This window comes from Oryctolagus cuniculus, chromosome 11 (assembly GCF_051225735.1).
Source record: "Oryctolagus cuniculus isolate XC-2025 breed Fujian yellow rabbit chromosome 11, ASM5122573v1, whole genome shotgun sequence".
Lineage (NCBI taxonomy): Eukaryota > Metazoa > Chordata > Mammalia > Lagomorpha > Leporidae > Oryctolagus > Oryctolagus cuniculus.
The window spans coordinates 28,785,648-29,065,302 of NC_142877.1; the positions used below are offsets into that span (position 1 = coordinate 28,785,648).

The 279,655-nt window shown below is 49.5% G+C and overlaps 9 protein-coding genes and 1 long non-coding RNA gene across 67 annotated transcripts in view; 4 read left to right on the forward strand and 6 right to left on the reverse strand.

Annotated features, from left to right (window-relative positions):
- Window positions 1-660: 660 nt before the first annotated feature.
- Window positions 661-161,923, forward strand: ATRN (attractin). Its single transcript, XM_002710922.6, has 29 exons — window positions 661-1,199; window positions 57,748-57,831; window positions 59,440-59,553; window positions 63,406-63,534; window positions 64,332-64,537; window positions 65,453-65,621; window positions 81,773-81,863; window positions 82,454-82,697; window positions 83,434-83,617; window positions 84,769-84,923; window positions 88,247-88,331; window positions 94,820-95,040; window positions 97,243-97,364; window positions 98,561-98,699; window positions 100,246-100,436; window positions 104,416-104,635; window positions 105,248-105,433; window positions 105,968-106,201; window positions 117,394-117,531; window positions 118,180-118,273; window positions 120,620-120,672; window positions 123,815-123,909; window positions 126,233-126,311; window positions 127,763-127,920; window positions 137,040-137,101; window positions 144,345-144,423; window positions 148,616-148,723; window positions 155,349-155,463; window positions 157,611-161,923. The coding sequence occupies exons 1-29, from the start codon at window positions 799-801 to the stop codon at window positions 157,733-157,735; spliced, it is 4,281 nt and encodes a 1,426-aa protein (XP_002710968.1). The 5' UTR covers window positions 661-798; the 3' UTR covers window positions 157,736-161,923.
- A 5,621-nt stretch (window positions 161,924-167,544) lies between these two features.
- On the reverse strand, window positions 167,545-171,645 carry GFRA4 (GDNF family receptor alpha 4). Its single transcript, XM_089309036.1, has 7 exons — window positions 171,597-171,645; window positions 170,467-170,530; window positions 169,529-170,302; window positions 169,332-169,441; window positions 169,106-169,240; window positions 168,401-168,492; window positions 167,545-168,276 (listed from the first exon to the last, which is right to left on the reverse strand). Exons 1-7 carry the CDS (start codon window positions 171,643-171,645, stop codon window positions 168,196-168,198), a joined length of 1,305 nt encoding a protein of 434 aa, XP_089165162.1. The 3' UTR covers window positions 167,545-168,195.
- ADAM33 (ADAM metallopeptidase domain 33) lies at window positions 170,238-189,176 on the reverse strand. Of its 31 annotated transcripts, none has more exons than XM_051845241.3 (22): window positions 188,796-189,166; window positions 186,902-186,981; window positions 184,612-184,688; window positions 182,712-182,790; window positions 182,483-182,559; window positions 182,218-182,407; window positions 181,916-181,981; window positions 181,756-181,827; window positions 181,475-181,641; window positions 181,310-181,394; window positions 181,086-181,228; window positions 180,507-180,684; window positions 180,307-180,396; window positions 179,903-180,101; window positions 179,686-179,794; window positions 179,401-179,599; window positions 179,233-179,310; window positions 179,033-179,141; window positions 178,809-178,956; window positions 177,619-177,691; window positions 177,360-177,484; window positions 175,660-177,084 (listed from the first exon to the last, which is right to left on the reverse strand). In XM_051845241.3, exons 1-21 carry the CDS (start codon window positions 188,896-188,898, stop codon window positions 177,368-177,370), a joined length of 2,439 nt encoding a protein of 812 aa, XP_051701201.2. In that variant the 5' UTR covers window positions 188,899-189,166; the 3' UTR covers window positions 175,660-177,084; window positions 177,360-177,367. The 31 variants fall into 31 exon arrangements, 21 of the variants coding, with proteins under 21 accessions (XP_051701198.3, XP_069908131.2, XP_051701209.3 ...); XM_051845239.3 differs by having other exon boundaries at window positions 175,660-177,087; XM_051845244.3 differs by having other exon boundaries at window positions 177,360-177,433; window positions 188,796-189,164.
- Window positions 189,177-193,918: 4,742 nt separating this feature from the next.
- Window positions 193,919-229,015, reverse strand: SIGLEC1 (sialic acid binding Ig like lectin 1). 15 transcript variants are annotated; one of them, XM_070052025.2, is made up of 26 exons: window positions 228,666-228,803; window positions 218,482-218,574; window positions 217,355-217,485; window positions 216,415-216,509; window positions 210,416-210,561; window positions 209,950-210,309; window positions 209,368-209,664; window positions 208,011-208,277; window positions 207,402-207,656; window positions 206,291-206,590; window positions 205,498-205,755; window positions 203,199-203,525; window positions 202,465-202,722; window positions 201,979-202,281; window positions 200,470-200,730; window positions 200,034-200,345; window positions 198,933-199,184; window positions 198,393-198,662; window positions 198,053-198,304; window positions 197,448-197,750; window positions 196,647-196,907; window positions 195,660-195,962; window positions 195,346-195,448; window positions 195,075-195,138; window positions 194,906-194,978; window positions 193,919-194,401 (listed from the first exon to the last, which is right to left on the reverse strand). In XM_070052025.2, the coding sequence occupies exons 5-26, from the start codon at window positions 210,486-210,488 to the stop codon at window positions 194,394-194,396; spliced, it is 5,160 nt and encodes a 1,719-aa protein (XP_069908126.2). In that variant the 5' UTR covers window positions 210,489-210,561; window positions 216,415-216,509; window positions 217,355-217,485; window positions 218,482-218,574; window positions 228,666-228,803; the 3' UTR covers window positions 193,919-194,393. The 15 variants fall into 15 exon arrangements, 14 of the variants coding, with proteins under 14 accessions (XP_069908126.2, XP_017197233.4, XP_089164311.1 ...); XM_017341744.4 differs by lacking the exon at window positions 216,415-216,509; XM_089308185.1 differs by lacking the exon at window positions 216,415-216,509 and having other exon boundaries at window positions 210,416-210,564.
- Window positions 228,970-247,812, forward strand: HSPA12B (heat shock protein family A (Hsp70) member 12B). 2 transcript variants are annotated; one of them, XM_017341752.4, is made up of 14 exons: window positions 228,970-229,102; window positions 234,685-234,743; window positions 236,408-236,505; window positions 237,468-237,592; window positions 238,998-239,186; window positions 239,821-240,007; window positions 240,428-240,532; window positions 240,829-240,945; window positions 243,367-243,541; window positions 244,377-244,463; window positions 244,785-244,889; window positions 244,983-245,241; window positions 245,714-245,817; window positions 246,352-247,812. In XM_017341752.4, exons 2-14 carry the CDS (start codon window positions 234,701-234,703, stop codon window positions 246,999-247,001), a joined length of 2,244 nt encoding a protein of 747 aa, XP_017197241.2. In that variant the 5' UTR covers window positions 228,970-229,102; window positions 234,685-234,700; the 3' UTR covers window positions 247,002-247,812. The 2 variants fall into 2 exon arrangements, with proteins under 2 accessions (XP_017197241.2, XP_017197242.1); XM_017341753.4 differs by lacking the exon at window positions 238,998-239,186.
- Window positions 247,813-248,108: 296 nt separating this feature from the next.
- ADISSP (adipose secreted signaling protein) lies at window positions 248,109-260,509 on the reverse strand. Of its 2 annotated transcripts, none has more exons than XM_002710925.6 (6): window positions 260,386-260,509; window positions 254,377-254,493; window positions 253,104-253,246; window positions 249,911-250,049; window positions 248,982-249,104; window positions 248,109-248,747 (listed from the first exon to the last, which is right to left on the reverse strand). In XM_002710925.6, the coding sequence occupies exons 2-6, from the start codon at window positions 254,393-254,395 to the stop codon at window positions 248,647-248,649; spliced, it is 525 nt and encodes a 174-aa protein (XP_002710971.1). In that variant the 5' UTR covers window positions 254,396-254,493; window positions 260,386-260,509; the 3' UTR covers window positions 248,109-248,646. The 2 variants fall into 2 exon arrangements, with proteins under 2 accessions (XP_002710971.1, XP_051701222.1); XM_051845262.3 differs by lacking the exon at window positions 260,386-260,509 and adding an exon at window positions 254,692-254,951.
- Window positions 260,510-260,618: 109 nt separating this feature from the next.
- On the forward strand, window positions 260,619-271,721 carry LOC138844327 (uncharacterized). 8 transcript variants are annotated; one of them, XR_016216665.1, is made up of 4 exons: window positions 260,657-260,859; window positions 262,327-262,403; window positions 269,354-269,536; window positions 270,969-271,721. It is a non-coding gene; the product is annotated as an uncharacterized LOC138844327 (long non-coding RNA). The 8 variants fall into 8 exon arrangements; XR_016216663.1 differs by lacking the exon at window positions 269,354-269,536 and having other exon boundaries at window positions 260,619-260,756; XR_016216666.1 differs by lacking the exon at window positions 269,354-269,536 and having other exon boundaries at window positions 260,628-260,840.
- SPEF1 (sperm flagellar and cilia associated 1) lies at window positions 268,140-271,034 on the reverse strand. 3 transcript variants are annotated; one of them, XM_017341754.4, is made up of 8 exons: window positions 270,902-271,034; window positions 270,139-270,250; window positions 269,628-269,784; window positions 269,423-269,462; window positions 269,225-269,285; window positions 268,989-269,112; window positions 268,801-268,904; window positions 268,140-268,605 (listed from the first exon to the last, which is right to left on the reverse strand). In XM_017341754.4, the coding sequence occupies exons 1-8, from the start codon at window positions 271,008-271,010 to the stop codon at window positions 268,281-268,283; spliced, it is 1,032 nt and encodes a 343-aa protein (XP_017197243.4). In that variant the 5' UTR covers window positions 271,011-271,034; the 3' UTR covers window positions 268,140-268,280. The 3 variants fall into 3 exon arrangements, 2 of the variants coding, with proteins under 2 accessions (XP_017197243.4, XP_002710973.3); XM_002710927.6 differs by lacking the exon at window positions 268,140-268,605 and having other exon boundaries at window positions 268,731-268,904; XR_016216661.1 differs by lacking the exon at window positions 268,140-268,605 and having other exon boundaries at window positions 268,883-268,904; window positions 268,989-269,080.
- Window positions 271,722-273,724: 2,003 nt separating the features above from the next.
- Window positions 273,725-276,643, reverse strand: CENPB (centromere protein B). Its single transcript, XM_017341755.4, has one exon. The coding sequence runs from the start codon at window positions 276,378-276,380 to the stop codon at window positions 274,533-274,535; it is 1,848 nt and encodes a 615-aa protein (XP_017197244.3). The 5' UTR covers window positions 276,381-276,643; the 3' UTR covers window positions 273,725-274,532.
- Window positions 276,644-276,780: 137 nt separating this feature from the next.
- The window catches only part of CDC25B (cell division cycle 25B), a 21,282-nt gene continuing 18,407 nt past the window's right edge, over window positions 276,781-279,655 (forward strand). The window contains exon 1 of one of the 3 annotated variants that reach the window (XM_070052044.2): window positions 276,781-277,031. In XM_070052044.2, coding sequence (XP_069908145.1) covers window positions 277,024-277,031 — 8 coding nt within the window. In that variant the 5' untranslated portion in view covers window positions 276,781-277,023. The remainder of the gene's footprint in view (window positions 277,032-279,655) is intronic. The other 2 variants (XM_070052045.2, XM_051845261.3) reach the window with 2 other exon arrangements.

Sequence of the window (279,655 nt, forward strand, 5' to 3'; positions counted from 1 at the left end):
TATTACATCCTTCTACTGGTTTAACAGTCGCAGGCTCAGTCCAGATTCCAGAGTGGAAGACTGCATGGCGTGGTTACACTGCTTTGGGGGGGGGGGGGGTCACTGAAGTCTCAGAGTACCAGACACGACCCCTGAGTAGCTTGAGGGTGTGCCAGTTCCTGATTCTGTTGCTCTCTCTTCAGAGATGGTTGGAGGTCAGAGTGGAGAGTAAGGTAACCTCAAAGTTGTCCCACAGGCGCAGCCTACATGCCGGTTTCTTAACACACGTGTCACTTGGTCACCCTTATTTCAAAAGGGCTCGAAGGCACCACTCCTTCTTCCACAGGACTGCAGCCGACGGCACACTGCCTAAGGCCCCTCAGCCAGGCGAGCGCGCGGTCTCCAGTGAGCGCCACACGCAACACGACCGGCTTGGTCAAGAGGGCGGCCGGGGCGCCAGCGGCCCCGTGGAAAGGGAGACGCTTCGGGGCTGCTCCCCTGCCTGCCGTCCCGCGCAGAGGGCGAACATGAGAATCTCGCGCCAGCAGCAAACCCAAGCATCCTGCGCTCAAGGACCGGGATCTTCGCGCCGCGCCGCGCCCACGCACGCACGCGCGCGCGCTCCGGCCCCGCCCACGCGCAGCTCTGGCCCCGCCCTCAGGATTGACCGCACGAGCCACCGTCCACACAGCCCCGCCCCGCACGGCCAGGCGAAGCGAAGCCGGCCGTGTGGTGTGTGTGTGTGTGTGTGAGTGTGTGTGTGTGTGTGTGTGAGTGTGTGTGTATGTGTTCGCGGGGCGCCGTCTCAGCCCCGGGAAGATGGTGGCGGCGGCGGCGGCGACTGAGGCGAGGCTGAGGTGGAGGACGGCGGCGACGGCAGCGCCCGCGGGCAGGAACGGCGGGCGGCACCGGGGCTGGGACGTGACCGCGACTGGGAGGCCGGGGTTGGGGGCCGGGCTGCGCCTCCCGTGGTTGCTGTCGCCGTCGCTGCCGCCGCGGCTCCTGCTGCTGTTGCTGCTGCCGGTGCTGCTGCTGCTACTGCCTTCGGAGGCCGAGGCCGCGGCGGCGGCAGCGGCGGTGTCGGGCTCCGCTGCAGCCGAGGCCAAGGAATGTGACCGGCCCTGTGTCAACGGCGGCCGCTGCAACCCTGGCACCGGCCAGTGCGTCTGCCCCGCCGGCTGGGTGGGCGAGCAATGCCAGCACTGCGGGGGCCGCTTCAGGTGAGTAGGGGGTGGTGGTGGAGGGTCGGGCCCAGCCGGAGGCGGGAGCTGAGGGGCGCCGGTGACGGCCCCAGACCAGAGGCGCGTGCTGCAAAGAAAGTGGGGAGGGGAGGGCTGCCCCGCGATGTGGGAGGGCCATTTGTTTCCGGGGAGATCATCATCTCTGGCCTGGGGTCTTCCTGTTGTGTAGGGTGAAAGAGTACAGTTAGGAGTGGGGAGCTGCCCAGAGGTATTTGGGTGTTGTGGGCTAGATTGGAAGAATGTTTGGGTTCCCCAAGAGTATCAAAGCCCATCTCTGAAACTAGGTCTATTTCGGATAAATGAGATATCGGAAAAAAAGTGAGTGAACCTGTTTTACTTCAACACATTCTGTTAACATCCCCGTGTGCCCTACCTGATAGGTTCCCCAACTGATTGGAGATTTGGGTTTCTTAAGATACTGGACCCTTGAAACGATTTGTTGGCTGGATGGAGATGGAAGGGAGAGGATAGCAGTGTGAGATTTTGGGGATGGAAGAACTAGTGGCTGGTGGCTAAAGGAAAGTGAAGAAACCAACCCTTTGAAGCTCACTGGATGTAGCAGAGTAGAACAGGTTCTGTCAGGGAGTGAGGATGGAAGGAGATTCCTGTTCGCCCTGGTTTCTGGGCAATATGGAGTTCCAGTTTGGAGCAGAACCTCTTGGAGAGATCATTAATTAATTAATTAGCGGTTATCTGTTATTTGCTTCAGTTGTGCAAGGCTTTCTGGATAATACACTCAAACAAATAGATTAGCCAGACTTTGGCCTAGTCCACAAGGAGTTTGGAATATACCAGGAGAAAGATATGCACACAGATAACCCTAGTCATAAGGGTTACAGAGTCATTCATGCCTGTGGTGGTTACTTACTGCACTTTTTCCATGTCTGATCAGCAAGAGCGGGGAAATGTGGTGACCAAGACAGACAAGATCCCTGCTTTCATATTTTAGTGGGACTGACAGGCTGCTTACTAATAAATAAGTCAAAGAAATGAACAGAATAATTTTAGATATTGGTAAATGCTATGAAAATAAAAGTGGGGTGACCTGATAGAGAATTATAGCTGCCGGTGACTTTAGGAGGTCTCTCTGAAGTTAAAGTGACATTTGATCTGAGAACAGAAAGAGACAGTGAACCTGTAGGATTTAGTGTGGAGAGGTTGTAACTAGCTAGGGGGTGTGAGGGAGATTTGAGAAGGAGATAACCATGGATTTGAGTATTGGAGACTAAGGATTTGGGAATGTTACACAGGGGGAAAAATTCCAGATGGGAGGGAGGATGCAAACAAAATTTTGTTGCTACCTCTATGGAAGAGAGTTGTGAGAGAAGTTTGGAGTGGTAAAATTGTAGACTCCAGTAACGTCAGATCTTCCAGGGAACTCAGAGTATTGAGAAGTCGAGTTTTATGGATGGAGAAACCAAGTGACTTGAGGACCAGTCAAAGGTGGGGCTGGTTTTGTAACTTAATTAGGGTGTTCTGGTTTATGAATCACATTAATATGCACATATTTGTTGAGCACGCCTCTGAGAGTGGTAAGCAAGACAGACACAGTTCTAGGCTTGGGGATGGGTAGGATCATGGCAGGCTGGAGAGAGTGTGGGGTGGCTGAACAGGGAGAATGAAGGGGAACACGGCAGGACTGCAGAGATACGCAGGGGCAGGGCAAGTGGAGACCTGCCAGTCGGATTGAGGCTTTCAACCTTTAGTCCAAGAGCAGTGGAATGGCTTATGTAGTTTACTCTTATTTTCATGACATTGTGGGCTTTTACATTGGGGGTCAGAGCTGGAGTGGACTTTAAGGTGAGGCCAGAGCATTTTGAATGTAAGGAGCTTCCAAGATCAAGTGAGTGGGTGGTTGGCTCCAATGAGAGTTCATGTTCTGAAAATCCAGGACGATGTGGCAGGGCAGAGGGGCCATAGCAGGGTCAGTCTTGGGGTCTTACTGTAGTACTTTTTCACCTTACACAACAGGAAGACCCCAGCAAGATCAGTCTATCTGTGATATTCAGAGTAGGTAGGCTCACTTTGAGCATGAGAGGGGATGGGAAGCCAGGTGAGATCTGTTGGCCCGGGTTAGGACAGTGATAGTCAGAGCTGGAGATGGCAGAGGGTGTGAAGGCAGGGACGGATTGCTGCGTGGTGTTGTAGAGGTAAAATGAGCAGGCCTTTAAGAAACTGGTTTACTGTTGGGAAGAGAGAGTAGGATGATGAGGAAAATAAAACTAGATATTATTCTGGGTGATGGAGAGGACAACACTGCCATTAACAGTCACAGGGACACAGGAGGAATGGATCTGAGACGAGTTCAATCCTACACACACTGAGTTTGGGATGCTCTCAAGGTGTGCACCTGGCTGATGTCAGTGCTGACGCCATCTATGAGGGAGATCGCCATGGGGAGAGAGAGTTCTGAGTGTCCCCATGGGCAGTCCAGAGGATTGGAGAAGAGCCACTTATGGGGCACAGAGAGTCCTGAAACTGGTTGTCTCAAATGATGTCATATGTGAGGGAAGGGACTCCTCTAGTTATTGTGGTTATTCCTTTGAGTTTGTACCAGCTGTTATCCGTGCTGTTTCATGATTGAGCAATTATGACTGTGGTCTTGGTGATACCATTATATTTTGTGGGCTTCTGGAATGGAAGTAGGAGGAACTTATGTCTCTGGTCTTTTAAAAAGACTTGTATTAAATTTTAGTTGGAGGATTTTTTGGGCAAAGAATGAAATGTTGGTTTTGATCATAGTGGGGTGTGTGTGTGTGTGTATATATATATTTAAATACTTATTTGAAAGGCAGAGTTATAGAATGAGAGAGGGAGAGAGAGACAGAGAGATATCTTCCATCTGCTGGTTCACTACCCAAATGGCCACAATGGCTAGGGCTGAGCTAGGCTGGAGCCAGGACCCAGGAGTGGCATCTGGGTCTCCCAAATGGTTGCAGGGGCCCAAGTGCTTGGGCTGTCCACTGCTTTCCCAGGCACATTAGCGGGGAACTGCATGGGAAGTGGAGCAGCTGGAACTTGAAAAGCTGCCTGTATGAGATGTTGGTGTCACTTAACCCTCTAAGCCACAATGCTGGCCCCTGGTGGTATATATCTTGATGTGGTTTATACACCTCTTTGTCATTTAACTAAAAGGTATTAAATGAATTCCTTCCTGGTTTAGAATAGCATTAAGCTTGTGTATTTTTAAAGATTTTTAGATCTGTATGCCCTGTCTCATAATTGCCAGTATAGGTCTTTTTCATTAATTGAAAGGAATGTAGGATAGCAAGGGGATTGGGCTTCACTAAAGTCATCACTGCGTGCGTACTGTGTGCCAGGGACTTGGCCGGGCATGTTCATGTGTATCTTACTGTTTATTCCTCAGGACAACTTGAGGATATGATACAAAATTTGGCTTATTATATGGTTGTAAGTTAGCCAATTTTTTTCCTAATGAAAGTTGCTTCAGAAATGATTAATTACAGAGAGTAAGGTTAATGGTGTCAGTTCAGCAAAAATAACTATAAATCTTTGGTGTATTATTTGTAAGACAGAACCATTTTCATTCATTTTTATGTGAATCTTCATTACTCAGGGATCTTTTTTTTTTTTTCTACTTATGGCATCACCATTGAAGTTTTTCTTTGGAGCACAAATATATCCCACCAAGTTACAGATATTAAGCTCATTTATAAAATCAATATGTATTCAGTTTTATGAAGTTCTTGCTATGCAGAACTTCTGGGAGGATAGAATAGAATAACCTAGTGACTCGGAGCCTTATAGCTACCCAAGAAAAGCAGAGGAAATAACCATCTTTTGAGCTTCTGTTTTGTGCTATGTGCATGCTGTAATAGTAGTAGTAGTTGTCATAGCAGCAGCTGCAACCATTGCTCCATTTTTTCCAAGCATTGTGTCAAGCACCTTCTAGAAATGATCCCTTTTACTCCTTAGAGTGAAGTTATTACCATTTCATAGATCGGTAAACTGAAGGTTGGAGGTAATGAATAACTTGCTCAAGGTCACAAAATTTGTAAAGTTGGGATTTGAACTCAGGCCTTGTTTAATTTCCAACCTCTTCTCTTTTCATTGTACCATTTGGCCTCATTTTTCCTGAGCCTAGTCACCCTTTGTGATCATTTTGGAAGGGCTGACCCAATTCCAAAAAACACTTTGAGATAAAAAGGAAGGAAATAGATTTTTACAATAGGCAAGATAGTATGCAAAAAAACTGAATTTATCTGGTTGTTGGTAAGGACATAAATAGCTTTCTAACTAGTGAAATGAAAATTCTGGAAAATAAATTAGAAGAAAGAAAAAGGTAAAACTTTTTTTTTTGTATAGTACTTATTCTAAGGGGTATTAACCTCGAAAGCTCCAAATTTATTATGTTCGTGAGTCCAGTTTAGGCTTGTTTGCTTTCCCTAGTAGAATAAACTGCATGAGGACAGGATTTTTTTTTTTTAAAGATTTACTTATTTATTTGAAAGAGTTACACAGAGGAGAGGCAGAGAGAGAGATCTTCTATCTGATGGTTCACTCCCCAGTTGGCCATAATGGCCAGAGCTGCACTGATCCAAAGCCAGGAGCCTCCCCCGGGTTTCCCACATGGGTGCAGGGGCCCAAGGACTTGGGCCATCTTCCACTGCTTTCCCAGGCCACAACAGAGAGCTGGATCGGAAGTGGAGCAGCTGGGACTTGAACCAGCGCCCATATGGGATGCTGGCACTGCAGGTGGCGGCTTTACCCCCTACGCCACAGCACCAGCCCCAAGGACAGGATTTTAAAGTTTTGTTTTGTTCACTGTTATATTTCTGGACCCATAATTATTCCTAGAATGTAGTGCTCAATTTGTTTAAAGAAAAAATGCAGGGACAGATTTTGGTGCAGCAGAGTTGCCACTTGGGATGCCCACATCTCATTTTGGCAGAATTCTTGGTTTGAGTCCTGGCCACTCTGCTTCCCATCCAGCTTCTTGCTAATATTCGTATCCAGCATTCCTGCTAATGCGTTCCCTGGGAGGCAACAGATGATGACCTAAGTACTTGAGTCCCTGTCATCCATGTGAGAGACCCAAATTGACTTCCAGGTTCTTGGATTTGCCTTGTCCCAGCCCTGGATGTTGTGGGCATTTGGGGAATGAATCAACTTTTGGAATCTATCTCTGCTTTTCAAATAAAAAATGAAAATAAATAGGTTTAATAAAGAAGAAATGCAATTTTATGATATATTTTTATGACTCTTTAAAAGTCATTTTTACCCATGTCAAGTCATACATATTTTTAATTTTTATATTTTTCGTGAACTCTGACTTACCTATTGTTTGTTAGGCAATTTTGTTGGTATGTTTTACTGTCACCACATGTTGAATCATGTCTGATATCAAACTACTTATCATTATTGGAAAAAATAGGCTTTCCCTTTGTACTTTATTCTAGTTTCAAATCCTACTTCAGTTAACCAAAGATCAAAAGTTAGGAGTAGGGGCTAGAGCTGTGGCACAGCTGGTTAAGCCACCATCTGCAGTGCTGGCATTCCATTTTGACATCAGTTCAAGTCCTGACTGCTCTATTTCCAATCCAGCTCCCTGCTAATGGCAGTGGAAGATGGCCCAAGTCCTTGGGCCGCTGCACCCATATGGGAAACCTGGAAGAAGCTCCTGGCTCCTGACTTCGGCCTGGCCCAGCGCTGGCCATTGCGGCCATTTGGGGAGTGAGCCAGCAGATGGAAAATATCTTGTTCTGTCTCTCCTCTCTCTAACTCTGACTTTCAAATGAATGAATAAATCTTAAAAAAAAAAAATAATCTTTGAGCTCTTTCTACCTGCTTATTCTCTCTTCTGTAATGTAAATCTATCCCTTTCCATTTCTTCTGCCGCTGTCCTAGTGTACCTGGCCCTGGCCTAGTGCAACTGACCCTTCATTGCATTGCTGACTTGCCTCTGTTGCAACCTGACTGGTCTCTTAACCTGCAGAATCCATTCCCCACTGCCTTGCTCAGAAGCCTTTTTTCTTTTTTAAAGATTTATTCATTTATTTGAAAGTCAGAGTTACAGAGAAAGAGAAGCAGGGTTCTTCCATCCACTGGTTCACTCCCCAGGTGGCAGAGCCAGGCCAAAGCCAGGAGCCTGGAGCTTCATCCATGTCTCCCATGTGGATTGCAGGGGCCCAGACACTTAGGCCATCTTCAGCTGCTTTTCCCAGGACATTATCGGGGAGCTGGATCAGAAGTGCAGCAGCTGGAACTTGAATTGGCACCAGTGTGGGATGCCAGCATTGCAGGCAGTGGCTTTACCTGCTAGGCCACAACTCTGGCCCCACTAAGAATCTTTTTTTTTTTTTTTTCTTTTTTAAAAGATTTATTTATTTACTTGAGAGGTAGTGTTACAGAGAGAGGGAGAGACAGAGAGAAAGGTCTTCTATCCCCTGGTTCACTCCCCAAAATGGCTGCAACTGGGCCCATCCAAAGCCAGGAGCTTCTTCCGGATCTCCCATACAGGTGCAGGGGCCCAAGCACTTGGGCCATCTTCTGCTTTTCCAGGGCAGAGCGGAGAGCTAGATCAGAACAGGAGCAGTTGGGACTAAACACAGCACCCATTTAGGATGCTGGTGCCGCAGGCGGAGGCTTAGTCCACTACGCCACAGCACCGGCCCCTCAGAAGCTTTTTTAAAAATTCCTTTGCTGGGGCTGCCGCTGTGGCTTAGCAGGTTAAGCCACAACCTGTGGTGTCAGCATCTCCTGTGGATGCTGGTTTGAGTCCTGGCTGCTCCACTTCCAATCTAGCTCCCTGCTAATGCACTTGGGAAAGCAGCGGAGGATGGCCCACATCCTTGGGCCCCTGCACCCACATGGTAGACCTGGAAGAAGCTCTTGGCCCCTGGCTTCAGCCTGGCCCAACCCTGTCCATTGCAGCTATTTGGGGAGTGAACCAGCAGATAGAAGACCTCCATCTTTGTCTCTCCTGCTCTCTCTATGTAGCTCTGCCTTTCAAATAAATCATTTTTTTTTTTTTACAGGCAGAGTGGACAGTGAGAGAGAGAGAGACAGAGAGAAAGGTCTTCCTTTTGCCGTTGGTTCACCCTCCAATGGCCGCCATGGCCAGCGCACTGTGCTGATCCGAAGGCAGGAGCCAGGTACTTATCCTGGTCTCCCATGGGGTGCAGGGCCCAAGCACTTGGGCCATCCTCCACTGCACTCCCTGGCCACAGCAGAGAGCTGGACTGGAGGAGGGGAAACCGGGACAGAATCCGGCACGCCGACCGGGACTAGAACCTGGTGTGCCGGCGCCGCAAGGCATCAAATAAATAAATCTTAAAAATTCCTTTGCTCACCTATAAAATGACCCTCAGCAGAAGACTCCCCCTCCCTTATGCACATCCCTTTTTCCCTAACCAAATCCTGCTTTGTAGTTTCTCTGCATCTTTGCTAAGTTTAGCACCCTCGGGGGCTGGCGCCGTGGCTCACTTGGTTAATCCTCTGCCTTTGGTGCCGGCATCCCATATGGGCGCAGGGTTCTAGGTCTGGTTGCTCCTCTTCCAGTCCAGCTCTCTGCTGTGGTCTGGGAAGGCAGTGGAGGATGGCCCAAGTACCTGCACCTGCACCCGCGTTGGAAGGAGGAGCTCCTGGCTCCTGGCTTCGGATTGGCGCAGCACTGGCGGTGGCGGCCATTTGGGGGGTGAACCAATGGAAGGAAGACCTTTCTCTCTGTCTCTCTTTCTCACTATCTCTATCTGTCAAATAAATAAATAAATAAAATAAATTTAGCACCCTCCTTTCTCTTACCCCAGGTTCTTTTTTTCTTTACTTACTTGGGTTCTACTTTCCAAGGCCTATCTTCTGTTCTTTAAGATCTTTAATTGCCAATTCTCCTAATGCATGCCCTTTATCCTTTTTGGGATGAGTCATTAATCTGTTCTATTCATAAATGTAATTTTTAAAAAAAATATTTATTTATTTGAAAGGCAAAGCAACAGAGAGAGGCAGAAAGAGTGAGAGAAAGAGATGTTCCTTCCACTAGTTCACTCCCCAGGTTGCAGCGACAACCAGATCTGTGCCAGGCTGAAGCTAGGAGTCAGGAACTCCATGTGAGTCTCCTACATGGATGGCAGGAGCCCAAGTTATTTGATCCATCATCTGTTGTCTTCCCAGGCACCTTAACAAGAAACTCGATTGAAAGTAAAGCAGCTGGGACTCAAACAGGCACTCTAATATGGGTTGCCGGCGTTGCAAGCATTTGCCCAGCCCTCGGAGTCACAATGGCATAGATACCTTCTGATTACATGTTAAGTACTATGTTTGCCTTGAGGATGGGAAAGAATCAGACTTTGCTTTCCCCTCATTTCATAATTCTAAAGGAAGATAGCTATGTGTATAGGCAATTAGAACTTCGTAATAAAAATACAGGCAGTCTGTGCTGCTAGGCTAATATGTGATAGAGAGACTAATGCTTTTTGGGGCTCTGAGGGGGCATCATTGAGGAGAGAGAGGACTTGTGGGCAAGTGTGAGAAGTTCAGTGTAAAGAAACCATCTGGGAGAGAGGGACATTCCAGAAGGAATGAAGAGTTTGTGCAAGGGCAAAGAATCATAGGTTAACATGCTTAGGGTGTTGGTTTCCTAGTACTGGTATGCTGAGATATCACAACTTGAGGGCTTAAAGCAACAGAACTTTATTCTCTCATGGTTCTGAAGGCTCAAACTCTGACCCTGAGTTACTGGGAGTGTTATGCTCTCGCTTAAGACTCCCAGGGGAGAATCTCTTCCATGATTTGTTCTTGTCTTATTTGACATTTGTTGGCTTGCAGAGGCATCTCTTTCATCTGCCATGGTACTTTCCTTGTGTGTCTCTGTGTCCCTTCTCTTAAGGATACCATCACAATGGATGTGCAAGCATGAACACATCCTAACTTGATTACATTTGCAAAGACTCTTTATAGACTAGGTCATAGTCAGGGTACCCTGAATTAGAACTTCAGTGTATCTTTTGGGGGGATACAATCGACTCACTTCATTTAGAGTGATGAACATAGATGGATGCTGTTTTAGCAGAACTTGTGAGGGATGCGATGGAAGGGAATGAGCGTGGATGATGACCGTGGCCTTCCATCTTCCCTTCTTCACAATTTCCAGTTTCAGGGTGTGTCCTGCCCTGGGAGAACCCATCAAGGCATTGCAATTTCTTGCTGTAGTGATTGTTTTGAGATGGACGTGTGACTTAAGTTGACTCAGTGATCTGAGATGTTTTCTTGGACCTCTTTCCTCTCTAGGTATTCATGAAGGTGATGTTTTGTTTTTTTGTATTGTGAGGCTATAAAGCCTCCAATTCCTAACAGGGGGCTGGCTGACTAGGGTCTGTCAACTCAGGCTGCTTTAATAAATCTCATCAACTTTATCTCTGTGAAAAGTTCTCAAGATAGGCAAATGTTGTTATTTACTACGGGATATATGACAGTTAAACATGTAGCAGAAAGCAGAGGATGTTTGTGATCAAAACAGTTTTTGTTAAATATGATTAGTTAATTTTATACCTTTATAAGTTACCTTTATCTTGAGAATTGAATATACTGTGGCTGAACAAAAATATTACATTGGTTTTTTCTTTTTAACACAGTTTTGTTTCCAAAACTGAAAATGAAAAGAAGGATGTAGTTGTACCTTTTGAAATAGTTGTATGTAGAACTTTACCAGTCATTAACCTATGGTAAAACTTGTTTTCTAATTAAATAATTCTATGTCATTTTCATTGATTTTTCAGGCACATTTTGGCAAAAGTGATTTCTATCTAATATAATTCATTATTCTAACCTTCTTTTTGCTTCTTGATTCCTTTTATTGTCCTTTTTTTCTCCTAGCCCTTTATTATTAACCTTTTTCTGTTTTTTTCCTTCTTAGGATTGCTTTCTTAATATTGTCTTGCTTTTTCTTTCATCTGTTTTTATTTGTTATATCTCTTTAACTGCTTTTCTTTTAATATTTGAGGTCATGTGATTTTATGCTTCAATTTTTAAATTTTTCAGATTCCGTGTTCAGTGAACCTCAGTTCTAATTATTTATCTACATATTTAATTAATTACAATTCTCCATTTTTCACTTATAGAACTTAATTTTCTTTCCTTTTAAAAATTTGTTTATTTGAAAGGGGGGGGGTGGGAGGGAGAGAGAGAGAGAGAAAGAAAGAGAGAAAAATATGAGGGGAAGAGATCTTCCATTTGCTGCTTCACTCCCCAAGTAGCCATAACTGGAGCTGGGCCAAGCTAAAGCCAGGAACCCAGAGCTCCATCTGGGTCCCCTACATGGATGGCAGGGGCCCACATACTTAAGCCAGCTTTCGTTGCTTTCCCAGGTGTGTTAGCAGGGAGCTGATTAGGAAGTGGGGCAGCTGGGAATTAAATTGGCACTCATATGGGATGCCAGTGCTGCAGGTGGCAGCTTAGTTCACTGCATCACAAGGCTGGCTCCAGAAGTTAATTTTAGTTATGACTGAATCGCTTATTTTTACTATTGATTTTTAAAATTTGACATTAATAGTATTTAATTATTAAGTGAATGAATTTTCCAGTTAATTCTTAGTCCTTTTTGTATTTTAAGAATTTTCTAGTTTGTTTATTAGTAAGTTGATAAACTTGAGGGGTTGGAATTGAGTCAGGTGTTAAGAGTCAAAAAAGTAATCTCCCTTGATCTGTACTTCCTGAAATTTCTTTTTCTTTTCTTTCTTTTCTTTTCTTTTCTTTTCTTTTTTTTTTTTTTTTTTTTTTTTGACAGGCGGAGTGGACAGTGAGAGAGAGAGACAGAGAGAAAGGTCTTCCTTTGCCGTTGGTTCACCCTCCAATGGCCGCCTGGCCGGCACGCTGTGGCCGGCACACCGCGCTGATCCGATGGCAGGAGCCAGGTACTTATCCTGGTCTCCCATGGGGTGCAGGGCCCAAGCACTTGGGCCATCCTCCACTGCACTCCCTGGCCACAGCAGAGAGCTGGCCTGGAAGAGGGGCGACCGGGACAGAATCCGGCACCCCTACCGGGACTAGAACCCGGTGTGCCGGCGCCGCAAGGCAGAGGATTAGCCTAGTGAGCTGTGGCGCCGGCCCTTCCTGAAGTTTTCAATTCACAAAATGTATATGGACTGTCATAGTAATTAAATAATGTTGGTGTAAATGTTTGCCTAGTGGTTAAGATGTCTGTGTCCCACATTTGACTGCCTGTGTTCATTTCCTGGCTCTAACTCTTGTTTCTAGCTTTCTAGTATGCAGACCTTGGGAAGCAACAGCGATGGCTCTAGTAATTTGAGTTCCTGCCACTCCTTTGGGAGACCCAGTTTGAGTTCCCTGCCTCTGGCTCTGGCCCCAACACAGCCTTGGCTGTTGGGGTATTTAGGGAGTGAACCAGAGGACAGAGCATGCGTTTCCTCTGTCTGTGCATCTCTGTGTTTGGGCCCCTGCCACCCATGTGGGCCATCCAGATAGTACTCCTGGCTCCCGGCTTCAACCTGGCCCAGCCCCAGCTGTTGGTGCCGTATGGGGAATGAACCAGTGGATAGAAGATTTCTCTGTCTCTCCCTCTCTCTGTAACTCTGATTTTCAGTTAAATAAATAAGTCTTTTTTTTTTTTAAATTAAAGATTTGTTTATTTATTTGAAAGTTAGAGTTACACAGAGAGAAGGAGAGGCAGAGAGAGAGAGAGGTCTTCCATCTGCTGGTTCACTCCCCAATTGGCCACACAGCCGAAGCTGCGCTGATCTGAAGCCAGGAGCCAGGAGCTTCTTCTGGGTCTCCCATGTGAGTGCAGGACCCCAAAAGACTTGGGCCATCTTCCACTGCTTTCCCAGGACATAGCAGAGAGCTGGATTGGAAGTGGAGCAGCTGGGACTCAAACTGGTGCCCATATGGGATACTGGCACTGCAGGCAGCAGCTTTATCCGCTACACCAAAGTGCCAGCCCTAATAAATAAGTCTTTAATATTTAAAAAAAAAGTATTCCATTTTATAAGATGATTTTTAAAAGTAATTTTTATTTATTTATTTTTTATTTTTTGACAGGCAGAGTGGACAGTGAGAGAGAGAGACAGAGAGAAAGGTCTTCCTTTTGCCGTTGGTTCACCCTCCAGTGGCCGCCGCAGCCGGCACGCTGCGGCCGGCACACCGCGCTGATCCGATGGCAGGAGCCAGGAGCCAGGTGCTTTTCCTGGTCTCCCATGGGGTGCAGAGCCCAAGCACCTGGGCCATCCTCCACTGCACTCCCTGGCCACAGCAGAGAGTTGGCCTGGAAGAGGGGCAACCGGGACAGAATCCGGCACCCCAACCGGGACTAGAACCCGGTGTGCCGGCGCCGCTAGGCGGAGGATTAGCCTAGTGAGCCGCGGCGCCGGCCTAAAAGTAATTTTTAAATAAAGATTATAATATACAGTTTAAATGTAGTTTATAATGATTCACAGTAGAAAAAAACTCATATTTAGTCTTGTTTAAAATGTGGTGTATGTTATTTGATATATTTTAATTATGTAAGGAAAAACATAATTTGTAAACAAAAAATTGATTTAACTTTGGGATCAAATATATATTCAAGCAGAGATCAAAGTTGACAGTTTTATGCTACTAAAAATTTAATGTTCTTGTCCTAATGTTTGGTATTCATGTTTGTATGCTTTACAGTTTTTTTTTATTTTTAAGATTTACTTTAGGCCGGCGCCACGGCTCAATAGGCTAATCCTCTGCCTGCGGCGCCGGCACACCGGGTTCTTGTCCCGGTTGCCCCTCTTCCAGGCCAGCTCTCTGCTATGGCCTGGGAGTGCGGTGGAGGATGGCCCAAGTCCTTGGGCCCTGTACCCGCATTGGAGACCAGGAGAAGCACCTGGCGGCTCCTGGCTTTGGATCAGCGCGATGCGCCGGCCGCAGCAGCCATTGGAGGGTGAACCAACGGCAAAAAGGAAGACCTTTCTCTCTCTCTCTCTCTCTCTCTCTCTAACTCTGCCTGTCAAAATGAAAAAGTAAAAAAAGTTTTATTTTATTTATTTGTAAGACAAAATTACAGAGAGAGAGAGGTCTTCCATCCGCTGGTTTACTCCCCAAATGGCCGCAACGGCCGGAGCTGAGCTGATCTGAAGAAGCCAGGAGCTTCTTCCAGGTCTCCACGTGGATACAGGGGCCCAAAGACTTGGGCTATCCTCTACTGCTTTCCCGGGCTCATTAGCAGGGAGCTGGACTGGAAGTGGAACATTCAGGACTCAAGCTGGCACCCATATGGGATGCTGGTACAGCAGGCCAGGGCTTTAACTCTCTGTGCCACAGCATCAACCCCTACAGTTATTTTTTAAAGGTATTTTTTTGTTTTGATTCTAAATGATGAAATAGTTAATGGTTTCCAGCAATTTGTAAATATTTCTCTTTGAATAACACTTTTTTCTATATAGATCAATTTTTCAAAATTGAGTGAAAAGGCTAAGCTGACTATAATTGTCACTTAATTTTCTCTTTTAAACATTGATCTTTTTAAAGTACTAGAGATATCTTACAAAGCATTATGAGGATTTTGAATAGAAGATTTGGCAAAGGTGAACTTGAGGTAGATTTACAGAATTATATTAATTTTATGGGCTTCCATAATTTGTCTTGTGCTCTTGTGCTTCTCTTGCTTGCTCACTAGCTCTCCCCCCCCACCCTTTTTTTTGTTTGATGATTTATTTTACTTGAAAGAGCTACAGAAAAAGAGGGAGAGACACAGAGAGGTCTCTGGTCCACTGGTTCACTCCTCAGATGGCTGCAGTCATGGCTGGGCCAGGCCGAAGCCAGGAGGCAGGAGCTTCTTGCGGGTCTCCCATGTGGGTACAGTGGCCCAAACACTTGAACAGTCTTTCACTGCTTTTCCCAGACCATTAGCAGGGAACTGGATCTGAAGTGGAGCAACTGAGACAAGAACTGCCACCCGTATGGGTTATTGGCAGTGGCTTCACTTGCTATGCCACAAAGCTGGCCCCTCCATTAATTACTGTCTTTGAATTGTAAAAGTGTCTGGACCAGTGGTTGAGAAACATTGACCAATAATGACAAAAAGTAACTAGTTGCAGGGCATAGTTGCAGGTCAGGTGTTGTGCGACTCATCTCATATCCAGTGCTGGTTCAAGTCCTTGCTGCTGTGCCTCCGATCCAGCTCCCTGCACATGGCACCTGGCAAGGCAGTGGAAGATGACCTAATTGTTTAGACCCATGCCACCCACGTGGGGGACCCAGATGGAGTTCCTGGGTCTTGGCTTTGCCCTGGCCTGGTCTGGCCCTGGTCATTGTAGTAATTTGGGAAGTGAATCTCTCTCTCTAACTCCGCCTTTCAAATAAATAATTAATTTTTTTTTTAAAGTAACTAGCTGTGCTAAAGTGATCATTTGTTTGGTGCTGGTTCAATTCCTGTGCTGCTTTTTTTTTTTTAAAGATTTATTTTTATTTGAAAGGCAGAATGACAGAGATGAAGAGTTACGAAGGCAAAGCCAGGAGCCTGGAACTCTATCTGGGTATCCTACATGGGTGGCAGAGGCCCAAGTACCCAAGTACTTGGGCCATCCTCTGCTGTCTTCCCAGGTGCATTAGCAGGAAAGTGGATTGGAAGAGGGGCAGCCTGGTCTTGAACCAGGACTCAGAAACGGGATGCCAACATCCAGGTTGGTGACTTTAATCCAATATGTCACAACGCCAGCCCCATCTTTAACTTTTTTTTTTTTTAAAGATTTATTTACTTATTTGAAAGAGTTACACAGAGAGAAGAGAGGCAGAGAGAGAGAGAGAGGGAGGGAGAGGTCTTCCACCCGCTGGTTCACTCCCTAATTAGCCAGGAGCCAGGAGCCAGAAGCTTCTTCCAGGTCTCCCATGTGGGTGCAGGGGCTCAAGGACATGTGCCATCTTCTACTGCCTTCCCAGGCCATAACATAGAGCTGGATCGGAAGTGGAGCAGCCGGATCTTGAACAAGCACCCGTATGGGATACCTGCGCTTCAGGCCAGGGCGTTAACCCGCTGTGCCACAGTGCTGCCCCCCCCTCCCCATCTTTGACTTTTAGTGTGAAGTATTTCAAGCCCATGAAAGAGATATAAAAATAACATGAACATTTGTGTCCCTATCACTCAGCTTTGCTGAATTCTCTCATATTTGTATTATCCCAAGTAACAGAATGTGACAGATACTACCCAAGTTCTGTAACCCCTCCTTGAATCCTGTTTACCTAATTCTCTCCCCAGAACTCACTGGTTGGTTTTGTGGTTATTATATACCTTGCATGTTTCTACTTTCACTACATACATATCTATCTGTAAACAGTCTTGTTTCTAAAAACAAGATAGTGTTTTTTTTTTTTTTTTTTAAGATTTATTTATTTATTTGAAAGTCACGGGGAGAGAGAGAGAGAGAAAGTGAGTTCGAGAGAGAGTTCTTCCATCTGCTGTCTCATTCCCCAAATGGCCACAGTGGCCGGAGCGGCGCCAATCCAAAGCCAGGAGCTTCCTCAGGGTCTTCCACGTGGGTGCAGGGGCTCAAGCACTTGGGCCATCCTCTACTGCTTTCTCAGGCCATAGCAGAGAGCTGGATCAGAATTGGAGCAGCTGGGACTCAAACCGGTGCCCATATGAGATGCTGTTACTGCAGGCAGCAGCTTTACCCGCTACGCCACAGCACCGGCCCCAAGAGAGTGTTTTTGAACTTTATAGAAAATCACTCTGTAGCATATTCTTTTTTTTAACCTAGTAATATACTTGAGATTTGTCTGTGTTGATAAATGTAACTCTAGTAGAATCATAGTTAAATTCATTACAGAAGAATCTCAGCTTAAATGCTAGTGAACATTTAGAATTTCCAACTTTTGCTGTTTTATATAAAGTGCTCCAATTAATATTCTTTACAGATCTCTTTTTTCACCTATGTGTGGTTTTTCTGTAGAGTAATGATCTTCAGACTTTTGAAGTGCCTCCAGAATAGCTTGTAATTTATGCTTAGTTCCTTTCCTTTAGATTGGCGTGAAGTTTACTTGTGTCGTTCTTTAAAAACTGGATTTATGTAGTTGCAATGATATAATTTCTGGTATGTTATAAATAGAATTACTGAAAAAGACCCCCCTTAAATTACTTATAAGACATACATGGAGTAGAATTTAGATTGCATAGCAGTTTGATAATCATTTTTATTCATCAAAAAGGTACACAAGTAAAGGCTTAACAATTTTTCGTTATTTGTTTTTTTTTTTTTCTCCTTAAGTTTCTCTATTCATCGTAATTGCTGTACGTAATTTTTCTTCTGCATTATCATTTCCACCCTGCTGATCTGGATATCACATACCATATAATATCATCATTTAAAAATGTAAAAATTAGTGATTTGTATTATATTCATAATGTTGTAAAATTGTCATCAGTATCTAATTGCAGAATATTTTCATTATGTCAAAAAGACACCCTGTACTCATTATCAGTTACTCCACATTCCTTTCCACCTACCCTTTGACAACAAATCTGTTATATATCTAAGAGTTTGTTTAAATATTCATATAAATTTTATCATATAATGTGTTATGCAATTTGTAACTGAACTCTTTCACTTAACATGTTTTCACAGTTCATGTTGTGGTAGTACTTCCCCTGTTTTATTATATATCAATATCAGTATGTGTTCTTTTTTTGACATGCAGAGTGGACAGTGAGAGAGACAAAGGGAAAAGTCTTCCTTTTCCATTGGTTCACCCCACAATGACCTGAAGCCAGGAGCCAGGTGCTTCTCTTGGTCTCCCTTGTGGGTGCAGGGCCCAAGAACTTGGGCCATCCTCCACTGCCTTCCCAGGCCACAGCAGAGAGCTGGACTGGAGAGGAGCAACTGGGACAGAATCTGGGGCCTGACCGGGACTAGAACCCGGTGTGCCGGTGCTGCAGGCGGAGGATTAGCCTATTGAGCCGCAGCGCCGGCCAATGTGTTCTTGTTTTATGGCTGAATAGTATTCTTGTTTGGCTGTTCCACATCTTATCCATTGGTTAGGTGAGGGACATTTGAGTTGTCTCCACCTTTTGTCTATTACAAATAATGCTCCTGTGAAGATTTGTGTACAGGTTTTCATGTGGGAATATGATTATGTCTCACACATAGATAACCAAGGATTGGAATTGCTGGGCCATGTTACAACTTTGTTTTACTCTTTTTTAAAAGAATTTATTTATTTATTTGAAAGGCAGAGTTACAGAGAGAGAAGGAGAGGGAGGGAAGTTGTGGGAAGAGAGAGAGAGAGAGTGAGCGAGTGAGCGAGCCAGTCATTGGTTTACCATCCAAATGACTGCAACTGCCAGGCCAAGGCTAGAAGCCTGGATTTTGATCCTGGGCTCCCATATGGATAATAGGGGCCCAAGCACTTGGGCCATCCTCTGCTGCGTTCCCCAGGCACATTAGCAGGGAGCAGGATTGGAAGGGGAGTAGCTGGGGCTTGAACCAGCACTCCTATGAAATGCTGCATTGCAGGTTGTGGCTTAACTCATTGCTCCACAATGCCAGCCTCTGTGTTTTACTCTTTGAGGAATTGCCAACCAAAATGTTTTTCCTAGTGATTGTACTAGTTTACTTTCCTACTAGCAATGTGTGTGGGTTCCACTTCCTCCACATTTTTATAAATACATATTTTCCTCTTTTAAAAAAAATTACAGCCATTTTAGTGAGGCTATCTTGTGATTATGATTTTCATTTGTGTTTACCTAATGATTGTTAATTTTCCATATATTTTCATATGCTTGTTGGGCGTTTGTGTATATTAGACATGTCTACTTTAATCCTTTGCCCATTTTAAAAATTGGGTTCTGTTTTAATTTTTTTAAAGATTTTTTGAAGGTCATATTTAGAGAGAGGTAGAGACAGAGCTGGTTTATTGCTGTCTTTTAATTTTTAATTTTCTAATTTTTAAAAAGATTTATTTATGTATTTGGAAGGCAGAGTTACACAGAGAGCAGGAGAGACAGAGAGATCTTCATCTGCTGGTTCACTCCACAAATGGCCAACAACAACCCTCGGGGCTGGGCCAAAGCCAGGAACCCAGAGCTTCTTCCTAGTCTCTCATGTGGGCGCAGAGCCCAACACTTGGACCATCATCTTCCACTCCTTTCCCAGGTGCATTAGCAGGGAGCTGAATTGGAAGTGAAGCAGCACCCATATGGGTTGCCGGCATTGCAGGCAGCAGCTTTATCCACTACGCCACAGTGCTGGGCTCCTAATTAATTAATTTATTTTTATTTTTATTTATTTTTTGACAGGCAGAGTTAGAGAGAGAGAGAGAGAGAGAGAGAGAGAGAGAGAGAGAGAGAAAGGTCTTCCTTTTTCTCTTGGTTCACCCCCCAATGGCCGCTACAGCCAGTGCGCTGTGCTGATCTGAAGCCAGGAGCCAGGTGCTTCCTCCAGGTCACCCATGTGGGTGCAGAGCCCAAGCACTTGGGCCATCCTCCACTGCCTTCCTGGGCCACAGCAGAGAGCTGGACTGGAAGAGGAGCAACCGGGACAGAATCCGGTGCCCCAACTGGGACTAAAACCTGGGGTGCTGGCGCCGCAGGCGGAGGATTAGCCTAGTGAGCCATGTTGCCAGCCTCCTAATTAATTTATTTGAGGGGGAAATGTGGGAGAGGAGGGAGAAAGAGAAAGAAAGAAACAGGGAAACAGATAAAGAGAGCTCCCATCCTTTGATTCATTTCTTAAATACCTGCAGTGGCCAGACTGGGCTGAACCAAAGCCAGGAACTGGAGATTCAGTCGAAATCTCCCATTGGGTGGCAGGAGCTCAATTCCTTGAGCTGTCACTACTGCCTCCAAGGTCTACATTAGCATGAAGCTGGAATCAGAGCAGGGAATCAGACCCAGGAGCTCTGATGGGGAACATGGACACCTTAATCACCATAACTACTAGGTGAATACCTGCTCCTGTGGTGTCTTTTTATAATTGAGTTGTAAGAATTATTTATATGTTCTGAATATTAGACCTTACCAGATATGGTTTATACCTACTTTTCTTCTGTTTTGACAGTTATTTTTTCACATAAAATTATTTATTTATTTGAAAGACAGAGAGACAGAGGTAGACAGAATGGACTCCCATTACTAGTTCTTTCTCCAAATGTGTGCAACAGCATGGGAGCTGAAGCTGGGTTCTGGGAACACAATCCAGGTCTCTTACATGGGTGGTAGGAACCAAAGTACTTGAGCCATTACTGCTGCCTCCCAGGGTCTGCATCAGCAGGAAGCTGGATTCAGGAACCAGAACTGGGAACTAAACTTCAGTATTGCAGTATAAGATGAGGCATGTTAACTGATACTAAGCCAAACTCTTGTCCTCACTTTTTGATAGTGGCTTTGATCATACAAAAATTAATTAAATAATTTTGGTGAGGCTCCATTTTTATATATATATTTTTTTGGTTGCTTGTTCTTTTTCTTGTCATATCTAAGAAACCATGCTCTAGTGCAAGATCATGAACATTTACACCTTTTTTTTTGACAGGCAGAGTTAGAGAGAGACAGACAGAGAGAAAGGTCTTCCTTCTGTTGGTTCACCCCGCAAATGGCTGCTACGGCCGGTGCTGCACTGATCTAAAGCCAGGAGCCAGGAGCTTCTTCCTGTCTCCCATGCAGGTGCAGGGGCCCAAGTACTTGGGCCATCCTTCACTGCCCTCCTGGGCCACAGCAGAGAGCTGGACTGGAAGAGGAGCAATCGGGACAAGAACCCAGCGCCCATATGGGGCAGAGAGGAAGATCCTCCATCTGCTTCTTTACTCCCTAGGTGGCTGCAACAGCCAGTGCTGGGCAGCATTGAAGCTAGGAGCCAGGAACTTCATCCAGGTGTCCCATGTGGGACACTCAGGCCATCTTCTGCTGCTTTTCCCAGGCCATTGAGAATTGGATCAGGGCTGGCGCTGTAGCATAGTAGTGTAAGCCTCCATTTGCGGTGCTGGCATCCCATGTGAGTGCTGGTTCGTGTCCTAGCTGTTCCTCTTCCAATCCAGTTCTCTGCCATGGCCTGGGAAAGCAGTGGAAGATGGCCCAAGTGCTTGGGCCCCTGCACCCACACGGGAGACCCGAAAGAAGCTCCTGGCTCCTGGCTTTGGATCAGCCACAGCTCCTGCCAATGTGGCCATTTGGGGAGTGAACTGATTGATGGAAAACCTTTTTCTCTGTCTCTCCCTCTCTCTGTAACTGCCTCTCAAATAAATAAATAAAATCTATTTTTTAAAAAAGGAAATTAGATCAGGAGTAGCCAGGACATGAACCAGCATTCATATGGGATGCCTGCCTCGCAGGCAGCGGGATTACCCACTATGCCAAAACACAGACCTCGTGAGAAACCTTTTTAAAATAAGTAAAGGAAAGTGTTTGGCTTAGTGATTAAGATGCCATGTAAGATGCCCATGTCCCATATTTTAGCTCCCTGCCAATGCAGATTCTGGGAGGCAGCAAGTGATGGTTGGTTCCCTGTCACAGAGCAGACCCAAATTGAGTTCCTGGCTCCTGGTTTTGATCTGTTGTGGGCATTTGAGGAATGAAGCAGCAGATGCAAGATGTCTCTGTCTTTTAAATAAATAAATAAAATAAAAATAAGTATGCCTAGATGGAAGACATTTTGTCATGGTAGTATGTCTCTGGTATTTAAACTTCATTCCTTTGCTTTTGCTGCTGGGGAATTCTTCCATAAAAGTGTGAAGGGAGACTGGTAAGACCATATATTTTTCCTCAGGCAGATTAGTTTCAGCAAAGAGAGTGTTTAGAAGATATCGTTGCCGGCGCCGCGGCTCATTAGGCTAATCCTCCGCCTAGCGGCGCCGGCACACCGGGTTCTAGTCCCGGTCGGGGCGCCGGATTCTGTCCCGGTTGCCCCTCTTCCAGGCCAGCTCTCTGCTGTGGCCAGGGAGTGCAGTGGAGGATGGCCCAAGTGCTTGGGACCTGCACCCCATGGGAGCCCAGGATAAGTACCTGGCTCCTGACTTCGGATCAGCGCGCTGCGCCGGCTGCAGCGCGCCTGCCGTGGCGGCCATTGGAGGGTGAACCAATGGCAAAAAGGAAGACCTTTCTGTCTCTCTCACTGTCTACTCTGCCTGTCAAAAAATACAAAAAAGAAGAAGATATTGTTTAGGAGCCAGTGCTGTGGTATAGTAGCCTAAGCCTCTGCCTGCAGTGCTAGCATCCCATATGGACACCTGTTTGTGTCCCAGCTGCTTCTCTCCTGATCCAGCTCTCTGTGTATGGCCTGGGAAAGCAGTGGAAGATGGCCCAAGTGCTTGAGTCTCTGCACCCACATGGGAGACTCGGAAGCTCCCCGTTCCTGGCTTCAGTTTATCCCAGCCCTGACTATTGCGGCCAAATGGGGAGTGAACCAATGGATGGAAGACCTTTCTTTCTGTCTCTCCCTCTCTGTAATTCTGCCTCTCAAATAAAAAAATAAAATCTTTTTAAAAAGATATTATTTAAGACATTGATTACATTTGAATTTTCTAGACCCTTTATCTCTTGAAAAGTGTTTGCATACCAACTCATGTCAGTTGAAGGCTGTTCTCTGAAGTATGACCCTAGGACTAAAACTGTTGGATTGAAGCATTTCAATTTTAGATATTGCCAAATTACTCTGAAAAGGAATTGGTCCAAGGACTGGCATTGAGATTCAGTAGGTTAAGCTGCCACTTGAGACACTGGTGTCCCATATCAGAGTGCTGCTTAAAGTCCTAACTTCTCAGCTTCCTGCCTGTAATCCAGCTTCCTGCTAATGTGCCTGGGAAAGCAGTAGAAGATGGCCTAAGTAGTGATGGCCTCTTGCCACCATGTGGCAGACTGGAATAGAGCATATGACCTTGACCTGGCACAGACCTGGTTGTTGTGGCCATCTGGGGAGTGAACCAGTGGATGGAAGTTCCCTTTCTCTTTGTCTCTCCCTCTCTCTCTCATTCTTTCAAGTAAATGAAATTAATCTTAAAAAAAAAAAAAAAAGGAATTGGCCCAGATTTTTACTTCCATCATTCTTGTCTTAGTGTTCTAGTTATTTTTGTGCTTCAGTCTGATGGGTGTGGTATTGTATGTGGTGTTTCATTTTGCATTTCCTTGATTACTAGGGTGTGTATTTGGATTTGGATTACTAGAGAGGTTAGTATCTTTTCATATATTTAAAGCCATTGGGTTTTCTTTTTTTAAATTAGTTTTTCTTTTTCCTATTTGTGTATTTGGTTGCTTGTCTTTCTGAAATTGATTTATAGGAGTTTTTTTTTGTACATTTTTTAGATATTAATCTTGGGATTATTTATGCATCAGTGATTTTTTCTAGTGAATATCTTATTTCACAATTTAAGAATTTAACCTATAAAAACTGTTAAATACATGAATGGTGTTAAGGGACATGTCTTCCTTACAGAGTTCTGAATAATATGAGTGGATCCTGTACTTCTAGGAGAGTGGAGTTTTCTCTCCCTTACTTCTTGAATATAGGCCCTAGTTGATGACTTTTATCCAAGAAATAGAATATAAAAAGGGGTAAAGTAGTAATTTGAAAGTGGAACCACCTGGTAAACACTGCCTTACCAAATAATCAGGGTTAACATTGCAGTGATGACAAATTGCTACCATGTGCCCTGTGATGGGACATAACTAGGAGGGAATGTCACCTCTATGGTATTTTCCCCTCAACTCACAATCCCAGTCTAATCATGAGAAAAACATTAGATCTTTTTTTTTTTTTTTTTAATTTTTGACAGGCAGAGTGGACAGTGAGAGAGAGAGACAGAGAGAGAAAGGTCTTCCTTTGCCGTTGGTTCACCCTCCAATGGCCGCCGCTGCAGCCGGCGCACCGCGCTGATCCGATGGCAGGAGCCAGGATCCAGGTGCTTTTCCTGGTCTCCCATGGGGTGCAGGGCCCAAGCATTTGGGCCATCCTCCACTGCACTCCCTGGCCATAGCAGAGAGCTGGCCTGGAAGAGGGGCAACCGGGACAGAATCCGGCGCCCCGACTGGGACTAGAACCCGGTGTGCCGGCACCGCAAGGTGGAGGATTAGCCTATTGAGCCACGGCGCTGGCCCAAAAACATTAGATCTTAAACAACAGATCTCACATGTTGTTTTGTTGCACTCTGGTTTATTAAAAATACACTTGCTTGTACTTACGTTCTGTTTCTCTCTCATTTTTTCCTTTATAAACCTTTCTCTTTTGGTTACTGTTGTATAGTATTACTATGGTGTGCCCAAATGTAGATTTATTTCTTTTATTTTACTCAATTTATGTGCTACTTCATCTGAGGATACGTCTGTTATCATTCCTGAAAAATTCTCAGGTTTAATATTTTTAATGTTTCTTCTTTTTAAATTTTTTTTTTCTTATTTTTTAAAGATTTATTTATTTATTTGCAAGGCAGAGTTGCAGAGAGGGAGAGGCAGAGAGAGAGAGGTCTTCCATCCACTGGTTCACTTCCCAAATGACCATGATGACCAGAGCTGGGTTGGTCTGAAGCCAGGAGCCAGGAACTTCTTCTGGTCTCCCATATGGGTACAGGGGCCCAAGGACTTGGGCCATCTTCTGCAGCTTTCCCAGGCGCAGAAGCAGGGAGCTGGATCAGAAGTGGAGCAGCCAGGTCTCCAACTAGTACTCATTTGGGTTGCCAGTGCCATAGGTGGCAGCTTTATATACTATGCCACAGCTCCCGCCCCTTAATATTTCCTCTTGATTTTCTCTGTTTTCTCCTTTGGGTACTAATTGTAGTCACATGTTGCTCATTCTTTCCATTTTTTTGCTGTCTATGTCTCATAATCCCTGTTTCTTTATTTCCTTCTGTTGTATTCAGATAATTTCCTCAGATCTGTTTTCTAGGTCACAAATTTTCACTTTATCTTTGCTTAATTTGCTTTTTAAGTTTTCATTTCAGTGACTTTTTTTAAAAAAAGATTTTTATTTATGTATTTGAGAGATAAAGTTACAGAGAGAGGTAGAGAGAGAAAAAGGTATTCCATCCACTGGTTCACTCCCCAGATGGCTACAATGGCTGGAGCTGTGCCAATCCAAAGCCAGGAGTCAGGAGCTTCTTCCAGGTGTCCCACGTGGGTGCAAGGGCCCAAGGACTTGAGCCATCTTCCTCTGCTTTCCCAGGCTGTAGCAGAGAGCTGGATTGAAAGAGGAGTAGCTGGGACTTGAACCGAGGCCCATATGGGATCCTGGTGCCGCAGACAGAGGCTTAGCAACCACTCTGCCACAGAATCAGCCCTTCAGTGACATTTTTTAATTTCTAGAATTTTTATCTCTTTAAAAATGCCTAGTCATTTTTGCAGTGTCATTTTCTTTTTACATTCTTTTGACCCATTAAGCTTTTAAAATTGAGTTGGTGGGGGCCGGCGCTGTAGTACAGCAAGTTAAAGAGCTGGCCTGAAGTGCCAGCATCCCATATGGGTGCCAGTTCTAGTCCTGGCTGCTCCTCTTCCAGTCCAGCTCTCTGCTATGGCCCAGGAAAGCAGAAGATGGCCCAAGTCCTTGGGTCCCTGCATCCACGTGGGAGTGGGTGACCCAGCTCCTGGCTCCTGGCTTTGGATTGGCACAGCTTCGCTGTTGTGGCCGTCTGGGGAATGAACCAGCGGATGGAAGACCTCTCTCTTTCTTTCTACCTCTGTGACTTTGTCTTTCAAATAAATAAAATAAATCTTTAAAAAAATAAAATTGAGTTGATGTTCTTATCACATGGATGGGACCACTTGCACCTAAAATGCGGGTGTCTTCCTTCCTTCCCTTTATTTCCAACCTAACATCAAATCTTGTGTGTTTGACCTAAAAATTCATCTAAGAATCTCTTGGTATTATTTTCCCCCCATTTGTAGATAGAAGTCAGATTGTCTAGAGCTTTGTAGTCTTAAATGACTATAAAAATTTTGTGAAGTATTGGGTAGTATGCAAATTAAAGACATCAGAAGGCCAGAAAGAGTGGCTTAAGCTTTCGTTTCCTTAGCTTTGCTCATTGCGTTTTCTTTCCTCTTATTACTCTGTATTTACAGTGACTGTTAAAAGGGATTGTAATCTTAAAGAACTAACTGATAACCAGCAGATTTGGTAACCCTTATTTGTGCTTATTTTTGCCTAATGTTCAGGGCCTTGAGATTGTGGTTACTGGATACGTAAGATAGGCAGAGGGCATACTCTCTGTAGGGGAAAGTGTATGGGGTGACTAGATTCGTTTTCCAGGATAAGATAGGGAATATGGTAGGAGTAAAGCCACAGGAGAGGCAAGAACTGGGCAGACTATTTTAGGGTTAGTGAGGAGAACTGGCTCATCAGGGTGAGGGGAAGGTTGATTTCTTAGTAGTTAGATTGTTGGGATCAGGAATTTAGACTTCGTTCTGTAATGTGTGCATAGTTATAGTAAACATTGACAAGGGGTAACCTGGTGACATCAGTTCCTTAGGAATGTTGTTCTGGTTGTGAGGTACTTAGTAGATTTTGTGGGCAGGTCTCAGAAGCTGTAGCTGTGAAGATAGCCAAAGGCGTTGGCAGTTAAGACTACCGTGAATTGTTTTGAGCTTAGGTTAGAGGTAGTAGTGAGAAAGAAGATGAAAGGATAAATCTAAGGAAGCCTTTTATGACTACTGTGTCATAAATGGGTCTTGGGTGTTATGAAAGGGCTAAAGTAGAGGAAGAAACCAACAAACGTGACACCCACATTTTTAAAAAAAGATATATTATTTATTTGAAAGGCAGAGGTACAGAGAGAAAGGGAGGGAGGGAGAGAGGGAGAGAGAGCGCGCGCGCTTCTGTCTGCTGGTTCACTACTTAAATGGCCACAACAGGCTACCTCAGACCTGGCCGAATTCAGGAGAGAATCCAGGAGCCAGGAGCTTTATGTGGGTCTCCCATGTGGGTACAGGGGTCCAAGCACTTGTACCATCCTCCACTGCTTTCCTACATGCATTAACAGGGAGCTAGATAAAAAGTAGAGCAGCCATGGCTCACTGGGCTAATCTTCCTGCGGCGTAGGCACCCCGGGTTCTAGTCCTGGTTGGGGCACTGGATTCTGTCCCGGTTCCTCCTCTTCCAGTCCAGCTCTCTGCTGTGGCCCGGGAGGGCAGTGGAGGATGGCCCAAGTGCTTGGGCCCTGCACCCACGTGGGAGACCAGGAGGAAGCACCTGGCTCCTAGCTTCAGATCGGCGCAGTGCACTGGCCATAGCAGCCATTTGGGGGGTAAACCAACAGAAGGAAGACCTTTCTCTCTGTGTCTCTCTCTCTCACTAACTCTGCCTGTCACACACACACACACACACACACAAAGTAGAGCAGCCAGGACTTGAACTGGCACTCACATGGGATGCTGGTGCTGTGGGCAGTGGCTTAACCCACTATACCATAGTGGTGGCCATGACACCCACATTTTTAGCCTGGAGGATTGGGCTATTCTGGCATTACAAATGGACCATGGTAGAATGATAAGAGCTATTTATTCCATAAGATGAGGGCCAAGTTTTGTTTGTTTTGAAATTCTTTTTGCAGATGCACTTGCCCTTTTAGTTTGAGTTTCCCAACTAGAAAAATATAAAATACACAGCCTCCATGTATCTGTTAAAAGGATTAGTTTACATAAACCATTGGACTTTGTTGGTTATTGACACAAAGCAGCTACAAGGCACCTCTGCATCTGAAGGAATACGTTAGCATAAATGTTCAAATATCTTTGAACAAAAGCTCCACCTCCGGTTCTTTAGCTTCTAAAGTGCTCTTCTCCACATACTGTCATGGTTACATGTGAGAATTTGTCCTGTGCTTTCTTTGTAATAAACTTACTTTGCTCTTAGTAAGAGCTTAAGAATTTTTGTTGTAGGAAAATGTTTATAATTGATATTATTATTCATTAGAGGACAAGCATTACATGAATAATTGTTATATTTAAGGTGCTAAAGTAAAAGAAGTGGTATATATTCTTCAGAAAATAATGGTAGTTTAGAGGACAGAGATGGGCCTCTGAATCAGTCATCATCAGACCACATGTAAGTCTGACCACAGAGAAGGTATCGATTAGCTCAGCACATAAAGCTTTGGGCCCAGATTCCCAGAGCTCCAGAAGGAGAACAGAGATCTGAAGGGGTGGTTAGGAGTTTAGGTGGGAAGCAAGAAGGAGGGAAGGAGAGAAATCATTCTGGACAGAGAAGTTAGGAGTTACTGAGGCATGGGGATTTACAGACAGATGAGTTGACGAAGGAGCGTGACACCCAGTATATTGCAGTGTTGACTGCTTCGTTTAGGGAGTAGTAGCTACAGAGAGAATCTGAGAGGCAAGTTGGGGTTGGATTGGGATGGTCCTTGTATCTCTGCTAAGGGAAGCAAAGGATTTATCAGTAAAGAGGCTGTTGCAGAAGGCCAAGCCAGGATGAAGAGAATTTGAATTAGAGCATTGGCATTGACGATGGATAGAAGAGGGACAAAAAAATAGTGAGGTGAAGTAAAGAAAGAGTTGATACGTTTTGGAAGATAGGGTGGATAATGACAAACTGGCTAAAAAAATGGTAAAGGATGAAGAGGATTTAATCACTTTTTTTTTAAGAAATAAAAGAGTGTTTATTTTGGTGAAGTTTGGTGTTTTTTTTTTTTAGCTTTTTTTAAGTAGAAAACTTTTATTTAATAAATATAAATTTCAAAAGTACAACTTTTGAAGCCGGTGCCACGGCTCATTAGGCTAATCCTCTGCCTTGCGGTGCCGGCACACCGGGTTCTAGTCCCGGTTGGGGTGCCGGATTCTGTCCCGGTTGCCCCTCTTCCAGGCCAGCTCTTTGCTATGGCCAGGGATTGCAGTGGAGGATGACCCGAGTACTTGGGCCCTGCACCCCATGGGAGACCAGGAGAAGCACCTGGCTCCTGCCATCGGATCAGCGTGGTGCGCCGGCCGCAGCGCGGCGGCCAATGGAGGGTGAACCAACGGCAAAGGAAGACCTTTCTCTCTGTCTCTCTCTCGCTGTCCACTCTGCCTGTCAAAAAAAAAAAAAAAAAGTACAACTTTTGGATTACAGTGGTTCTTTCCCCCATGACCACTCTCCTACAAGCAAACCATCCCATCTCCTACTCCTCTCCCATCCCATTCTTCATTAAGATTCTTTCTTTCTTTCTTTCTTTCTTTTTTTGACAGGCAGAATTAGTGAGAGAGAGAGACAGACAGAAAGGTCTTCCTTTCCGTTGGTTCACCCCCCAAAATGGCCTCCGCGGCCAGCACGCTGCACCAATCCAAAGCCAGGAGCCAGGTGCTTCTCCTGGTCTCCCATGCGGGTGCAGGGCCCAAGCACTTGGGCCATCCTCCACTGCCCTCCCGGGCCACAGCAGAGAGCTGGACTGGAAGAGGAGTAACCGGGACAGAATCTGGTGCCCCAACTGGGACTAGAACCCAGGGTGCTGGCGCCGCAGGCGGAGGATTAGCCAAGTGAGCCGTGGTGCCGGCCTAAGATTCATTTTTAATTATCTTTATATATAGAAGATCAACTCTATACTGAGAAAAGATTTCAACAGTTTGCACCCACACAGACACACAAAGTATAAAGTACTGTTTGAAGTTTAGTTTTACCATTAATTCTTATAGTACAACACACTAAGGACAGAGGTCCTACATGGGGAGCAAGTGCACAGTGACTCCTGTTGTTGATTTAACAGTTGACACTCTTAATTATGACGTCAGTAATCACCCAAGGCTCTTGTCATGAGCTGCCAAGGCTATGGAAGCCTCTTGAGTTCACCAACCCCAATCTTATTTAGACAAGACCATAATCAAAGTGGAAGTTCTCTCCTCCCTTCAGAGAAAGATACCTCCTTTGATGGCCCCTTCCTTCCACCGAGATCTCACTCACAGAGATCTTTCATGTAGGTCATTTTTTGCCACAGTGTCTTGGCTTTCCATGCCTGAGATACTCTCATGGGCTTTTTAGCCAGATCCGAAAGCCTTAAGGGCTGATTCTGAGTAATCACTTATTTTTTTTAAAGATTTATTTATTTATTTGATAGGCAGAGGCAGAGAGAGAGACAGACAGACAGACAGGTTTTCCATCTCATTGCCTCCCCAGACGGCCGCAACAGCTGGAACTGTGCCGATCTGAAGCCAGGAGCCAGGAGCTTCTTCCTAGTCTCCCACGTGCATGCAGGGACCCAAGGACTTGGGCCATCCTCTACTGCTTTCCCAGGCCATACCAGAGAGCTGGATCGGAAGTGGAGCGGCCAAGACTCCAACCACTGCTCATATGGAATGCCAGCACTGCAGGCAGTGGCTTTACCCGCTTCACCACAGCACCTGCCCCCTAATCACTTACATTTTGACAGAGTAAATATGAATCTAAAACATGAATCTGGATTTGGACTGCAAATATAGCTCGGATAGTGAGCAACAAACATGGATGATAGATGAACCCATGAACGTAGATGGGATTATAGGGACTTTATGGGAGCTGGATCCAGGACCGTTCTAAAGACAGAGCCCAGGATTTGAGGGAAGGAATTGTCCATTGCTTTTGTTGAGTTTTTTAAGGTATAGGTGGTTAATTAGTTTTTAAAAATATGAAAAAGCCTTATTTTTTTGTGGTAGTTTTTGTTACCATTGTGGATGAGTATGGTAGAATGTGTTAAACATAAAGCATATAGCAGTTTTTACTGTTATATAACAAATAGTTGTGGATTTATTTTATTATTGTTAATAATTAGGACAAATGCTTAATCTGTTACATTTTAAACCCATTAGTATGAGTACATTTTCATGTTGAACCCTTTCCATTGTATTTCTGTTTTAAGGAATTGGATCAAAACTTTCTAATTAAAGCAGAAACTTTGGAATGTGGGAATAATTTCAGTATTAGTGCTAAAAATTTAGCCACCTAAAAATTTCAAGATTGTATGTGGAGTTTGTCTTTTTTTTTTTTTTTTTTGACAGGCAGAGTGGACAGCGAGAGAGAGAGAGAGAGAGAAAGGTCTTCCTTTGCCGTTGGTTCACCCTCCAATGGCCGCCGTGGCCAGCGCGCTGTGGCCGGCGCACCGCGCTGATCCGATGGCAGGAGCCAGGAGCCAGGTGCTTTTCCTGGTCTCCCATGGGGTGCAGGGCCCAAGCACCTGGGCCATCCTCCACTGCACTCCCTGGCCACAGCAGAGGGCTGGCCTGGAAGAGGGACAACCGGGACAGAATCCGGCACCCCGACCGGGACTAGAACCCGGTGTGCCAGCGCCGCTAGGCGGAGGATTAGCCTAGTGAGCTGCGGCACCGGCCGACATTTTTATTTCTGTCAGTGGTATAATAGCTTTTTCTAAGTCAGTGCTTCAACTTAGAACAACTAGAAAAGCTGGAAAATGTTTCTTTAAACATCTGGTTGAGAGCTTTGGAGAGCAAGCAAGGCAGAGAGAGACAGGACTTGAGAGACCAAAATTCTGGAGAGAAAATAAGCATTCAAGGGTGAGACCAGCTCTTGGTATAAGGGTTCCACTGGGGTGATTGGCTGATTTGGAGTATATCGCCAAGAGGTTGAGCAGAAAGTGGTGGCTAAAACTCTACAGAGTTCTTGAAGTCATGCAGGACTGGGGAGACAAAACTGGAGTCAAGACCTTGAGAGAAAGAGGGGCACTGGATTATTCTCCAGGCTTTTACTTGGGAACCCTGTTTGAAGAATAAACAGGCTATGCTATATACTTACCAGTGAACTCAAAATAGATCAGCTCTCTGAAATGCTGAAGCCTCGTCTTCAAATTATCTCAATCCCTGATTGGATTACGGAGATCTACTCCTAGCTTTACTGCTTGCTAGAAGCAGCTGTGAATCTTTTGTGGGGGATGACAGCATTAGGTATTGCCTCAAGTTATTTGTGCAGTTTCTGTATACTTGGTGACACTATATAATATATATGACTATGAAATGTTTTTATAATTAATGAATATTTATATAGTTAGACAACTCAGTCTGACACTCAGTAAAAATAACCAGATGTGAAAATAAAATTGTCTGAAAATCAAGAAAGAAAACAGAAAATTGAAACCGATTCATAAAGAGGCTTCCATTACAGATGAAACAGTATAAACCCATTTTCCCTTGCCCTTCCCTGTAAGTATAACTATAAATCTTTCTTTTTTTAAAGATATTATTTATTTACTTGAAAGTCAGAGTTACAGAGAGACAGAGGCAGAGGGAGGGGGGTCTTCCATCTGCTGGTTCACTCCCCAGATGGTCACAACAGTGGAGCTGCACCAATCCAAAGCCAGGAGCCAGGAGCTTCTTCTGGGTCTCCCACGCCGGTGCAGGCACCCAAGGACTTGGGCCATCTTCCACTGCTTTCCATAGCAGTGGCCATAGCAGAGAGCTGGCTCAAAAGTGGAGCAGCTGGGACTCGAACTGGCACCCATATGGAATGTTGGCACTGCAGGCGGCAGCTTTACCCACTGTGCTGTAGCCCCAGCCCCCAATAAATCTTATAATTGATGCAGAAAACAACAAAAGGAGACTTCGTGAAGGTTGAAAGAGGACAGTGATCTGGCTTGGAACCACGGAACTGAAAGAACAGTATATACACATTAGGAAAACACCAGACAGAGATATATAGTTCCAGTGTTTTCTCACCTACTCACCTAGCACAGAACATGGCCCAAGTAGGCTCATTCCTACTCTAAATCAAATGGGAGTCTCTCTGAAAATATCATGAAGACCCTAACTCTGTATATTTAAATGGTAAGAGGAAGCAATCACCTTCCCTTAGAATTCACTTTTCTACTGAGAGATACCAAGGGAGGTTGGCAGAGCTGCTAAAAGAGATTGGGGTGTGGTAAATTGTCCAGCCTGGAAAGCCTCTTGTGCGTGTGGACTTGAGACTCTCCTCAGCGCATTGTCACCACAGTGAGATCCACCTGCAGAAGGATACAGCCATAGCAAATGGCCTGGCCCAAGAAATCTCTTTGGTGATGTGGGCCTGAAATTTTTTTCCTACTAAGAGACATGAACAGGTAAGTGGAACTGAATAGAAAAACCTTCCTATAACAGGTGGCTCATTCTGGGAGGTTTCTTTGTCCCTGTGAACTGGAGATTTGCCCGTCCCACTGGAGAAGGTAGAGGATACGCAACCAAGGATGAGCACACTTCTCTCTAAGAGACACTTGGCAACTTGGTTGGGGAAACTCCTTTTTCCTCTTGGGCAGCTCCAGCTGGGACCAGTGGGATCCCAGTGGCACCAGATAAACAAAACAGGTCAAGTAATCCTGCAGAGGTTCTAAAACCAAATCTGTCACTGAAACAGTATCCCAGAAAAGTAAACCAGTACTCACATGCTAAAACTTTAGAAGGGTTACTGCCTGCTAAAATGAAAGGTTTAATAGGAGCCTGTGAGGAGATTTCTAACATAATAGGCAAAATGATCAAGATAAATAGGAAATTGCTTGTCATACCAACAACAGAAGAACCACACTTGAATTGGAAAAGACAATAAACAGACACCAACAAAAGATCAGATGTTGGAGTTTCCTGATAAGGATTTTAAAGTGGCTGTCAAAAATGCTTCAAAATCAATGACAAATTATCTTGAAGCAAATTTTAAAAATTCAAGAATCTCAGCAAAGAACCAAATGAAATTAATAAGAATCAAATTAGAAATGAAATTAAAAAGAACCAAAGGGAAATTTTAGAACTCAAAAACATAATAACAGGAAAACGAAAAGGCCTCATTGGATAGACTCAGTGGCAATGACTGAGGTTATAATCAGCCAGCTTGAATACAGAGCAATAGAATTCATGCAATCTGAACAGTAGAAAAAAAGAACCTGTGAAACAGTAGCAAGAGATCCAACATTTGTATAATTGGATTTTCAAAAGGAAAAGAGAAACAGTGGGGCTGAAAGAGTATTTAAAATAAATAGTGGCTGAAAACTTAACTAGATTTGGTGATAGAAATCTACAGACCTGGGTCCAGCACTGTGGTGTAGTAGGTAAAGCTGCAACTGCAGTGCCAGCGTTCCACATGGGCACGGGTTCAAGTCCTGACTGTTTTACTTCTGATCCAGCTCCATGCTATGATGAGCCTGGAAAAGCAGCGGAAGATAGCCCAAGTGCTTGGGCCCCTTGCACTTGTGTGGGAGACCCAGAAAAAGCTCCTGGCTCCTGGCTTTGGCCTGGCCCAGCCATGGCTGTTACTTCCACTTGAGAAGTGAACCAATGGATGGAAGATCTCTCTTTCTCTGCCACTCTGTAATTCTGCCTTTCAAATAAATAAGTAAATCATTAAAAAAATCTACAGACCCAATAAATTTCACAAACCCCATACAGGATAAGCCCAAAGAAATCCTCACCAAGATGCATCATAATTAAACTCTTGAAATCTAAAGAGAAAAAAAGCTAGAGAGAAATTGTTATCCTTAGGAAATACCAGTTCAGATGACAGTAGAAATTTCATCTGAACCACGTGGCCCAGAAGGAAGTGACACAATAATTTCCAAATGCTGAAATAAAAAACTGCCAGTCCTGGATTCTGTGTCTGTGAAACTGTTCCTCAGGAATTAAAGGGGAAGAAAAACATTTTCAAGCGATAGAAAACTAAATTAATTTGTTGCTAGCAGACCTACCCTTAATGATTGGCTAAAGGAAGTTCTGTAATCAGAAAGAAAATGAAGGAATCAGTAAGCATTAGGAGGGAAGAAGAAACACAATGGAAGGAACAACAGAAATATGGATGTAATAATAGACTCTTATTTTCTCCCAAGTTTTAGTCATTATGTTTGAAGATTGAATCAGAAATATGAAACCCTATGTTTTAGTGCTGTTTGTGCTATCTGCAGTAATACCTGGGACTGGGTGATTCAGAAACAATGAGAATTTATCTTGTCACAATTCTGGAGTCTGGAAAGACCAAGATCAAGGGACTAGCATCTGGCAAGGGGCTTTTTGCTGTGTCATCCCATGTTGAAAGGCAGGAGAGCAAGACAATGTGCACACACAAGAAATCCAAGAGCTTTTATAAGTTAAGTATTGCATCTAATTGTCATGTCATCTTAACCTGTTTTACTCTAGATTAGGGATCAACAAACTTTTTTTGTATAATGACCAAATAGTAAATATTGTTGGCTTTGTCTCCATTATGAGTCTCTGTCACAATTACTCACTTTTATTATAGTAAGAAGTAGCCGGGCCGGCGCTGTGGCGCAGTGGTTTAGAGCCCCAGCCTGAAGTGCCGGCATCCCATATGGGCGCCAGTTCTAGTCTCGGCAGCTTCTCTTCCAATCTAGTTCTCTGCTATGGCCTGGGATAGCAGTAGAAGATGGCCCAAGTCCTTGGCCCCTGCACCTGTGTGAGAGACCCGGAAGAAGCTCCTGGCTCCTGGCTTCAGATCGGCACAGCTCCGGCCATTGTGGCCATCTGGGGAGTGAACCAGCGGATAGAAGACCTCTCTCTCTCTCTCTCTCTCTCTTCCTCTCCTTCTCTCTCTGTGTAACTCTGTCTTTCAAATAAATAAAATAAATCTTTAAAAAAAAAAAGTAGCCATGAAAATAAGTAAGTAAGGGGGCCAGCGCTGTGGCTCAGCAGGTTAAAGCCCTGGCCTGAAGCACCAGCATGCATATGGGCGCCAGTTTGAGTCCCTGCTGCTCCACTTCTGGTCTAGCTCTCTTCTATGGCCTGGGAAAGCAGTAGAAGATGGCCCAAGTGCTTGGGACCCTGCACCCACATGGGAGACTCAGAAGAAGCTCTTGGCTCCTGGCTTCGAAGTGTCTCAGCTCCAGCCGTTGGCCATCTGGGGAGTGAACCAGCAGATGGAAGACCTCTCTGTCTCTACCTCTCTCTGTAACTCTGTCTTTCAAATAAATAAAATATTTAAAAAAAAAAATAAGTCAAAGGGAAAGACTGTGTTCCAGTGAAACTTATATATATATATGTATATATATATATAATTTTTTTTAAGATTTATTTATTTATTTGAAAGGCTGAGGCGGAGAGAGGTCTTTGATCCACTGGTTCACTCCCAAGATGGCCTCAATGGCCAGAGCTGGGCTGATCCGAAGTCAGGAGCAAGGAGCTTCTTCTGAGTCTCCCATACAGGTGCAGGAGTCTGAGGACTTGGGCTGTCTTCTGTTGCTTTCCTAGGCACATTAGCAGGGAGCTGGATTGGAAGTGGAGCAGCTGGGACTTGAACCGGCACCCATATGGGATGCTGGCACTGCAGGCAGTGGCTTTGCGTACTACGCCACAGCATTGGCCCCTGAAACTTTATTTATATAATCAAATGGCAAGCCTGATTTGGCCTGATAACTAGTTTGCCAACCCTTGATCTAGAACATTTCTACTGCTTTTCTTTGTTTTTTATGATGCTAATATTCTTTCACCAATACTTTAAGTAGAAAAAGCACTGCAGAATATACTCAAGGAAAGGAAGCAATAAAGATAAGAGATAAATTGAATATAAAACATATATAATAGAATATAAACAAAGACAAATGCTAGATTAGACCAATAAAATGATAAATAACTAGAGAGATTCTTCTAGGGCATAGGAGTAGATGGGAGAATCTTATTTGTATACAACCAGCATAATTTTGTTATTGAAATTTGAAAGAAAAGGAAAATAGCAGGTCAGTCTACTTATATGAACATAGATGAAAAAATATAAATAGAATATTCATTAATATTCATTTGCAGACAATATCTAGTGAAATATGAAAAGAATCATGACCAAGTGGGTTTATCTGAGAAATTTAAGTTGATCTAGTATGTGAAAATTAACATTCACTGTATTAACAAAATAAAAAACCAAATGATCATTTCAGTAGCTGCGTAAATCTTTTATTTAAATTGTATTCAACACCCATTAATGATATAAAAAGCTTTAACAAACTTGTGATAGAAAGATACTTTCTTATATGATAAGGGCTTTTTTTTTAAATAATGGAGTGTAAATATCATCCTGGATGGTAAAATACTGAATATTTTCCCTGAGATTAGGAACAGTATAGGATACTTCACCACCACCAGTACTTTTCAGAATCATAGTGGAGGTCTTAACTAGCTGAAATAAGGCAAGAGAATAAAGTGAGACATGTTAGAAAAGGAATAATCATTAAATTTTTATTCTATTTGAAAGGCAGACGTAGAGATTTCCATCCAACTGGTTCCACTTCCCAAATATATGGAACAGCCAGAGCTGGACCAGGCCAAAGCCATGAGCCTAGAAGTCAATCTGTGTTTCCCATGTGGGTGGCAGGGATTCAGGTACTTGAACCTTCACGTACACTTCCTATGGAACACATTAGCAGGAAGCTGGATCGGAAGGGGAGTGTAGCAGGTATCTGAACCAGGCGCTCTGATACGGATGTGGGTGTCTCAAGTGGCAGCTTAACCACTAGCCCAAATGCCCACCCCAGTAGCTGCTTTTTTTCTTTTAGGGCATGGCTTTCTTTGGAGAATATATTCATGTTAATTTTCTAAGTGACATTACTCTTTTTGAAATGATATGATTTAAATACCCAGATATGGACACCCTATTAAAATTTCTATGCCACATGTCTTAGGTTGTTTTATACAGTTCACAAATTTGATAGAAAAAAATACTGGTGGTTGAACAGCAACACCGGTGTGTACCTGTCTTTTTATCCTACTGTGCATATAATTATTTTTGAACTAGTTATTGACTTTGATGACTTCTTCAGACTTTGATGACTTCTTACTTTCTTTAATTCATTAAAAGCTTCTGGGATTTCATCAGTTGAAAGGAATGTCAGTGCAGACAAATGATTAAGTCCATTTTGTAAACTGAACTCTGAAGTTTTCATTATTGCCATATGTCAAGGCCAATCCTATCCCCAGGATTTGACTTAGCTCCTCTTATATAACTTTTTAAAAAACATGACATTTACATGGTTCAGGTGTTGTGGTACAGCAGGTTAAGCTGCCTGTGACACCAGCATCATATATCGGAGCACTGGTTGAGTCTCAGCTACTCCACTTCCTATCCAGTTTCCTGCTAATGCACCTGGAAAGGCAGCAGGAAATGATTCAGGTAATTGGGTCCCTGTCACCCATGTGGGAGACTTGGATGGAGTTCCTTTCTTTGGCCCAGCCCTTCCTGTTGTGACCATGTGAGAAGTGAACCAGCAGATGGAAGCTCTCATTCTCTCTGTTTTTCCTTCTCTCTTGGTCATTCTGCCTTTCAAATAAATACTTAATAAGTTTTAGAAAGTGATTCTCTTAAAAAAAAAAAAACAGGCAATAAGTTTTGGGGATTTTGGCTTTCAGGTTTTCAAAATTAAGGATTTTAATTTTCGGGTTGTGATTCTTTAGATAGTAGATTTTGATCTTTTGGAATTCTAATGTTTGGGTAGATGGCTTTCAGGATTGTGTCTTTCAGGAATATGACCAATACTCAAATCAGTCAAATATGGAAAAGTGATAAAGAATATCAATTAAAAGATTAAAGAATATCAATTAAAAGATTAAAAAATTGATAAACCTCTAGTTAAGACTAATAAAGTAAAAAAGAAATGCAAATTAGCAATACCAGGATTGAAAGAGGGATATTCACTCAGATACTGCACACATAAAAAAGAAATTAAGAATATTAAGAACACTGTGGCAATAAATTGACAACTTGGATGAAATAAAAAATTCCTTAAGGGACACAAATTGTCAAAAGTGATTTCAAAAGAAATAGAAAACCTTATTTTGGGGTAAATAGAAAACCAGAATAACCCTATATTTGGTAAATTGAATTCATAGCTTAAAACCTTTACAGAAAGAAATTCCACGCTTGGATAGCTTTACTGGTAAATTCCATCAGACATTAAAGAAGAAATAATTACAATACTACACAGACTCTTTCAGAAGGTAAAAGAAGACAGACTCTTCCCAACCTGTTTCATGAGGTCAGCATTAGCCTGTTACAAAAAAAAAAAAAAAAAAAAAAAAAAAAAAAAAAAAAAAAAGATGTAGAAGAAAACAAGACTACAAATGAGTGTCTGACAGGGGTATACATAACACAGATCTTTATTTAAGGGAATAATGCATGAAGTCCAAGTGAGGTTTATTCCAGGAGTGCAGAGTTGGCTTAATACTCAAAAACCAGTCAATTACTATATCAGTCATTGTAATTCACTACATTAATGGAATAGAGAAAAGTTCAGACATTCATGATAAAAATGCTTGGCAAACTAGGAACAGGAGAGAGCATCTTCAATAATGTAATAAAAGATATATACAAGCTTGCATCATACTTAATGGTGGAAATTTGAACTGAAATTTCTGGTATTCTATAATCTACAATATTTCCACTGTTAGCAGAAAAAAAATTGGGAAATAAAATCAAATTAAGATCAAATAACATTTGGAAAACATAAAATACTTAGGAATATATCTGATAAAGATATATGATGGGCCACTGCTGTGGCATAGTGGGTAAAAGCCACTGCCTGCAGTGCTGGCATCCATATGGGTGCTCCGCTTCTGATCCAGCTCTCTGCTGTTGCCTGGGAAAGCTGTAGAATTTGGTCCAACAGTGCTGTGGCTTATCAGGTAAAGCTGCTGCTTGCAGTGCTAGCATTCCACATGGGCGCTGATTTGAGTCCTGGATGCTCCACTTCTGATCCAGCTCTCTGCTATGGCCTGGAAAGGCAGTAGAAGATGGCCCAGGTCCTTGGGCCCCTGCACCTTTGTGGGAAACCCAGAAAAAGCTCCTGGCTCCTGGCTTCAAATCAGCCCACCTCTGGATGTTGCTGCCATTTGGAGAGCAAACCAGTGAATAGAAGACTCTCCCTCTCCCTTTCCCTCTTCCCTCTTCCCTCTTCCCTCTCCCCTCTCCCCCCTCTCCTCTCCTCCTTCTCCCTCTCCCCCACTCCTTTTCTCCTCTCACTCTCCCTCTCCCTCCCTCCTTCTTCTCTGTAGATCTGCCTTTCAAATAAATAAATAAATCTGAAAAAAAAATTTATTTATTTTTTTAAAAGATGACCTAAGTCCTTGGGCACCCACACCTGCGTGGGAGACCTGGAAGAAGCTCCTGGCTCTTGGCTTTGGATCAGCCAAGCTCTGGCTGTTAAGGCCATTTGGAGAGTGAACCAGCGGTTGGAAAACCTCTCTCACCTCCTCTCTTCCCCTCCCTCTGTCTCTCCCCCTCCCTCTGTCTCTCCCTCTCCCTCTGTCTCTCCTCCTCCCTCTCTCTGCCTCTCTCTAACTGCCTTTCAAATAAATAAATTAATAAACTTTTTTTTAAAAAAGAAGATACATGACTTGTACATTGAAAATAACAAAACATTGCTGAGATAATAAAGAAGTCCTATATAAATGGGGAAATATACTGTATTTATGGAATAGAATGATACTTATTTTCTCCATATTTATCCATTGTTTAAATACAGTTCCAATAAAAAAACACTTCAATCATGTGTATATGCGTGTGTTTTGACAAACTGATTCCAAAATGATATGGAAATTGCAAAGGGTCCCGAATCACCAAATAATGCAAATAAGATTGAAAAATAAGAATAGATTTGGAAGAATTACACTGTTTAGTTACAAGACTTTCTGTAAAACTGGAGCAATGAAGATGTCGTGATACTGGTATAAAATTACTACAGTGCATTCCCGGGTTTTGACACACACAAAAAAATATTACCACATACACTGAGCAAAAAGAATAGAGAGGGGCCAGTACTGTGGCGCCGTGGGTTACTGCCCTGGCCTGAAGTGCCGGCATCCCATATGGACACTGGTTCTAGTCCTGGCTGCTCCTCTTCCCATCTAGCTCTCTGCTATGGCTTGGGATAGCAGTAGAAGATGGCCCAAGTCCTTGGGCCCCTGCACCTGTGTAGGAGACCCAGAAGAAGCTCCTGGCTCCTGGCTTCAGATCAGCACAGCTCTGGCTGTTGTGGCCATCTGGGGAGTGAATCAGCGGATGGAAGACCTCTCTCTCTCTATCTGTTTCAACCTTTCTCTGTAACTCTTTGAAATAAAATAAAATAAATATTAAAACAAAAAAGAATAGAGAATCCAGAAATGATTTTGTACACTCATGGTTGGTTGATTTTTTCAAGAAAAGCAAAATGAAGACCCAGGCATTGTGGTGTAAAGGGTTAAGCCACTGCCTGTGATGCCAGCATCTCATATGGATACTGGTTCGAGTTCTGACTGCTCCACTTCTGCTCCAGCTCCGGCTCTGATCCAGCTTCCAATCCAACTAATGTGCCTGGAAAAAGCAGTGGATGATAGCCCAAATACTTGGGCCCCTGCACCCATGTGGGAGACCCTGATGAAACTTTTGGCTTCAGCCAGCTGTTGCAGCCATTTGGGAAGGAACCAGCGGATGGAAGATAGTCTCCCCTCCCTCTACCCTGTAACTCTGCCTTCCAAATAAATAAAACAAATCTTCAACGAAACTAAACAAACAAATGAACACTCAATGAAGAATGGATAGCCTTTTCAACAAATGAAGCTAAACATTTGGGTGCTCATATGATACATAAGTTAATCTTGATCCTGTCCCATATGACACAAAGTTGAACTGAACTAAAGATTTAAATGTAAAAGCTAAAGCTATGCAAATTCTAGAAGAAAATGTGAGAGAAAATCTACTTGGAATAGGCAAAGTATTTTTTAACCTCATCACTATCCATAAAAGGGGAAAATGGAAGACTTGAACTTCATTAAAATAAAAGCCATTTCCTCTTTGAAAGACATTATTAATAAAAAGTTAAGCATAAACTGTCTAAAATATTTGCAAAACATACCTGATAAAGGAGTTGTATGCAGAATATATGAAAATTTCATGTAACTTAATAAAAGATAAAACCTTACAAACTGAGCAAAAATGAGAACACAAATTATATATGCAAATGATCAATAACACCTATAAGATACTTAACACTTTTTAATTACCAGAGAAATACAAACTTTGTTTTTTCAGTATAAGCTTAATTTTATTTTGAAATTGAAGCAGTAGAATGAAGTGGTTTGTGGCTGAAACAGCCTTCATGGAGAAGAAAAGCAGAGTGCTTGTTGATCACAGAAGTAGCTTCTGAAGATCTGAGCCAGCTGCCCCATCCCCCAGACAAGTATAGAACAGACTCAAGACTGGGAAAAGGGGTATGATTATTTGGAGAGATTCAAACAAGCTTTTATTGAATGAGATACTTGATGGCAACAAGTTTGTATAATTGTTTAACTAAAAATTGTTTTCATAAAACCAGACATATGTTGTAGGCTACTAGGTATGAAAGAAAATAGTTAAGGATACTTGTTAGATATTTGTTAAGTATTTAGAATGGTTTCATGTTTATATTGGTTGAGGATGATTGAGAATACTTAGGGAAGTAACAAAGCAGAATTGTTCTTTAGTTAACAATAACAAGCCTGTTTGCTCAATCTATGTGTTATCTGTAAGATTAATAAATGTGTGTATTTAAATACATTAAAGAGACATTTAAAATAAAACTGACCTATTTTCTAAAAGTGATGCTGACTTGTAAACCTAAATATGTTTATGTCAAGTCCGCAGAAACTCTGAGAAGCAAAACAACCATAATAGAGAGGCATAAAAGTATCAAGCAAGCACACACTCATGCACAGTAAAGCATCTATTAAATAGTGGGAAATTTACTTACTCATAAAACTGAAAGTATGAAGTAGGGTAATTTATGTGGGTGGTTTGTACTGTTCTGGGACTTTCACACCCCTTTGATTTGTCATCTTTGGTGTTGACTTTGGGTTCAGGCTTGTAACATGACTACAATACTTCCAGCTATGAAATCTACCTATGGCAAATCCAGAGGGAGAAGTATGGCCTCTTCTTGGAAACCTATCATAGGTTGATTTTTTGCAAGCATTTACTTAAAAATATTTGGGGTGCAAGGTGATTATAACACTTGTGAGAGAGGGGCCGGCACCATGGCTCATTTGGCTAATCCTCTGCCTGTACTGCCGGCATCCCATATGGGCACCGGTTCTAGTCCTGGTTGCTCCTCTTCCACTCCAGCTCTCTGCTGTGGCCTGGGAGGGCAGTGGAGGGTGGCCCAAGTGTTTGGGCTCTTACACCGGCATGGGAGACCAGGAGGAGGCACCTGGCTCCTGGCTTTGGATAGGTGCAGCTCCGGCTGTAGCGGCCATTTGGGGAGTGAACCAATGGAAGGAAGACCTTTCTCTCTGTCTCTTTCACTGTCAAATAAATTAAAAACAAGCAAACAAACAAACAAACAAAAAACACTGGAAACAGAAGCAGGATTAGACAAAGGGAGAGGTTGAACTTCATTTTAGGCCTGACAAAGGGGAGTTCTGGATCATGTGATTCAGATTTGAAGTTCTTGACTCACTTACAACAGAAATGGACAAATGGTCAATGTTAGCCCAGACAAGGGTTTTTAGGGGCTTATGCTCAAGCACAAGGGAGGTGGCACACAGTTTCTACCAACTGGCTCCCTGAAGGGAGTAGAACAAAGGAATTTCATCAGATTGGAGAGGTGTGGCCATGCCTTCTTGGTCTCTGGCTTGTCCCCTTGACACTTGGCACTTTGGTTTGCACCCGGCTTTGTGTTCTGTGCAAGCCTTGGTGCTCATTTTGCACACAGAACAACACAAAATGATGGTATTGCTCACCATCACCTCCCCAGGAAGGTCCCATGTTGGTTGCATTGAGCTATTCTGGTCATACATGTGGGTTGTGAGAGTCCATAACAGGACAGTAGAGAGGGTGTTTCGGACTGAAGTTCTGGGTGCTGCTTGCTCCTGTTTGTTTTGGAGCTGGGTGGAGCAGCCTGTGGTTGGAGATGATTCTTTTGGGATGGGCTTGATATGGGGAGTCCTGTTTTCTTTCCTGTCTCATTCTCCCCTGAGAGATTTTGTTCTTATTCTTAAGGAGAATGGGCTGCAGATTACTGTAGCTGCTTCCTGCTGAGGAAGGACAGTTGAACTCTAAGTCTTGGACGCATAACAGTCTCTCACTATTCTAATAACTCATTGTAGGGAGTTGGCTCTTCTGGTGAAGAGTCGAATTGAAAGCCTCAGGCCAGTATCAGCCTGATGTGGAATTGTTGGAGACTACAAGATATGAGCTTTAGAGGCAAAGTTGTGTTGCAGCCCGTTAAACCGCTGCCTGTGATGCTGGCATCCCACTGGTTTCGGTCTTGGCTGCTCCAGTTCTGAGCTAGCTCTCTGCTGATATGCCTGGGAGGAAGCAGATACTTGGGTCCCTGTTACACATGTGGGAAATTCAGATGGAGTTCCTGGCTTCTGGCTTCAGGCTGGCCCAGTCCCTCTCTATTATGACCATTTGGGGACTGAACCAAAGGATGGAAGATCTCTCTCTATCTCTGTCTCTTTGTGTAGCTCTAAATAGCCTTTCAAATAAATAAAAGTAAATCTTAAAAAAAAAATACAAATTTTACCAAGAGATTAAAAAGACAGAGACTGAAAATTAGATATACCAGATAGCAATCAGGTGTCTAATAAAGTAAAAACCACTATCCTGTTTAACAAGTTCCCAAATAGTGGAGGGCACAATTTTTTGTTGTCCAAACTTGTGAAATCATCTTGCCTGTTTATACATTTATTTAATGTTCATCTCAACTTCCCCAGTGATATTTATCCATGCACAACAAGAAGTATTAGTCATGGCACGGACTCTACCCTATTCAGCAGATAAATAGTCCAGGGCTAGGTGATTGTCTAAAACTGTATTGGCCAAGGAGTTGAGTGATGGTTGGAAGTTTTTGAGGACACGACCGGTATTAGATGCTAGAATCTCTAAAAGACTGGTTAAATTTTGGATACTGGCCAGTGCCGCGGCTCACTAGGCTAATCCTCCGCCTGTGGCGCTGGCACCCCGGGTTCTAGTCCTGGTTGGGGTGCTGGATTCTGTCCCGGTTGCTCCTCTTCCAGTCCAGCTCTCTGCTGTGGCCCGGGAGTGCAGTGGAGGATGGCCCAAGTGCTTGGGCCCTGCACCCACATGGGAGACCAGGAGGAAGCACCTGGCTCCTGGCTTCGGATCGGCGCAGCGCGCTGGCTGCAGCGCACCAGCCGTAGCGGCCATTTGGGGGGTGAACCAGTGAAGGAAGACCTTTCTGTCTCTCTCTCTCACTAACTCTGCCTGTCAAAAAACAATTTTTTTTAGATACTTACTTGTTCGTAAGTGAAGTACCCCCATCTCTACCCTATTCCAGCCAGAATTGGCCAGTTGGTCCTTTTAATCCTTTCACTTGAAAATTGGGGTGTTATAGTAAATGGGTTGTGAATAGAGATTCCCTGAAGCCCTGTCATACCAACAGCACACTCTTCTATTTGTCAAGAATTGTTGAGGCGTTGATGGACAGATGCTAAGAGCAGGAAAGTATATGAGGGCTAAGCCTTTTATAATCTGGTAACTTTTTATGAGGGGACCCACAAACAAGACAGTGTTCGTTAGTATAGAAGAGGAAGAGCTTAGAGCCTGGCTTAACTGAGTTCTCTAATCCTCTGAGTTGCCCTCATGGTTATAATTACAGGAATGTGATAACTGACTCTCATAATGGTGAGGGCTCTTCCAACAAGTGTTCTCTCAGAAAGTTCAGTTGCTCTTTATATCATTTCCCAAAACCTCTCTGGCTTGTTTATTCCTGACTACATTTTATGTTGGTTAGTCCTAGACTTCCTGTCTTGGTATCATTCCTGGGGGAACCAATGAGTTTGGCCAGGGGAATATTGGGCTGAGGCATCTGGTTTTAAAAGATCCATCATTTCATTGTTATCTACATTACTGCCATGTGCAAGAGATGTGCATGTAGTTGCATGACCCCTGGGAGAGAGCTCTCATTGTATGGGAAGTGAGGTCTAAGCATAGGATGGAAGCACTATGGGTACTCAATTTAACAGCAGTAGCAAAATTGGGGTTAAAACCACTGGATCTCCACTCAACAGTGTTAAGATTATAGGTGAGGCTGTGGCAGCCGGGAGATGAAATGACCAGCTATGTCTTGATTGAGGATGGGCATGCTATATCCAACTGTTAGGTTGTTTCTCCTCAACTATTATCTGAGAAAAATTAACAAGAGGGTTGGTTTCCCAGGGGTTTCCCACAGCAGGACCAGGATAACAAACAGGCCAAAGTTACGACCATTGTAGACCCAGCAAGGGCAAAACAGGTACTTCCCAAGGAGTGCCAATTTAGAAAATCAACAGCAAGCAAGCACAGTATTGATCACCAGGAAGTTGAACAGGAGACCTATCCACCACATTACTTCTATGCTCTTGTTTTTTGAAGAGATGTGTCTGGCCCTCTAGCGGGTCATAGGAATAGGTGGGCTCCTGTGGGACTTTAGAAGAGACCTGCTATGGTCAGGACAGGTGGACCCATTTGGGGACCCTTTCAAGTTTTACTGTAGGGATGGCCAAAGTCACTTAGAAGCATCCTTTCTTGCCAAGTTTTAAGCAAAACTTACCCCTCTGGCTGAGTTGGGTATGAGAAGGTGTTTCCTTATAAGGTGTTGGCAAAACCGGATTTCCATATTCTAGTTCTTTGGAATCAACTTAGGTTGATTACATGGTTTGAGGTGAGGAAGTCAGTAGTAAGGAAGGGTCTTTTCAAAGGAGTTAAGTTCTAGCTTCTCTGGGGCAGTACAGATTCTGAGGTGTGCTGTGGGGAGCATTTTGGTCAATGGTTTGTGGATTTCTTGGCAGAGTTTAGCTATGGTTTTCCTTAGGATGTCACTCTTTTTTTTTTTCAGTCTTTCTGGAGCACTGGGTTTGCCAGATGTCCTGAAACTTATAGTGCCTTCCTAGGAAAGTCAAAAGGATCTGGGTAACATTGCTGGGGGGAAAAAAAGCTTGGTTAGTATGACTCAAGAAATTATCCCTGTTTAAAGGAGTTTATAGGGGGTTTGCATTGTGGTACAGCTGGTTAAGCCAGTAGCTTCAAATATCAGAGCGTTCCAGTCCTGGCTGCTCCACTTCTGACCCAACTTTCTGCTAATGTGTCTGGGAAGGCAGCAGAGGATGGCCCAAGTATTTTGGCCCCTGCTACCCATGTGAGAGACCAGACTGGAATTCCTGGCTGTTGCAGCCATTTGGGAAATGAACCAGTAGATGGAGGAGCTATCTGTCTCTCTGTTCTGCCTTTCAAATGAATGAATAAATAAGGAGTTTACAAACTTCTGTTGGATTTTCTATGGGAGGGGAAAGCTTTCACCACCTTGTGAAGGTTTTGATGAATACCAGGGGGTACTTGGTTGTTGATCTGTTGGACATCTGAATAACATCATCTGCCAATCTTCTACTAGATATGTCCTTGAGTGTTGGATTGGTTTTATCAATGAAGGTTTGATGGTGGATTATTATGGGCATACATTTCACAGACAGGGTTACCTGCTTTATGTCTTTCTGAGGCTTCTCTCTGCAAAGATCCTGTGGATCAGTTTCCACAGCTTCTCTTTCCCATAGTGGGGGATGTCATGGATGTGTTTAATGAGCTTCAGAGAAAAGGACATTACCATTTTTGATGAACCATCTGCTATTCTCCTCCCCAAATCCCAACCTTTTAGCTTCCTTGCATTCTTGTTGGGAGTGCCAGGGACAGTTAGGGAGCTTGGAAGGATCTATGGGGATGGCACCTAATAAGGCTCTTCAGATCAGGCCAACTCTTTAGTGGCTTTTGTCTGCCCTGTTGTTTCCTTGGTGACCGTTACATCCTTTTGGTGGATTCATCCTTTTTGTGACTGTTACAATGAATGACTGCCACCTGCTGAGGGAGGGAGTTGGGCTGCCTCTAAAAGAGGCAAGATCAAATGTTTACGTTTTAAAGGGAAGTATTTGGCTGTTAGCATTCTGCTTCTCTTTCATATAGTGGTATAGGCATGCAGTACCAAAAACCTGACTTTGAATCTGTACCTATTGATGATTTCGTCTTTTCCCAATCAGAAGGCCCAAATCAGGGCAGCCCCAATCTGTTTAGCTCTTTGGGGCTGAGGATTATCATGGGAACACCGCTGCTTCTGTGGTGTCACTTCAACTCACCACAGCATAGTCTATCCTCTGGACTTCTCCCTCAATAATTTGCTACCATTTCGCATCTGGATTCTCAAGGGGCTCATCCCAGAGGTCGGGTCTACTGGAGCAGGTGTATTCTCTAGTCCCAGCACACTGAGGTTGTAGGGCCTCTTTGTGTGTGGCCAGAGGAGGGTTGTCAGGTTTAGAGTTTGATAGCCTTTTTTTTTTTTTTTTTTTTTGACAGGCAGAGTGGACAGTGAGAGAGAGAGACAGAGAGAAAGGTCTTCCTTTTGCCGTTGGTTCACCACCCAATGGCCACTGCGTCTGCACATCACGCTGATCCGAAGCCAGGAGCCAGGTGCTTCTCCTGGTCTCCCATATGGGTGCAGGGCCAAAGCACTTGGGCCATCCTCCACTGCACTCCCGGGCTATAGCAGAGAGCTGGACTGCAAGAGGAGCAACCGGGACTAGAACCCGGTGTGCTGGCGCTGCAGGTGGAGGATTAGCCTAGTGAGCTGCGGCGCCGGCCTTGATAGCTTTTTAAGGTAATGTGGTATCCTAGAGAAGATCTAGTGTTAGTAAATAGTGTTTCTTATTTCTCCTGTTAGCCAATGATGTCCCTTGACCCTTTTTTTTTTTTTTTTTTTTTTGGACAGGCAGAGTGGACAGTGAGAGAGACAGAGAGAAAGGTCTTCCTTTTTGCTGTTGGTTCACCCTCCAATGGCCGCCGCGGCTGGTGCGCGGCGGCCGGCGCACCGCGCTGATCCAATGACAGGAGCCAGGTGCTTCTCCTGGTCTCCCATGGGGTGAAGGGCCCAAGCACTTGGGCCATCCTCCACTGCACTCCCTGGCCACAGCAGAGGGCTGGCCTGGAAGAGGGGCAACCGGGACAGAATCCGGCACCCCGACCGGGACTAGAACCCAGTGTGCCGGCACCGCAAGGCAGAGGATTAGCCTATTGAGCCACAGCGCCGGCATCCCTTGACCCTTAATATGCACCTCATGAGGTGTTTGTGTTTCCCAACAATACAAAGGCCTTGATCAACAAGGTTATGGCAGCTGCTGGTCTTAGGCAACTAGACCATCATTGAGTTTCTGGGCCCAAAGTATTTTTTTTTTTTAAGATTTATTTATTTATTAGAAAGGCAGAGGCAGGGAGAGAGAGAAAGAGATAGAGAGAGAGAACGAGGGAGGGAGGAGGGGGTCTTCCATCTGCTGGTTCACTTCCCGAATGGCTGCAGTGGCGAGGGGTGGGCTGATCTGAAGCCAGGAATTTCTTCCAGGTCTCCCACGTCGCAACAAGGTCCAAGAATTTAGGACATCTTCCTCTCTTTTCCAAGGCCATAACCAGAGAGCTGGATTGGAAGTGGAGCAGCCAGGACTCGAACCAGCGCCCATATGGGATACTGGCACTGCAGGCGGCAGGTTTGCCTGCTGTGCCACAGCACCAGCCCTGGGCCCAATGTTTTGAATAGTATGCTGCCAGTCTCTGGATAGGTCCTAGCTTTTGACTCAGAACTCCTAAGGCAAGTACAATCCTTTCACAGACATAGAGAGTGAATATTTTTTCTAAGTTTGAGATCCCAGAATCTGGGCTTCGCCTAGCTATGTCTTTTGTGTCTCCAGGGCCCACTGGAATTCTGGGTTTCAGTTGTTTCAATCTGTCCCTATTAAGATGACTCAAACCAATAACCAGGGGCTGGCAGAGAGGCACAACCTGCTGCCACCTGCTGAGATGGTCAGTCCAGGGACTCTTCAGTCCATCCCTCTAAGATGTCTATTGAGATGGCTCAAATCATTAAACCAAAACCGAAAACCTACACAAGAGAAATTAAAAAAATAAAAGGATAAAGAGAAGAAAGAGAAATGTCTGCATGGAGAGGAACAGGAGTTCTGGGAGGGTGAAGAGAACTCACCAGTTGTGAGACACTGAAGCAAAGGTTCAGGGCTACTGCTTGTCCACCGTGAGAGGGATTCTGCTTGTCAGTCCTGACGTTCCTCATTCTCCCCAAAGGAGAGATATCCCCTTTTGCAATTCCCTTCATGGTCATCAAGAATATATCAACTCAAGGTTCTTCACTCACTTGTTAACTTTAAACCCAGACAAGGTTTATTGGAGGATTATGCTTGAGCACAGGGAGACATGGTGGGGAGAGTTGAACAATTTTAAAAAATATTTATTTATTATTTATTTGACAAGCAGGGTGTGAGAGAGGGACACACACACACACACACACACACAGACAGATGCCATTTGCTGGTTGACTCTCCCAGAGCCTGCAACAGCCAGGGTAGTCCTAAACTAGGAGCGAAGAACTCCATCCAGTTCTCTTACATGGATGATGGCAAGGACCCAGGTCCTCCATCTTCTGCTGCTTCCCAGGTGCATTAGCAGGAAACTGGACTTGAAGCAGAGGAGCCAGGACTGTAATTGGCACTCTGACTTGGAAAGCAGGCATCCAAGCAAGGGCTTAACCTTCTGTGCTACAGCACCCACCCCAGAACAGGGGTTTTTGTCAGGTTGAGGAGACAGGCTGTAACCTCTCAGCACATAGCACTTTGGTTTGTAACTGACTTGGTGTTTTGCACAAGTGCTATTGCTCCTTTTATACATGACCTGCTCAAAATGACTGTTGTTGCTTACCACTACTTGCTCAGGAAGATCATACATTGGTCGTACTGGGCTGTTCTGAGCATGCATTACTGGGTTGGGAAAGTCCCTAATGGGACTGTAGGTGTGTCTTTTGTGATTAGGTCTAGATATTCTATGTTCCTGATTAGTTTGGAGCGGGTGGAGCCACCTGTGGTTGGAGATGGATATGTGGTTGGGTTGGGAGGGGCCTGAGTATTTGAGCCCTATTTTATCCTTTCTCACAAGGATTGTGTGTCAGAGATGTCCCATGTTGGATTGAAAAACCTGGGCTTTTATGTTCCTTGTGGTGTGGGCTGCTCTGGGAAGGGCATGATCTAGGACAAGGCTGTCGCTCCCCCTCTTCATGGAGGAACGACACTAAGCTCTGCCTAGGCTTCATATCCGAGTCACGGCACCATTATGTCGCTCCCCCTCTTCGTGGAGGAACGACACAGGACCCTGCGCTGTTCTTTCGTCTGCTCGGCCCTCCCCGGGTTTGCTGCTGGTTCTTCCCGGGTTGGCTACTATCCCTTCCACCTCCGTGGAAGGGCAGTTCCCCCTGGCCGCATTCCCCACTTCCGCAGGGGAGCGGCACACCGCCGGCCGGCTCTCTCGGGGGCTGCACGGGTTCCCTTAGATGTTCCCCATAGATGTTCCTGGTGCGTGCCGTCTCTCTCCTCCTTTATAGACCTCTTCCGCCAATCCCAACTCGGCTGAGTACGCTGCTCTCCAATCAGGAGCAAGTCCTACAGTTAATTGGTTGAACTGGAGGCAGCTGTGCGGAAGCTGTTTACTTCTCTCCCAGCGCCATATTGTGGGAGAGCAGATGCATAGAATAAGTCTTAATTCGAGTAACAGTCTAGTCCGGATTGCTCCCCACAGATCCCCCTTTCTTTTTATTTTTTAGCGTTGATACGCGCCTGTCTTCGGTGTCCCGCGGCACACACTCTGCTCTACTTGCTAGCGTTGCCACAGGCTCTTACAAGTCCTATCAATCAGGAAAACCGAATCCGGGTCCTCTCTTCGCCATTGTGAGGAGGTTTTTAGGCGCTGATGCGTGCCTGTGTTCGGTGCCCTGCAGCGCATGCTCTACTCTGCTAGAACTGCCTGCAGGTGTTTACAAAACCTATCAGGCAAACCGAATCCAAGCCTTCTCATTGCCGTATTGTGGGGGAGACTTATTAGTGTTGGTTCGTGCCTATCTTCGGTGACCTGCAGCTCATACTCTGGTCGAGCTTTGCTGGCGCTTACCGCCTTAAATCAGGCAGACCGAATCCAAGCCTCCTAATTGTTGCATTGTGGGGAAGCTTTACTGATGTTAATTCGTGCCTGTCTTCGGTGACCTGCGGCTAGCCGCCCAGGTACTCATCGCCTCACTAATCGGGCAGACCGAATCCAAGCCTTCTAATTGGCATGTTGAGGGGAGGCCTTATTTTTCTCTATTTCTCTATCTCCGGGCATTCCTATTTCTCCCATTTTACTTCTATCTTCCAGCATTCCTATTTTTCTTTTACTTCACTTCCAAACTTCTGTTTCTCTTATCCCCGCAGCTTCCCGGCACCTCGCCCCGCCGGCGGGTTCCCGGCTCTGCGCCGCTTCAGCCCGCGCGCCTCTCTCATCTGCGCAGCTTCCCGGCTTTGCGCGGCTCGGCTTTGCGCGCTCCGCGGTCTCCACGCTTAACCCTTTCGCGTCTGAACCACGGCCTACGCCAGCGTTCCCTATCTATTCACGCCCCGTGCTCTCTCTGCACGCGGCGGCTTCCGCGAGTAACACAGCGTAGCTTGCGTCTCCGCCACTAGGATTCAATCTAAGTTCCCCGGGCTAGCCTGGCGAATTCAACCCAGCGTACGTCTCCGCCCCACGGTTTGGCTTTCCGTCCTTTGCTCCCCGGGCTAATCAGACGGATCCCAATCTGGCTTGCGTCTCAGCTTCTGGTTTTAACTTTTCGCCCCCTATTCCCGGGCTAACTTGAGAACCCCAAAGTGGCTTCCGTTTCCGCCTCGGCCTGCCCCCCGTGGCTTCAATTTCCCTAACATTTTTCTCTACCCGGTATGTTTCCCCAAGCTTTCCTCCAACGATATTCCTCCCTCATTTCTCCTGGCCTCTCCCCACAGTCTGCGTCCGAGTCTGTTTGTTCTAGCTTTCACTTTCGCTTTCGACCTTAGAGATTCCTCCCAGCTTCCCCCCGTAGTCCGTATCCGAGTCTATGCCTAGGCTTTCAATAGCTTCTTCCGGCACCCTTTTTCGTCCGGCTTTTCCATAGGCTGTTTGCTAGTTTCTCTCTCCAATATTTTCCCAGTTCTTCCCGTTTCTTCCCTCCTAAGTTTGCTATCCGTTCTAGGTTTCCTAATCCGTCCTAGGTTTCCTATCCGAGTCACGGCACCATTATGTCGCTCCCCCTCTTCATGGAGGAACGACACTAAGCCCTGCCTAGGCTTCATATCCGAGTCACGGCACCATTATGTCGCTCCCCCTCTTCGTGGAGGAACGACACAGGACCCTGCGCTGTTCTTTCGTCTGCTCGGCCCTCCCCGGGTTTGCTGCTGGTTCTTCCCGGGTTGGCTACTATCCCTTCCACCTCCGTGGAAGGGCAGTTCCCCCTGGCCGCATTCCCCACTTCCGCAGGGGAGCGGCACACCGCCGGCCGGCTCTCTCGGGGGCTGCACGGGTTCCCTTAGATGTTCCCCATAGATGTTCCTGGTGCGTGCCGTCTCTCTCCTCCTTTATAGTCCTCTTCCGCCAATCCCAACTCGGCTGAGTACGCTGCTCTCCAATCAGGAGCAAGTCCTACAGTTAATTGGTTGAACTGGAGGCAGCTGTGCGGAAGCTGTTTACTTCTCTCCCAGCGCCATATTGTGGGAGAGCAGATGCATAGAATAAGTCTTAATTCGAGTAACAGTCTAGTCCGGATTGCTCCCCACACAAGGCAGCCCCTGAAGGAACTGACAGTTGTCTAATGGCCTCATTCCTTGCTACAGTTGGCAGTGAGTCCTTTGAAGGGACGTGTAGGTGGCATATCTCCCTGTCTACCATGCTGTCTTTCTTCAGAATGAGAAAGTATTTCCTAGAAGTTACCCATACGACTTCCAAGCATTCAGTTAGGTGCCATAATAAAGGTTAGTGATTGCCCTTCAGAGCCTTTCTACACTTCTCTTTACTAGAGGATCTGATTTTTCAGTGGATGTACGCAGGGCCTTCAGAGTGTTCATGAAATGTGTAATGTGAAAGAAACTATGGATTTCAAAATTATTTTATACAGTAATAAACTTATCTTTTAATTATATTTTCCATGAACTTTTTGAAGTCAGCTAGTATGGCATAATGGCCACATTTTTCAGCTTCCTTTTACCTACAGATATGTCCAGTTTTCAGTTAATGAGATGTAAGTTGAATTGTCATGTTTGACTTAGAGGGATAAGATATGCTCCTTATTTATTCATTTATTCATTTATTTATTTTTCTGCAGCCTCTTGCTGGGTAGAATGCGGGTATATTGATCAGAGCTTGAGTAGCCATCGTGGGTTATGAGGTAGAAGGCACATGTTGAGAATGGTAAAGCAACGTGGTAAAAGGAATTAACTGATCCTCATGGAAATGCTTTTGTTAGGATTTTGTAACCTGATTAAGCCATTACTTTTTTTATGATTTATTACTTTATTTATTTGAAAGGCAGAGTGACAGGGAAAATCTTCCATCTCTTGGTTCACTCCCCAAATGGCTGCAATGGTTGGGGCAGGGCCAAGCTGAAACCAGGAACCTGGAACGCCCTCTAGGTCTTTCATGTGAGTGGTGGTGGCCCAAGCTCTTAGGCATTTTTCACTAACTTCCCAGGCACATTAGCAGGGAGCTAGATCAAAAGAGGAGCAGCTAGGAACCAGTAATCTGATAAGAGATGCAGCAGCTTAACCCGGTATGCCACAGTGTCGCCCCCTGTTTTGTTTTGTTTTTCTGTCAGTTGCATTAAAACTTGATCTTAACTCTAAGAGCATGGGGAAAATGATTGGTTTAGACTAACATTTTTGTGATAGGATGGATAAGGCATGGAGACATTCATATCAGGCAAGTAGTATAGAAGAAGAAAAGATAAAGGATGTAGAAGGATTTGTATGGTGATCTTGCAATAGACCTTAGAATCATAACGAGGTAGTGAGGTACTGAACTGTGTGTGTGACGGATGTTGAACAGTAAATAAGTGATATAGTTCAGTGGATTGCTGATCTCTGTGGGGCTGAAGACTGATTAGAAAAGGGGAGGGAGCCATGCTAAAGTAACTGGAAAGATAAGAGATTGTAGTCAGGGAGTTGGATGCTTAAAGTAGAAAATTTGATGGTAGTGCTGTTCTTGGTAATGGCAGGACCCAGAGGAGTGGCAGCCAGAGCAGAGAGGGGAAAAGATTGTTGATGGTGAGCTTAAGAAATGGAGGGACTGGGTTTTGGATGGTGGATGCTGATGCAGATGGTTGGAAGTCAGTGAATGGTTTGATAACGTCTTCAGTGCATGAGGGGGTGGCACAGGGGTGTCAGTAGATGACTCAGAAAGTGAGGGAGGCAGATCCAGAAGAGAGCATCTGTTTCAGGGAGACTGACATTATTGATGGAAGAGGGAAGAAAATGATATGGAAACAGCAGTGAGGAAGGAAATAGCATGCGTCGTAAATATTAAACATTTCTATATAGCAAAAAATACTAGACAAAAGTATAAAGAAAAAAGTAAACTGGGAAACTGTATTTATAATACATTTAATATACAAATGGGAGATATACTTACTATAAAAAAAGCTCTTAAACATTAGTTTTTTAAAACTTACTATGATTTTATTTGAAAGGAAGAGAGGGAAGGAGAGGGAGAAGAAAAGGGGTAGGGTAGGGAGAGAGAAGCAGACATATAGAAATCTTCCATCTGTTGATTCACTCTCCTGAATGTCCATGTGGCTGGACCAGGATAAAGGCAGGAGCCCAGAATTCATTCTAGATCTCCCACGTAGGTGACAGAGACCCACGTCCTTGAGCCATCACATGCCGCTTCCCAGAGTGAATTGACAGGAAGCTGGAATTAGAAGTGGAACCAGGACTTGGACCTAGTAGATACTGTGTTATGGATGGAGGCATCCCAAGCAACATCTTACCTACTATACCAGATGCCTGCCCCTAAATAATAATTTGAAAAAGACAACTTGGTAGCAAAGTAGGCAAAGAATACTGAATCTTAATTTACAAGAGAGGAAATGCAAAAAGCCAAAATATATGGGAAGATATTCAACCATCAGTGTTAGTAACAATGACAACATTAATGAAATGCTGGGATATGCCTACCATATTGGCAAGACCTAACAGTATTATTAAACTTCAGGCTTGGCACAGATGTGGAAGACAGGTGCTGGCGTGCATGCTCTTGGCATGGTGGATGCTGCTTTGTAAGCAGCTACTACACAGCCATGAGGGCTCCATTGTGTGTGTGACTTGATGTGCTTGTTCATAGTCTGTCTTCAGTGTTCCTATTTTATTTTATTTATTTATTTTTGACAGGCAGATTTAGACAGTGAGAGAGAGAGACAGACAGAGAGAAACGTCTTCCTTTCCGTTGGTTCACCCCCCAAGTGGCTGCTGCGGCTGGCGCGCTGTGCCGATCTGAAGCCAGGAGCCAGGTGCTTCCTCCTAGTCTCCTGTGGGGAGCAACTCGGACTAGACTAAGTTACTGGAATTAAGACTTATTCTATGCATCTGCTCTCCCACAATATGGCGCTGGGAGAGAAGAAAACAGCTTCTACACAGCTGCCTCCAGTTCAGCCAATAAACTGTAGGACTTGCTCCTGATTGGAGGAGAGCAGCGAACTCGGCGTGTGGGCAGCCGAGTTGGGATTGGCAGAGGAGGATTATAAAGGAGGAGAGAGACGGCATGCACCAGGAACATCTAAGGGGAACATCTAAGGGGAACACCTGTGCAGCCCCCGAGAGATCCGGCCGGTGGTGTGCCACTCCCCTGCGGAAGTGGGGAAAGTGGCCAGGGGGAACCGCCCTTCCACGGAGGTGGAAGGGACAGTAGCTAACCCGGGAAGAACCAGCAGCAAACCCGGGGAGGGCTGAGCAGACGAAAGAACAGCGCAGGGTCCTGTGTCGTTCCTCCACGAAGAGGGGGAGCGACAGTCTCCCATGCGGATACAGGGCCCAAGCACTTGGGCCATCCTCCACTGCCTTCCCGGGCCACAGCAGAGAGCTGGACTGGAAGAGGAGCAACTGGGACAGAATCTGGCGCACCAATCGGGACTAGAACCTGGTGTGCTGGTGCCGCAGATGGAGGATTAGCCAAGTGAGCCGCAGCTCTGGCCCCCATTTTATTTTTAAAAAATATTTTTATTTATTTGAAAAACAGAGTTACAGAGAGAGGTAGAGGAAGAGAGATCTTCCATCTGCTGGTTCACTCCCCAAATGGCCACTACGGCCAGAAATGCGCCAGTCCAAAGCCAGGAGCCAAGAGCTTCCTCTGGGTCTCCCAGGCGGGTGCAGGGGCCCAAGAACTTGGACCATCTTCCACTGCTTTCCCAGGCCATAGCAGAGAGCTGGATTGGAAGAGGAGCAGCCAGGACTAGAACTGGCATCCATTTGTGATGCCAACGCTGCAGGTCATGACTTTAACCGCTGCACCACAGCGCCAGCCCCCAGTGTTCCTATTTTAAATGTGCTTTGCTTGAAGCTGTGACTCTGATTTTATTTTTCATAAATGCACTCATTTTATAAATAAATTCCTTTGGCTATTCTCAAGATATAAAGCAAGTCTTTCCCATCTCAGAAATATCTAGTAGGTATTTTGGTTCATACCCATTGGTTTTAATATTTTTATATACTCTTTGTTTCATCTAAATTGGTTCAACCTGAATATAACTACTCAGTCATTTTCCGCTGGTATTCTATACATTAATGTATCCACTGTTAATTATTGGGAATTGAAAAAGATTAATATATGATATTAATATATGAAATGCTGATGGGCTTAAGTTTTTTCTTTTTTCATTTAAATTACAGATTAACTGGATCTTCTGGGTTTGTAACAGATGGGCCTGGAAATTATAAATATAAAACGAAGTGCACGTGGCTCATTGAAGGACAGTAAGTAGTAATGACTGACTTACTATTTTTTTCATGCTGGAACTCAGTGTGGCATCAGTTTTCCTATAAGAAAAATTAGCATTCATAAAGTATTTAAAAATTTTTATTTTATAAGTTTTATGTGATAAATTATTTTGATTTTCTTACTTTTCATAGGCTTGTGAATTTTTTAAAAAACATTTCATGTTGAGTTAATGCTGAAAATAAATTGTATGTCATGGAAATTTTTATATTTTCTACTGTAATAGTTAGGAAACTTAAGTATTCTTAATGTTTTGCTTAAAGCATTGTATTATTTTTCTAAGTTCCTATTTTTATTGTGGACAGGAAAATCAAAGTAACTATTACTGCCTAAGTGGTTCCTGCCTGATCTGCAACCCCTGTGTGTCTCTAGCTGTTGCTTTCTTTTTCTGCTTCTATCCATGGCAGACCTTTAAAGCAGTAGTTCTTAAATTTTTTGGTCTCAGACTTTTTCATCGTCTTAAATTTTGAGGTTCCAAATAACTTTCTTTCATTTATGTGGTTTATATATATGTTTATAACATTAAAAATTAAGAACAAGAAATATTATTTATTAACTCATTTAATAACAGTAATTACAAGCCCTCTACACATTAGCACAAATGACATTTTATGACAAAACCCTTATATTTTTTTAAAACTTATCTTAATGATAAGAGTATTGTGGTTTTACATTTCGCAAATCTCTTCAGTGTGTGTCAGCACCAAAGTTTTTGTTTTCTTGTTTGGTAAAATATGTGAATCTTAAGCAGGTTTAAATGTGGACAGGAAAGTTCCAGATTAGAGGGAGATGTTAAATATTTAAGAGATTAAGGGACCCAAGTAGGTAGGTTTATCTATTTCATAAAATGGAAATTTCATAAGTTTTACCTAGGTGCTGAGCATAAGCAGGGAGGTAGGACTGGATAGTTTGAAATAGTCATTGAGATTTAGTAGCAATTATGGAGGGGGCTGGAGGAGAGGGAGAGGGAGGGAGGGAGAGAGAGAGAGAGAGAAAGAGAGAGAGAGAGAAAGCTAGCTAGCTAGTTAGTTAGCTAGTTAGTGATAGGACTGCTGGCAGAATGGAAGTGCCATTTGAAGTTGGTGAACAGAGACCAATACTGGGACCAGTGTGCTCAGTTGTATGACTCTAAAGTTTAGCTTAGTTTTCTTTGGATGTAATCTAAGTCACTGCAGATAAATGGTTTCCTCTAGACCAGGACTTTTTCAGACAGTGCCAAGAAAAGGCGGAGGTACATGCAAGTTTAAAGAATTGGCAGGTATGTCTGTGAAATGACGTGGTGTGGAATCTTAAATTGAAGAAGGAAGTGCAGAAGTAGAAGGGCTAAAGGGTTTTTTCAGAGACTGTTAGAGAATGACTGCTGAGTGGATGTAAAGTCTAGGAAGTCATGGACCACATCTGTTTTGCTTCCCATTGCTTGTTCAGTGGTCCCTTACACATAGTAAGAACTAAATAAGTCTTTGGCAAATGAAAAAATACTGTTTCTGTATTATTAGTGTCTTTTTTCCCTGTGAATTCTTAAAAAGATTCTTTTTTCTCAAATATTTAATCATTGTGATTAAGTTATCTTATTTTGTTCTTTTCAGGCCCAATAGAATAATGAGACTTCGTTTTAATCATTTTGCTACAGAGTGTAGTTGGGACCATTTGTATGTTTATGATGGAGACTCAATTTATGCACCACTAATTGCTGCCTTTAGGTAAGCTTAGTCATATAAGTACTGGTTAGTCATTATTTGATTTCTAGATTTAAATAGATCTTCTCAATTGCATTCTTACTGGATTCACCTTTATTATCACTTAACACATTTATTTCATGGAAAGAGTACTAGTTCTGGAGTCCTGTCACTTGGGTACTAATCCAGACATGGTTTTCATAGCTCCTGCATAAGTGTGCAGGCACAGTACTTGACCTCTCTTCTCAGTTTCCTGATCTATTAGTTTACCTGCTCCTCACTGTGGTGGTAAGTTTATATTTTCAAAATATTTTATTAATAATAAAATAATTTTTCTGTGAAAAATTTAAATCAGGAACCGTATCAGTCTTGTTCCTTGTGTATACCTCATTGCATAGGATTTTAAGAGGATTTTGTTGAATTCCAATATAGGGGTGAGTGTAGTGTGTGTGTTAGTGTGTTTCTATGTATATATTAGGAGTCATGGAAACCATTTGGAAGAATACTCATGAAATAAACAATAACTATTATCGATAGAGGATGAGGAACATACCGGTTGTGTATTATTATTTTTTTCAGCAAGTACATTTTGCAAAGTAATTTAATACCACATATACGGTATGCTCTGAATTGTTTCAGTATTTTAGTTTTTATTAACAGTAAGTAGTTGTTTTTATTATGTTTCTGGCCACAAGGGAATTCAGAATTATCTCAGTTTTTTTTTTTTTTTCCTTTTTGCGTGGTAGAAGATTTTAAAATATGTTTTTCAAAAATACTTTTACTCAGGGCTGGTGCTGTGGTATAGCCAGTAAAGCATATGGACTCATGTTTGAGTCCTAACTGCTCCACTTCCAATCCAGCTCCCTGCTAGTGTTCCTGGGAAAAGCAGGAATTTGGGATGGCCCCAGTGCTTGGACCCCAGTACCCAAGTGGGAGACCTGGAGAAAACTCCTGGCTCTTGGCTTCATTCTGGCCCAGTCCTGGCCTTTGTGGCCCTTTGAGGGGTGAACCAGCAGATAGAAGATCTCTGTCTCTCATTCTCTCATTCTGTAACTCTGCCTTTCAAATAAATAAATAAATATTTTAAAAAATACATGTATTCTTAGGGAACCATAGTTGTCAGTGCAACTGACTCTAAATTTCTTTCATCAAAAATTTTACATGCTTGATTTTAAAAAGAAATAAGTTCAACAAATACATTTTTAAAATTTTTATTTATTTGAGGCAAAGAGAGCCAGAGACTGATAAACAGAAAGAGATCTTCCAGCCGTTTCCAAAAAGCTCACAGCAGCTGGGGCTGGGCCCACCTGAAACCAGGAGCAAGAAACCCAACCCAGGTCTATCATACTGTAGGTAGCAGGGGCCCAGGTACTTTCCATCACCTGCTTCCTCCCACAGGTCACATTAGCAGGAAGCTGGATCTGGAAGCAAAGCCAGGTCTTGAACCCAAGTACTCTAATATTGATGCAGGTGTCCCAGGTGGCATTTTTTATCTGCTGTGCCACACACTTGCCCTGTTTAACAAATATTTTTTTGTGTTCTCATATGGAGCCAGTTTGATTGATGTTTCACGTGGGTCAGGGAAGTACAGGGAGTAAGCAATATGTGAGTAGTCGAAGGACAGGAGATTAGGGACTGATGTGCCCTTGTACTTCTCCAACGTGTCTTTGAACTGAAAACTACAGCTATTTTCTGCATTTTAAAGTTTCATGTACAGAGCCAAAGAGCAGGCTAATGGATGGATCGTGATAAGCATTTAAAATGGCTTGTTGGTTGTGCATATCTTCATGACAGCATTTGGAATGTATCTTATATTGTAACACAAAGCACTCCAAACTTTACACAAATACAAACACCAAGTATGATGTTAGCATGATAGTACAGGTTGGGTATTTACTTATTACTGTGTTTGTTAGTCGTAATTCATGGTGCCCCTGTTATGTGCCAGGCACTTTGAATTCTTCAGCTTGACAGTAGTTTCCCTTGTGGGAACAAGAGCCAAGCCCTTGTACCTAACTCTGTTTCACCTGGACTGTGTATTTGATGAGCAGACATGTGGATCAGCAGCAGCAACACAAGTAGAAGGCTCTAATTGTTCTAATCAGTGACTTTTAAGAAAAACCAAAGTCCAAAGGATCTTCAAAAAGTTTATGGGAAATATATATTGTGAAAAAACTGCATGATTTTTATCTTTTCATTCAGTTTTCTATGAACTTTTTTTTAAAGATTTACTTATTATTTATTTGAAGGGCAGAGTTACAGAGAAGAGGGGAGAGAGAGAGAGAGGGAGAAAGAGGAGAGGAGAGAGAGAGATCAAGAGATCCTTCATCCACTGGCCCATCCTCCACTGCCTTCCCAGGTGCACCAGCAGAAAGCTAAATCAAATGTGGAGCAATCAGGACTTGAACTGGCACCCATATGGGATATCAGTGCCCATATGTGATGGCAGTGTCACAGGTGGCAGCCTAACCTGCCATGCCACAATGCCAGCCCCTCCATGAACTTTTTTAAGTACTTATATATGTACATAGGCAAGCTCTTAGTTTTTTTTTAAAACTTGGTTAACTGATATTATAAATTAATGTGTTGGTTATATTAAAATTTAACTTATGATAAAATATTTGAATAGGCAAATGGCAAAATAAACATAGGAAAAATGATTAGCCTCAGGAGTATAAAAGAACTCAAAACCACAGTTTTTAAAAAATCGCTTTTTAAGTTAGGAAAACTAGGTTGGCAGGGTGAGATGGCATGGACCCCTTCATTCTGTACTGACAGGATTTCAGGTTGGCATTTTTCTTCTGGAAAGCACGTTAGTATGATGTATCAAGAGTCTCAAAGCCACCATTTAGACCCTCTGGCTCAGTAATTCCCTCACCAAGGATCCAACAACTACTTACTTAGAATCTCTTATGTGCTGGGCTCTGAGTGAAGTCCTAGGGAAAGCCTGGGTTGCTTTGAGTGACATAGGAAATGCTGTTGGTGTGTTATTTATAACATAGAAGATAAAATATAATTGGCAGGCCAGCGCCGTGGCTCACTTGGCTAATCCTCCATCTGCGGTGCCGGCACCCCAGGTTCTAGTCCTGGTTGGGGTGCCGGATTCTGTCCCGGTTGCTCCTCTTCCAGTCCAACTCTCTGCTGTGGCCTGGGAAGGCAGTGGAGGATGGCCCAAGTGCTTGGGCCTTGCACCTGCGTGGGAGACCAGGAGGAAGCACCTGAATCCTGGCTTTGGATCGGCACAGCGCACCAGCCGCAGCGTGCTGGCCGTAGCAGCCATTTGAGGGGTGACCCAACAGAAAAAGGAAGACCTTTCTCTCTGTCTCTCTCTCTCTCACTGTCTAACTCTGCCTGTCAAAAAAAAAAAAAAATAATTGGCAAATAAAATATATCACAGTGCTAACAATGTTGGAACCATGGGTGCTTGCTTAGCCTTGTTTGTATTTTTATATTAATGGATGTTTTATATTTTTATAAAAATTTCCATGTCTTTCAATACTGTATATCTGGTATTAATCAATTCATAAAGTTACTTTGTATGATTGTAGATGTTTACTAAGTTTACTGAGTTTTCCAGAGGAACATTCTAAGAAGTTTTATAAAATAAAGGAATAGAACCATTGATGTCAAGTCTCATGAAAAATACAACCCAGAATAATAATAGCAGAAGATTCGATCTGTTTCTCAGAGGATCCAGCACCAGCTGGATCCAGAACTAAGAGTAGCTGTGTGCATTTGGTCACAGGAATTTGCCCCTCTTCCTGGATGTGTTTTCTTAAGTGATAAGAATGGATTTCAGTGTTGAGTTTGCATCTGCCACAGTTAGACATGTGTGTGATTGTGCTTCCCCCTTTAAGAAATGTCTTTTCATTCCAGTGGCCTCATTGTTCCTGAGAGAGATGGCAATGAGACTGTCCCCGAGGTTGTTGCCACATCAGGTTTTGCCCTGCTGCATTTTTTTAGTGATGCTGCTTATAATTTGACTGGATTTAATATCACTTACAAGTAAGATATTTAAATCTAATATTGTGATTTTGTTTAAAAATATACATTTTGATTTAACAATAATAATAATTAACATATATTGAAGACTTACCATGTGCTAGGCATTGAACTAAACAATTTGCATGGATTTTTTTTTCATTTAAGTTTGCTTTAAAATTCAGAGATGTGTGAGTACTGTTTTTCTGCTCAAAAATTATGGCACAAAAAGGTTAATAAATAGTTCAAGTAAGTGGTGGGAATACAGTCTCAACCCAGTATTGCTGCAGTCGAGCTTCTCCCAGAAAACGGGCATTTTTCTGCTGATGGAATAAAAATACTGAGAGCTTTTGCTAAGTACAATTGGACAAATTTTAGTAGTTGTCCTGTACTCAGTAGTAGAAGAAATCTATGCTCTGAAAGTATCTTAAAAGTCCATTTATCCCCTTTTTTGTCCCCAGATTTTTAAGCATGAAGTCAGCAGTTTTCTAGCACTCATTCCTGATAGGCTATCAGGAGCTATAGGAAAATAACATACCCTGGAGGAGCTAAGTCTCTCTCCCTGTAATTTCTTTATGAGTTTATTCTTGTCCTTTTATTATGAGAATCCAGCAGGGTTGACTTGGTTTCATTATTTGTACCTCGGGCTCTAGCTATGCAGTGTTGAGTTGACCCCATTTGGGCTGAGTGGTAAGTACTGCAGTTTTCCTTGTGAATGAAGTGGAGTGTCTGAGATTCTCGAACCTTGTGTAGGAGAAAGTCCTGCTAAATTAATCGAAGTATTGCTTTGTGTTGACTTAATTTTTCCACTGTCTTTGTAGTTTTGACATGTGTCCGAATAACTGCTCAGGCCGAGGAGAATGTAGGATCAGTAATGTCAGCAACAGTGTTGAGTGTGAGTGCTCTGAAAACTGGAAAGGTGAATCTTGTGACATTCCCCACTGTCCAGATGACTGTGGTTTCCCTCAGCGAGGCATCTGCAATTCAAGCGATGACAGAGGATGCTCCTGCTTCTCAGGGTGGCAGGGTAGGAACTTTTTGCATGTTCACTTTTCTTTCAGTCTTTAGAGTTTTCCCAACTTAATAAGCTGTAGATGGACTTGTTCTTATCATTTGTATGATTTATAGCAAACCTATAGCAGATGGCAAGGAAGCCTTTATACCGCTTTCTCCAGCTTCTTAGATATCTTTCCATTTCACACATGTGTTTGTGGGTGTTTGTCTCTTTGGAATTGTGGAGGGGTTTGATATCCTTTGCAGCCCATTCATGAAAGTTGGAAAACTTGGTCTTAGCCTTAAGAGAACATAGAGCACCAAGCTGGGAGATGGAACAGGAGCTTACAATACAGGTATTTAGTTAGAAATGGTCTCTAAATTCAGAGAAAATTGGGATAGGTTATATGTTATAATTTTAAAGCAATTACCTAATGGTATTATCTATAGAAATAAGTTATTATTAAAGAAGCTCTAAGAAATTCTAAAAGGCATGGGTGATGACAGTGATTTTCTTTATATGCTTACTGCTTCCTCAGAATATTTTTATTTTAAAAATAAATGTATTTGTTTAAATGCTTAACTTGTTAGCTTTGAGTAGTTTGTATTATGATTCCTGGGTCTAGTCATTACATTTTAGCTCTAAAGTTTTTCATTTGAATTACTAATTTATTTGAGAAATTAAGCAAGTTTAAGCAAGTATTTTATTGTTAAAAAATACTTAACCTGGATGTGAGCAAGTCGTCATTAAGACATATGTTGTTTTGAATTTTATTAAGGTTTGCCACTAGTCAGTGTGCTGAGTAAATTAAAAGCAGAAATTTAAGATGTTTATTTAGATGCTAAAGGAAAGACCAAAGTGTTCTTTAAATATTTGTAGATGATTAAAACTTGAAATAAAGTAAGTTTAAAGCTACATTTTGTGAAACTAATTTACTATTTTTATTAGGTCCTGGATGTTCAATTCCTGTACCAGCTAACCATTCATTTTGGACTCAAGAGGAATATTCTAACTTAAAGCTCCCCAGAGCGTCTCATAAAGCTGTGGTCAATGGAAATATAATGTGGGTTGTTGGAGGATATATGTTCAACCACTCAGATTACAATATGGTTCTAGCGTAAGTAGTTTTAAACATTTTTACAAAGTTCTTCACTTTTAAAATATATAAAGTACAGATAAACAAGAGAAAATAAATCATCAACAAGTCTGCTGAGGAAAATCTCTATTAATATTTTGGTAGTATTCCAGATTTTTTTTACATACACTGAGTTTATGAACTTGAGAGCTATGAAGAATTCAACATCATGATAAGTAATAATTTATCTTTACAAATACTATCTCTGATATATTGTTTTATAATCATATAGTAGATTCTATTATAAATAGAGGATCACATTATCTTTTTAAGATTGATTTATTTATTTGAAAGTGAGAATTACAGAGAGAAGGACAGATCTCCCATCCTCTGGTTCACTCTCCAAGTAGCTGCCAGGACAACACCAGGAGTCAGGAACTTCATCTGGGTCTCTGACATGGTTAGCAGGGGCCCAATCACTTGGACCATTCACTGCTGTTTTTTGCCCAGGCCATTAGCAGGGAGCTGGATTGGAAGAGGAACAGCCAGGACATGAACCAGCACCCATATAGGATGTCGGCATTGTAGGAAGTGATTTTTACCTGCTATACTACTACACTGGCCCCCCCCCCCATTATGTTTTTTTAAAAAATTTATTCATTTGAAAGACAGAATAGCAGACATAACACACACAGAGCACACGTGCACGAGCAAACTCTTCGATCAGCTGGTTCATTCCCCAAATGCTTGTAACAGCCAGGGCTGGACAAGGCCAAAGCCAGGTGCTAGGGACTCCATTTGGGTCTCCATGTGGCTGGTAGGGACTCAGGTATTTGAATCATCATCTACTGCTATCCCGCATGCATTAGGAAGAAACTGAATCAGAAGCAAAGCAGCTGGCTCTCAAACCAGCACTCTGATGTGGGATGCCAGTGTTACAAAGTGGTGCCTTAACCAGTGCACCACAATGCCATGTACCAATTTATATATATTTTTGTTATCTGTAAGGCAGAAAAACATAGAGGGAGACAAAGGAAGACAAGGAAAGGTCTCCCATCTGCTGGTTGTATTTTTTGAGAAGTCTGTGACCAGGACTGGTCCAGGCTGCAGCCAGGAACTCAGTCTAGGTCTCACACACATGGGTGGCAGAGACACAGCTACTTGATCATTTTCTGCCTCTTTGGGTGCACATGAGCAGGAAGCTGGAATAGAGTGGAGCTGGGACTGGGACCCAGGCACTCAAGTATCAGATGCGAGCATACTAAGCAGCAGATTAACTGCTTCACCAAACATCTGCCCCTACTTCTCTTTATTTTTTATTTATTTGAGAGGCAGAGTTATAGACAGACAGAGGGAGAGACAGAGAGAGAGAGTTCTTGCATCCACTGATTCACTCTCTAAATGGCCACAGCTGCCAGAGCCAAGCTGCTCTGAAGCCGGGGGCCAGGAGATTTTTTCCCGGTCTCCCACAAAGGTGCAGGTACTCAATCACTTGGATCATCTTCTACTGCTTTCCCAGACCATAGGCAGAGAGCTGGATTGGAAGAGGAGCAGCCAGGACACAAACCTGCACCCACATGGGATGCCAGCACCACAGACAGAGGCAAAGCCTACTGTGCCACAGTGCTGCCCCTCCATCCATAGTTCAAATGGATTGAATTTATAGTTTGCTCAAGGAAGTTATATCATTGTCTGATACTTCCCAGGGTTCAAGGCCTATTTGCTGATTCCATGCAGTTCATTCTTTTTTTTTTAAGATTTTATTTACCTATTTGAGAGGTAGAGTTACAGAGAGAGGGAGAGGCAGAGAGACAGAGGTCTTCCTTCCGCTGGTTCACTCCCCAAATGGCCACAACGGCTGGAGCTGCACCCATCTGAGGCCAGGAGCCAGGAGTTCCTCCAGGTCTCCCATGCAGGTGCAGGGGACCAAGCACTTGGGCCATCTTCTACTGTTTTCCCAGGCCATAGCAGAGAGCTGGACTGGAAGAGGAGCAGCCAGGACTAGAACCGGTGCCCATATGGGATGCCGGTGCTGCAGGTGGAGGATTAGCCCACTGTGCCACAGGACAAGCTCCCTGCTGTTCATTCTAAAAGGAGAATATATGTAATATATGTAGTCATAATAGAATTAGCTATGAAGATTGACTTTTGAAGAAATTTATGAATGCCTACTAACTTTGTGACCTGGAAGCTTTTTCTAGGCATTTTCTGTTAATGACGATGTCAAAAAAAAACAACATCTATTCATTAAAGGATTTTTATTAGTACTGTAGTGGTGGCATAGTTTTTGAATCCCCCCAAATAGGGTCACTAGAACATATGGAACTAGAATGTCACAGTTAAAACTGGATGAGTAATATCTGTAACAAAACTTGGTCAGACGATATTTGTGCCAGTGACTGGGACCAAACATTGGTAGCCATACTACCTGTGTGGTATAAGCCTCTGTAGAAGTGAGCAGAGGGGTCCAATGCTGCTAAAAGATACTCAGAAGCTCAGTAAACCAACTTCAGAACAACAGCTGGAACTGGAAAGAGCCTCACCCATTCTAGAAGCACTGGGGTGGCCTAGAAGGTCTGTAGTAGGATCTGAAAGGGCTAGAGCAGTTTGTCTCTTATTTACTCCCAGAACAAACCAGCCAAAGTTGCCTTGCAGGAGGAAGTTCCACACTGAGGAGAAACTGCTGGGAATGGAATTCAAATTGAGCAGGGTAAAAAGGAACAATAGAGGCAAAGTAGAAGGAAGTTGAGATAACAGTTGGAAGGGGACATAGCCAGGGGATCTTAACAAATACACTGCTGTCTGGTTGAGCACTGTACTACAGCTAAAGAGTGAATAGGAGAGCTGAAAAATTAGAAACAGTATCCTATGCCAAACCTCCCCTGTAAAAGTTCAGGAAAAGTAAGTTTATTTAAAATTAGTAACAGAACATCAAGGCCAAATCGCACAGAAAGTTATTATAAGAAAGAAGAAGGAGAATAAACTGCTTTGTATGGGGAAACATTAAAAATAGAAAAATATGCTCATGAAAAGAAAAAAGAAAAATATTCTCATGAAACTAATAAAAATGATTCAGTATTTCAGAACAAACTAAAATAAGAAAATGATACAGGATATAAAAGAACAGTGTCATAACTAAAAAATTTTAGAAAATACTTTGGAAATAGTATGAAAGAGGAAGATTATTTATTTATAATAATAAATAAATAAATAATATTTATAATAATAAATAATAGCCACAATAGTGGGGACCCAGCGCCAGAAGCCAGGAACCCAATCCAGGGCTTCCACGGGGTAGCGGGAGTCCAGTTATTATTATTTTGAAAAGATATATTTTGGGACTGGCACTGTGGCATAGTGGGTAAAGCTGCCACCTGTAGTGCCAGCATGCTATAGCTGCTGTACTGTAGCCATACATTACAGAAATGTGTCCTTACCCTGTACGTGGCAGCAAAGTCCGAGTGGAGAGCCTAGATTTTCTCCCTAGCTAGGATACAGGGAGGTGCCCAATCTTCCTGCCAGAGTGGTATTGGAGAAGGCCAAATAGAGATCGGGGCTTTCATATCCACTATGAGGTGATGAGGCCTCCCTGCCCACTGCAACATCACTGGACACCACATGGGGGAATTCTACCAGCACTACTTTTAGCCGTAATGAGTTGATCTTCAGAGGAGGCTTGTTACAATAACAGAAGATTTAGGGGCCAGTGCTGTGGTGTAGCAGGTGAAGCTGCTGCCTGCATTGCTAGCATCTCATATGGGTGCCGGTTCGAGTCCTGGCTGCTCCACTTTCGATTCAGCTCTCTGCTGTGGCCTGAGAAAGCCACTACACCCATGTGGAAGGCCCGGAAGAAGCTCCCGGCTCCTGGCTTTGGATTGGCACAGCTCCAGCCACTGTGGCCATTTTGGGAGTGAAGCAGCAGATGGAAGACCCTTCGCTCTCTCTCTTTCTCTTTGCCTCTGCCTTTCTGTAACTCTGCCTTTCACATAAATAAATAAGTAAATATTTTTAAAAAAGTAACAGAAGATTTAAATTAGAACTGGAGTCTCATGACACTATACTCAAAATATTCAGATTTTAATTGAAAATATTCGTCATGCCAAGAACCAGGAAAATCTCAATTTGAATAAGAAGAGGCAATCAAGAGACAATGATACAGATGTTAGAATTTTGACAAGGATTTTAAAGTAGCCATCATAAAAATGCTTCATTGAGCAGTTAGGGGCATGCTTGAAATAAATGAAAAATAGAAGGTCTCACCCAGAAAACAGAAGATATAAAGAAAAATCAAATAGAAGTTTTAAAACCAAAAAATACCATAATCAAGACATAAATCTCAGTGGATAGACTCAACAGTAGAATGGAGAAGACAAGAAAGAATCAGTGAACCTGATCATAGAGCAATAGAAATTTAATCTTAATGGAGAAAAAATAGAATTAAAAAAAAATTAAACAGACCCTCAGAGACCTGTGGGGCTCCAACAAAAAATTTAACATTTCTGTCCCTGAGGGATTCCTGAAAGGAGAGGAGAAAGAGGATATGTCTGGAAAAGTATTTGAAGAAATAATGGCTAAATATTTCCCAGATTTGGCTAAACATATAAATCTGCAGACTTAAGAATCTGGGAAAACTGAAAATAATTTAACGCCAGAGAGATAGGCCTGAAGACATATAAGTCAAACTTCTGAAAACCGAAGACAGAGAAGAAACACTTGATTATCAGTAAGAGGAAACTGACAGCTTACTTAAAGGAACAAAAGAATTAGGAAAGATTCTTACCATGGATGCGAGAGGAAGTGTACTGCTCATGTGCTGAAAGAACAGAAGCGTGTTGAAGCCAACCTAGAATTCTATGTCCAGCTAAGATATCTTTCAGGAAAGAAGAGGAAGTCAAAACATCTCAGATAAAGGAAAACTAAGATAATTTGTTGTTGATAAATCTTTCTTCAAAAGAATAGGAAGTTCTCTGAGAGGAAATAATTTTTAAAAAAGGGATTTTAGGAATGTTAGGAAGAGGAAAGAATGATGAAAAGAGCAAAAGATGCTGGTAAATACATGAATTACCTTTTTCTTCAGTTTGTTAAATTAAATTTAATGGATGCAGCAAGTATTATGACAAAATACCCTTTGGCAAAGTAGAAGAATCACTCACCCGAAATTTGTGAATGTTATTTGGAAGATGTGCTGAGCTGTGTTTTTTTTTTTTTTTTTCTGCTTCTTCCTTTTTTTTTTTTTTTTTTTTGACAGGCAGAATTAGACACAGGTCTTCCTTCCATTGGTTCACCCCCCAAAATGGCTGCTACGGCTGGCGCATTAAGCTGATCCAAAGCCAGGAGCCAGGTGCTTCCTCCTGGTCTCCCATGCGGGTGCAGGGCCAAGGACTTGGGCCATCCTCCACTGCCTTCCCAGGCCACAGCAGAGAGCTGGACTGGAAGAGGAGCAACTGGGACAGAATCTGGTGCCCCAACTGGGACTAGAACCTGGGGTGCTGGTACTGCAGGCGGAGGATTAGCCTAGTGAGCCATGGCGTTGGCTCTTCTTTTTTTTAATGTGAGTTTTCCTCTACCTAGGTAGGCAGGTTACAGCCTCAGATTTCTGAGATTGTTTCTTACCTGTTAAGTGAGGGGTATGGGAAGGAGGAGTGGGCTTCATAATACCTAGAGTTCTTTTTATGGCTTAATTTTAAGACTCATCCCAAATATATGACCTCCCAAAATATGTGAAAATTAAATGTAGTGTGTATTTAATATTTTCACTTTTAAAAAGATTTGAAAGCATGCGTCCTTTCTATTATATAGGTTCTCTTTGGTATGTGCATAAATCTCTCCCAAAACACATGTATTAGAATAAAGCAAACTCTCTGAAAGATTGTCATTTTTAATACTAACCATGCTAAATTTTTTGACTGGATATTTTAAAATCCTTAGAATTTAAAGATTCTTAGTTTTTCCTTAGATTTTTTTCCTGCTGTTATTAATCCTGACATTAATGCCTGATATTAATTATATCATCTTTTCACCCAGCTGGCCGAACTAAGCTCTTGAAGTTCTTTATTCTCCCTTGTTTCCTCAATCAATAGAGCACCAAGACTAATAGATTGACTTTCAAAATATCTCTCAAATAAAACTGGCCCAATCCCGATTCCCATTGCTGCTGCCTTATTAGCTCTTTAGTTTCTGTTTTAATAGTCAGATCATACAGGTTCAGGCTGTTTTCTTTGCCTAGAACACAAATGCTTTCCTTAGTATGAATTCAAAGTCCCGACTTATTTCAGATTTGATGTACACAGATTTAAAGTAGTTTAAAGTTTTTCTTAAGTAGAGTTAGTTGTCTTCCAGCCCTTGGATAGGCAGAGAGCCCTCAGAGGTCTTTCGGGATCTGTACAGAGCTTCTGCTCACACATATCCCTTCCTGCTGGAGGAAAGAGAGTAGTCAGTCTTTGCTGTCTGCTTGCTGAATAATCCAAAATTCTGGAGTAATTTAGTCCCAAGCCACTTTACCTCAGCAGATCGTTGATGTGGCTACCTCCTAGACCGTGTCATTGTCAATAGCTCCATAAGTCCCTCCATAATTTCCATTCTAAACATTCTACATTCCAGCCTCTTCCTTCTGTGGTAGATGTATTTGGTGCCTTTCCCAAATCCCTTTACCTTTACATGGCTGATATCCTCAGCTCATAATCATCCCCTCCCTTGTAGAATTCTCCCAGCAGGTTGGAACCATCTTAGGCAGAAACACTTGGTAGGCTCTGCTGTATCCCCAGGACAGCACCTAGTATAGTGACCAACTATTCCAGTTTGTTGGGATGCTCCCAGTTTTAGCAGTGAAAGTCTTACATGCTGGGAAATCCCTTCAGTCCTGTTCCAGTCAGGATGGTGGTTCACCCTAGCTCCTGGCTAATGACTGACTGGGATGGAGGTAAAAGAGCCGGGCCCTGCATCTGTGTGGGAAGGCTGAGAGCTCCCCTTGGGATCAGGCCAGAGCTAGGCCAGCTGATACTACCTCTTTGCTTAGCTGCCTCTTCTCTTATGACTGATCTCACTTCCTGACACATTTGTCCAGAGAGCACTTCTTCAATAAATCACTTGCTTGAGAAGCCCCATCTCAGGCTCTGCTTACAGAGAATCCCACTGGAGACGCCTTTTAGTTTTCTCAGGTTTTTCTCTCTAATCTCCCTACTCCCACAGGGGTTCAGCTGTCGTACCTTTTTTTCGTTTTTCAGATTCTGTCACCTTTTTTCCTATTTTCATTCTCAGCTAATGGCCTTGTTTCCTATTTCTATTTTCAAGGATAAAATTCATCATAAAAGAACTTCCACAAACTCCTTACCTACATTTGTGCTCTTTTATTCTGTCTTGTTTCTGTGGACCTGTGCAGTTCAGCAGAAATTTTGGTCACCAGAGAAATGTTCTGTATTTAAGCTATTCTATCTGTCAGCCATTTGTGATCCTTAAAATATATATACACTATTTATTTGAAAAGGTAGAACAGTGGGGATAGGGGAGAGCTTCTGGCCCCAAATTGCCACAACTCCTGAAGCCAGGAGCTGGGATCTCCATCCAGATCTCTCATGTGTATGGCAGGGTCCCGAGCACTTGGGCCATCTTCTGCTACCTTCCCAGGCACATTAGCAGGGAGCTGGATCAGAAGCGGAATGGCTGGGACTTAAACTGGAGCAGTTAGGACTTGAACTGGAGCTCTGGGGTGCTGGCATCCCAGGTGGCAGCTTAACCTACTGTGCCATAATACCAGCCCCACATGTGATTCCTAAGCTCTTGAAATGGAGTTAGTGTGTCTGAGCCAATCCACAGCCAGGAGGCAGGAGCTTCTTCTGGGTCATAGGTGCAGGGGCCCAAGGACTTTGGCTATCTTCTGCTGCTTTCCCAGATCATAGCAGAGAGCTGGATCAGAAGTGGAGCAGCCGGGACTTGAACCGGCACCCATATGGGCTGTGGGCACTGCAGGTGGTGGTTTTTCTGACTGTGCTACAATGCCAGCTGCCTTACTTGATCTTGCACCAACATCTAATGCAGTTAATAATCTCCTCTTTTAAATTGTTTATTCATTTGGCTTCTGGGATGCCTCTTATTATTTTTTCTAACTGCTTATTCATTCTCAGCTTCTTTAACTGGTTACTCTTCAGCTGACTGTGTTCTGAATGATGATGTGTGAGGGCTAAGTCTTTGGTCTGTCTGTATATTCACTTTCTTGGTAATCTCATGTGATATTGTGGCCTTTTTAATAGAAAGTTTTTATTTAATAAATATAAATTTCATAAGTACAACTTTGGGATTATAGTGATTCTTCCTCCAGTACCCACCCTCCCACCCCCAAACCATCTCACCTCCTACTCCCTCTCCCATCCCATTCTTCATTAACATTCATTTTTAATTATTTTTATATACAGAAGATCAACTACATACTAAGTAAAGATTTCAACAGTTTGCAACTTTGTTTATTTGAAAAGCAGAGCTACTAGGCCAGCACCATGGCTCAATAGGCTAATCCTCCGCCTGTGGCACCAGCACACCGGGTTCTAGTCCTGGTCGGGGTACTGGATTCTGTCCTAGTTGCTCCTCTTGCACTCCAGCTCTCTGCTGTGGCCCGGGAGTGCAGTGGAGGATGGCCCAAGTGCTTGGGCCCTGCACCCACATGGGAGACCAGGAGGAAGCACCTGGCTCCTGGCTTTGGATCAGCGCAATGCGCCGGCCGCAGCACACTGGCCGCAGTGGCCATTGGAGGGTGAACCAACGGCAAAGGAAGACCTTTCTCTCTGTCTCTCTCTCTCACTGTCCACTCTGCCTGTCCAAAAAAAAAAAAAAAAAAAAAAAAAAAAAAGGCAGAGCTGCGGAGAGAGAGAGGGAAAGCACAGTGATCTTCTATCTGCTGGTTTAGTACCCAGGTGGCCACAACAGCTGGGGCAGGATGAGGCTGGAGACAGGAGACAGGAGCCAAGAGCCTCATCAGGGTCTCCCATCTGGCTGGCAGGGGCCTAAACTTTTGGACCATCCTCTGCTGCCTTCCCTGGGTTATTAACAGGGAGTGGATCATAAGTGGAGCAGCCAGGACTCAAACTGGTGTCTTTGTGGGATGTAGGTAATGGATTAATCTGATGTACCACAACACTGCCCCCTACCCCCTTCTAAAGAATGGCCTTCTTTTTTTACCCAAACCTCTACCATGTGTGTGCATCCTTAATTTTAAGGACCTTTTCCCCTTGCTATTCCCTGTCTAGAACTGTTCCTGCTGTTGTACCTCAGGGCTGATTTCTTCCTTTAGATATCAATTTAATTGTCCCACAGAGAGGTCTTTCCTGACCATCCAGTTCAGACAGGTTCTCCTTGTTCTACTCATTTCTTTAGAGCAGTATTCATAATTTTTAATTATAGCTGTTCTCATAATTGTGCCTGTTCATTTTTTGCCTTTGTGCTATTAGTTCTGTAAGGTCAGGGATTTTGTTTACTTATTCAACTAAGGGCTTAGCTCATAGAAGGTACTGAAATAAATATTAAATAAATGGGAGAATAATTGTTTCCTTCACAGATGTTTGTTCCTGGATATGTTAATATTACCTGTTGCTTTTATTTGGCCAATGTAGCTCATGAGCTATATTTGCTTTTTAGAATGTAACATTTTTTTCATTTGTTTTTGATTAAAATTTGATTTCATGGCTTTACACATCTCATGTAAATATTAGTATAATTCCAAATAATATTTACTAATTTTTATGAAAAGTAAATTCAGGGATTCCTTTTAGAAGTAGCATTTTTGGAACTTAGAGATTATAAGTTTTATAGTCATTTATATTCACATACAGGCATATTTCAGAAATTGTTCTCACTATTTTCCCCCAAACAACCCAAAAACTTTAAATTGTATTAAAAAGTGGTTCCCGTTTATGTCACTTAGCAGCTGTCTTGCAAAATAAGTGGTCTTGGTCTCCTGAGTCAGGACTGCCAGTTAAAACTTCTCACTGAATTTCCTCCCCTTGAGCAAAAGAGGGGTTTTTAACAAATACAAAGAAATTGAGCAACAGCTAACCAAGTAAGAAAAAGAGTATTACCCAATCCTTTAAAGTGCAAAGCGTCACACAGAAACATCAAGGGGGAACCCCTTCTGGACCCTGCAGAAAGCACACTGTGGAGATTCTGAGATTCTCATCTGTAGCTCCAATCTAGAAAGAAACAAACTGTCTAGATGTTTGTTTATTTATTTACTCTTTAAATTGAAAAAGCGGGAGAAATACTTACTGAGGAGGATCAGGTAAAGAGAGGGTAGCAAATTGACCAACTGGCTGACTCTGCCTAGAAACTGGAGCTTCTCTTTAAATTGGGCCGTCATCTAACACACACACACAAAACCCTTGAGAAGGGAACCTGAGTATTTTGTTCTAATAGATGGCAGAACCCTTCATCTGAACCCCTACATTTCTTCAGAGAAGTGAATGGAGCAGAGCATACCAGCCCTCACACTAAAGCTAGAATGGAAATTCAATGAACTTATATACATTGGAAACTGAATTAAGAAGTCCCCTACAGGGGCTGGCATTGTGGTGTAGCAGGGAAAGCCTCCGCTCTGCCACTTCCAATCCGGCTCCCTGCTAATGGCCTGGGAAAGGGAGTAGAGGTTGGCCCAAGTGCTTTGGCCCCTGCACTCGCATAGGAGACCTGCAAGGAGCTCCTGGTTCCTGACTTCAACCTGACCCAGTCCTGGCTGTTGCAACCCTCTGGGGGAGTAAACCAGCAGATGGAAGATCTCTCTATCTGCCTCTTCTTCTCTCTCTCTAACTCCAACTTTCAAATAAATAAATAAATCTTAAAAAATAAATAAAAGACATCAATTACATTTTGCAAATAAAATTCTGGGAGAGCTATGTCTATCTATCCACAAACAAGATGAATAAAGTGACATTGAAGCTGACATATATATTATATGACAGAAGAATAAAGAAGAAAGAATACAACAAGTAAAATCTGACAGGAATTCATCATAGAAGAAAAGGGACTTCTGAGACTTTTGTCCAGCTGCTTCATGCTAGATCAACTTATTTAGAATTTGAATTCAGGTTAACAAGCTAGAAGACAAGGAGATAATGAGATGAAATGGGAGATTATAGACCTAAAGATATAGAAGTAAATTAGATATGTCAAAATCTAGGAAAAAGTTAAATTACTGACAGAGAAGTTAGGTTAAGATAATCCCAATATTGTTGAAAAGATTGGAAAAAATTAGAGAAACTTGAATCTGTGAAAGACAAATGATTTACTATTAATATAATTGCTGTCACTAAAGGAATGAACTAACAAATAGAACAAACGGATCAACATAGCATGAGATGTTTCACTCTCTTAGGCCGGCGCCACAGCTCACTAGGCTAATCCTCCGTCTTGCAGCGCTAGCACACCGGGTTCTAGTCCTGGTCGGGGCGCCGGATTCTGTCCTGGTTGCCCCTCTTCCACCAGCTCTCTGCTGTGGCCAGGGAAGTGCAGTGGAGGATGGCCCAAGTGCTTGGGTCCTGAACCCCATGGAAGACCAGGATAAGTACCTGGCTCCTGCCATCGGATCAGTGCCGGGCGCCAGCCGTAGCGCGCTGGCCACAGTGGCCATTGAGGGGTGAACCAATGGCAAAAGGAAGACCTTTCTCTCTGTAGATCAGTGACAACACCTGATTTGACCAAGCTGTTGAACTTTTAGGATAAAAGACAAATTGTTTGGGATGTCTCAGATCTATGCTTCCTGTTGGCTGGGGCCAAGTTCAGTCTCCATAGAACCTTTGCCTTGGTCTTTGGGATATGCTGTGATTAGCTTAGTAGGAAGTAGAACATGTGTCTTGTGGCATTATGTTCTTTGGGTTGCTGGCATTGTGGAGGAGCTCCTAAGAGAAGTGGCTGTCACTCAATGGAGACAGTTACTTCTGAATTCCTGGTGTTTGTCTTCGCTTATCTGTACATCCAAGTCGTTGAACTAGATGTTTAATAGTCTGTTATCTTGGACTCAGCTCACAGAAGGGGTGCATTTATTCAATACTTGGAATTTCTTTTTTTTTTTTTTTTAAGATTTATTTATTGGAAAGGCAGAGAGAAAGAAAAAGAGAGGGGTATCATTTATCTGCTGGTTTATTTCCCAAATGGCCGCAACAGCCAGGCCTGGGTCAGGCTGAAGCCAGGAACCGGAAACTCTATCCAGGTTTCCCACATGGGTAGCAGGGGCCCAAGTACTTGGGCTGTGTTCTGCTGCCTTCCCAGGTACATTAACAGGAATCTGGATCAAAAGTGGAGCAGCTGGGATTCAATCAGAACTCTGATATGGGATGCTGAAGTTGTTAGGGGCAGCTTAACTCGCTGTGTCATGCAGGTCCCGTGGAATTTCTTATATGTTTTATTGCATTAGTACTTTCGTTTTGTGTTTGCTTCTTGTGAGAAGGTTCACAGTCTGTTGTATATGTATCATTTGGCAGTTCTCCTTAGCCAAGTCATGGGAGCCTGTCAGCATCTAGGTGTCTTTGACAAACTTTGGACAGACTTATTGCCTGAGGAGGAGCTTGAGATATAGATTAAGCACTCTGTGTACTATTTGATGAGAAGTCCATTGGATTGGATCATCTGGAGACTTGTTTTTGTGCTCTTTCTCTTTTGTTCTTTTCTCTCTTTCAAACTTACAGAAATAGTACTGTAGTCTGAACATAAAGTATGGTTAGAAGCCTTGAGGATTCTTCTCAGGAAACATTTTGTGTAGCCAAAATTCTACAAAAGTGTTACAGTGGTATGCAGTGCATTTTATGAAAACATTTTTCTGGGATTTAAGTTATTTCTTCTTTAAGTAAGTACAGTGTTATATCTTTGAAAAAATAGTGGATGGTGAGCTTTTGACCTAGTGGGTAAGACTCCAATTTAGAGGCCTGTATCCGATATTGAAGTACCTGGGTTCTATGCCTGGCTCTGGCTTCTGACTTCAGCTTCTTAATACAGATCCTGGGCGACAGCAATGATGGCTCAAGTGATTGGTTTCCTGCCTCCAAGAAGGGAAACCTGAATTGAGTTCTCATCTGCTGAGTCTGGCCCTGGGCCAGTCCTAGCCATTGTGGGTATTTGGGGAGTGAACCAGTTGATGGGAGCTCACTCTCACTCAAGCTCTCTCAAAAATAAATAAAAAGAATGGGACAAAGGAGAGAGAGAGAGAGAGAGAGAGAGAGAAGGAGGAAGAGAGAGAGTATAAAAGAAGGTGGATAATTGAGAATTCTTCAGGTTTCAGGCAAAAAAGCAAACTAATAAAAAGGAAGAAAAAAATCAAGCTGGTCTCAGATTTCTGTGTAGCAACCTTTAATACTAGCAACATTCAGGGGAGCTCTATTTGTAAGGTTCTGAAGGGAAGAAGAATAGCCCAAGTATGTCACTCAACTGTACAAAGAGGAAATGGATATATACATGTGTCTATGTGTGTGTGTGTGTGTGTGTGTATAAATTTTTATGTGTTTGAGAGGCAGAGAGAGTTCCCATCCACTGGTTCACTCCCCAAATGCCTGCGATGGCTGGAACTGGGCTGGGCTGAAGGCGGGAGCCCGGAACTCAATCCAGGTCTTTCACATGATGTAGGAAGCCAATTACTTGAGTCATCAACAGTCTAGGGTCTGCATCGGCAGGAAGCTGGAGCAGGATATTGAACCCAGGTACTCACTCATAACTCTGACGTGGGATGTGAGTATCTTAACCACTAAGCTAAACACCTGCCCCAGGAAGCAGATATTCTTAAACACGAAAGAACTCAGGGAGAGGAAAGTATAGGAGATCCACTTAATCAAAACCCATTTGATAATGAAATATGACAATTAAGAAGGAGAAGTTGTGGTAAGAAGACTATGAGCTGATTAACTCAGCTAAACTACACAGTGCATACTAAATAACTATGTATGGAGTAATACTTACAGATGGAATGTGAAAGTAATGAAAAGGACATTGTAATCTTAATCTAACAAAAATTGGGAGAAGAAAAAGGAAATATGAGTGCTAAGGTCTTCAGCTTTCAAAGCAGGAAGTTAGTGGATTCTGTCCAAAATCAATTGTGCTTAATTTTAAAAACAAAGTGAATTCACCCTCTACATAATTTTTTACATATTTAAAAAAATATGGGAGGTTCAAAAACACCAGAAGATAATAGCTGGTATCAGTATATGTGCTATTTATATTTAATGGGTGTCACCTTTTGTTATATTTACTTCTAATCATGTATAAATATTAAAACAAAAAGAGAGGTTTAGGGAAAAATAATGAATACCAATGCATTTACTATCCAGGTTGAGACAAAAAGCATTGCTGATATAATTGAACACTCTTGTATGACCAAAGTCTCGGGGATTTTGTTGTCAGCTTTTTACATACATGTCTTTATACTTTAAATGTGCAAAATATAATTAATAAGTTTTCTGATTTTCAGCTTTGTAGAAACAGTATTCAACCATTTGCCCTGTTAGCTTAATGTTGTTTTGGAGATTTATATTGATATGTGTTGCTTGAGTATATTTTTTATTTTATAAGATTATTTTATGATATTTGTTAATTTTCACTTTATGAAAGCTCTGTGGTTTCTTTTTTTACAATTAGCTTATGATAAAACTTTTTTACATCTTATTCCTAGATAATGTTTTTCTTAATTTTTAAAAATTATCTAGGTAAATTCTTATAGAAAAGAAGCATTTACTGAAGATTTAATAGTAACTTTGATTTCCCTTTTATTTTTTTCTATTCCTTAAAATTAAAATTAATGCTTTATTAAAGGAATGATCCCCTTTGTGAATTTTCTCAGTATACTCTTCCATCGGTGTAAATGCATAGAAAGATACCTGGAGTGATGTTTCCCTAATGATATTCATTTCTAGATGGTGGGATGTGTGGTCATTTTAAACTTTTAGCTCTTGTACATTCTTCATAGTAAAGACTATTTTTTGTGAAAATAAAGAGTGATATTTTTCTCAAAACTGAATGTTTTGAGATATTGAATATGATTCAGTAATGCAAAAATAAGTATAAATTACATGGCAGGAGTATAAAGCATTTTTTTTTTCATTTTTATATTTCAGAGTTCTTTAAATATTATTCATAGTGTAGTTGAAATGATGGGGCCATTATTGTGGCACAGCAGGTTAAGCCGCAGCTTGGGATGCAAGCATCCCATAGCTTGGCTGTTCCGCTTCTGATCTAGCTCCCTGCTAAAGTGCCTGAGAGGCAGTGGAAGATGGCCTAAGTACTTGGGTCCCTGCCACCATGTGGGAGACCTGGATGGAGTCCCTGGTTTCTGGCTTCAGCCTGGCCCAACCCTGTTGCAGCTGTTTTGGGGAGTGAACTAGCAGATGGAAGATTTTTCTCCCCCCTGCTCTGACTCTTTCAAATAAATAAATAATAGATAAACCTATCTTTCTTTAAAAAAATTTATTGTAATGGTAGTCTGGCTTTCTTGAAAATATGCTCATTTAGATCAAAGGAAAAGCTAGATTTATTCTTTTACTTAATTATCTCCTTTTCAGCACCTTTCTTCAGTTTCTCATGATTCAAGGAAAGAAAAATTAGTGCAGTAAAAGTTTAAGGCCCTTGAGAGTAATACAACCTTCAGGGGATTTAGACTGTATGTTGATGAACTTTTCAGGAACAGTAGAAACTTGTAGTAGATTTTTATTTATTTCTTGTACCGAGGTTGTACATAGTCTAGCTCCCCTTCCTGAGTTTTCTTATGTCCTGTGAGCCCAAGTGTCAGGTTTCTTTGCTGAGGTGACATGTACCTCTCTGTGTCCATGGTAGATATAATGAACATCACTAAACTGGATTCTGTCACAAATCAGAGTACATGGGGGCTGCCGCCTTGGCGCCGTAGGTTAATCCTCCAACTGTGCCGCTGGTATCCCATGTGGGCACTGGGTTCTGGTCCCAGTTGCTCCTTTTGCAATCCGGCTCTGCTGTGGCCTGGGAGTGCAGTGGAGGATGGCCTAAGTCCTTGGGCCCCTGCACCCGCATGGGAGACCCGGGGGAGGCACCTGGCTCCAGGCTTCAGATCATGGTAGCTCTGGCCGTTGCCGCTATTTGGGGGGTGAACCGTCGGATGGAAGACCTTTCTGTCTGTCTCTCTCACTGTCTGTAACTCTGCCTGTCCCAAAAAAAAAAAAAAAAAGTACAAGGTATTCTCTTTTGTTCTGTTTGGTTTGTAGGTATGACCTTGCTTCTCGGGAGTGGCTTCCACTGAACCGCTCTGTGAACAGTGTGGTGGTTAGATACGGTCATTCTTTGGCGTTATACGAGGTAAAATATCTCTACTGTGTACTAAGAAAAAACTCTTCCTTAGTTACTTCATGTATTAAATAGTTGAGAAACTGTTCATTGTTGGTTTTTAGTTGAGGGATGTATAATTGGCTAAGTTTTAAGTGGAAGTTAAAGTTGAAACTTTAACCCAAGAAATTTGAGTGAATGCAAACTACATTTGGATATTAAGATTATAGTACTAAATGGTTGAGACTGTAGATTTTAAAAGTGTAAATTGACTTTTACATGTAATATGACTGAATAATCATCTTCCTTGCTTTTGTAATCTTTCCCTTGCTTTTGTAGTTCTTGGTAGGATGCAGCAGCTGTATTTTTCTAAGTCATTCTTTATTGAAAATATCTCATGAGAGCAAGATGAAGAAAAGTGGAGAAGTGTCAGAAATATAGAATATGATTTATGTTATTTCCCTTTTGTTCCTTTCTTCATACTTTTCCTAGTAATTCGTTGTAAGGTGCTTTTCACTAACATGCTAAGCTAAGAATACTGAGATTTTGAACTGATCCTTTTGGATTCTTAGATTTGATTTTTTTCACTGCTTTTTAAAATTTTATTTATCTATTTTCCCTAGGATAAAATTTATATGTATGGAGGAAAAATTGATTCAACAGGAAATGTGACCAATGAGTTGAGAGTATTTCATATTCATAATGAATCATGGGTATTGTTGACCCCAAAGGCAAAGGAGCAGTATGCAGTGGTTGGGCACTCGGCACACATTGTTACCTTGAAAAGTGGCCGAGTGGTCATGCTGGTCATTTTTGGTCACTGCCCTCTCTATGGGTATATAAGCAATGTGCAGGAATATGACTTAGGTAGGTACATTTTTTCCAGTGAAATTTTGTAATGTAAAATTTAAAACCTCTACCTTTATTGTGACTGTTTAGCAAGATTTAAGCTAATATTGACCTTAAAACACAATTAACATTAATGTATTACCAGATAAATTTAGATTATTGATGTTACCATATAGTAAATGTTTGTCACTGTCAATTTGGCAAGGAAACAAAGTGAGGCACTTAATGCTTTGGGTGTCAAAAAATAAGTAAATAAAAATGTTTTGAAGCAACAAATGTTCTGAAGAAAAAAATATTTGGGTAGCCCTTTAGAGATGGGTTTAATGGAGTGTGATTTCTCTTTAATGTATAATCTTTCCTTTTGTTAAACTTTATTTTATCTTTAATTATGCAGTAGGAATAACAGTCATAATTGATATTCTTGAGAAAAGTAGGTCTATAAAGTACATCTGTATATTGGTTACTAATGATCATAAGGAATTAAGTATTCATTTGAGAAGAATCTGAGTTTTAAATTTGGTGAGATCTTTTCCTGCATGGTATTATTAGACTATTAGAACATTTAATAATTGGAGTTTGGCCATATGGATTTGTTGTAAGTTTTAGATGGTCTTTAAAAAAAAAAGAAGATAAAAGACAGTTACATATATATCAGTTCTCCTGAAATCCCTTCTCTTGCCCTAAGCTATTTAATATTTTAAGTATTAGAGGAAAAGCCTGCAGTGTTCGCCTTTGACTGTTTTTCCCCTTCCAGAGAAGAATACCTGGAATATATTACACACCCAGGGTGCCCTTGTGCAAGGGGGCTACGGCCACAGCAGTGTTTATGACAACAGGACCAACGCCCTGTACGTTCACGGTGGCTACAAGGCTTTCAGTGCCAATAAATACCGTCTTGCGGATGATCTCTACAGATACGATGTGGAAAGCCAGATGTGGTGGGTGCTTTTTTGAGCTTTTGCTTTAAAGTGTGAACCTCATAGAGATAATTATAGGAAAATGTCGTGCATTCTTTTTATTTTCAATCCAGGTGGATAATTCTGTTCAGCATTTTATGTGGAGAAATTGGGAAATAAGTAGCCTACTATTTATTTTCTTGCATTATTCTGTAAGTTAGAAGATACTGGGCATTTTGGGACTAGGTTTCAATTTTTCATTCACTAACAACTACTCTAAAATTTTAGCTCGTCAGAATCCTAAGGAGTAAATTACAAAGCTGAGTTTGTACACTTTTCCAATAGAAAATATCCACTTTTTAACTTTTTGGTGGACAAAGTGTCATTTCTGGGGTCAGTTACTAGTGTCATTCTATGAAAACATCAAACAGGATGTTCTCACTGACTGAGTTTTCCTCACTATGAGCTATATTTCAGCCTACAGATATCATGCTTTTCACAAATTTGAGTTCTTAAAGGATGTAATTATAAAGCAGTGGTTTTTCTCCCTTCTTCTTCTGTTTGCTCTTAAGCAAACAGAATCATACTATGGATAGCATTTTAGATTCTGTTTGTCATAAAAAATAATTTTTATTGACTGTAATACTCTATAATGTAGGTATTCTGAGCCTCTCCAGTTGGAAGTTTTGGTTTGCAACTTTTGTCTTATTAATAAAATATTGTGCATAAGCTTCTATTTGTATTTCACATAATTTTTGCTCAGAAACTGGAGCTATAGGGTCAGAGGGAAGAACATTTTAAGGGCCCTAATATTTGAAAATACTTCAAAAAGCTTAGTGGAATTAAAAGATGAATTTGTTTTGGTGCAAAAAGTTTTGAAATTCATGCATACATATACTAGAGGTCTTCAAAAGTTCATGGAAAATATGTATTAGGGATTTGAAAAAAATTTTTGTACCAAAAAAGCTAATCTTTTAAATTTATTTTCTGTGAACATTTTGAAGTACTCTTGTGTTTTGCCAAAGCTCTTAACAGATCTTTAAAATTTTACATATTTATATGCAGAGAGAAGTCTGGAGGTATTTGCACATTTAAGTCTGAATTTAGTGAAATGGTTATGTTTGCATTAGCAGATAGATTCATATTCTTTAAAAACTAACCTTGTATTTATTATTTTTAAATAAACTCAAAAGGACCATTCTTAAGGACAGCCGATTTTTCCGTTACTTGCACACAGCTGTGATAGTGAGCGGAACCATGCTGGTGTTTGGAGGGAATACACACAATGACACATCCATGAGCCATGGCGCCAAATGCTTCTCTTCAGATTTCATGGCTTATGACATTGGTAAGTTTCCCAAAGCCATTTTAGCTTCAGGAATTTTTTTGTCTGTCAGCATTTTAAAAAGTGACCAAAAATATCACCAGTTCAAAATGGTCAGGCATTTGAAAGATGTCCAAATGGTGTTTTTTAATATTCACTTGACTAATGTTACATATCTATTTAAAAAGTATTAGTTCTACTTTTCAAAGTCACTGTCATAAATTGCTTGAGTGTTAATTTTTGAGATTGAGTTGCAGTAACTGATCTCTCCATTGTTGCAGATGCCTGACATAGTGGAGTTATGTAATTGAAACCACCAGCATTATATTAAATTGGTTTAAATATTAGCTTTATTTAATTTTCTAAAAAATTGGTTTTGCACATATTCTGAAGAGTGTTAATATACTTGACCAGAAGAGGGCAGTATTTATGCAATACAAAAAAAAGCTAGTCCCTTGTATAAATATGTTCATTTTTTAAAAATTAAAAATTTTTAAAAATTGTGATGAGACACACATAACATAAAATATATAATTTTAATCATTTTTAAGTGTGTAGTTCAGTGGAATCAAATACTTGTACATTCCTAATGTTAAATATTCATCGCCACCATCTGTCTTCATAATGTCTTCATCTTATTAAGCTGAATTTCTGTACCCATTAAATACTAATTCCCCATTTTCCCCTTTCCTTAAACTCTGGCAACCACCATTCTACTGTCTGTCTCTATGATTTTACCTATTCCAAATCAGATGTTCATTTTAAACACATTTACATGCCAAGTCACTGAGCTTGTGCATTAAAGATGATAAGTTAAGCCCCTAGCCTCAAGGTGGAGGAGGCAGAGAAATGAGCAGATGATTTAATTGAAATTCAGGATTTTCTGGCTGAGAGGACTATTTGAACATTTGGGACACCCATGAGCACGTGTAAGTCATTGGGTAAGTAGGAGTGATAGAAAAGTCCTTCTTGAGGGAACATCTTCCACCTGGTGTCCTGAGGAGCACTGGGAGTCAGTCAGGTGCAGTCAAGCAGAGGCAGCCCACAGGCGGAGACACAGAGGCGGAAAGAGACCATGGCACATATTTAGGGCCCAGGAGTAGTTCATTTTGGCTGCATCATGGCAGCATATCAGGTAGGAGTGGCCTCAAGTGAAATTAAGGACATAAGCAACCATCAGACCAAACTGTTCAGATCTTGAGGAGCCTGATAGGTCAGGCTGAGGAGTGTGGGCTTTTGAGGAAGTATCTTAAGAAAATCTCTTTTGTGGCATTGTGGTGAGTGGTTGGCCATTAGGAGGCTGCTGCTGAAGTCCTGATGAGGGATTGGGGTGTGGAAATGACAGTGACGGTTAAGAGCCAGGTATGCTAACTACCAGCAACCTTGAGGATTGTTTAGAGCAGGGATGGGGAATGTCCAGCCCAGAGGCTGTGTAGGACCTGTGAAGTCACTGGGTCTGGTCCTGCCAGGGCAACCACAGGTGGAACTCTAAATTTTTAAATTGATAATTTTGTATGACCTGCAGTTGATGTTATCAATATGCAAGTGGCCATTGGCAGAAAAAAGATTCCCTATCCCTGTCTAGGGTGTAGAGGTGAAGTGACTGTATGCCCAGGGATCTGGCATGGGTGTGGTAGATGGTGCCTTTTGCCAAGGCTGGGAACAGAGGTGGAGGAACAGGGTCTGGGAAGGTGAGAATGAAGTCAGTGGGGGAGCGTGTCTAGAGGAAGTGTCAGTGTGACAGGCATGCGAGAGCCAGCAGGAAGCCTTTGGAGGCCGCCTGTGTCAGAGGACGGAGAGAAATCTGAAACAAAGTGGAGACTGACCAAACGCATGTCAGAAGCTTTGCAAAGACTGGAGACCTCTGAGGGAGCAGTTAATTGTTGCAGGGTAATTAAGTAAGATGAGGACTGAGGGCAGCTGTGGCATGGTGGGTAAAGCCACTGTCTGCAGTACCAGCATCCCATGTGGACACTGGTTCGAGTCCTGGCTGCTCCACTTCCAATCCAGCTCCCTGCTAATGCTCCTGGGAAAGCGGTGGAAGATTTTCCGAGTCCTTGGGCCCTTGTACCCGTGTGGGAGTCCTAGAAGAAGCTCCTGTCTCTTGGCTTCTGATCAGCCCAGCTCTGGCTCTGGCAGCCATTTAGGGAGTGAACCAGTGAATGAAAGATTTTCTCTCTCTCTCTCTCTCTCGCTCGCTCTCGCTCTTTCTCTCTCTTTCTGCCCCTACCTTTCTGTAACTCTGCCTTTCAAATAAATAAATAAATTTAAAAAATAAAAAAAGATAAGGACTAAGGAGACCTTCAGATTAGCAACAGAGAGATCAGTTATTGCCCTCCAGTCACTGAGGAATAGTCCAGATTGCAGGAGGCTGAGAAATGATGTTAGGCGAGGCATGTACTCAGTGAATGTCTTGTTTGTGGAGGGGAAAAAAGGGGATAAGTTGAGTGCCTCAGGGGGAAGTGGATCTAGGAGAGACTTTAGGACAAAAAAGAAAAAGGATAGGTAGATAGCCTGGGGCATATTTAAATACAGTGGGGAAAGCCAGCAAAAAATGTTGGAGGCCCAAAGAAGAAAAGGCATAAACAGTAGAATCAGGGGTGGATTGCCACACTGCGCTTTTAAGGAAGCAAGCAAGGTAGGTGGGTAGGAAGCCAGGAGGGTTGGTGGCCTTGTTCTCCATGTGAGGAAGAGCCATCTAGACTGGGTAGGAGAAGGATGTGAAGGCTGTGGTAGACGAGGCTGGATGAAGGCCTGGGTCTGGCAGTGAACTTCTGCTCAGTGAGTGTCTCAGACAGGGAGTGTGAGGCAGTACCAGTTAATGTTAGGTCCAGAAGAGAAGTTACTAGCATGGGCCAGGATGAAGGAAAATCAGCAGATTCAGGAGGTACTAAGAAATCCTTTTAAAAATTAAATAAACTTAATTTTTAAAAATTTTAATTTTCCACCTGACTTTTGTATTGTAACTACTAAGGTTGGGCAAATTAGTATGCAAAAGAATAGGAAATAACTATGAAAGCCACATATTTTACTTACATAAGCTTGGTGGTATGAAAATTTGTTTAAGTTAAAAAACATTCTAGTGGGTAAAGTGGTAGATGGTAGAATGAATAGCAGGGGTATTGGATGAGCTTCATTAATTAGAATTGCCCTGGAATCCTGCCTTCCTGCAAGCCCTACTGCTCTGCTGTTGCTACATTCTACCCCAGAAATAAAGGTGTGGCTGAGAACCTAGGGAGGTCCGCTTTACAGGGCTGTGTCTGTTGCACCTTCCTCCCCAAGACACCGTCAGTTCCTGTCGATTGTGAATGGCAGTCTCCTCTTAAATGTGTTTTTCTTGCTCCTAGTTTGTGACCGCTGGTCAGTGCTTCCCAGACCTGATCTCCACCATGACGTCAACAGATTTGGCCATTCAGCAGTCTTATACAACAGGTAATTGAAGAAGTACTTGCCTCTTTTCTCTTTTGTTGAAGATGATATAAAACATGAAGAAGTAGAATTGAACTTTATAGGATTTCCATCTTTTCAGCTTGTCGTGAAATTATGTTGGTGGGAATTTCCTGATATATGTTAAAAATATTCTATGTGAAGTATGAAATGTATAAAGTATATAAATTACTTTAAGCGCCACATTTGTTATCTGATTTTGTTAGTGTGCGGAAACTGGTGCTGTCTGACTGCATGAAACAACTAATGTTACATTTGTGTGTGTCACTATCTTACGTCTCCTGCTATTCTTTGCAGTTCTTAGGTTGTCAGATTGCTTGTACTTGCATCTGAATGGTGAAAAGAGGTTTGAAAATAGAGAGGGCACTTTTTTTTTTATTTTTTCATTTATTTGAGAGTTAGAGTAATAGCGGGAGGGAGAGTCAGAGAGAAAGGTCTTGCTTCTGTTGGTTCACTCCCCAAATGGCCGCAACGGCCGGAGCTGTGCCCATCGAAGCCAGGAGACAGAAGCTTCCTCCCAGTCTCCCATGCGGGTGCAGTGGCCCAAGCACTTGGGCCATCCTCCACTGCCTTCCCAGGCCACAGCAGAGAGCTGGATGGGAAGAGGAGCACCAGAACTAGAACCGGCACTCATATGGGATGCTGGCGCTGCAAGCGGAGGGTTAACCTACTACATCATGGCGCCAGCCCCAACAGGGCACTTTATATAGAGGATAAGGAAGGAGAACAGAAATGGGGAGATTGTGAAGCTTCATATGGATCATGTATGCCGTCTTTGAGTAATCTGAAGTCTATACCTGCATTTTACTGTGTCACTCAAAAATGCTTGGCACTGAGTACTAGATGTTGTTATAAATCTGCCCTGGAGAAGTCTCAGTCAAATAAGGAAGTTTCAGAGTGGCCACTATTTTAAAAATTTTTAATTTATTATTTATTTTGATTTTTTATTTTAAGAGGCAGAGAGAGACACACACAGAGAAAGATCATTCATCTGATGGCTTACTCTCCAAATGCCACAGCAGCTGGGGCTGGGCCTGGCTGAAGTCAGGAACCTGGAACTCAATCCAGGTCTCCTGCTTTGGAGTCAGGGACACTAGTGCCTGAGCCAACCTGCTGCTACCTGCCAAGGTGTATTATCAGCAAGAAGCTGGAATCAGGACCTGGAGGCACTGTAATGTAGAATGCAGGCACCCCAGGTGGCAAGTTAGCCACTATGCCAAATGTTCGTAGCTGGAGTGGCTGCTCTTACTTGTTGTTTACAATGCACTTTTAAGGTTTTTGAGAAGTTATACAGCCTAATCACATTGATTTTCCTCACTTTTGTTTCTGCTATTATTACTGCTCTTAACCTTTTAAAATTCTAACGTTCATAAACCCTGAAGCTATGCTATAATCTCTTGCATTATGTTAGAATTCTTTTGACATTCAAAATTTCCATTGTGATGATGAAAGATGAATATAACTTGGATTAGGAAAAATAAGAAAGTGACATTTTGGATATGTTGTGAAGAAAGGGTTGGCAGGATTTAGAAATTAGGTATTTATATAGTAATTAGTTTTTTAGGAGTACACATGGTCTCACTAGGAGAACATTTGATAGTTTTAGACTAAAATAGTTTTTGACTTCATTGCTAAGTTGAGGTGTTATCTTAAATCATAATGTGATATTTCCTTAGTAAAGAAGACCTTAGATCTTTCTAGCAAGTGCATCTTGAGATTTTCATCTGAAGAGTGGGGAACCCTTTTGTCGTCATCTGACCTCTGGGTATCTGGCCTCAGCTCTCCTCATCTCTATGTCCCTCGGTTCTCCTGAGGTTTGGTCTTGATAGTCACTTGTTAAATGGAAGCTATTAGTACTCTCATGATAACTAGTAAATGAATCTTATGTTAAAACTTTTCTCAGATCTCACCCAAACTCAGAGAAAAAATGACACTTTACCATAAAAGATTGTTTTAGCATGAATCACAACTGGGAAGGGCTTGCCTGAGTTCTGACAATGATTTTGTTTTGTGTAATTCCGGTGGTGTGTTTGAGCCATGGAATGTGAGTATCTGTGAGTACAGGACAGGGTTTGAAGGGGCAGAGAACAAGGAGGAGGGCACATACAAAAAGGTCAGGGTTTTGAGTTAATTTTAATTAACTGTAATTGAGGAGAAACTTGGATTCACATAATTCCTTCATGTTTTAGGTTGGTGAGCTGTGTGCTATTTACTTGTTATCACTGTGGCTTGGAAGGAGAAGGCCATGGGGCACTGGAGGAGAAGTAGCTGCTACTCTCAAGTCGCCTGTCTCAGGCATCTGTGAAGGCGTCCCCTGCCCCATCCCCTCGCAGAGCCCGTGTGTAACCAGGTGTATTCAGAATTGCAGAGCTCGCCAGCTGTACTGGGAGCAGGAGGGAACTTGTTTCCTTTAAGGAACAGATTGACTAGTGGAATCCAGCATGTTTAATGTGATATTAAGTCAGCCAACCTTGTTTTAATTGTCGATATGAGCAGTTTGCAAGTGTGTGTGTGCATGTATGTTTATGATAGGGTTGCATTTTTAAAAATTTTCTTTAAATTTATTTGAAAGGCAGAGTTACAGAGAAGCAGAGAGAGAGGTCTTCCATCCACTGGTTCACTCCCCAAGTGGCTGCAATGGCCGGAGCAGGGCCAATCTGAAGCCAGGAGCTAGGAGCTTCTTCTGGGGTCTCGAGACCCACATGGGTGCAGGGATCCAAGGACTTGGGCCATCTTCTACTGTTTTCCCAGGCCATTGCAGAGAGCTGAATCAGAAATAGAGCAGCTGGGACTGGAATTGGCACCCATATGGGATGCTGGCACTGCAGGTGGTAGCTCAACCCACTACGCCACAGCACCAGGCCCTGAGGGGGTTGCATTTTGAGACATGCATTGTCAGGCACTGTTATCATTGTTGGAACATAATAGAGTACACTTGCATAAGCCTCGATGGTATAAATCAATCACTCCATGGCCTCTTGATGCAGTAAAAGTTTCCAGTTTTGGGGGCCAATGTTGTGGCATACCAGATAAAGCTGCTGCCTGAAATGCTGGCATCTCATGGACTCCGGTTCATGTCCTGGATGCTCTACTTGTGATCCAGCTTCTTGCCAATGTGCCTGGGTAAAGCAGCGGAAGATGGCCCAAGTCCCTGGGCCCTTGCACCCACGTGGGAGACCCAGAAGAAGCTCCTGGCTTCTGGCTTCAGCCTGGCCTGGTCCTAGTCATTGTGGCCATTTGGAGAGTGAACCAGTGGATGGAAGATCTCTCTGCCTCTCCTTCTCTTTCTGTAATTCTGACTTTCAAATAAATAAGTAAATCTTTTTTAAAAAGAGATATGTGCAGGAGAGACCCATTTCTAATATTACCCATGCAATACTAGTGCTAGAAGTTTAATGTGGTCCTTGAAATAGAATACAGTTAAGGAAAATGCAAGTAATTGATGTACCTCTCTTCCCTCCTTCCTTTTCTTCTCTCCTCTCTCCCTCTATCTTTTCTTTCCCTCCCTCCTCTGTGTGTCTCACCCCTTCCCTTTTTTTTCTTTCCTCTCTTTTTTCTTTCATTTATTTGAAAGGCATAGTGACATAGAAGGAGGGAGAGATACAGATAGGTATCTTCCCATCCTCTGATTTACCCCCCAAATGTCTGCAACAACCAGGGCAAGGCCAGGCTGAAGCCAGAAACCTGGAATTCCATCCTGTGTAAGTGGCAGGGGCCCAAGTATTTGGCCTATCATCGGCTGCCTCCCAAGTACATTAGCAGAAAGCAGAATCAGAAATGTGGAGTATCTGGGACTTGAACCAGGCTATAATATGGGTGTGGGCATCCCAAGTAGTGAATTAACCTGCTGCACAATAACACTTGCCCCAGAGTCTTTTAATTTACCAATTTTCACAATAATGTACTGATTTCTTTGTCTAAAGGTCACAAATGAAGTTTCTTTTGGGGGGAAGAAAGGAGTACTTGTGTCATTATGATCACAGATCATAATGGCTCTTTGGTGAGCATCTCTTCACATTAGCTAATGAGATTTTTTGATACTACCCTAATTCATTCCATGACGACAGGCTCATTATGAACATTTCTTGACCCAGGCATGAAATTATGTTTCTCTAAAAAGTTCTAATTTGGAAGGGTTGGGGAGGGGAGGAGAATGGTTTTTAGATACCACAATCTAAGTACTAGTCCTATTCATATTCATTGTTACTGGGTTGGTTATGTTTCTAGGTTTTTTTGTTGCTGTTGTTAATATTTTATTTATTTGACAGAGTTACAGATAGTGAGAGAGAGAAAGGTCTTCCTTCCGTTGGTTCACTCCCCAAATGGCCACAACAGCCGGAGCTGTGCCGATCCGAAGCCAGGAGCCAGGAACTTCTTCCTGGTCTCCCATGCAGGAGCAGGGGCCCAGGGACTTGGGCTACCCTCCACTGCTGTCCCAGGCCATAGCAGAGAGCTGGATGGAAAGAGGAGCAGCTGGAACTAGAACTGGTACCCATAAGGTTTGCCGGAGCCACAGGCAGAGGATTAACCTACTGTGCCACTGTGCCGACCCCCTCTAGGTTTTTTAAGAAGACAAGTTAAAGAGAAACTGTGTTTTTCTTGTTTTAAAAAGAAGATGGGAATGGGCATTTGACATAGCCATTAAGATACTGTTTGGAATGCCACATCCCGTATTGGAGTGACTGCGTTTATGTACCAGCTCTGCTCTCAATTTCAGCTTCCTGCTATTGCAAACCCTGGGAGGCTGCAGGTGATTACTCAAGTACTTGGGTCCCTTCCACCCTTTTGGGAGACCCAGATTGAGTTCCTGACTCCTGGCTTTGGCCTGCCACAGCCCTGGCTGTTGTGGGCATTTGGGGAGTGAGCTAGTGGATGTAGGATATGTCTGTCTCTCACTGCCTTTCAAGTAATTAAAAATACATAAATGAACATTTAAAAAAGAAAAGTGGGGCCAGCACTGTGACGCAGTGGGTTAATGCCCTGGCCTGAAGCGCTGGCATCCCATATGGGTGCCAGTTCAAGACCTGGCTGCTCCACTTCCGATCCAGCTCTCTGCTATGGCCTGGGAAAGCAGTAGAAGATGGCCCAAGCCCTTGGGTCCCTGCACCCATGTGGGAGACCCGGAGGAAGCTCCTGGCTCCTGGCTTCAGATCGGTGCAGCTCCAGCTGTTGCAGCCAATTGGGGAGTGAACCATCGGATGGAAGACCTTCTCTTTCTCTCTGCCTCTCCTCTCTCTGTGTAACTCTGACTTTCAAATAAATAAATAAATAAATCTTTTTTTTTTTAAAGAAAAGTGAATTCGATCTGTATTTGTGTTTTGTATTTGTGTTTCTTCCTTCAGTAGATAAATGATCATACTCTGCTTTGCTTTTTGTTTTCCTGCACATAACCGTATACCCTGAATACCTAGGATCTCACTCCAAAGCAGTACATAGAAATCTTCCTCATTCCTTTTCATATCTGCCTGGTATTCATTACAAGAAAGTACCCTAGTTTATTCATCACGTCCTCAATTGAGGGATATTTTAGATTGAATCCTTTGCTATTCTTAATGCTTGACGAGCCTCAGGTATACTTCTGTTTATAATTTTCCTATTGATCTTTATACTAGATTTCTAGAGATGTGATTTCATATTCAAAGGTAAATACATAGTTTTGTTAGATATTGCCAAATTCCCCTTCATAGGCTGGTGGCATTCTACATGCCCAAGAACATGTATGAAATAGCCTCACCAACCTAGGTATTGCTCTGCTCGGGTGGAGTTTTTCCTTTACTACTCTGACAGGTGAGAAATGCTGTTTCAGGCTAGTTTGAATTAGCATTTCTCCTAATGACTAAAGTTGAGCATCTTCTCGTACGCTTAAGGTCATTCGCATTTTTCACTTGTAAACTTGCTGAATCCCTCTTTATATTAGGGATATTCCTTTTCTTGTAACTAACTGGTAAATAATTTTTCCTACTGTATCACCGTCCTTTTACTTTCTTATAGCATTATTTTCTACGTAAAAATCTTTTTAATTATATAATGAAAATTTGAGTCTTTTTTCCTATCTTCTGAATTTTAAGTCATAGGGATGCTTTTTCTGCTCTCCAGTTAGAGAGATGTTTATTCATTCTTCTAGTACTTGTGTGGTATTTTGTTGTCATTTCTTTTTATCTTGGGTTTAGTTGTCTCGATACAGTTTACTGAAAAGTCCATCTTTTCCTCAGGAATTTCAGATCCCACTTTTACCGTGTACTGAATTCCCACATTCATTTGTACAGGTGGCTTGTTGGAACTATTTTGGTGGTCACAGATCCGGATAAAACGATGGAATTGGGGAGGGAAGATAATAAGAATGTTTTTTTGAGACCTTGAAAAATAATTTCTTAGAAGTCTTCGGATCCATAAGATTGGTCTGTGAAAAGCCCATCACACGGTTGTTATGTATGTCTTCTATAAGCACTTTCTCTCCCTTTCTTTCCTCTTAGCACCATGTATGTGTTCGGCGGTTTCAACAGTCTCCTCCTCAGTGACATCCTGGTGTTCACCTCGGAGCAGTGTGGCGCACACCGGAGTGAAGCTGCTTGTTTAGCTGCAGGGCCTGGTGTGCGGTGTGTGTGGGACGCAGCGTCATCTCAGTGTTTATCCTTGGAGTTGGCATCTGAAGAACAAGCAGAAAAGTTAAAATCAGAATGTTTTCCCAAAAGAAGTATGTTTTTTTCTTTACTTAGAATTTAATTAATTTGAAATCTCAGTTTTTCTGGATTATGAAGGCACTTAACATATATATATATATATATATATATATATATATATATACCTTTCATGTTCACCTTCTTATTCAAAATTATTCAGGCATGACTTGTGCAAGGTCCTTCTGAGTATTTGAGAATTGATTGGTAAACATCATCATGTGGCTCCTAGAAGTGATCTGAGTGGTGGGAACAAAACCATCTTGGCATTGCATGGACTTTGTATACCATTTCCAGAGCCTGGCTGCAACTGGCTTATTTAATTTAATATTTAAAATATTTGTTTATTTGTATGAAAGGCAGAGTGACAGAAAGAGAGATCTTCCTTCTGCAAGTTTACTCCCTAAATGCCTGCAGTAACTAGGATAGGTCAGGTTGAAGCCAAAAGCTCAGAACTCCATCTAGATCTCCCACATGGGTGACAGGGATCCAAGTACTTGGGCCATTATCTGCTGCTTTCCCAGCAGGAAGCCAGATGGGAAATACAGGCGCTGAGACTCGAACTGGCACTCTGAGATTGGACGCTGGCATCATTAAGTGGTGACTTAACTTGCTGTGTCACGGTACTTTCCTGTTTTAATTTTAATTAAAGTGCCTCCAATATTGTATTTCACAGGTCTAATGCTAAGGATGAGATTTGAGGGTGAGTGCAGAGAAGCTATTTGAAAGTAAACTGTTCTGGTGAATAAAGGTAGAATAGTTGTCGTTGCGAAGTATTCTCTTCTAGTGCTTCTGTTTAGCACAGTTGCTGAGGATGAGCGGTGATCCCTGCTTTGAGAACCTCCCTTCATGTTTCCCTAGCTGTTTTCTTCATCTTGTCTGCTTATCTTCTAACCGTTTTGCTCTCACATAGAGCACAGTACACCACAGTGAAGTAACATCTGAGAAAGTACTTTAAGGGAAGGCTGGGGCCAGCACTGTGGTATAATAGGTTAAGCCTCTTCTGCCTGTGGTGCCAGCATCCCATATGGGTGCTGGTTTGAGTGCCGGCTGCTCCACTTCCATTCAGCTCCCTGATAATGACCTGGGAAAGCAGTGCATCGAAGTTGGCCCAAGTGCTTAGGCTCCTAAATGCTCCCAGCTCCTGGCTTCACATCATCCCAGCCCCGGCTTTTGTAGCCATTTGGGGAGAGAACCAGCAGATGGAAGATCTCCCTCTCTCTCTCTTTCTCTCTCTCTCTCTCTCTCTCTCTGTAACTCCCAAATAAATAAATAAATACTCTTTAAAAAAAATTAAGAGAAAGATCAGCATTGTGGTACAGCAAGATGCTACAGCTTGAAATGCCAGCATCCCGTATCAGAGTGCTGATTGTAGTCTTGACTGCTCCACTTGCTATCCAGCTCCCTGCTGTTGTGGTTGGGAAATCCCCAGAAGATGGCCCAAGTCCTTGGGCCTCTGCACCCATGTGGGAGACCTGGAAGAAGCTCCTGGTTCCTGGCTTTGTATTGGGCCCTGCTCCAGCTGTTGTGGCCATTTGGTGAGTGAGCTGGCAGATAGAAGATCTTTCTGTCAGTCTCCTTAACCCTCCTCCCACCCTGTAACTGTGCCTTTCAAATAAATAAAAATAAATCTTTTGAAAGGTAGAGTTACAGAGAGAGAGAGAGAGAGACACCATCTTCTGCTGTTTTCCCAGGCACAGCAGGGAACTGGATTTTAATGACTCAGTATGAATCTGTTTGATGTTATCTCATCTTTGATGGCAGCTTCTTGTTTCACTCCATTTTCTGGATGGGCGCAGTTCTTAGCATGATGACCAGGACAGGAAGCACAGGCTATAACTAGGAGAAATGGCTCGGTCTCCTGCATTACTCTGGCCCCTGGGCAGCTTCTGGTGTTTGTTCATTCTGTTGATGATTGATATGGTATGGGGGGAGGGCAAGAAAAGTATTTGAAGAACCAGACCTCACTTCCGTTTTATGCATATCTGATAGTTGTTCATTTTTATCTATTTTTGTTTTTCACTTTTTGTGTACTTTTTTAATAAAATAATATTTCTTTAGATTGTTCATTTCTAAATCCCGTTTTAACCTGAATATCCCAATATATTTTCCTGCCAGTTTCAGGATTTTACTTCCCATAGTTTTTTTTTTTAAACCTCAGTTTCAGATTGTGCTCCACAGAAGCTTTCACAGTTGATGAATTTTTCTTTTCTCTATAGCTGTTGACCATGACAGATGTGACCAACACACGGATTGCTACAGCTGCACAGCCAACACCAATGAGTGCCACTGGTGCAATGACCATTGTGTCCCTGTGAACCACAGCTGCTCAGAAGGCCAGGTCAGGGGCTATTTCTCAAGGATTTCAGAAGATAGAAAAATCCTAACAGGGCTCATGTTTAGGTTTTAGTGTGTATGGCATAAATAATGGCTCAGAGTTATTTTTAAAATGAGATATAGGTTTGGATTTATACTGTTCAGGCTTTTTCTTTTAGGAAAGGATGCACTATCCATCCTAATTCCAAGGGACCTGTGAGACACATTAGTTTGTGTGTGGTGTTTAGAAGAAGATAGGACTCTTGCTTCTAGGCATGGCTGTACTCAGTGCTAGACCCTTGGTTCGAGGCTGGTATCAGCGAGCTCACTCCACCTGTGCAATGTTTGGGGCGCAGATGAGGGCTGGAGACTGGCACTGAGGCAAGTATTGAATTATGGAAATAATAGACTTTGTAAAGTTTCTTTATGTTATTTTGGTTCAATGTAACTTCAGTGCCTACCACATACAAATTTTAAAAATATAAGCCATAACAAGAATAAAAATATAAGATGACCCAGCTTTTATAGTTTTTGACAGTTTATAAAAGATTTAAAAAATAAACTTATTTATGTATTTATTCTTGCTTGTTTGAAAGGCAGAGAGAGAGAAAGAGTGAGAGATTGATCTTCCATCTTCAGTCTGCTGGCTCATTCTCCAAATGCCCATAATAGCAAGGCTGGGTGAGGCCAAAGCCAGGAACTCTGTCTGGGTCTTGCACATGGGCGGCAGAGACCCAGTTACCCGACCCATCACCATTGTGTCTCAGGATGCATGTTAGCAGGAAGCTAGAATGGCAAATGGAGCCAGGACTTGAACTAAGCACTCCAGTATATGATGTGGGCATCCCAAAGGGCTCCTTAGCTGGTGCACCTACCCCTGTAAGACATTCTGTGTCCATCTAATTTAGTTTGTAAAATGTAAAGCTTTTAGACTGTGGAGGAAATGGCATTAAAAGCAGCAAGTTCAACTTTCCCATTTTATAGACGACCAGGTTGAAGCATAGTGTTTTAAAAGAGTGGGTATTGCCTTGCCAATTAAAGCCATGTTCTTGAGCAAAACATTCTGCTGCAGTGCTGTTTCATCTGCATATTAATTTTTTGTATCTTTAGTTGCAGTTGCTTCCCAAATGACATTTTTGTTGTCTTTATACCCTATTGCGGTTCACCATGAGTTCTCTCTGTGGGTAACAGAGAGAAAAGCTCTTGTACGTTGTCTTCTAGATCTCCATTTTCAGGTATGATAATTGCCCCAAGGATAACCCAATGTACTACTGTAACAAGAAGACCAGCTGCAGGAGCTGTGCCCTGGACCAGAACTGCCAGTGGGAGCCCCGGAATCAGGAGTGTATCGCCCTGCCTGGTAGGCCTTGCAGGGGCATCTTGCTGTATGGGTATCTAAAATTTCCCCCTTCCCCCAGGGTTGTGCAGCCTCAGTTGGACCTAGCAGAAAGAATTCTAGCAGTCGATCTCCGACACTACCATTATGGTTGTTACTTAAAAAAAAAACACACACACACACACACTAAGATACAGTTCTTAATTATTTGCTTCTACTGTCGTTTGAAATAAAGTGAAGCATCTGCTTCACTGATCTGCTTTGCAGAATAGAGTGACAACTAAATCTGTATTGTTGAGCCTGCTCCATTGCCCACCTCCGCTCTGCTGTGGTAACCTGGGACTCACATGCAGTAGTCTTAGCAGCCAGTTGATAGGCACTCTGTAAAGAGGACTTCTCAATGGCAAATAGGATTTGGCTGTTACCACCTACTGTGAGAAGAAAGAGGGGAGACACTTTGGTCAGCAGCACCTCTTGGGGTGATCTCCAGGCCTGAATACCCCAATTTATGGCATTTGTGAGGTTTGAGATGATGAGTTGGGGTCCTAAGGCCATAACTGAATCCCTGTGAAATCCAGGAAGGGGAACTTCTGTGTTTCTATGTGATGTCTAAGGCATATACAGGGTAATCGAGCTAGACCAGGTGCTGTTGGCAGATCCTTTGGAAGTACTTGATTCAGCTTGAAGATGGGCTTCTTGTTTTCACTTTCATTATGTCTTAGACTTTAACAAACAGCAGAACACCTGGGAATCCTAACTAAAAAGCATATTGTGGGACAAGTCTAATGTAGGACCCTAGAGTCTACATATAACTGGTCACTGATGCCACATTTTGAGGAGTAAAGTATCTGCTGTTAAGTGGTCTCTTTCCTGTGGTACCTTCCTTTATCTCAGTGACTAATATTAATGAACACTGCTAATGGTGTCTCCGGGTACTTTGGTACTGGTGACACTTGGTCATGGTGTTCTAGGAAGCATCCGTAGTGTCTCCTCAGTACCTTGTAGGGGTTCAGGATGATCACAAGGAGCAGGATACAAGCTTGCTGTATGTGTTATAGCTGTATCATTTTGGGTTTTGTCCCAGTGTTCCCGCCTTGATTGTACCTTCTACCCCATGATATAAAAACAGTGCAGCTTTTGGAGACTGTAGATTTGTTCATTCCCCAGCTCATTTCTGTTCTTGTGGTTTTCTGCTCCATTCTTCCACTTTGCATATTCATTTGTCTGCTCTTCACTCAGGATTTTAGTCTTCTTTCTTAATGTTCCTCAGAGGAGATGTACCAGTGCACTGTTGGCACCAGTCATGTGTTTTCCTCTAAGATGTAGGAAAGGTAACCTCTGAATATGTCTTTGAGATCCAGGAAATATGACTGATAAACATTTTTAAAATTCTTATGTTCTGTATCTGATATTTTGTAGTGTGTGTGATACCCACACTCACCGTATCCTAATGAAATAACTGGAATAAAGATTACAAAGCTCATTTAGTGGTTCAGTAATTTGAATTAGTAGTACAGTAGCTTTATGTGGTTTCCAAAACTTTTTTTTTTCTCTTCTCCTTTTACAAAAGAAAATATCTGTGGCGCTGGATGGCATTTGGTTGGAAACTCATGTTTGAAAATTACTACTGCTAAGGAGAATTATGACAACGCTAAATTGTCCTGTAGGAACCACAATGCCTTTTTGGCTTCTCTCACAACCCAGAAGAAGGTAGAATTTGTCCTTAAGCAGCTACGAATAATGCAGTCATCACAGAGCATGGTGAGTTAAAACCCTCAGAACTTAGTTGTGGGTATTCATCTTGCTATTGAATGTGTGACCGCGGCTTGTGTGTAGAAAGTCTGACATGTCCTGTGAGAGGAGGAATGCAGGAATACTAACATACAGGCATAATAGATCATGGAGCTGTAGTGGCAGATGAGTCTCTTCCTTTAATAATCTTTTCTTAAAATTTTCAGTACTTTCTGTGTTTTTGTTAGTCATATCTTTTAAGTAACTTACAGTATGTGTGGATGATTATATGCAGGATGACTACTAATGTGTATATTTGTACATACTCGGGTGACATCAGTAGGTGATTGCATATTTGTTTTATCTCTGGATTCTGGGTGTTGTGGGGAAGGGAAAGGTCACTGCTAATTATGTAGGTTGGACTAAGCATCTGAATTCCCATAGAGTTGAGGTGTTATTACAGGGTAGCACCACAAAGTGTACTTCTGTTTGGGTCTTTCTGAGACCTGGCCAGCCAGAAAGAAGAGAGAGCACCTTCTCTTCAGGAGTTTCTGAGCTCAGAAAGGTCCCAGTTCCTTTCCTTTCCTTTCCTTTCCTTTCCTTTCCTTTCCTTTCCTTTCCTTTCGTTCTTTCGTTCTTTCGTTCTTTCGTTCTTTCGTTCTTTCGTTCTTTCGTTCTTTCGTTCTTTCTTTTTTTTTTTGACAGGCAGGGTGGACAGTGAGAGAGATAGAGAGAAAAGGAGAAAGGTCTTCCTTTTTCCGTTGGTTCACCCCTCAATGGCCGCTGCAGCCGGCATACTGCGGTGATCCGAGGCCAGGAGCCAGGTGCTTCTCCTGGTCTCCCATGTGGGTGCAGGGCCCAAGCACTTGGGCCATCCTCCACTGCACTCCCGGGCCACAGCAGAGAGCTGGACTGGAAGAGGAGCAACCGGGACAGAATCCGGCGCCCCAACCAGGACTAGAACCCGGTGTGCTGTCGCCGCAGGCGGAGGATTAACCTATTGAGCCGTGGCACTGGCCTCCCAGTTCCCTTTCTGTCCACATAATTGCTGCCAGGTGGCTTGTGGCTGGTATTTCACCATCACATTTGCTTGTTTTTAGTCCAAAGGCCTAGACCTGTGATCCTACCCTCAAATAAGTAGAAACTCAGAAAACAGCTCTTTTGGCAGTGTTAGCAGTGGTACAGAGGGGTTTGAGGGCCATGTTCTTGTTAAACAGCGAGAAGTCAGGAACAGCACTTTCTCAGGTGTGGCCAATGTCTTGGCTATATTGGCTTCTTTTTTTTTTAATTTATTTTTATTTTTATTTTTTGACAGGCAGAGTGGACAGTGAGAGAGAGAGAGACAGAGAGAAAGGTCTTCCTTTGCCGTTGGTTCACCCTCCAATGGCTGCCGCGGCCAGCCCGCTGCGGCCGGTGCACCGTGCTGATCCAATGGCAGGAGCCAGGTACTTATCCTGGTCTCCCATGGGGTGCAGGGCCTAAGCACTTGGGCCATCCTCCACTGCACTCCCTGGCCACAGCAGAGAGCTGGCCTGGAAGAGGGGCAACCGGGACAGAATCCGGTGCCCCGACCGGGACTAGAACCCGGTGTGCCGGCGCCGCAAGGCGGAGGATTAGCCTAGTAAGCCGCGGCGCCGGCCTATATTGGCTTCTGTGTACTTCCTAAACCACTATTCTAGATGACTGGGAGGTGCCCTGTATTTCTTTTCTCCAGTGCAATTTGGCTATGGTGTAGACACTGAAAATGCTGGTAATACATACAGTGTGTTGCCTTCAGGGAAGTCTCTGGCCACATTTGATATTTTGCATTTCAGTAGTTTTTTCGAATTTCATAATCTCCATTGGAGACTGTCCCTATTGTTTGTTTCTCTTTTGTCTTCTCTCCCAGCATTCTGTCCTTAGCTGTCAACTGCCCTTACCCTCAATCTTTCGCTCCCTCATAAAATGAATGGTTCACAGCTTTGCCCATTACCCTGGTGACTGTACCAGTGGTTATCAAGTCACATCTCTGAAAATTAGCTGTTTGGAAGGGTTCAACCATCCCAGCTGACCACAGATCTACCCTAGTTGCTTCTCTCTTCCTCAGGTTTTCTAGTTCTAAAGTTTAGGTTCTGTATATTCCGCCCTGCTGTGGCCACCTTTGTAAAACAGAAAGTCAGTCTTGTGGTAAGACTGTCTAAGGTATAATGTGCTTCTACAGCATAACTCTGGATGCAGCCCAGTCTGTAGAGTCCAGATGTTTATGAAAAACCAAGAAAGGATACCCAACCTAGCCTTTAAGGCAGAGGCTGGCTGATAGAGAGCTGTGAACAAGTAACCCCTGGAGGTGAGAGGCGAGAACTGGGCAGGGCAGAGAGGAGTGCTCCCTGTGTTTGCGTGCCCTGTGTGCAAGATGTGGAGATTGAGAGCATGGCTCTTTGAGCCTCAGGTAAGTTTGCATGATTAGCTGCAGCTGAGTGGGAAGGAACTGCTGTAGTGGGACCTCAAGAAGAAACCAAAGCTTACTCCTGAGAGACCTTGTCCACAGTGCTGCTAATGGCTTTGAATTTTATTATGAAGGCAAAGTGAAATTTTTGAAACTATTAATTTTGACTATTTTCTTTCCTGATTAAATAATATATATTTCAAAGGAAATTTTAAAAGTACTAATAGTAAAGAAAATAGTGGGGCCAGCACCGTGGCTCACTTGGTTAATCCTCTGCCTGGCTATTTCTTTTTTTTTTTTTTCTTTTTTTAAAAGTTTACTTCTTTTGAAATCAGAATTACAGAGAAGGAGAGGCAGAGAGAGAGAGAGAGAGAGAAAGAGAGAGAGAGAGATTCCATCTGCTGATTCACTCCTCAAATGGCTACAATAGCCAGAGCTAGGCCAGGCAGAAGCCAGGAGCCAGAACCTTCCTCTGGGACTCCCACTTGGTGCAGGAGCCCAAGGACTTGGGTCATCTTCCATTGCTTTCCCAGGGGCAATAGCAGGGAGCTGGATCAGAAGTAGAGCAGCCAGGACACAAGCTACTGCCTATATGGGGCACCAGCACTGTAGATGGCAGCTTAACCTGCTATGCCACAGCACCGGCCCCCAGCCATATCTTTTTTTAAAAGATATTGAAAAAGGCAGAAAGAAAGAAAGATTATCCATTTGCTGGTTCACTCCCGAAATGCCTACAGCACCCAGGGCTGGGCCACACTGAAGCCAGGAGCCTGGAACTCAATCTGAGTCTCCCACATGGATAGCAAAGACCCAAGTTCTTGAGTCATAACCTGCTGCCTCCCAGGGTGTACATTAGCAGGAAACTAGATCAGAAGCTAGTTGGGGTGGGGGGACAGCGCTGAGGCACAGTGGGTTAACATCCTGGCCTGAAGTGCCAGCATCCCATATGGGTGCCAGTTCGAGACCTGGCTGCTCCACTTCCAGTCCAGCTCTCTGCTATGGCCTGGGAAAACAGTACAAGATGGCCCAAGTCCTTGAGCCCCTACACCTGTGTGGGAGACCTGGTAGAAGCTCCTGGCTCCTGGCTTTGGATCAGCGCACCTCCAGCCATTGCAGCCAATTGGGCAGTGAACCATCTCCTCTCTCTGTGTAACTCTGACTTTCAAATAAATCTTTAACAAAACAAAACAAAAAAACACACCCAATTGGGGAGCTAAACCCAGGCACTCTAATACGGGAATTGGGCATCCCAAGTGGCAGTTTAACTCTGTGCCAAAGGCCCACACCTGGGAGTAGTCATTTCTTCATGACATTTGTCATAGAATGTAGGAGTTTCAGAACTTGATCATCCCTTTGCTATTTAATCTGTAAAAATTTTGATATATTCTCTGAGCCATATTTTTGTGCTTTGTAAAATAACTATTACTGAAGTGAAAATCCATCCTTATCTGCTGTGGCTGACTTATAATCAGGAGGTTTTTCCTTTATCTTTGGGGCATACCTAACTTAATGATTTTTATCTAGAAGCTTGTTTTGGTCAAGGTATTGGTTGTATTCATAGCTATGTCTGATTTTTATCTATAGTCCAAACTTACTCTAACCCCTTGGGTTGGCCTTCGGAAGATCAATGTGTCCTACTGGTGCTGGGAAGATATGTCCCCATTTACAAATACTTTACTGCAGTGGATGCCATCTGAGCCCAGCGATGCTGGCTTCTGTGGAATCTTGTCAGAGCCCAGTACTCGGGGATTGAAGGCTGCAACCTGCATCAACCCACTCAATGGTAGCGTCTGTGAAAGGCCTGGTAAGGACATGGACGAATTAGATGCTGTTGAAAGTTTGTTGAGAGAGAAGCTGTAGGAGGCATTATTAAGAACTGAGATCTGTGAAATGGTCACAAAAACAGGTGGAGGATTTCAAGCAAATGAAGCAGAGTATAACCAAGACTTTCAAAAGTCAAAAGAAATAGTTTGTAGCTCTGAACAGTTTGAGCTATAACCAAACCCAGAATAACCAACACTGACTAAAAGAACTTAATGTTCTGACAATGAGATTGATTGGTTTGTTGACCACACACACACACACACACACAAATTGAGAACTGCTCTGAAAGGCAGATTTCTTGGTATTGGCAGAGAAATGCTGGGGAAGAAAGAATAAAAGAGGAAAATATAAACAGATTTATTTGTTCCTTTAGCTTTGTCCTAAAAGTTCTTTGAAAAATTCATTTTACCCCAAGTATATAAATACACTAAACAGTTCGAAATTACTCTCATGTTCATTTTCTCTTTCATTTAGTGTAGTTCCTGAAATGATTTCATGACACCCCAATGGGTCATAACGCATGTTTGAAAGGTCTTTGACCTTAGCTGATGTGGTAGGAGCTCTAAATGTCTGTCTTGGGTTTAATTCCCAGCGAACCACAGTGCCAAGCAGTGCCGGACACCTTGTGCCTTGAGGACAGCATGTGGAGAGTGCACCAGCGGCAGCTCTGAGTGCATGTGGTGCAGCAACATGAAGCAGTGTGTGGACTCCAATGCCTACGTGGCCTCCTTTCCTTTCGGCCAGTGTATGGAGTGGTATACAATGAGCAGCTGTCCCCGTAAGTGAAACAAGAGTGCTAGCCACTTAGAAGTGCCCCAAGTGAGGGCAACAGTTCTTGCCATGGGGATGTGCTGTCAGCATAACTTGACCTTCTGCTCAAGTGTCTAAAGGCTGCTTGTTAGGATTGTCCTGCCTGATGAGAACCTTCCTGCAGAATCAGGCACAGTGATGCAAGTACATGTCGGATAGATTACAGAGTACGGAAATGACTTGCCCAACTTCAGTTTTGTATTGTTCAATCCGGGTACCGTCTCCACATCTTAGTCTCCTGATTTGGAAAGGAAGTGCTCTCCAGTAAATGACCTCTACAGTCCCTTTACCTCCAACCTCCTGAGATTGAGAGGAAGGGAGGGAGGGTCCTATGATGTGTTATAAAAACATAGAAATTTTAAAATTCATTATCTCATTTAATTAATCAGGCTAGAATTTTTGACTTGCAGAAGTTGAATAGTCTGCTAAAAAAATTTACAGTGAATTAAAATCTACCTGTAATAATGAATTGCTACTTGTGTGTGTGTATTTTTTTTAATAGCTGAAAATTGTTCAGGCTACTGTACCTGTAGTCATTGCTTAGAGCAACCAGGCTGTGGCTGGTGTACGGATCCCAGCAATACTGGCAAAGGGAAATGCATAGAAGGCTCTTATAAAGGACCGGTGAAGATGCCTTCCCAGGCCCCGATGGGGAATTCCTATCCACAGCCCCTCCTCAATTCCAGCATGTGCCTGGAGGACAGCAGATACAACTGGTCTTTCATTCACTGTCCAGGTAAGGTGCCTGGAGTTTCCAGTTCCAGTTTTCATTACCTATTTCTGAAAAACAAAACCTTGAAAGCTGCATTATTTATATGGATTTCCTCTCAGAAAAAAATAGAAATAGCAGATAATTTTAAGAGAAATATTTCATGTAAAAATATTTTAAAGTCAATTAATAAAAATATTGAGAACCTCAAGTGAGTTATTCTATTATAAAATAATATATGCTCATTATACAAAAATATTATGGATATACTATGGGACTATGAAAAGTTCATGGAAAATGTACATTAAGAAAAAAATCATGGACACATTTCAAAAATGTTTACCAAGGTAAACTCATTTTTTTTAAAAAAAAGTTTATTTATTTATTTGAAAGTCAGAGTTACACAGAGAGAGAAGGAGAGGAAGAGAGAGAGAGAGAGAAGTCTTCCATCCGCTGGTTCACTCCCCAATTTGCTGCAATGGCCAGAGCTGCGCCGATCTGAAGCCAGGAGCCAGAAGCCTACTCCAGGTCTCCCACACGGGTGCAGGGGCCCAAGGACTTGGGCCATCTTGTACTGCTTTCCCAGGCCATAGTAGAGAGCTGGATCGGAAGTGGGGCAGCGGGGACTCAAACGGGTGCCCATATGGGATGCCAGCACTGCAGGCAGCGGCCTTACCCACTGTGCCACAGCGCTGGCCCCATAAACTCATTTCTTAATTTCATTTTTCAATGAGCTTTTAAGAGTACCTCGTATGTAAAATGAAAAGTAAAATTGTTCTCACCTCCTGTTCTTACAAAGGTAAAAACTTTTTTTTTTCTTTTCCTTTGGTAAAAACTTTTTAACAGTTTGAGATAGCCCTACACATACAAATCTATGTTTTGTTTTGTTTTGTTTTTGTTTTTGTTTTTGTTTTGACAGGCAGAGTGGACAGTGAGAGAGACAGAGAGAAAGGTCTTCCTTTGCCACTGGTTTACCCACCAATGGCCGCCGCGGCCGGCACGCTGCGGCCAGTGCACCGTGCTGACAAATCTATGTTTTTAAAAATAAATAGTACTATGCTGTATATATGCATATAATTATAAACTGTTCTACAGTTTCTCTTTTACTTAAAATGCATCATGACCTTTGTTGGAAAAAATTAAAAATAACATCTGCCAGTTCAGAAATTCCTCTCACAGATGCAGGAAAGAAAGAAAATACTTTTATTATTAAATAAATGTTAAACCAGACCCCGATGCACTAATGAGATTGCAAAGATAGAGAAATGACAAAGACTGTATATTTAATCCAGTATGTAAATATTCTCAAGATAAACCATAGTTTGTCCTCATGAAAGATTTGACAGCATCATTTGTAGTACATTCTTTCATAGTTCATCCTAAATTGAACTGGTAATTGGAGTGGCTGCCTGTGCTAATTAATTACCTTTATCCAACAGAAAATAAAACTTTTATCTTTATAGCAAGCAGGTGAGGTTGCAACTTGGAACAGTGCATGCACCTAAGCTAACTTCCCTAAGTGACAGGGGCGTGGGGCTCTGTCTTCCTTGGTTTCAAAGAGATTGCTCCCAGGTCTTTCAGAAAAACACTCCAGGATTGTAAGAATGACAAGAACTTATTTAAACTTTTAATATGATTACCTTACACATCAAAGGAATAGAAGAAGGATTTATAATTACAAGTATTTTTACTGAAATACTCAAAGGAAATCAAAGGAAAGGGAGAGGGAAAAGGATCTCTCTCTCTCTCTCTCTCTTTTTTTTTTTTTTTTTTACAAGAGGGACATTTCAGTCCTTCCTCCCTCTCTCTTTTAAGCCAGTGCAGAAAGGAGTAGATCAGGAGCTAGCCTAAAGTCTGGACCTGGACCTGCTGGGTGGCTGGGGTAGGGGTGAGGGGCAGTTGTTCCTGAGAAGGGACTCAGAGAAATTAGCCTTTGATTCAGACTTGAAGTAAGGAATGTGCCTGTGGGCTTCCAGAAAGAACAGCTGGGAGGGGCTGAACAGGTGCAAAGACTCCCAAAAGATTAGTGGAAAGAACTTCTCCAAGAACCTGTCAGACAGTGCCATTAATGGAGGACTTCTGTAAGGGAAAGACCGCTGTAAACAAAGGTAAAAGGCAAGAGATGGGGCCAGTGCTGTGGCTTAGGGGATTACGCTGCTGCCTGCAGCATTGGCATCCCACATGGCCACCAGTTCAATTCCGGATGCTTCACTTCCTATCCAGATCTCTGCTAATGCACCTGGGAAAAGCAGTGGAGAGTGGCCCAAGAGCTTGGATCCCTGCACCCACGTGGGAGACCCAGGCTCCTGGCTCCTGGCTTCTATTCTGGCTCAGCTCCAGCCATTGTGCCGATTTGGGAAGTGAACCATTGGATGGAAGATCTCTCTCTCTCTGTCTCCCTCTCTCTCTAATGCTGCCTTTCAAATAAAAAACAAATAAATCTTTAAAAAAAAAGGGGGGGGGGAGGGCAAGAGACAGACTGAGAGAAAATACCTGCAGTGATAAAACATCTGATTATTCCCAGAGCATGTAAACCCCTGCCTTCTAGGGGAAAAAACAAGCTAAATGTCAGTTCAGCTGAAAGAGTGGGCAAGGGGTGCAAAGAATCCATTCTCAGAAAAGCAGATGGACAAGTTATCTCAAGTGAAATGACAGCTCACAGCGTAGAAGAAAATACTTTTAAATCATGCATCGGATAAGAGTCTAATTCCAGTATACGTAAGTCTTAAAACTCAACAATAAAAAACAACTCAATTAAGAAATTAATAAAGGAGTTACATGTAACATATCTCCAAAGAAGAAGTGCAGATGGCCAGTAAACATAGGAAAAGATGTTCAGTGTCATTCATCAATAGAGATATCTAAGTCACCACCACAATGAGCTACCATTTCACACCCAGTGAGAGACAGTTTTAAAAAGACAGAGTATTTAGGGCAGGCGCCGCGGCTCACTAGGCTAATCCTCCGCCTTGCGGCGCCAGCACACTGGGTTCTAGTCCCGGTTGGGGCGCCGGATTCTGTCCCGGTTGCCCCTCTTCCAGGCCAGCTCTCTGCTGTGGCCCGGGAGTGCAGTGGAGGATGGCCCAAGTCCTTGGGCCCTGCACCCCATGGGAGACCAGGAAAAGCACCTGGCTCCTGCTATCGGATCAGCGCGGTGCGCCGGCCGCAGCGGGCTGGCCGCGGCGGCCATTGGAGGGTGAACCAACAGCAAAAGGAAGACCTTTCTCTCTGTCTCTCTCTCACTGTCCACTCTGCCTGTCAAAAAAAAAAAAAAAATAAAATAAAAAAAGACAGAAGTATTGGCAAGGATGTGGAGAAATTAGGACTCTGTTACATTGCTGATAGTATTGTTAAATGGAATAACTACTTTGGAAAAACAGTTTAGATCAAGAAGTTAAACATAGAAGCTGGCATTGTGGCATAGTGGGTAAAGTCACCACCTGCAATGCTGGCATCCCATGTGGGCGCTGGTTCATGTCTCAGCTGCTCCACTTCTGATCCAGCTTCTTGCTAATGGCCTGGGAAAAGCAGTGGAAGATGGTTCAAGTACTGGGGCTCCTGCAGCCTGCATAGGAGACCCAGAAGAAGATCCTGGCTCCTGGCTTTCGCCTGTTATAGCCGCAGCCACTGCAGCCATTTGGGGAGTGAACCAGCAAATGGAAGGCCTCTCTCTGTTTTTCCCTCTCTCTCTGTCTTGACTTTCAAGTAAATAAATAAATCTTTAAAATTAAAAAGTTAAACATAGTTATCACATAGCTGAGCATATGTCCAAGAGAATTGAAAACATGTATCTCCCAAAGACTTGTACATGAATGTGCAAAGATAAAAACTACCTGAATATCTGTTGGCAGGCAAATGAGTAAACAAAGTGAGTGACTGAGATGCCTGCCTGGTTTGTGAGGTGTACTCTTGTCATTAGACTTGGCTGGCATGCTTACTGCCGCAAAAAAAGAAATGAAAGAAAAGCTTCTATTCATACAATAGAATTTGGCAAGGAAATGGAGTGAAGTACTGATATATTCTGTAACATGAGTGAACCTCAGAATCATGCTATGTTAAAAAAAGAAGCCAGGTATAAAATATATATTATATGATACCCTTTAAATGAAATGTCTCAAAAAGGCCAATCTTTAGAGGCAGCAAGTAGATGATTAGTGGTTTGTAGAGCAGGGGATGGAAATGAGAAATTATAGACTTGGAGTTTTTCCGAGTAGCTGCACCGTTTTACATTCTCACCCACAGAGTGTGGACGTTCAGATTATTCCTTATCCCTACCAGCACTTGTTATCTGTTCGTCTGTTGATTATATTTGTTCTGGTGGATAAGAAGTGTTACCTCATTGTGGTTTTGATTTTCATTTCTCTAATGATTAGTGAAATTAAGCATCCTGTCTAGTCATTTGTATAGCTTCTTTGGAGAAATGTCTATTCTAATTCTTACCCATTTAAAAATAGTGTTGTCTTTTATTGTTGAGCTATAAAAGTACTTTATGAATTCTGGTTACAAGTCTCTTCCTAAATATATAATATGCAAATATTTTCTCCCATCCGGAGAGTTTCTTTTCACTTTCTTTTTTGTTTTTTAAGCTTTATTATTTGAAAGGCAGAGTGGCAGAGACAGAGATAAAGAGAAAGACATCTTCCATCTACTGGTTTACTCCATAAATGGCCACAAAAGCCAGGGCTGGGCCAGATCAAAGCCAAAAGCCCAGAACTCTGTCCAGTTCTCCCACATGGGTGGTAGAAACCCAAGTACTTGAGCCATCATCTGCTACCTTCCCAGACACATTAGCCGGGAGCTGAATCAGAAGTAGAACAGCAGAGACTTGAACTTGTTTTCCATTATGGGTTGCTGGCATGGCATGCAGAGGCTTAACCCACTACACCACAAAACTAGCCCCTCTTTTCACCTTAATGGTGTCTTTGGAAATAAAATTTTATTAGATCCAGTGTATCAGTGTTTTTATTTGTCCTATGTGCTTTTTTGGTATATATCTAAAAAGTCAGTGCCTAAGTAACTTCAAATCTCAAAGAGTTACTCCTATGTTTTCTTTGAAAAGTTCCATAGATTTATTTCATATGTTAGATCCTTGATTGGTTTTGAGTGAGTTTTTTGTATATTTGTGTGTATATTTTGTATTTTTTTTTTGTATATTTGTGTGTATATTTGTATATGTAATGTGAGGGAGGGGTCTAAACTCTGCATGTTGGTGTGATCTCTGTCGTTTGTTGAAACAATTGGGTTTTTACTGTTGAATTTTATTGGCACATTTATTGCAAATTGGTTGACTGAATATAAGAGCTTATTTCTAGGTCCTCAGTTATACCTCATTGACCTATATATCTGGCCTTATGCCAGCATCACATTAGTTTTGATCATGGTAGCTTTATAGTAAGTTTTGAAATTGAAAAGTCTAAATACTCCAATTTTGTTCCTATCTTTCTAGACTGTTACGACTATTCTGGGTTCTTTGCATTTCTGCTTGAATTTTAGAATGAGTTTGTCATTTCTGCAACAACAAAAATCCAGCTTCATAGTAAGGATTGTGTTGAATCTATTGATCAATTTAGGGTACATTGCCATCCTTTTCTTTTTTCTTTTTTATTTTTTGACAGGCAGAGTTAGATAGAGAGACAGAGAGAAAGGTCTTCCTTCTGTTGGTTCACCCCCCCAAATGGCCGCTACGGCCAGTGCGCTGTGGCCGGTGCACTGCGCCAATACGAAGCCAGGAGCCAGGTGCTTCCTCCTGGTCTCCCACGCGGGTGCAGGGCCCAGGCACTTGGGCCATCCTCCACTGCCTTCCCGGGCCACAGCAGAGAGCTGGACTGGAAGAGGGGCAACCGAGACAGAATCCGGTGCCCCAACCGGGACTAGAACGTGGGGTGCCGGCACTGCAGGCGGAGGATTAGCCTAGTGAGCCACAGTGCCGGCCCTTTTTTTTTTTAAGATTTAATTATTTATTTGAAAATCAGAGTTACACAGAGAGAAAAGGAGAGGCAGAAAGAGGTCTTCCATCCGCTGGTTCACTCCCCAGTTGGCTGCAACAGCTGGAGCTGTGTCAATCTGAAGCCAGAAGCAAGGAACTTCTTCCAGGTCTCCCACACAGGTGCAGGGGCCCAAGCACTTGGGCCATCTTCCACTGCCTTCTCAGGCCATAGCAGAGAGCTGGATCAGAAGTGGAGCAGTCGGGACCCGAACCAGCACCCATATGGGATGTTGACATTGCAGGCGGCGGCTTTACCTGCTATACCACAGCGCTGGCCCCTCACCTATTTACTTTCTTTCAGCATTGTTTTATAGGTTTCAGTGTACATATCCTACACTTATTTTATTAAATTTATTATATGAAGTATTTTTATTCTTCATGCTACTAGAAATGGAATTGTTATGAATTTTATTTTTGATTGTTTATTATTAGTATGTAGAGTTACAGTTGATTTTTATATGTGGCTCTTGTGTCATATAACCTTGCTGAACTTATACTAGATTTGCTAGTATAAAATTAAGTGAAAGCGGTTGAGTTTGCAGTGTTTGCTTGGCAGTCAAGCAGCCAGTTAGGATGCCTACTTTCACATAGGAGTGTCTGGGTTTAATACCTGGCTCCGTCTTTTGACCCAGTTGCCTGCTAATGAAAACCAGTAGACAATAGTGATGGCTGAAGTAATTGGGTCCCTGCCACCCTCACAGGAGATTGAGTTCCTGGCTCATAGCTTTCTCTGCAGTTGCTGTTACAGGCATTTGGGGAGTGAGCTAGCAGATAGAAGACTGGTCATACTCTGGTGCTGTGTGTGTATGTGTGTATGTCTCATTCTGTCTCAAAAAAATAAAATAAAAGTGGTTGAGTATAGGCATCGTTGTCTTGTTTCCTTTTTTTTTTTTTTTTTTTAAGATTTACTTATTTGCTTGAAAGACAGAGTTACAGAGGGGCAGAGGGAGAGAGAGAGAAAGAGAGAGAAAGGTCTTCCATCCGCTGGTTCACTCCCCAGATGGCTACAACGGTGGAACTGTGCCGATCTGAAGCCAGGAGCCAGAGGAGCTTCCTCTGGATCACCTACGAGGGTGTAAGGGCCCAAGGACTTGGACCATCTTCTATTGGTTTCCCAGGCCATAGCAGAGAGCTGGATCGGAAGTGGAGCAGCCGGGACTCAAACAATGCCCATATGGGATGCCGGCACTGCAGGCAGCGGCTTTACCCAGTACACCACAGTGCCGGCCCCTTGTTCCCTTTTTAGGTGGAAAGAATTCAAAGAATTCAGTCTTTCTCCATTAACTATGATATTTGTTTATGTTTTTCATACATGGTCTTTAACAGTTTGAAAAAGATTTTGAGGGTTTTGTTGTAAATGAGTGCTTGATTTTGTCAAACGCTTTTTCTGTGTCTACCAAGGCTATCATGTGGTTTTGTTTATATTTATCTTTATTTATATAGATTAATATATACTATGTGTTATATTAATCGATTTAAGGATATTAAACCAGCTTTGCATTCCATAAAGCCCATTTGATCATGATGTATCATCCTTAAGATGTTGCTGGGTTCAGTTTGCTGATTTTGTTACCTATATCCATGAGGGATATAGCTTGTAGTTCCTTTTCTTGTGATCCTGACTTTGGTATCAGGATAGTACCGGCTTCCACACACTGATTCAGGATGCATTCCCTTCTCCTCAGTTTAATGGGGAAGAGTTTGTGAAAAGTTAGTATTTTGTTTAAATATTGAATCCACCTGTGGGCCTAGGCTTTGCTTATAAGAAAATTTCGATTATTATTTTTTTCTTTTTAAATAAGTTGTTTAATTTGATCATTTTTAAGAGATTTATTTTATTTATTTGAAAAGCAGAATGACAGAGAAGGAGAGATAGAGAAATAGATATTCTGTTTGATTCACTCCCTACATGGTACAATGGCTAGGGCTGAGTCAGGCTGAAGCCAGGAGCCTGGAACTCCCATTCACGTCTCCCATGGGGGTGCAAGGGCTCTTGGGCCATCTTCCACTGCTTTCCCAGGCACATTAGCAGGGAGCTGGATCTGAAGCAGGGAAGCCAGGACTTGAACTGGCACTCTGATGTGAGATGCCAGCATCACAGGCCACAGCAGCTTAACCCTCCAATGGCCCCCGCGGCTGGCGCATCGCACTGATCTGAAGCCAGGAGCCAGGTGCTTCTCCTGGTCTCCCATGGGGTGCAGGGCCCTAGCACTTGGGCCATCCTCCACTGCCTTCCTGGGCCATAGCAGAGAGCTGGCCTGGAAGAGGGGCAACCGGGACAGAATCTGGCGCCCCGACTGGGACTAGAACCTGGTGTGCCAGCACCGCAAGGCAGAAGATTAGCCTATTGAGCCACGGCGCCGGCCTAAAGCTTACATATTTCTGTTACCTGAGATAGTCAGTTGCAGTAGGCAATTCTGTATTTTGTATACTTTGTATAACATTGTAGTTTTTAAAAAATATTTATTTATTTTAGAGACAGAGTTACAGAGAGGGAAAGACAGAGATTATCCACCCACTGGTTCACTCCCCAAATGGCCAGAACTGGGCTGATCTGAAACCAGGAGCCATCAGCTTCTTCCAGATCTCCCCGTTGGTACAGGAGCTCAAGGACTTTTGCCGCCTTCCACTGCTTTCCCAGGCCATTAGCAGGGAACTGGATCAAAAGTGGAGCAGCTGGGGTTCAAACCAGTGCCAATATGGGATGCTGGTGCCGCAGACGAGGCTTAACCTATTATGCCATGGCGCCAACCCCTCGAGTCAGTATTGATAGTCTGTATTTTTCTAGGAATGTGTCTGTTTCATTTGAGTAATCAAATTTGTTGGCATATAATTCATGTTATTTTCTTACAGATAGTTTTCTAGCCATTTATATATTCTATTGGTTAATCTGAAGGGGGGTTCATTTGATGTCTAATTTGTTTTATTCTTTTACATATTGCAAGGACTCTAAATATTGTGAAAACTTCAGAACTAAAATAAGTATTTTTTTATTCTCCTTTGTTTATTGAATTAACTCTTCCTTCAGCATTAGTGGTAAGTCCTCAAGGTTGACTTGATTCATAACTGAATGTGTAGCTTTATCAGCATTGGCTATTGGTTGAGTGTACTGAGCTGTGAGGGTGTAGTGTGAGGTCCTAAAGCAGAAGCTAGCCAGCCAGGCTCAGGACTCCCCATCTGCGGTCTTCTCTGACTGCTTTGAATGTGCCTTTTCTCATTGGAGGAATGAAGGAACAATGGGCCCAGGTGCCTGGATACATTTGGCATATACATGATTGTGACAGATGCTTCTCCTCTTGGGTTCGGTGGAAACCTAAGGATAGCTGGTGCATCACCTTGATTCTTCTTTCTGATCCCGGCCTCTCCTCCTCTGCCTCCCACTCCTCTCCCATCCAGAACTGTCCTTTTCCACTGCAGCCCCTGGACAGATTCCTCAGCCAGCTGGTGAGCAGGAGCAGAGCAGGCCGTATGTCACTTCTGCTGTCCACCACTTGCCTGGGGCTTCCTGTGGCTCCCAGCCTCTGCTGGTGTTGATTGGTAACGTGCATCTAGTCACTTGGACTGTCTCCTCCTCCTCCTATGTTAGGATACAGGTGCCTCTGTTCCACTTTGTCTGTCAGATTGATCCTGTTGACTGTATAATTTCTAGAAATTTCTGACTACTTCAGAAGTATTTCTTAACATTTAGGATTGCCCTTTTCCTCTTATCCCACTCTCCTGTTGATTTATCTGTGTTTTTATATTTCTTCTGGAATTTCTATGAGATTTTTTAAGGGGTGAGAAGAGCATTTTTTCAATCTTTTTAAAGTGACTCAGAATACAGATATTTTTGTAAATGATTTTAGGTATTACATTTTGTATCTATGTTGTGCTTTACCCTTTGCTACATAAAGATTGTTAATCTCAGGCCGGCGCCACGGCTCACTAGGCTAATCCTCCGCCTAGCGGCGCCGGCACACCGGGTTCTAGTCCCGGTTGGGGTGCCGGATTCTGTCCCGGTTGCCCCTCTTCCAGGCCAGCTCTCTGCTGTGGCCAGGGAGTGCAGTGGAGGATGGCCCAGGTGCTTGGGCCCTGCACCCCATGGGAGACCAGGAGAAGCACCTGGCTCCTGCCATCGGATCAGCGCGGTGCGCCGGCCGCAGCGCGCTGGCCGCGGCGGCCATTGGAGGGTGAACCAACGGTAAAGGAAGACCTTTCTCTCTGTCTCTCTCTCTCACTGTCCACTCTGCCTGTCAAAAAAAAATTAAAAAAAAAAAAAAGTTGTTAATCTCCTCAGTAACAAAATGCATGTTCCACACATCTTAAATAATTTTGGTGCAGTCATTTTAACTCTTAGAGTTGTAGTCTATACAAAATAATTCAAATGAGAAAGCTAACAGGTAGCAAGAACAGATGCAAATCTATGGAAAGCTGCCAAGACAGTGAAAAACTCCATCACATTGATCAGCCGAGGCATATCTGCAAATCAGAGGTTCTGCTTAGGGTGGTGCAGGTTGTGTACCGTGGGAACGGTGACCCTCCTGGAGTTCTGCAGTACACGGCCACCCTAGGCAGTCCTGAGAAGGCCAGGCTTCTATGCCCTTCTAGTTGTACAGCCCTGTTTCCATCAGGAGTCTTAGTAACCCCACTTCTGGAAACATTCCCCTGCAAAGACTCTTACTTTTCTAATTAAAAATTTAAAGCAAGCTACATATTGGAATTAAAGAGAATAGTTAAAATAAATGATTCATAGAAATAATTCTGTCATTAAAAGTGTTATTTATGATAGATTGAAACAGTGTGGTAAAATAATTGTGGTCTGAGTTCAGAAATCGAAATTGAATATTAATAGGAACACAACTGTGTAAAATTATATGGAAAAATACTGGAGGGAAGATAGCAAATGTGAATAGTGGTCTCTGCATGGTGGAATTATATATGATCCCTCCTCCTGTCATCATATTTTTCAAATCCACTATCATGAGCATGTATTACTTTTTCAGGAAAACAACAAAAATATTTTTTTAGCGTAATTATGGACGTCTACCTTGCTGTGATGTATTTCTGATTTTCCTGGACTAGCTTTTTTTGGTATTTTGATCTTATTTCTCAGAGCAGTTTTTGGTGGACCAGGTTTGATGAATTCACATTTAGAGGCAATAAAGAACTTAAAGAGATAGTTGCAAATAAATCTTGTTAAACTCATTCCCAGTTCCGCCACGGGACCCACCCCTTGAAATTCTTTCTCTTTCAGCTTGCCAGTGCAACGGCCACAGCAAGTGCATCAACCAGAGCATCTGTGAGAAGTGTGAGAACCTGACGACGGGCAAGCACTGTGAGACCTGCATATCTGGCTTCTATGGGGATCCTACCAACGGAGGGAAATGCCAGCGTAAGTGCGATTGGTCAGGCTTGCTGATGGCAAATGAGGTGGACTTTACATTGGAGTTAAATAGCTTAGAGGAAAAGAGCCATTTTATTTTGTGTACTACAGATCTTAGTAAGTCAGACTTGTACTGCCAAGTATCAGAGTAGCAGTTAAAGCAACAGCCAGGAATGGCAGCGTTGAGCCTTTAGTCGCATTCTGATGTGGTCACTGTGCTGAAGGCACCTCAGCTCAGGCAGAGGGCAGCCAGCCCAGCCTCAGAGGCACCCATCACCCAGAGGCTGTGTCTGTGTCCCCATTCCCAGCACCTGGCATACTAGAGATGCTGTGTCAATATTTATGGAAAGGAAGAAAGAACGATAATAGTGACAAAGAGTCTATCAAAAAGATCAGTAGTGGTTGCTTCAGATGGCAGTGAGAATCAGCCTTCTTTTTCCTCCAGTCCTTTGACCTTGGTCCCTGCAATGTTGCCCTTGAGTGACTAGAGATAAATCTTTAGCTGAAAAATAATGAATCCTCATTAAATGCTCTTGGTTTAATCTGTGTTTCCTGTCAAGCCCAATTCAGAGAAAATTGTTTCTTTGGGGAAATTACTGTGGCAGTAGTAATTTTTTAAAGCCAGATTTGACCTCCATTCCATTTCCTTCTCCCCAGCATGCCGGTGCAATGGACATGCATCACTGTGTAATACCAACACGGGCAAGTGCTTCTGCACCACCAAGGGCGTCAAAGGGGATGAATGCCAGCTGTGAGTACCACACTCCCTGTACTGCAGTGAGGACCAATGGCTATGAAGTTGCCAGACCACCACCCTGCAAGCTACCCTCTCCTTGTGCCTTGCTGCCATGGACTCTGAGAGATCTTTGGGTTATTAGATTAAAATGTTGCCCTTTCTGCCTCAGACAGGTGGCTCTCCAACCCCTTGAGGTTGTCAAGGTAGCAGCAATTCTTTAATATCTCTTCAATTCATGTTTTTATGTTTGAGTGACACTGACATTTTCCTGGGTTGGTAAGTTGGATTTGTTGTTTTAACTTGAACAGTTATTCAAGGTTTGATACATCAGGAGATTGCACTCATTCCTGAAGGATACTTGGAAGAGCTGGTATCCTAGTAACTCAGCGTCAGGCAGACTGAGGCTCAGACCCAGCCATGTGTTCACTGAGCAGAGTGCTCTTGAGGCAAATCGCTGAACTGTGCTGAGCCTGTTTCCTCACTCATCAATATGGGGACTAACAGTGATTGTTCTTGTGTCCTGGTGAGTTGAAAGACGGAGGGATTGACTGGAAAACTTCATAAAACACATGCATTCAGGTTTACATATTCTCTCAGGAGGAGACTTACGAAGTGGTTAGTATCGGGGCCGGCACCATGGCTTACTTGGTTAATCCTCCATCTGCAGCGCTGGCATCCCATATGGGCATCAGGTTATAGTCCTGGTTGCTCCTCTTCCAGTCCAGCTCTCTGCTGTGGCCCAGGAAGGCAGTGGAAGATGGCCCAAGTGCTTGGGCCCCTGCACCCGCATGGGAGACCAGGAGGAAGTGCCTGGCTCTTGGTTTCGGATTGGCGTAGTTCTGCCCGTGGTGGCCATTTGGGGAGTGAACCAATGGAAGGAAGACCTTTCTCTCTGTCTCTCTCTCTCACGGTCTATAACTCTACCTGTCAAATTAAAAAAAAAAAAAAAAAAAAAAAAGTGGTTAGTATCAAAGCATTGAGCTGAGGGAAGCACATACAGCATTGGTAAATTTTGCTTTCCTTAAAGAAAAATAGTAAAAATGCCACTGGTGACTGAGTCATTGCTAGTGGTATTCAAAAAAGAATAGGTTTGTGGACACTTTATAGTTTCATAAACATATTTTTTTTTTTACAGGCAGAGTTAGTGAGAGACAGAGAGAAAGGTCTTCCTTTTTCCGTTGGTTCACCCCCCAAGTGGCCGCTATGGCCGGCGCATTGTGGCTGGCACGCTGCGCTGATCTGAAGCCAGGAGCCAGGTGCTTTCTCCTGGTCTCCCATGCGGGTGCAGGGCCCAAGGACCTGGGCCATCCTCCACTGCACTCCCGGGCCACAGCAGAGAGCTGGACTGGAAGAGGGGCAACCAGGACAGAATCCGGCGCCCCAACCAGGACTAGAACCCGGGGTGCCGGCATCACAGGCGGAGGATTAGCCTAGTGAGCTGCGGTGCTGGCCCAGCATATATGTTTACTAGTTTCATGCTTCCCTGCAGCCAGTATGTGAAGAAAAGTCTAATAAAAGATTAAATTTTGGATCCAGTTCCCTTTAAGCAAAAATGTGGTAGAGCAAAAGTAATCCTGTTGCCATCGGTTAGGGCACGTAGCAGATGCATGAGGCATCCCCCAGTGAGACCCTCATGTCTCCTCCAGAGGTTATAGATAGCAGCAAGTGCCATTCATCACCTGGATGAAAGCACACACGTCCCAGCCTCCTCTTACCTGGGAAAAGTGCTGCACTCAGCCTTTCTCCTCCTCATCCAGCGGTTCATGGCTGCTGTGTTTGCCCACAGGGCTTTGTGAAGTGGGAGTCTGGAGCTAGCTGGTGCTTACAGACGACATCTGTGAGGAATTAATGTGCTTTTGAGTGTAGGTTATTTTTTTTCTCCAGAATGGTGACCACTTGTTCAGGAGTTTAAAAAAAAATGGCTTGTGGTATTTATTCTTCTCTCACTTCTATTTAAAGAACAGGGTCGGTTTGTCCAGGGATAATAGGAGGGAGAAATGAATATTTGAAAAATGTTTTAACTGTGCTTTTAGAAAAATGTGTAGTCCACATAAAAGTAAAAATGTGTTTTTCTTTTTAGTAAACGGGGCTTAGATTTATTGCATTTGGGTTTATGTCCTGTTCTTTGCCAGATGTTTGTCAGTTGTTTTTATATAATTGGTGGTGTGAGCTGCTGGGCAATTAGCACCAAAGAAGAATCCTTGTAAACTCTTGTTAGGCCATCTCATCTGAATAATAGTGAAGAATGTAATTATCGTGACTGAAAAACTGCTTGTAGCTTGTATTAAATACCTGCTTGATTGCAAAATGAACATAGATTCTGCTTTAAATAGAAAATAATCTTTATTTTTCTCCCTGTAGATGTGAGGTAGAAAACCGATACCAGGGAAACCCCCTTAAAGGAACATGTTACTGTAAGTATTTTGGCAATTCTTAATTCTAGAAGCACAGTAGCTCAGTAAAACTCCATTGTTTTCTTTAGCATGATGGAGAATGCTCAGTGCTATCAGAATATAGGAACCACTCTCGGAAGTGCCCGCAGACGTGGTGTGTTTATCTTCTGTGAAGTTCACTGCATTCATGAACACTGTTTTCAGATGTTGTAATTGTAGTCCTGACTTGTGTTTGTGTGTCCATGGCAGATAGCAGGGAAAGTCCAGGTATATGTACCTCTGGCTCTCCTTGTTTGTATTCTCTGGAAACCTTGCTTCATTTGCAATTACCATCATATTTCCTACTTCAGGATATGGAATAAAAGCAGAGTTCTTGAAATACAGTTAAGGTTTTATCATTCTCTCTAGAACTGATTTTATTAACCATCTCTTTAGGAATGAATAAGTAAAGTAAAATATCAAATTACTATCAGAATAAAAGGTGACTCTGGCAAGGGGAGTAGGTCTTTATGGGTGAATGTCTGTCTCCTGTAGGAAAAGCCCCCTGGTAGGCCAGATGATGGAACTAGAGAAAAGGAGGTAGTGTTACTACTAATGTAATGTAATTTATGCCTACTGAACTGGATTGGATAGCCTCTCCTCAAAATTCATGTCTACTTAGAACCTATGAATTTGACTTTATGGTTTAAACTTCTGGAGGAAAACTTCTTCACCTTGGGCAGGAAAAAAGAGTTCTTAGATGTGATTCTAAAAGCACAATTCATGAGAAAAAGCTTATTATTGAGATTTTATCAAAATGTAAAACCTGTATTTTAAAAAATAAAAGATTTGAGTGTTGTGGCACAGCAGATTAAGCCACCACCTGCTATACCAACATCCTATCTGAGCACTGGTTCGAGTCCCAGCTGCCCCACTTCAGTCCAGCTCCCTGCTAATCCGCCTGGGAAGCATCAGATGATGACCCAAATTCCTGGGTCCCTGCCATCCATGTGGGAGACCCAGATGGAGTTCCAGCCTCCTGGCTTCAGCCTGGCCCAGCCCTGGCTATTACCACCATTTGGGGAGTGAACTGGAAAAGGAACATCTCTTTCTCTGTCTCTCCCTCTCTCTGTAACTCTGCCTTTCAAATAAATAAATAAAAGATTCCAAAAGTAAAAAGCCACAGAATAGAGAAAATATTTGTAAATCATGTATTTGATAAAGAGTTTGTATTTAGAATTTTTAAAGAACTCTTCCATCTGAATAAAAAATTAATTCTAATTAAAAACAGGCAAAGATAAGGGGCTGGTGCTGCAGCATGGCAGGTAAAGCCACTTGCCTGTGGCACTGGCATCCCATAAAGGCACTGGTTTGAGTCCTGGCTCTTCTACTTCCAATCCAGCTCTCTGGGAAAGTGGCCTGGGAAAGTGGCATAAGATGGCCTAAGTGCTTGGGTCCCTGCACCCATGCGGGAGACCCAGAAGAAGCTCCTGGCTCCTGGCTTTGGATCAGCTTAGCTCTGGCCATTGCAGCCTTTTGGGGAATGAACAGTCTCTCTGTCTGTCTCTCCATCTTTCTCTCTGTAACTCTGCCTTTCAAATTAATTAATTAATTAAAGAAAAAAAACAGGCAAAGATTTGAATAGATGTTTCACCAAAGAAGATATATGAGTGGCCGCTAAACACATTGAAAAATACTTATTGTCATTAGTTATTAGGGATAAGCACATTAAAACTACATTAAGATACAGCCCTGGAATGACTAGGATCAAAAAGTAATACCATAATTGTAATCTCTTGTCTGCTTCTGCATTCAGTCTTTTGCAGTATGTCTCCAATGTAAAAAAAAAAAAAAAAAAAAAAAAAAAGGTTAGCCTCACGAGATTGTGGTTGGGAAACAGTTCTTAGGCCCCTGCACCTGTGGGAGACCCAGAAGAAGCTCCTGGCTCCTGGCTCCTGGCTTCAAATTGCCCAGCCCCAGCCATTGCAGCCATTTAGGGAGTAAATCAGTGGGTGGAAGATTTCTCTCTCTCTCTCTCTCTCTCTCTCTCTCTCTCTCTCTCTCTCTGCCTCTCTGTAACTCTGCCTTTCAATAAATAAATAAATCATTAAAAAATAAAAAAAAAAGATGCTGAGAAACTGAAACCTTTTTGCATTGCTTTTGGGAATGTAAGATGCTATTGTATTTTGGAAAACCATTTGCAGTTTCTTAGATGATTAAAAATAAACTTAAGAACTCCCCATTTCCCTCTTCCAGCAGTCCTGGCAATCACCATTCTGTTTTCTGTTTCTATGAATTTAACTACCCTAGCTGCCTCATTTAAGTGGAATCACATAATTATTGATCTTCTGACTAGTTTTTAAGTTTTTGAAGAACTGCGATACTACTTTCTATAGCAGCTATACCATTTTACATTCCTACCAACAGTGCATAAAAGTTCCTGTTTTCCACATCCCCACCAATACTTGTTATTTTCTGTTCTGCTTTTTTTTATATATATAGCCTTCCTTGTGGGTGCAAAGTGTTATTTCATTGTGGTTTTGATTTGCATTTTCCTGATAACCAGTGGTATTGAATATCTTTCATGTGTTTATTGGCCATTTGTATATCATCTTTGGAGAAAAGTCTGTTGAAGTCCTTTGCTCACTTTTTAGTAGGTTTTTTTGGTTCTTGTTGAATTGTGCAATACACTTTCTAAAGTTAAATTTTACAAACTTTGGCCAGTAAGCGCTCTCTAAAACTGTGTTCTTTTGCTATATCACATTAGTCTTTAAGTACTTTGTTCCTCTATGAAATAATATAACCAAGGAATGTAGTCCTTGCTCTCGACCTGGAATCAACTATTTTTCAATGGACTCCTGGTTTCTGTTACATCATTAATTTATATCTTTGTGTCTTTAAACAAAGCCTAGCATATAATAGGTATATAGTTAATATTTGTAGGTGAGTGAGATTGGAGCCTAAAATCTCAACCAGGGTCATGATATAAAGAGGATTTAGTGGGTTAATGCAAATAAAATGATACAACTCAGATTTGATTTTCTTTGACAGAACCTGGTTATGGGTGAGGTCAGAGTGCTTTCCTTGCTATTGAGTTTATGACAAAAGTGGTCTGTATCTCTAGAAACTTTAGTATTTTGTTTGGTTTCTATTTTAAAATATACATCTCTGTCTCTTTCCACAGATACTCTTCTTATTGACTATCAGTTCACATTTAGCTTGTCCCAGGAAGACGACCGCTACTACACAGCCATCAATTTTGTGGCTACTCCTGATGAAGTAAGCTGATTTTTTTTTTAAGTCTCCCTATTTTGCTTTAAATTTGTGCAAATCTTCTTCTTGGCCACTATGGGTGGAAGTACTGCCTGAGTAGTACTCTACTCTGAGTTTCCAGGGTAGAGAACCCAGGATGATCCTTAGAGTTGCAGGAAAAGATTGTTAGAATTTACATTTTTTAAAGATTTATTTATTATTTGAAAGAGTTACACAGAGAGAGAGAGAGAGAGGTCTTTCATCCGCTGGTTCACTCCCCAGCTGGCTGCAACAGTTGGAACTGTGCCAATTCGAAGCCAGGAGCCTCTTCTGGGTCTCCCATGCAGGCACAGGGCCCAAGCACTTGGGCCATCTTCTACTGCTTTCCCTGGTCATAGCAGAGCTGGATTGGAAGTGGAGCAGCCGGGACTAGAACCAGTGCCCATATGGGATGCTGGCACTGCAAGCGGTGGCTTTACCTGCTACGCCACAATGCTGGCCCCAGAATTTACATTTTATTTATTTTCCATCTGACAGTCAAGACCAATATTGAAATAAAGTTTAGCAGGATCTGATATGCACAGTCTGACACTGACTACACATGTACATGGTTTGCCTGTCAGTCCAACACAGCCCCATTTGGAAAAGGAGAGAAGGTTGCAAGGGAAGCTCCTCCTTCAGAGAGCAAATGACAGAACTAGATTTAAAATGACTGCAAAAACCAACCAGAGGCCTAGATGCATCTGCAGAGAAACTGCTGATTAAAATTAATGCCACCGATCATTTGGACTCGAATACTATATTGCCTGAACTTTGAAGTGCCTGATTTTGATTGGTTAGGTTTGTAGAGTGTTCTGTTAAGCTATATGCTTTAGTCTTTGAGTATGATTTTAAAGATTTACTTATTTATTTGAAGGGCAGAGCTACAGAGAGAGAGGAGAGACAAAGAGAGAGATCTTCCATTTGCTGGTTCACTCCCCAAATGGCTGTAACTTTGGGGCTGGGCCAGGCCAGAGCTGGGAACTAAGAGTATCTTCCTGGAATCCTATGTGTGTCGCAGAAGCCCATGGACTTAGCCCATCTTCTGCTGCTTTTCTCAGGCCATTTCCAGGGAGCTAGATCAGAAGTGGAACAGCCAGGTCTTGAACTGGCGCACATATGGGATGCCTACACAGCAGATAGTGGCTTAACACATAGCGCCACAGTGCTGGCCCTAACCTGTTTTAAGATCTTTTAAAATGAAGAGTTTCAATGGGAGAAGGAGCAGGAGATGGGAGGGGTGTTATGGGGGGGGGGGAGCCATTGTAATCCATAAACTGTACTTTGGAAATTTATATTTACTAAATAAAAGTTTAAAAAAAAATGAAGAGTTTCAGCATGATTGAATCCCTTTGCAAAATATAAAGATACAGCATCTGATTAGTTTGCCAAAATAATTTCTTCACCCCAGTAAAGAGATTTACTAGTACAATTTAAGTGAAAATTGAAAATGAGTATTATAATTTACCTATCATAGCCAACAATGTACTACTGTTTGGCTCAGTGGATTTCTCAGGGCTATCCTTTTCAGCCACTATAACCAAGAATCAAAATAAATTGGACTAGTGCTTTGAATTGCTGTGTCTCTGAGTGGTAAGCAAGGTTTTCAGAGCTGAGAAAGTATCCTCAGTCACATTTCTCTTAAAATATTTTTAGTGGGAGAAAAATATTTTCAAATTCTGAGTGAATGTAATGAGAGAATTTTTTAAATTTAGATTGTCTGGGCTTTGTATGCATTTTTAAAATCATTTCCAGTTGGGAGACATTTTATACTGTATATATAATCTTTGAATTCAGCAGCATATGAGTTTAAATTATAAACAAATATAAACTAGGACACTGAATCAAGTGTTTTTCTGAGAACATTTCAGAACAGCTGCCCAAAGGATCCTTATGAGCCTGATTCACCTAACATGGGTCTGTGGATGAAAAACATATACTAAAATGGGCATCTTTTAAAAAGATACCTTTTGGGGGCAGGTGTAGATCCAGCTGGAGTTCATGGCCCCTGCCCTCATCGCATCCCAGTGGCCCTGTCCCAGCCATTACAGCCATTTGGGAAGTGATCCAGCAGATGGAAGATCTCTCTTGCTCTGCCTTGCAAATAAATAAATGCAAAATAAAGATAACTTTTTCATGGAGTTAGACTTAGGGAGGGAAATAAACTTTTATTTAGTGGATATATTACTGGTATTATGGAAAATTTTTGGTTTGAATTGTCTTTTGAGACATTGTAGAACATTGTAAAATTTAACTATTCCTTTATCTTAAAATATGGAAATAGCTCATTTCTGTTTGTGCCTTTCATCAGCAAAACAGGGATTTGGACATGTTCATCAATGCCTCCAAAAACTTCAACCTTAACATCACCTGGGCTGCCAGCTTCTCAGGTAAAGACACACCTAGAAAAGACCATCCACATAGTGGTGATGGATGAGAAATGTTACATAGGAGTGGAGAAAGGGGGCTCTGGAGAGAGACAAATGGTTTTGAAACCTGCCTTTTCTACTTACTTGCTGTGAGACCTTGACTGAATGTCCAACCCCCTCTCAAGACCATAGAATGATTCCTCTGTAAAGTGAGAAGAATAATGCTCACCTCCCAGAACTGTTATGTATAGTAAATTGTGTTGTATCTGCCAAGGCTTACCAGTGTCAGGCTCAGTTTATACTGAACTTCCCTGCTACCCCCACTTACACCCTTGCTGTGGCTGCTGCTCTGGCTCTGCCGTCAGCCTCCACATCTATGCTTCAGGAGACAAAAATGCAAATGATTCCTGGTTTCAAGGGAAGAGAGCATTTTAAATAAAATGAGATTTTAGTAGTTATGGAGAAATATACTTTGGAAATGCAATCAAGCCGTAAACACACCATTTGCTATCTAGTTTGTCTTACTATGATTCACTGAATACTCACTGGGCAGAAAATCTAAAGAAATAAAGGATGGCGCTCATGTGATGGTTAATAAGGTAACCATTGCATAACTTGGTAGTTGGGCAGATAGACCTGGATTTGAATTCTGCCTGTTACTTACCTGCATTATATGTGCTGCTGGGCAAATTACTTAGCTTTCTGAGCCAGTTTATTCAAGTGTGCAATGGGATAGTAGAACACCTCTTCATATAGAGTGTTGGATGGCTTAAATGAGATTAAAAAAAAAAAAAAGTTCTCAAAGCAATGCTTGAAGCATGGTAAATTCTAAATGCTAGCTGTGTTTCCTCATCATTTCAAGTCCATTTCGTGATCTTTATTGAGACTTAATTTCGTGGCTGTGGGAGGGTATGAAATGTTGAAGGATTGTCTGGGAATAGGATGGAGTTACACCAGATCAGGTGAGCTCAGGGAAGACTGAGAGACTCCTTCAGCCCCTCCCTCCTTTGCTAACCAGTGAATTTGAGGCCACTGCTGCTTAGGAAATGAGGGGTGAATCATGGTCCCCGAAGTGGGAGTCTGGAGCTTTGCCAACTGGTATAAAGGGGACTGCAAAGGAATTGAAGTGTTATGCACAGAGTAATCGCCAATGTTGTTAATAGGATTCCTGTAGTGTCTAGTTTCATGGCCACATTTGGCCTAGTTTAGTGCAGAGGGAAGGTGCAGATGTTCCTGATAAAACCGTTCTGGTCAGGTGCACAGGCTTGTCTTGTCAGCCAGCAAAACTTCAAGTTCCAACTCCACCTCTTGCTGGCAGTGTGACCTGAGGCAGGTCACTTAATTTCTCTGAACCTCGGTTTCCTAATCTATAAATGAGGTTAGTCACAGTGTTGTTGAGTTCCTAAAGACTGTTCCGGAATGTTGTGGGTATTCAGTAGATGCTAACCATTTCAGTCTTTTCTTTCTGACAGCTGGAACCCAAGCTGGAGAAGAGATGCCTGTTGTTTCAAAAACCAACATTAAGGAATACAAAGATAGCTTCTCCAATGAAAAGTTTGATTTTCGCAACCACCCAAACATCACTTTCTTTGTTTATGTCAGTAATTTCACCTGGCCCATCAAAATTCAGGTAGGAAATGCTTTTTGTCTCATTCCTACAAAAATGGTAAAATCTCTTTAGAGAAGACTACATTCACTAAATTGGGACTTGTGGTTAATGAAATGTACAGTGTTGCTTTCCTTTGCAATACTGTGTGGCAAAGGAATGCTGAGCACATGAATACTGTAAACAAGATAGTGGTGGAGGTGGCTTGTATCACTTCTGAAGGAAATTAATGAGCACTTTTGAAGGCAAGTTGGCACATAGCAAATTTTGTGATTACAAATGTATTCATTGCTGCATTGAGGACTTGCCGTGTAAAAGCCTGTAGGGCTCCACAGAGAGCTTCAGTTCTGGAGTAAGGTGGATGTAAAGGAAACAAACACATGCAATCAGTGCAAGCCAGAGTGTGGAAAATGACATAAAGACCCCCAGGGAACTCTCAGAGTTGAAAGGAGGCCAGCTGGGGTACAGTGGGAGGCAACATAATGACATCATACATAAAAGCATTGGCCTGTGGTTAGATGGATGTAGGTTTGATTTCTGGCTGCCTCTCCAAGTCTCAGATTCTTTGTGCATGTGACCTGGAACGCTGCTTATGAGGATTTGTGTTCCCTGCTGCGGTCTCTGTTATTGTCAACATTCCCTTGTCCCCCATTCCCAAGGGAAAGACCCATGGCCCATTTGAGCTTTTTATACTCATATCCTCTGAGGCTTTTCCTCAGTACTTCCCATTTGCGATCTCCTTCATTGGGTGCACGTGGAGGTCAGGGATGGGTGGACTTTGTGGGGCTGATTCACTGGCGGCCATGAAAGCACGGTTACTGGACTGGGGCTGTTGCTGCTTGCTGGCTTTCAGAAGCACAGTCAACTTCTGAAGCAAGTCAGACCACTCCAGGTGGGATTGAAACCTAGTCCTGGTGGTTATGTCTTCATGCTTTGGGACTAAGGAGCCATCAGTCTTGTCTTTTCTGGAATGTGGAGGATGGGAACTATGTTAGAATTTTTCACACCACCCTCTGTCTTTTTCCCATCTAGATGGTCTGTGAATTTATCCTTCAATCTGTTCCTCACTTTGCTCCTGCACACTCCCTTCTTCCTTCAGCACATCCAGAAACCACATCAGTCCCCTCACCTTCACTTTGCATAACTTGAATCACTCTTGCCTTCCCGGTCCTTTCTTTTCCCAGTTCTCTGACCAATCATTTTAAAGAACCCTCTTCTTAAATACTGAGGTTACCTTGGATTCAGACTTTATCCACTCCTCTCTTTATGGTAATTCCATCCTCTTCTCAGACTTTGCCACCACATCTGTGGGCAGTCCCCAGTGCTCTGTCTCCAGCTCAGTGTCTTCTTGAGTGCCACACCAGTCCTCCCAGCTGCCACATAGCAGTCTGTGCCTGGTTGGTCACTCACTCACAGGGTCCTTGCGCTTGGTGTGCAGTCTTTGGTGTGATTTGAACCCCAGACTCCCATGCTTCCTTTCTCAGTGAACCACACCACTACTCACCCTGTGACACAAGCCAAGGAGGGCCTGGGAATCACTTGCATTCTTGGGATGAAGCCAACTTAGGCTTGATGTGCTGTTTCTTTACTTTACACATTGTTGGATTCTGCTTGCTAACATTTAGATTAAATTTTTTATTTGTTTCATGAATAAGAATGTCTTAATAGTTTTACTTTCTGTCCTTGTTATCAAGGTTTAACCAACCTTTACTAATTATAATTTGAGAAGTTTCTCTTTCTCATATTCTGAAGAGATGTAAAGTTAGAATTACCTGAACCTCAAGTACTTAAAATCATTTTATTCTAATGTTTTATTTGTAGAGTTTTTTTTAGCTTTCTGATTCCACTTCTTTAATAATTATAGGATATTTTGGATGGTCTCTTTTATTTGATCACTTTCAGTCATTTTTCTAGACATTTATATAATTAATATATATATATAAGAATATATGAGGAAATCATTATGTTAGTATGATGTAAGGACTCACAGAACTCAACAGTAAAGGAAACAGAAGACCATGAAAAAACATTTCACCAAAAAGGATACAAATATGGCAAATGACCATCTGGAAAGATGTTCAGTATCAATAACCATTAAAGAGATACAGATTGAAACTACAACAAGGTATTACTCCACACAGTTCAAAATGACTGAAGCAAAACACCAAAGCCAGAGCAGATGGAGCAAAATTGGACCACTCATACATTGCTGGTAGGGGTGTGAAGCAGTTCAGCTACTCTGGAAAATAGTTCCATATTTTCTTATAAAATTAAATTTTCACTTACTCTGAAACCCAACAGTTGCATTCCAGGTCATTTGCCAAAATTAAACAGCTTTATTCACAATAGCCCACACTGGAGATAACCCAAATATTCCTCAGCAGATGAATGATTAAATAAGCTATGCTACACATCCACTGTGGAATAATATATGGTAATAAAAATGAATGGATTATTGGTACAACTGCTTCAGTAACCAAGGAAATTTTGCTGACTAAAAAAAAAGTCTTAGAAGTCCACAAACTACATGATTCCATTTATATAACATTTGAAAATAATAATTTTAGATACAAATATACATTCCTGTGTTGCTTAACAATAGAGATGCATTCTGAGAAATGTGTAGGCAATTTGTCATTGTGTGAACATCATGAAGTATCCTTACACAAACCTATAAAATAGGCCCTGGCCTCTTGTTGTGATCAGGACACAGAAAATACCAGATATCTGACGCTGCTGCCCAAGTAACATGGGCAGTTTTCACAGTAAACTTTTTTTGATAAGTAGGAGTCATTGCTGAAATAGGAGTAAAAATATAGTATAATAAAAACACAAACCAGTATCATAGCCCTTTATTATCGCTATCAAGTGATATGTATAGGACATAATTGTATGTGCTTCTACTTTTACTCAGCTGGCAGCGTAATTGGTTTGTCTACACCAGCATGAACATGAACTACAATGCATAGCTATGACGTTACTAAGTGATAGGAATTTCTTAGCTCCATTATAATTTCATGGGACCACCATTTGTATATGTGGTTTGCCATTGACTGAAATGCCACGATTATATACATATACAACTACACACACTGAATCTATCTACTGAAACTTCAGATTTCTGTGACTTCTGATTCTGACCTGTCAAATCTGTTTTAAAAGGGCTTATCTGGTTAGGTCAGGCCCGCCTGTACCAAGGAAAGGGAGTATACAAAGTGTGTACACAGCAGAGTGGGATTCTTGAGGATCATGTAAGAATTCTCCCTGCTGTATTTAGGCTACATTTAGAGTGGAGCAGGCAAGATGTAGGTTGTTTCTCTGATCCCAGGGCAATGGAATTGTAGGCTGTACTAAGTACAATTTTAACTTGGTAACAGCTTTTTTATGTTTTTATTTATTTATTTATTTATTTATTTTTGACAGGCAGAGTTAGAGAGAGAGACAGAGAAAAAGGTCTTCCTTCCGTTGGTTCACCCCCCAAATAGCTGCTACAGCCGGCGCACTGCGCCGATCTGAAGCCTGGAGCCAGATGCTTCCTCCTGGTCTCCCATGCGGGTGTAGGGCCCAAGCATTTGGGCCATCCTCCACTGCCTTCCCAGGCCACAGCAGAGAGCTTGACTGGAAGAGGGGCAACTAGGACAGAACCAGTGCCCCAGCTGGGACTAGAACCCAGGGTGCCGGTGCCGCAGGTGGAGGATTAGCCTAGTAAGCCGCGGCGCCAGCCGGTAACAGCTTTTAACACAATACATTATAGTTATATGTTATTTGTTAGATTATTTTTATTTAAAATACTTGATTTAGGTTCTAGTAAATAAAAGTTATTGACTTATTTTAAATTGAGATTTTTTTTCATACTGGCATACCTCATTATATTCTAAATCTAATTGAATGTCAAGCTTTTGTAGCTGAAAAGTTGACTATTATTTCTGAGATCCTCAGCGAAAATCTTGACTTTGACTGCTGCTGGTTTTCCCACTGGAAGGAGGGCCCTGTGCGTATAAGCAGGCTTTTGTGCTGGAGATAGCCTGGCTGTGGCCAAGTCTGAGCTCTGGTTTTTTTCCTCCCAGGGCCCTGTTGCTCCACCCTCTGAAAGTCCCTGAAATACCTTTAGAGCCTTCCTTCTAGAGGGAGCTCTTCCCCGTGCTTACTTCTAAAAAGTAGTAATTTTAAATTTAAGAATAAAAAAGGTGTTGATTTTCTGCTTGATGTTTTGGTGCTCTTTGCCTGGGCTGGATCACTCGAATAAGATCCGCTTAAGAAAGCTGCAGACGGGAGCACTTGTGAAAATAAACGATGGCGTGCTCACTACTTAGTTTGCCAAGCTTTCCTTGAAAAAGCAGGTAAGTTTTATTAAGCATGTGTCTTTTTGCTCTTTAGTACAAATGACTGCAGTATTTACAAACGGTGCCTCTAGACCTGTAGCATCAAAGTGTCCTCCTGCGAGAGCCCAGTCAACACTGGCTCTCCCTGCACTTGGGATGGTTTCTGCTGAGCGCTGTGTGGAGAACTGAGCTGGCATCTTGCTGGGTAGATGCCTCATGTTCAACAAAGAGGCCACATGTTTCTTTATTGCTCTCTTTTCCCAGAGCCTTAGCTTCCTAGGTGTAGCTTAGCTTCCTATGGCTCCTACACACATAGACACTCAGCAGCTGTACAAATTGAGTAAACACTTAAGGAAGAGAGTAATGTCTAGTGCAGTAGAGGCAATTCAGTTAAACTTCACTATGGCTTTCAGTGCAAGCAAAGCCTTTTGGCCTTTGGTCCTCATTTTTTAAAGTAAAGTAACCGAGGAAATCTGATTATCTACTCGGAAATTCATGTAAACATTGGTGTTGTGAAACGGTAACGCTAAACGCCAGTTCCTTCACTGAACCCATCAGAATTCTTTCCTATAATTAGGAACAGATCCATACCTGTAACTGCCAGCTGAGGGAATTGCGAGCTAACTGTAAAAATTGGTGAAGATGTAGTTAAGCAAAAACACCCATACTGCAAAGGCCTGTGTGTGGGCGGGTAGTGGTTGTCTTGGGGCCAACCATTCCTGTTTTCTGGCTAGTTGCTCTGTGAGTGGGTGCCCTACCCTCAGCCCCTGCTTTCTGAAAACTGTCCTAATTGTTCTCCCTGGTCATCTGGAGCCCAGCTGGCTTCGGCCATGCCCATAGTTCGAGAGGCAGGTATTCAGGAAGGCGAGTGGACGGGCAGACATTGTGAGTGGGAAGGTGGGTGGGGGCGCCGGGGTTCTGGCTTGTTATGGACTGTGCCGCAGAGATTGTTATTGTAACATGGAACCAATAATGAAGCTCTCTCCGTGCTGGCCATTTGATCTGCTGTTTTATGTAAGAGGCCAGTGTTCACCAGTGAAGGCAACACAGAATTTATATTGAGAACTGGGCATTCATTTAGATTTTAGGGTTATGTTTATGAGTCCCACCAGGATTGCTGTACTGAACAAGGAATGTGTGAAACTTTTGTTCATGTGGATATACTTTTTTTAAATGACAGCTTTATTGAGATATAATTCACATGCCATACAATTCACCCATTTAAAGTGCACAATTCACTGGTTTGTAATATATTCAGAGTTCTGTAGCCATCACCACAACCAATTTTAGAAAATTTTCATCACCCCTAAAAGAAGCCCATTATTCCTTCCCCCTGCTGGCAGCTACCAGTCTATACTTCCTGTCTCTGTATTTGCCTGTTCCAGACATTCCGTATAGATCTTTGACTTAGAATGCTTTCAGGGTTCACCCATGTTTAGTACGTTTCAGGATTTCATTGCCTGTTAAAGCTGAACATTCTACTGTATGTATATATCACTGTTTATTCATTTGTTGATGGATACTTGGGATTTTTTACTCTGACTATTATGAATAATGTCAGATGTACTTTTAGTGTTTACATGAGGTACTTCAAAAAGTTCATGGAAAACAGAACTGAAAGATAAGTTGAATTTTCCACAAGCTTTTAAAAGTCCTCTCATCTTTATTGCATAATAATAGTAGTGTATAATTATAATGGTGCTAGATGTCTGGACCTTATGAGTTTTGAGAATTACAGCGTCATGAAATACATTTAGAACTAAACTGTACTTAAAGCATAAGCCTTTCTTTGTTCTAGATAACATTTAAAGTTCTTGTATGGCCTATGCTCTTCATTATCAAGAAAAGTTTATGATTCCTTCTTGCTGAAAGTCTCCTCTCCTGCCTCACCTGTGGCTTTGGCTCTTTCTTCTCAGCTCTTATATGCCATCCTTTCCTTGGGATTCATCCAGACCCTTTCTCCCTGGACAGTCTCATCACCCACCATCTGGGCTTACCGCTGAGAGCTGGAATGGGCACATCTGCATCTCTAGCAAACCTGTCTCCTGTGATCTGCCTAGCCAGGACCCCACCCCCCAGACTCCCTTAAAATACACTTACTCTAACAACCCACTGACCCAGAGCAGCAGCCGTGAGGACAGCAGGATCCTCTGTCACATGCACAAATGTTCCTGGGAGCTGTGAGAGGGGTCAGGAGTGCCCTGTGTCCCTGAGTCTAAGTGAGAAGAGGCCACACCAGAACTGAGTCCTAAGGAAGATGAGTGGGGTGTTCGGGGTGGAGGGGAGGAAATGAATAGTCACTTTCAAAACTACTAGGAGTTGAGCAGCGTTGAGTGACAATGCTTGTAAGCATGGAGCTGGGCAGGCAGAGAAGATTGGGGGTCCATCTGAGGGCTGTGAACTGTAGACCACTGAGAGAATCACTGAAATGTTTTAAGCCAAGAAGTGACCCAAGATCAGTATTCTTGGAAAGATCACCCAGGCAGCAGTGAGAGTATGGATTGGAAAGAGATAGGCCTGAGTCAGGAGTGCAGGTGGAATTCTTGCAGCCCAGAGGACAGGTCAATCTGATGACCTCAGGCACAACCCATAGCAGGTTCCTTTCCTCATTGGAAAGCTATAAGCCATAGACTTATCTGATTTCTCACTGTGCTAAGATTTCCTTAAGGGCCAGGACTATGTCCTCTGTGTCCTGTCATAGTGTTACTCACAGACACTCTATGAATGTGTGCCAGATGGATGCATATTTGTTGGTACAAGGGCTTTAGGGTAGGTATGGGAACTTTGTTCTTTTGCAGTTTTTCTAACTTTGTTATCAGAGTGCTAACAGCTTTTTCTGGTACTGTCAGAACAGTTGCTAGAGGCTGCTAAAGTCACTGAGGTTGGAAAACAAGAATTTGTCATCCCTGTCTGCTCAGTATTAAAGGATTGAATTGTTCTAGGTTGGGGTTTTGTGCAATGATTCAGAAGTAGAAGGAAAGGAAGGGATGAGGATACAGACATCCTAATTTTACAGAGTGTAGTTAAGACATACTATGTATTGAAATAGCCGAGTGAAATGATAGGAAGTCTTAGATATGCTTTTATTTTTTTTAGATTTACTTTATTTATTAAAAAGGCAGAGTTAGAGAGGGATATCTCCCTTTCACTGGTTTTTACCAAGTCTGATTAGGCTGAAACCAGAAGCCTACAATTCCATCCAGGTCTCCTACATGAGTGGCAGGGGCCCAAGCACTTCGGCCATCTTCTGCTGCTTTCCCAGGCACTTTATTAGGGAGCTGGATCCAGCCTGGAGCAGTTGGGACTTGAATCAGTGCTCATATGGGACACCAACATCATAGGTGGCAGTTTAACCTGCTGTGCCACAACACTGGCCGCTGGGATTTGCTCTCAAGTAACAGTCATGGGGAAAGTGTATGAAATACAGATGAAACAGTGTTGGCCATGAGCTGATAATTAGTAAGGCTGGATGATGCTTTCTGCTTTCTTAAAAGTTTACAGTTTTCGGAAGACAGGGGGAAGCTTTTGGCCTAGTCATTAAGCCGCTGCTTGAGACACTTGTATCTCTAACTGGAGTGCTTGGGCTCAGATCTGCTCCTAATTCCAGCTTCCTGCTACTACGCCCCCTAGGAGGCAGCAGGAGATGGCCTAAGTACTTAGGTCCCTGTTCACCAACTAGAAGACCTGAAATGAGTTCCTGGCTTCTGGGCTGGCCTTGGCCTTTGTAGGCATTTGGGGAGTAAACCAGATAACAGATACTGTCTCTTTGTGTGTGTGTTTCTCAATGACAACAGGTGAACCAACATAGGCACTAAAAACAGTGCTGTACGGGAAGGAGGGGCAGGGCTGGTGGCCTAAACCATCTTCTGCCAGTAGGAGGTCAGTAAGAGATACCTAAAATTAACTGATCAAGACATAACAAGAGGAGCAAGCTGTGTGATGCAGCAGGTTACGCCACCGTTTGGGACACCCATATCCCAGATCAGAATGGCAGTTTACATCCCGGCTGCTCCAGAACTTGTGGCTAGTACTATGTATATTGCAGGTGATAATGAGGACACAGTAACCATATTTAGTGAATCCTGAGTGCATATTTTTTCTTATCTACCATCTCTGAAATCAGATGCTTCTTACAGTCCATTTTAAAAAGCATCTTGTCATAGTTTAATTGACAGTATAATTTTTCTCACAAAATGATACCTCTTTCAGATCGGTGGTACCTTAGATTTGAAGAAATATGTAAGGGGTTATTTTTATATTCCTGGTATGAAGACCTAGCTATATAAAAAAATGAAGTTCCAAGTGATAACCTACTGATTATCAGATGATACTCAATGGAGCAAAACTTGAGACTTTTTTTTTTTTAAGAAAAAAAAGGTCAATATCTTGAAGTGAGTCCATACTGAGCACATAAATGTTGAAGGAGTGAAGGGCACAAAATGAGGCTGCCTGCATTTCAAGCCAACAAGGAGAGCATTGTGTCTGGAGGAGGCACAGCCAAGAAGCAGGCAAACTGATCTGCCCGTCACTAGGGTTGGAGTTGTAGGGTTTTCAGGGGTGAGACTCCAGGAGCACAGGTCTGATGTAAATCGCAGAGGGCAACTTAAGGAGGATGTGCTGAAGCCAAGGAATTGTACTTCCAGTTGGCAACTCAGTAAGCAAGGAAAGTAACTAAAACCATGTTTCTTTAGGTGAAAAAATGTCATTAGTTTGTCTTCAGAATGTAAAGTCCGTCTTCCAGCTTAATTCTTGAAATGAGAAGGCTGGGCCAGTGGTGCTGTGTGTCGTATACATAACCACCCACCTGTTTTTCTGCCACAGATTGCCTTCTCCCAGCACAGCAATTTTATGGACCTGGTACAGTTCTTCGTGACTTTCTTCAGGTAATTTCACTTACTATAAACCATATCTGTCCTTTCAGTTTAATCCCATTGAGTATCAACTCATAAAAGAATAATCTTGTGTTGCCACAGCAGATCACTTACTTTTATGTGTTTCTGAAAAGTTATGTGTCACTTACAGTAAGTAGAAATTCCATCTGGTTTGTATGCTCTCTGGCTTTTGAGGGGTTGAGAGTAGCAATTTGTGGAACCTTATGAAACTGTAACTAGACTTCATATGGGGAGAATTTTGCACTAAAACATTTAATTAATAATGTTTCTGATGTGAGCTACATAAATGCTTCTACTCCTTCAAGAGATGATTCTGGGGGCCGGCACTGTGGTACAGTGGGTAAAGGCACCGCCTATGGTGCCAGCATCCCATATGAGTACCGGTTCAAGTCCCAGCTGCTCCACTTCTGATCCAACTCTCTGTTCTTGGCCTGGGAAAGCAGTAGAAGATGACCCAAGGGCTTGGGCCCCTGCACACATGTGGGAAGCCCAGGTAAAGCCACTGGTTCCTGGTTTCAGCCTGGCCTAGCCCTGGCCATTGCAGATGCCTTGGGGGTGAACCAGCAGATGGAAGATCTGTCTCTCTCCCTCTAACCCTGCCTTTCAAGTAAATAAATAAATCTCTTTTTTTTTTAAAAAAAAAGAAAGAAAAAATATTATACACAAATAATTTAAAGACAAATAGGGGTGTGCATTTGACACAGCAGTTTGGACACTGCTTGGGACACCCACATTCCATATCAGAGTGCCGGGGTTTGAGTCCCGGCTCTGCTCCTGCTTCCAAGACCTCTCCCATCTCTCTACCTTTCAAGTAAGCATAAATAAATATTTTAAAAATTACCAAAAAGACAAATAAGTGCTTATTAGAGAAAACACAGCAATAGTCTGCCTCACACCTTCCCACTCCAGCTTCCTGCCATTTTAAATCGTGTTTGCTAGTATTCTCTGTGTTCCCACGAATTCTTAATTTTTCGTTCAGTTATCCTTTCATGTCCCCTTGTAGAAGATGAGGGTTTACTGTCTTATACTACTTCCTCAACAACTGCCCCACACCACAAATGCAAACAGAATCCCCTTCCTCTTACTCACTTAATGGAGTAATGTTACAGTGCTGGGCTAAACTGATGACCCTCATTTAGCGTACTGTGACCACAAATCTCCTTATCCCAGCTGTAGGGAACTGTGATTATCTCTCCCCATTATTTGAATAGGGGGAAATCCCTCTTTGCTTATCCTAACTATAATCTTTGCCATTTGAGATTTTTTAAAAGTGTTTGATTTATTTTTGAGAGTTATTTATTTATTTATTTATTTGAAAGGCAGAGTTAGAGAGAGAGACAGAGGCAGAATGATCTTCCATCCACTGATTTACTCCCCAAATGACCACAACAGCTGGAGCTGAGCCAATCTGAAGCCAGGAGCCAGGAGCTTCATCTGGGTCTCCCACATGGGTGTGGGGGCCCAACTACTTGGTCCATCCTCCACTGCTTCCCCAGCAGGGAGCTGGATCAGAAGTAGAGCAGCCAGATCTTGAATTGGTGCCCATATGGGATGCCGGTGCTGCAGGCAGCAGCTTAACCCTATCCAGCAGAGTGCTGGCTGTTTGATTTTCTGTGTATCTGTCAGTGATTTATTCCCGTACTGTGACAGAATTGAAACACCACTCTCAGCATGGTTTCAGCTTGTTTTGGAGATTTCTGTCCCAGAACCCTCTTACCTCCTGTCCCCAGTGCACTAGCTCTCCTTGAGGCCTTTTATGTGTCATCAAGGGGATTTCTTTTTTGCCCTTCCCCTTATTGAAGCCTTTGGTTCCCAGACTCTGTATCTTCCTCTTGCTGTATCTCCTTGGTTTTCACTGGCACAGTCTCCAGGAGGTTTCCGAAAGAAGATGCATGAGAAGCCAGAGATTTGACCCTCACAAATTTTCTATTAGAATTTAGAATTCATGGGGCCAGCGCTGTAGCAAAGTGGGTTAACGCCCTGGCCTGAAGTGCTGGCATTCCATTTAGGTGCCGGTTCGAGACCCGGCCGCTCCACTTCCAATCCAACTCTCTGCTATGGCCTGGTAAGCAGTAGGTCCTTAGGCTCCTGCACCCACGTGGGAGACCCACAAGAAGCTCCTGGCTCCTGGCTTCAAATCAGCGCAGTTCTGGCCGTTGTGGCCAATTGGGGAGTGAACCATCGGATGGAAGACCTCTCTCTCTCTCTCTCTCTCTGCCTCTCCTCTCTCTGTGTAACTCTGACTTTCAAATAAATAAATAAATCACTAAAAAAAAAGAATTTAGAAGTCATTGTGCTATTAATATTGATGATAATACCATTACAATTATATGGAATCTATTTTCTCTCTTTAAAAAATTATTGAAGTATAATTTAAAGTTACAGAAACTTTCACAAATGCCAAGTACCTCCCTCCATGAACTGTCACAAGTTGAATACATTCATGTAATCACTACCCAGAACAAGAGACATAGTATTATTACCAGTAATCTAGAAGCTCCTCTTGTGTGCAAAGGAAAAAGATTTATAGGAGAAACATAAGAAGGCATAATAAAAATGCTAAACTAGTAAGTATTTTAAAGCAAAAATATTAACTCTTCACTAAGACTTTTTAAAGTAGAAAATCAACATGAAAACAAGAATTCTTATACAATAAATTACCAAAAGTCATTTATATTCATTGTAAAACTTTAATATGTACCATATTTTGTTTAACCATTCCTTTTTGACCAGCTCTTAGATTGTTCCCGATATTTTATCTCATGTATCTGTGCATTTTTCAGTGAATATCTTCCTGGGATAGTTTTTTATCCTATGATTGCCATATCAGAATGCAAAGACATAGCCAAAGAGCCACTCAGAACAAAGTTGCATGAGTTTATACTCCTGTAGCAGGAATGAGCCTACTTGTTTCTCTATTCTCTATTTCTCTATTCTCCCAGTGTTTATTAGAATAAAAATAGCAAAAAGCAGGATTATTATTGGAAACCAACACTGAGAAAGTTATCCTCAGACTCTTTTACTGGTTCTTCCTTTTTACCCAACATCTCAGTGTTGGGGAGCCCACCCCCTCCTCCAACCCCAAATAATCTCCTCTCTTTTCACTCCTTAGGTGACCCCATCCAGATTTATGAATTGAAATACCATAGATAGGGGGTCTTCAAAAACTTGCAGGAAATGTGAATTAGGAGAAACTATGGAATTCTGATCTACACAAGAACTTTCCCCTTCTGGGTTGATGGCAAGGCCCTCAAGCCAAAAACTCCCAACTGCTCTCCTTCCATACCCTGTATCCACTCCATCAGGAATTCCTCTTGCCTATACCTTCAAATCATATCCAGATTCTGGGCCAGCATGTGGCCCAGCAGGTTAAGCAGCCACTTATGACACTGAAATCCTGTATCTGAGTGCTGGTTCCAGTCCCATCTGCTTTATTTAACTATCCAGCTCCCTGCGAAGGTGCCTATAAAGTCAGTGAAAGATGGCTCAAGCACTTGGGCCCCTGCCATCCACATAGGAAACCCAAACAGAGTTCCTGGCTCCTGGCTTCAGCTTGACTCAGCCCCAGCCATTGTGGCCATTTAAGGAGTAAATCAGTGGATGGAAGATCACTTTCTCTCTCTGTCTCTCCCTCTCTGCCTTTCAAATAAATAAAATAAAATAAATCTTTCTAAAAATTACATCCAAATTCCAAAGTACTTTTCACACCCTGCTACTACCATCCTGGGTAGAGTCACCATCATCTCTAACCTAGACTACTGGTCCACTTGGATCTGCTATTGCCACCAAATGATCTTCTCAGCATAAATTAAACCATGACACTTCTCTGCTAAAAAACCTGCACTGGCTCTTTGTCCCAGTGCCTTTATAATGCCTGCAGGGTCCCACATGGTCTGCCCTCCACCCCAGCCCTACCTTTCTGCCTAATTCAGTCCACCACATCCAAGCTGGCTCCTGAGGTTCCTTGAGCCATCCCAGGCACATCCTTGCCTCATGCTTTGCACTGACCCTTTTGTTGAGTGTATTTCTTTTTTTTTTGTTGTTTTTTAAGGTTTATTTATTTATTTGAAAGAGTTTCACAGAGAGAGGAGAGGCAGAGAGAGAGAGAGGTCTTCCATCCAATGGTTCACTCCCCAATTGGCTGCAACAGCCAGAGCTGCGCCAATCCAGAGCCAGGAGCTTCTTCCAGGTCTCCCAGGTGGGTGCAGGGGAGCCCAAGGACTTGGGCCATCTTCTCCTGCTTTCCCAGGCCATAACAGAGAGCTGGATTGGAAGTGGAGTAACCGGGTCTTGAACCAGTGCCCATATGGGATGCCAGCGCTTCAGGCCAGGGTGTTAACTTGCTGCACCACAGTGCTGGCCCGGAGTGTGTTTCTGTAGAAGTTCATGAGCCACACCACACATCCCTCCAAATCCATGCTCAAATGTTGCTTCTCAGGAAGGAAGGTGCACCCGCTCTGACCATCCTGCTCTCATGAGCTGCAGGCACTTACGGGCCCATGTTCCATCTCAACTTTGTTTTTTTGTTTTTATTTTTTAGTGTTTGTTTATCTTCTACTGGAAAGGCAGAACAACAGAGAGAGAGAGAGAGGTCTTTTATCCACTGGTTCACTCCCTAAATGCCTGCAATTGCCAGGGCTGGGCCAAGCTAAAGCCAGGAGTCCTAAACTCCATTCAAGCCTCCCACATGGGTGGCGGGGACCCAAGTACTTGGGCCATCATCTTTTGCCTTTTCAGGTGCATCAGCAGGGACATGGCTCAGAAGTGGAGCAGCTGCAACTCGAGCCAGCACTCCGGTATAGAATGCCAGTGTCCCAAGCTGCAGCTTCACCAACGCCCCTCCTGCTCCTTGCATTTTTATTGCTGTAGCACATCCCATCTCCTGACAGCTTCCATCCTGTGATTCTTACATTGCTTACTGTTTGTCTCCATCTGCTGCCATGTGAACTCTATGAGAACAGTGCTCTTTGTTCTGTTCATTGATGAGTTAGATGATCCTGGAGCAGGTCCTGGCCCAATGAAGTAGCAATTAAAAAACCGTGTAGACTGTCATGAAGGGACAGCAGAGAGGCCCAGACAGGGTAGGAATTGAAAGTTTTCCACTGAGTGATGATGATCCTTGGGCCTTTCAAGGATCTATACCCTTGTGCTTCTTGAAGGCTTCTGCAGGAGCCTGGAGCCTTCACTTTTTGAAAGGGAATTCAGTCATCCCACCATCTTAATAATGCCTTTTCCAGCCGGCTATGAGGGCTGTCTTAGTGTCAGCACCTGGATGCCTTGAGGTGCCATTCAGGAGGTTGACTTCATCCTGTGAAGGCAGAGCTCACAGGCTGGTGCCTGATGGCACAGAGCAGAGAACCTTTTGTCTGCATGCCACTCTCTGAAAAATACTCTGTAGCAGCCCCTTTTACAAGTTAATGAATATAAATGCTGGGTCTTAAATTATTTATAGCACTTACCTAAGAGGGTTGTTCAACTTGTTCTTCCTTTTAACCTTTCTCTTTGCACCCACAGTAGCTTGTATGTGTTTGTTGAAAATTATTTTTATTTTTTTTTCCAAAGAAACCTTTTATTTAATGACTACAGATTTCCTAAGTACAACTTTAGGAATATAGTGGTTCTTCCCCCCTTACCCACCCTCCCACCCCCACTCCCATCCTACCTCCTATTCCCTCTCCCATCCTATTCTCCATTAAGATTTGTTTTTAATTAACTTTATATACAAAAGGCTAACTCTATACTAAGTAAAGATTTCAACAATTTGCACCCACACATACACACAAAATTAAAAAAAAAAAAACTGTTAGAAAACAAGTTTTACAGTTCTCATAGTAGAACTCATTAAGGACAGAGGCCCTGCATGGGGAGTAAGTACACAGTGACTCCTGCTGTTAATTTAACAGTTGACATTCTTATGTATGATGTCAGTGATAACCCAAGGCTCTTGATATGAGCTGCCAAGGCTATGGAAGCCTTTGAGTCCACAGTCTCCATCAGTATTTAGACAAGGCCATCAGCAAAGTGGAAGTTCTCTCCTCTATTCAGAGAGAAGTACATCCTTCTTTGATGGCCCCTTTCTCCTGGGGTCTCACTCACAGAGATTCTTCATGTAGGAATTTTTTTTGGTGCCACAGTGTGTAGGCTTTCTATTCTTTAAATGCTCTCATGGGCTTTTCAGCCAGACCAAAATGACTTAAGGACTGATTCTGAGGTCAGAGTGCTGTTTAGAGCATTTGTCATTCTATGAGTCTGCTATGTGGACTTTAAAAACCACTCAGTGCCTGTTTTACAGATAAATGAACATTGAAATCATTTGCAGCTCCTAATCTTTTCAAGAAAATTGTTGGCTTATATTTGCATCTTAAATATGTTTTGTTTTGAAAAATGTAGTTTACAAAAGTACCATTAAGGCCGGCGCTGCAGCTCACTAGGCTAATCCTCCGCCTTGCGGCGCCAGCACACCAGGTTCTAGTCCCAGTCGGGGCGCTGGATTCTGTCCCGGTTGCCCCTCTTCCAGGCCAGCCCTCTGCTGTGGCCAGGGAGTGCAGTGGAGGATGGCCCAAGTGCTTGGGCCCTGCACCCCATGGGAGACCAGGAAAAGCATCTGGCTCCTGGCTCCTGCCATCGGATCAGCGCGGTGCGCCGGCCGCAGCGCGCCGGCCGCGGCAGCCATTGGAGGGTGAACCGATGGCAAAGGAAGACCTTTCTCTCTGTCTCTCTCTCTCACTGTCCACTCTGCCTGTCAAAAAAAAAAAAATACCATTAAATATATATTAGCCATACACATAAGTGTCTTCTGTTTCCTTTGTTTACCTCTTCCCTATGAAAAACTGATTGATATTTTAATAAGTAAATTTTCTCATTCTTTTGGAATTGGCCAGTATATGTTAGCTAATTTGATTAACTGATATGCTTGTTAGTGGTTGTAATTTTCGTAGAATTATTTTTCTTACTTAGAATAAGCCACATGGACTATTCTGGTGAAGGGCCAGTAGGAGATCAGGGCTTCTCTGAGTGCCTGCTGGATTGGTGCTGTCCACAGGGTAACACAGGCAGCTCAGCTCACTGAAGGCTTGTCACACTTTGCTTCCTGTGAACCGGGACATTGTTGTGAGGAAACATCAGAAAGGAGCTGGGATATCAGGATTGCTTTGCTGCCTGTCCTGAGGTGCGGATGAAGGTGGTGCCGATTCTGAGGCCTGGGATGCTAACTCAATACTTTGCTTCCTCACAGCTGTTTCCTCTCTTTGCTTCTGGTGGCTGCTGTGGTTTGGAAGATCAAACAGAGCTGTTGGGCCTCCAGGCGTAGAGAGGTAAGCCCCAGTGACTATAGCCTGAGATCCCTGTAAGAGCATTTCCCCTCTTTGTCACTCAAGCAAGTCAGTATTAACTACTTACTGAGTGAAAGACATTGCCGCAGTAAGAACGCTCTCCTTCTGCAGTGTCCGGATCTACAGACATGTGGTCAGTAGACTTCGATTTGTGTTCTCTGAAGTGGAATTAATTGTGCACCACAACGTTTGACCTTTCTAAAAGAAAACTGTAGTGTTGACTTCATGATGACAGTTTTATCCCCTTCCTACCAGATCCTAGTGCCCTTGACTCAGCTAGGAAATCTGAGGGCTTACTGTTGTGGCCATGGTCACCATTTCATTTGGCATGGCCTTCACCAGAGCTTTTCATAAGAATGAGAATGAAGTTAGCCATTTAAGCACCTCAAACATTTTCACGACTCAAGGAAATGTAATTGTGTGTAAGTTTTTATCTTTGTTTTATTTTTTAACAAGTATTGAATTGTTTACAGAGCTCGTTTCCAAAAGCAGTAAGTCAAGCAAATATTTACAATTGAGAAATTCAAATAAATAAGCTTGGTTTTAAAATTCTAGCAAAAACAGTATTGCAGCATTCACTCCCATCCTGACTGCCTTTCTTTTGGCCATCGTGTTTGCTGCATTGTTGCTAATGGAAGTTTCAGACATTTAGGATCTAGCCTTGGATGCTTTCCTTGATTTTCTGTAACTACTCAATCCTTTTTCTACATAAAAATTTATACATGAAATTTAGGAGAGAATGGGGTGAAATTTAGAAGAGGATGAGAGTAAAATTGCAGCTCACAAGCTGTCAGCACTATTTGTAGAACATTTGTGTCTGTGAGGCTAAGCAAGGCTCCAGGCTACCAGCCTGTTCCCGTGGACCACAACAGCCACTTTTCTGATGTTTGTAAGGAGGATGTTATCAGAAAGAAAATGTTGTATTCTCTTTGTAATTATTTTTAAAATTCAAAGGATAGCATACTTAGAGGGTTTTTTAAAGATTTATTTTATTTGAAAGAGTTAGAGACAGAGAGAGGTCTTTCACTCACAATGCCAGCCTCAGAGGATTTTTTAAAGAGCTTGGTTACCGATACATTTTATAATCCCAACGAATTATAAGACGTTGAGAGAGATACATATAGTTATCAAAATGAAGTAAGAAAGAAGTAGAAAGCCACAATAAACCTGTAACCAGGAAAGGAACTGAGAACTCTTCAGTGTTACTCTCTTTAGGAAAAGCTTGAGACCCAGGAGTTTGAGTACTGAGATGAGCTTATGGGGCTAATGACAGCATTCATCTCGTGGGATTTTTTTTTAGTAACTTGCTTTTTTAAAAAATTTATTTGTTTGAAAGAGTTACACAGAGAGAGAAAGAAAGGTATATAGAGAGGTCTTCCATCCGCTGGTTCACTCCCAATTGGCCACAACAGCTGGAGCTGCGCCAATCTGAAGCCAGGAGCCAGGAGCTTCTTCCAGGTCTCCCACATGGGTGCAGGGGCCCAAGGACTTGGACCATCTTCCACTGCTTTCCCAGGCCATAGCAGAGAGCTGGATTGGAAGTGGAGGAGCTGGGACTCGAACCGGTGCCCATATGAGATGCCGGCACTGTAGGTGGTGGCTTAACCCGCTATGCCACAGCACTGGCCCCAGAATGTTTTTGAGAATTGTCTATTTCAAAACCTGTAAACTAGCCGGCGCCGTGGCTCAATAGGCTAATCCTCCACCTTGCGGCGCCGGCACACCGGGTTCTAGTCCCGGTCGGGGCGCCGGATTCTGTCCCGGTTGCCCCTCTTCCAGGCCAGCTCTCTGCTATGGCCAGGGAGTGCAGTGGAGGATGGCCCAGGTGCTTGGGCCCTGCACCCCATGGGAGACCAGGAAAAAGCACCTGGCTCCTGGCTCCTGCCATCGGATCAGCGCGGTGCGCCGGCTGCAGCGGCGGCCATTGGAGGGTGAACCAACGGCAAAGGAAGACCTTTCTCTCTGTCTCTCTCTCTCACTGTCCACTCTGCCTGTCAAAAAAAAAAAAAAAAAAAAAAAAAAAAACCTGTAAACTTTTTCAGAGCAAAGGAAAAGGTGAAAAGCTTAAAAGATTCCTAATCTACTTTATGCATAGGAGTCCTGATACTGGGGCTGGCGCTGTGGCATAGCAAGTTAAACCACCACCTGAGACACTGGCATCCCATATGGGCACCAGTTCATGTCCCCGCTGCTCCACTTCTGATCTGGCCCCCTGCTAATGGCCTGGGAGAACAGCAGAAGATGGCCCAAGTGCTTGGGCCTCTGCACCCATGTAGGAGATCCAGAAGAAGCTCCTGGCTCCTCGCTGTACCCTGGCCCAGCCTTGGCTGTTGAGGCCATCTAGGGAGTGAACCAACAGATGGAAGATTCCTCTCTCTCTTTCTCTCTCTCTCTTTCTCCCTCTCCCTAACTCTGCCTTTTAAATCAATAAAAATTTTTAAAAAAAAATCCTGATACTGTGACCTGGCATCAGAAAATAATCATGTATGAGCAGCCCTCAGATTGCCAATATAAGAAGATAAATCAGAAAGCCTATTAGAGTACATCCTATCATTGCATTAAATATGGCACCTAACTTCTTGGTAGAGGCCTAATACCCACTATTCACATATTAAAATTCAATAGCTATTTCTAATTTAAAAACAAAACTTTTATTGAACTCAAAAATACTTTTTTAGCACTGTGAACAATGGAGATGGTCAGCATCACTCATGATGAGAGCACACCAGCAGAATTATTATAGTAGCTAGCGTTTGAACATATCTGAGTTCCAGGCACCTTTCTGAATGGTTTTACATTGACTAATTAATTTAATCCTGATACCAACCCTGCTAAACCGGCTGTGTTTTCCAGATGAGGGAGCTGAGGCTTAGGGAGGCCAAGTAACTTCTGCAACCTCCTGAAGCTACTAAGGGTCTTCGCCCTTCACAGCTGGTTTCTCAGTCATCATGTAGTACCCAGTTGCTTGACTTCACTTGACTTTGTTCAAGAAGTTCTTGACCGTGCACAAAAAGAAAGAGAAATTAATTTTGTTACTATTGGGAAGAAGAAAATTACTATTTAAGACTATTGAGATATAATCGAGATTTGCCTGCATAAAAATTAAGTGTATCAGAATTAATGAATGAGTGACACAGGACACAAACAACTAATTAGAAAATAATTTGCAATTTACATAGAATATAAGGAGGTGAACCCCCTGTAGAATAAAGATTTGCTAAAAAATATGCCTGTTGTGCAGTTGATCGGCCAATAATGTAAGCCTTTTGGCTTTATAATTTGGGACTTACCTGTAACTGCAGACCTGACCATTGAGAATGTATTTCATCATTTCTGAAATGTCAATCGTGATATATTCCCCCTCAGAATTACAGAAGAAACTGTTTGATGTTACTGATAACAGTAACAGCACAAATGACACTGTTTAGGCCTCTTTAAGTGTTTTATACATATTGTCTCCTGCCCTGTCCATAAAGCAACTAGAGAAGGGTGGGAACCGTCTTCGTGTAACCCCAGCACTTACAGTAGCACAGAACCCCATCTAGGGTTGCTGCATGGATTTGTTGAGTAAATGAACCAACAGCTTTGTGAAATGAAGGACTGTTAACTGGTATTTTAAGAAAATGTTTCATAAAAGTGCCATTCTAGAACAGCGTCGATTTATTCCTGCCCAAACCCTGTCTCCTACAGTATTCCAAAGAGGTAGTTTGAGGAAAGACCATTTATTCCCTGTTACATAGCCTTGGAGCTTCAGCAGCCAGCCCAAAAGGTCTCTGAATACTCATTCACCATGGGGCCGTATCATCTCTTGTGACCCCTGTGACAATCTGATGGCATCAGAACCCATCTCAGAGAGGAAGCAGCTGAAGCCCAGAGACTTCAAACGCCTTTGAGAAGGTCGCATGGCTGGAGCAGGATTCACTTTCAAGCCTTCCTAAATCTAGAGCCCTTGCTGTCCCGGTGCTGCCTTGCAGTTTATTTGGGTTTCTAGTTAGCACTGCCTTTGGAAGTGAGGATCTCTCTCAGTTCCTCTCATTTCCAACAAAATTTAAAGTTCCTTCTGTGTTCTGACCATCACACAAGTGTCATTTTGGACTTGGTTTTCTTTGAAGCGTTGACTGACACAGTCCCCCTCAGTCCTGATTGTATTATTGCTCACTGTGTTGCTCACCAGCAACTCCTCCGAGAGATGCAGCAGATGGCCAGTCGTCCCTTTGCCTCCGTAAACGTCGCCTTGGAAACAGATGAGGAGCCTCCTGATCTTATTGGGGGCAGTATAAAGGTGAGAGTGTGACTCGTGTCCCAGGCTTCTGAGTCTGAGAAACCAGAGCATGCAAGAGCCTTCCTCTGTTACCTCCTGTTTCTCCCCTCCCTTCCTTTCAACAGTACGCTAAAACACGGAAGCTGCCGGGTGTTGATTTGCTTTTGCTTTCCAGTCTTTGATCCATGTCATTGAGCAGCTTTATATTCAGGGGATTTTAAAATATAAATGATTTGTCTGATATTCTTTTAATTATTCTGTGGTATAATATGACTACTTTAAAAATTGTATTTGTAAATAAGTGTAACCATTGTTAATTTGTTTTTTTTTTTTTAAATAGCATCTTACTGGGGGGAGTATAAAGGTAGGAGTGTGTATTCTGTGGAAAATAGGTATTTCTGACACCACTGCCCAAACAATGAAGAAAATGATAAGGTTTTCTCTTTGGCAAAATGATGAAATATTTCATATACTCAGGAAACAATGTATGTATGCCCTGATCAAAATATACTTCTGAAAGCATTACTGGGTTCATAAAGTAAGTCAGAGCCCCAGGCTCTATTCCCCTTCCCCACAAAAGGAACAAACCATGAGTTATCCAAAGTGGTCCCAGATTGGCCACATACCACAACCTGTAGCTGAAATAGATGTCAGTCCTCCCTGTAGGAAAATACCCCAGTTCAGCCCCGTACGATTCCCACAGATCAGGATCCAGCAATTAGAGCTCCCCAAGATCAGGAAAAGGCAAACCACCCTGAGCAAGAGCAGCAGAAACAATATGCGATGGTTTGATGCAGGACTTCGGGTGTTAGTGTTGACACCTCAAGAATACAACTGTGCATGAGATGCTTAAAGAAATAAAAGAACTGGCGCTGGCATTGTGGTACAGCAGATAAAGCCACTACCTGCAATAGCAGCATCCCATATGGGTGCCAGTTCCTGTTCTGGCTGCTTTGCTTTTCTTCTGGCTCCCTGCTAATGGCCTGAGAAAAGCAGCAAAAGATGGCCCAGGTGCTTGGCCCCTGCCACCCATGTGGGAGACCCAGATGAAGCTCTTGGCTCCTGGCTTCAGCCTGGCCCAACCCTGGAAGTTGCAGCCATCTGGGGAGTGAACCAGCAGATGGAAAATTTCTGTCTGTCTCTCTCGGGCGCGCGCGCTCTCTCGCTCTCTCTCTCTCTCTCTGTAATTGTTTCAGAAAATAAATCTTAAAAAAAAAAAATAGACCAGCACCGCGGCTCACTAGGCTAATCCTCCGCCTGCTGTGCCGGCACTCCACGTTCTAGTCCCGGTTGGGGCACCAGATTCTGTCCCGGTTGCTCCTCTTCCAGTCCAGCTCTCTGCTGTGGCCCAGGGAGGGCAGTGGAGGATGGCCCTTAGTGCTTGGGCCCTGCACCCACATGGGAGACCAGGAAGAGACATCTGGCTCCTGGCTTCGGACTGGTGCAGCGCTGGCCGTAGCGGCCATTTTGGGGGTGAACCAACAGAAGGAAGACCTTTCTCTCTCTCTCTCTCTAACTCTAACTCTAACTCTAACTCTAACTCTAACTCTACCTGTCAAAAAAAACTAAAAATAAATAAATAAATAAAAGAATCATAAAGCTGAAGAAGCTATGAGAGTCCAGAGTGATCACACAGATGTTGAAAGGAACCAGAAGAACATCAGGGAATAAAAGACATAGCAAATGACATTTTTAAAATAAATAAATACATCATTTTACATACTACCCAGTACGTCAAACACAGATGAGACAAATGAGGAGTGAATTTATGAACTGGAACGTGAATCTTAAAAAACTACACAGAATGCAATACAGAGAGACAAGAAAACGGAAAATATGACAGAGGATGGAATTAGAGACCCAATATATGTATTTTCAGAGTGCCTGAACAAATGAGGGGAAGCAATTTTGAAAGAGAAAGTAGCCAAGAAGTTTTCAGAACTGATAGGAGACGTGAGTATGCAGATTTTAAAAGCAATTCATACACAGAGGATTAAAGAAAGAAAGGAAGATGGAAGGCAAGAAGACAAGACAACTACAGTTGGATTAATCATAGTTAAACTGCAAAATTCCAAAGGCAAATAAAATATCTTAAAATGAGCCAGAGGGGGGAAAAAAAAGATCACCTTCAGTGTGACAAATTGGAAGCCTTTTACACAGTTGATGGAAAAGTAAAATGATGCAGCAGGGGCCAGCACTGTGGCACAGAGAGACTGCATCACATACTAGGGTGCCAGTTCGAGTCCTAACTGTTCCTCTTTCCAGCTGGGTCCTTGCTAATGTATCTGGGAAGGCTGCAGAAGATGGCTCAAGTGCTTGGGTCCCTGGCACCCATGCAGGAGACTCAAATGGAGTTTCAGGCTCCTGGCTTTGGCCTGGACAGCCCCAACTGTTGCAGCCATCTGGGGAGTGAATCAGCAGATGAATCTCTCCCACCCTCCCTCCCCCCTCCCCCTTTTCAAACAAATAAATCTTTAAAATGATGCAGCCACTGTGGAAAACAATGTTGTTGTTGCTTAAAAATTAAAAACAGAATTACTGTATGATCTAGCAGCTCTGGTTCTGAGTGTTCCCAAAAGAATTGAAAACAGAGTCTCAAAGAGATGTTTGTATGCTAACGTGCATGGCAGCATTATCCACAGTAACCAAAACCTGGAAGTAATCCAAGTGTCTATCGATGAATAAATGTATACACAAATGTGGTATACACATAAAATGAAACATTAGTCTTAAAAAGGAAGAAAATTATTTTTAAAAAAGCTTTATTTATTTGAAAGGCAGTTACAGAGAGAAGGAGAGAGACAAAGAGATCTTCTATTCCCTGGTTCACTCCCCAAATGGCCATAATGCTGGGCCAGAGCCAGAAGCTTCATCTGAGTCTCCCCTGTGGATGGCAGGAACCCAGGTGCCTGGGCCATCTTCCACTGCTTTCCCCAGCACGTCAGCAGGGAGCTGGATGGGGAGAGGAGCAGCCGGGACTTGAACCAGCTTTCATCATTATTGCTTATGGCAGCTTAACCTACTACACCACAACACCAGCCTCAGGAGGAAAATTCTTGACATATGCCACACATGGATCAACCTTGAGGATTTTATGCTAAGAAAAATAACCCATTTGTGATTCTTCTTTAGAGAAATTATGAGTCCACTTATTAGATGCCTAGAATAGTTATATATATATAGTAGTCTGACAAAGACATACAAAAGGATGCTGCTTGTCATGGGCTGGGGAGGGGAGAGGAGGGAGTTGGTGTTTCAGTTTTGTAAGATGAAATAGTTCTAGAGATGGATGGTAATGATGCCTATACAGCAACGTGAAAGGACTTGGTGCCACTGAACCATTCACTTAAAAGTGGTTAAGATGATAAATTTTACATGTATTTTATGATTTTTTTCAATTGTGAAAAGAAAAGATCACTTACAAAGGAATGACAAATAGCTGACTTCTCATTGGTAACATCAGAAGCCAAAAGAGAATAGAAGAATGTCTTCAAAGTACTGAAAGAGGAGAGCTGCCAGCCTGTAATAGTGTGCCCAGCGAGCAGACTCCAAGAATAAGGATAAAGCTATCTACAACTTAGAAAAAAGCCTGAGAATTTTCTACCAATAGAACTATACAAAAGAAATGTCTAAAGAATGTGCTAGAAATAAGGACAATTACCCTAGGAGGATGGACTAAGATGGAAGGAGGAATAGTGAATATATAAAACTGTAAATATGTACATAAATCTAAACATTGTCTTGATAAAGTATTGAATAACATTGTGTGTGTCAGCAGTGTCACACAGTTATTCCTGAAAGTACCTTCTCGGGGTCGGTGTTGTGGTGCAGTGGATTAAGCTGCTTCCTTCAACACCAGCATCCCATATGGGCACCATTTCAAGTCCCAGCTCCCTTCTAATGTGTTCTGGAAAGCAGTAGAGGATGGTTCAAGTTTGGCCCCTGCCACTCATGTGGAAGACCCAGATTGAATTCCAGGCTCTTAGCTTCAGCCTAGCTCAGCCCTAGCTGTTGTGGCCATTTGGGGAATGAACCAGTGGATGGAAGGTCTCTTTCTCTGTCCCTCCCCCTCTCTCTTAACTCTTTCAAACAAATAAATATTTAAAAAATAAAATACCTTCTTACTTTCCTTCCAGCACACATGCACTTGCCTTCTGAGTGTCCTTGCTTGGTGGTCTTTGCTTTATCCTCTGCATCTCCACAACTTCTTTTCACAGTGGTGCGCCCGAGGCTCAGCCTTCAGCCTCTTCTTGTGTCTTACAGCCACTCTCTGGTGATCTCCATCGTGGATTTCTTTCTTTCTTTTTTTTTTTTTTTTCTTTTTTTTTTTTTTTTGCTTTTTACAGGTAGAGTTATAGACAGTGAGAGACAGAGAGAAAGGTCTTCCTTCCGTTGGTTCACCCCCAAAATGGCCACTACAGCTGGCGCTGCACCAGTCCAAAGCCGGGAGCCAGGTGTCTCTTCCTGGTCTCCCATGTGGGTGCAGGAGCCCAAGCACTTGGGCCGTCCTCCACTGCCCTCCCCGGGCCACAGCAGAGAGCTGGACTGGAAGAGGAGCAACTGGGACTAGAACCCTGCGCCCATATGGGATGCCAGCGCTGCAGGCAGAGGATTAACCAAGTGAGCCACAGCGCCAGCCCCCTCCATCATGGATTTCAACACCATGATCCTCTCCCATCGGACCCTGACTCATACATCCAAGGCTCATCTCTGTCCCCACCTGGATGTTGAAACAAGCATCTTAAACCTAATTTGTCCAAACTGAGCTCTGAATGTTTATTTCCCATACCTGCACCTCTGGCCTATCATCCCCCACTCAGAACAAGGATCACCACCATCATTCTAGTTGCTCAGATGAAAATCCTGGGGTGGTCCTTGACTTGCTCTTGTCCTTGCTCTTTCACTGGATGGCCAGTCTGTCAGTGAATCTTCCTGACTCTGTCTTCAGTAACATTTCCCAGCCACTGCCGTCCACATCTGGATTTTTGCCATTGCCTCATAACTGATTTCCCCACATCTGCCGCTTCACCCATGTAGTCACTTCCCCTGTGCGTACTGGAAGTGATTGTCTTCAATCAAATAGAGGAATTGACCATATATTTGTGGATATGGTAGACTGAATTCTAAAGGTCATCCCCAAGATTGCTGACCCATCAAGTAGGTACTGCTTACAGTAGTACTGAGCTGTAATGAGAGTCCCAAGGGAATTGACCTTACGCTGCAGAGTTCCTCTGGGTGGCAACAGAAGAGGAAACTGGAGAGATCTAAAGCATGAGAAAGACCTGGTGCATCATCACTGGTTTGAAGACAGCTGGGGCCACGTGAGAAGGAATGTAGGTGGCCTCTAAGAGACGAGGAATGGCCCCTGACTGACAGCTGGCAAGGAGGTAGAGACCTGTGACCAACAGCCATGAGCATTGGATTCTGCCAATACCCTGAATAAGTCTGAAGCAGATTCTTCCCCAGAAGCTCCAGTTGAGAGCCCCCCACCCCCAGCCAACAACTCAACTTCAGCCTTGTGAGGCCCCTGTGAGATAATAGCTAATGACTTTCTAGAACTGATTGAAGACATGAATAGGCCTGTATCTTTAAGCAGAGACCCCTATAGAGCTTTCCTGGACTTCTGACCTACAAAACAGTGATCTAATAAATGGGCATTGCTTTAATCAACTAAGTTTAGTGATTTGTTACACAGCAATAGAAATTAATATCGGGACCAGCATTGTGGCATTGCAAGTTAAGCCACTTCCTACGATGTTGCTATCCGATATGGACACCAGTTCACGTTCCAGCTGCTCTACTTCTGATCCAGCTCGCTGATGATGCACCTGGGAAGGCAGCAGAGGATGGCTTGAGTACTTGGGCCCCTGCACCGATGTGGGAGACCCCAATGAAGCTCCTGGCTTCAGCCCTGTCCAGCCCAGGCCGCTGTGGCTATTTGGAAGGTGAACCAGCAGATGGAAGATCCCTCTCTCTGTAATTCTGCCCTTCAAATAAATAAATAAATATTTAAAAAGAAAGAAGGGAGAGAAGGAGGGAACTAACTTGGGGCATCTTTTCAAATCACATCCAAAGGCTGCAACAGAAAATGAAGACATGCATGTATTTACCAGAGCCAAATGTTTCCAAAGAATAGATGAGGGATCTGTGTGGTTGGCCGCGAGGTTTTACAGTTCTCACAGCCAGTGAGCCTACCTCGTGTCTCAGGGGCAGATACAATAAGTTTGAATTATGAACAGACGTCTCCATCTGCCACATCTGCCACATCTGCCACACACTCGCTGCCCTTCCTGTGACTGTATGCAGTTCTAAGTGGGGATTTTAAACTGAGTAAAAGTGCAGAGAAAAACCCCAACAACACCAACTCGCTGAGGACGCTTCCCTGCACTCAGGCAGTGCCCTGGGCAGGGAGACCTGGAAACCTGCATGGAGGAAGCCGGCAGGCCACAGCCGTGCGCTCGGGCACCACTCACCGTCACAGGCCACTGTTACGGTCTCCAAGACTGTGATGGATCTGTTTCTCTGCCTCAAACTGATGGTCTCTGTAAGAAGTGCTAGTGACTGTGTCTCTGTGCATTGGGTTAACCCTTAAGAAGCACCATGCCAGCTAATTCTTTGTTTTTAATTTTTTTGTTTTCTTCCCCAGACCGTCCCCAAGCCCATTGCACTAGAGCCCTGTTTCGGCAACAAAGCCGCGGTCCTGTCTGTGTTTGTGAGGCTCCCTCGTGGCCTGGGTGGGATCCCACCTCCTGGGCAGTCGGGTGAGTAGATGGATCTGTAGCAGGCACGCGGGGGACTGTGCGGGAGCTAAGTGTTGGGTATCCCACTTCACGGAGAACTGAGGGCAGAGGCCGTACTGAACAGTGGCTGCCTCAGGGCATGGGCAGCGCGAGGTGACTCACTCTTGTCATTTGTGTCCACAAAACAGTTTCCTTGAGGTCATTGTTCCCTTCTGGGGCAGGGGATGTCCCCTTCTCACTGGGCCTGGCTCCCTCAGCCTCCCCATGGCCTCTGACCACAGCTTTTTTTTTTGCCATCGATGTTTCTAGTCCTCCTTGGCTGCCCTGCTCCTTCCTGCTGCCTCGTCCTCATTCTGCCCTCACGTGTCACCCTTCTCCCCCTTCTCCCTGATATCTGCTCCACTGCCCAGCTGTCTTCTCAGCGCTGGTCACTCGCAAATGGGAATTTCCAGCCCATTTCCAGCATTTCTTTGGCTTTTATCCCTGTTTTAGATATAAAGCACAAGCAACCGTTGTCATAACATACAGGACATTTTTAAGGACCCACTCAGTCCTACCCTAGAGTCTACCAGTGTCCTGTTTTCTCCTTTCTACCCCCTGCCAGCAGTTTTGTGGAAGTGATGACTGGATGCATCTCATTTTATTTTTTCACATAATTATGATAAACATTTTTGTAGCTTACTATATTTTCTCCAATGTCATTTACACTGTTCCACCAGATACATGAATCATAATTCATGTAAAATCCTCTTAGCTTGAACATGTGGGAAATCTGGAATGTGGTTTTGGAAATATCCTGATGAACCATGAGATGCTTTGTAGGGAGGCCTCCGAGAACGTGAGTGTGTTGGACACGATTCAGTTGAGGTGATTAACCTTGAGTCTAAGGAAAGCACAAGCCTAGGAGCCTTGTCCGGGCTCTGAGCCCCACTTCCCCTCAGTCCACCTTGAATTCAGAAGACCTCCAGCTCAGCTTCCAGGATGGGACCTGTGCTTCCTCACCAGGGAGCCTCTCAGGCATGGAGAGGCTGGTTTTATTTCCTTCATTGCACTTCGGGATTCCTGACACTCAAGACCCTACATCAGTCTTGCCCATGCAGGGTAGGCAGTGTCTGCCTGGCTCAGCAGACATTGGCCAATGCCTAGGGCAAGGCACTGGCTAGCATGCAGAGCTGACAGGTTTGCAGTGCTGCGGCCTTTCCTGCCCCACACCGACACTGGGGCTGTCCTTGCCACTCCCCCTCCCCTATTTTATATGATGCTGTTTTCTGGATCTCCAGGGTACCTGGCTCTGCTTTTGCCCTAACACCATGACATGGATTCACACAGCATGCCAGGCACTAAATCAAATCCCCCCCACCCCGCGCTAGGTATAGGCCCAGCAGGGTGGAGGAATAAGCTCTCCAGCACAGGTCCAGGGGGCAGTCTCGGCAGGCCCTGAGCCTGGGCTGGCGATTTCTCACACGGGTTAGGAATCCAGCTCCCCCAGAACCGCGCCTTCCCACGTGGAGGCCAGGTTAATTGCTTACCAATGTAAAAAGGAGAATGGGACTGCAGAGGTGAGGGTGGGGGTGAAGGATGTAGAAGGTCCTAGGACCTGTTTAGGTGACTCGACTGTTGTCGAGTCACTCATGGACTCATTGGCCCTGAGCTGTCAGTATCCCCATTTCACAAATGGTCTGGGAAGATAAAGAACCTTGCCGTTCCCAAGTCTGGCCTGCCCTGAATTGTTTGTTTGTAAAAGCGACTCAGGCTGACTGCGGGATGTGGGATGATGCTGAGTGTCACTGGAAAGCCCGTGCTTTTGCTAGGCACCCTCCTGGAGGCAGGCAGGAGACTGAGTGCCCAGAGCCTGTCTGCAGCCCCGTGTGTGTGCTCCCTGGCAGAGCACCCGGCCTGCCTGTTCTGCTGAAAAGAATGAGGAGGGCAGGAGGGTCTGTCTGTGTTCACGTGAACTCTGAAAGAACAGATAAAAAGTACTAAAAGGGTTGACGAGGTGGAAGAGGGAAGATGGTGGGAGGGACATGGTGGAACTAAGACTTTTTTCCTATATACCTTTTTTGGGGTGGGTGGGTGGGGCAACATGGGAATCAAAAGGAAATTTAGTTATTTTTAAAAACAAAAGCAATCTCCTCTTTAACATGTGTTCCCTCTTGGGTTCTCCCAAGGTCTCGCCGTAGCCAGCGCCCTGGTGGACATTTCTCAACAGATGCCAATAGTGTACAAAGAAAAGTCAGGAGCAGTGAGAAACCGGAAGCAGCAGCCCCCTGCACAGCCTGGAACCTGCATTTGATGCTAGGGCCAGAGACTGTCCTGGGCACGCGTGTGCGCGACACACCACAGCTGTCTGCAGGGAAGGGCGCAGGCAGGGAGACGCTGTGTGGTGCGGGCCAGAAGACTGGAAACCCTTGAAGCATCTGACTCATCTGCATGATCACAAGCTTTCTTTGACGGTTCCTCCCATCCATGTTCCAGCATCTAACCTTTTACTTTTGCATAGGAAATAATTGATTTAGTTCCTAGACCCAGGGATGGTCCGAGTTGTTGCTCAAGGAGGCCAGTGTAGAGCCGGTGAGAGAGCTAGGAATGACACTCAGGTTCACTGTGGAAAACCGTTCTCGGGACTGTCTCAGTTGTGCAAAAACAAAAGATGGAGAGTTTACACGTGGACTTTCATCATCAGTCATTCTTGCACATGGTCTTTTAAGGACTGGTCAGGTGAATTAACTTGTTTTCATCTGAAGCCTGCTATCTTTTTAAAAAAGATGTGCCAGTTATCCTTGCACAATTTAGACAGGCATCTCTCTTCCAGAGAGTGGCTTTTTTCTAGTTGAGAATTAATAATGGTCCATCTCTTTGGAATCATAACAAACTAGGATAGAAGGGGGCTATTTTAAATGTCAAGGTCAGCAGTGTTACTTAGAATGTAAACAGATGTAGTGTGTAGTTTTCTGTAGCAACTTGATTAATTTAGTCTTAATCCATTTGAGAGTCTTGCTCCCTTTCTCTCTCTCTCGTAACACAGACACACACACACACACACACACACACACTAAGTGCCTAGACTTTAAATAGATCTAGCAATTGGAAAGTTAGTAAGCCTAAGTTTTTACATAATTGCATTCCTACATTCTTGTAAAATTTAAATAGCTACCATTGGCAATCTGCTGTTTTTCTAAAATCTGATTTGCAGCCAGGAAAGAATTTTCTCACCCCAAGGAACATTTGACCTAGCAGCAGCAGCAGGAACTGAGAAGAAAGCAGAAATAAGCTAACTGTAAAAGCTCCTGTTTATATTGTCAAAAAGGACAGTCAAGATGATGCGGTCTCCACACACCACCCGCCCCCACCATGTCCCTGTGGGCCTGAAACTGGGCACCACGGAAGAGAGGACTCACAGGTGACACGTGTCTGCTCTGAGCGGGAAAGAGACTGAGCACTTGGGATGCCTGATCAAAGAGCCACTCTGTTCCCGTGGCCTGCTCTGAACTCATGGGCCATTCTTTAGGCAAGGGGTAGAGTCAACACCTGGAGCAGGACCAAGGAGGGGCTCGCCCACCCATCCTCCTTCCCAGACCCAGGTGGTGGTTGTGAGGAGGACAGAGGATGCAAAGGATGAAAAGCACATGGAAGACATGGACTAGGAGGGAAAACTCCACAAATGGATAATGAGCAATTTAAGGAAAGTAGGTGTTCTTCCCCCAGGGCACTGCCTGGATGTTGGGTTTTCCCCATTCATGGTGCTTTGTATTCTGGCATTAAGCAGCAGCCTCCCAAGGTCTCTCTCCTGCTCCAAAACCTAGGTTTCTCTGGCATTACTTTATCTGGATGACCCTCTGGACAGAAATGCTCACGTTTGAGAATCTGGAGAAAGTAATACTCAAAGGAGCAAAAATTGGCATTTCACCTTAAAATGTGGTGCCTAGAGAGGGAGGATTATCACCTCCCCCAGACTGCCCCTACTCCTAGGAAGAACTGCCTGGAAGAAAGTGGCGAGGAAGTTGAACCACAAAACACTGATGCACAAAGCACCTCTACTTTGGGACTCCCCTCTCACATAGCTTCTTTTTCACATCATTATTAAAGAGCAGACGTTTCTAGAAAAAGACCGCCTCCTGTTGTGAGCTCCCCACATGCCTACCCCAGAACACAGCTCCCGCAGAAAGCATGTGTACTGGTCCTTCACCCTCGTCATTACCACACAGCCTCTTGGTGACAAAAAGAGGGAGGCCACTGGGGATTGCCCTCCTACAAGGAAGATTTCTCCTGTTTGCTCAAAGGCCAGTTTTCCCCTGGCCAAAGAAGTCTCTTCCCCATGTTGGTCACATGCCTTGAAATAACAAGCACCATGACACCCAGGCTCCTGAGTCTTTTTCCCCTTAAATGATAGTGTTTATTTTTAAAAAAATTTAAAAAGGAAGGACAGGGTAGTGAAATTAAATCTCCTCCAACAGTGGAGGAACAGCTTCGTGCTTCCCCTTTGCACCCAATAGCAAACACCTTCCTCTGAGCCCAGGGCATGGAAATGGAGTGGCAGGCATGAGAGAAACTCGGCTTAGAGCCAGTTCCCAAGGGCGCCGTCATCTGGTCGCTGAGTGTCCCAGGAGAGCGTGTACATTAGATAGTCACGGAAACATCCACCTTGCACTTGTACATAACTACAGTAGTGTCCAAGATATGCAGACGTTTGGACTGTACATAAAGCAGAAAAATATCTTAATGTATTTTTATTAAACATAAAAGCCTAACAATGCCTGGGCATCAGCTGCAGCGGTTTGGTGCCATATACTAGATATCTAAGTTCTGAGAAGTCCGCTCGTCAGGCCCTGAGCTGTGAACAACAAAGCCAAGGGATGCATCTGGTACCTGTCGGCTAACTCCTGAAATAGGACTCTCCCATCAGAAGGCAGGCGAAGCGCCCGGCGGGGAGCCTGTTGGAGCAGCGTGTGGGCATGAGGAGATGCCAGCAGGACGGCGGGGCTCGGGCACTGTTGTGGCTCAGAAAATCCAGTGGGGATCCTTGCGGCAGCCTCATGGTGCTCTGGGTGTTGGGAAGACTAGTCTCGCCTGGAGAAATGTTCTCGGTCTTTCTGTTTGAAGACTGTAACTCATGGAAATCACACTTTCCAAAGAGGAGTTTTCTCAGCTACGGGTTTTGGGGTTTTTTTTTTTGTTTTGTTTTGTTTTTGAGATTTTGTCTGAACTTATAATGACTGTTCCTGAGAACCACAGTTTACTATACTGAAACTGAGGCAGCAGTGGAGAGACGAGGTTGTGGCTAAACAGCCCCCGTTTCTCCTGGAGGATGTCACATCCCTTGGACTCCTGTCCACCTCCTGCCCTCCCTACAGGGTGGGGACAAGCTTGTGCTTCCCTGTGGGGATCACCTGAGCAAGTGAGAGGAGATGTGGAGAGAGGGCACCCACACTGCCTGGAGCCAGCCAGGAGGAGAGGCAGCCCTGGACAGACGACTGTCAGCACAGGGTCTCCTGGACTGGCCATGAGCGAGGCCCGACGAGCAAGATCGGAGAGGCACTGGGACGTCGGGGCAAGTGAGGAGACATTAGAGCTTCCAGTGCACATCGTGCTCCTTCTGTTTCATGGGCTGCGCTGGGAATGAGGGTGATTTATTTCCTTGTGTGATGACATTGTGTCGTGAACATCTTTGATCCTTCTGCTTCATTCATTCATTCAACAAATAGTTACCAACACCTCAGTGAGTACCAGGGCAGTGCCTGAGATGAGAAAGCAGCGCTAACAGAATCCGAGTCCTCGCCCTCCTGTCACCCATAGGAGATCTTTCCCCATGAGAATTGCCCACCCTGAGGACAACCAGGGAAGCAGAAGCCCCTTGTCCTTGGGGCGTGCATACCTCGTTGACCAAACGCGGCTCCAACCATAAGAATCACTGCGACGGTTTCCAGGTAGCCAGGCCCGCCCAGAGACCTTGCCCGGTGATGAGTCAAACTCCACCACCCTGTCCTGCCTGCAGGGAGATGCTGTGGAGGGGAGAGGGGAGCTGGTGCCTTCCCTCCTAAAGGCAATAATGGAATTGACTTTCAGTAACTGAATTTGTGCACAAACATTCTAAACACTAGTGAAGCCTGTTTTGTTGAACTAATTCTGGCTCTGGAAATGTTCTGTTTTTTAGTTATTTACAGTTGTTTTTTTCCTGTTTTTTGTTTGTTTGGATTCCGCTTAGTTTGTTAATATGTATAATTTAGCATCTATTGCACTCATGTAAATATGGAGTAAGTATTGTAAACTATTTCATTGCTGGGGGTTGTGGGTGTTATACATACATTTAGGACTGCAATTTTTGGTATTTTTTGTATTGTAAAATAACAGCTAATTTAAGCAGGAACAAGAGAAATAGGGAGGTCTGTGCATTTTAAACACAAATGTGAAGAACTTGTATATAAGCAAAAGTAAATCCTATAATACAAACTTCCTTCTGAAATAAAAGTAGATCTGGTAAAAATGTGGGTTTTGTTCTGAGTGTTTAATTTTGATGTACTTATATTTGCATTTTGGTCATTTGAACATCAAGAAAAGAAAAGAAAAGTAAATGTTTACCAGTTTTCAGATCACCTCAGAGGAATGAGAGGGTGTAAAACCATGAGGGTGGAGCACCTCGCCCTCCCTGGTAAAGTCAGCACTGGCAGGGAGCAGACTGCCCGAGGCCCCGTGATGGCCTGTGGGTGCTGCCAGTTTACCTGCTAGGCATCATCCTGCACTGCTCACCTGTCCCCCAGGGGCCCCTTCACCCTTCCGTTTCTCCCTTGAATGCTTCGCCACGTTTCCAAACTGCACAGCCTCGGACATAGTGACGCTCTGGTCCTCTCGGGCACAGAGTTTTTGACGAGGTTATCTCCATTCACAGAGCCTTGCCTGTGGGCCTCCTGCCCTCGGAACAGGATCAGAGTAGATTCCAGTGCCCTGGTATAGAGTGCAGATCCCCAGTGCTGGAAGTTCCAGGATGAGGTCGGTACAAGTGGAGGGGACACACACAGGTCAGTCAGGCCCCAAGGGAATGGGCAGGAGTCCTGCCCACCACACCTGGGGTTGGGCTGGGGGAAAGACTTGAAAACTCGGGGGGAGGGATGTGGGAGCCACCATCAGTTTGTGAGAGGGTACAGACCTATGGTTTCATGGACGGTGGCACATAGTGCTGTGTGTTCCCCACACTTGTCCACTGCGACTGCTGGGCCCACGGGCAAACAGCACTTCCCAGCCCCCTTCCAGGTTAGATTGGGGCCACACCGAGCTGATGAAATGCTGGGAAGAAGTGACGTTCGCCAGTCCCAAACTTGGCACCTGACATGCTCACACTGGGACTCTCCTTGAAGGCCGTGCACTAAAGATGGAGACCGCCTGAGTCCCAAGAAGAGACCGGCCACCGGGGCGAGAGTGGTGCTGGTCTGCCCCTCACTGAATGGCAGACTTTCTGAGATCTGCAGCTCTGTCACAACTGGCTCTTCTACCCTGCTGGTGCACAGATCAGGACCTAGCAACGCACCCGTAACCAAAACCTGAAACACAGGACACTGGCTTATTGGTAAGGTGACAGGTGGTGGGGAGACCCATGCCAGACAGAGGCAAAGCCAGGAAGGCTATTTGGTTTGCTCACTTGGAAAATACACTACTTATCTACTAAGCTGAAAGCCTGAGGGAGAGGTGGAAGAAAAACAAGGCGGCATGGGCTGATTGTTACTGGCTGCCCTGGGCAAAGCATCACAAAACAGAGTTGAGTTCTAGAAACAGCCAGTCTACAAGCAAAAGAGGAAGGGGATGGAGAGACCTAAAATACAGGGCCCATCCATGTCTGAAAAGCCAGCTGCAAACAGCGAGAGGCGCTGTGTGAACATCAAAGACCCAGGCTGATTGAGGCCAACACAGAGACGGTTTCTGTGGCAATAAGCAGATGGAGGGGGTGGTCTTCCCACTTGAGCTGGAGCACCTCAAAGCCATCAAGTTGCGGAATAGAGCAGGTGGGTAAGTAAGCCAAGAGACAAAGCAGCCTCGAGAACCGTGTCAGGAAAGCATGGCTGCACTGACCTGCACCTGCCTGGAGGAGAGAAGCAGCCGATGACAGGTGGCATGTGATCCTGCAGGGACTACGGTGCCAGAGAAACCACTGGTGTGGCCTTAAAAAAAACCTGCTCTCGGGCAGGGAGGTGGTAGAGAAAGCTGTCCAGCGAGGGCGTACAAGTCAATGCCCCCTCACGTGGGGCCCTGAGGGCACGACTGGACCTGAGCAAGGACAGGGCAGGGCCCAGCAGGATCTCATGCTGGCCACCCTCCTGTTCATTATGAGTGTCCTGCCAGGTCTCATCACTGACTGTTGCAGGTGGGTAGGACTTCAGAGAGCCAGCAGAGGGGAGACCGCATCACCCTGAGGAGGGCAGACCTTGGGTTATACCCCTAGGAGGAAAAGCAAAGTGGGACTTGGTGACCAGAATAGAAAAGTGTGCCAGAACCTGGCTCCATGGTCACCAGAGTTCCCTCTTCCCCAGTCCACAGCTTCTACAGCACAGCCCCAGGCCCATCACATCTAGGCAGGGCATAGTGACAGTTGCCACCAATGATGTGTCCCCTCCTTGCCAAGGCAACTAATGGCAAATGAGTCTCCTCCACCCTCCAACAACCTGGCATCTGAGTCCCCAGCCCTACGCATCCGCATGAGTCACATCTGGACAGACACTGCTGGCAGCCCCAGCCTACAAGCCATGTGACCTGCCTGGCAAGAATTCCCTTCCACCCTGTGTCCCCAACACAAGCAAGGGACTACAGCAGACATCCCCATGGCTGTAGGAAGGGTGTTGAAGGAGCCACTTGTATGTCCCGTAAGCCCTTCCTCCTCGTTCACTTAATTCCTGTCCCTGGAGGGCTCGGTTTCCGAATGTGTATATTTTATTTTCTTTCATGTGAACTCATCTTAATTTTTCTCTGTATCCTCTGCCTCAGACTGGAGGCTCATTTGGCTGCACGGTGATGTATGCCTGGTTTGGGACCGCCTTCACCCCAGGCCTTCCCAAACCTGCAGCTCAGCAGCAAGGCAGGGCCGCATCCCCACCTCCTTAAGCATGTCAGGCTCACAGACAAGCTGCTGTCCCACTGGGGGTCCACTGCGGAAGCCCTCTGAAAATTTCACCAGCTAGTGTCCACACTTGCTGCAAAAATGGGCTGATTTTGTACATGTGGCCTGTCTGACCCACTTAGGGTGAAGAGGGGGCCGGGGCGGGGGGCAGTGAGCAGTTTCTACATCAACCTTGCACCTGGACAGTGGGCTGCAAGCCAGAGTGCACATTCATGAGCCATGAAGTTTCCACCAATAAATCCACAGATAATCCCAGCACCTGCCTTTCTGCCTCACTTCCACCCCTGGCCACCTGCTGGCTGGGAGCTCAGTGTTGGCAACAGGTAAGAGATGCAGGGAGGGGTGTAGTCCAGGGCAAGAGTGTGTACACAGAGCTACTGACAGGCCACGCAGGCTGCACACTGAGCCACAGATGAACAAGTCACGCCTGGCTCCTGATTGTGGAGGACACGGCTGGACTTAGCCTGGAGGCACTTGGCCAAATAACACCAAGTGCACACCAGGACCTTGTTAAGCAGAAGGAACAGAGCCAAACTCTTAACAACCTTCAGCAAATCCATTCGTTTCCTGGGGCTGCCCCAACAATGACTGTAGCCATGGTGGCTTAAGACAACACAAATCTGTTCCTCCGGGTCTGAAGTCTGAAACAGGTGTTGGCAAGACCACACTCTCCGAGCCTCTGGGGAGAACCCGTGCCTCACTTCCTCCCCCTCTGGTGGCTCCTGACATCCTCAGCTGTGACTGCCTCACTCCCACCTCTGCCTGTCTTCACGTCACCCCTGGGTGCCGTGTCTGGTGTCTCTGCAGCTCTCTCTGCACATGCATGGGACTGCATTCAGGGCCCACTGAGGTAACCCAGGACTGGTGCCTTCTCTTGAGACCCACTACTTAATCACATCTTTCACCCATATACAAAGTAACATTTACAGGTTCCATGAACAAGGACAGGGACATGTCTTTGGGACCATGAGCAGCCATGAAACAATTTCACACTATTTTCAGATAGATCTGAAACTTCATTGTCCCAATCTTTTGGAAGGTATAAGCCTATTTAAAAAAAAAAATTATTTGAAAGTCAGAGTTACACTGAGAGAGGAGAGGCAGAGAGAGAGAGAAAGGAGAGGGGGAGAGAGGGAGGGAGGGAGGGAGGGAGGGAGAGAGAGAGAGAGCGAGCGAGCGAGAGCGAACGAGTGCTTCCATCGATGGTTCACCCCCCAATTGGCTGCAACAGCTGGAGCTGCACTATCCGAAGCCAGGAGCCAAGAGCTTCTTCCAGGTCTCCTACACGGGTGCAGGGACCCAAGGACTTGGGCCATCTTCTCCTGCTTTCCCAGGCCATAGCAGAGAGCTGGGTCGAAAGTGGAGCAGCTGGGTCTCAAACTGCTGCCCATATGGGATGCCGGCGCTTCAGGCCAGGGCATTAACCCACTGCACCACAGTGCTGGCCACAAGCCTATATTTTTTAAATAAGAATTATATATTTTGAGTCATTTCTATTTTTCTTAATAGTTATTTACTTATTTGAAAGGCAGAATGATAGAGACAGAGAAAGACCTTCCATCCACTGGTTCACTCCCCAAAGCCAGGAGCCAGGAACTCCATCCAGATCTCCCATGTGGGTAGCAGGGACCCAAGTACTCGGGCATCTTCTGCTGATTTCCCAGGTGCATTAGCAGGAAACTGGATAGAAAGCAGACCACCCAGGACTCGAACTGGGCACTCTGATATGGGACTGTGGGCATCCTAAATAGTGGTTGATCCTACTGCACCTCAACACTTGCCCCTATTTCTTTTTTCTTTTTTTTTTAAATGCTGTATCTTACTCTAATTGTCTAAGTCAAAAATGAAGTCGGGGCATGTAATATGACAGCAGGTTAAGCCCCCATCCCATACTGGTGTGCCAGTTAGAGATACATACTTCCTGCCATACTGTGATTCAGCTCCTCTGCCTCTGATCCGGCTACCCACTAATGCACCTACAGGGCAGCAGACAATGGGCCAAGTACTTGAGTTCCTGCCACCCACGTGGGAGACCTGGATGGAGTCCTGGCTTTGGCCTGGCCCAGCACTGGCTGCTGTAGGCATTTGGAGAGTGAATCCATTGATTTTTGCTCGCTCGCTCATTCGCTCTCTTACTCTGCCTTTCAAATAATTTTTTTTTTTTAATGAAGCATAAGGCAGGCATTTGGCAGTTAAGTGCCAGTAGGATGCTTGTGTTCCATACTGGGGTGCCTGGGTTCATCCACTGGTGGATGCAGACCCTGGGAGGCAGCGCTGATGACTCAAGTGATTGGGTTCCTGCCATCTACGAGGGAGACCTGGATTGAGTTCCTGGCTGTCAGCTGCAGCCCAGCTCAGTCCCTGCCATGGCAGGTACCTAGGGAGTAAACCAGCAGATGGGAGCGCTCTCTCTCAAAGGAAAAAAAATTATAAATACAGCAGAGCTTAACCTAGTCTTAAGGCTCTGGCTGCTGTGGCCTCCAGGAGCAGATGTGACTGCACAGGCATTTCTGGAGAGGGCTCTCTGTGAGCTGGGCTAGCAGCCCCATGCCCGGTGGCAGGGTGATGAGTTGCACTGGCCCAGAGCGGTCTCCACCAAGACACCTGCTTCATGGCTCCTACCAATCCCCGACTCATCTGAGCAGCAGCAGCCCGGAGACACAGTAACCCTTTGCCCTCAGGGAGAAGGAAGCAGGCAGGAGGCTTAACCCCCAGACTCCCTCCCTCACTGAACTGCAAGATCACAAGGCCAGCTGCAAGGGAAGCTGGGAAATGTAGTTTCTTATCTTTGAGTACTAGCAGCGAAGGAAAAAAACAGATGAAAGCAAAGAAAATGCTGCCACTAGGGCCTGAGAGCGGACTCAGCCTCTGTTGCAGGCAAAGCGACAGAGCCCAGCTGGGTTCAGAGGCCACCGTGTCACCAGGCCAGCAGAAGCACACGTTGTGGCAGACCCTGGCCCCCGGGCTCCCAGGACACAGATCACATAAAAGCAAGATCAGTCTCAATGCTCATGGGTTTATTGAATGCCGTGTGCCATACTGGGGTGAACCATGGGACAGATGGCCATGTGGCCAGTCACTGCCGGGGGCAGGGAGGGGCCTGGGTTCTCATCATTCCAGGTGGTGCCCACCAGCAACCTAGCACGGACGGGAAGCACCTGGCATTACCAGTCCCGGGCCCAGGGGCTGGAATGGGGATGCCGAGCTGGGAGGGCTGCGGTGTTGGATGGAGCCCTGCCTCCCAGTCCGCTCAGATGCACTCCCGAAGGTGTATCCAACTGGGAGGCTGATCCAGTTTTCTAGGATTCTGGGAGCCTGGATCGTCCCTGACCTCTAGATCTGGGGCTCCTCTCTCCTGTCTCTGTGCTGTGGAGACTCCAACTGTCTCTAGGTCTGTGCAGGAAAGGACCAATATGCCACTGAGGGGGAAGCCTGGGGCTTCACAGTCAGGCCCCAGCTTCCATGCCTTGCTCCACGAATGGGCACGCAAGGAGCCCAGACCTGCAGAGGGCAGCAAGGCAGGGCAAGAGCACTGGGGCCAGCTTGGGAGGAAAGCCAGTCCCTTCCCGCTGGGGCAGTAGGCCACAGACATGGCCCTGGACTGCAGGACGGGTGGGACAGTCGGCTGCACTGTCCAGGGGTTGCCGTCCTAGTCAGAGCAGGTCTTGAAGAGCCAGGACAGGAAGTACGACAGGCAGGAGGCTCCCCTCCAGCATCCCCTCTGCGGAGGGCACCTGCGGGTGGGAACAGACAGCGGTCTTGCGGCCCTGCTCTCTGCCTGCGCCTCCCTCCCAGGCCTTCCTGCCTCCATGGAGGCCCAGCTGGTAAGGAAGCTGCCAGCTCCCCAGCCCTTCCTACCTGCATGAGGCTGGGCTTGGCGTCCCGGTGGGAGTCCAGCTGTCTCTGCAGGACTGGAGACCACACGCTGTCAAAGTCCTGGATGGCACCATCTAGGGAGGGAAGGGTTCTGGGTAGGCTTGGCTGCACAGGGAGCCCAGCTCCCTGGGGACAAACAAGTGTGGTTCCAGGGATGGCAGGTGTCCGGTGAGGGATAAGGAAGCAAGAACAGCTGTGCTCCAGCGACGCACAAACTGACACAGCCATCCGTCCTCACCAAGATGAACACAGCCAGGTTCACCGGACTCAGGATTCTTACCTAGGAAGTGGCTGAGCTGGATTTCAAACTTAGGCTCCTACCTCCTGGGGCCTTCACTCTCCGGCCACGGAGCTGTTCAGACCCGGAAAGGCTAGCTCCTTAGGTGGGAGGGCGAGAGTGTGGGGATGGAGGCCCCTCACAAGCGCCACAGTAGGAGTCTCGCCTGGCCCCATTCCTCGTCCTCAGTCACTTGTTTTAACTCCTACCCCCTCCTGCCACACACCCAGGGTCTGCGCCAGCCAGGACTGCGGACACCGCTGCGCATGGAGTCCCCCGGGGCAGGGCTACCGCAGAGGGGCGAGCGCGCCTGCGCGGCTGCCTCAAAGAGAATTAATTTCTTCCCTTGTGAAATGGGCTCCCACTGACCGGGCGTCTTGGGCCTCGACGCCGGCTCCACGGCCCCTCACCCAGGCAGCGGTTCCTCGTGAAGAGCCCTCGGAAGGCTTCGCATTCCTCACGTCGGTTTCCGCTGGCTCCGCAGTCGCACCAGGGCGCCACTCGTGCGCTCGCGTTGTCCACGTAGTTGGGGGTGACTGCGGTGCCTGTAGGGACCCCGATGCCAGGGTCGAGAGCCTTCGCTGGCCGAGGCATCCCCGGGAGAGCCCCGCCACGTCCCAGCCCCCCCCTGCGTACCCACGAGGCCGGCATAGGCGCGCAGGCAGCGGACGCCCTGGTCGCGCGGGCAGCCGTCGAGGGCGCGGGGCACCGGGGCGCAGGAGGCCTGGAAGGCCAGGAGGCGGGGCCTGTGCGACACGAGGGAGGGCGTGAGCGGTAATCGGCCCCGCCCACCCCGCCCCGCCCCGCGCCCCTGCACCACCTCTCGCCCGCACCTGCAGACCCGGCTCTGCTCGCAGGTGTCCAAGGGCACGAGGCAGGAGGGCGGTTCCGCGCCCGGCCCCGAGAAGGCGCAGGTGGGCACGAAGGTCTGGCGCCGACGCTCGGCGCATGAGGGGCCAGCGCATGGGCAGAAGAGCAGCGCGAGGGTGAGCGCGGGCGGCCCGCGGGCGAAGAAGCGGCGCAAGGCGCGGCGGCAGCGGGTGCGGGGGCAGCCTCCCCGCGCGGCCCGACTCAGGCACTGCGCCACGTACTCGGCGCGCAGTTGCTGGCACCGCGCGTCTTCCGTGCACGCCTCGGCTGCGTCTACGCATCGATTCCCGCCGGCCCAGCTCGCCGACTCTGATGGAGGGGTGGGTGGGCTGCAGGTCTCCGTGCGCCCTGCACACACCCTACACGCGCGCCCACGCCCACCTCCAGTGGGGACAGAGTGTAGCCCGGAGACGTGGACGGTTGGCTCCGCCCGGCCTTCGGGCTCTGGGGGTGCCTGCGACACGCTGCGGGGGCGGGCATGGGCGTGTGGAGGTTGTGCCTGACCTGCCCCAGAGGCACCACCACGGTCCCCAGAACTGCCCCCACGCGGCCAAAGCGGGGTCCACAGCGCTCCTCCGACTCCCGCGGTCCTGACAGGGGACTTGGGTAATGGACACGTCTTGGAAATGGCACTGAGGACCCCTGCCCTCTCCCCTCTCCCCTCTCCCCTCTGCCCTCTGCCCTCTGCCCTCTCCCCTTTGGCGTGAGACACCTGGCCCTTCCTTCCCTCCACTCTCCTACACGGAGACCGTTTGACCGGATCTCTGGGTTTCTGGGTCTTCCTAACCTCGTCGTGCGCCCCTGCGGCTGGCGTTTCCCTCCCCGGTCCTTCCAGATTCTCCCTCTCGTGGTTCTAACTCATCCTACTCGGTGTGCACTTGCTTCCCTCTCCAGGCTCCACCGGCCGGGCGAGGGCGAGGGTCCCCGCGGGGGCTCTGGCGGTTGGGGAATCAGTTTAGGTCCGGCTGCAGGGTGTGGATTCGGAGAAGGCTGTTAGGCCACAGGGTTTTGTCCCAAGCCACAGGACAGGAGTGTTCATCAATGATTTGAGTGAAGGCATTGGGCTGGGGACAGAGTGAGCTCCTGGCACAGCAGAGTCACACAGGGGTCAGGCGGGTCACAGGGGTCAGGGGTCACAGCCACCGCCCCTGTGTAAATCCAGACAAACCAGAGGACGTGGAAGTGGGGACTTCACAGCCCCTTTCTAGGACCCAGGTCACCTTACTGGCCACCCTGCCCCGTGCTCTCAGCCCTGGGGAGCCCCTCAGTCTGGAAGCTGTCCTGGCATCCCAGTCTGAGTTCAGGTGCCCAGCCTGGTCCCCCATCAAACTCGCTGGGTGTGGGGGTGGGGAGAGTCTCCAGCCTCAGGGCTGATCGCCACTGCCATGGCTTCAGCCCCTGCTGCTTTGCAGAAAGGAGGAACACAGAGGCCTTGGAACAGGTACTGGGTGGAGGGGGTAGGCAGGAGAGGAGCCCTATCTCCCCTCTTCCTCACTTCCACTCCTCCCTCCCTCCCTTCCCTTCTGCTCTCCTTGGGAGGCACAGAGCAGCGGGCATGCTTTGCCCTGCATGTCCCCAGGCCCCAGCACACAGCACAGCACTCGGTGTGGCCTGCGTGTCTGCTCCCTCCACTCTGTTGCTTACCTGCCCCCCTTAGCAGGCGCACCCTACCCTCCTCTCCACCCTCAAATTGGCAGGAAATCCCAGGCCTCAGAACTTCACCAGTCCCACTCTCCACGCCCCTGTGAAGGAACCCCTCCCTCCCCGCAGCCTCAGGTGGGGAAGGGGCAGTCCCAGGAGGCAGTGCAGCCGCTGTGGGGCCAGCAGGGAGTCGGGGAGGAGAGTTGGGAAAGGGAGAGAATAGGAAAAAGTTGCTGGGGCGGCCATGCCAAGGCCAGACTGCGCGAGAAGGGTAGCTCAGCGTCCCTGGAGCGCAGGCGTCTCCTTGGGGGCCCCTTCCTGCATCCCAGCTTTTTCTGGGATCTCCCTCTTCCTTCCCTCCCAGGCCCAGAGGAGCAGGGACAGGCTTACTCAGTAGCAGCAGCAGCAGCAGCAGCGCAGGCCCCCAGCAGTGGGCCATGCCCGACGGCAGACAGAGGTCAGCAGAGGCTGACCACCCCGTGGGACAGGTGTCCGCTTCCCGGCACGTCCTGAACAGGAGTGCAGTGGAAACCCAGATGTCTGTGCTGACCGCCCGGCTCCCACCAGGAGGCGCTTGTGCTGTGGGTGTGGCTCCCTACCGCCTGAGTCTCCACCCCAGGCCTTTAGGTGGATCAAGCGCCTGAATGCGACTTGGTGACCCCAGTGCACTAGCGCCTCCCACACCGGGCAACACCCACACCACCACCTCTGGAGACCTTGTCTCTCCTGTGCCGGGAATTCTGTGAAGCTGCAGTGTTCTTTTGCTATTTTATAATTTTATTTTTTAAAGATTTATTTAAACTTATTTGATAGCATGAAAGGGGAAGAAAGGGCTGGCGCTGCGGCTCACTTGGCTAATCCTCTGCCTACGGCGCTGGCACCCCGGGGTCTAGTCCCAGTTAGGGTGCAGGATTCTGTCCCGGTTGCTCCTCTTTCAGTCCAGCTCTCTGCTGTGGCCCGGGAAAGCAGTGGAGGATGGCCCAGGTCCTTGGGCCCTGCGCATGGGAGACCAGGAGGAAGCACCTGGCTCCTGGCTTCGGATCGGCACAGTGCACCAGCCATAGCAGCCATTTGGGGGGTGAACCAACGGAAGGAAGACCTTTCTCTCCGTCTTTCTCTCTCATCGTCTAACTCTGCCTGTCAAAAAAGGGGGGGATGGGTAGAGAGAGCTTCCATCTATTGGTTCACTCCCCAAATGGTCACAACAGCGAGAGCTACGCTAGGCAGAAGCCAGGAACTCCACCTGGGTCTCCCACAGGGTGGCAAGGGACCAAGTATTTAGACCCGGGTGTTGAATGCATTCTGTAAGAGCCGCACTCTGGCTGCCGGTACCGCAGGTATCTGTGCTTTATGATGTGTTGTTTCCTAATTTGTGTCAGGAATGCAGAGGCCACAGCCGGCTTTCTGCTTCGATCACCCTGGGCAGTGGAGCAAAATTCAAGCCACCGTGCCACAGGTTGGGTTTCCTGCCGTCCAAGCCGCCTGGACTCTGGCACCTCAGGGGAGGGAGCAGAAGAGGGGAGGAAACCAGTGGCCGAGCCCAGGCTCCACGATGCAGCACACCTTGTGGATATAGTCACACCTCCCTTCTTTGGGGTGGCGGCCTCAGGCCGGGGGCACATGGAAGAGGTGGCAACAGAGGATCGCATAGAAGAGTGCCAGGGGAAGAAGGGTGGCCCCCGGGCACCCGTGAGCCGCTGGCAGCTGGAAGTCGTGGCTGAGTCAGGCCTGCTTCCAGCCCCCAGCACCACCTTGCTCAGCTCAGTGTCTGGCTGAGCGCCCTCTCCTGGCTTCCAGCCGGTTGGGCACCCCTCACCCTCCTGTAGCTGACCTGATGCGGCTCTGTTCTCCAAATCTCTCTCCTCCTGCTCACCGGGAAGCCACAGATGTGGTGGAATAAGAAGGCTTTGCCAAGATGGCGCTGGCAAGTGATTGTCATTTACTCAGGAAATGGCTTCGGAACCCACCTGGCAACGGAGCCTGCCTGGCAACAGGCAGTGATTGGTTAGGGCATAAACTGTCCTTTGACTGGATTGGCTGCCTTGGCTATATAAGATGCTGTACCAACTGAAATAAACGAGTCTGCAGGCTGCTCCCCTCTGGTTGGCTTTCAGCCCACTTCCTTCCGGGGTCTGTGTGGTGACTCCGCGCCTCTTGCCCTCACTCTGCTTCTCTCAAAATGAATCCACAGCAACACACAGATGGGCCTCTGCCCTCAGGCTGGCATTACTGTCCTACCAGATCTCCAGGAGGCGGGGACACCCAGCTCCTAGCACTCTGAAGGGGCAGCCTGACCTGCCCTAGCTCCTTTGTAGTGGAGTCCCTCAAGGTGGCTCCTGAGGGAGCAGGTGGGAGGGGTGTCAGCCCCCCTCCGTGTCTGAGGTCCCACTTAGGGGAGCGTGTGGGAGGGGTGTCAGCCCCCGCCCTGTGTCTGAGGTCATCCTGAGGGTGTCAGTGTGAGGGGTGTCAGCCCCCATGTCTGAGGTCCTCCTGAGGGTGCAGTGGGAGGGGTGTCAGCCCCCCCTATCTAAGGTCCCCCTGAGGGGAGTGTGTGGGAGGGGTGTCAGCCCCCCACCCACCGTGTCTGAGGTCCTCCTGAGGGTGTGGGTGGGAGGGGTGTCAGCCCCCCCACATCTGAGGTCCTCCTGAGGGGAACGTGTCGGAGGGGTGTTAGCCCTGCCTCGTGTTTGAGGTCCCCCTGAGGGGAGCGTGCAGGAGGGGTGTCAGCTCCCCCCAACCCCGTGTCTGAGGTCGAGGGGAGCATATGGGAGGGGTGTCAGCCACACCCTGTGTCTGAGGTTCTCCTGACGGTGCGGGTGGGAGGTGTGTCAGCCCCTCCATGTCTGAGGTCCCCCTGAGGGTGCGGGTGGGAGGGGTGTCAGCCCACCCTTGTGTCTGAGGTCCTCCTGAGGGTGCGGGTGGAAGGGGTGTCAGCCCCCCACCCCATGTCTGAGGTCCCCCTGAGGGGAGCATGTGGGAGGGGTGTCAGCCCCCCATGTCTAAAGTCCTCCTGAGGGTGCGGGTGGGAGGGGTGTCAGCCCCCCTCCGTGTCTGAGGTCCCCCTGAGGGTGCGGGTGGGAGGGGTGTCAGCCCCCCACCATGTCTGAAGTCCCCCTGAGGTTTCAAGTGGGAGGGGTGTCAGCCTCCCACCCCCCGTATCTGAGGTCCTCCTGATGGTGCCGGTAGGAGGAGTGTCAGCCCCCGCCCCTGTCTGATGTCCTCCTGAGGGTGCAGGTGGGAGGGGTGTCAGCCCCCCCCGCCTCGTGTCTGAGGTCCTCCTGAGGGTGCGGGTGGGAGGGGTGTCAGCCCCCCATGACTGAGGTGCCCCTGAGGGTGCGGGTGGGAGGGGTGTCAGCCCCCCCATGTCTGAGGTCCTCCTGACAGTGCGTGTGGGAGGGGTGTCAGCCCCCCCCCGTGTCTGAGGTCCTCCTGAGGGGAATGTGTGGGAGGGGTGTCAGCCCCCCCCGTCTGAGGTTCTCCTGAGGGTGCAGGTAGGAGGGGTGTCAGCCCCCCCACCGTGTCTGAGGTCCCCCTGAGGGTGCGGGTGGGAGGGGTGTCAGCCCCCGGTTTCTTTTCTCTCTCTATGATGGTTAGCATCTGGGCTGGGACTTTTCGGCTGGGAAAATGTCAGCTGTTGGGGCTGATTCATGACTCTCTGAGTCCACCTCCAACACCTCCTTTTTTGAACCTACACAGGGAACCAATATTTTCGCTGCCTCAGGTGCGTCCCGGGCAACATGCCCTAAAGCCCAATGGAATTAGTCAACCTGCCCAGCCTGACCCATGCTTCCCACCCCACCCTGCCTCGTCCATGCAAACCCGGTTAAGGGTTCCGCCTGAGCCTCACTGCTGCTCCCTTTCACTTGCATCCGCCAACCTGGTGCTTCCCTGTGTGGCTCTGGGTGGCGCACACTGCACCCTGGCTAAGGAGCCATTAGTAATGACTTCACCAAGGACATTAACTTCTTCAAGTCATCAGTCACCTCCCTAACTTAAAGTCGTTAGACAGAGGCTGCTGCTGTGGTGTAGTGGGTGAAACCGCTGCCTGCAATGCCAGCATCCCATATGGGCACCGGTTTAGGTCTCAGCTGCTTCCAATCCAGCTCTCTGCTATGGCCTGAGAAAGCAGTAGAAGATGGTCCTTGGGCCCCTGCACCCATGTGGGAGACCTGGAAAAAGTTCCTGGCTCCTAGCTTCAGATTGGCCCAGCTCTGGCCATTGCAGCCACTTGGGGAGTGAACCAGCAGATGGAAGACCTCTTTCTTTGCCTCTCTATAACTCTGTCTTTCAAATAAATAAATATTAAAAAAAAAGTCCTTAGGCAGCCTTTTGTTGTGGATTTATGGAGAACCTTGATATCTAAAGTGCAAACATCTCCTTTTTCCCATTTTAACTTTTGGGGCTCATCTCAGAGTTTGCTATTCCATATACATTTTAGGTCCAGATCATAAAAAAAACAACATGCTGGGATGTTTATTGGAATTATAATAAATCTGCCAATGGAAGGAGTGAAAGCTGCAAAAATTCTCCAGTTCTTCACACCCCTGGGATAGGATTTCGTTACTGCTCCCGATGAGAGGTGGCATTTTCCCCCATCCCCAGAATCCAACCTGACTTGTGATTTGATTGGGCCAAGAGACCCCCCATGGAAATCGAAGGTGCCAGTCACGTGATCTTGGAAGACCCTGACACAGCAGGGACGTAACTGGGTGACAGGACTGTGACTGATCGTGAACTGAGTTCTGTTTTTCATATTGTGTTCATCATGAATTTTTGCATCAATTCTGACCTTTTAAAATATCGCATTAAGATGGTATTTATCTTGATTACTTTTCTGTGTCCCCTTAAATTTTGCTTCCAAACCAAGTGCCTCACTTGCTCCTCCACATCCTGGACCCGCTCTCTCAGAACCTTCCCCAGCTGTCACGTGAACAAACCTGGGCTAGCCTGCTGGAAAACGAGAGGCACAAGCCCAGCATCCGCTGCCCCAGCCCACAGCCAGCCTGGTCCAGAGCACAGGGGCCTGCCTGCTTGGCAGTTGCCTGCAAACGTGCAGGGGAGCCTGGCTGAGTTGGCCCATTCACAGAACTGTTGTTTTGAGTTACCATGTTTTGGGGTGGTTTTGTAGTACCAGCTGCCTGATACAAAAGCCCACCCTTCAACAACTCTTGCATGAAGCAAGAACAAGAGAATGAGAAGGTCAGGAGACGCAGGCTCAGGGGTTACTGAAACTGGGCATGCTGTCCTAGGCCCAGACTTGAGCTTGAAGTCCTGGTTATTAAGGGAGACTCCAACCCCACCCAAGCCACCAGCCCTATACCCAAAGGGTGCCCCAGGGGCTTCAGGTCATGCACAGAAAGGCTCACAGAGGCCCAAGGGCAACATATCTTCCTTCTGACTTCTAGTCTGTTTCTAAAGTGTCTCCCTCTGTCCCCTCCCATGGGATGGGGCAGGCAGGGTAATGTCTAAGGGCAGGGCTGCAGGAGATGCCCCAGCCTCCACAATCTTGGGGAGGAGGAGGAGGACTAGGGTGGGGGCAAGAGGAGATGGGAAAGAAAAGCCCAAAGAGTTTGCTTCTTTGCTTGTTTGCAGAGGCCAGAGCCCAGGGAAGAGTGGGTGCCATGTGAAATGTGGACCCCAGCAGCCCTCACGGGGTAGGGATACCACTGGATGGACTCTGGTGAGGCTCTTGGGCAGGCCCTCGAGTGGGTGAGGCAGGGCTCAAGTGAGAGCAGACGCTTCCAAGCTGCCTGCAAGTACAGGAGGTCAGCTGACTCGTTGGTCCTGCCCTTGGGAGTCCAAGATCCTGGAGTGGTTAAGAGTCCACACTCAGGAGCCACCTCTCCCCAGAGACTGGATCTTGGCTTCTGGACTTGACCTGCTGAGAATGAGGTGAAAGAGGGAAGAACTGGCTCCAGGCTGCAAATCATGTGATGGGGCGCCCCTGTCCTTAGTGAAGACCAACAACCAGGAAGAGCCCCATCTCCCTCCACCCCCACTCCTGGGGCTTCCAGCATCCTGGTCTCCATAACAACAGCTTCTCCCATAGATTTCATCCAACACCTCAGAGTAGGGAGTAACAAGCTGAGGGATGAAGGGGTGGGAGACTGGGTCATGGGAGTGGGGGGTGTCCTGCATCAGGGCTCCCCCTACCTCGGGGGTCAGGTGGGCCTACATGGCACTGGTCTCTCTGTTGGGCTGTTGGGCTCTGGCAGAGTTCTCACGGCCTGGGAGCAATGACAGAGAGCAAACACAGTGTCCACAGTGGGCGGGAGTCCCTGGGGAAGCGTGGGAGTACAGAAGGCTCAAAGGTGGCTGAGTGCCAAGTGCAGAGGAGGGGCCCTGCCCCATCTGGAAGGGGGCAGAGGCCAAGAGCCTTGCCTCCCCACCCCACCTCCTGTGGCTCACTCACCTGGGGGCTGGGGCTCTCCAGTGGCAGAGGGGCCAACTCCACGGGGTGGTCCTTACCTGGGCCATCTTTGGGCCTGAGCAGGGAGATAAAAGGCCAGGAGGTGGGTCCCTGAGCAGGGCACTTGGGGGCTGCTTCCTTGCAGCATGGCGCCCGGCCCAAGTTCTGCATTCACGGAGTTCCCACCCTGCTCCAAGCCTCTCTCCAGTGGCCTTCCTACTCCCCCTCGAAAGAACCCTGGGTCCCAAGCGCCTCTGGGGAGCTCTGCCCTCCAGGGGCGCTAACACCCTCTCTCTCTCCAGCCCTGACGTGCTCCCCAAAGCTCAGACGCCACCCCACCTCCTGCACCTTCCAGATGTTGGCACCGCTCAGAGGCCTCCCGTGTCCTGCTGCCCTTGCAGCCCGTGTCTCTCTCCCAGCCTTGCCTCGTCCTTTACCATCTCTTCCAGTCACCACTCCCTCAGGAAACCAAGCTGATGATGAGACAGATGCAGCTGCTGCCCCTCTGCAGCGTCCACTCAGGCCAGCGTGCCAAGCTCTGCTCCTTCCTCCTCCCAGCTGGCTGGCCTGCTTGTGCCCTGTCCCCATCTCCAGCCCAAACTGTGTCCTCTCCCTCAGCTTGCACTGAACCTTCTCAAGACCAGAGGAGGGGGATAGCCTCAGCTGGCCATGCTTAGTGTCATGTGACTGCTTCCCCCCACCCCACCCAGGACACAGAGAACTGGGACAGTGCCAGGCCTCTGGCCAGGGCAGCACCAGTGCCATAGCTGACCAGTGGTGTGGAGTGCAAAGATGTGCTGGGCACAGCCTTGGGGGATGTGAGGGGGTGACAGGAGTGATTAGGGCAGAAGCAGCAGGGGGCTGAGAACTCAGGACACAGAGAGGCTGAAGAGGCCTCTGGGCTCAGCAGAGCTGTGGAAAAATAGGGCAAAGTCAAGGGTGAGGCAGGACCTGGCTGGAGAAACCAGGAGACGTGTGATGGGGGTGGGGCCGTTCCTGAGTGCAGCCTCAGCTCCCTCCAGGCCATCCGGCTGTCACTCAAGGCTCCTTTCCACTGCCAGGGCAGCAGCGTTCTCTGCACCTGGGGCAAGCAGCTGCAACCCGTCCCAGCTCCTCACAACCCCTCAGAGCCCAGAGGAGTAACAGATGTGGACGAGGGCCCAGAGAGAGAGGAATCTGAACTCCGAGCCTACCCACTACACGAGGGGTCCCTCCTGCAGCCCCAGGGGCGTCGCTGGTGACGGGACACTGGGAGCCGGTAGCAGCACCAGGCCAGGCCGGCCCCGGGAAGCAGAGGCAGCAGGAAGCTGAGGACCATGGCCAGCAGGAAGGCATCGCCATCTGCAGAGGACAGGGCTGCTGAGCCCTGAGCAGGTGTACCATTGGCCTCCTGCCCACAAGCCCCCCCGAGACACACGTCCAGCCTGCAAAGGGCCGCTGTCCACGCTGCCACCAAAGCCTGGCTTGTCGCAGAATGGGGGAGCCCAGCCCAGAGTACAGTGGCAGTTATGGTTGCTGTTGCAAACCTGCAGAGGAAGAGGGGAAGGGAGGGAGGGTGGTGTGGGAATCCCACTCCTCCCCCACTGCGGTCATGCCCCCACCCCTGGTGCTACCCACCCCACGCCCGTGGCAGGTAGGCAGGCAGCGCTGCAGCTCCTGGAAGGTGATGTTCTGGCAGTGCCTGTCCTGGCACACCTGTGGGTAGAGTGCCCATTGGGCAGTGAGGGCGGACACTGAGCCTGCCGGACTCAAGCGGCAAGGAGGGGGTCAAGTGGCAGGGCTCACCATCCTAGGTCCACACTGAGTGCCTGGCTCTACCAAGCCCAAGTCCAGCAAGTCCAGTTGGGCATCAGGGGGCACAAAGACTCCCTGGCAAGTCAACTCGCTGCCCTCCAGGTGAACGGTGGAGTCCACGGGCACCGTGTTGGGGGGGAGTTGCCTTGGCTCCCCACCCTGGCACTGCAGCTTCCCGCATAGAGCATCCCTGCGTGGTGGAAGGCAGGTCAGCAGCGCCCTTCCCCGCCCGCCCCACTGACCGGAAGCCTCAGTTCCCTCGGCCCCACTCCCCACCTCTGTGCACAAGGCATGAAGCTGGCCTCCCCATCCTGGCCGCAGTTCCCATGGGCGTCTCCTGCCGAGTTCACGACCTGGAAACAGGCCTCCGGGGCTGCACGGGAGCCTAGGAAGCAGGCGCTGGGCTGGAATTAGCTCGCGCGTCTACCCCACAGTAGAAAACTAGGCAGCCAGGAGGTAGGTGCCGGGTGCAGGAGCGCGCGCGTGGACTCACCAGGCCCCCAGAGCTGCTGGCACTGCTGCTCTAGCGTGGGACAGGCGCCGTCGCGACAGTAGCCGTGGCCCCCGGCGCAGGGTGAGCCATCGAGGAGGTAAACGTCGTCGGGGGGACAGTGCGGAGAAGAGCCCGTGCAGAACTCCGGGAGGTCACAGTCGCCCGCAGCCGCGCGGCACAGCGTGCCCGCCGGCTTCAACTGCGCAGGTCAGCCGGTTAGGTAAGGGCAGAGGCAGACAGTGGGATCCACGGCGACAGCGCAACCCAGGAGTGGGGGAGTCGGGTTGGAGAGCCAGCAGACCACGCACAGCGCGGAACCAGCGCCCAGCAGGGGCCGGAAGACACCCATCAGCCCAGACCAACCAGGCCCCCAGCCCTCACCCACGAGTCTCCTACGCCCTCACCAGGCAGCGCGCGCAGCAGTCCCCGTGGGCGCACTCTGCCCCGGCACGCAGCGAACAGTTGTGAGCGAAGCAGCAGGGTCCGGAGCACTCCTGGCGCCAGAAAGGAACAGGTGAGGTCGCAGCGCCCCGGATCTCAGGGAAGGGAGGGGAGCGAGTGGGGGTCAGCCTTGGTCGCCCGAGGCCCGACAGAAGGACCTGACCTGGCCGGAGCCACAGTCACACTCCTCGCCCGCCTCCACGAATCCGTTGCCGCAGCGAGCGGGTGGCGCCGGGAGCCCGCGTTCCGGGGCGTCGGAAAGGCACGCGCCGCCCCCCTTGCGGAAGAAGGCACGCAGCTGGCGGCGGCTGCAGGCGCTGAACACGCGCGGGAACGGGTGCCTGGGGACGCGGGGAGAGCGTCGGGCGCGCAGGGAACACCACCAAGACCTCCGGCCTTCAATTCCCGCGCGTACACTGGCCACGCAGCCGCCAGAGAGCCGGGAGACAGGAAGTGGCCCGTGGGAGGCCCCGCGGCGAGCCCGGGGCGGGAGGCTCTGACGCCGCCGAGACCCCGCTGCTCAGGCGGGTATGAGGTGGAATTGCGACCCGGCGGCGGCGCTACTCCTGGCCTCGGGGCAATCTCCCCAGGTTGTGCTGAAAGTAACTCGCTCCACCTGCGTTTGCTGTGGTTAAGCCTCAGCATAACCTAAGGGCAGGTACTGTTACATGCCCATTCTACAGTGCCCGCAGCTCCCTTCGCCCCGTTCCTGCAGCCCCTGTCCCGGTGCCCACGCACGTACCCCGTGGCCGCTGCCATGACGCAGCCGCCCCGCTCTCCCGCGGCCTCTACGCAGCAGCCGTCTGGGTCATGGCTGAGGCCAAGGCTGTGGCCAATCTCGTGGGCCATGGTGGCTGCAGCGCCAATGGGGAGCTCCGAGTGGTCCTGGGAGGCCAGGGAGGGGGGGCGGTCACCAAGGGCCACGAGGTCCCCGCAGCAGCCCCACTCAGTCCCCGTGGAGCTCACCCTGCTCACGCCTCCGGAGCTCTCGGCGCGACACATGCCCTCGACAGGTGCCAGGCCCACAGTGGCCCCGCGGAAGGCGCGGCCCCTGGGGGCAGAGCACGGTGTGACCCGGACAGCTGGGGCTCCCCTCCCGCTGGAGACCGCGCTGGGGTCAGAGGCACCCACGTGAGCAGCTGTGCAGAGTCGTGCGGCCGCCGTGCCCAGAGGCCCCGGCGCCACCGCAGGAAGGCCCAGAGCGTGGCGTTGGCATCTGGCGTGACGCGGCTCTGGTCCTGCTCAGTCCACACTTCCAGGCCGGTCAGCACCACCTGAATGTCCAAGGTCCTGAGAATCTGAGAGCCGGGCAGGGCTGGAGTCAAGCACAGGTGCCCTCCAGAGCTGCACCTCTGCTCCCCTTGCCCCTGCCACGCCCTGTGCAATCTGCCCTCTCTTCCTGTGTCCCCAACCTGGTCCACATAATTGGCCACCTCCAGGAGACGCTGTTTGGTGTGGTTCAAGTTCCTGTGCTGGATCAAGAACTGGGAAGGCAGGAATACCTGTGGTGAGGGGCAGACCGGACCTCCAGCCCAGGCCCTGCCAACCCCCCTGCCCAGAGCCGCTGCTCACCAGTGTGTGATCAGCCACTAAATACAGCTCCAGGTACCTCCGGCCCCTGGGGACCCTGCGCCGCTCCTGTGCAGGGGAGAAGAAGGGAGACCCTGAGAGGCAGGCTGCTGGGCGCAGGCGCTCTCCCATCAAACCCAATTCCCAGAGAGAATAGCTTTACAGTGTTGCTAGAATTGGCTTCTTCAGTCTCTGCTTAAAACTACCAGCAAGGCAGACCCCAGGCTGGGGCCTGCATTCCCATCTCTTCCCCTCCCTGTGTGGGCCATGGATACTCCCACTCCCACCCGGTCCACGCCCCTGACCCTGCTCGGGGGGGCACGAGGGCGGCTGGCCATGTCCCCGTTCTCCTGGGGGTCCCTGTGGCCACAAGCCCCTTTCCAGGTGAGCAGCTGCTGGAGCCTGAAGATCCTATGGGTGAAGAAGTCGTTGGAGTCCCCAGGAGTTCCCGGCCGCAGGTAATAGGTGGTATTGCTGCTGAGCTGGATCAGGCCGCTAGGGTGCAGAGGAGGGAGTGAGGGCGCTCTTGCCGAAGCCCCTGGGCCACCCCCCTCCCCCCAGACACCTCACCTCATCCCGGAGCAAGTGCTGAGGACGACCCAGGAGCCGGGGAAGCCCCTCACGTGCCCGTGGTAGTGGCAGTGATCCTGGGGAGGAAAGGACCCGGCCCCAGGTCTCAGCCAGCACTGAAGTGGCAGGGGTAAGAGCAAGGGCATGGTGGGGAGTGGGGCAGGAATAGTGTGGGGGTGCCTGCCCCAGCACCTCCCACCCTGTCTCAGGGCCCGTGCAAGTATCTCACCGTGTGGCTGGGGACTAGCACCACCGGCTGACCGTCTGGACTGTAGTGGGTTTCTGTGTATCCGGGGGCCAGCAGCCTGCTGGGAGTGGGGTTACAGGAGTCACATAATTCAGGCCACCTCTTCCTGGATGCCTTCCAGCCTTCCTCCCTGAATGCTAACTAAGCAGCTCTCTGAGTGAAGTCCCCAGAGTACCTCAGCTCAAAGAAACCTGGCGCTAGAGGGAGACGGTGAGGGTCAGGAAGGAGCCTTCATGATGGCTCAGATGTGGGAATTGGGAGGCTGAGAAGCAGTGGGGAGGAAGACAGGAAGGGTTGGTGCCCGTCAGAGGCCTGCGGCAGGCAGCTGGAGCCTCGGGGGTGGGGGGACTCAGAGACACTGCCAAGAGAATGGAAGTGGAGTAAACCCCCTTGGTATGCCTGCCTGCTGCAGGGCATCTGGTCAACCCCTCACCCTCTCCTACCGCAAGTCCTTCCAGTCTCCGGCCTCTCAGTCTTGGGGTCCACCCCTTCCCTCCGCCTCTGTCCAGTAGCATGCACTCCCTGCTTCCTCAGGAAACAGAACAGCACCTGCCCACCTGAGCAGAGATCTCCATCCCCCTCTATCCAGACACCTCCCAGTAATGACTCCATCTTTGGGCTCCATCTCCCTGGGATCCTTCCCACCAGGTCAGAGCTTTTTTCTTTCCGGAAAACCCTTGACCCCCAACTTCACCTGAGCTTCTTTACCTCCACACCCCCCGCCAAGGCCCAGGCATCCTCTGACCTTCTCCAGCTCTGCTCCTCCACTGCCCATGTCTGCACAACCCATGGGGCAGGTGGCAGGGTCACTTCACTTAATGGGTAGGGGTGGCGAACCCCAGAGGGGCAGTGGTTAGGCGCAGTGGGAGGAGAGTTAGTTTGCAGTGCATGGGACCCCAGAGGGAGAATAACCTACACAGACAGTGCTCACAGCAGTGGCCGCAGGAAGCGAGCTCTCTAGGAGTAATACCTATGGATGACACAGTCTAGAAAGCTCCAAGACCCTTGGAGCTTGGGGCAGCATTGGCCTAGCAATTGAGATGCTGGTTAGGACACCTGCATCCCACATTGGAGTGCCTGGGTTCAATTCCCGGCTCTGGCTCCTGATTCCAGCTTCCTAGTGCAAACCCTAGAAGCAGTAGTGACTATTCAAGTAGTTGGGTCCCTCCCACCTATGTGGAAGACCTGGTTCAAGTTCTGGGCTCTTGATTTCAATGTAGCCCAGCCTTGGCTGTTGTGGGCATTTGGGGAGTAAACTACAAGATAGGAGTGCTCACTTGATCTCTTTCTCTCCCCACTTTCACTACCTTTTAGATAAATAAGAAAGTTTTAACTCCCCACACTCTGTCTTGGACACTCACCCCACCCAACCCAGGGCATCATCCTGAGCTATTCTGGCTGCCCATTCACCAGCTCAAAATCTCTGGCTCCACCCCATCCAGGACACTCAGAGCTAAACTGTTCTTTTGAGATCTGGCCCTCTTGGCTCTCCTGGAGTTCACTTCCACCTGCCCCCTTCCCTGCTGATGGCGACCTTCCAGGCAGGTGGCCCCAATTGTGTCTGCAATCTTATCTAGGATTCTCCTTTGACGCAGCAGATCCTGTGAACTGCCACTAGGTGGCGTCACTCGCCTCCAGTACAGAGTTGACAGGATGCTGCTGCCGTTGGGAGGAGGGATGTGCTCCACAGTGAGGTTGATCCTGCCTCAACAGTCATTCCATCTTCCAGGGGCCATCATGACTCCCTGTCACCTGCACTCCTCGTAGGGCCCTCCCGCCATGCAGTCTCCTTTATGGGTCCAAATTGGTCCTGTTCCCAGCACTGATCCATTCCAGAGAGAGGCTCTCTGGGCTCCCAGCCCCACCCCAGCCTGGTACTCACTGGTTCTTATGCAGCTCAAGCAGGAGCTCCTGACCTTCAGCCTCCAAGGTCATTAACCCTGCATCCAGTGTCGAGACCTGGCCAAGAAGGGGTGTGGGGCTGAGATGGGGGCCTCCAGGCTTCCTGCCTGCAGGGAGCTGGGGGGATGTAGAGCTGGCTGGCGAGGGGGTTCAAGAGCAGACCATGGCCTGGGGATGGTGGCAGGCAGCAGGCCCCCTATGGACCAGCACATGCCAAGATGGTCCCAAACTCAGATTTGTGCTGACAACAGCTGCCTGCCGGGGGCACACCCCATCCTCCCTAGAGATGAGGGCTCCCAGGAAGGCACCTGCTTTGCTGTGGTCATGGGCTCTCCGTCCTCTTTCAGGCCTGGAAGGGGCACGAGAGTCAGGGGAGGGTGGTAGCGTCGAGAGGACATTTTAGGGGCCTTGGGTAGCCATCCTGTGGGCCTCCTCACAGCCTCTGTGCCATATAGGGGCTTGTTTTTGTGTCTGCCTTCAGTCCCTGTAGAATGTAGACTGCATTCCTCCAACTGCAGTTCTGGAAAACCCCCCCTCCCATCCACCACGTGGTCCTTGGCTTCCCACAGGCCCATCCTACACCTGCTTCCCTGAGCTCATGGGGTAAACATGGAACCCATCCCAAGCCAAGAGAAAGTGCTGGTCATCAGATGGATGTCAGGAAGGCTGGCTCAGCCCACAGCCCTTTTCTCCCCCAGCCTCATGCCTCTCTCACCCTGTGAGAATACCCCATCTTCTCCCCACCTTTGACCCCTGAGCCTGGCTGGAGGCCCGGAGTTGGAGCTGACCCAGTAGCTTCCTAGGGGAAGGGCACTGTATCCTCAGAATGTTTGCTCCCCCACCCTGAAAGTTATTCCCCTTTTATCCGTAAATGCACTGGGTTAGGGCCCTGGCCAAGGGACTCAGAGTCTTGGCAGGGGTGAGGGGGTGAGGGGGATGTTTCTCGGCAGGTGGGGAGCAGGCAGCCCTCGCTTCCCCAGCCATGGACCCTGCAAGGCCCCAAACATGAGCTCATGTGGCTGGAATGCTGCCTGCTTTATTGGGAGAAGTGTGGGGCCCAGATGGAAGGCCACACGAAGGCTCTGTCCCCCTGGGGCCCTGCTGCCTTCACTTCTTGCTTCCCTGGAGGGCCTGCCCCTCAGTGTGTCCCCAGCCCATCCCGGAGCAGGAGTGCCTCCTGCCTGCTGGACAGCACACCTGCTCTCAGCTGTCCTCTGCCCTATCTTGGCAGGAGCAGAGCCCATGTAGGATTGCCCACCTTGGTCACAGCCCAGGGGAGTAGGGCCACCATCAGGGTGACCCCACTGTGGCTCACCCAGGAAGTTGGAGAACAGTCTCAAAGCTCAGGCCAGCACTGTGGGGCCAGCTGGGTGGGGCCCCCAAGGGTCCAGGGGTTTTCAGGGAGGGTCCTGGGTCCTGGGAAAGCCCTCAGGGTACTTGCCTGCCTTTCTTCACTGGGATTGGAAAATGGGGGGGCGGGGGGGCTCTTGCCTGGCAGCCCTCTGTGTGTGTCTGGGCTTGGCCAATGGTTTGAAGCCTTTCAGGTTTTAGCAGGTCTCAGGTTCCCGCCTGAAGAGCTGTGGGGCCACAGGCAATCTCCCCAACCTCTCTGGGCTTCTGCCCTCATGGGAACGGGGCGTAGAGAGGCCGCTGGCCTCTTGGTTTGCAGCGCAGATGCTGCAGTGCAATCAGATGGGGCGTGGCTGTTATGGAAATGGGTGATGACAGGCAGTACTTGGGAGGAGGCTGGGGCCGAGTGTCCTGGAGAACACAAATGGGGTGCGCTTCCATCGGGGGGGCATCAAGAGAGTGACTGCTGCCCCCCAAGCCAGAGTGGATTCCACATGAGCCAATGAGGCCAAGGTTTCTGGCCCCTCAATGGTAGGGCCCTGGGAGAGACGGCATTGTGTTCATAGGACAACGTGTTCACATGCCCTGGTAAACTTGGTGAAAGGAAGATATTTTGGTGTTTTCTGAAAAGGGCTCCTAAAAGCTTCAGGCCCCACGGCTCTGCCTGGTGGGGGTAGGGGCAGCCTGGATTATCCGGGGAGGGAGCCGAAAATAACTTCCATGTGGACAGGCTCACGAGAGCAAGCTGTGTGTCTCCCTGCCCCCGCCTGCCCACCCAGTATGTGTCTATGGCGGGGGGGGGGGGATAAAGGAGTAGTGCCTTGGTGGCTCTGGGGACCCCAGCAAAACAGCCAACTGCAGTGTGGGGACGGACGAAAGGGCAGAAGGCCCTGGGGGAGGATGAGCGATATTGCACTGACCGGTTCTTTCAGGGTGATCACCTGCCCGGGTCGTCCATCCAGGACCCAACCAGGGGTGGCTGGCTCTCCAGGGGTGTATCCTAGGGTGAGGACAGAGCACAGGGTGAGGGGCATCAGCAGGAGAACGGGAGGCCCCGAGAGGAAGGGACCATCCTCACCTGCGTGGGCATAGCCTGGAGAGGGCATCTTTAGAATGAAGGAGCCACCAGGAAGTGGCAGGAGGGAGACGAAGGGGCCTGGGTAGGCACAGCTTATCTGGGGACATAGAAGCTTTGGGGTGGGGGGGAATCAGGCTTGAGGTCAGAGGTCATAAGGGAGAGGCCAAGGCCCCCTATGTAGAGGGGAAGCGAAAGGGGAGGCTGGCCCGGATATTTTTAGACTGGGTAGCAGATGCCTTCGGGATGAGAGCTGTGGAGAAAGGCTGCCGGCATCGTCCCCCTGGGCTGAGACAAACAACAGCCAGATGGTGTCAGGGGAGGCCCACCTTGCCTGGAGCTCCCTCCAGGCCTTCCCATGGGGGTGGAAGGGGGGGCGGGTTCCTGGGGGCCCTGGCCCAGAACCACCCCCTTCTTGTCTTGCTGGGGGACACAGCCTCGTGCTCCCAGGCCGGCTGGTCTAAGGGGGGCTTAGGAGGAGTCCCCGAGCTGAGCATTACTCAGAGGGCGCCTGGAATGTTCCCCTGGAATGCGTCCCTCCCCACGCCGGCCCCAGCAGCTCTTCCCCAGGCCTGCCCAGGAAGCCTGGCCCCAGTCCTTCCCGGGGCTGACAGCCGTTAGGGATGGCTCAGCTTCTCCTTTTCCTCCCGCGCCTGCTGTCCAAGACCCCAGCACCAAAGACCTGGGAGAGCAGCAGCTCCAGCAGGGGCCAAGTGCCCAGAGAAGCCCTCCTTAATTGGATGAACTGAATTGCCAAAGAGGCAGATGAGGGAGGAGGCAGGAGGGTGAAGAAGCCGGTGTGGGGAGGGTTCTGGGTAGGCCCGGGGGAGGGGGAGGGGCAGGTCTCAGAGAGGACTTAACTGGGTGCGGAGGACCAAGCCTTGCTTGAGCTGCTCTGCCCATGGCCCTGCACTCACCTGCTGGTCACTGGCACCTTGATGAGGGGCAGGGATGGAGCTATGGTCATAGGGAGCCGTCTGGTGTTGGGAGACATAGAGCCCCTCTTTCCCAGGGGTTCTCTCCCCCTCCCCCTCTGTAGCTCTGAGTGAAGGTAGCAGTAGAAGATCTAGGAATGGCTCCAAAGGCATGCCAGCTGTCATCCCTCCCTGTGGGTCACAGGGCTGTGGAGGCCACAGCCCCCAGGCTGCCCAGCCCAGCTCTGATGGAGGCCCCACAGTCCCCTCGCCAGTCGTGAGCTGTACAGGACCGGGTGGATCTTTGCTCCCACTAGGACAGGGAGGGTGCACTGGCAAGAGTCCTCCCCCAGGCACTGCTCGACATCCAGTCTGACCAAAGAAGGCAGCGATATAACAGTCCATACATGGCCCAAGGCCCTGGAGCAGGCAGGATGTGAGCTTGGGGCAGGGGTCCCCCACAGGCCTGGAGCCTGAGGGCAGGGCAGAGATTGTAGAGAACACAGAGGCTTCCTGGAAGAGGGAGACCCGCTGAGCCCTAGGCTGGGGGCTGGGAGGAAGTGAGGGCTTGGGGGGGGGGGTGCTGGGGAGGATGGGTTATGCCCTGACACAGGGTGGCACCAGGGCCCGCCCTTGCCCAGTGCCAGTGTCTGTACCCACTCAAATCATCCCTGGTCTTCCTGGCCATGCTATGGGAGGTGGGTAGGGGCTCTCAGACCCTCCATCTGCTGCCAGGGCTCAGAGTGGAACCCTCTGGAACACCACCATCATCACCACCACCTAGCCTCACCCGCCCCTCGGGGTGCACCCTAGCCCCCACCTCACCTTGAAGCACCCGGGCGCCCGGCACCAGCCTCAGGAGCAGCAGCAGCAACAGCGGCAGCAGCAGCACCAGCAACCCCCAGGCTCTCTGGAAGCCCCTGCCCATGGCTGCGAGCGCCTGGACCGCCGAGCTTCGGCTCTCGGCTGCCGGCTCAGCTCCGCCCTAGCCGGATCGCGGCGGACTCACGTCCCGCGCAGCCCGGGGCCGCCGCCTCCGGACCCTCTGCGTCCCCAGCCCGGCCCGCAGCCCCTCCCCCAGCCCAGACCCTGGCCGGCAGGGGCGACCTCCCCGGGCCGCAGCGCCCGTCGAGGGGAGAGAGCCGGGTCGGGGCGGGGTAGGGCGTGAGTCCAGCCCGCGCCGTCCCGCCCCGTCAGTCTCCATAGCCCCGCGTGGCGCTGCAGGGTGGGGCCGGGGCGGGAACCGCAGGGAAGGTCCTGGGCCGTGGCGGACGAGGGGCGGGTGGACGGAGATGGCGGTCGGGCTCCACCTGTCGCGTTGGATCTGCCCAGGGATCGACCCGCGGAGGCCTCCTGGGCAACCTCTGTCCGCGCCTGGCGCAGAGACGGCCGCGCGGGGGTCCCAGAGGGGAGGGAGGGAAGTGGCAGGCAGGTGTGGCCGCCGGCCAATCGCGGGCCAGCCTAGGGCGAGGGGATGCCGTGGTCTTCTGTGCCGCAAAGGTGAAGTGGTGGCTGGACACAAGGTGAGGGGCAGCCCTTGGTCCCCAGCCTGACCAGAGGGTGCAGGTGCACGAAGTCGTGGACTCTCCGGCCCCAGTAGCACGTTTCTGGTTTTGAAGATTTGTTTGGGTACTAGATATAAATAGGGAGGGATGCTAATTTTTATTTGAGAGGCATAGGGCTCCCATCTGCTGGTTCACTCTCCAGATCCACACGACTGGGACTCAATCCAGGTCTCCCCTGTGTGGCAGGGATCCGTGTACCCGAGCCAGCATGGTGTCTCCCAGTGTGTGTGTTAGCAGGACGCTGGAATCAGGAGTGGAGCTGGGAGGAAAAAATCTTAACTGCTGTTCTAACGACCAGGTCAAACAGCCACCCATGTTCTCTTATTAACATTTTTTTTTCCTGCAGCTTGCTTTTTTCCCTTAATATACCTTGGATATTATTGCATTTAGAGAGTCCTGAGTATTGTTACTCTTATGCTTATTCGTATTATTATTTTAGGCTTGCACATCAACTTTATGAAGGCATAATTTACATACAATGATCTTATTTAAAAATGCACAGTTAGATGAGTTCTGATAACCGTGTATACTGGTGTAGCTGTTACCATAATCGAGGTTAAAATTTTTGGGAGTGGACTTCTAGCCTTGCAGCTAAGACACTGGAGCCCCACATCAGAGTACCTGGGTTCAATTCCCGCTCCTTACTCCAGCATTCCTATTAAGGCAGAGGCTGGGAGGCAGCACTGATGAATTAAGTAATTGTATCCCTGCCAGCCACATGGGGCACTTGGATTGATCCCCAGCTGTTTAGGGAGTGGGGAGTGAACTAGTAGATGGGAGCTCTTGGGGCCAGCACCGTGGCTCACTTGGTTGATCCTCTGCCTGCGGCGCTGGCATCCCATACAGGTGCCAGATTCTAGTCCCGGTTGCTCCTCTTCCAGTCCAGCTCTCTGCTGTGGCCCAGGAGGGCAGTGGAGGATGGCCTAAGTGCTTGGGCTCCTGCACCCACATGGGAGACCCGGAAGAGACACCTGGCTCCTGGCTTCGGATCAGCGCAGTGCTGGCCATGGCGGCCATTTGGGGAGTGAACCAATGGAGGGAAGACCTTTCTCTCTGTCTCTCTCTCTCTCTCACTGTCTATAACTCTGTCAAATTAAAAAAAAAAAAAAAAAGATGGGAGCTCTTTATTTCTCTGCCTTTCAAATAATGTGAAACCTGGATTGCATCTGTGGCTCCTTGTCTCAAGCCAGGGCAGGCATTTGGGAAGTGAACCAATGGAGGAGCTCACTCTCTCTCTTAAATAAATAAATTAGTTAAAATAAAATTTTATATATAAAAATACGCATTTCTATCACCCAGAAAAATCCCCCTTGTGCCGCTTCCCAGTCAGCCTCCCCCACTCCCAACCCCAGGCAGCTGCTAATCCACTTTCTTTTTGTACGTTGTCTGTTCTAGAACTTGATGGAGACAGACTCCCACGCAGGAACTGTTTTGTGTCTACACTCTGCCTGCTTTGTGATGTTTTGGAGAGTCATTTTATGTATCAGTGTCTTGTTCCTTCCCATTTCTGAGTGGTGTTTCCATGGCACGGGCAAAGCCCAGCTTCTCTTTCACCAGTGAGGCGCGCGGGTTCTTTCCCAGTTTGGTGTGGTTATAAATACAGCTGCCGTGAAATTGCTGGATGAGTCTTTGTATGAACATGTTTTCGTTCCTTATAACAACCGAGAAGTAGAATTGCACCAGCATATGGGAAAGGCATAAAGAGAGGACCTCAAACTGTTTTCCTGAAGCGGCTGCACCATTTTACACCCTAACCAACAGTGTCTGCGAGTTCCTGCTCCTCCCCGTCCTCGCCAACACTTAGTGTTGTCAATCTGCTTAGTCTCAGCCATTCTAGGAGGACTGTAGCAGCCTCATTATCATCCTGATCAAAGTAAATGTTTTACTCAGTTATTTCAGAAGCAGAGAGAGCGCGAGCAAGCTAGCTTCCATCCACTGGTTGGCTCTCCAAATGCCTGTATGTCTGGGGCTACACTGAGGCCAAAGTGGGAGCCAAGAACTCAATCCAGGCCTCCCACGTGGGTGGCAGGGACCAAACTAATTGAGCCATGACTGCTGCCTCCCGTGGTTTGCATTAGCAGAAATCTGGAGTCAGGAACCTGAGCTGGGAATCAAACCCAGGTACTCCAGTAAGGGACACCTGAACCACTAGGCTAAATGCCTGCCCCTCAGCTTTCATAGACATTATCAAATGTTTTTAAAGTTCTCATAAGCTTTCACATATGCTGTATGATTCCATTTATATAAAGTTCATATGCAGCCAAATGAAATCCTTGATGTTAGACATCAAGGTAGAAGTGACCACTGGGGACCATGACCAGGAGGGCTGTGAGGTGGACTCTGGTCTGTTTGCCTTTTTTTTTTTTTTTTTTTTTTTTTTTGACAGGCAGAGTGGATAGTGAGAGAGAGAGAGAGAGAGAAAGGTCTTCCTTTTTGCCATTGGTTCACCCTCCAATGGCCACCATGGCTGGCGCGCTGCGGCCGGCACACCACGCTGATCCGAAGGCAGGAGCCAGGTACTTATCCTGGTCTCCCATGGGGTGCAGGGCCCAAGCACCTGGGCCATCCTCCACTGCCTTCCTGGGCCACAGTAGAGAGCTGGCCTGGAAGAGGGGCAACCGGGACAGAATCTGGTGCCCCAACCGGGACTAGAACCCGGTGTGCCACGCCGCTAGGTGGAGGATTAGCCTAGTGAGCCGCGGTGCCGGCCTGGTCTGTTTGCTGATCTGGGAGCTGGGCCCATGGGTGTGGTCACTTGCAGAAAGTCACTGAGCTGCACACTTACAGTGTGTGCCCTTTTCTGTGTGTGTCACACTTCAGTGAAAAGCTTAAAAGTTTTTGGCACTTCAGACCACTGGTGCTCTGAGAACCCTCCAGTCCCAGGTGGGCACCCATCCCTTGGAGGTTCAGGGAGAGAAGGAGCCTTTCAAGTCAAAGTTCCCAAATCCCCCAGTAGCCACCCCTCTGCAGCCAGCTGTGGTCCTCCCTCGCCCTTGCCCTCGCTTCCCCAGACAGCCCCAAACACTGGGCCATCTCTGCCTACTCTCCCCTTGTCCTACCTCAGGATTTAGCCCAGGCTTTCCCACTTGACAATGACCTAAAACAACCAAGTGCATCTTAAGTGCTCCCCTAATGTGTGCTGGTCGCTGTGCGTGAGAAGCACACAGTCAGAGCTTCAGAGCGGGAAGGCAGTCTGCAATAAATGTCATGAGATCTGCCCCACCCCGGCCCTACTCCCGCCTCCTGCAGGTGGTCTCCGAGAATGAATCCCACCGACAACGGAGTGCTCTGGGTTCTGGCCCCACAGGTTGAGTTGCAAGAAAGAGACCCACCCTGCGTCACAGGATGGATGGTTATGGGAAGGACATGTGGGACAGACTGCCAGAAAGTCTGACAGCCACACACAGGCAGGGAGGGGGCCTGGAAGGAGTAAGGGTGCAGCCTCAGCCCACAAAGCTCACCTGACCTCCGACTTGCCTCCAGCCCACTGGTCCTGCACCAACTACTCTCCACGTTTCTCCACCCAAATCCTTGAGCCTGGGCTCTTTGCTTCTCCCACCATCGCTTCCTGGCCACAGGGGAGGCCCTGGCCCACTGGGAGTTGGCTCTTCACAGTCCCTGATCTCCTCTGGGTAGCCCCCATCCTCGCTAACAGCCTCTGGCAGGGACCTCCAGGAAAAGGACAGGAGCTCACTGGGTCACGGAGGAGGATGCACCTGGGGCAGAACTGGGACGCTGATGACATCGGTGTCCTGCTTGAAAGAAGCTGAGCTGGTGCAGCTTGCTCTGTCCCTTAACATACCTGAAGTTGGGTTGGTGGTGGGAATAGGGGCACCTCTTCCTCCAGGGTCCCCATTGTCTGACAGGCCCCCTCTCCAGGACACCAACCCTTGATTTCCTCACTCTCACTGTGTGAAAGGGCCACCTCCTCCAGGAAGTCCATGATCACAATAGCCACACCCTAATCTCCAGTAGATGGGCACCGAGACAGAATGTGGCTTGCTGGTAGCATTCCCGTCCATGTCGAAAGTCCCATGGATAAGTGCATAGTGGAGAGGCCTTTAGCAATAGAATAGTCACAGGTACTCGGGGTTCTAAATAGAAATTGCATTTCCCAGCCTCTCTTGCGGCTTAAAGCGGCCATGTGACTAAACTCTAGCCAATGAGAAGTGAGCAGAAATGCTGTGTGCAACTTTGGGGCTCTGACCTTCTATGTCCATTCTTCCCGGTTCCCACTGAAGGGACTCAGTGGACACAGCAGAGCCAATCAAGGGCAATGTTTTAGGGATGGAGAAAAAGCAGGAAGTCCCCTGAGCCCCAACACCTCGCACTGCCATCACACCCCCAGTCTCACATGGGAGAGAAAACTAAGACCCCGGCACGTGGAAGTGGAAGGCATTGTATTTGGTCTCCGATGAGAGCAGCCTGACCTAGACTGTGTCCAGCACAGAGGAGGTAGGTCTGTGAGCCCGCAGCCTTCTCCCCTTCTGTTCCAAGCCATCCCAGACATCCAGGGTGAGGAAAAGGCGTGAAGGGGCAGTGCCTGCTTGCAGGAGGGGTCCAGAGGAGAGAGACAACGAGATGGATTCCGTTCTCCTCAGAGGCCCCCAGTGTCAACAACATGCCCCTCGGAGACTGGGGCTCACTCCCTCCTGTCACTCCCCCACTTTTCTTGGGGGCCAGAGGCTCAGAGTCAGGTCACAGAGAGGCAGAAATCACAGTGCTGTTTGTGCAGAGGTAGGCGGGTGCCTTGTTCACATGCCCGGGGCCCGAGTCAGCTCTGGTGTGGCCACCTCCTCCTCCTGCTCAGCCTAGGAGTGGAGCACTGCACGAGGTCCCACAGGAGGATGCATCAGGATCAAACAACTTCCCACAGAGAAAACCGTGGTCACTGGAGGACTCTGGGAACACGGGTTGCCCCCGGGTCCCCAAGCCTCAGCCTGAGGTCAGGGGACCAGAGGGGCTGAGTGGCAGTGTGTGTCTGTGGCTGCGCCCTGCAGCCCTCCACGGGCATGGGGAAACAGATTATCACCCCTGCTCAGGTGACCGGCAGGCTCAGGACAGGGGAAGAGAGATCTCAGAACAAAAATGGAGGGAGCAGAAAATGATTCTTGGAAGCAGAGGGGAAGCTGCTGAATCCAGAAAGAGCCCAGGTCACTCAGCCACCTGCACACCTGGGGATGCTCTCCCCATGGCAGGAAGACGGTGCTCCCCATCTCCAGGGGGCCCTGGCTCCCTGTGCCCTCTCCCCAACCTCCCCCTGGCCCAGGCACCACCCTGTAAGTGAGCACAGTCGCTGGAAGCCAGCCTGGGCCCCGAGGGTTAGCTGGATGCTGTGCCTTCGTGTGCCTGTGTGTGTGGAACCCATACCTGTGTGTTGTCCTTCTGAGAAGCCATCTCCACTAAGTTCTTGCCCCGGCTCAGCTGATGAGAACGTCTTGTTCTGCAAGGTCAGGAGTGCAACTCAGAGAGCCCCTTCCTCCCCACCACCTGCCCCCCACTCCCCTCCCCTTCCCACAGGTGGCCCCAGGCTGCTCACTGTACACAACGGGGGAGCCCTGAGGGCAGTGGGGCATTTTATCTTTCTTCCTCCCCAGTCACTTCTTCAACACCATCACGGCAGAGAGAAGGAAAGAACACAATGACAGCAAGATGGATGAGAGGCGATTCTAGAGAGGATTCCTACTTAGGAGGAGTTGGCTAAGAAGGATACAGCCGTGAAACTGGCAGAGGGAGGTTCCCCTAAAGGATGTGGGGGACACTGGAGTCAGGGGTGGTGGTCGCTGGGCCCATTCCTCCCGCCGACCCACCTCCAGACATAGCAGGTCCCAAGGCCCAACAGCAGACCAAAGAAGCCCGCCAGCAGTCCCAGGACCCAGAGAAGCTGCTGGAACAAGCGCAGCTGGTGCAGAGCTGGAACACAGAGGAGGAGCTGAGGGGGCAGTCATGGCTACGGGCCGCCTCCATCCTAACCCCTACATTCTCCTTGCAGCCCTCCATGCTAGGGAGCTCCAGTCAAGCCGTTTAGCCCAGAGGACAGACGGAGGGCTCAAGGATGGCAGCCTTGGACCTGAGAGTTTGGCCCCTTGCAGAGTGGCCTGCAGATGGCGCCCCAGTCCCTTACCTCTGGTCCCAAAGTAGGCGGAGGCAGAGCTGGAGCCCAGGGCATTGGAGGCAGAGCATACATACTCCCCCTGGTCGCTGGGCCGCAGCTCCTCCACCTCCATCCTCAGCGCGTTGGGCGAGGCCAAGATGCGGAGATACCCCTGGGCAGGGGGACTCCGCAGCTGGCTGGAGGCCACCAGTTGGCTGCCGAGGTGGAGGGTCAGGCTGGCGGGGGGCTCGCTGTCCACTCGGCAGTCCAGGATGCCCTGGAGGCCACCCTCGGGCTCCACGAAGACCGTCAAGGTGGGCGTGGTGGGAGGGTCTGCAGGGAGGAAGCGAGACCTCGACTTCCTGCCCCTCTGGCCCCAAGCACAGCGATTTTTCTCAGTCCTCAGCTACCAGGCAGAGACTGTTTCCTCACTCCTTGAGTCTGTGACCGCTGTGACCAATTGGGGGGTAGAAAAAGTGACCTCCAGAGGCCCCACAGCATCTGCTCGCTTCTGGGCACATGGGGCATGAGCAGCCGCCTCAGCTGAGCCCCAGTCCCTGGCAGTCGCTGGAGTGAGACCCATGAGGGTACTCACTGCCTGGCTGTGCCCAGAGCGGACCTCTCGCCTGCAGTACTGTGAGCTGTTGTTTGAGCACAGAGGTTTTTTGGGGGGGCACTTTTTATGGAGCCATAGCGGACAGATACAGAGTGGTCCCTGGTGAGGAAGGAAGCAGGCGGGAGCCCATGAGGGCCCTATCATGCGGCATGTGCTCAGCCTGCTTTATCTCCCATGCTCTTCACGGGAGGGGGGCCCATGTGTGCTCCACTTTCCAGGTGGGAAAACCAAGGCACAAATGCACAGGGCCACACGACAGTTGGTGGGAGAGCCAACTCTGGGATTCCAGGCCAGCACTCCACGCCTGCGGAGCCCTGCTCTCTGCAGACAGCGGGGCAGGGAGAGCTGGGGTGGCCCTGTGAGATGTGGGGAGCTGGGGCCGGGGCAGGTTCCACACTCACAGAGCACGTGGAGCATGACTGGAGCAGAGGCTGCAGTCCCCGTGGGGAGTTCTGCCCGGCAGTGGTACAGGCCAGCCTGGGCCCGGGCCACGTGGCTGAAGGTGAGCGTGGGCAGGGGCTCCACCTGGAGGGGCCGGCCATTCCAGAACCATGTGAAGGTGGAGTTGCCCACAGGCCTGGGGCCACCAGGGAGGTGGCAGCTCAGATTCAGTGCTGCGCCCTCGGGCATCTCCAGGCCTGGTTCAGCCACCACACGCACACCTGTGGGTCAGGATGGAGGTGGTCAGGAGCTGCAGGCCTGCAGGACACAGAGCTCTGGGCAAGCCCTGGGTGCGTGAGGTGTCGCTGTGCATTGTGGGGAGAGCTCCATCTGGCTTGGGATCTGAGCCTCTAGGGTGAGAGTATGTCTCCCCCTTCAGACTGACATTGAGAATGGGGCTGCTACCCCTCTTCCGTGCACTGGACCTCCCAAGACAGGGAGACCAGCTTTCTGATGGGCAAAGCTATGTCTTGCCCTCAGACTGGGTTCCCTGAGGTTACGGCTCTCCACTCAGGCTTGCTCAGGGCAGGGCTGTGAATGCAGGGTCACATTTCTCCCGCCACCAATGCCCTCCTTGTACACTGCAACATCTTGTGCCCCAAGGGCAGCCTGCTGGACACCGCCTGTAGGGGGAGCTGTGCCTCCTCCCTCAGATTAGGTTTCTCAAGGTAGGGCTGTCTGGCACCCCTTCAGGTCACACAGCGCCCCCCAGTGGGAGTTCAAGCCCCAAGCCCGCTTCTCCAACCCCCTCTCCTGCTCACCTGTGGCCTGCAGCTGTCCAGTGGTGCTGGCTGAGCCCAGCAGGTTGTGGGCCGTGCAGACATAGGTGCTGTTGTCACCTGCAGGTACATCTTGCACCTGCAGCCGCAGGGCGTTGCGGGCCACCTGGACATGGCCCATCTCCAGTGCTGAGCCAGTCATCCCATGGCTGGTGGCCAGCACCTTACCATCACAGGACAGGGCCAGCTCAGCAGGTGGTTCGCTGTCCACTGTGCACTGTATCACGGCCATGGGACCAGCCCTGGAGTCCCAGAAGGAGGACAGGACAGCGTCCCGAGGGGCATCTGGGGGCAGGGCAGGGCACAGATGCAGGCCTTGCCTAGGCACTGTGTCCTCCCCGATGCCCGCTGGCCTGGGGTTGGCAAGAAACAGGTGATCCCTCCCTGGAAGTGGTGCCTTCTCAGGAGTCCTGGAGGCTGGGTTTGTTGGGTCACTGGGTGTCTTTCCTCATCACCTGTGTCCTCCTGGCCTGGAATGCCCTTTCCTGCACCCACTGCAGTCCCGTGCCCATGCCCACACTCACAGGCCTAGAAGCACCCTCCACCACCCTCACCCCAGGCAGCGCCCACCAAGGATCCCCTCTCACAGAGAACTTGCAGGGCCACAGGCCGCGAGCTGCGTGTGCCCTGTGCATCCTGGACCTGGCAGGAGTAGGCTCCTGTGTGAGTCCGCATGGCCACAGGGAAGGTGAGTGAAGCGGCCGGCCCCTCCTGTAGCCAACGACCATTGTAGTACCAGACGTAGAGGGTGGGTGGGTGAGCGGTGGGGTCCTCACAGGTCACTGTGACTGGAGTCCCCTCGGGCACACTGGCCGACGGGACCAGGGTCACCTGCACGCCTGAACCAATGAGGCCATGGTCAGCTGGGCCCAGCCAGATGCCACAGTGAATTCCTATGCCTGTGGGGTTGGCCTGGGCCCACCTCACCCTCTAGGCGCAGCTCCAGGGATGCGTTGACTTGGCCCAGAGGGCTCTGGGCCGAGCAGCTGTAGAGACCCTCGTCACTGGGCTGGGGCTCCCGCAGCTCCAGGCGCAGGGTGTTGGGGACTGAGGCTGGGGTGGAGGAGGCCAGGAGGCGGCCAGCGCGGCTGATGGTCAGCTGAGCAGGTGGGCGGCTGTCCACAGTACACAGTACCAGGGCCATCTGCCCGCCACGGCTTTCCAGGAGGTAGGTCAGGTGCAGGCTGCGGGGGGCGTCTGCCCAGACACACAAAGCATACAAGGTGCCATCCCAGAGGAGGCCAGGAAGGCCATGGCTCCTCATCCCAAGGACCTCCCAGCTGCCCAATCTGGGGGCACAACTCCTCTGCCCAGAGAGGACCCAGCCCCTTCAGCCTTCCACTCTGATTCCATTGGCTGGCTGGGTACAGCGTGGCTGAGCTGGCTACCCATGGGCCCCGGCTGCACCCTGACCCCTGTGTGCTCCTGCCATTCCCTGCAGCCCCCCCTGCATCTAAGCAGACTCACAGAGGACATCCAGGGTGACAGGTCTGGAGAGGCGAGGTGCCCTGCCAATGGACTCCACACTGCAGCGGTAGGAAGCAGCGTTGGTGACTGTGACATTGGACAGGAGGATGGAGCGGGCACCTGGGCGCTGCTGCCCATCCTGATACCACGTGTAGGTGAGCTGGGCCAGGCGGGAGGTCCATACGAGGCAGGTCAGGTTCACCAGCTGCCCCTCCTGCACAGTGGCCTTGGGCCACACCTGCACGCTCACAGCTGGCGAGAGAGGGAAGGCATGAAGACACCAGTGAGGGTGCTAGGCCATGTAAGGCAAGCCGCCTGTCTCCATGCAGACAACAAGTCGCCCTGCCGCTGGGGAGCGCCGTGGCCTCAGGCGGCCCACCTGTAAATGGGACTCAGGGCCTAGGAAATGATGCACTCTCTCGAGTAGTCCCAAGGGGAACCCTGGTGAGCCCTGCATTGCTCCCTGGCCCTGGGGGAGGGCAGTGGGAGGAGCACAGGCCTCCCCTGCCCTGCTGCGGTTTCTCCTTGAGACACTTTTCCTATTAGCTTTACCCACTGGGCGCCCATGTAAAATCCTGTGTTTAAAAAGGCTTTTCAGGAATCAGGTGTGTAGACTAGCAATGAAGCTGCAACTCGGGATGGCCACTTCCCACAGTGGACTGCCTGCGTTCGAGTTCCTGCTTCCCTCCCAATCCCACCTTCCTGCTAATGAGCACCCTGGGAGGCAGCAGTGATGGCTGAAGTAGCTGATTCCTTACCACCCACGTGGGAAACCTGGATGGAGTCCCTGGCTCCCAGCTTTGGCCTGGCCCAGCCCTGGCTGTTGCAAGCATTTGGAGAGTAGAACAGCAGATGGGAGATCTCGCTCTGTCTCTGTCTCTGTCTCTCAGCTGCTCTTCCTCTCAAATTAATTAATTTAAAAATAAAAATAGGAAAGACTCTCCTATGAAACCACAGTCTGGGAAGTAGTGCCCTGAGCAAGGGAGGGAATGGAGACCACCCTTGTGCTCCCAGGCTTCTAAAACCATCTCCCACCTCCTCCCCATGCCGCGTGCACACACACACACACAGACAAACACACACACTCGGCTACACACTGACCCTCTGCATCGAAGTTGGCCGAGGCGGAAGCCTGGCCCAGGGTGCTGGTGGCCTCACAGGTGTAGATGCCCTCGTCCTCCAGCCCGGCCCCATGGATCTCCAGGCGCAGCATGTTGGGGGCCACAGCCACCTGCAGCCGGAGAGAGCTGCTCGCAAGCTCACCCACGCCTTGGGCAGTAGAGGCCACCAGACTGTCCCCATGGAGCAGCCACAGCTGGGCTGGAGGGTCACTGTCCACACGGCACACAAGGAGGCCCATTCGCCCAGGGCCTGTGTCCATCAGAGCAGTGAGCGTGGCCTGGCGCGGGGCATCTATATGGGGGTTGGTGCAGGGATGGTCAGGACCTGACCACCGTGTTCCCTTATCCAGGCTGTGTCTCAGGGGCAGAGCCTGGGCTGGGGCGCCCCTCCCTCCATGACAGGAAGACGACCTTACAGGACACGTGGAGGACGACAGGGGCAGCCAGGCTTGTGGTGGCCGAGCCTGGGGCCTGGGCTTGGCAGTGGTAGGCTCCAGCTTGTGTTGGAGTGACGGCTGCCAAGTGGAGCTTGGCCGAGCTCGCGTCCTGGAGGGGCTGGCCATCCCGATACCAGCGGTACGAGGTCCCATCAGGGATCCCCGTGGGTAACTGGCAGCTCAGGACCACAGCCTGGCCCTCCTGGAGCTCGGGCGATGGTGACACCTGGACCCAGGCTCCTGCAAGGAGAAACCAATAGCAGTGAGTGCTCTCCACCCCACCCCCCCGTCTGGGACTGCAGGACCCCAATCCTTTATTCCCTCCAGACTGCCACCCTGGGCCTACTTCAGCTCCTGCCTCTGCCTCCCCCTTCCAGCTCCCCACACTGCTCTGTCTCGGCTGTTACCGCGCACCCCCTGGAATTACAGGATGGCTCTGTCCATCAACCTCGCCCACCAGAGGGTGTGCCTGGTAGGAGCTGGGCTTATGTGACCTGTAACCCTGGTGCCAGGCACGGCGCCCGTATGAGTCAGCTCTTGACAAGTGCTGGTCCCACTCCCAAAGCGCTGAAACAGGAGGGATTAGGTTGCACCAAGGCCATTATCCTGGCCATAAGCTGGACTCAGTCTGAGTGACCATGGACTTGAAGGGGAGATTAGCAGCTGGACGACCTTGAGTTCTCTCTAGCCCTCTCTGGCCCAGCTCTGCATCTAAGCTCCAGGCCCGAGAGCCCAGAAACAGGGCAGAGGGCAGCTCCTTGTCAGCCTATGGCTCTGAAGCAGGAGACGAGGGTAGGAGGAGTGAGGTGCAGGGACAGCTGGGGTGGTGAACGAGGACAGAGGCCCACCTGAAGCCAGAGCTGAGCTAGTCCAGAGCTAACTGCTAGTCAAGTGACCATGAGCTCCTAAAACTCTGAGCCTTGCTTTCTCTGCCTGTGAAATGGGCATGAAAGCTATGAAGTGGGTATGATAAATAAGAAAAGAGTCACAGAAACAAGGCTCAGGTCAATGTCCCAGAATGGATGCTCTTGGTCACTGTGGGAGAAGAAGCCTGCATTTTTCTCTGGCCTTTGCACTATGGGTATTATCTTTCTCTTTTCCTGGCTTATCTTCCATATCTTATATGTAAGACTACTTATCTGTTTACAAACACATACATGTATACATGCATGCATAATTCACATACATGCATATTAAGTTTCTATGAGGATGTTTACTTTGAAACAAAATTATTACCTAAAGTAAGTTTTCTGGCAGAAAGTTCCCCACGAGAGCCTCCTTGTGCAGTTGCCACTGCCCCCTAGTGGTAGCTACAGTTATGGGTGCAGACATCTTGGTGGCAATGGGAGGGCTTCTACCTGCTGGCTGGAAATGATCTCCCAACTCAGGCAAAAAATAGACTCATGTTTCTGCACAAATCTACAGCCCCCAGCCCAAAGCCCGTCCAGAGCCCCAAATGCACCATGTCTTCAGAGAACTGATACTCACCTCGCACCTGGAAGAAGAGTGAGGCATTGGCTGATCCAAGAGCATTTGTGGCCTCACAGCGGTAGCTGCCAGAGTCCCCAAGGCCCAGATCTCGGACCTCCAGCTGCAAGGAGTTCGCCGTGGCCTTGGCCTGGAGTCGGCCATGGAATGGAAGCTGGGGTCCCAGGCTGGCAGCCAGGAGGTGCTCCCCATGGAACAGGGCTAGCTGGGCCAGGGGACGACTGTCCACGGTGCAGGCAAACACGGCCATGTAGCCCTGGTCCATGTCCAGGAGGGCTGACAGCTTTGGAGGGTCTGGGGGATCTGTGATGATGGGGGGAGCTCAGGCCATGCAGCCGATCACAGCCTGCTGTACCGTGGTTCCCCCGCCCCTCCCACACACAGGCAAGGCCCCCCTGGCTTCCCTCCCCCCCATGCCCGGCCCTGTGCCCCTCAGCCTACTCCCCCACCCTCCCAGGGCCCAGGCCACCCTCATGCATCACCCACAGATGACAGTCAGGACCGCGGGAGCCGACAAGTAGGTGTCGGACTCCGTGAGGATGCGGCAGGCGTAGAGGGCAGTGTCGGCTCGGGCCACTGGCAGCAGTGTCACTGTCTCCAGTGGACCCTGAGCCCATGGCTCCCCGTTCCGGAACCAGGAGAAGTTGGCAGGGCTGCTGGAGGCTGCCTGGCTCACGTTGCACGTCAGGTTGGCCTCTGCACCCTCCTGCAGTGTGTCCGATGGTCTGATGACCACGACTGTGGCTGCGGGGCGGGCAGCACAGGCTCACTTGGGACAGGCCTCGCTTGGACCACCTCCTCGCCCCCCAGGACTCAGTGGTCCAGGCTCCTGTCCTAGAGGGAGAGGGGTAGGAAGACCTCCTGGGGTACCCACAGGGTGGAGGGAGGAGCACAAATGAGCTCACCAGTGGGGACGTGGGGTGCATTAAAGGAGGAGGTGCACGAGGGGCCCCCCCTGTCCCCCTGAAGAACCCTTCTCAGAGATCCGCCTAAGCACAGAGCCCAGGAAGGAGCAGCCTCGGCCTCTTTGCTGTGGAGGGGGCTGCCAGGCTCCTGGGGACCCCACGCCTGTCAGGGAGAGCAGCTTTGCCTCCTCTCACTGCTGCACAGACATGGTTTCTCCTGCTGGACCCTCCTCAGAGCGGGGGTTGAAGAGGAGTAGTCCAGAGCTCCAGCCCTTGGCCCCCTGGCCACCCCCACACACACCTGCCACCACTTACCCTGGGCATTGAAGGAGGTGGAGGCCGAGGCGTTGCCCAGGGTGTTGGTGGCCTCACACAAGTACACGCCCTCATCCTCCAGCACCGGGTTGTGAATCTCCACTCGCAGCAGGTTGGGGGCTTTGGTGACTGTTACGCGCTGGGAGCAGGTGCTGCAGCCACCCTCCGGCTGCAGGGAGGTGGCCACCACAAGGTCCTTGTGGAGCAGCCGCAGCTGGGCCGGGGGGTCGCTGTCCACCTGGCATGACAGGAGGCCTCGCCGTGCAGCCCCGGCTCCGGCAGCGCCGAGGTCTAGTCGGGCAGTGAGCGTGGGCTGACGTGGGGGGTCTGTAGGGAGCAAGAACATGGGCCCGTGCTATGCCTTGGGTATGATTTGACTCCTGAATGCATTCAGGAATTTAAACCACAAAGTCTCATGTTGGCAAAACCAGGTATGGCGTTTAGAGGTGGGGCCTTTGGGAAGAGATTTGATTGGATCAGGCAGTTTGAGTGGCACCTCCGTGATCGATTCCTGGTGGCTTTATGAGGTGTGACACATAGACAGACACATGATTGCTCCCTGTGTCTTGCCCTATGAGGCTCTGCACTGCCCTGGGACCCTGCCAGCGGGAACACCATTACCAGGGGATGAACCAGTGCTCCTCCCATTGCCTGATCTTGGACTGTGAACCTCCATATTCGTAACCAAAATAAACCCCTTTCCTTATAAAGTTCAGCTACCTCGGGTATCTCACTGTAATAACAGAGCACTCGCCCCTGTGCAGCCCCGCAGGTCCGCTCCAGTCTGGCTGGGCCCTCAGAACACACTGAACAAAATATATCCCCAACCAGCCGGGCAGGCTGCCCACGCGTGAGGGCAAACGGGCCAGGGTGGGTGGGATCCGGGCCGTGCTCCTTGCACTGAGCTGTGACCTGAGCTACGACCTGCTTCTTCCACACTGCACCCACCACCTACCAGGCTGCCTTCCCCAAGTCCCTGCCTGCGCTCTCTGATCTCCAAACCGGCTCCCGTTGTACCAGACAACAGCTCAATTGATCTCTTTTCAGAGGTTCCTGAGACGGATGGTCAAGAGAGCCAGCAAGGGCAAGCCTGGTTACGACGCCTGCATCCACATCAGGATGCCTGGGCTTCAGTCCTCGCCCTGCTGCCTGTGAGGCACACCCTGGGAGGCAGCAGGTGACAGCTCAAGTCGTTGGGTCCCCGCCCTCCACTGGCAAGGCCTGGATTGAGTTCCCGGCTCCAGGCTTTGGCTGGCCCAGTCCTGGCTGTTGTGGGTATTTGGGGGAGTAAAACAATGGATAGAAGATCTCTCTTTGCCTCTCTGTCTCTATCTTTCACATAAAGTAAAATAAAAATAGAGAAATAAATATTGTTTAAAAAAAGAGAGAGAGGGCCGGCGCCGCGGCTCACTAGGCTAATCCTCCGCCTTGCGGCGCTGGCACACCGGGTTCTAGTCCTGGTCGGGGTGCCGGATTCTGTCCCGGTTGCCCCTCTTCCAGGCCAGCTCTCTGCTGTGGCCAGGGAGTGCAGTGGAGGATGGCCCAAGTGCTTGGGCCCTGCACCCCATGGGAGACCAGGAGAAGCACCTGGCTCCTGCCTTCAGATCAGCGCGGTGCGCCGGCCATTGGAGGGTGAACCAACGGAAAAAGGAAGACCTTTCTCTTTGTCTCTCTCTCTCTCACTGTCCACTCTGCCTGTAAAAAAAAAAGAGAGAGAGAGAGCGAGCGAGCCAAAGGCAAAGCTCCCACATGATCTCTCTCGGGAACCCCTGCAGAGGCAGCTGCTGTCTCGCACCACCAGCACACGGCTCCAGCTCATCCCTGTGCTTCTGTAGAGCCTCTGGAACGGAAGTCCATGATGAACATTACGTAGCCCTCGGCTAAGGTGGAGCGCCCACCTGCGACAGCACGCAGAAGGGGTGGTTGGTCCTGTGCTGAACAGTGTGCCTATGGAGCCCATGAGGGCACAGCCTCTGGGGCGTGGGCACCCCCGTAGGAGCAGGGCAACCAAGGGCCACCAGGAGAACAAAGCTTGGGGGTGGGGCCCACGGTGGATTTGAGGCTAAGAGCGGAGGAGCCCAGAAGGGCTGGGATTGGAGGGTAAGATGCAGAAGATGGGAAGGACCCCAATTGCATTCCACAAATTTCAGCCCTGGGTGGAGAGGCCCAGGCCTGTGACTACCCTCTGGAAGTAGACCCCAGGGCCGGACGGGGACCTAGAGGAGGAGGGGGTGGCCGGTGGGTTCCCGAGGGCTGAGCCTCCCTGCCGCAGGCAGTGGCCGGTGGCAAGGCGACTTACGGAGCACCGTGAGGACAGTGGGCGAGGAGGGGCCGCTGGCGCTGTGGCCGTCCTGGGCCCGGCAGTGGTAGGAGCCGGCGTCGGAGCTGGAGACGGCGGGGAGCAGGAGGCTGCTGCTGGGCCCCTCGCTAAGCAGGGCCCCATTCAGGTACCAGGAGAAGCGGGTGTCGGGCGTAGATGGCAGGCCGCTCCTGCAGCTCAGAGTCACCGCCTGCCCTTCGGCCACCTGGGCTGCCGGGCTGATGAGGAGGCGGGCCGCTGGTGGGAGAGGGAGAAGGGGCTGGGGAGGCTGGGAGGGAAGCCCTCAGGCCTCAAACCTCCCCAGGCAACTGCAGGCAGGTGTGGAGCATCTGCCGTGAACGCCAGTCTGGGTCTGTTAGTCGTGACTGGCACAGCTGAGAAGGACTTCAAGCCCGAGCCCAGGCTCGCATCTAGAACCTGGCTTCATCAACTCGCTGTGCCTACTGTGGCCTCAGAAGGAGGGTCAGGAAGACCCTATTGCTCTCTTTTCCTGCTAACACAGAACCAGCCACCAAAGTTTGATATAAAAACATAAACACAGGCCTATGAAGGGCCCTCCAAGTTCAGCGTGTGGGCCAAAGGAACAACACAGCCCATTCCACATTTCCCTTTTTGCCCTGGCTTCCAGGAAGCTCTGACGTTGGTATGATTGCATAGCCCAGGGCTTTAATGCAACCTCACCAGCTTGCTCAGCTCCTCAGTTCTGAGTCCTCTAGGTCTCCTCCTCAGGCTCCCTCCACTACCCCCTCGGCCCTACCCGGGCCCCTCTCACCATTGGCACGGAAGTGCAGCGTGGAGGTAGAATTTCCCAGGGCGTTGGTGGCCGAGCACTCGTACTCCCCACTGTCGGCCGGCTCCAGGTCTCGGATCTCCAGGTGCAGGGAGTTGGGAGAAGAGGAGACACTGAAGCGGGGGCCAGGGTCGCTCTCCCCAGGGGTGGAAGCCAGGATGAGGCCCCCGTGCGACAGCACCAGGGTGGCCAGGGGCTCACTGACCACAGAGCAGTGGAGGATGCCCACAAGCCCTGTCTGCATCTCCAGGAAGGAAGTCAGCTCTGGGGCGAGGGGCGGGTCTGTGTGGAGACCAGAGACAGATCTGTCACCCTCAGCCAGGGGCTGATCCCCTGTGAGATGAGCCCACGGCCCTTCACCTCGCTGGGGGCAAGCCCAGGAGCTCTGAGTGCCTGCTGAACCAGGCTGGGCCAATCACTCTGCTGTCCCAGCCACTCCTCAGGATGACCCTCCAAGTGGGGATCACGGTCCCCACCTTAGAGGCGAGAGACCTGGTGGTAGACCTGGCTGGGTCACCTTAGCCAGGTGGTCAGAGTGAATAGCATGGGGCAAACTGACCCTGGGCGCCCCCTAGAGGAATGCGTGTCCAGGGCACGGTGCTCAGTCTCCATCTACACACACACACACTCACACACACACACAGGGACGGCCACAGAATGATTGGCCTGTCCTCTTCATGTCTCAGTGCCCAGACAGACGTGGAAACAGCGAGGCTGTCACAGAAGAAAGGGGAATGAAGACGTGACTGAACGCATGCATGAACCTGCTTGGATCCTGGACCCCCAACAAATATGCACTAAAAGATATTACTGGGTTAACTGGTGACATTTTAATATGGACTCCAGAATTAGGTCTAATTTTTTGCGCTGCTCTTGCAACTTTTCATAAACTGCAACTTATTCACAAATGAGACTGCCTTTAAATGAAAGAAAACAGAGGCTCGCGGAGGGCCAAGCCAAGCCTCCCCCAGCCGTGCAGAGCTGGGGCTGGCGGCCCAAGGCCAGCTTGGCTGCAGAGTCTTCATCTAGCTAGAGCGGGGCCTCCATAACCCAAGACACCAGCCCTCCCTAGGAGCTCCCCCCGACCACTCACGGCGGACCACCACGCTGACGGGGCCAGAGCGCTCGCGGCCGTGGGCGTTCTGCACCTCGCAGAAGTAGAAGCCGGTGTCGGCCCTGGTGACCGAGGGCAGCAGAAGCGTGGGAGTGTGGGCATCCTCCAGCAGCACGTGGTTCTTGTACCAGCTGTAGCGGAGCTCGTCGGGGGCCTCTCTGGGTGTGTTGCACACCAGCGTCACCGTCTGCTTCTCCACGATGGGGCCTGCCGGGCTCACCTGGACCTCAGCCACTGCAAGGGCAGCACAGGGCTCCCTGGGGGCTTCCAGGTGACTTGCAGTCCAGAGCCCTCAGAGTTCTGGTAGCAGCCAATCAGCTTTGATCTGTGCACGTTAGACTCCACCCTGCATCCACAGCAGAACCTCCTGGAGTCGCCCTGAACCGCTTTGTCCTGTTCTGCAGGGTCCCCTCGACACGGACCCCATGCTGTCACCCATCTTACAGAGAGGCAGGGCTGGGACTCGCATCCCAGGAGGCACCAGACCATGCCAGCCTTTGGCTGTGCCCCGGCCTAGCTGCTCTCAGCCCCAGTAGCCTGGACCCTTCCCCGTCCTCTGGTCAAGATCCAGGCTCACCCAGGACTCACTGAACACATGGAGGCTGACAGGGGGTGAGACCGAAGAACCCAGGCCATTCCCCGCTTGGCAGGTGTAGATGCCGGCATCGCTCCAGGCCACCTGGGGCAACTGCAGCACGCGACTCCTGGCCTCCAGTTGAGCCCCGTCCTTGGTCCACTGAATGGAGCTCACCTCGGGGTAGCTGCTGTTCACCTGGCAGGTGAGCGTGACCAGATCACCTGGAAGGATGTTCCGCCCCGAGGGGCTGAGCAGGGCCTCCACGCCCCTGGGAGCGTCTGCAAGGCATGATGCGGGGGTTGGGTCAGGTGCACGGGGAGAGACAGGGGCTGGTACATTTCTGCCTGCCTCCCTTTCAAAACTGCACCATGGAAGCCCACCCAGGCAAAAACAAACAAACAAACAAAAACCTCATTCCTACCCCTGACACATCCTGATCCCTCCTTTCTCCACTGAGAGCCTGAAACGTGCGGCTTGGCCTGGCCTCCCCCTGCCTGCCTTCCATGGCTTTGAGCATCAGGACACTGCCCACTGCCGCTGCTCTTCCCATTGAGGGCCAGAGGCACCACGCGGCTTGCGTTAGTGGCCTGCAGTCACTGTCCGCAAGAGGCCAGGCCCTCGGGACAAGGTAACCGTTTTGTAAGGAAGGGGCCAACAATACAAGGCACCTCATTCTCTCCACCTTGTTCCGAAGCCTCTCTCTGTGTGTGACGGAGCTCACCAGTTCACAGTTTCAGGCGCTTATTCTGTGCCAGGCTTCCTTCCCTTCCCCTCACCCTGCTTCCCTCCATCCCCCACGTAGGTCTAGGAGACAGGAACGGTGTATCGCTGTCTCCACGACACAGGTGAGGAAGTGGAGACGGTGGAGGCAGGTGACCTGTGGGCGTCTGCCCACCTGTGAGGGAGCTGCAACCTGATGCCTGCGAGTGGCGGTTGTTCCAGAGCAGGCTGCCCCGCTCTACTGAGACGGGACGAGGCACAGCCAATGGCCGCCTGAGCTTTCTCCCTGCTGATGGACTTTGAGCCCTGTGGGGTGCACCCTGATCGCCATGGTCAAGAGTGACTTATGCAGCCTAAGGCAGGAAGCGGGGACACCGCAACTCCCCAGCACCCTTGGAGCGGGCTGAATCCCAGCCACTGGCTGCTGCCTCCCAAAGCTGCCGGGAGCCCCTATTCCCCAACCCCTGTGTCTCCCCCTCTCTTCCCAGCCTGGCCTCAAGAACAGGCCCCTTGGAAGCCTGCAGGAGGTAGGACACCACTGAGCCTGCCCCACCCTGCCGGTGCTGGAGGGCTCTGTCTCTCTGGGCTGCAGGAGGAACTGGTACCCATGTGGTGCACGGTTACGAGGTGTGGCCCCTGCACACTCACACTGCACATGAAGGTGGATCTCTGCCTGTGCCCTGTGGCCGGCCAGCGAGAGCTGGCAACGCAGGCTCCGGCCGTGGTCCTGCCAGGTCAGAGCCGTGTGGAGGGTCTCCAGGTGAATGATGCCAGTGGGCTCGAGCCGCTGGTGGTTGGAAGTGACGGAGCGGGTGTTGTCCTGTCCCTGCCACTGCAGGCTGACTTTCTCCTCCACACACGCGTAGGGCGTGGAGCAGTTGAAGTCCACAGCCATGCCCTCACGCAGCTCTGCGGGGGAGGTGATGGTGGGCGCAATAGGCTCCTCTGAGGACAAAGACAGATATGCTCAGGATTCCCCTTCTGCCACATCTGAGAGCTCCCTCTGGCTGAGGGGAGACCCTGGGCAGGGGGCTGCAAGGGGAAGAAGAGGCTGCTTTCCACCCCCAGCCCAACATGGAAGAATGTTAAGGGAGACCAGGGCTGTGGCTGGGGCCGGGGGCTAGAATTGAGGGTGAGATTGGGCAGGGGGTAGATTTAGGGCAGGGGATGGGTCTGTGAGCAAATGGGGCCAGAAGCAGCCAGGCAGCGGCCAAGCCCCCCACCTCTCACCCGTCACGGAGACCGAGGTGCCTTTGACATCCGACCAGCGGTTGCCCTCGCTGATCTCGAAGCGGAAGTTGTAGGTGCCCGAGTCCTCGGGCTGCAGGTCCCGGAGCAGCAGGTTGCATACCTTGTGCTCCATGTTCCCCAGCAGCTGGGCACGGCCTTGGAAGCGCGCCTCCACCTGCTTGGGGTCCGCGGAGTGGGTCACCACCTGCCGCTTGCCCGCATAGTCATAGTACCAGATGGCCGTGATGCCGTTGGGCACCTGCACGTCCGCAGGGAAGCTGAAGATGCAGGGGATGAGCAGACAAGACCCCTTCACGCCCTGCACAGTCTCGGGACTGGAGACGCCCCATGAGGTCCGGCCTGCAGGAGTGAAGTGAGAGGCGGGGAGAGGAGGGAGAGCCAGGCCAGGGGGCACCGCAGAGCCCTCTGCTCTGCCCCAGAGCACCACGAGGCCGCTGGAACTTACCTGGCGGGAAGAGCAAGACAAGGAGGAGCAGCTGGAGCAGGAAGCCCATGGTAGGTTCTCTGCTGGTTCTCATGTCCAAGAGGCTGGCTGGGTGCCCAGGGCCTCCTTGGGACAGCTCGGGCTGCTGCAGCTCTCTGTGCCGCCTGCTACTGGCCAAGCCGGAGAGAGGACAGGACTCTTAAGGACCTGCGGGGCCGCCACCAGCAGGGAGCCAGGAGCCCACGTTTCTGGCTCTGACTGAGCCAGGAGCGTCCAGGAAGCTTCTGTGTGCCCCTTTGGCCTCACCCCAAGTTCTGCTTTCCCAGCCCCTCAACCACCCCACCCCAGAGCAGATGAACAGCGGTTTCTCCCTCCTCCCACACTTTCCTGCTCCCCACCCCCACCAAGGCAACAGGAACTGGAGTCCAGAGAGGCCCAGTGGCTTACTCCAGAGTGCCCAATGAGAAGGATGGTTCCTTCCTCGAGATTTGTCTTCCTATCAACAAGCCGACCTGTTACAGGCTATAACGGCGCTGCCTTTGTGAGTCAGTGCCCTGCTCAAAAACCTTCTGTGGCTCCCTATTGCTCATGTGATATAAAAGATCATTGTTTCCTTCTCCCTGAGACTTTCCTGGGGCCAGTCCTCTCTGCCCCAGGGCTCCCTAGCTGCCCACTTCCGTCCCCACCACAGATGACCATTGCCTAGCAAAGCCTCATTCAGTGTTCAAGATAAGGCATGAAGGTGACTTCCAGCCGGACCTTCCCCTCTGGGGTCCCAGTGGCCACCCCAGGGCCATCTCTGTGCTTGCCTTGTCCCTGGCAGCTTGTGAATACCCATTTCTTAGGACCTAGGACAGAGGACGTGTAACCTGCAGTGCAGCAGAGCCCCCCAGGCACTCAGGGGTTCTCTCAGTGGGTGAGGGAGAGTATGGATCTTAGGGGTTCAGAGTAGGGGTGCGGAAGGGATAGAACAGGTCTGGGTGGGATAGGTGGCATTAGGGTCCCACAAATCCTACAAATACGAGTTAAGTGCCTGCAGTATACCATGCACAAGATGGCAGCCATCCTGCCACGCGTGCCAGGTGGAGGAGGGCTCTCTGAGTTGAAATGGGAGAAGTGCCAGAAACACATAGAAATAAAGCTATACAACTCTTAGAAGAAAACATGGGTGAGGATCTTCATGATCTTGGATTAGGCAATGCTTTCTTAGGTATGACATCACAACCACAGGCAATAATTGAAAAAAAAAAAGAGTAAGTTGGGCTTTATGAAAATTACAAAGTGTTTATACATTAAAAGACACTATCCAGAATGGCAGATGCCCTAAATAGCACTCTGGCCTCAGAATCAGCCCTTAAGGCATTTGGATCTGGCTAAAAAGCCTATGAGAGTTTCTCAGGCATGGAAACCCAAGACACTGTGGCAAAAAAATGACTTAAATGAAAGATCTCTGTGAGTGAGATCCCAGTGGAAAGAATGGGCCATTAAAGAAGGAGGTACCTTTCTCTGAAGGGAGGAGAGAACTTCCACTTTGATTATGGCCTTGTCTAAATAGGGTCAGAGTTTGTGAACTCAAGAGGCTTCCATAGCCTTGGCAGCTCATGACAAGAGACTCGGGTGATTACTGATGCCATAAACAAGAGTGTCAATTGTTAAATCAACAACAGGAGTCACTGTGCACTTACTCCCCATGTAGGATCTCTGTCCTTGATGTGTTGTACTATGCAAACTAACAGTAAAACTAGTATTCAAACAGTACTTTATAGTTTGTGTGTCTATGTAGGTGCAAAATGTTGAAATCTTTACTTAGTATAAACTAAGTTGATCTTCTGTATATAAAAATAATTAAAAATGAATCTTAAAAAAAGAGACACTATCCAGAGAGTAAACAAAAGACATCCCTCAGAATAGAAGAAAATATTTACAAATCATGCATCTGATAAGGGATTAATTTCCAGACCACATAAAGAAATCTTAAAACTCACAACAACAAAACAGCCCAATGAAATTCTAGGCAAAGACTTGAGTAGACACATCGCCAAAGGAGATAGACTGATAGCCAGCAAGTCCATGACTAGACACTCAGCATCATTAGCCACAGAGGGTGATGCAAACTAAAACCACAAGGGGAGAGTCTTTGTTCTAGAAGTTGACACAAGTTAGTGTACACACGTGCCATTCTTGAGTAAAGCTTCCTGGGAGGCCAGCCGTGATGTCTCAAGTGAGTGGGTCACAATATCCAGTGCCGGGCCAGGCTGAAGCCAGGAGCCAGGAATTCCATCCAGATCCCCCACAGGGGTGACAGGAAACCAAATACTTGAGCCACCCTCTGTTGCTTCCCGGGTGCATTAGCCAGGAAGCTGGATCAGGAGCAGAGCAGCCATGATTTGAAGTCGCTCTCTGATATGAGATGTTGGTGTCCTGAATGGTGGCTTAATCCACTGCCCCACAGTGCTCACTCCAATAAATAAATTTTAAAAATCAAAAGAAGCTACCGTCACATCCATTAGAATGGCTATTAACAAACAAAAAAATAAGAAACGTGATAAGGACAGGAGAAATTAGAACCCTATGCACTGCTGGTGGGAATGCAAAATGGTACAGAAGCTGTGGGAACAGCCGGGCAGTCCTCCAAAAGTCAGCACGGAATCAGCACAAGGCCCAGCCTCTCCGCTCCTAACTGCGTCCCAGTGCATGGAAAACGGGGACACAGGGACCGCCGCACCCACGTGCCCAGAACGTGACTGGCCAAGGATGAACGGATAAACACATTGTGGTCACCCACACAAGCGAGTATAAATCAGCCACAAGAGAGAACCTTAAAAACACCATGTTGAGGGAAATCCACCAGATGTCAGGGGTAACTCTCGTGTGATTCTCCTGAATCACAAGGTCAAGGGACGGAAAGCAGAACAGAGGGTACGGGGCGGGGGAGGGGGGGAGTCAGTGTTTCCCCAGTGCAGTCTGTTTCCAATGGTGAGAATGTTCTGGAGTTTGTGGTGATGGCTACATACCAATTTGAAGGTACTTACGGCCACTGAATTGTACACTTGAAGACAGTTAAAGCAATCAGTTTTATATGAGGTACATTTTACCACACATATCCCCTCACACCCTCACACACATACGCATACACGCTCACACAGACACCTCACATACACACCCTCTCACACACATACCTTCACATACACATCCTCACACACATACACACCCTCTCACACACACATACACATCCTCACACACACACACACCCTCTCACACACACATATACATACTCTCACACACACACTCACACATACACCCTCACACACATACACACCCTCACACACATACATACACACCCCCTCTCTCACACACACATACACACCTTCACACACACATACACATCCTCACACACATACATACCCTCTCACACACATACCTTCACATACACATCCTCACACACATACACACCCTCTCACACACACATACATACCCCCTCTCTCACACACACATACACACACTCACACATGCACACCCTCATACACACATACACTCACACTCTCACATACGCACACCCTCACATACACAACACCCTCACACATATGCATACCCTCTCACACACACACACACACACCCTCACACACATACACACATGCTCTCACACACATACACACCCTCACACATGCACACCCTCATACACACATACACTCACACTCTCACATACGCACACCCTCACACACACAACACCCTCACACATATGCATACCCTCTCACACACACACACACACACACACACCCTCACACACATACACACATGCTCTCACATTCACACACACAACACCCTCACACACAGGCATACCCTCTCACACACACACACACTCTCACACATGCATACTCACACACACACACGCACTCTCTCACATACACACACCCTCACACACACACTTTGCCAACTTTTCAGTCCTCTCCGGTCCTAGGTGCTGACTCAACAGAGGGAGGGAGGGCCCCGGAGGCCAGAAGTGGGGACAGGAAACCCATGACACTTCCCAGCCCTCAGCCCCCAGCCCCTCTGCCTCACAGGCTGGGCTCAGCTGACTCTGGTGGCTACCAAGGGATACACCTGAGGAGGGGCCCTGGATGGGGCCAAGTGGACCTTAGTCCAGGGCAGATGGTAGACAAGATGTCCTAGCAGGGAGCATCTCAAATGCATGGTCAGGATGGGAAGGACCCTGCTCCTCAGGGCCCCAGACCTCCGGCTGGGCTGCTTCAGGTCTAGCCTCTTGCAGAGGCTCAGCAGCTGGTCCCTAGTTCTTAGGGCAGTCCTAGGCCCACTCCTCTTCCAGGAAGATGTGCCCAAAGCCTCCATACTGGGCCTGTGGCCTGGGCGCATTTGGGGTAGGTGTGGCCCTGGGGCCAGAGCCGCACAGGGTGTCAGGGTCAGCTCCTTGGCAGCCAGGTTCACCAGTAAGATGTGTCTACGTTGTCCCCAGTTCCCCTGCTTCTCCCACTTGGGGATCTGCAAAGGCAATGCTGCACCTGGAGGAGGGACTGGATCTGAACTTGATCCCAGAATGGAGCACGTGGGAGGGCCTTTCCAGAATCCCATCAGTTACACACGTGTAGCCCTAACACCAAAGGGGTCAGTCCCACCAGACCAGCTTATTGGCTCAGCCTGTCCCACCTCAAGGGCCATTCTCAGCTCAGAAGACTGTCCTGGCAAAAGAAAGAGTGGGGACAACCCTGGGAGGGGAGATCCTTGTGCCTGTTTGAAAGCCCGGTGGCCTGGAGGGTTCTCAGCGCCCCCTGGTGGCAAATGGATAATTCTGGATCGCGGGAAAGTGGGTGCTGCCCTGCCAGGGCACGAGAGCTCTCCCACCCTAGGACCACCCCTCCCTCGGGCAACGACCCTTTTGGACAGCATTGACCCCCTAGATGGGAAATTCCTGAGATTCATCCTTGTGTCTCCAAGTCTAAGCACTCTAAAGAGAGTTTAAAACCCCCGCTCCTAGAGTTGGCATGGGTTGTATAGGTTGGGCTGGGGTGGCCTGGTCCATGGTGGGAGTCCATGTTTGCTGCCCAGGTGAGCAAGGGTCCCAGATTGTCTGGGGACAGTGAGCTGGGGCACCAAGTCCCAGAAGCCAGGTCAAGCAGAGGAAGTGGTGGTGGTGGTGGGGAAGCAATTTCCCTGCCACCAGCTGTGGCCGAGAGTAAGTTTCAGTTTCTGTTTCCTAACACCAGGACTCCTCTCCAACTTCCTTACGGGCTGGGTAAGGAGGGCCACGGGCCACGGGTTTGTGGCCAGCTGGAGAGCCCTGGCCTACACACAGGAAGTCAGAGTACAGACGGGTATCTTCAAAATAGCAGGAAGTCCCCGACACAGGCCAAATGTTAATTTTGAATTATGGGATTCATAAGTAATATCCATGGCTTTGACATGAGCAGTAGAAATTTCACATTGCCTTCCTTAAGCTGGCTCCAAAGGGTGCTAGCTGGGGCTCCCATTCCCCCAAGTTGTGTGGGACAGAACGGAGTGGTGGTGGGGGGGGTCCCTGCTGCAGATGGATGAAATAGCAATGAATGAAGCGGAACAGATTAGGGTTAGAGTGAGGGATAGAGTAGAGTGGGCTGGGCTTGGGCTGGATTCAGGGGGATAGTGAGGTTGAGATTTAGGATGGAATTGGATTGACAGCGAGGTCAGAGTGATCGGGCTGGGTGAGGTGAAAGTGGAAGTTGGTGCAAGTGGCAATTAGGATTTGGTGCAGGATGGGCTGGGGAGTGGGTGACAGAGTCAGGATCGGGGTTGGGGTTAGGATGACAGATTGGCTGGACTTAGATGAAGATGATGGTTAGTGGGCTGTGAGATGGGGAGAACTTGGGGTGGAGGTGGGATTTGGGTTACGAGTACAGCTTTGGTGTCTTGGCTCAGGTTGGTTTGGAGCCCAGCATTCACACCCAACTGACTCCATAGCAAGTCACAACTCAGCCCCGCTCCGAATGCCTAGCACCCTCCAGGCCCGGGGTGGGGGGTGGGGGGAGTACCTGCTCCACAGGAGGAAGTAGCTGATGGGCTGGTGCACTGGCAGAGAGAACGGGGAGGAGCGCAGGAGCCCGGAGCAGCTGCACCCAGAGCTCAGCTGCTCCAAGAGAAGAACATGGTCTCAGGGGCCGCTTCCTCTTTTCCCAAAGCCCCAGCTCTACGCCCAGCACAGAGGCTGCTTAGGGAGGCAGCTTCAGGCCTTGTGCAATACCCAGATAGCAAAGCCTCCAGGCAGGGGAAGGCCCCAGGAAGGCCCAGGACTTTGGAACTTGAATCAGCAGAAGTGTGATCTACAGCCACGCTGGAGCCTTCTCACTGTCAAGTGAGAAACAGAGGGGCAAGGAGGACCCCATTCCCCAGCCACGTCCACACGCTCTCCATCTGGCCACTTGGCCTTTGGCGGGAGACTGAGGATGGCTCACTCTTCCTCCCCGACAGCTGGGAAGGAGGCAATGCCCTGGGCATTCCAGGGCCCAGACTGAGGCATTTACCCTTCCAGTCCCTTGTGGCCATCCTTCACCCCCACCCCCGCTGCTGCCTGGATTCTCTGAGAGCTTCCAAGAAGCTGAGCCTAGTTGTGGGGGACCCTGGGGCTCCAACACCCAACACCCCCCAGGCTGGTTTTCTCCCCCTCCCCCACCACTGTCCTATGCTTTCACCCACACCTTGAGGCAGAAAAGGAAAGACCCTACCATAGATGAGTCACTGTTTTAAAACCCTGGAGCCCATTTTCTTGAGGGCCTACTATGTGCCAGGTTCCTGACATACAAATGGGGCACACACTAACTACTCTAAGCGATCCCAGGTACAAGAGACATGTTGGAACTGCACAACTCAGCCTAACTCAGCCACTGCCCACCTGCATGGACAAGGTGCCCAGCCCCGAGGATCAGGCCCCTGGACCTGTGGACAAATCCACAGAAACTGAAACAAGAGTACAACCCGGATTCCGTGCCACTGTGGCCCAAAGCCATGTCTGGTGACATTCCACTTTGAAAGCCTCAGGCCACAGAGAGAGACCAGGTTTCTACCACTCTACTTCTCTTTGTCATTCTTGCTTGGGTCGTTTCCACCTTGGATAAAACACAAAGAGTTCATGCCATTGCTTCCTGCCTCCATAGCTGGTCCTCCCCTCTCTCCTTCTAGGCCTATGGGTTGCTGACATATTGGTGTCAACCCTTCAGTCCACTGTACATACGCATCTTCCTCATGGCTGCATAGTGGTGGAAGCATATCCCACCCTCCGATTTAGGTCTTAACCACGAGGCTGACTGTGGCCAATGGATAGGAGTGGACAAGACATAAATCCTGGGTGGCCTTCCTTCCCGTGTTCCTCCCCTTGCCTTGCCCAGGGTATACTCCAGCTAACCTGCTGGTCCAAAGAGCACGAGATATGTGTGGCGCAGACCTCAAGCCCACCCAGCACCTGCAACAAAGCCTAGAGGAGCCCAGCCACGTTAGCCAGACCTGAGCCAAGGGCGGGCGTTCACTGTTGGGTGCGCTGACAATTCTGTGGTTACTTGTTAACTGCATTAGCAAACTGTTGCAATGCCTAAGTCCCAGAACAACATCCAGCCAACTTGCTTACCTTTCTTTAGGGGAAGGAGAACAGAGACTTATCTACGCCGTCTAGCCATTATTTTTCTCACTTCTCTGAGTCTACAGCAGCCTACATACCTACATTAACATTCCTAGGGAATGTCTCAATAGGTCACGCTGTAATCCATGCCCTTAACCTTCACAAACACTCTGTGAGGTGGGCACCATTGTTCTCATTCCAGATACTGGTAGGGAATTTGTCCAGGGCAAAATTCTTCGATTGCAAAAAAATTTGACTGTAAAAGTACAGAAAACCTCAAGTAACCATGATTTAAACAGAATAGAAGTTTATCTCCCTTCCTCCAAGTGAGTGTTGGCATCCAAGAGAAAGCAATTCCACAGCCATAATGAAAGTAGAGCCCACGGCCCGTGAGAGCAGCAGCCCAGACTGCAGGCGGAGGAAGGGGTAACGCAGGTCACGCCTCCTACTTTAAGATAATGCCTTAAATTGCACATTTCATTCTGCTTACCTCCCACTAGCCACAAGTTCCTCATATGGTCCTAGATGCCGTGGCCACGTAAAGACGGAGGGCTCATCACTCAGGAGCAGGGGAAAGGAAGTCCTAGGAAGATCATAATTCAGTCATTCATTCCTTGCCTCCGACCAGATTCCTTCCCCGGGCCCCTGTCCGCCTCCGAGCCAGTCTCTGCAGAGCCTCCTCCGTCCCGCAGAGGGCGCCAGAGCCCTCTGCTGCCCCGACTTCCAGGCACAGTTGTCCTCTGAGGTGTGGGGAGCTCAGGCCGTGGTAGCCCAAGGGAGACCCCTGGGACGGGACCCGCGCTCCCGCCCGTTTTGGGGCAGCTGGGAGCCGTGTATAGCTCCGTGGTGAAGAGCTTGAGTCCTGCGTTTAGCAAGTCCAGACCTGGCTGTGTGATCCCGGGGGAGTCACTCAACCTCTCTGACCTGGAACCCTCCTGAGAGTTTGTATGAGGGGCCTCCCAGGCCTGCAGTGTCGCGGAAGCTCTGACTGCTGGCCACCCTCCTCCCCGACACAGTCCCGGGTCCGGTGGGACAACCCACTGAAGGGAGGGGCTTTGAGTCCAGAGCCTCTCAGAGATGCCATCCGTCCCTTTTCTTTCCTCCGTGTGCAGGCTGGGGCCAACACTTTCAGGCCCCCGGGTGTGGGGGGCACCATCTGTGCAGAGGGGGTGGAGTTAGGGACATTTAGACCACCACACTGACTTCTGGCTCAAAAGGGCGGCTGGAGAACACAGCTCCACCACTCCTGGTCCCTCCAATACTACTGAGGAAAGGAAATAAACCCACAGGAGGGCCCGGAACAGGGTGGCTGGGGAGAGGTGGAGCTTCAACTGCACGGGGATCAGAGAGAGACAGGGCGGGGCAGAGGCAACCGGAGCCCAAGAGTGACTAGAGACACAGCACCACCGAGGCCAGAGCCGGAGTGCACTGTCTACAGGGAGTCCGGGCAGCCAAAGGGGCTGGCAGCCGGCAGAGGGTCCTCTCCACCCCGACACGTCACTCTCTGGGACGGAGGAAGCACCCCACGAGCACCAACATCCATCAACCCAGCCCTTTGTTCATAAAGATGAATTAGTCATGAGTAGTGAGACTGAAATCATAAACGGCTGGTGCTGCAGCTCACTAGGCTAATCCTCCACCTTGCGGCGCCGGCACACCAGGTTCTAGTCCCGGTCGGGGCACCGGATTCTGTCCCGGTTGCCCCTCTTCCAGGACAGCTCTCTGCTGTGGCCCGGGAGTGCAGTGGAGGATGGCCCAAGTGCTTGGGCCCTGTACCCCATGGGAGACCAGGAGAAGCACCTGGCTCCTGCCATCGGATCAGCGCAGTGCGCCGGCCGCGGCGGCCATTGGAGGGTGAACCAATGGCAAAGGAAGACCTTTCTCTCTGTCTCTCTCTCTCACTGTCCACTCTGCCTGTGAAAGAAAGAAAGAAAGAAAGAAAGAAAGAAAGAAAGAAAGAAAGAAAGAAAGAAAGAAAGAAAGAAAGAAAGAAAGAAAGAAAGAAAGAGAAAGAAAGAAAGAAAGAAAGAAAGAGAAAGAAAGAAAGAAAGAAAGAAAGAAAGAAAGAAAGAAAGAAAGAAAGAAAGAAAGAAAGAAAGAAATCATAAACAGAGCAGGACTGAGAAGAGCAAACAGCCCCGCGGTGCTTGCCGTGGGCCGGGCGGTGCTCTGAGGGTTTGACACTCGCTCACTCACTCACCGGCCCCCTGAGATGGGTGCTATCCTCTCTGCTTACAGCGAGCTGGGTCAGAGCCGAGTAAGGTGACTGAGGGTTACACGGCTGTGGAGGGCCAGAGAGATGAGATTTGAACATGGGCAGGTGTTTTCAGAGTTGGGCTCTGCATAACTCAGTTACACTTTCTCTTTAATAAATTAGGAACAAACCAATGGAACCCGGAGAAAACGGGTAATTCAAGGGACAGGAGAGAATCCAGAAAAAGGAAGATTCAAATGCTATTTCATTCATCAACCCAAAAGAGGCAGCTGGGGACGGTGTTGCGGCTAAGCTAACGCTTGTTATGTGGGCATCCCATAATGGAGCATGGGTTCAAGTCCCCGCTGCTCTGATTCTGATCCAGCTTCCAGCTAATGCCCCTGGGAGGCAGCAGGGGATGGCCCAGTGCTTGGGGGCTCAACCACCCATGTGGGAGACCCAGATGGAGTTCTTGGCTCCTGGCTTGCCCTGGTCCCATCCTGGCTGTTGCAGCCCTCTGGGGAGTGAACTATAAATGGAAGAGATTCTCTCTTTCTCCCTGTGCCACTCTGCATTCCCAATAAATAAATGAATAAATCTTAAAAAGAAAAAAAAAGAGGTAACTGAGGGGCCGGCATTGTGGCATAGCAGGTAAAGCTGCCACCTATGACGTTGGCATCTCATATGGGCGCTGGTTCATGTCTCAGCTGCTCCACTTCCAATCCAGCTCCCTGCCAATGGCCTGGGTGGGGCAGCAGAGAATGGACCAAGTGCTTGGGCCCCTGCACCCATGTGGGAGACCCAGATAAAGCTCTTGGCTCCTGACTTCAGCCTGGCCTAACCCTGGCTGTTGCAGCCATCAGGGGAGTGAACTAGTGGATGGAAGATCTTTCTGTCTCTCTTTCTATCTCTCTATCTCTCTCCCTCTCTCTCCCTCTCTTTCTCAACTCTTTCAAATAAATAAATTTTTAAAGAGGAAACTGAAAAAAAGCAAAAAATAATTATTGAAAACTTAAAACAGAATTGCTGAAATAAAAAGAAACTCAAAACAAAGGAATGTGAACATTTGTGGTAGTTTTCAAAATTAATTCACTTTTCTTATGGTAAAAAAAAAAAAAAAAAAAACAAAAAAACAAAAAAACAAAACCTTGCGTCTTGTATCCTCTGCCTCTGTGGATTGGTGGGACTGGCTCCCTCCCCTTTGCTACAGAAGAGAGGCGCGTTGCTCTTACAGTCCACCAGGGGGAGCCAGGGAGGAACACAACACTGAAGGCAGATAGCATGGAGTCCCCTGAATCAAGCCTTACCTGAAGAGAAAGGGGTGAGCGCTTCTCTCTCTGCTCCACTGATCAAATGCCACAGAAAGGCTCCGACTATCCGTGTCTCAGCTGTGTGTCCAGCCCTCAGATGAGCCACCACCCAGGCAGACTGCCAGGCCTTGCCTACCAGCCCACCCCTAAAGACACTGTAACTGGGGACAAAAACAGAAATCTCCTAACTGGGCAGGGAGAGCAGCAGCTCCCTGGAAAGAAAGGGGCCACGGGAGGAAGGCTGGAGGGACACAGCGACAGCTGCTTTTCCTCCCTGCGCTACAAAGCCCCCGGCGAGGGGAGGGGTGTGTGGCGAGCAGACTTCGCGGTGATAGGATGAGGAAGGCATCTGTTTCCGCTCCCAGAAAGAAATCAGAAAACCAGGAACAACAAGATCGATTCCAGAAACCGAACATGAAGCCAACACATGCGAGGCACAATTCTCAGCAATTAGCGGAGTGTAAGAAAAGAGAACTCGTTTGACCTTGTCTTGTGTTAGAAAAGGCGACCATCGGCAGCAGGGCATGGAGGGAACGGTGTTCGGTTTCCTCCTCAGAGGAGCGAGCTCATGACTTGGCCCTGCAGTAAACAATGTAGAATCTTACTATTGGTGAGCTCACCGTGCTCAGAATCACCCTGGCGGATGGCACTGCGCGTACAGATCAGAATGTAGCCGCTGTAAACTTCGCCCGTGGAGATGAGACGGGAAACCCAACAGAAATGAGAAGGAGACGGGAAGAGAGGTGGCCAAGAGCACAGCAGGGTTAGCTCATCTTGGGGTGGAAATTCTGCCGAAGCGGATGGAAGTGAGGCTTAATGTTCAACAGAGATCATCTCCAACCCTGAGGAGCCCCAGGGGGACGGCAGCAATCACAGAGCAAAGTCAAGAACGCGGCCCCAGCGGGACGCGAGACAGCGAGATTGACACTCCTCGCTTTAATGACCAGGTGTCCACAGATGGGCTCTTGAGTTACGAAACCAAGGAGTAGAGGTAGAGCCTGTTATTTAGAACTGTGCGGTTAAACCTTCAGAATAAGGCCTGGGGCCTGGTGCTTAACATGTCAGCCAAGGCACCCACACCTGGGGTGGGCGCCTGGCACAGTGGTCACATGTGGGTTGGGACACTCAGATCCCGTATCAGGCTCCCTCCCAGATGCCTAATGCTGCCACCTTCCAGCATAATTAATTTCCCACTGCACCAAACTGGTCAAATCTTCCCAAGTAATCACAGATCCTCAAACACTTGGAACTAGGACTAAGATACTGTTTGGTATCTCTTGATATCTGGAATTGGGCAAATAAATCCAGGAGATGTGGAATGATCTCACATGTATGGAAAAAACAATAAAAATGCAATCTGTTAAGAGAACAAAAAGACAAGTCATGGACTAGGAGAATATATTGGCAAAGTTATCATCCGATAAAAGGCTGAGTTCCCACATATGCAAGGAGCTCATAAAACTCAACAATAAGAAACCGAGCAGCCCCATGAAGAAATGGGCAAAAGATGTATACAAACGTCTCACAAAGGAAGACACACAGACCAGCATAAGAAAAGGTGATGAACATCTCAAGTCATTAAGGAGTTTCAGATTAAACCCACAACCCGACACTGCTAAATCCCTGTTAGAGTGACCCAAATCCAGCACACTGACGACGCCACTTGCTGGCAAGAGTGTGGAGCAACACGAACTCTCATTCATTTCTGTGGGGGGATGTGAAATGGTACCTCACTCTGGAAGATTGCCGGTTTCTTAAGTAACTAAACATTGTCTTACCACACAGCCTGGCAATCACACTCCTAGCTATTTACCCAACTTGTGTTCACACAAAACCTGCACATGAATGTTTATAGCAACTTTCTGCAGAATTTCCCCAAACCTGCAGCCAAGGTGCCCTCCAACGAGTGAATGGACACACAAACTGTGGTACAGCCACACAGTGGAATATTTTTTGGCAATTTTTTCCAAAAAAGGCTTTTTTTTTTTTTTGACAGGCAGAGTGGACAGTGAGAGAAAGAGAGAGACATAGAGAAAGGTCTTCCTTTTGCCGTTGGTTCACTCTCCAATGGCCGCCGCGGCTGGCGCACCGCACTGATCCGAAGCCAGGAGCCAGGTGCTTCTCCTGGTCTCCCATGGGGTACAGGGCCCAAGCACCTGGGCCATCCTCCACTGCACTCCCTGGCCACAGCAGAGAGCTGGCCTGGAAGAGGGGCAACCGGGACAGAATCCGGTGCCCCGACCGGGACTAGAACCCGGTGTGCCGGCGCCGCACGGCAGAGGATTAGCCTATTGAGCCGCGGCGTCCAAAAAAAAGGCTTTTAAGCCACAAAAATACATGGAAGAATCTAAAATGCTTATTATGGGGCAGGCGTTGGGGCTCCCTGGCTCAACCTACCATTTGAGACATCCGCTTTCCATATTGGAGTGCCAGGTTCAAGCTCTGGCTACTCTGCCTCCAATGCAGCTTCCTGCTAATACAGACCCTTGGAGGCAGCAGGTGATGGCTAAGTACTTGGGCCCCTGCCACCTGTGTGGGAGACCTGGATGGAGTTTCTAGCTCCTGGCTTCAGTTTGGCCTGTTGTGGCATTTGAGGAGAGAACCAGCAGATTGAAGACTCTCTCTCTCTCTCTCCCTCTAAATATTTACCCATTTACTTGAAAGTCAGAGTTACACACAGAGAGAAGTAGAGGCAGAGAGAGAGAGGTCTTCCATCCAACGGTTCACTCCCCAGATGGCCACAATGGCCGGAGCTGCGCTGATCTGAAGCCAGGAGCCAGGAGCTTCCTCTGGGTCTCTCACACAGGTACAGGGGCCCAAGGACTCAGGCTGTTTTCCATTGCTTTCCTAGGCCATAGCAGAGAGTTGGATTGTAAGTGGAGCAGCTGGGACTTGAACTGGCACCCACATGGGATGCCGGCACTGCAGGTGGCGACTTTACCTGCTACGCCAAAGCGCCGGCCCCTAAAGACACTCCTCTCTCTCTCTCTCTCTCTCAGCCACTCTGCCTTTCAAATAATTAATTAACTAATTTTTTAAAATATTTATTTTATTTATTTGAGAGAGAAGGAGAGGCAGAGAGAGTGACCGCAATGGCCAGAGCTGAGCTGATCTGAAGCCAGGAGCCAGCAGCTTCTTTCAGGTCTCCTCTGTGGGTGCAGGGGCTCAAGGACTCAGGCCATCCTCTACTGCTTTCCCAAGCTATAGCAGAGAGCTGGATCGGAAGAGGAGCAGCCGGGACTCGAACTGGCACCCATATGGGATGCAGCCTGGTGCTTTAACCCGCTGTGCCATAGCGCTGACCCTTTAATTAACTAATTTGAAAAACTCCTTTAAACAACCTCTCCCAACCTGGTCCACATGCCTCTTTCCCCCCAGCCCTGCTCCATGCAGATCCCGCCAGGTAAAAGCTGAGACATGCTCTGGAGGTGGGAGAAGTGGAAGCCTCCTCCTGGGGTGTTGGACAGGGAGGGGCAGGCATGAAATTGGGTGGACAAAGCAGAATCTCTTGGTGGGCAGAGGGGAGCAGGCTGGCTTCCCAAGCAGCCTCTCTTCTCTTCTCACCGCACACCCTGCCTGGGTGAGCTCATCCAACCTCATGTCTTCAATTTCCACCTCATGAGGATGGCTGCCAGAGTTCCACCCGCAACCCCCAACCCCGCTCTGGGCTGCAGATCCAGACACCAATTGCCTAGTCAACATTCCCCTGTGGGGTCGGATCAGATAGGATTACATTCTGCTGTGAGTAACAGAGACCAAAATACAGTGACCCAGACAAAAGGGCTTTTTTCTCTTGCACTTAAAAGTCTAGAAATACCCAACACTGGGCTGGCACAGGACTACTGCTCCACGCTCAGTCTCCCTGAAGGTCACTCTTCTGTCTATCAGGTGTGTCCCTCAACTGCATGGTCCAAAGCAGGAATTAAGGCTCTGATCATCCCAACAACATCCTGGGCAGCAAAAAGGACAGGATGAGGGACGAGGGACCGTGGGCAGGGCAGGTACCCACCAGCCGTTTCAAGGAAGGTTCCTGGAAGATGCTACCGAACACTTGTGCTCACATCTCATTGGCCAGACCTAGGCACCTGGCCACCCCAGCAGCAAGGAAGGCTGGGAGATACGCATGCTCCAGCCCACCATCTCCCTCACACTGGACAGGACTGAAATGGAAAGTGTCATTGTCCCCTAGCACTTCCTTTTCCTTTGGTCTTGCTCCTTTTCTTCACCCCCACTTCTGTGGGCAGCAGAAGGGCACTTCTGTGGGCAGCAGCTGGCAGGGAGAGGTCTCATCCAAGCTAAATGAAGAGGGGGTGGACAGCATTGTGCTACGAAGCCAGACTCCCAAGGCTCTGAGACGAGAGACCCCAAACAGCACACACCCAAGTGCAGCGAGCGGTGTTGGGGGTTCCTGTGCCAAGGGCCAGATGCCTCTGGGGTAGGACGCCAGGGTAGGTCTGTAATTGAAAGCAGCAGGGACAAAGACGCCCGCCCTGCGTGAGGCCAGCTGCCGAACACGTTGAGTGCCTTCTGCCTCCTGCTCACTGTACCCTCCCTGCCTCTGCACTGTCGCTGCCACCTGCGATGCCCTTCCCACTCCCCCGGGCGGCTCATGCTCATCAGATGACAGGGCTCAGCTCAGGAGTTGCCTCCCCCAGAAGGCTTCGTGATGTCCCTGCTGGGAATGGGCTGCAGATGGGGAGTGGGTTCAAGACAGAGTTCTCAGAGGTGGGTCCACTGCTGGTGCCGGTGCTGTTTGGGGCGGCTCGGCAGGAGGGTGGACCCCCAAGGCTTTCTTTCCACTAAGGAGGAGGCACCAGCTGGGGACAGAGCAGGGTCAGGAGGAGCCACCAAGGCTAGCCCGGAAGCCCTGGCCACCAGGCTCCTGTAGGCAGCTGGGAGGGGCTGGGCCTCGCAAACGCCCATTTCCAGGAGGAAAATGATACAGCCTGGTGGGCCACCGAGAGGAAGTTCAGCTGGGCGGAGCAGGCAGAGTAATTCCTGGAAGGAAGCTCACAGCTCAGGAATCTGGTAGAGGAACTCTGCTCTGGAAGTCTCTGTCCCAGGACTGGGCAGGCGGAGTGGGGGTGGGGGCGCGGGGGGTGCCCAGGTGCCCTGCCCCTCCCCAATCTCCTGCAGCCTGCAGGGCTCTTCTCTCTGAGCCTCGGCTGTCTCATCCGCAGAGGCAGGAGACAGAGGCCTTCCCTCGTGGGTGTGATGAGGGTGGCTGAGGTGGCAGGTGGAGGTCCCCAGCTGGCCCCCCAGCACACTGGGAGCTCCAGCAACGGTGAAGAAAGCCTGACTCAAACTCCCTTCCTTCCCAGGGAAGGCTGTGAACTCCCCCACCCTCCCCGCCGTGTGTACTGGAGGGTGGAGGGTGTACCCCAAGTTCTGGGGCAGGGCATTCAGCCAAGCGCGGGCAGGGGTGGGGAGAGGACTGTGAAGTCCCCTGCACAGCCCCTCCAGGCTGATCGTCTTAGATGGTGGACGGCAGAGCCTAAAATACCATCTCCCCTAAAACCACCTGCCACTCTGCCACGTCGGGCCAAGCCATGGGGCCAAGAAATGGAAGATCTGTGCCTGCCTTCCAAACCCAGAGCCTCCTGGAAAGGCCCTCCTGGAGGTGCCCGAGGCTAGGGGCGCTCCACGCAGCCCCAGCACCCCCCAACAGAGCCCAGGGGGCCCAAGGCAGGGAAGGCTGTCGACAAGCAGGTCAGGGCTGGGGCCGCCCAGGTGGGACAAAGGTCAGGAAGCACAGAAGGCAGATTGTGTCCAGGGGCAGGGGATGAGGCTGGAGGTCACACTGGGAACGGGAGTCTGAGAGGTCAGCCAAGGGCAGACCTCGCCTTGGGTCACTTGGCTCTTCTGTGGGTCACATGGAGAGGTCAGTAGTGGTGAGGTGAGGGCACCAGACTGGCGCCTTTGAAAGTTCCCTCCAGTTGACAAGAGATGGCTTGGAGGCCCATGGCTGGAGTGAGGGTGGCCCCTGGGAGGGGCAGGTCCTGGACAAAGGCCATCCTTTCTTGTGCCCCTCACCCCCACCCTCAGGGAGAAGCAGAGAGCCGTGAGGGCAGCGGCTGGAGGGAGATGCAAGGGTACAGTGAGGTGAAGGGCAAGGGCACTGCAGGGCCCACCTGAGCCCACCTGAGCCCACACCTCCTGATGATAACGGAATCAAATTTCCCCAAACATGGAAGGGGCACTCGCTGGGGTTACCTGATGTTCCCTGTGGAAGCTTCACGCACCCACCCCACCCCCAGCCCATGTGCTCACATAGCCAGAGCCGGACTAGAGACTCCTGCCACACTCACAGACACACACACACACACACACGCGGCCATACTTACATCATCCACAGACACACAGCCACATACACACAGACATTCCACATGGACGTGGACACACGGACACAGATGTGCAGGTACACAGTCACAGACACACAAACACTGCACCACATGCACAGAGACACACACTCGGAGGCAGCAGGTGGAGACTGCTGACGGGACACCTCGCTGGCTTCCAGACAGGCATAGACATCCAGAACTGTTGGTGCAGGGCACCGCCCCCAGCCCCACCTCATTAGGAAGACCCAGGGGCCATGGGCGTGAGTGTCCCAGCAGCAAGCCTACGGGAGGGGGCACTGTAGCAGGGGAACAATGGAGCAGGGAAAGTGGGTCCTGCAGAGGCTTGGGATAGGGGGGTACATGTGATGCCCCAACAATGGTAGGACTTGTTGGCTGGGGCTGGGGGCAGCCAGAGCCTCTGGAAGGCATGTGAGGCAGAGGACTGGGCCTAGCTCTGGCCAGATCCAGGAGCCGGTGGTGCCGGGCGTCCTAAGTCAGTCCCGTCAGGAGCTGCACCAGGGGCCTAGCACAACCAGATCTCTACTCTGCAAACCTGCTATCTTAGCAACCCAAGAGGGCCTAGGGGGAGACAAGAAAGAGTCGTGAGTCCCCATCGGAGAGGGGCTGGGTGCTCCTTGTTGCTGAGGCAGGGTGAGCTTTTCCAGGTTCCCATGGGGTCAACGACAAGGCTAGGCCCAAAGCCCTGGACTCTGCCTCTTGCGTCTGATCATGGAAGAGCAGGCCAGGGAGACTGCGAAGGCAGGGGTATGGATCAAAGACCTGGGGGGTCTGCGGCGTGGTCCTCCCTCCCCAGTGGCTGAGCACTCACAGCTGCAGATGGCAAGGTGGGCAGTGGGGGCGGGGAGCTTCGCGCAGTCGGGCCGCAGGAGCCTCCGCCTAGGATCTGGAATTCCTGGTCCCCTCCCTCCACCTCCCCCGCTGCCTTCTCCTACCGCCTGGGCTGCTCGCGGAGCGGGGGAGGCGCCGAGGCCTGGGCCGCGAGGCGCAGGAGGGGCGCAGGGAGGGGCCCGGGACGCGGGGCCAGGCTGGGCCCCTCAGTGGAGGCCCGCGCAGGCAGGCCCCGCCCCGGCCTCGCACATCTGGGCTGCGAGAGCGCGGCCATCCGGCCTGGGGGAGGGGGCGGCGGACGGGGTGGGCGGCGCGGGGCCCGGGCCGAGCGACCGACGCCGCGGGTCGGGCGCACGTCGAGGGCTGCGGGACGGAATCGAGGCTGTCGGACTGGCTCCAGCTGTCCGGAGAGCGGAGGTGGGTTCTGGGTCGGGGGGCGGCTAGGCTACCCGGGGACAGAAAAGCACGTAGGGGCTTCGGTGCTCGCTTGAAGGCTGAGAGCCCACCAAAAACCGGGGTCTGGCGGGGCCAGGTGTGCAAGCCCCTCTCCGGCAAGGCCAGCGCGTGGAGCCCCGTCCTGGCTCTGAGACCCCCAAGCACGCTAGCCTGGGGGCTGAGGGCGGAGCTGCTGTGGGCTGGGGCCTGCTCCAGAGAGCCAGGGGTGGGGACCTGGGGTTCATTGTGCGCCTGTGTGTGGAGGTTGGGGTGCTCCTGAGACCCCAGGCCCTGCAGTTCAGGGGTGTCAGAGTGGCTGGGTGGCCAGGTGCCAGTGTCTCCACACCTCTCTCTATGGGGCCAGCTTGGGTGGCCCAGCTTGGGGGTCCAGCTGGGGCGGGATCTGGACTCCCCTGTCCACCATGGAGCTGTCTGGGAAGGGAACTTGTGTGGGAGAGACGGAGCTTCTCCGAGGCCTCTGGGAGAGCAGATGCGGCAGGAGCATCCCTAGGTGAGGGAGTTGATGGGGGCCGGGGAGCAGGGTGTGGAGGGCGCAGGGCCCTGTGGGACAGAGGTTGTTTGTCAGCTTGCTGCTCCCACCACGGGGAGCCACAGGGGTGAGGCAGGATGTATGGAAAGCAAAGTGGAGAGCAGGGAGGGGCCATGGGAGGCCATTGCTATACCCCCGCCCCAGCACAAGGGAGGGCAGCCCCTCAGCCCACGGTCTGCTCTCCTCCAGGGCTCCTCTTCAGAGACAGGGTGGGGCAGCCCTTGGGTGCTGTTCCTGATCTGACCCCGGTTGGCCCAGTCTGTGACTTGGAAGAAACGCCTGTGGCCTCACAGCCTGATGACAGAGTCCTGCTCCATTAAAGGGCCAGCAGGGTGCTAAGCAGAGGGCAGTGGACAGGAGAGGCAGGGCCCCAGGGAGGAGGGAAGCCACAGAGATCAGGGTGGGCTCTTTGTCCTCACGAGCGAGGTGTGGAGCCCCACACACCCATAGTGCTCTGGGAGGCAGAGTACCCTGCCTAAACACCCCGGGCCAGGGTGAAGTCTGTGCAGGGTTCTGTCCATCAGGCTGGCCTAGCCCCGTCCTAGGCACTGCAGGGTAGGAGTCTGGTTGTGAGTCCCTCCTCTGCCGCACCTGTCCTGGTTCCCAGTGACTGCGAAGCCATGTTTTTGGGTAGAAGTCAGGGCCAGGTGTCAGGGTGAAGCTGAAAAGCAAAGGTCAATATGAGGCCACAAGTTAAAGGTCAGTCCCTGGGCAGGGTTAAGGGTCAGTCTGCGGGTAGGGTGGGAGTCAGTCTAAGGCCAGAGTTTGGCATGCGCTTGTATAGCCAGGAACTGGCGTTACTTTCTCTGTAAATTGAACTGTCCCACCCAATTACCCTCAAACCCATAGGCCTCAACCCTCTGCAGTTAGGGACCCCAGCGGTGAGGGTCTGCCTCTCCCCATTTCCAGTGGTGGAGTTCGCTCAGACCTAGCTTTACGGACTGCAGGTAGCCCTGAGCCCCGCAGTCAGCATTCTCTTTTAGCCTGTCTGAGTATGTGTGCAAGGAGCGCAGGCAGCAAAGACACACTGGGCATGTGTGTGTTTGTGTGGCTGCCCCCTTCCGCCTCCGCCTCTCCGCCAATTGGTGCAGTCTTTCTCTTAAACACGGGTGGATTCAGCTCTGACCTCCCCCACCAAAGAGCTCAGGATGACTGGAATAAAATTCTCAATAGACCCAAAAACTTCTAACGAGAGAAAACTCAGATTCACATCTGCCCACACCTGCTCAACTTCCTGCCTTTATCGACACCCACCTTACCTGCACTTGGTCCTCACAAGCCCACTGTGTCACCCATCTTACAGGAAACAGCACTGATGCGAGGAAAGGTGACACGATGAGTTCATGCCGGGTGCTGTAACAGCCCTCGCCATCCCCGAGAGCACAGCGTAGGGACACACAGTGAGAGGGAGCTTCAGAGAGCTGGGGCGGGGCTGGGCACAAGGCTGGACATGGACTCCAGGTCAGAGTGACTACTGAGTCTTTGTCCCAGCAGTTCTAGATGGTTCTCCAGGCACATAGCCTTGGTCCAGAAAATCCATTCACTCAACAGAGTAGTTCCCAGCATCTAGCAGTCTGGCATGAAGAAGAAATGCTCAATATGTGTTTACTAAAGAGTCAAAACAACATACAAAAGGCTTGCCAGCTCTTCCCTTGTGGCTTTGATCCAGCGCTACGCTGGGAAATGTTTTATACTCAAATTTTTTTTGACAGGCAGAGTTAGACAGAGAGAGAGAGAGAGAAAGATCTTCCTTCTGTTGGTTCACCCCCCAAGTGGCCGCTGCAGCTGGTGTGCTGTGCCAATCCAAAGCCAGGAGCCAGGTGCTTCCTCCTGGTCTCCCATGCGGGTGCAGGGCCCAAGCACCTGGGCCATCCTCCACTGCACTCCCGGGCCACAGCAGAGAGCTGGACTGGAAGAGGAGCAACCGGGACAGAATCCAGCGCCCCAACCGGGACTAGAACCCGGGGTGCCAGCGCCACAGGCAGAGGATTAGCCTAGTGAGCCATGTTATACTCAACTTTCTGAGCAAGAGAAACTTGGCTTGTAGTGCTTACCAATTTCCGTGGCGTGACTCCCAAGCTGGGCTGATTTCATGCTACCAATGTGATGCCCCTGAATGCAGAATTGAGAAAAGAAATCAGAATCGGGGCCTGGTGCTGTGGCTCACTTGGTTAATCCTCTGCCTGAGGCACCAGCATCCCATATGGGCACCAGGTTCTAGTCCCGGTTTCTCCTCTTCCAGTCCAGCTCTCTGCTGTGGCCCGGGAGTGCAGTGGAAGATGGCCCAAGTGCTTGGGCCCTGCACCCGCATGGGAGACCAGGAGAAGCACCTGGTTTCTGGCTTCGGATCGGCGCAGCGCTGGCTGTGGCGGCCACTTGCAGGGTGAACCAACGGAAGGAAGACCTTTCTCTCTGTCTCTCTCACTGTCTGTAACTCTACCTGTCAAATAAAAAAAAAAAAAAAAGAAAGAAAGAAAAAAGAAATCAGAATCAGCTCTCGCAAGCTGGAGGGATCCAGCAGTACACCACTCCGTCACCCTGAGCGGGACCCCTGTCCCTGGCTCCCAAGATCCCCACCCACCCCCTCTATTTGCGTTCCCTTTTCTTGGCACCACCCCTCTGCCATACAAGTGCCCACAGCCAGCTCCCATCCTTTCCCTGCCTCTTACACACACCAGTGGCATGTGTGTGGAAATCTCCATGGTGCTGGCGTGGGTACATACAGGAGTATGTGGGAGTCTGTCCACAGTAGGCTGGCTTTGTGGGCACTGTGTGTGGGCAAGGGTGTGTGCCCGTGTGTGTGGGCGTGCCAGTGCCCAGCTCTGTGTCTATCTGTGTTAGCAGAGCTTCCTGATTGGACACCTGCATACAGACAGGGAGGGGGCTCTGGGCAGCCAGACCCCCAGTGAGGACAATCGCATGGAAGATTTGAAACCTGGCCGAGGGGGGCCGGCGCTGTGGCATAGTACGCTAAGCCTCTGCCTGCAGTGCCGGCATCCCATATGGGTGCCAGTTCTAGTCCTGGCTGCTCCTTTTCCAACCTGGCTCTCTGCTATGGCCTGGGAAAGCAGTAGAAGATGGCACAAGTGCTTGGGTCCCTGTACTGCATGGGAGACCCGGAAGGAGCTCCTGGTTCCTGGCTTCAGATCAGCCCAACTCTGGCTGTTGCGGCCATTTGGGGAGTGAACCAACGGAAGGAAGACCTCTCTCTCTTTCTCTCTCACTGTCTGTAACTCTACCTGTCAAATAAATCTTAAAAAAAAAAAAAAACTGGCCAAGGAACACTGTTGAGGAGCACTTCTCAAACTTTAATGTGTACCCGAATTACTCGGGATCTTATAATTATATATATATATATATATTTTTTTTTTTATTTGAGAGACAGGCAGAGAAGCTTGCATCTGCTGGTTCACTCTCAAAACGCACGCAATGGCCAGGATTAGGTGAGACCAAAGCTGGGAATCAATTCAGATTTCTCTCAAGGGTAGCAGGAACCTGACTTACTAGAACCATCACCCATTGTCTCCCAGGGGCTGCACCAGCAGGAAGCCCAAGCCAGGGACTGGGCATCTGTCCGAGGCACTCTGATGGGGACGTGGACATCTCAGTCATTAAGCTAGACGGCCAGCCCCTGGGAAGCTCCTCAGAATACAGGTTCTGATCCAGCAGGTCTGGGGTGGGGGCTGAGGTTCTGGGTCTCTAACAAGCCCCGAGGCAGTGCCCATGCTGCTGGTCTGGATACTTGGAGGATCCTGCCTCTAACCTAACCTCTAGGACGCCACAGACACAAGCTCAAGCTTGTGCCAGCTTAGAAAATAAAAACATCCTTTCTCCCCTCCCTTGAATTTTAGGTCTCACCAGCGCCCTACCCTCACATGTGTTCCCAATCTCAGCCAAACTTCTCAGAAGTTCTAACTCCGTTCTCTCACCTCCTGCTCTCGCCTCACCTAGGCGCACCTGCCTTGGGCCATAAGAACAGGTGTTTCTAATGACATCTAAGGACCTCCTAAAGGCAACTAACTTCGTCCCTCCTCTTAGCACGGCCTTCGTGAAATCTCGGAAAGGACTCCGTCTCTTGGCCAGCCCGACGTGCCCTGTTTAGCCTGTACATATAGATTCTCCTCCCCTCCCCTGCTTCCCTCTACTCTGCCAAACCTCCCAGGACAATAACTTGCAAAAGCACGTCTCCAGCTCAGCTCAGATTTCTCCCTGACCTCCCGATTGTAGGTCATCTGGCTGTTGGCTCTGTTTTCCTAGCTGCTCAAACCCACACCCAAGTCCCTGCCCCTGGCAGCCCACTCCTTCTCCAGCATCCTCCATCTCCCCACCCAACTTCTCCTCCTAGCGTCAGCCAGACAGTACCACCCTAGACACCTCCTCACCCCCGCACCTGCCAGCCACCTCTGTCTCGAATGTCTCCACTTGTGTCTCAAGGTGTCCAGCCTCCAGCATCAGCTGTCGCCTGGAAGACTGGTGGCCTCACTGGGCTCCTGCTTCCAAATTGCCCGTCTGCATGCCCCTCCCAAAGAGCCCACATAGTCATGCCCTGTCCCCGGCCACTTCACACCTTTCCCGATTTGCTGTTGCCCTTCAGATAAAGCCAGAAGTCAGATGCCTCCAGCGTGAGTCCCAGCCCAGCCGCGCTCTCAGGCCCCACCAGGGCTGGGTCACTGATGTCCCCCCTGCTCCTGGCCCAGGGAAGACACCAGAGGAGGATCTTGATTCCAGCAGGGCAAAGCCAGTTTTGAGACAAGCTGGGCCTGTGGGACCGAGCTTCCGATGAGATTAAGGAATTGCTCTTCGTTTTGTCAGACGTGATAATGGTGTTGTGATGACTTTTTCAAAACGTCGTTTTCTCTTATTGAGACAGATGTATTGAAGATTTTATAGGTGAAACAACATGATGTCTGGGATTTGCTTCAAAAGACTCCAGCTGAAAGTAAATAAATAAGCATTCAGGGAGGGAACAAAGGGACAAATAAATCCCATTCTGCTTGCCTGTTCCTGTTGACAGCTCCAGGGCTGCAAGGATGCTGGCTGTCCCAGAGCTGGGCCTGCAGGGGCTGTACATAGGTAAGACCCACAAGACTGTGAACGTGAGCCTGCATGTATGTGCACAAGGAGGGTCCGTGTGCATAGTCCTCTGTGCGTGTGTGTGTGTGTGTGTATGTAATGTGCACAGAAACTTGTGTGGGTATGTGTGAGTGTGTGTGTGTGCCCAGAACAAATCTGTTCATAGGCTGTGTGCCGGGAGGGTCTGAGCATGCAGTACTGAATGTGTTTTGTGCAGGGTGTGTGTGCACAGGACCCCATGTGAGTGTGTGTGTGCATGGGGTGAATCTGCTCACAGGACCCTCTGTATTTGGGTATGTGTATGTTTATGTGTGTGTGTACATGCGAAGAGGGTCTGTATAAATCTGTTGTGTGCACAGGACTCTGTGCGTTGGGGAGGGGCTCTGTGTGCAGGGCTCTGTGTACACAGGACCACTTGCGTGTACGTGTGTTGTGTTGCTTTGGATCATTTGTGTGTGTTCTGTGTATCCAGGGTAGGTCTCCGTGCAGGGGACCCGTGTTTGAGTGTGGAATCTGTGTGGGTCCTGTGGGCCTGCCTCTGGCTTCTGTGCGGGGGCGGGAGGCCGCAGGCAGGAGGGACACTCCTCAGGAAGTCCATTCACAAAGACCTGGCGGGCTGGGCCCTTCCTTCCTGCCTCCCTTCCCAGGCTCCAGCCACAGCTACTTGGCCTCTCGGGCTGGAACTGGTGATAGGGCTGGAGCAAGCACTGAGCCCTCAGAATGTGAGCACCGTCCCAGCCCCGTCCAGGCACTTCCCCTCACCATAGCCAGCCCCTCACGCATGTCCCCAGCTTACCCCAAGATCATGGAGGGCTGGGATCTGTCCAGGGAGCCAGGGGAGCAGAAGTCCACGGATCACCATACCAGATCCCACTCCTCATCCCTGGCCAGCCTCCCTGCGCCGACCCGTGTGTCTCAGGGCAGCCCCAATAGCCCTTGCCTGACCCCTATCAGAGCTCAGGGGTGGCGACCAGCCACCAGCCCAACCCTGTGGGTGTCCAGCCAGGCAGGCCCCTCCCATCCATGAGCTAGCTGCCCGATCCTCCAAGCCAGGCCTGGAGCCACTCGCCTCCCTCCCTCCAAATTTCCAGCCTGGTGCTGATTGGCCAGGGGCTGTCAGTAGGACCTCCCACCTCTAAATGCTGGCTTGGGGTGTGTGTGTGGGGGGGTGGGTGGGCTATCAGGGCCTAGCTCACAGTTGGGCTGGAGAGACGTGCTACCCCCACCTTGGTCCTCCCCAGGCCACAGCCCTTGTGCAGTGGGGGAGGGGCGCTCCCTCAAGTCCTGATTAGAACCATGTGGGCCAACTTCAGGGTGGAGGGAAGCTGCCGCACCTCTGGGCCAGCTGCCCCTCCCAGCCAGTTAGAGCTTTAGTCCCCCTCCTTTTCTGGCTTTGCTACCCTACTCCCTAACCCCAGGGGCCCACCCATCCCAACTCCACAGCCCTCTCTGCACTCTGCCTCTCCACTGCTGTGTCAGAGGGGTGCTGGGGAGAGACAGTGAGTCCCCAGGTGATGCATGGGAAAGGCTGCTCTTCCCCTGACCTGTCCTCTTGACCTAGTCCAACAAGGGCTAATGGGGGACCCCCCAGTGCCAGGCCTGGGGCCTCTCTGCCAGTCCCCACCACAACTCTGCTGGGATGACCTGCCCTCTCTTCACTGCAGGTTCCAGCCCAGAGCGGTCCCCGGTCCCCAGCCCACCTGGCTCACCAAGGACCCAGGAAAGCTGTGGCATTGCCCCCCTCACACCCTCACAGTCTCCTGTAAGCCCGTGGCGGGGATCTGGGGTGCCGGGGGAGGTAGGAGACATGGGTGGTACAGAGGAGGGGGTGCCTGGCAGGGCCTTGAGTGAGAAGGAGGAGGGGACAGGAGCTGCCATTGTGCCTTCTGCCCCCGCACACTGCAGTCACATGGCCCCCAGAGGGCTAGCCTTGGACAGCAGAATGAGGCAGCCTGTTCTGACTCCTGGCTCTCCCTGTCTCGGGGTGCAGGTACGCTTCTGAGTGTGAGTTTTCCAGAGCCTCACTGTATTGGGTACGCTCTGTTGCTACCCTTCCTGTCAGCCCCACCTAGATCCACGTGGTATCTGGGGAAGAAGAGACACATTGCTAAAAAAAAAAAAAAAAAAAAAAGAAGAAGAAGAAGTTGGAAACTTTCAGCTTGAAGTCTCCAGGACATAACCTGTCCACCCCCGGGCTCCCTGAGTCATCCCTCCCTGGACGGTGTCCCTGGTTCTCAGGGAGCCCAGACCTGGCCTGCGAAAAGGCAGGGGCCACTCTGGGGTCATGCATGGGGCCTCTCTGTCACTAAACAGGGCAGAGTCTGGTGGCCACAAAGAACAAGCGGGTGAAATGCACACAAGCTTGTGTGCTATAAAGCTTCCCGGAGAAGCAAAATTACTCCCAGCTGGGCCCGGGCTGGTGGCAGGCTGTGAAAATGGTGTGAGCTGGGGGTGGGGCTGAGGCAGGCCAGGCAGAAGACAGGCAGGGAGCTGGACAGGAGCAGCTTGAGCTGAAATGGCACTGGGCTGCCTGAGAGGCCGCTGGCTTTCTGAACACTGGGCATGAACAGGGCTCAGCTTGAAGCCTGGGAGGGAAGGGAAGCCCAGGCAGGTGGACAGGGGCGGGTGGGCCAGGCTGGGCTGGCCAGTCGAGGGCAAGGGCTCCCACATGCACTTGGCCTGGCCCTGCTGGCTGCTGGCTGACTCTGGATCTTGAACTTGCAGAAGCCAGAGACCCGTGCCCCGCAGCCGCCCCCCTTCTCGGTGGTGGTGGCCATCGACTTCGGCACCACATCCAGCGGCTATGCCTTCAGCTTCGCCAGTGACCCTGAGGCCATCCACATGATGAGGTGACAGCAGCTGGGCTGGGAGCTTGGGGGAGGGGTCTTCACACCGGGGGTCAGGCCTGGTCCCAGAAGGGCTATTCTGAGACATGGGGGTCTCCTCAGAACCCCTCCCACCCCTAGTCTGGGGCTGAAGTCTGGAGGATGAGCCACAGGCCCAACAGCTCCCAGCCCTCTGCGAGCAATGTTGGGTTTTGCGTTTAATTTGTGAAGTTATTGAGATACAAAAAACATACAGTGAAATACAGAAGTCTTTTTCTGGGCTTGTAGAAAAACCATGCACATCTGTGCATGTGTATGTGGTATTTTTTTAAGATTTATTTATTTTATTTGAAAAGCAGAGTTACAGAGAGGTAGAAGAGAGAGAGAGAGAGAGAGAGAGAGAGAGAGAGAGAGAGAGGTCTTCCATGCACTGATTCACTCCCCAGATGGCTGCAATGGCCAGAGCTGTGCTGATCCAAAGCCAGGGGCCAGGAGCTTCCTCTGAGTCTCCCACATAGGCCCAATCACTTGGGCCATCCTCTACTGCTTTCCCAAGCCATAGCAGAGAGCTGGATCGGAAGTTGAGCAGTGGGTACTCGAACTGGCAGTCATATGGGATGCTGGCACTGCAGGTGGCCCCGTGTGCATGTGTTTTTAACATACAAATGGGCTGACATACGACTTGCTTCAACTTAAACTTTTCACCCTATCTTGTAGCCCTTTCCTGCCTGCACAACACAACGCTATCACCTTCCAACAATTGCTTAGCATTTCCAAAGTACACATGTGTCGTAATTCAGCCACTCCCCTACTGGTAGTTTGAGGGGATTCACCCCTACCTCCCCACTTCTCGTTTTTCACTATCACCCAACATGCTGTTTCTTTGAAAACGTGTGCTGGGATCTCTGTGGAGTAAATTTCTAGAGGTGATTCTGGGCCGACGTCTCGGATGAAAAGTAAGGAAATGAAGGCGGAGGGGTAACTGAGTTGACAAGCCACGCAGCTGTCACGAGAGAGATGTGTGGAAAGTCTTGGTGCTGGGCTTTGTTTGAACCGAGTATGTGTCTGAACACACCCGCACGAATCATCCAGTAGGTGGAGCTAGAGAGGGCTTCAAAACTCAACCAGACTGGGGTGGGAGGTTGGATAGAAAAGGTAGGGGAGACAGACAGAGGAGCCAATCCCCCAGAGACAGGAGGACCTGAGCTTCGCGCGCCCTGGCAGTCGGTCGGTCCCCTCTCTCTGTCCCCGGACGGCACAGGAGGGAACTGCAGGGCATCCCAGCTGCATGCTCATCACACACGGCTGAGGCCTTGCCAGGCCCCTGCTGGGACTGAGGACGGTCACAGACGTCCCAGCCCTCTCCCAAGCCCACCTTTCCCACCCTCACTGGCCCCCACGCCCCATCATCTCTGTGTCTCCCTGCCAGCTCTGGAATCCCCTGCCTCTTCTCTGCTGCCCAAGTTCAGCGCCTGGACCGTGGCGCATGCTCCGCCCTGCTTTACCTTCATCCTCCCTCCCCTCTGCCGATGTTGCCAGGGGACCAGCAACCTTGCCTTCTAAAAGCAGATATGGCCATGCCTCTGACTCCCCAACTTGGAATCCAAGGAGAACTGTGGTAGGGCATTCAATGCCTAGCCAGCCCTGGCATTCCTGCATTTCTCCTGCTGTTCATTGCAACCAATTGGCTCTGTCCACCACACCCCCTTCACACCACGATGCTTTTGCCCGTGCTCTTCCTGCTGCCTGGAGTCCCAGTGTCCGAGAGTCCTGTGTCCCGAGACTTCTGTGTCCTGGAGTCCCAGTGTTCAGAGAAGGAAGAAGGGAGGATTTGCCAGGGAGCTGGGCAGGGTTGCGGGTGGGGCCCAGACCCCCTGTTGACAGCCAGGTTGACAATCTCATTGGGCTTTTGGGCCAGTGGGTCAGATTAAGGTCAAGGTGGTCACAAAAGGTGGGAGAGACCCAGGCAAAAGTATCAAGCTTGCTGCTGCTCTTAAGGGTGCAGGGAGGTGGGGTTCAGTGGTGTGCGTACCTCTTGGGGGACATGAGGCTCGAGAGAGAGGTCAGATGGGACCAGTGGCCACAGATGGGAAGAATGGGTGGCATTTATAAAGCAGGTAGCAGGCACCAGCTTCCCTTGTTTGCCTTCACGGGAACCCCAAGGAGGCTGTGACCTGCCCAAGGTCGCACAGCCAGCCCTAGAGCCAGCACCCAACCCCGCTGACTGCGTGGACCACTCTGTGCCCTGGCAGGAAATGGGAGGGTGGGGACCCCGGCGTGGCCCACCAGAAGACCCCGACCTGCCTGCTGCTGACCCCAGAGGGCGCCTTTCACAGCTTCGGCTACACCGCCCGCGATTACTACCACGACCTGGACCCGGAGGAGGCGCGGGACTGGCTCTACTTCGAGAAGTTTAAGATGAAGATCCACAGCGCCACTGTGAGCCACGATCCGGCTCCGGGCAGGGCTCCCCAGGGTGGCGGGCCCGGGATGGGAAAGGGCAGGGGCGCGGCTGAATGCGGAGGCAGGGCCTGGTGAAGGCGTGGCTTAGAGGGGCGGGGCACGAGGGAGAATGTGGGCGGGGCCCAGAGGGGGTGGGGCTAGGGTGGCAGGACTGGGGTTAGGATGGGTTAGAGGAGAGGTGGAGCTAAGGAGAGGGGCGGGGCCCAGCGGCGGCAGGCGGGGCTAGGGTGGCAGGACTCAGGGTGAGGATGGGTTAGAGGAGTGGACCTAAGGAGAGGGGCAGGGGCTGGGGCTAACGAGGCCGGGAAACTCCGAAATGGGATGACTTAAGCAGAGGTTATCAGGAGGTAGGGGCGGAACTACGGCCTCCTTCAGAGCCGTCCCCGTTCCTGCCAGGATCTCACCTTGAAGACTCAGCTGGAGGCGGTGAACGGAAGGAAGATGCCCGCCCTGGAGGTGTTCGCCCACGCCCTGCGCTTCTTCAAGGAGCATGCCCTTCAGGTGCCTGCGGCCGCTCCCTGCCCACTGGAGGGCCCCCAGGCCTCTCTGGTCTCTGCCTTGCCCCTCAAATACCTCCCCCCCACCATCCATCCCATGGGCAGCCACCACCAGAGGCCAGAGGTCATCTTCCCCTTTCCCTGCCTTCCTGTCCGGTAGAGCCTGCCCCAGGTTTGGGGGTGGAATTCTAGCTGACCTGAGAAGTCCTTTCTGGGGTTTGAGTGGTTCTTCCAGCTTCCATAGCAGACAGACCCCCAGCCCCAGCCCGCTGATGTCCTCACCGCGCCCTCCTGCCCCAGGAGCTGCGGGAGCAGTGTCCGTCGCTGCCAGAGAAGGATGCTGTGCGTTGGGTGCTCACGGTGCCTGCCATCTGGAAACAGCCCGCCAAGCAGTTCATGCGGGAGGCCGCCTATCTGGTGAGGACGTGTGGGTGGAGTCACTGCTCGGGGAGGCCCCGGGAATGGTCGCCACCATTCACCCCCACTCCTGGGGTCACAGCAGCGTTGTGTGAAGACCTCTAGCCTTCCCTTAAATTATCACCACCAGGAGAGGGAGAGGGGGTGCAGGGCAGGGGACACGAGGCACAGCCTGGGCCAATGTAGGGAATGTCTTTTATTTATTTGAAAGAGAGAAGGGGAAAGAGAGAAAGAGAGAATCTTCCACCCACTGGTTCACTCCCCAAATGGCCACAACAGCCAGGGCTGGGCCAGGTTGAAGCCAGGAGCCTGGAACTCCATCCAGGTCTCCCACATGGATGCAGGGCCCGAGCACTTGGTCCATCTTCTGCTGTTTTCCCGGATGTAGCTGGGTCAGAAGTGGAGCAACCAGAACTCGAGCAGGCACTCATATGGGATGTTGATGTTGTAGCCAGGCTGCAGCTTAACCTGCTGTGCCACCACAGGCAGTGTCTTAAGTCAGATTCCCTGGAAGCCGAGCCCACGGTGGAGAGTCGTGTGGCATGGTCTGTTGAAGAAGGGCTCTCTGGAGTGAGGAGAGGGAGGAGCAGCAGGACAGGAGAGCACTCAGCAAGGATGTGGTTGCGGCTAAGGTCTGACCTCAGCCTGGTCCCATGGGGCAGTTTTGCAGAACTATAGCAGGGGGTTGGCCACAGGGAGGCAAGCTCCATAGATCAGTCTGTCATTGGAGGTGGGGGTTGGGGAGCAGGAGGGAACCTTGTTCGGCTCCCATTCAGCCCGAGGCAGTTGTCCAGAGGAGGGGGCAGCTGTGAACCAGTGGCAGCAGACGTGGCAGTGGGCGGGGCACCCAGGACAGACTTCACTGCAGCAGTATTTCAGGGACCCCACCCATGCCCCAACCATTGTAGGTCTTTGAGCCGGGGAGACAGGGCTGTGAAAGTGTGGAAGTCTTCCTACCAGAAGCGTGCCCAAGAGTCTAGAGGAAGAGGGATGGGGGCTGGGGCACTACTTGGCCACTGGGGTCAGGGAGAAAACACAACCTTGCAGAGCAAGACTCCCTGCTTGTCTAACGCTGGGGCCTAGGACGCCCAGAGGCATCCCAGGCCTGCCCTTGGACCCCCTGGAAGATATCTGGACCCACAGTCCCCCCACAGGCATGACCCAAGTCAGGTCTGTAGGTGCCTACACTAAGCACAATGGGCATCCCCCGGCAGGGATCAGGAGGAAAGCAAGGCCTTCCCCAGCCAGAGAAAACACCCCCACCCCCATTGTAGTGCCCCCCCACCTGTTTACTTGCCTTGCTTCCTCCCATACTTTTCCCTGGCTGTCAGCTCAGAGAGGGCTGGCACTGGGCAGGAAGTCCCCATCCCCACCCAGGGCCCCCTCCCCTACCCGTGCAGAATCCAGGGAACCCCACAAAACCGTCAAGTACTTCCCACAGGGAACCCCTGCCCTGACGCAGGAAATGACGCAGGTCCCAAATGTTTTCTCCCTACAACTGGCCTGCCTTGGTGCCTGGAATTTCACTGTTTCCTTCCTGCCATAGCAGATTCCCTGAGAACAAAGCCCTCCTGGGAGTGGGGCGGCCTGTGGCCACTGTGACACCAGCCCAGCCTGGTGAGCCCGACGAGGCCCCACCATCTCCTCTGGCGCTCTGCACCCCCACACTGTGAGATCTCTGCTGACTCCCCCGCCAGCCAGCACACAGCTGGCCAGCCCTGCCGCTGGGAGCGAGGCCCTTGCTGCAGCTCTGTCTCTTCCTACTGGGCAGCTCCTTGGCATCCTTGGCCATGGTCATGGCCCTGCCCAGTCCAGTCACAGGGTAGCTGGGAAGCAGCTCCAAATCTGTGCAGCATGGCTGGCGCCGCAGCTCACTAGGTTAATCCTCCGCCTAGCGGCGCCGGCACACCAGGTTCTAGTCCCGGTCGGGGCACCGGATTCTGTCCCGGTTGCCCCTCTTCCAGGCCAGCTCTCTGCTGTGGCCTGGGAGTGCAGTGGAGGATGGCCCAGGTCCTTGGGCCCTGCACCCGCATGGGAGACCAGGATAAGCACCTGGCTCCTGGCTTCGGATCAGCGCGATGCACCGGCCGCAGTGCGCCGGCCGCGGTGGCCATTGGAGGGTGAACCAATAGCAAAGGAAGACCTTTCTCTCTGTCTCTCTCTCTCTCACTGTCCACTCTGCCTGTCAAAAAAAAAAAAAAAAAAAAAAGAAAAGAAAAGAAAGAAAGAAAGAAAAAAAGAAAAAGAAAAAGAAAAAAAGAAAAAAAATCTGTGCAGCATGAAAGGACCTGAGAGGCCTAGCGTGGGAGGGGTGTGATGGGGCAGGTGGGAGCCTCTCAGCCCCAGAACCCCGTCCTGGGGTGCCATCTTGGGTCTGACAGCCTGTGGTGCTGCCTGCTCTGTCCACCCACCCATCCCCAGGCCGGTCTGGTGTCTCGGGAGGATGCAGAACAACTACTCATTGCCCTGGAACCCGAGGCTGCCTCGGTCTACTGCCGCAAGCTGCGTCTGCACCAGCTCATGGACCTGAGCAGCCGGGCCCCAGGCGGCGGGCGCCTGGGTGAGCGCCGCTCCATTGACTCCAGCTTCCGGCAGGGTGAGCCGCGCCCGGGCACTGCCCAGCGCTGGGCTGGGAGGCAGTCGGCCTTGGAGGGTCAGGGGGCTACTGGGGCAGGGGCTCAGCCACGTCCAGAATGAAGGCAGGGGAGCTCCTACCCTGGGGGAGCCCAATTTGAGGGAAAGGCACAGATCTGGGGGCAGAGGGTGTGGGGGTGGGGTGAGACAACAGCCCTGACCTTGGGGAGCCTGAAGGGACACAGTCTGAGGACAGGACTCAGCCTGGCCCCGACTGGGAGTGACGGGTGGCAAAGCTACCCTGGAGGAAGGTGCTTGGGTACCAACAAAGTGGGAAGCCAGCCCCCATGCTGGGCCCAAGGGAGGAGGGTCTTCAGGAGCTTTCTCTTAAAGAGCCACCCATCACCTGCGCCCCCCCATGGTCTCCCCCACTTTAGCCTCTAACCACATCAGCCCAAGTTCCTGCTACCAGAATCAGACACTGAGCACAAAGAGAGCTGTGGGCAACCTTGGTCACCCTCCCAGATGCCTCCCCCATGCCAGGATCCTAAGTTCCCTAGGATCCCCACCCAGACCTCCCCCCAGCAGCTCCTCCAAATCCTCCCAGGCGTGATGTTGCCATGGCCTGGGCCCTCCTGGGTTAAGGGAAGGCCCTGTGTCCAGCAATACTTGCCCCAGCTGGTGGATGCAGTGTCTAGGATTACTCCATTGGGTTTCTCTGCTCCCTCTTGGGTCAGCATCAGCCTCTCCCATTTAGGAGCAGGGACCTCCAGATGTCCTTGGGAGGCCTTGAGGGAGCATGGAGTTTGACTCTGGTGGCCTCTAATCTCACTCTCCTGCTGACCCTTGACCCCCAGCACGAGAGCAACTGCGAAGATCCCGCCACAGCCGCACGTTCCTGGTGGAGTCGGGAGTTGGAGAGCTGTGGGCAGAGATGCAAGCAGGTGTGGGGTGGGGAATGGAGAGATTTTTCTCGGTCCCTTTCTCCTCCATTGGCTGTACCTAAGCTGGTCGTCCCCTACGGCCACTTGCATGCTCGCAGCTGCGCTCCTCGCTCCCCTTCTGCAGCAGTTCTTCCCAGACGCACGGATGCTGGGGCCCACACACCCTGCGCCCCTAATCTAGCACCCTGCGGTTCCAACACCTGCGACCCCTCATATCTCTCAGCAGGCAGGGCTCGGGACAAGGGGCGAGGGTGGAGGTTAGGCGGGGCTGGAGGGGCAGAGGCAGCCCGCGCGAGTGTGTGCCCGCGCTCGCCACCGCAGGAGACCGCTACGTGGTGGCAGACTGCGGGGGAGGCACTGTGGACCTCACCGTGCACCAGCTGGAGCAGCCCCATGGCACCCTCAAGGAGCTGTACAAAGCGTCTGGTGAGTAGCCGGACACCAGCAGCCTCGTCCTCGCCCGGGCCCCTGGAGGCCCCGGGGGCGCTGACGCCGGCTCCACCCCCTGCCGCATCCCAGGAGGCCCCTACGGCGCGGTGGGCGTGGACCTGGCCTTCGAGCAGCTGCTCTGCCGCATCTTCGGCGAGGACTTCATCGCTACCTTCAAACGGCAGCGGCCCGCAGCCTGGGTGGATCTGACCATCGCCTTCGAGGCCCGCAAACGCACGGCGGGGCCGCACCGCGCTGGGGCGCTCAATATCTCGCTGCCCTTCTCCTTCATCGACTTCTACCGCAAGCAGCGAGGCCACAACGTGGAGACGGCCCTGCGCAGGAGCAGGTGGGCCTGGGGCCCGCGCGCAGGCGGGACTTGCTAAGAAGGGTCCTAGGGGAGCGGTGGGGTCCAAGCACACACCGTGCCCACTGGGGCGACAGGGGAGAGGCCTGAGTTCCCAGCAGGGCAGACTTCACTAGGGGAAATCCACAGCCCGAACTGAGACGAGGGGTTGGATCTCCGGCCTTGGGAAAGGGCCGATGGCTGTCTACCAGCTTCTCCCTCGCCCAACACCTGCGCCCGCAGTCGGTGCTCCTGCACACAGAGGCAGAGATGCCCCATCCTGAGGACCTCCTGCCCAGAACTGGAGCCGCTGGGCAGCTACAGCCCTCCCCCCACCCCCCACAATGAAGTAGAGGACAAGAGGCAGCGTCCAGTTGGTCCAGCCAGGCAGGGGCAGGGAATGAGGACCCAACTCCAAGCTGGGGCAGGCAGCTGGATCCTGACCCCTAGACCTGTGCGCCCTTCACCCCTACAGCGTGAACTTCGTGAAGTGGTCCTCGCAGGGGATGCTCCGGATGTCCTGTGAGGCCATGAATGAGCTCTTCCAGCCCACAGTCAGCGGCATCATCCAGCACATAGGTGAGCGCCTGAGCTCAGGTCCCCGTTCCCCTGCAGACACCCTGAGGTGCGGGTGCTGGGAGCCTGCACTCACCCATCCTCAGGCGTGAGACCCAGGAGGTGCACAGGGTCTGGTTAGGAGGGGTGATGTGCGGTCCTGCCGGGCTAAAGAACCTCTGATGCCTCATTTTCCCCACTCACAGAATGGGGTGGTAGCACTGGGTTCCCCAAAACCTTGAGCCTTCTAAGTGTACAGAGCAGGCAGGCTGCCTCTGGGCGTGTGTATGCTTGTGTGCAAGTGCCAGTTCTCAACCCGCGGCCTCCGGGTAGGTAGGGGGTTTCAGTGCCGGGGAGGCAGAGGCCAGGAGCTTTTTCAGTGAAAGTGCTCGCGCTTTTCTTTACAGAACCTAATTCAAATGGATCTTTTGTAGTTGCCGGGAGGGTGCAGGTGGGGGGAGGGGAGGCGCCAGCGCCCGAAAAAGTAATGGCCTCGTCGGTTCTTTCTCCTTCTCCCCTCCCTCCCCGCTCCCCGCCGGGCCTCGTCCGGTCCCGCAGAGGCGCTGCTGGCGCGGCCGGAGGTGCAGGGCGTGAAGTTGCTGTTCCTGGTGGGCGGCTTCGCCGAGTCGGCCGTGCTGCAACAGGCGGTGCAGGCGTCGCTGGGCGCCCGCGGTCTGCGTGTCGTGGTCCCGCACGACGTGGGCCTCACCATCCTCAAGGGCGCTGTGCTCTTCGGCCAGGCGCCGGGCGTGGTGCGGGTCCGCCGCTCGCCCCTCACCTACGGCGTGGGCGTGCTCAACCGCTTCGTGGCAGGGCGCCACCCGCCAGACAAGCTGCTGGTTCGCGACGGCCGCCGCTGGTGCACCGACGTCTTCGAACGCTTCGTGGCCGCCGAGCAGTCGGTGGCGCTGGGCGAGGAGGTGCGGCGCAGCTACTGCCCCGCGCGCCCGGGGCAGCGGCGCGTGCTCATCAACCTGTACTGCTGCGCTGCCGAGGACGCGCACTTCATCACCGACCCGGGCGTGCGCAAGTGCGGCGCGCTCAGCCTCGAGCTCGAGCCCGCCGACAGCGGCTCGGACGGCGCAACCCCGGGCCGCCGCGAGATCCGAGCCGCCATGCAGTTCGGGGACACGGAGATTAAGGTCACCGCCGTCGACGTCAGCACCAATCGCTCGGTGCGCGCCGCCATCGACTTCCTTTCCAACTGAGGACGCGCCGGCACGGTCTGGGTCCCAGCTCCAGCCCGCCCTCCCTTGGCCCCGGGGCCTGGGTTATGGGGCGGGCCGGAGGAACATTTGTTCCCAGCGTCCCTTTCCCCGCTCTCTAGCCCCGCGGAGATGAACTCAAGGGGGAGGGGGGCACATCCAGAGACTTGGCTTTGGGACTGGGCTCTGGCCCACCAAGTGGAAGGCTGAAGGCGTCCCCAACCCCCACCCGCCGAGGACCCTGGGGGCAGGGAGACTTAGAATCGGCTCCCAGCCTGGCAGGAGACATGTGGCCTGGAGACGAGCCAGGCCTGAACTTTGGGGTGGGGAGAAGGGAAAGGACGCAGGCTGCGGGAGATGCCCAGGAGGGAGGTGGTGAGGGGCCGAGGTCACTAATGGATTCACTCAGCGCCCGCAGGGGAGCTGGGGGAGAGCAACCCTGACCCATGGCAGACAGTAGAGGGACCGGTGCAGAAGCCCCGGTCAGGGTGTGGTGCTGACCGCGCCAGTGTGACGGTTCCTGTGGGAAGGGCGATAGCTGCAGGGAGGAAGGTACACTTTGATGAAGGCAGTTATGAGGGGCTGGGGGTCTTTCCTTCCAGACGTCACCCATCTGGGAGGGTCCCAAGGACAGCCTACGAATAACCCAGCTGGGGAAGTGCAGTCGGGAGTGGGTAGGGAGACAGAGCTGATTCTAGCCTTAGGAGTCCCTGACCACCATAGGCCTTGACGGTGGGCAAGTGTGAAATGTCAGGCCCCAGCCCCACGGCCAGAGAGCCCTAAGGTGACAATAAAACATTTATGCTCAAGGGAAGCCAAGCCTTCTGGAGCCCACCCTGGAGTGGGATAGGGCACAGGTGCTAGAAAGGAAGAGCTTCCCCAGGGGCACAGGGCAGGGAGGTGGCCGGAGCTGGTCAGGCGTCCCAGACACCCCTGCCCCCCAAGGCCTCTCTCTGGCCAGGAAGGAGGCCCCTCTCCACCCAAGTGAATCCTCTTGAGGCCTTTCCCAGGCGGGGGGCTGGAGCACTACCCAGCACCCCTGTCCTCCCAGAACCATCTTTGAAGGACTGGGCAGTGTCAGGACCCCAAGAATGAAAAGCCCACGGGGCCTCTGGTAGCCACTGGAAATTTTATTTCTTTAGGGTTCTTTCCCAACCAGTCATTTAAAAACCAAAGAACACAGACCCGAGGGGTGAGGGTTGGAGACTGCCCCTCCCTCATCCTCACCATGGACAGCAGCGGGGAAGAAGGAGGGGCGGAGGTGGCTGAAGCGAGAGCAGCAGCAGCAGCAGTGGGGCCACGTCCCAGAGCCAGCTCCGTCCTCTCTCGGACCCCTGCTGGAGGCCCCATGGCTTGGGGTGGGGGGTGGGTAGAACCCACCCCAGGCCCCCCACTCCCCTCCTCAGATAGCCTCCTTGAGGACTCAACCCTTTTCTTCTGGCAGGAGACTGAGGCACACGGAGAGGAGGAAGCGGGAGAGGACCTCGGAGAGGCAGGGTGGTGGTGGCACAAATGAAGGCAGAGGTGCGAGGCGTGGGCAAGGCCCCTGGAAACCCCACCCCCACGCCCACCCTGGGGAGGGGCATGCAGCATGTGGGGGAGAGGCGGGGTTAAGGCTGAGGGGCCCCGAGGGGTGGGGCCAAAGGCCTCAGTCGAAGCCATGCCAGTCACTGTGCTCCGAGTCGTACTCCAGCTCAGCGCCCACGCACTTGACGCCGTCCAGCAGCATGGGCGTGCCGTGGTGCCGGTCTGCAAGGCAGGGGGTGGGGGTCGAGCCGCGCCGTGCTGCACCCCTGACCACTCCCAGGGGACCCTTCCCCTCCCTCAGGGACAGGCGGGCAGGAGGAGGAGGAGGGGAAGGCACCCGCCAAGGAGTTTGAGAGCCCTGAGCCATGCAAGGATCCCTCGCTCAGACACCTCCGGGATTAGGGCAGAAAGCCCTGCAGCCAAGCTGCGGCGGGAGGTCCCGGCCGGGGCTCTCACCCATGACTCGCGCCTGCACCGTCACGCGCACGCAGGCGCCGGCGCCACCTTCGCAGGCCAGCAGCATCTCCTCTTTGAGCACGCCCTCCTTGTGTGCAGAGTACTCACACTTGACGCTGTAACCTGCCCGGGGGCACGGGGCAGGCGATCAGCACCTGACCTCCCGGCCTGCTCCCAGGCACTGCAATGCACACGGAGGAGCATTCAGGAAATGCCCTGTCCTTCCACGAGCTGCACAGGCCTGCGGGCCACCCCAGTGTGGCTCCAAGAGCGCTCCAGCTTCCAAGAGAAGGCCCTTTAATTCCCCCGCAAGGGAAGGCAGGGAGAAGGGGTGGTGGGGAAGAGGAGGGGTGGCAGGGTGGGCTTTGAGCATGTCAGGCAGCAAGAGGCTAGGGCTGAGGGGGCTCGCTCAATCCGCTGAAGGGCAGGTCACAAGGTAGGGGGTGGGGTAGGGCTGCGAAACAAGCTGGGCCCTGAGAACCTGACACCCTAGCTGCTACCAGGTTGGGGATGAGGGATGGGCGGGGCCTGCAGCCAGCCAGCCAGGTAGGTTGGGAGAAGCAGCCTGAGACCCAGGGCCCAGGCAGGACTTGGGGGCGCTAGGTTAGCCACCCGTGGTTCTCGCAGCTCCAGCAGGTTTTCTCTTGAGGGGCAGGCGGGAGGGAGAGCTGCAGGCCCCAAGCCACGTCCCCAGTGGCTCCCATCTTAGTCACCTGCTCACTGAGGTTCTAGCAGGCAACGGGCACACGCAGGCCTGCCGTGTGAGCTCATGGGCTTCTGTCCAGGAGGGGGCCTGAGACATGGGAGCTGCCAGGCGACCACACTGCAAGCTCACGGAGGGGACACGTCCCTGACTCGCTGGGCTGAGTGTCACCCGAGTCCTCTCACTCACTCCCACTCGCATCCAGCACCCCGAAGAGGAGACGCACCTTCAGGGACGGGCATGACACTGAGGAGCTTGAGGTGCAGGCTGGGCACAGGTGCCTCGCGGACGTCCTTGCTCAGCCTGTGCACAGGGGGCAGAGTGAAGGTAATCTCATACCTGTGCAGGATCTTCAGGAAGCCGACCTGCAGCAGGAGGGGCGAGGGAGGGAGGCGCCTTAACTCACTGCTTCTTCCAGGGCCCGACCAGGTCCCGCAGCCTGCGCTCCTTCTGGGCCTCAGCACGGCTGCCCTGGGGAGCCCAGGAGCCTACCTCCTTCCACTGCTCCAGCTGAACCACACCCCCAGCCCCACAATGCCAGATCTTGGACACGACGGGGCCAGCGTCCTCCATGCCATTTGTCTTGCAGGCCCTGCAGTCCTCAGTAAGTCATTTTTCAGGTGAAAAAAAATGGAAGCCAGGGCCACACGGCATGGCCAGGGTAAAGTCCTCCCTAGACCTCCTGGCCACTCCTGCCATGCATGGCACACAGCAAGGCACCAGCCACCGCTCAGAATCTGTGACACAGGCCGTCCATCTGCCTGGTCAGGGAAACTGATCCTCCAGTCACTCAGGCGGCGACGCCAGGCAGCGCAGCACAGGACAGCGGATGCGACGGAATTGGGTGAAAAAGGTACTAGAGCAGCTGTGTCAGTCCACCACTGAACCAGGCTCCTGCCTGCCCGATGGCACCTGATCATGCATGTCTGTGTGCCCACTCGGAGGCTCACGGGGCCCAGCAGCCTCCACTCAAGGTCTAAGTGATTTCTGTTGTTCGCATACAGTGCTTGGCAACCAGTGCCTTCTGCAACAGATGCCGTCTTTGGAAACTCCAGCGATGTGAAGGGTTGCAAGCTGGGTGGCTGCTGAGCAGGCTGCCTGCCAGGAGGGCCAGTCCGGCAGGCACAGGCATGCATGCAGTGCCTGCCCCAGCTCTGGTGGGCACAGACTCCCACCCACAGTGACTGGGGCAGCACAGCCCTACCCCTGAGGGCCAGCTGGGAATGGCTGCATGGAACTGCCAGCCTGTCACTGCATGATAAACCTCAATCCAGGTACCCCTCCCACCCCCTTTCTGGCTGCACCTGCCATCCATGACCCTGTGACCACTGGACCACTTGCAAAATTTTCCAGGGGGGCCGGCGCTGTGGCTCACTAGGCTAATCCTCCACCTAGTGGTGCCGGCACACCGGGTTCTAATCCCGGTCAGGGCGCCGGATTCTGTCCCGGTTGCCCCTCTTCCAGGTCAGCTCTCTGTTGTGGCCAGGGAGTGCAGTGGAGGATGGCCCAAGTACTTGGGCCCTGCACCCCATGAGAGACCAGGATAAGTACCTGGCTCCTGCCATCGGATCAGCGCGGTGCGCCGGCTGCAGCTCACCGGCCGCAGCAGCCACTGGAGGGTGAACCAGTGGCAAAGGAAGACCTTTCTCTCTGTCTCTCTCACTGTCCACTCTGCCTGTCAAAAAAATAAAAAATAAAAAAAAATTTTCCAGGGGAATTACTCAGAGATGTGCAAAAAAAAAAAAAAAAACCTCAACACTGACTGCCCTATTTATAACAGTGAAAAAACAGAAACACCCGTAACACCCAGGCATGGGGAACCAGCTAAGTCAATGAAGATATGCATAATGGAACACCAGGCAGTTGTAAAATCTTGTGGAAAATTATTCACTGACACAGACAAAAAAAAAAAAAAAACTCAGCTTGTCCACTGTGCTACCAGCTCTCTGTTTTTGAACACCAAGTTTTTAAAAACACTTGGAATGACACACATCAAAATATTAATCCCAGTTATTTCTGGATAGTATGACTGTGGATTCTTTTAAATCTCTTTATATTTTTCTCTATCTTCTGATTTTTCTTTAATAGACATGATGGATTTTGCAATGGGGGAGGGAGCTATTTTTAAAGACTTTGGTTTTTCTTCTGTTCATTCCCTTGGGGAGGTTGTCAGCTATAGGAGAAAGAGTCAGATGGCTACAGACCTGGGCCTTTCTCAGCAGGGCAGCAAGCCCCTCCTTGGGTCAGTGTCCAGTGGAGGAGACCTCTGTCCCCCGCGTACAGGGCACTGCTGCTCAACTCTGCACCCGTGGTTTACAGGCCAACCTAGAGGCCTCAATCCCAAGCTTCCCCAGTACAGTCCCTCCAGAGACCCCTCCCACCCCTTCCAAGTGCCCGTGGGGTCGGGTAGCACCCTGGCAGTTGGAGGAGCCAGCTGCAGAGGCTGCAGGGAGTGTGAGGTGTGGCCACAAGAAGAGGGGGCTCCAGCAAGCAGGAGACGTGGGGTGACACATCACCGCCAAGAGCCCACATCAGCCAGAGAGCTGGCAGAGCAGGATAACAAAAGCCACACCTGCTGTCACAGTGATTAGCTTCACACCTGAATCACATGCCCAGGTTCCTCCACCCTCCCACCAAATCTGTGGGTGTGAACTGTCTCCATGGGGAAGAGGAACAGGTAACCCCCTCCAGGACGTGGGCTTGAGCGGGTACGAAGGTCTGTGTGCTGCAGGCTGGGTCCCCAGTGTGGGGCTGTGGAGGGCTGGCAGCTTTAAGAGGTGGGGGCTGGGGGCAGGTTAATTAGGTCACAGGGCCTCCATCCTGGAAGGGACTGACGCCAGGCTCTCAGAGTGGATTAGCCCCTCCCTCCCTGAGAGCCTAATTATAAAAACAGCAGGCCCAGCCCCAAGGCTTCAGCTTCTAGTCTTGCCTTGGGCTCTCTCCTCTTGCTTGCGCTTGGGGTGACACTGCCCTCTGAGGCCGCCTGTGTGGTGACCTGGCCGGAAGGCCCTCACCAGAGCTGCACAGGCATCAGCTTCATGCCCTTGGATCTCCCATACTACAAGTTATGCAGACCTCAGGTATCTTGTGGCAGTAACTTAAAACAGACCCAGACAGTCAGCCTGGATCTGAACCCACACCTGTGACACCCCAGCCACCACCGCGACACCTGCCTTGTACTGTTGTTGTCCGCGGGAGGCTGGTGGCAACAATGGCTCTGGTCACCTTGACCTAAGTGCATCCATCTCATTAAAATCTTACCATTTCCCATTTTACAGATGGAGAAACCAAGGCTCAGGGAGGGGCCGCGATGTGCAGATAAACCATCTGGGAGGGAAGAGGCTAGATGGGCCCGGGGAGCCAGGAAGGGCCAGGGAGGAGGAGGGAAGAAGGCTGACGATGAGGGCGACGTGCTGTACCTTGACCAGAAAGCTGCTGTCACTCTCCTGGGTGACCATGACCACTGAGTCATGCAGCTTCTCATCAAAGTGGACGTGGCTCTGGGAGCCTTCTGCATCGTGGCCTGCTGCGAAGCGGATACTCCGGACCCTGGGCTTGTTGCCTAGGAAGAGTGGGAGAGGGCTCCAGGGGCTGCTGGCTTCCCCGCCTCCCTGGAAACTACTTCGTTCCACCGCCTCCCACCCTGAGACTGCCCTTGACATCACCTGCACTCACTGGCTGGACTCCCTCCAGGGCTAGGTGAACCACGAGGCCCAGTCCTCCCACAAGAAGTGCTGCCCCCCGGGTAGGTGGGGGTCTCCGAGACTGGCTAATGTGAGCTCTCACTTGGGGGACCGGGGTGGGGATGAGGCTAACACCAGATGCAGTGCCTGAGGCCCCTGCCTGCCCCTCCTAATGACCCCAGTACAGGGGTGGGCAGAGGCAGGAATAGGAACAGGTGCTAGGGGACCTGCTTGGGGATAAGAGAACAAAAGAGGACCAAAAACCATACTCTGCCCACCCAGAAGAGGCTGCAGCTGCCACTAAGCCTCACCGATCACTGCCAGGTAGGAAGGAAGAACCCAGGAGCCCTACAGACGCCCCCCCCAACACCCTTCCCTCAGCTGCCCCTGAGCTGGGTGGGGTTCTCCAGGGACAAAAAGGTCAAAGGACTGTGGGAGGGCAGAGCCCAGAGTGGGCTGGATGGACACTCAGGCTCAGTGAGGCCAAGTGCATGTCCCCAGTCCTCTTTGACATTCCAGTCCTGGGCCTCCCAAGTCCTGCCCACAGTCCTTCCGGTGGGCGGCTCTGCGCTGGCTTTGGCCTGGGTTCTTGGACATTCAGCTAAGGCCCAGGAGGCCAGTTTGCCGCATCCATAATCCCTGCTGAGGCCCTAGATTGGCCCCTAACGCCCTCCCTTAGCACTCTGGACTCTGAGCTCACCTTGAGTCCCTCATGTCCCCCAGCTCCTGCAGTGGAACGGGGGGAGAGGGAGGGGCTCAAATCCAGAGTAACAAGAGCACAGCTCCCCAGCAACCAACACATCAAGGACCACAGGGGTCTCCGCTAGGGCTTCAGGGGGCCCCGGGACCCAGGACAACAATGCATGTTCCAGTTACATTCTCTCTCTCTCTCTCTCTCTCACACACACACACGCACACAGCTGATACTAGTCCTGTGTGTAAGCATGTCCCCTCGCATCAGGGCCCCCAGGAAGGGCCGTGCAGACCCCCTAGGCCAGGAGACACTCACCCTTGTTGGCTGCAGCCATGGACGCCCTCCCTGCCGTGGGGTGAAGACACCCGCTCCTGCTGGACACCAGCACTCCAGCTCAACAGCCTCCCATGCTCCAAGGACACCAGCAGGAGCCTGGAGGACAGGGAGTCGGGGGAACAGGAGTCAAGGTCAGCCGTGGGCCCGTGGCTGGGGGAGAGCAGAGGAGCTCCCGCAGCAGCCCAAGTGCGGCCTGCATCCCACAGCACAGGGGCCTCTGCTGCAGCCCACCCCCAGCCCCGACCCATCCCCACGCTCCCTGAGAACTCTCACCCTGCCTGACACCCTACTGACCCAGGGCCCTGGCTGCGCCGCTCCGAAGCAGCTTGTGGGTGCCAAAGTGCCAGTGTAGGACTCCTGTGCCCAGCCCACCTGAGGCAGGCAGGAAGGGCAGCCTGGAAAGGGGAGGGCTTGACTGGTACTCTGCAGGGGCCAGTCTGGCTGGGCTGAGGGCACGCAGGCAGCGCAGTGGGCGCGGGTCAGAGTCAGCAGTGTGCTGGGTGGAGGGCGAGAACAGGGCGCCGGGGATCAGTGTGTCCTCGGAGCTTTCCTTCCTGGTGACCAGTGAGGGCTGTCTGCAGAAGTGATGCTGACCGCAAGTGAACCCTCCCCCCCCCACCTCCCCCACCCCCGGCCCCTGGCCTGCCTCTCAGTCCCCCAGGGAGGCCTCAGGGCCATAGCGTGAGGCCCCTAGGAAGCCTGCCCTGGGCCAAGCTGGGGCCATCTCATTATGAACCCTACTGATGGGAACAGAGGGAATACACAAAAGAAAGAAGAGAGGAAGCAAAACAAACAAGCTTGTCTCTGGCCTTTCCTAAACCAAATTGCCCTGGGGGTTGATGGAAAGCTCTTCTTTACAGAAGATTCCTTACTAATAAGTAACAAAGGAATCAGCAGATGCCAAGTCATTCTTCTCCCCCTAAAGAAACAAATGCCAGGGGCAAGTGCAGTCAGCGGAGGCTGAACCACAGAGGGAGGCTAACAGGGAGCAGACACTAACAGATGCCCCAGTGCCATGGACAGATGATTCCATATTCTTATTTATTTTTATTTTATTTGAAAGGCAGAGAGATCTTCTATTTGCTGTTCACTCCCCAGACGCCCACAATAGCTGAGGCTGGGTCAGGCCAAACCCAAGAGCTAGAAATTCAGTCAGGGTCTCTGATGTGGATGGCAGGGACCCAAGCACTTAAGCCATCACCTGCTGCCTCCCAGGGTGTGCATTAGCAGGAAGCTGGATTGGAAGTGGAGCTGGGACTTGAACCCAAGGACTCTGCTACGAGATGTAGGTGTCCCAAGCTGCATAGTAACTGCTGAACCAAATACCCACCTACACGTGGTGTTCTTCAGGAGACTAACATGGATGTGCAGTGGAGTGAGCCTACATCACCTGGCCACTCTCCCCGGCTCACAGTGGGACAATATGACACCCGGTGCCTCCTGGTACAAAGCAGCCTGAAGTCAAAGCATTGCTGACAAGAGCTGTCTGCCAAAAATGTTTAACCTGGATCTAACGGAACTTCTAGCTCCATCTTCTCATTTATGAAAAACACAGAGGACGATGGAACGAATTACATGACTCTGTGAAAGGGCAATGAGACAAACCCAAAAGGCGGAGAGGATCCTACTGGATGACTGACCTGCTTTTTCAGACTGCAAGAAAAAATAAAGGGGGGAGTGGTGGTGGTGGTAGGGAGAGGCCCAGACATTGTTCTAGATAAAGAATCAGGCAAACCGCAGCTTGTGTTTCGTAAGTGAAGTTTACAGGGACACCGCACGCTTGCTCAGCCACAGGTTGCCTACAGCTGCTTTAGCACTACGACAAATGAGCCTCAGTCGTTGGGACAGATCCTTAGATATTTGCCACCTGGCCCTTAGCAGAGAAGGTTCGTCAGCCCCTGTCCCAGATGAACACACCCCTGAGGGACACAGAAGGCAGGACGGGCAACAGGACAGCGCCCTGGTTCCTTCGCCTCATCGGCTACGAGAGGGAGAGGGGTCCTGCCTTGACCTGCTGCGGGGAATCAGGGAAGTGATGATGGGTTTTTTTGTTTGCTTGTTTTTTTTTTTTTTTTTTTTTTTTTTTTTTTTTAGGTGAGATAACAGGTTGCACTATGGAGAGAAGTAGTCTGTTCTTATCCAGAGAAATGCAGGGCAGTACTTAGAGATAAGTGACACCCATGAGGGGCCTTGGCTGGCTCAGGAAATGAAGAGAAACCACAGGTGGCCTGAGCGGCAGGAGCTGAGTGCAGCAGGCACGGGCTGCCCTGTGGGGTGGCCTCACTCCCTCTCCCTGCCTACCGGGTAGGGCACGCACTGTTCAGGTCCCAGCGGCCCCCTGGTAGAGAGAAGCCTAGGGTGATGGAGGGAAGGGCCTGGGTCGGGTGTCTGGAAAGCAGAAGTGGCCAGGGCAGGGCAGTCCCCCAGGCAAGCATCCCTACTTGGAGGCTGGCTAGGTCCCAGGCTGCATTACCGGGTGCAGGGAGAACTACACCCACTCACCTCTGGCCGGGGCCACTCTGGGGTCAGTCCTGGAACTCTCAGCTTGTCTCCAGAGAGACTGCTCCCCAACCCACCCACTCCAGCCACCCCCTGAGGCTGAGGACTCAGAGCATGTGACAAATGGCCAAGTCCAAGGGTGCCAGGCTCATTTCCTATGGTGCAGAGGCCGCCTCCCTGCACCCATGGGGCAGAGACAGCCCAGTGTCCACACAGTCCCCTCCGCTCTCGGGACATCCAGGGGGCCATTTTCACAAAACACCCTGACCTAGCAATGCAGGGCCTCCTCCCTATCTTCCCCACCGTGCTGCCTGTTCCTGCCTGCTTTTGCCCAGGCCGTCCCCTCTGCCAGAACTCTGCCCTGACCCTCACCCATTCCTTAGCCAGGTCTCAGTCCCAGAAGCAGCCTGCCCCACCCCCATCCCAGGAAAGGCCTGCAACTCCCGACAGGGTCCCCTTCTCACTTTGGGGACTGGGTCATGTCTGTCTGCCCCACTTTACCAGGACAAACCTGTGTCCCCAGCACCCCACACGGCACGGGACAGGAGGCATTTGTGCTCAGTTGATATTTGTTGAACAAATGACTGACCACGCTAAGGTGAGCCTGAGTGGGGGCCTTGGCTGGGCCCTGCGGGGTGTGTTGTGGTCAGTGCCAGAAATGACAGGAAAAGGAACTCCTCATCCACCTTGCTTAGCCAACCCCTGCCCCGAAGGCCAGTCTCCCTCCCCCCTGACCTTGCTCAGCTGCCCACCCACCTGCAGAGAGAAAGCTGGCTGCGGGCAGGGCCCAGGTCCCACGTTGCGCCCGGAGGTCAGGACAGAGCAGACACTCAGGATGTGCCTGTAACACCCACCCCTGGCCACAGCCACAGGAATACTGGTGGGTGGGTGGGAAATGGTGTGCAGGGCCCAAAGGAGGCCAGATAACCAAGTGTCCTTTCAGGGCAGAGAGCCCTTGCCGCTGGCCATCCCCTGGGAGCTGGACTCTCATCCACCCAGGCCTCCTCTCAGAAGCAGGAAAAGAGGGCACCAGGCCGCGTCCACAGAGAACGGCTAGGCCACCGCAACCCCAAACCTGGCCCTGCCTGCAGCGTCCTCCTGGCCCAGCCGAGTCCTCGCTGGGGCCCGAGCCGCACGCCCCCAGAGGCAGCAGTTCTGGTTCAAATTCAGGACCTGCCGTTGCTGCCTGCCTGCAGATTTATTTCACCTCTCTGTCGCACTGGAATGAGCGGTGGGCTCTTCCTCGCAGGCTGGCCGTGGTGCAGCCGCCCTGAGGCTCTGTGAAAGCGCACTGCTGCCAGCCTCCTCGCACAGCAAACCCCTGAGGCCTGGTTTCTAAAGCAACAGGCATTTCAGCAGCCCCGGAGGAGCCATGGGCCCCAGGGACTTCAGCCTGCCCTGCCCGGAAAGCAGCGCAAGGGTTAAGGGGGCCTCCCTCCCCCTTCCTTCCTCTTTTCCAGGCCCCTGGGAGCCCCCCACCCCAGAGGGGCTCACGACAAGATGTGGAAAATGCATCTCCTGGAAAATGTCCAGGAATACTGTATCCCGCCTGCCCCTTCCCCCGAGATGGGCTGTCAAGCAGTCAGGGGTCACAGGATGAGGAGGAAGTGACAAGTGGGACAAGGGTCTTGGAGGTTTCTTTGGCCCCTGGTGGCTGTCAGGGAAACTGGAGGACTCTCCCCTCTGGGGGCCACAGAGCTGCCAGCACAGGTCCGCCTCAGCTACAGAGAGAAAGGTGGCTTCCAGGCTACCCGACCCTGTGACACGGCAATGGCCAGACAGAGGGGCAGTCCCACAGGAACCCTGAGTTCCCGTCCCATTGCACAGTGGCTGCTGTTCCAGGCTGTCCCACACCGGGGCCCAAGGCTCCAAACTGGAGAAAGGGCCAAAGACAATCGGTCTAATTCGTCCTAGGGCAAAACAGAGCAGAGCGGGCCACTCCGTCCACACCACCACTCTGCCCCAGAGGCAGCCAGCCCCAGCCTGTCCTGTGCTGTGTGACTGGGGACATGTCACCAACCTCTTAGGGCCTTGTTTCTCAATCATGCTGCAATCCCTAGTTTCGGTCTGGTCTGAAGCTTTTTTCGGAGCCAGGCCAAAGAAAGGCCCTTCCACTCTTCCTGCCTCCTTCTCCCTCATCCCCACCCCCGGGCTAAGCCCTGGCTCAAGTACTCAGCAGCACTGTCCAGCCTCCTATTAAGCTCAAGCCTGCACAAACGCCCACTGAGGCCTCAATGCAGCCACACCAACCTGCTGACTCCCAGAGCCAGACACGGGACTGCACACAGCAGCGCCCCACGCACTCAGAGAAAGGCCTGGAACACAAGGCTGCGAGTCAGGTGTGGCTGTGGCAGTGTCGCGTCAGCTCAGCCTTGATGTCACCTCACTTCCTCCTCCCTCCAGCAGGCCAAAGGTGCAAGGACAAGTATGGCTCTTGTCTCTCTCACAAACAGAAGATGCAGCCTGATCTGGGGAAGAGAGAAAGCTCCATCTCTGCTGTTTCCCCAACAGGTGCCGCCTCCTCTACCCAGCACCCTTTCCCCAGACCCCCCAGCCCTCAGCTCCCGGGCGCTGAGATGTCTCTAGCCTCCAGATTGCCCGCTCTGCCCGGGCAGTGCCCTGGGCCCACGACCCAGAGGCCCCAAGAAGCAGAAGCAGAACAGGCGGGGGTCCGGGGTGGTGGCTGCTCTTGACCACCTTCAGTTCCCTGAGGCAGAAGAACCCCTATCCCCATTCCTGATGCCAACGCTGGACAGGAAAGGCAAGCTGAGGCCGTCCTCCTCCATCTAGCAGGGCCCTGCTCCCTAACATGAGCACTGGACCAGAACCTCCTCCTGCTGTGTGACAAGGAGGAGGCACCGGGGGCCTGGGTATAGGACCCTGGACACTTGTCACCCGCCATCCCCATCCCTGTGGGTGTGGCACTCCCTTTTCCAACACCTTCTCGACTTCTCTCGGTAAAGATGCAACTGGGCGCCCCCTCCCCCCCCCCCATACCCGCCAGGCGGCAGCTCTGTCCCCGGGAGATAATCCGGGGCGCTCCCCGAGCCTAACCTCAGCTGACGCAGGAGCCTCCTAAGCCCGCACTCCCAGACATCACCGCCCTCCGCGCTGAAGGTGCCGAGGCACAGGACACTCCAGGGGGGGGCTATGCGTCCAAGGTCACACAGAGACGAGGTGGCAACGGCGGGAACAAGGGGGAAGCAGCGCGGACCCCAAGGCGTCCCCACCCTCTCTGTGTCACGCGTGCCCTCCAACAGTGCCCTGAGGAAAACACTCCTGCTCCATCAACTAATGGTCACCCCGTCCCCGGAACCTGTCCCCAGCTCAGGTGCTGGGGAGTCCTCCAGGCCCGGGCCCGAGAACTGAGCCCCCGCCCCAGCCTCCCATCACGGCAGGTGGGTCCCAGGCACCCACTACTTAGGACAGAGACCGGGCCCGGAGGGTGGCGGCGGGAACCTGGAAGAGGCGGGAGAAGAGACATCTCACCTTGCGGGGCGCACCCCGGGGCCGGGCCGGGAAGCGACGACCGCTGCAGTGGCGGCGGCAGCGGGGGCTCAACGCCGAGCACGAGGAAAGCAGCCCCGCGCCGCGGCCGCCCGCCTCACGGCACGCCCCCGCCTCTGCCCATTGGTGGACGAGGGGGTGGGGCGAGGGCCGGTTCAGACCAATGAGCGGGCTCCGGAGAACCGCCAACGGGCGACGATTCCCCTGCGTCACGTGCAGGGGGCGCCGCGGCTGCGCCCTGAGAGCCCGCGCCGACCTGGGGCCCGGCGAATTCTCGCGATGAAGGTTGCCCTCCAGCTGCAGCCGGGGCCTGGTTGGGACAGAGGCCGGCAAGGGAAGGAGGCGCGCCTCCGGTGGGCCCCGCCTCGCCTTCTACCGGGACGTTGGCCCCAACTTGAGAGAGCGCTCGCTGGAGCTTCGCTGCTCCGGGCGGAGGGGTCGGTGGAGCGCCTCAAGGTGGCCTTTGTCTCTAGGCTTCCTGCCCGAGCCGTCTTCAGTTGGCATGGGCCCCGCTCCTACTGCCCAGTAGCTAAGGAACCCTCCTTCCTTCCCGCTTGGCTGCCCCCTCCACCCTACGAGACGCGTCCCGGGAGCCCGGCCCCGCCAGATAGGCATCAGAACAAAGACGGCGCGCGGCATGGGGGCTGGGAGAGCCCGTGCCGGCGCCCCCGGGGACCGCAGCCTCTGCTCCCGGTCTCCATGGAAGCGGTCGTCATGGCAGCGGGATGCGCCTCGCTCAGCACCGCGGGGTGGGCTGTGGGCGCCTCCACACCGCTGGGAGGGGAGCGAAAGGCGCGGCCTCGGGGCTGCGGAGGGTCTTGCCGGGGCTCCGCCTGCGGGTCGGTGAGCAGTGCCACGCCCGGTTCGCCGGCAGCTCCTCCTCCCTTGCGAAGCAGCTGGTAGGAGGCCTGGGCCGCTGAGGACCAGTTTCCTTTCTGCTGGGCGGGGGTCGCTGCCCTTGAGGAAACATCAAGGCTCCCGCCGTCCTTGTTCCCCGTTGGGCCCCAACCTGTCTTTTGGTGTCCAGTCTGCACACTATTGGCAAATTAATCTTTCTGCTCCCAAGTGTCTCCTGCGCGGCTTCAGAAACTTTAGCCGCGTTTTGGGGGATTCTTGCGCTCTCTGGTGTCTGAAAAGACGCTGCCCTCCAGCTCGGATATGGAGAGTGCATTCTGATCCCAGCCCACCCACTCCTGCCCACTGCCACGGTTCCGTGCACCCGGGTGTCCACCACCCCCATGTCCTCCCATATCTGTTCTTTTCTTCAAGGTTTAAGCTGGCAGAAAGTAACCTGCAGATGTGTTTTTTTCTTAGCCCACATGGAGCTTTTTAGACTAATTTTTGCCTCCTTGCCTCCCCTTCTTCTCTTTCTTCACAAAGGAATCTGATTTCCAGCTCCTTCTGAAATACCACAGAGCTAACAATGTGGGCTTGCATCCAGTCTGGCACCAGACTGGTACTCAGTGGTAGCTCCCCCTTCAGGAACACACGGATTTCCCATGGTCCCCAGCAACCCCAGTTTCCCGCATTTATTTTACCTTCTATGGCTGTACAGGCATTTGATTTTGTGAATCCCTTCCAGTCCCTGATTCCACCTTCTGACCTGGGATGTCCTTCCCACTTTCCTGTCATAGCCCAAATTCACCCTGCCCTCAACCAGATGAAGGCTTGTCTTTACATAAAGTCTTTCCAGCTAACTTCTCAAAGCCCTCACTGGCGTGGGCTGCCTCAGACCACAGACTGGCTGCTGACTGTCCACTGCCGGGGGCTATCTGCTAGTTATTACGTGTTTTCAGGAATATTTGCTGAATGTATGTGATGGGCACCTCACTGTGCTAGGCTCTGTGAAGTGGAAAGCACTCACAGTTTAGCATGGAAGGGCAGCAAAACAGAAAAAGAACCGTGGTCCTCTGTCCCTTGCAGACGCTCCTCACATGCCCAGCCCTGGGAGGAACTGTAGTACACAGCTGCCCGCGCCCGGGGATACCACTCACTCCCAGGTAAGGTCGCGCGGATGGTTCTGGAATTCTCTAGGAGAAAAGAAGACTCTTCATGCCAGAAGGAAGTCAGGGTACATGTAGCACAGCTACACCATTGCTGCCCAGCGTGCCAACTTCAGAGTGATGTCCAGGCCCAGGAGCCTCCTGGGCAAGGGCCTTCGCAGAGCTGGATAGCTCTGCTAAGGGAAGCTACAGGCCCCTACCAGGCTCCTTGGAGATGGGAGCACTACAGGAGAGAGTTAAGAGTAACTCCAGGTTAGAACAGATAAGAACCAGAGTGAGTGTTTTACATGTGCTCAGAGAATTCTGAACTCTTTTTATTTTTTAAAAATGTATTTATTTATTTGAAAGTCAGGATTACACGGAGAAGGAGAAGCAGAGAGAGAAAGAGGTCTTCCATCTACTGGTTCACTCCCCAAATGGCTGCAATGGCTGGGGCTGAACTGATCTGAAGCCAGGAGCCACGAGCTTCTTCTGGGTCTCCCACATAGGTGCAGGAGCCCAAGGACTTGGGTCATCTTCTACTGCTTTCCCAGGCCATAGCAGCTGGATGGGAAGTAGAGCAGCCGGGACTTGACCCAGCGCCCATATGGAATGCCAGCACTGCAGGCTGTGGCTTTACCCGCTAGGCCTCAGCACTGGCCCTCTGGACTCTATTCCTTTTATTAAAAATTAAACAACCATAATCTCTGGAAAACTGCTTCACAATAATTTGATAAAATTGATAAATACCAAAGCTATCACCCATTCTTAATTGTATATTAATGTAATCCCATTCTTAATTGTATACCAGAAGACATGTATGAGAGCACTTCAAAAAATTTGCAGAAAATAGAATTAAAAGTTGTTTACCATGATGCATAAAAAATTATGAAATCCATACAGATGAGGGACCTTTAAAAAGTTCATGGAAAATACACATTGTGAACTCATGGTAGCACCATTAGTAATAGCCCCAAACTGGAAATAATCCAAATGTCCATCAGCAAAATATGTCAATGACAAAGAACAACCCATGGAATATACATGACAATGTGGATGAGTCTCATAGACATTGGCTTCTTTGGTCAACAAAGAAGCCTGACATAAAAGTCATATCTACTCTTGGTACAGGTGTTTGGTCTGGTGGTTATGTCACTGGTCGGAATGCCCATATGTGTCTGTCTCGTAGCAGAGTGTCTGAGTTTCAGTCCTGGGTCGTCTTCTCCATTCCAGCTTCCTGCTAATGCACATCCCAGGAGGCAGCAGGCGAGACCTGGATTGAGTTCCCAACTCCTGGCTTCAGCCCGGCACAGGCCTTGCTGTTGTGGGCATTTGAGGAGTCAGCCATCACATAGGAATGCTCTCTCCTCCATTTCTCTCTCTGTGTCCCTCCCTTATTCTATTCTATTCTATTCTATTCTACCACAAGTCTTTTGGTGAACATATGTTTGCATTTCTCTTGAGTATATATTTAGCAATGGGATTGCTGGGACATAGCTGTGGTGGCTTTGTAATGTGTCAGCTTTGCTAGAGTGAACTACATTTCCCAAATTCCCTTTCATGTATGTTTCCAATTAGGGTGGGCCACAGCAGAAACTTTTGCATGTGATTTGGAGGGTGGAAGAAAGGCGGTGGCAATGTTGGATTTGACATTTGCAAGCTCCAGGAGGAACTCTGGTGCCCAGGAACATTGTTGCTGACCTGCTGGCTCTCCTCACTGACATGGGGTAGCAGCCAGGCCTGCAACTGCTCTGCCTTTTCCCGAAAGCTCTGACTCCTGGGCCAGATGAACCTGGGCCAGGTTCCAGCTGGTGCTCATGGATTCCAAGCTTGTCCCCTGTCCCCTAACTTATATCCATCTTCCTTTCCCGATGGCCTGAGCTATGGACTTTATGCTCCAACATCAGTTTTAAAAAGAGTATCCTGACAAAGACTTTCACCAGCTTACACAATCGTTCAAATCAAATCCCATCTGTTTCTCAAGCTGAATGCTTATACAATAGCATACGTGTGTTTTTAATTTCACAAGAAACTGCCAAACTGTTTTCTAAAATGGTTGTCCTTATTTAGACTCCCATGAGCAGAGTATGAGAGTTCCAGTTGCTTCACATACTCATCAGCAAAAATTAGCCATGATTTTGTCAACACACTACACTGCAAATCCAAGCAAGGCAACAGGGCACCTGGCTTTGGCCTCTGCTGTGAGTCATGCCCTCACCCAGGTTACAAATGCAGGCAAGGTCTTCAAAGTCCATGGGAATAGGTGTGATGAAAAAATTGAGCGGATTTCAGGGTTTTTTGCACAAACATAAATTTATCTTTTAATATCATTTTCCACAAACTTTTTGAAGTATCCTTGTATATTTACCCTAACAACCCAGTTGGGAATTTATCATACAGGTATATACTGGTACGTGATACTATGTTATGAATGTATGAGGTCATTTATTGTTATTAATAGCAAAAGATTGAAAAATAATTCAAATATCTATAAATAGAGGACTGACAATACATTTCATATAAATGATAGAATTGTATGTGTCAAAAAAAAAAAAAAAAAAAAGAAGACAGGGGCAGGCATTGTGGCACGGTGGCTGAAGCTGCTGCCTGCGACACCTGCATCTCATACCAGAATGCCTGGTTCAAGTCCCAGCTACTCCTCACTTCAGATCCACCTTCTTACTATGCACCTTGGAGGTAGCAGGTGATGGCTCAAATACCTGGGCTCCAGACTGCCTGCAATTCCTCGTTCTTGGCTTCAGCCTGGCCTAGCCCTGGCTGCTGCAGATATTTGGGGGAGTGAACGAGGAGACTGAAGATTCTCTCTTCTCTCTCTCTCTGTCACTCTGCCTTTCAAATAAAATAAAGAAAAAAACCCCAGAAGACAGGAAATCTCCAATGTACTGATACGTGAAGATGTTTGTATTGGTCATCGTTCTCCAGAGAGAGAAAGAGACAAAAGAGAGAGAATCAGCTCACACGGTTGTGAAGGTTGGCAGGCCCAGAGAGCTTCAGGTCCAGGATCTGAAGCAGCAAACTAGAGACCCTGGAGAGCCAGTGGTCCCGTTCCAGTCTGAGTTTAAAGGCCTAGACCATAGAAGAGCTGATGGTGCAGCTCCGGAAGGCTTGAGAGCTGAGAAGGCCTAGGTTTCGATTCAAGTCCCAAGGCTGAGGAAAGCAGAACTCCCAGTTCCAAGGCTGGGTGCGTAGGGATTCTGTCCTGGTCCGGGGACGGTCAACCTTCTTGTTCTATTCAGACCTCTCATTGACTGGTCCGCCTTCCTTGGGAAGAGCCATCTCCTTTATTTATCTGCTGGTTTTTAAAACTTTGGAGTATGCATTTATTTGAGAGAGAGCGAGAACACGCCCCCATTTGGGCTGGCTCACTTCCCAAATGTTCACAATGGCTGGGCTGTACTAGCCGGAATCCAGAAGCCAGAAATGCAATCCAGTTCTCCCACACAGGAGGCAGGTACTCAACAGTTACTTGAGCCACTCCTGGGTTTGCATTAACAGGAAGCTGGAGTCAGGAACTGGAGCCAGGAATTGAATCCAGGTAGCTGATGTAGGATGTGAGCACCAACCACTAGACTAAATGCCCACTCCTTTTTCTTTTCTTTTGTTGTTGTTGTTGTTGTTGTTGTAAGATTTATTTATTTGAAAGGCAGAGTTACAGAGAGGCAGAGGCAGAGAGAAAGAGAGAGGTCTTCCATCTGCTGGCTCACTCCCCAAGTGGCCGCAACAGCCAGAGCTGCACCAATCCGAAGCCGGGAGCCAGGCGCTTCTTCTGGGTCTCCCATGCAGGTGCAGGGACCCAAGGACTTGGGACATCTTTTACTGCTTCTACTGCTTTCCTAGACCACAGCAGAGAGCTGGAAGGGAAGTGGAGCAGCTAGGACTCGAACCGGCGCCCATATGGGATGCCAGCACTGTAGGCAGCGGCTTTACTCACTATGGCAGAGCACCGGTCCCATCCACTCCTTTTAAAAACTTATTTGAGAGGCAGAGTCATCTGATTAATTTTTTATTTTGCGTAATATTTGTCTTTTTACAGTTTATTTTTATTTAAAAGCAGAGCTACACAAAGACAGAGAGGGCTCTTCCATCCACTGGTTCATTTCCCAAATGTCCACAACAGCCAGGGCTGGATCAGCCTGAAGCCAGGAGCCAGGAACTCCGTCCAGGCCTCCCACATGGGTGGCAGGGACCCAAGTAGTTGAGCCTTTATCTGGTGCCCCCCAGGGTGCACATTAACAAGAAGCTGGTTCAGAAGCAGAGGCGGGACTCCATTTCAGACGTTCTGAGTTGTGAAAGTCCTAAGCATTGGCTTAACCTGGTGCACCTTCTGGTGCACAGGTGGGTGACCAACGTAAGATCAGATGGTAACGTCCGTCTTGGCAGCAGAGTCTCACCTTTGGTGGCTTTGATGAACAAAGCGACCAGGCTGGAGATGGCCATGGGGCGAGGAAATGAGGGCAGCTACTGACCAACAACCAGCCCCGCAGAGAGACCTTCAGTCTGTCAGCACACAGGAACTGAAATCTGTCAACAACCCAAGTAGCTTGCAGCCTTCCCCAGCTAAGCCTTCAGACGAGATCCTAGTTCTGGCTGGTTCCTTGACTGCAGGCCTGTAAGAAATCCTGTGGGGGGCCGGCGCTGTGGTGTAGTGGGTAAAGCTGCCATCTGCAGTGCTGGCATCCCATATGGGTGCCGGTTCAAATCCCAGTTGCTCCACTTCCAATCTAGCTCCCTGCTAAAGAGAGAGGTCTTCCATCTGCTGGTTCACTCTCCAACTGGCTGCAACAGCCAGAGCTGCACCAATCCGAAGCCAGGAGCCAGGCGCTTCTTCCGAGTTGCCCATGGAAAGCAGCAGCAGATGGCCCGAGTCCTTGAGTCCCTGCTTCCACATGGGATACCTGGAAGAGGCTCCTGGCTCCTGGCTTCGCTCCTGCTGTTGCTGTCATTTAGGGAGCGGGCCATTGATCTCTCTGTCTCTGCCTCTGTATTTCTGCCTTTCAAATAAATAAGTAAGTGTTTTAAAAAAGAAAGAAATGAAGGAAGAAAGAAAGAAACCCTGCGGCACAAAACCCAGCTAAGCTGTGCGTGGACTCTGGACCCACAGAAAATGAAAGCACATGTTGTTTTAAGCCACCAAACTGCTGGTAATGTGTTACACAGTAAAGAGATAACACACGCAGGCTCTTTTCGGTTCTCTCACTACTATTATTTCTGTGAACGCTGCTATGTGTCTCCCAGAACACAAGAGCCAAAGCTGCTCCCAGGTACATGCTGGGTGCATGCCCGGGAATGGAACTGCTGGAGGTCAGGATTTACAAACGTTCAGCCAGACACAGGGTCGCACCATGGCCATGGTTTCATGGTCAGCGTTGGGAGGAAAACCTGGTCTCCCTCCATAGAACCTGGGGTCAGGCTAGGGTTGGGAGCCACATGGAGCACTGAATGGGAGGGTCAGTTCCAGGGCAAGGTTGAGGGTGAGTAGCCACTGCTGGAGAGGATACGAAGCCTTGGGTTTGAGGTTGAGTTTTTAGACGAGGTTGGAGGACAACGTGAGGGTGGGTTTGGGGCGCATCATCAGTTGCTACACAAGGCCCAGCCACCCACAGGAAGAGACTCAGTCTAGGCCCACAAGGCTTTCAATCAAGGAGGGAGGAGGAGAAGGGGCCTGAGGACAAGAGGAGCGCAGCAGGAACCGGGTACCCCGAGGGATCCAGGCACAAAGAGACAGCAGGCCAAGAAAGCGAGCACAACAACTTTAATGGGGGCAGCCCTGTGCCATATCCCCCAGATGCTACCCACAGGACATGCCCCCAGGCAGGGAAGGCCGTTGGTACAGACACATCTTAAGCTGCCCCTCTTCTGGACTGATCCCACTCCTCACCCCTTCCTCTCCAGCTTCTGTGGCCGCCAGCCCCAAGCCGGGTCACAGGTGACCACCCTGGAGCGGCAAGGGGGCCTGTCATCTGCAGGGGGCTGCTTCACCCATCGCCGAGGGCAGCGAGAGCTATCCTGGATGGAGAGGCTGCTGTCCTCAGAGCTCTGTGGGGACCAGGTTCTAGGGTTGTGGATAGAACCAGGGGCCCACCCCCCAAGGCCCAGTGCCGGAAGCTCCAAGGAGGGGCCCCAGGTGCCAGGCACTGCTTTGGGGAGCTTGCCAGGTCTCCGCATGTGGCTTCTGGGCTCTGGAAAGCGTTCCATTCTCCTGACCCGGATGGAGTGGAAGCAGGCGGCTCAGTCCTAGACCTCCCCTCCAAGGGCCCCGGTCCCATCAGGCCCCATGCTCACCCCCGCCCCAAGGGAGGAAAGCACTGGCGCCGCCCTCCCAGGCATCGGTCCCTCGGTCCCTCGGTGGGTGCCTCTGGCGTCGGCTCAGGCGGGTACTGGGGCAGCCGCTCACCGCTGCTTCCGCTCGGCCTGCTGCAGCCTCCGGGAGAGGTCCTCTATGCGCACATTCTTGAGCTGCAGCAGGTGCTCCAAGCGCCTCACCTTCATCTGCAGGACCTAGGCCCCCACGGCAGAGGTCAAGCCCTACGGCCCCTGCCTCTGCGGACCCCAAGTCCCCCCAAGCCTTCCCAGTACACTCACCTGCACGGTCTCCTGTGAGGCCAACAACTCCTGCTCCTTTTCAGCGATTTGGAGGATGAAGTTTGGGTTGCCCTGCAGCACGTGGCTATGCCCTAGAGGCCGGGGCACAGGCGGCTGGTTCCCCCTGGGGTGGGAAGCACCTTAGCCACCCTCATGGTTCCAGTGCCTCCCAGGTGCAGCCTACTCAGCCCCTACCCGACCTGTGTACTGAGATCAGGAGCTCCCAGCTTCTGTACCTGAGCTGTGCTCCTGCTTCAGGGTCTGGGACACTCTCCCTTTGGGCCTTCTGGGACAAACCTGAGATAAGGCAGGTGGAAGAGTGAGTATGTCAGACTCTGAATCGCTTGTCCCTCCTCTTCCCACAGCCCCACCAGCAACAGGAAGGCCTGGAGGAAATCTCCTCTTGGGAGTAGTACAGGAAAAGGCCACCTTACCCACATCCATGTAGCCACTGCCATCTTGGGGAGCCAGCTCCTGGAAGAACCCCAGGGTCCACTGTGAGCCCCATGGCCCCTTCCGCTGTCCCCTAACCAGGCTCTCTTTACCAGGTACCCCTCCCCATACCCATTGCCAAAGCAAGTATTTCTGCTGCCTGGGAAGCCCCCCCCCAGCAGCTGGAGAAGGCACAGCAGGTGGTACCTGCAGGGAGCCAGAGCCCTGCTTCCTTCGTCTCTGCCGCTCCTCCAGGCGCTGCCTGAGTGGGATGAGCACCAGCTCCACCACGCCTGGGGCACACTGGGCGATCTTGCGCATCACGTCCTCCGGGACTGAGAAGTTCAGCTTGTTCAGCACCTTCCTGAGGGGCGGGGGGGTGGGTGGGGGGACAGACACAGGGATGGCAGACTGGGTTCTGCAGCAATGAAGTGCAGGATGGCAAAGGGAGGGGGCACGGCAGTCGCACCTCTAATGAGCAAGTCTAGGGGAGTAGAAGGGCACCCCATGTGAGCCCCACTGCTTGGGTGTTCCCATGGCACCAGTCTCCTTCTCATTGAAAGGATTCCTTGATTTACTTAGTCTTGGCCCTCCCCACCCTGCCACCAGTACAGCCCCAGCCTGGGCATTCCAGGAAGTGGAGGGGTTGGGGCAGCCCTTCCTGGGAACCCAGAGTGGGGGCTGGACATTCCCCCTCCTGCACCAAGAGCTCGGCTACCTGTTCAGATGACCCCAGTTGCTGAGCTTCTGCTGGAGAGAGTTGGCAGGGACATAATTGTGCATCTCCACCATCTTGGGGAAGTAAAACTTGATGACCTCTGCAACCAGGACTGGGGCAGGGGGTGGGGACAGACATAGAAGGAGGGGGGATGGGTGAAGGGGTGGGCAAAGAGGAGAGTGGGGTAGAAGGACCAGGGAGGCAGAGTGGTGGGACCAGGGGAGAGTCAGAGATGCGGAAGGAAGGGATGATTGGGAGGGAGGCAGAAAAAGTGAGATCAGCGGTCAGACCAGCACATCTCAGAGGAGCTGTACCTCTTCCCCATCTCTGCCCCTCCAGCCAAGAGTAAGGACCCCAAAGAGCCCTTCAGGAACCCAGGGCCCCAGGCTAGGAATTCATGTAGGTGCACACACACACAGACTCCAACAGTAACACACATGTGAACACATTCACAAGACAGAATACACAGCAACCAGAGAGCACACACAGAGATGCACAAACACATAAGCAGATACACATCTTAGTCATCCAGGGCCCCGGAGGGAGTCTCTCTCTCACACATACACATCCATATGTATACAGATGGAACATGTAGACATTTGTAGACATGCACACAGTGTAAACAGAAAACACACACACAATTGAAGACCCAATAAACAGACCTCAGCCCCACACACAACCCACAGCACAGACGCACAAAGTGACAGTATGCACGCATCCCTGACACACACACGCACACACACACACTCACAGGGGCACATACCTCCGTCACTGAAGTCCCGAGAGAGGTTTCGCTTGGGTCGGGACAGAGGGATGTTGTCTACCCACAGGTACAGTTGGTGCAGCGCCTCCTCGTCCACGTTGCTCGCCATTGGAAGCCTCAGCAAGGCCAGGCCGTTCGTGCAGCGTCCAGCCCCAGCCTCACGACCCCTCAAGCGCTCCCTGTCTCCCTACTGCGGACGCCGGGATCAGCGTTTCTCTCTAACCTGGAGACTCACGTCCCAACTGGGAGCGGCCATATTGTTTTCTGAAACCATGGCAACCATTCTCGACTCGTCGGGCGGGGTAGGGGGCAGGGCCTTCTGGGAGTCGTAGTTTTTCCCCGCCCCCGCTCCGTCCTGCCAGGTCCGAGCTTTGAAAAGGCAATTAGGTGTCCTTGCTTGCCCTCCTCCCCAAGAAGGCATCGCCTGGACGCCCACGCCACCTGCTGACCAGCCACTGACCCATTCTGGGACCTACTAATGTCAAGAGGGAGCAGCGCTGTGGCATAGTGGGTAAAGCCACCGCCTGCAGTGCCAGCATCCCATATGGGCCTGGGGTTCGAATGCCAGCTGCTCCACTTCCAACCCAGCTCTCTGCTATGGCCTGGGAAAGCAGTAGAAGACCCAGGTCTTTGGGCCCCTGCACCCGCGTGGGAGACCCAGAAGATGCTCCTGGCTCCTGGCTTCAGATCCCAAACTTCACAGGTCCAGCCATTGCGGTCATCTGGAGAGTGAACCAGTGGATGGAAGACCTCTCTCTCTGCCTCTGCCTCTCTGTAATGCTGCCTTTCAAATAAATAAATTTTAAAAATAATAACAAAAGTCAACCAGACCCCTAGGACCATTGCATAACTAGCATCCTCATGACTGGGAAACCCCTTCTGGGCCCTTAAGCCCTCAGTAGTAAGGAAGGCAGCACCTTCTACGTTATTTCGGGGCCCATTGCTAACAATGTGCTACCTATCTGGACTGCGTGACAGTGACAGGCTGTGTGACACCACTTTTTTGCGACCTTCCTTTCCAAAGCTCTGTGCTTGTGGGGTCACTCTCCCACCTCCCAGCAGTGTCCCAAGGGCCATTTAATATGAAACTCAGACTCCCAGGGAGAATGCTAGAGCCCAGTCCTTAGCCCTGTTTGTGAAACAGAATGGTTCTCGCCTACTTCTCCCACAGAGGTAACGGGAAAGCGCTGGACCACCTGGAGGCATGCTTCTCTTTACAGAAGACCCGTATGTGTGGGGGGCCTGGGGCGATGGGAGTTGGTAAGAGGTACAGGTGCAGCAAGAGTGGAGAGTGGAGCTTCCCACATGCCTCCTCTTCCTCCAAGGAGCCATTCTTCCATGGATTAGAAATTGATTTAAGTATCCAGTTCCATTTTCAAAACAGCACTGCCTCAGGAGGCCTGGGAATCTGAGTTCCACTTAGGGAAGGGGCACAGCCTAGCAGTCAGGGGCACTGACTGTGGAGAAAGCTTGCTCCCAACACGGACCAGCGTGGCTTCCAGTTTCACCTGCCTCGTCGGGGCTTGGTGAACATCTCAAGTGTTTAGCACAGAGCCTAGTACCACTGCAAGGGCCTTCTGTATCATCGATTGGTGGGATCATTAATGAGACGATCCCAGTGCCAGCAGAGATGTTGGTGGCGGGAGACAAATGGAAGTGATTGGCTTTCTCGGTACTTGAGCTGAGGACCAGGGTTGACCTGGGGCATCTGGGGAGAGGGCCAGGAGCAGGCTGGGCTTCTGGGCTTCTTTCTGACTTCCTGGTCTCCTCCTCCAAGGCTTGGATTAAGGACGGGGAGAGATGGCAGGGGAATGCCGACTGCATTCTGTTGTCACTTAGTTTCAGAGTGCCAGAGGCCTGCAGGGGTGCAGACGGGCCCAGAGGAAAAGTCCTCCCTTTCCTGAAGTCATGCAGAGTGGCCTTGCCTTTCTAGAAGGGACCACACCCAGGGCAGGCAGGGGACAAAAGATGGCCTGGATCTCCAGCCTCCCCCCCACCAACATTCCAGGGTGGAGAAAGGAGGAACTTGGGGGCAAGAGGAGGGGCAGGGTGGTGGGAGGGAACCACAGGTGATGTGCCAGCCCCTGGCAGGGTTGGAAAACCGGTTTGGGGCCCAGAGCTGCCTGCCCTGCTCAGGACTTCCTTTGGCTGGGACTGTGGGGGCCTGAGGGCCTCGCTGAGGGAGGCGCTGGGCTCTGAAAGAAGGGAGCAAAAGGCCCGTCTCTGCCTCTGGACTGGGGTGGGGGGGGCTGGAGGACATCCTCAGCCTCTCGGGGTGCAAACTGTTTCTGGCAATTCATATTCCTCCTGCTACGGTCCCCCAGGGCAGCCACCAGGCTTGGAGCTGCATCACTGAAAGGTACCTCTTAAGGTACCAAGTAAACCAAAGGGTGCGCCCTGTGCCCTCCAACCGCAACCTGGACCACAGGACCTGCCCCAACACCCTCTTCCTTCCTGTCCTGGCCCCACTCTCCTTTAACCAGACCTGGGGGGAGGGTCTTGTCCCCAGGTGCACACTGGGTGACCTGGCCTCACAGACTGTTGCCTCCCTCCCACCTATCCCAGTCAACTGACCCCAAAGCCTTGCAAGGCTAGGCTTCCTCAAACTCACCCTCCTGGTGGGTGCACTGAAAACCTCTTCCTCCCCAAGCCTTGATAAAGTCTAGATGTGGCTGTTGAGGGCTCCTTGTGCCCCTCGCCCTGGTCAGGGCCACCCTCTCTCGACACTTTGCTTCCACATCCCACCAGATCAAGGACCAAAGAGAACCAGGCAAGGACGTGTCCCCCAGACAGACGCAAGCCCAGACCATGAAGGATGCACCCTTGGCTGTTAAAACGTTCACCCCCCACAAAAGGGAGTGGACGGATTTATTGAATTCAAACTGGGAAAGGAGCAGCTGGACGGCTGGACTCTGGGCCCAGCCCCAGGCCCCTCTGCCCAGGCTAGGGCCCTGCCAGAGAGGGACGAGAGGCACGGGGCCTGCAGCTGCCCAGCAAGGGAGGTGCCCACTGTCACTCCCCTGGAGGGCCTCTTGGAAAACTCCAATCTAGAAAGAAAACCAAGGGCCAACGTCACACGGCCTGGCTACAGAAAGGGATTAGGGAGTTGGAAAGCAGGCAGAGGCAGGCTCAGCAGCCCGCAGCGAGTTAGACTGTGCTTCTCGAGGTGGCCCGGGGGGTGGGGGTGGGAGGCTGCCAGCCGGGCAGGGGCCTAGGCTGGACTCTTCCCCCTGGAGCCCTTCCCAGAATGGCTTTGGGGTCCCCCCCACCGAAGACCTGGCGTGGACGGCAGAGGGGAGAGGCACTCTCCGGCCAGGAGCGTCCAGTGCCCAGCCCTGGCTGCTGCCGTGGTCTAGTCCACTGATGGCATGGCGTGGTAGCACCGGACCGCTCCCCACCCACCCCACCTGGGGCAAATGGGGAGGGAAGAGGATTCAGAGAAAAGAGGCAACGGACAGGCAGTGAGGCTGACCTCAGCCCAGGCCCCCCCACCCTCCTGGGGCACCTGGGCCTGTCGCAGGGCCAGGGGAACATCACTGGAGGATGTGGGCTCTCCGCTCTGGCTCCATCCACGGCGGTGGCCCAGGGAGTCCTCCGCCCTGGGCTGGTGCTGCCAGTGAGGATCGGAGGCTCAGCTCTGATGCCCGAGACCCCGCACGCCCGCCTGCCTGGCGTGGTTCTTCCTGGTCACGTGGACCAGATCGTGTTCTAAGTGGAGAATGTGGCTCTGCACCCTGTCGTCAATGGGGAAGGAGGTCAGGTACCTCTTGACCATGGCAAAGTAAGCCATGGCCTCCCCGAAGCTGGGCACGGGCACCTCGTCACCATCCTCCTCATCGTCTTCGTCGTCTTCGTCATCGTCCTCCTCCTCATCACCTTCCTCCTCCTCCTCACTGTCCGATTCCGAGTCCTCCCCGCCTTCCAGGAAGTGGAGGGTAGGGCACTGAGCCTCCTCCTGGGCACCGTAGCCCCCGTAGCTCCCACCGGCCCCCACGACCCCCTGGGCCCAGTCCTCGGCCTCCAAGCCCTCGGAGGAGCTCTCCTCTTCCTCCTCCTCTTCCTCCTCCTCATCACTGTCATCCACATCCCCCTCCTCCTCCACCTCCTCTTCCTCTCCCAGCTCCTCTCCTTCCCCTCCTTCCTCCTCCTCCTCCCCTTCTTCTTCCTCTTCCTCCTCCTCCTCCTCCCCTTCGCCCTCCTCTTCTTCTTCTTCTTCCTCCTCCTCCTCTTCTTCTTCCTCCTCCTCCTCCTCTTCCTCCCCCTCACTCTTGAGAGAAGTGGTGATGGTGGCGTTAGGGCCACCCCCAAAGCCGGCCTCCCGAAAGCACGCAGCTATGTCCGAGGGCTCCACCGCCTGCCAGGCCGCAGCCACGAAGTGCAGGGCCTCCATGAGGCCCAGCTGCAGGCCCGAGCGATCCTGGCCCTCCAGCGCGGCCATGGCCTTGAGCAGCATGGCCTGGCGGTAATGGCCCTTCACCTGCTGGACCACTCCCCGCTCCAGGGGGTGCACGGTGCCCGGGGGGAAGAACGCCAGCTGCACATGCCGCAGGCCCGAGGTGTCCAGGGACGGCGCGGCCAGACGGCCGGCCAGCAGCAGAACCCGGCGGGACTCTGCAGCCATCCTGGTGTCCAGGGCCTTCAAGTACTTGGCCAGGGCCTGGGTGGTGACACCACCCTTCGAGTTGGCGGTGTAGTCGCAGGGCAGGCCGGCCTGGCCCGCGCGGGGCTTGGCCGACTTGCCGGCCACCAGCGGGGGCAGCTTCTCGCTGCCGTCGGCGTTGGCGCACAGCAGGACGCTCAGGCGCTGGGTGGCTTGGCGCGCCCTGCCATCGCCTCCGCACAGCCCCGAGGCCTGGTCGGGCAGAAAGTCGTACCACAGGCTGGTTTCGGTGGCGCTGAACACGTCCTGCGACGCGTAGCCCTCGGCCACCGACGGCGGCTGCTCCTCGCGAGCGCGCCAGCCCGTCGTGCCGCCGCCGCCGCCGCCGCCCTCCGAGGGCACGGCGGCAGGGCTGGCAGGGGCCGCGGGGGTCCGGGGGGCCGCGTTCCGCCCCCGGGAGCGGGCCACGCCGCTGCAGGACACCACTCCGTGGCGCCGGCGGAAGCGGTCCAGCCAGCCGTTGGAGGCGGTGAAGTCGTCCATGCCCAGCTCCTCGGCTATCCGAAGCGCTTTCTCCTTGAGGATGATGCCCTTGACCGGCAGGCCGGCGGCGCGGATCTGCTGGAACCAGGCGATGAGCAAGCCCTCGAGCTTGTCGTAAGGGGACAGCTTGTTGGTCTTGCGGCAGGTGGAGGCCACCCCGTACTTGCGCTCCGACGCCAGGATGGCGCGCTTGTTCTTCAGGATGGTGCTCAGCGTGGACGGCGGGATGTTGAAGCGCCGCGCGATCTCGCCCTTGCGCAGGTCCGGGTTCTCCTCCACCTCCTGGATGATCCGCGACTTCTCCCGGAACGTCAGCTGCCGCCGCTTGGGGCCCATCGCGGCGCGCCCCCCGCCCCGGGGCCCGGCACCGCCGCTGCCGCCCCGGGGCGGGGGGCCCCGGCCCGCGGCGGGGGGCACCTGGCGGCCTCTCCCGCGCGCCCCGCCCGAGACAAAGCGGCTCGCGGGGCGGCGGGCGGGGCGGCGACCCGGCCGGGCCGGGGGCACCTCGGGGAGCGCCGGCGGGCGCAGCGCCGGGCGGCGGGCGGCAGGCGGCGGGCGCGGGCGCGGGCGGCGGCGCGGGCGCGGGAGGCAGGAAGTGCCGCGGCGCGGGGAGCTGCGAGCGCGGCGAGCGGGGCGGAGCGGGCGGAGCGGGATCTCGCGGGAAGCGCGGGGACGCCCGGCGCCGCCTCCCCGTCCTCCGCGCCCACCCCCTTCCCGCCGCCCCGGACCCGCCACCGGGGGCGCTGCGGCCTGCGGGACCGGCCAGCGCTCGGCGTCCGGCGACCTGCGGGCCCTGGCGTGCGGGCGGGGCGCGGGGCGCCGCCAATGCGCCGGTGGATAGCGGCTTGTTGCCCTCAAGGATTAACAGCTTCGTCCTCTTCTTCCTTTTTTTAAAACTAAGGTAGATAACCCATGTCTTTTGCGGATACCGAAAAATACAGGAAGCCAGAAATCGCCTTCCTCCCCAGCACCTGCAGAGATGCACAGGTAACATTTGGATACATTTCCTTCCAGTGTTTTCTCTCGGCCAGTGCAGTTTTATTATTATTATTTTTTAATGCTTTAAAAAAGACATTAGATTCTGTGGCCCATATGTCTGGCATCAAGTGATGAGAATTTTGCCATATGGGTGAATATCATTGGCAACGTTCTTTTTAATGGTTGTATATTGTTCCAATTATGGGTGATCAATCTATGCAATAAACTGCTACATATTTAGTTTATTTTTATAAGCAACACTGCAATATTATATCTCTTGGACGGTGCTACCTATGTTTTACAAGTTCTAGTAATCCCACAGTTGGTAGATAAATATGGATAGAGTGTGTTAGTCTCTCGACTTTTCCATGCATGTCGCCATAAATGCGTACGTTTATGGGCTAAATAAATGCATAAGTGCATACAGGAGTGCGTCATGTGTATGCAATAGAGTGGTATCAGAGGATGACCCGACACATAAAAACAGTTAGTTTTCAAAACAACAAATGCTTTGCTTTAAAATGCTTTAAATACAAATGCTTTAAAAAGTCTCCTAAGAGCAATATAAGGGGGAGTCAAGCCATAGGCAGAGGGGAAGGCTGTCACTCAGAGGGACAGATTCGGGATCTGGGCTCCAGTGAAGCTTCAGGTAGATGGGCGTAGACAAAGAAGACATGAGGACCAAGGACAGTGCCCTGGTGCTCAAGGTTGAGCTCCAGCAAGGACCCCTAGGAGCCTGCGCGGAGCAGAGGCCGTGGTGAAGGAAGGCAGGCCAGCGTGATGCTGGGGAAGCCACAGGAGGAAATTGTAGTTCATGGCTGTCTTCCTGTGCATTTCTCTTTTCACACCTTTATCGTTCATTTTTAAATTTTTTTCTTTTTATTTGAAAGGGAGAGAGAGAGAGTGAGAGCAAGAGTGAGAGCCAGAGAGAGATCTTCCATCTACTAGTTGACTCCCCAAATGCTCAAAATAACAAGTGCTGGGCTGGGCTGCAGCCAGGAGCCAGGAATGCCAACCATGTCTCTCATGTGGGTGGCAACAACTTGGCCATCATCTGCTGCCTTCCAAGGTGCATTAGCAGGAGTCTGGATCAGAAACAGAATAGTGGGACTCAAACCTGTACTCCAGTATGGGAGGCAGGTATCCCAAGCTGTGGCTTACCCCATTGTGCCACGATGTCCGCCCCTTTATCGCCTGTTTGCATCCTGTCAATTTTCTAGTTGTATTCTTTGTCTGTGTTTCTCTTGTGTATGGTTTTTCTCTTGACTTTTTGGAGTTCTTCACATACTCTGAATATAAGATCTCTAAGTACATTTTTAAGTATAAATCTTTAGATGTTTTCTGTTTCCCACTTGTCTTTTAGTTTAAAGAATCTTTAAAATTGTTAAAAATGTTTTTTACTTATGTATTTGAGAGCTCCTCTCTGCTGGTTCCTTTCCCAAATGCCTGCAATGGGAGGTGGGTGAGGGGTGCAGGAGCTGAAAACTCAATCCAGGCCTCCCTGGCGGTTGATAGGACCCCAATTACCTGTGCAGTCACTGTTGCCTGTCAGGGTCACCATTAAGAGGAAGCTGGAGGCCGGCGCCACGGCTCACTAGGCTAATCCTCCGCCTTGCGGCGCCGGCACCCGGATTCTAGTCCCAGTCGGGGCACCAGATTCTGTCCCGGTTGCTCCTCTTCCAGGCCTGCTCTCTGCTGTGGCCAGGGAGTGCAGTGGAGGATGGCCCAAGTGCTTGGGCCCTGCACCCCATGGGAGACCAGGATAAGTACCTGGTGCCTGCCATCGGATCAGTGCGGTGCACAGGCCGCAGCGCGCCGGCCGCGGCGGCCATTGGAGGGTGAACCAACGGCAAAGGAAGACCTTTCTCTCTGTCTCTCTCTCTCACTGTCCACTCTGCCTGTCAAAAAAAAAAAAAAAAAAAAAAAGGAAGCTGGAGTCAAGAACTGGAGCCAGGGTGCCAGCGCTGTGGCGCAGCGGGTTAAAGTCCCAGCCTGCAGCACTGGCATCCTATATGGGTGCCAGTTCTAGTCCCAGCTGCTCCTCTTCTGATCCAGCTCTCTGCTATGGTCTGAGAAAGCAGTGGAAGATGGCCCAAGTCCTTGGACCCCTGCAACCCTGTGGGAGACCTGGAAGAAGCTCCTGGCTCCTGGCTTCAGATTAGCTCAGCTCTGACCATTGCAGTCATTTGGTGAGTGAACCAGCAGAATGGAAAACCTCTCTCTCTGGCTCTAACTCTTTCCAAGAAATAAAATAATTCTTTAAAAAAAAAAAAGAAGAAGAAGAACTGGAGCCAGGTATCAGGCTCAGGCATTCAAGTATGGGATGCAAACATCTTAATGGGCATCTTAAGTGCTAGGCCAAACACTCACCCCAGAGAATCTTTGAATGTGAGGTTTTCATCTCCAAAGAGGCAGTTAGGCAGTTCTGTCCATTTTTTTCCTTTATTGCTTGAGTTCCATGTCTTACTTAGAGAGACCTGTCCCACCCCTGAGATATATATGAAAAAAAAGTTCGTTTGATCTCAGAGTCCAGAACAAAATGTAAGAGGTCTTTTCCCATTGGACCACATCAGTGCTTGGCCAATGACAGGTGTATGGTCCCTGTGCAAACATTGAATGTGTGGCCAACTGAG

What these genes read in the sequence shown, in the direction of transcription:
- ATRN (XM_002710922.6), top strand. Translation starts at nt 799, where the DNA reads ATGGTGGCGGCGGCGGCGGCGACTGAGGCGAGGCTGAGGTGGAGGACG. An exon ending in CACTGCGGGGGCCGCTTCAG is followed by an intron (nt 1,200 to 57,747) that starts GTGAGTAGGGGG and finishes TTTAAATTACAG; the next exon opens with ATTAACTGGATCTTCTGGGT. An exon ending in AGAATGTTTTCCCAAAAGAA is followed by an intron (nt 95,041 to 97,242) that starts GTATGTTTTTTT and finishes TTTTCTCTATAG; the next exon opens with CTGTTGACCATGACAGATGT.
- SPEF1 (XM_017341754.4), bottom strand. Translation starts at nt 271,010, where the DNA reads ATGGCGAGCAACGTGGACGAGGAGGCGCTGCACCAACTGTACCTGTGG. An exon ending in AGGGCTCTGGCTCCCTGCAG is followed by an intron (nt 269,463 to 269,627) that starts GTACCACCTGCT and finishes GGGTTCTTCCAG; the next exon opens with GAGCTGGCTCCCCAAGATGG. An exon ending in CAGGCCGAGCGGAAGCAGCG is followed by an intron (nt 268,606 to 268,800) that starts GTGAGCGGCTGC and finishes CATCCGGGTCAG; the next exon opens with GAGAATGGAACGCTTTCCAG.
- CENPB (XM_017341755.4), bottom strand. Translation starts at nt 276,380, where the DNA reads ATGGGCCCCAAGCGGCGGCAGCTGACGTTCCGGGAGAAGTCGCGGATC.
- HSPA12B (XM_017341752.4), top strand. Translation starts at nt 234,701, where the DNA reads ATGCTGGCTGTCCCAGAGCTGGGCCTGCAGGGGCTGTACATAG. An exon ending in TGCGGGAGGCCGCCTATCTG is followed by an intron (nt 240,946 to 243,366) that starts GTGAGGACGTGT and finishes ACCCATCCCCAG; the next exon opens with GCCGGTCTGGTGTCTCGGGA. An exon ending in GTGGGCAGAGATGCAAGCAG is followed by an intron (nt 244,464 to 244,784) that starts GTGTGGGGTGGG and finishes TCGCCACCGCAG; the next exon opens with GAGACCGCTACGTGGTGGCA.
- GFRA4 (XM_089309036.1), bottom strand. Translation starts at nt 171,645, where the DNA reads ATGGCCCACTGCTGGGGGCCTGCGCTGCTGCTGCTGCTGCTGCTACTG. An exon ending in CCCTCGCCCTCGCCCGGCCG is followed by an intron (nt 170,303 to 170,466) that starts GTGGAGCCTGGA and finishes GTCTCCGTGTAG; the next exon opens with GAGAGTGGAGGGAAGGAAGG. An exon ending in CGCCTATGCCGGCCTCGTGG is followed by an intron (nt 169,241 to 169,331) that starts GTACGCAGGGGG and finishes GGGTCCCTACAG; the next exon opens with GCACCGCAGTCACCCCCAAC.
- ADISSP (XM_002710925.6), bottom strand. An exon ending in ACAGCAGCTTTCTGGTCAAG is followed by an intron (nt 250,050 to 253,103) that starts GTACAGCACGTC and finishes CTCCTGCTGCAG; the next exon opens with GTCGGCTTCCTGAAGATCCT. An exon ending in GGTGCAGGCGCGAGTCATGG is followed by an intron (nt 248,748 to 248,981) that starts GTGAGAGCCCCG and finishes CCTGCCTTGCAG; the next exon opens with ACCGGCACCACGGCACGCCC.
- SIGLEC1 (XM_070052019.2), bottom strand. Translation starts at nt 228,959, where the DNA reads ATGGCCGCGCTCTCGCAGCCCAGATGTGCGAGGCCGGGGCGGGGCCTG. An exon ending in ACTCTTCTTCCAGGTGCGAG is followed by an intron (nt 200,731 to 201,978) that starts GTGAGTATCAGT and finishes TTCTCCTTGCAG; the next exon opens with GAGCCTGGGTCCAGGTGTCA. An exon ending in TGTCACCCTGGATGTCCTCT is followed by an intron (nt 198,663 to 198,932) that starts GTGAGTCTGCTT and finishes GTGTCTGGGCAG; the next exon opens with ACGCCCCCCGCAGCCTGCAC.
- ADAM33 (XM_070052030.2), bottom strand. Translation starts at nt 188,898, where the DNA reads ATGGGCAGGGGCTTCCAGAGAGCCTGGGGGTTGCTGGTGCTGCTGCTG. An exon ending in TTCATGCCTTGTGCACAGAG is followed by an intron (nt 179,600 to 179,685) that starts GTGGGGAGTGGG and finishes TCCACCACGCAG; the next exon opens with GGATGCTCTATGCGGGAAGC. An exon ending in CTACCTGCCACGGGCGTGGG is followed by an intron (nt 179,142 to 179,232) that starts GTGGGTAGCACC and finishes CTTCCTCTGCAG; the next exon opens with GTTTGCAACAGCAACCATAA.